The sequence below is a fragment of the Podarcis pityusensis genome, assembly GCF_964106645.2.
Source record: "Podarcis pityusensis genome assembly, chromosome: 2".
NCBI lineage: Eukaryota > Metazoa > Chordata > Lepidosauria > Squamata > Lacertidae > Podarcis > Podarcis pityusensis.
In genome coordinates this window covers 81121842-81341677 of record NC_138029.1, presented here as the reverse complement: position 1 = coordinate 81341677, position 219836 = coordinate 81121842, and the positions used below count along the sequence as shown (strand labels likewise).

The window sequence follows — 219836 nt, the reverse complement described above, 5'->3', positions numbered from 1 at the left end:
TCAGGAGCTATCCAACTGGTTGTCTCTGTGTACAGATATTGTCTCTGTGCACAGATTTCAATAAACTTTTTCTCCAAAGAAGATTTTGCTTTCCTGGTACTTTTGTTCCCTCCAAGGTCCGGGGATGGCGTGGCTGATGGATCCCTAGGTAAATAAGGCTTCATTTCTTTGGGGGCTCGTCCGGGATAAGCCCTCTCCCCAATACGGACCGGAGGGCCAGGCTCAACCAAGGTGAACAGCTCAGCAGCGTTTGCAGGCTTCCGTGCGCACCCCACCTGTTTCGTGGGGGGAGCCAGCCACACTGTTCTGGAGTGGAGACATCTTGTTGAGGGAGAAAAACAAAGAGGACGGCGCCGAGGGGACAGGTCCGCAGCGGAAAAAGGTAAGCCCAAGGGAAAGGGCGTGGGCCCCCAAGGAAAAGGGGGGCGAGGTCTGATCAGCCTCACCTGGTTGGGCAGTAGAGTGCCAGCCACCAGGAATAAGGGGATTGGTTGCGCAGTAGAGTGCCAGCCACCAGGAATAAGGGGATTGGTTGTGCAGTAGAGTGCCACCAGCAAAAAAATTTGGAACAGAAGAAGGAGGGAAAATTATTTTGGTGTGTTTTGTGTATTGCATGCTGAAATTATTTTGGTGTGTTTAGTGTGTTACATGTTGAAATTATATTGGTGTGTTTTGTATGTTGTATGTTGCATGTCAAGATACTCTAGTGGCTGAATTGTCAAGTGTGGGCCAGGGCTTAGTGTCCCCTTGGCCGAGCGATTGTAGGTCTGTTGTGTGTGAAGTATCTGGAAGAAATGGGTTCTGGCCAAAGTAAAAGTACCCCTTTGAAATGCTTTTGGGGATTCAAGCTGATGAGAGGGGAGGATGAGGACATTGTGTAAATTAGATTGGCCCACCCCAAAATAACAAATTGGCCGTCCATCAGGACCCTTGATTTGCAACTCATTAATCCATTATATCAGAACATTTTGAATGTCCACCCTGATCAAATCCCCTACATTTCCACATGGAAGACCAATGTGGAACAGAACCCCCCCCCCCCCCTCCTGGCTGAAGTCATGCTGCCAAAAGTCTCAGGCAGCCGTATCTGCTCAGTCAGGAAGACAGGAGGACAACCCCCCAGTCCTCCAGGATTCAGAGAGGGAAGAAGATAAAAGTTTTGATGCCCCACCACCTCATGCCCCAGCAACAGCCCTGGCACCACCCCCGCCACAGGGAACAGATGGCCCAGCCCCCAATCCCGTGGACAATGCATTGGTAGACCTGGGCGAGGATGGAGAAAGGGAGGAACGAGAAGAGGATGGTGAGGATGAGGAATTTGTAAAAAGATTAGTTAAGTTGATAGGTGATAATAAGAACAGGCAGAACGTTTGAGAAAGTATGTGGAACCTTATGCAGGAGAAGTGGACGTCAGTCCCCATATGTTAAAAACAGCGGGATGTGTAGGGGAACAGAGAAGAAAGTGGCAGAAAGAGTGGGGAAGGCAGTGAAAAGAGTGACCCTCCATAGGGCACATAAAACACAGGAAAAGGGCGCGGCCAGAGTGATGCCTCTCCATAGAGTGTATGACCCTCCAGCCCCCACGGGACCTAACGGGGTGGTGCCCAATAGAACTTATACAGTTCAACATGTCCCCTTCTCTAGTGCAGATGTTTGTAATTGGAAGAACCAAAACCCTTCATTTGAAGAAAACCCTGCCAAAATCATTAAGCTGTTTGAGGGAATTTTTTTTAAAACATACAACCCCACTTTTTATGATGTGCAATATTTGATGGATGCCCTGCTAGCTACAGAGGAGGATAGGCGAATTCATGCTGAAGCCCGGGCACACATGAGAGCGCAGGGGGCAGGAGATCAAGCTGTTGCAACAGGATATCCTGAAACTACACTGAATTGGGATTATCAGACCATTGAAGGGCAAAATACCCTCACCACTTATCGCCAGAATGTCTTAAATGGCATGAGGAGGGCAGCCAGAAAACTCACCAACTTTGTGGAGGCCAGAGAAATAGTGCAAGGAACAGAGGAGGCCCCTGGAGCCTACTTAAAGAAGCTGAAGGAAGCCTACCGCCAGTATATCCATGCCCCTATCATAAAAACTGCCTTTGTAGCCCAAGCAGCGCCCGATATTTGCCGAAAAATCCAGATGGGCCACACCCTGAAATGGATGTTAGAAAATAGCCCAAACCACTTATAATCAGAGAGAGGAAGAGGCCCAGAAGAAAAAAGGAGAAGTACCAGGCAAAGAAGTTGATGGCCCTGAAGACGGGAGGTCCACCATTAGAAGAAGAAGAGGAGGGCGAGGCCGCTTAGGAAAGAGTCAGCGTGCCATCTGCCGAAAGGCACCTATTTCCTCTCCCAGGCTAAAATGAGGAAATGTCAGATGCTACTACATCCGCGTTAAAAATTCCAAGTCACCACAACCCTCAACCCAGCTGCCCTATTACCGGTAGGAGTAGGTGAGGAGCCCACGCATGATTGCATTGAAGTAATGGATGAAGTGTATTCTAGCAGGCCTGACCTTAAAGATGAAGCAGACCCCCAGTGGCCATCATGGTTTATGGATGGAAGCAGCTTCATTGAGGCTGGACACCGGAAGGCAGGTTATGCAGTGGTAGCCCTGGAAGACCAGGTGATCGAAGCAAAGTCACTCCCGCCTGGAACATCGGCCCAGCTGGCAGAGCTAACTGCGCTTACCAGAGCCCTGAGCCTGGCAAAGGGACAGAAGATAAACATTTATACAGATTCTAAGTATGCATTCCTGACTTTACATGCCCATGGAGCCTTATGGAAAGAAAGAGGTTTGCTTACCTCCAGAGGAAGCCAGGTGGCCCACCCACAAGCCTTGTTGAACCTTCTGGATGCTGTATGGGAGCCCGAGGCAGTGGCAGTTATCCATTGTTATGGACACAAGACTGGACCAGGAGAAGTGGCCAGAGGAAACCGATTGGCAGACAGAGTAGCCAAGGAAGCAGCCCAAGAACTGGCCCCAGCCCCGATTATTGGAGCACTGGTCCCAGAAGAAATTTTAAGCACCACTGACAAGCCAGCTTATACGAAGCAGGAAAGGGACACTGCAGACGCTCAGGAGCTGACATTGTCCAAAGAAGGATGGTACCTTACCCCTGATGACAGGATATGGATTCCAGAGTCCCTTTCTCGGCAGGTTACTCAGAGATACCATGATTCAACCCACATAGGACCAGATGCTACAACCAAGCAGCTGGAGAAATGCTTCTATATAGCCCACCTCTACCAACTGGCAGCCCAGGTTTCCAGGAAATGCCTGCTATGTCAAAAGAATAACCCCAGAACCGGACCACTAGCTCCCCCAGGAGTTCAGCACAGTGGAACTGCACCTATGGAAGATCTTGTCGTGGACTTTACTGAATTACCCCATTGTGGACTACACCGCTACCTGCTGGTGGCAGTGTGCACCTACACCGGATGGGCCGAAGCATGGCCAACAAAGACTGAAAAGGCATTTGAAGTAACCAGGTGCCTGCTTAGGGAAATCATCCCTCGCTATGGATTGCCAAGGTCCATAGGATCTGACAATGGACCAGCATTTGTTCATGCAGTCCTACAGGGACTGGCAAAAGCGCTCCAGATCAACTGGAAGCTGCATACTGCTTATAGACCCCAGAGTTCTGGAAAGGTAGAGAGAATGAACAGGACTCTAAAGAATCAGCTGTCCAAGCTGACGCAGGAAACCGGGTCTAATTGGGTGACCATGTTGCCCTTGGCATTACTCAGGGTCCGCAGTCTCCCGTCAAAGCGAACCCACCTGTCACCCTTTGAAATTGTGCTTGGGAGACCGGTCCCATATGTCAGAATGTTGTCCCCACATGCTGGTCAGGATATGCAATTGAATAATTAAGTCCAGATATTCTTCCGAGTTTTCTTTTGTCTCGACAGGTGGACCCAGGCTCGCAACCCCTGTGTGTTGGCTGCATCAGTTCGAGCCAGGTGATGAAGTGTGGGTAAACGATTGGGCACGGACGCAGCTACAACCGTGCTGGAACCTTATACCGTCCTGCTCTCCACACCCACCGCCGTGAAATTCGCCGGCATCACCCCTTGGGTCCACCACACCAGAGTGACCACTATAGATTGAACTGTGCAGTAAAATCCGGGTTAACCCCTTCGGCTGACCATCTCCAGACCCTCCGCTGATGACCGCTCTGCTGATATCACACCGGAAGCTGATATCTCAACGCACAGCTGAAGAAATGGATGGGAGGGACGCCCGCGGGCAGCGTCCCCAACGTGAAAACCCGTGCCGGGACTGATCCAGGAAGTCCACCAGGACATTTAATACTTTCATAAGGACTTTCTCTTTTCCTTTTTTTCTGTTATATTCTGTATTGATTTGCTCTATGCCCCACAGCCCTGACCCTACCGAGCCATACCGCCCTTACTGGCCTGCTGGCCTCTGCTACGACTGGTTCGTCTTGCCGGTGGTAAGAGATGGCGTGGCTGATGGATCCCTAGGTAAATAAGGCTTCATGAGGAATGTGGGGGGTGTTTGCGTGACACATTTACACAGTCCAGCCAACACACGTGTTGCGACACACAGTTTGAAAAGCTCTGCGGTAGATGCTGGGGATTAAATATGGGACTTTCTGTATGCAGAGCAGCCGGGCTGTAAATTCTCTGCTTAATTTCCTTCTAGCAGTTAAGCAAGCTTTCTGACTCACATTCTGAATGAGAATAACTAACCATTGATACCACCTGTGGTGGGTAGCTTCATTAAAATATTGGGTCACTGTGCCATAGCTGTGGAAAAGGCAAAATTCATATTGGGGATCGTTAGGAAAGGGTTTGAAAATAAAATGCCAATATCACAATGTCATCACAATATCACAATGTCATCACAGCACAATCTATGCTGTGACTTACACTTGGAATACCGTGTACCATTCTGGTCTCAGAAAGGTTATTGTAGAGCTTGGAAAGGTGCAGAAAGGGGGGTGGGGAAATCACCATTACTTAGGAAGCAGATTTTTAATTTTTAATATAAATGGTTCTTTAAAATGCACATTGCAAACACATTCCTAAGAGAGGCCTTCCTCCCTGTATGGGAGAGAAATAACACTGGTTCTACTACGATGATGCCTTCTTTGGCAAATACCTGCTTAATGTAAAGATGAAATTTGTGCACTGCCCTGGAATCTTTTGGAAAAGGGTGATTGAAAATATTTTATTTTATTTAAAATATTTATTAATCACAAACTAAAGCATGTTTTCTTATTTATAATAATTATTTTTCTCATATGCAATTTTGTACAAATTTAATCAATTAATTGATAATATGATTAACCTGTCTTAAGATTTATTTAACAGATTGACAGCCCTAAATGAAACTTACTAAAGGCTTCTCCAGATAAATAAAGGTTGTTATTTTTTAAATTACAACGTCATCAAACAAATTATGCATGAAACATCTGATATCAAACTAGCTTATACCCTTTTACAATAAACAGTTCCTTAAAAGAGTTATTTTTAAAAATGAAAACTGTTTTTTATATATATATATATATATATATATATATATATATATATATATAGCACATGCATGCTTTAGGATAGTGCTTGTAAATTATTTGCAACAAAAAATGTTATGCTTAAAATATTTATTAAGCCCCTGAAGCAATAGCTTCTTTTGAGGCAGCAAGTTTGTTAATTTAAAAAGGCCTCATCTTCTGCAAAATGAGGAATTTGGTGCGAAAACTCTCTTTAAGAAGTGTTTCCATGTTATCTCCTACACAACTGTGTCAACAATTCCACCAGCTGGCACCATTTGGCTTTTTATTTACATTTGTCCTGGGTTAACCTAGGTCTGGGGTTCCCAAACTGTGGTCAGCAGGCTTCATTCAGGTGGTCCTAAGCAGATCTGTAAAAAATACAATTAAAATCATACATCTAGCATAGCACATTACAATTGCTACCAAAGGCAGAAGAATTAGTAAGTGGTCCACCAAGACCCTCAGCAATTTTCAACAGGTCCATGGGGAACAAAAGTTCGGGCATCACTGATCTAGGAGGTTCTGGTGTTAAATATTAATATTCTGAGGAATATTATTAATATTATGCAGATTCCAAGTGTTAATTTCTACCATGTTTGGGGCAGGACACCTGGATCTGATATTTTGCACTGATTTAAAATAATCCCAATAGGTAGAACAGGTAAAGGACCCCTGGATGGTTAGGTCCAGTCAAAGGCGACTATGGGTTTGTGGCACTCATTTCACTTTCAGGCCAAGGGAGCCGGCATTTGTCCACAGACAGCTTTCCGGGTCATGTGGCCAGCAGGACTAAACTTCTTCTGGCACAACAGAACACCATGACAGAAACCAGAGTACACAGAAATGCCGTTTACCTTCCCACCACAGCGGAACCTATTTATCTGCTTGCACTGAAGTGCTTTCAAACTGCTAGGTTGGCAGGATTTGGGACCGAACAACGGGAACTCACTGCATCGTGGGGATTCGAACCGCCAACCTTCTGATTGGCAAGTCTAAGAGGCTCAGTGGTTTAGACCATAGTGCCACCCGTGTCCCTATATAATCCCAATATACCGTATTTTTCGCCCTATAGGACACACTTTTTCCCCTCCAAAAATGAAGGGGAAATGTGTGTGCGTCCTATGGGGCGAATGCAGGCTTTCACTGAAGCCTGGAGAGCGAGAGGGGTCGGTGCGCACCGACCCTTCTTGCTCTCCAGGCTTCAGGAAGCTATCCGCAAGCCGTGGGAGAGCTGCACCCCGAAGCCTGGGGGTGCGCTGAGCTCAGCGCCCCCCAGGCTTCGGGCTTCGCGCAGCACTCTGCAAGCCGTGGGAGGGCTGCGTGAAGTTGCGCAGCTCTCCCACGGCTTGCGGAGAGCTGCCTGTTCTGGGGGCTGGGGTCGGGGGAAGCTCGGGCTTCCCCCGCCCCAGCCCCATGCCTGGGGGGGAAAATAATTTTTAGGTGAACCCTATGGGCCGGTGTGCCCTATGGGCCGAAAAATACGGTAAGTGGTATGAAAATGACAGAAATGACATAGTTAGATAATTACTCTTTGAAGGTTAATATATGCCCCTAGTGACCTGCTTGGTTCTTCTCCAGAAGACTTATTATATCTGCTGACATTAGGGAGAATTCTTCGAAGGTTACAAAGAATTCCCGGATTCAACCCCAGTCCAACTAACTCATATTGTAAGATCTGGTTCCCCCTTTCGCTGGCAGGGTTGTAAGGTACAGCCTGGAAAATGGGAAAGGAAGTGTTGTTATCCTTTTCCCCACCTAAAGCCTACTTGTCGAGACAGAAAATTTTAAACCTCATAAGATACTAAGGTGTTAGCGGTTCAAACAATTTTCTTTCGATCCCACTCCCCTATCTCCCCCCCATGACATTCCGCAGGTCTCAGAAGCTCACAGGTCAGGTCATTTGGGACATTTAAATTTTTTTCTTTTTAATTTAAAAACTAATATACTTCTGCATACCAGGGGAATTCTCCTGAGTATGAAGAAACCGCTATCTTATTTCTGTTTCATTTTCAAACTATTAGGTACTGGGCCACCCAGGTTTGGCATCACAGGAAATTAGATTCTAATAACTATAAAATACTACTGATACATGTCAAGTAGTCACACATATCCTGTACACAATACATTGACCCATTAGATGGTTTGTAACAGAAGCGATTCAGTATATAGAATCCATCAACTGGCCAGAAGCAGAGGTTTTCCTGAGGAATAAGTAAATATGGTGTGAAACATGGAATGAGAGTTTGTCACTAAATGACACCTCTTTGTTCCAGACCCTTTCCTAGCTGGAATTTGTTTTTTTATTGTTTAGCCATTACAAAAACCTTAGAAAAACGTTTATTAAAATAATATCAAGCAATGAACTACATTAAGATATACTGCTTGTGAAAAAATGCTGCATAAAGGTAAAGGGACCACTGACCATTAGGTCCAGTCGTGACCGACTCTGGGGTTGCGGCGCTCATCTCGCTTTATTGGCTGAGGGAGCCGGCGTACAGCTTCCGGGTCACGTGGCCAGCATGACTAAGCTGCTTCTGGCAAACCAGAGCAGCACACAGAAACGCCGTTTACCTTCCCACTGGAGCGGTACCTATTTATCTACTTGCACTTTGATGTGCTTTTGAACTGCTAGGTTGGCAGGAGCTGGGACCGAGCAACGGGAGCTCACCCCGTTGCGGGGATTCGAACAGCCGACCTTCTGATCGGCAAGGCCTGAGCTCTGTGGTTTAACCCACAGCAATGAACTACATTAAGATAAACTGCTTGTGTAAAAAATGCTGCATATATTTGCATATAGTTAGAAGGAAAGCCCCATCGCACCACCCAGAGGGAGGGATCCTTTCGGGAGGGATCCTTTCCAGATCCCCTCTCCCAAGTTTGCCCTCCCATCACGGGGGCAGCAGCAGGGTGTTTTGCCTTGGGTGCTGAAATGCCTTGAGTCACCCCTGTCTATTAACTTCTGTGAGTCTGCCAGCATTGGATACAACCCAAAGAAACCTGTGGCCCTGCAGAGGTTGTTGGAGTCCAGCATGGACAATGGTCAGGGAAGAAAGAAGCTGTAGTCTAGCAACATCTGGAGGACCACAGGTGGTTGTTATTATTATTATTATTATTATTATTATTATTATTATTAATTGAATTTATATGTCACCCGGGGGTCTCAGGGTGGTTCGCAGAATAAAATAAAGATATAAAACCACAAAATACCTAATAAAAAAACAACAACAGCAACCTAATACTTCACCCCCCAGAAAAACACATTTTAAAAGAGCATAGGATGTAAATCGGATCAACCAAAGGCCTGCTTAAAAAGGAATGTTTTTGTCTGGCACCTAAAAGTGTATAATGAAGGCGCTAGGCGAACTTCCCTGGGGAGAGCATTCCACAGATGGGGAGTCACTGCAGAAAAGGCCTGTTCTCGTGTTGCCACCCTCCGGACCTCTGGAGGAGGAGGCACACAAAGAAGGGCCTCAGAAGGTGATCTCGGGGTCCGGGTAGGTTCATATGGAAAGAGGCGGTCCTTGAGGTATTGTGGTCCTGAGCCGTTTAAGGCTTTATAGATCAAAACAGGTTCCCCACTTCTGCTTTAAAGGAAGTAACTCACTAAATACCAGCATTTCTGGATCTGAAGGTGACTTGCAGAAAGGTACTCCTGCTCGCACAAGGCAGCCTTCTTGAATTCTAGCAGTCCCCTTCTCCTGCTGCAGCCAACTCTCCCTGCCCCAATTCCCTTATTCCAATTAATACTTTTTTGTCAGAGGACATTCTGGTATGCCCCTATTCCGATGCTTTGGACTAAAGATGTTTTGGTGCCTTCCAGATGTTTTGAACTACAGGGCTGGTGGTGGCTGCTCTCTACGGCTTGGTAGCATTGAGCAGCTCTGTTCAGCGCCTGCTCAAAACTCCAGTGATGTTGATTCCCTATCTATTTCTACCATTTGCCTCTAGCCTTTCTCCCTAGAGCTTCAGGATCACTTTGATGCTCTCAGCTTCTGGACATTTGCCAGCCTAGTTTACAACGTAGGTATGCATGGTATTGAGATTGCATTTGTTGCTTTTATCAATTATCTTCCCACAGAAATTGATGGAGGCAACTGTACCTTATTGATCCTGTTCCATCTTCCAGAGCATTTGTTGTCATTGATCAGGAGTTGTTGATGACATGAGACATAGTTCATATTTATGGGATCACTCTGAAGTGGTTCTACCTATTTCATGCTTGAAGATTTTAAAAGGTTATGATAGGTATTTCCTTATTGGTGTCTCTGGGTTTTCCTTATTGGAGCTGCAGCATTTTATTCTACTCAATAGTATATGAATATAATACAATATTTTAGCATTATTATATTATATTATATTATATTATATTATATTATATTATATTATATATTATATTATATTATATTTTATATTATATTATATTATATTATATTATATTATATTATATTATATTATATTATATTATTATATTATATTATATTATATTATATTATATTATATTATATTATACAGTGGTACCTCAGGTTAAGTAATTAATTTGTTCCGGAGGTCCGTTCTTAACCTGAAACTGTTCTTCATCTGAAGCACCACTTTAGCCAATGGGGCCTCCCGCTGCTGCTGCTGCACCGCCGGAGCACGATTTCTGTTCTCATCCTGAAGCAAAGTTCTTAACCTGAGGTACTATTTCTGGGTTAGCGGAGTCTGTAACCTGAAGCGTATGTAACTTGAAGCATATGTAACCCGAGGTACCACTGTATTATATTTATTATATTATATTTTAGCATTTTATCTACTCAATATTATATGAATGAGTGGAATACTAGAATTCTGATTTAAATAGAGGGCAAATCCAATTTCCTTATGACATCACCTGGATTATACTAAAAAGAGATGTAAAACATCATCTAGAAAGACCTAAATAGTAGGTACTTTGGGGAGCTACTGTAGTATTAAGACTGTGATATACGAACTGGTTTAAATCTTGCCCTAACCCTGCTAATTAAGTAGCTATTGTCTCTCAGGCCTTTTCACCCAGAGATGGTAATACTGAAGTACACAAGGCCATAAAGGTTATTGAGATAATGAATGTGAATCTGGTCTGGAAGTCTAGTGCAAACCACGGTTTCCCAGTTTGGGCGGAATGGCAAATTATGGTTTGCCACAAACCATGAAATAACCCATTAAAGATGCAAGTCTATGCTCACTTACTCGAGGAAATTGCCAGTGAACAAAATAGGACTTCATCCCAATTAAACATGTAAAAGATCAGGATGTAATCAGAATGCACAATTGAAGGTAGGGCAAGCAGAGAAGAACAGAACATCAGGCACTAAAATATGGTGTATTCATGCCATTTATTAAATTTATGTGACCACCTTTAAAAAAATAGTCTCTGGATGGCTTACAAACAAGACAATATTAATCAATGAAAGACAGAAAACAACTTTCCCTTATAACAGAGACAGTATAACCAGTTTAAAACTCATATTAAAAGCACACTAAGCCACAGGCTTGTCATGCACCCCTTAACCTAGCCTACTGCACTCAGGTGCACATGGGGACATTATCCTGTTGTCTGGATTGAAGTAAGATTCAACTTCTGGTCCAGTCTCTACATGGAAGGTGAGGTGGCGCTGGGATCTTGTCCTTTGCCTCAGGCGGCAAAACGTCTTGGGCAATTTTGAGCTGTGATAAGTCAGTACTGATTGAATGACTAACACCAAGTGAATCACCAAATGCGGTCGTCATGGGGAGCCAGCACCACAAATGAAAAAAGCAGGGCTGAGACATGAGGAATCCAAGAGCGATTAGGTGGCACTGTCTCTCAAGCCATTCATTCACTAACCATTCACCAGCATTTGACTGCAGGAGGACAACAGTTGAGGCTGCTGGCATTGTGACTGTCGTTATCAAAATTAGTTAGACACTTGTTCAGCAGGCTGCATCCTCTTGTCACTGATTGAGATTTTTCCTGCTGTTATTCATGCTCTGATAACATCTCTTATAGATTACTTGCAATAGCAACAAAGAGTTTTGTTTCACCTTAAAGACTATCAATTTTTGTTATGCTATAAGGTTTCACAGACTACATTCCACTTTAGTTGGACGAACCACAGTTGACTCGTCCTTTCATGCCTGGATGCAGTGATATTTTTTTTTGCCACAATAAATGAGCTTTATTTTTATTTTTCTGAGCTTCTACAAAAAGATGGGCAGTGTTAAAAAAATCTTGCCTCTTGACCCTAAAGATTTACCAGACATAAGATGGGAGGCTCTTGCCAAAGCTACTGCAGCTATTAGTGGAAGTTACGGTATGTTTACATTGTTGAAGCCCTGGGTTGTATTTACTGTGATGAAACTAAAAAAGGTGATAAAAGACAACAGGCTAAAATTTTCTTTAGAAAATGGAAGAATTTGAATTCATTTTCATGCTTCATCTTTGGACACATTTGCTAGAACAATTTCATAAAGTTAGCAAGACACTCAGAACTTCACAAATTTCATTTGAGCACAGTTCACTGTTACAGTTTGTATCAAACACTCGGGCTAATTTTGATGAAATTTAACAGCAAGCCAAATTTACTCTATTGGATGTAGGGTACAAAACTGTCAAAAGAATACAAAGAATAAAAAAATAAAAAATGATGGGACAGCACCCGAAACCTTGGACAAACTTTCTGCAAGAGATAAGTTTAGGGAAAATTCATTTATCCCTGTCATGGATGCTCTTGAAGCCAACCTAGACAGAGGAGCAACAAGTGTACAGGAGTATAGCTGGCAATTTTTCATTATGGTGAACCTGCAAGCAACCAGAGAAGAGATTCACAATGACGTTGAGATGTTGATGTATTCATAGGATGTTGACCTTAGTCTAGTTGATGAATTCTTGCACTTCCACCTGTATGTCAAACAAGCTCACCCTGAAAAAGCAAATTTCAGCCACCTAGATATGTATCAAATAATATTCCAGGAGAAAATTTGGACAGCTGTTCCAAATGTGGAAACAATTATCAGATTGTTCCTGTGTTTAATGGTTACAAACTGTAATGGCAAAAGATAATGTTATAGACTAAAAAGGATAAAGAATGTTCTATGGTCAATAATGTGCTAGGATTGGTCGTGTGATCTAAGCATTTCATGGGTAGAAAACGATAAAACTGTGACTTACTGATTTTAATGATACAATTGATAAGTTTGCATCCAAAAGAGGTCAAAAGATATTGCTCTGATTTTCTATACAGTGTAATGTTATAACATAGCTATGATTCCCCTATGAATGTTCTGTGTGGATATCTTCATTAGTTCCATACTTTTGTAACCTTATTTAAGGTTATAAATTTATAAACAATCTTTTTATCAATGCTAAAATTTCTGCAATGCTCTACTTTGATTGAGTAGACAAAGAAGAGAACGAGGTTCTGTTTCTCATGATCATATGCTATTAAGTTTGGGCCTCCCAGGGTCTCCTAGCCCAGGGCTTCCAATTGCTTTAAACCTGGGAGCTCTAGGTAGCAAAATGTACTATTTTGTTACTTTCTTTTCTGGGTCTCCTGGGTATCAGTGAGTAGAACTAGGGTTGGCATATTTCAAACAGTGACAATCTGGTCAGAAAAGTTGTTGAATGTTTTTTAGTTTTGCCCAAAGTTGTTGAGGGTTGTTGTTTTTTCAAAATTGCAAAAAAAAAAAAAAAAAGCCATTTCTGAGCTTTTTTTAATGGAAATTTGGAAAAAATGGCACTGTCGACATGGGCTGCCATACATCCGGACATCTGTTGCTGACTGCACTATTCCAGATTTGTCCAGGAAATTCCAGATGTATGGCAACCCTAATAGAGCACCTTTTTACTAGCTATGGCTGGTGCAACAGCTGCAGCCATTCCTGGATGGAGGTAGCTGAGCCAAAGTGGTTCAGGTATAGGTAACACTCAATCACATTATCACAAAGCAATCTGTGTAGGGCTACCCTGAAAGCTGATCTGGAAGCTGCAGCTGGTGCAAAAGGCAGCAGCCCAGCTATTTACCAAAGCTGGTTACTGATAGCATGGTGGCATAATTGCTGAAAAACCAGCACACACTTAATACGTTAGTGTTAGTTTATACATTCCTAAGCAAGTTGGGACCAGCCTACCCAAAGGGCCTCCTTTCTCCATATATTTTGGCCCATTACTTGAGATCTGCTGGAGAAGGATTGCTGACTTTCCTCTAGTGGTTCTCAACCTGTGGATCCCCAGATGTTGTTGGACTACAACTCCCATCATCCCTGAGCTCTGGCCTTGCTAGCTAGGGGTGATGGGAGTTGTGTCCCAAAACATCTGGGGACCCACAGGTTGAGAAAGGCTGCCGGGTGAGTTTAGAACATCTGTCTGGTGGCCACAGAGAACAGGGCACTCAGCGCAATAACACCTATATTGTGGGCTCTGTTGCACTTGTATACTGGGCAGGCATCCTTTGCATCTAGTTTTAGAAACCAGCTTAAAACATGTTTTTTTCTATCACCCCCATCAATTTACTATGGTCAACAGGCCAGAAATAAGACCAAAAATAAAATCATACAATGCAACATAGTTTTAAGTACAGGGCAAAATACAAAATGAGGTACAGTGGTGCCTCGCAAGATGAAATTAATTCGTTCTGCGAGTTTTTTCGTCTTGCGAAGCACGGTTTCCCATAGGAATGCATTGAAAATCAATTAATGCGTTCATATGGTCAAAAAAAGTCCAAACCAAGCCAAATTTGCAAACCCCTCCCCAACACCAAGTCCTTGAATTCCAAACACCCCAACCCAAAATCCAAAACCCCTAAAAAAAGTTTTAAAAGTTTAACTTACCAAATGGCTGCAAAATAAGTTTTGGAAAAGCTTCAAAAATCACCAAAGTCTTCAAAAACCTCAAAAAAGGCTACCACACCGCGTGCTATGGGTTGCTCCTCGAAGTCAAGTCGCAACTGCACCTCTTCAAGCAATGCACCCTGGGTATTAACGGTTTTAAGAAAAAGGAAACAAACTTGCAAGACGTTTTCGTTTTTCGTCTTGCGAAGCAAGCCCATAGGGAAATTCGTCTTGCGAAGCAACTCAAAAAAACGAAAAACTCTTTCGTCTTGCGAGTTTTTTGTCTTGCGAGGCATTCGTCTTGCGAGGTACCACTGTATAATACAAATGCCATCAGCTCAGATATATATATAAACAAGATGAGCAATGAACTAAAGAGCACTCCGAAAGATTTAATGTGTTTGCCTTCTCAATTGCTTTTGGGTCAGATATGGTGGGGTTTGTGCTCATAATGACCAGGGTGTGAAATCCATGGAACACGCTCTTTTATTTTATAATTTTTACACTGGAGCGTGTCAGAAAATGATACCCAAACTACCAGGAAGGTTAGCTCAATGTTACAATAAAATACTTGCTGGGAGATAAAATCCCATTGGTAGTGGCCACATTTTTTATCAGTGGCTTTGAGAACAAGGAGGTAATCAACCATCAGAAGGCAAACACATTAAATCTGTCCAGAGTGAAAGCCCTTTGATATTTAACTACCTACAATATAATTCAAATTATTCGTAAAACAAGCTACTAGCTGAAAAGTATCATCATAAGAAATACCTGAGGAACAAGATGAGCAGGTTGCATATATGCAAGTCAAAAGGTCCTGAAAATAAACACATGGTTTTTGCTTTACCAAAGCTAATGTAGAGGCAAATCCCAAATGGATAAGGAATGAGGGTTACAGTCCAATGCTACAAATAAAACTTTTTTATTTACATATGCATTTATTTATGTGTTTATGCATTAGCTTATTTATTTACAAGCCACAGGGCAAATAGATTTTAAAAATACTTAATACATAAAATAATACAATTGTTAAAGTACGCAACAAATCGCTTAAAAAAACCCCTGCTAACAGAAGCATCAGCAGTCAGGGCTTTCCTTCTTCAGGCAGGTCTCTCTTCATCTCCTTCTGTTTCATCACCTGATGGAAAAGATTTTTGTTAACTAGCCAGTTAACACAATAAAGAAATGGAACTCATTTATACAGAATACAGTAAGTTAAAAATTGTAATTGCTAACTGTACTATACCCTTTCCCCCCTTTATCTTTTCTCCACTGTTTTAAATACCCCCCCACTATTTATGGGTTGTATTTAAATTTAACAAATAAATAAATAAATAAATAAATAAATAAGAAAGGGGAGGCAGCTCTATGTACAAGGACCCCCCCACACACACCTGAAAAGGCCTTTTCCTGGGTCCCCACACTTTGTGCCATATACATTTATTGCAACCACTGCAATAGTTATCATTAGTTAGGCACCAAAACAATCCTACAACATTTTTTTTATTTACACAAGCTTACCTTGTGACTCAGTTTTTTAATATATATTTTAACTTTTGATTTTATATTGACTTTATGTATACCACACTGATTTGGGGTTGCTGTTTTCTTAGTGGTATTGAAATGTAGGGATAGGTAAGTAAATAAAGCCAACCTTCAGGTTGTAATGCTCTTGAAATGCTACGAAAACTAGAATTCTAGCTGCAGTATAGGCAACTAAATATGTTTTTTTACACTTTCAGTTGTAAATACGTTTTCAGGTATTTCTATAGATGTATTATGTAACCACTACATGTGCATAGGTATATGTTTGCAACTATTGTTGCATGTATATGTATGCAAAGTCACCCATCCTTACACTTATGTAATTGTTTCTCCTTATAACTATAGTTGTGTTTACATCCAGATGAAAATACCCATATTACACTGAATAGGAATGCCTTAACAACTCTTTGTATCATGATTTGATTGCCTAACATTGGGCAGAAACATGTTAATAGGTATAGACAAAAATCGTCACTAGATCAGTGGTTCTCAAACCATCCCCCCCCCCATGCCACTTGAAAATTGCTTAGGGTCTTGGTGGACCACTTAATTTTTTTTTGCCTGTTGTAGCAATTGTAATGTAATGAGCTAGATAGTATTATTTTTATTGTATTTTAATTGCTTCTGTAGGTCTGCCATATTTCAAACAGTGAAAATCCAGACAGAAAAGTTGAGCTTTGCCTCTGACTACAGAATGACATATGGCAACCCTAGCTTGACTTCTTTTGTATTTTATTGTAGTACAATTTGAATTCCGTAGAATACTATAGAATTCAAATTGTAAGTGTTCTTCACAAACATGCAATGGTTTGTAGACCACTGGTGCTCCACGGGCCGTAGTATGAGAACCCCTGTACTAAGGTTGCCATATTCCCAAAAGTTAAAATCCGGTTTTCCCGGACATTCCACCGATTCAGCAAAAATCCACCCAGATGCCATTTTTCTGAGTGATTCCCGGATGTGTCCAGGAAAACCCAGATGTATGGCAGCCCTACCCTGCACCAGATCACAATTTAAATTTGAAATAGGGTACATCTATTACAATCCATAATAATTAAGTTCAGTTCAATTGAATAGCCATTGCACACATGAATAACAACAAGAATATAGCTACGAATAGTAGTTGACATTTCTATTCCCTGACCTTTACAAGATAAATATTTTCCCATTCCCCCTTTAAGTTGTATTACACAAATTTGTAAAGCCTTTGCAATAAATTTGGATGTTCAATAGGATATATACCTCTCCACATCAGACAGCAAAAACAGGTCTTTGCAAGAGATGCTCTTCCCTTCTGTGATCTTAACAATGGATGGATGTAATTGTTTCTAAGATCATTATAAAAAGGGCATTGGAGGAGTACATGAGTTATGTCTTCTATAGACAGAGAGTTGCATGAGCAAACTCTATCCTTCTTAGGAACTCCTTTATGTTGGCCTGTCCAATATGCTAACGCAAGGGCATTTAGTCTTGCCTGAGTAAAGGCTACTACTCTCATTTTAACATTTGGCAAATCTACCAGATATCTTGGCAGGGATGGATACAATGGAATAAAAAAAGCATACAATTTGTTTGATTGGCAGATCTTGATCTCAGCAGTTTGTGGTTGCATCTCAGTGTCTTTAAGCCTTTGGAGTATTAATTCTTTAGCTTTCTCAAAACTCTGCGTCACAAGAAAGGAGGCAGAGAGTCCCAACCTCATGGCAGCAGATTGCACTTCATGTTTCCGTGAGTCTGGGGTCATGTCTTCCAAAAATGTCATGAGGGATTCTGATACATGCTTAAAAATAGTTTTTAACCAAAAAAGCAGAGCTAGACCTTGGCTTTAATGGGCATTACACCCAGTTACACATGGAGCTGTGCTATTTTTGTAGAGGTAGGGACTGGCAGTCTGCACAAAAAAATATTGCGCTCTCTCCAGTGCGTCTAAATTGGTCATGGCCCACAGTGGTGTTCCATATAACAACTTGGGCAACACCCTGGTCTTATAAAGTTCTAAAGAGAGCCAGTGTGGTGTAGTGGTTAAGAGCGGTAGTCTCATAATCTGGGGAACGGGGTTCGCGTCTCCGCTCCTCCACGTGCAGCTGCTGGGTGACCTTGGGCCAGTCACACTTCTCTGTGTATCTGAAGAAGTGTGCATGCACACGAAAGCTTATACCAAGAACTAACTTAGTTGGTCTTTAAGGTGCTACAGGAAAGAATTTTTTACTTCTCTGAAGTCTCTCAGCCCCACTCACCTCACAGAGTGTTTGTTGTGGGGGAGGAAGGGAAAGGAGAATGTTAGCCGCTTTGAGACTCCTGAAGGGGAGTGAAAGGCGGGATATCAAATCCAAACTCTTCTTCTTCTAAAGTGGGCTGCACCAAGTTGCCCCCTTTTGTAAGGTGGAATCGTGGTAGTCCATTTAAAGCTCTACCAGCTAATAGGGTGCTTGATTGAACCTGTGCAGACCATTTTCCTATCCACTGAAAGACCACACAGAGATACTTGAATGAGAATACTTGCTCCAGTGTATTTCTATCGAGTGACCAATTGTAAGTTTTCTTAGATTTGCCGAATGTCATAACTTTTGCTTTTTGGTAATTTATAGTCAGATGCTCATTCTTGCAGTACAAGCTGAAAAAATAATAATAATAACAATGTTCTGCAATCAGTGACAACTATCACTAAAAATAAGCCTTCCACATTCAGATGAAGTATAGCTTTATTACATTGATCTCCTGCTTTTCTCCAGGAAGCTCAAGGCTACGTACCTGGTGTCATGCCCCAATCCAGTTTATCTTCACAGCAATCTTGTGAGGTTGGGTCAGGCTAAGAAAGAGTCGCTCAGGGAACTTCAAGCAGAATGGAAATCAGGACCAGGGTCTTCCAAGTCTTAGCGCTCATTCACACAGGAGTTTAATGTGGACTTGAAACGGCTTGTGTCTCTTTTTCATTTATTCCTTTAGTTAGCGGTTTCCACAATGACATCATGTTCCACAATGTCACCCAAGTAGCAGCCTGAACTCCCCCCCCACTAAATTCAGGTTTTCCTAATTGATGGATAACCCAATAAGGGGAAATATACCTATATATAACATGACATGTCACTCAACTGTGGACATACTGAAGCACATTGAGAGGATGAGTATTTTTACATGTATGGTGACATTTTGCTGGGTGCCATCTATTGCTGCACCCCAACCTGTCTTTTTCTACTGGTGGTTGCTGATTACATGTTCTTGGTAGTTTTGTTTTCAATAACAGCTATTTTGCACAGAACAGCTCTTACACAAATCAGCTGCATTAATAAACAAAAAACAAACAAAAAACTTACCCTATCAGGTACAGGAGATAGGAAAGCAAAAAGGAAAGGAAAGAAATGGCAGTCTGTCATGTGAGTGACTCCAAATCTTAGGCCTGGAGGACACACAATTTATTTATTAATTCATTTAACTGTGCAAATCTGGAATATTGGAAAGCTTGTGTTTTTTTTAAAAAATATTTATATTTGCAGGCACCCACCAACACCTCAGGTTTCCTGACTTGAAGCAACACACACACTATTTTAGCTACACTTTTGTGCAAAATTTTTATACTGGAAACTTTATATTTCAATTTTTTAAAAAAAGATGCTGTCCACAATTTGTGTGCATGCCCAAAACTAGACCTCAGTTTTCCCAAACCTGCGGTGGGCAGAGAAGCACTAAGCGAAGGAAGGTGATTTCTGTCTCAGTGTTTCCCAGCCACACTAGTGGGCCATAGTTGATGTGATGGATTTGCACTGTGTGCAGTTGTCACCTTCCTTCGCTTAGTGCTTCCCTGCCCACTGCAGGTTTGGGAAAACTGAGGTCTAGTTTTGGGCATGCACACAAATTGTGGACAGCATCTTTTGTTTTATTTTTAAAAGGCACGCATGGAAAGAGCAACCAACTCATGCCTTAATTATATTCCTGGATATTGTGCAGGATTTGATATGTTGCCTAGCACATATTGCTTGTATTAACTACCATTACCTGTTACTATGTACTGTATTGCTTACAATTTGAACTGTAGCTATATAACTGCTCTTAATTTTTTGTACCGTCTGGATATTGCACTGTGTATTTACATTATATTGTTTATTATGTTCTGTGTTGTAAACAGCTGTGCAGTCTTTTGAGGAAGGTGGTATGCAATTTTTTCATAGTAATAATATTCTGAAGTTGCAGTGGCGTAGCGTGGGGGGTGCAGGGGGGGCCGGCCGCACCGGGCACAACATCGGGGGGGCGCGCTCGCACTCGCAGCTCTCTGCCCCTACCTGGCTCACTCTCTCTCACTGCAGTGCTGGCTGTGCGAATCCGATCCGAGCCGCTGGGTCGCCGCCCACTGTGGAGGGGGTGGGTGCCAGGCGTGCGGTGCGGAGAGAGAGCGAGGGACTATCTGGGGGAGGGACAGTGCAGCGGCCGCCCAGCGCAGCGCTGAGCGCAGGAGAGAACCACACCAGACCAGCCCAGGCAGCAGCAAGAAGAAGCTGGCAGTGGCGGCAGGTTAGGGGTTAGGGGGCGCAAATTACTTGCCTTGCCCCGGGTTAGGGGGCGCAAATTACTTGCCTTGCCCCGGGTGCTGACAACCCACGCTACGCTGCTGTGAAGTTGGCACTCCAAACCTTCCCCATGTCTGGCATGAGATAGCAGCAGGAGAACTCTCATTATGCCTTGATGGCGAGTTTCCACTCTTGGGAGTCCACAGTGATGAGGTACATCCACCTGGAAGGATCAGGATCCTGCCCAATCTTGGAATTAAGGGAGGGGGGCTTAGGACTCTCCCCTCCCATCCGCCCCTGCTGCAGAAAAATACCATAACTGTAATATAATCAAACATGTGGCTACAACAGCGAAGTGAATTAAAGCTGAAGCGCAAAATGACACGTGATATGTATATATATATATATTTAAAACTTTTCATCCGGAAACTTGGGACTGAATCGAAGGGGGCCTCCTGAAGAACAGAGCTGTTTACAATCGTTACAACAGATTCTTTCTGAAATTTATCGCACGGGGAAAGTTCTTCAAATTCTTCAGCGTAAAAGCGAAGTCGTGGAGCGCCATACACCGGAAAGACAAGAACCGGAACCGCCACTTCCTCTGTTCGACTCTCCAGCTTTATTAACTTTTTTTTTATTTTTAAAACCAGGCTCGCACTTTCGGTTGTAAATGTACGTAGCCTTAGAAGAAGGCTGGGTCTGTTCCCCCGCCCGAGTTTATTCCTCCCAGCTCCCCCCACCCCATTTAATACCTTCCTCTTTTGCAGAATCACTTGAAAAAACAGGGCTAGGGTTAGGAGCTTTCTAGTTTGAACTCGGTCCCCCAAGTTCCTTTATCTGAGTTCCTTCCAGTCTTGGGCAGCCACGGGAAGCTAAAAACATTTTTTTTTGGGGGGGGGGGGGAGACCTACTGATTCCTTCACCTCACATTAGGTGTAGATGTTGCTGTCCCCTTTCCAACCCAAAAATTTTGGGAGAAGGGTTGACGAGAGCCTCCAATGTGCCGATAGTATTTTTTTAAAGTTTCTGTAATATTTTTTATTATTTTAAAGACCCTTTCGCTCTTCCTCTCCTCCCCTTTCCGCGAGCTTTCTTTCACCCACCCCCTTCCAAATATCCCTCACTGAATCGTTTGTAATTTTTTAAAATCTCCCTCCTTCAATCGTCTCCGCTTTGCACGCCTCCCTGTTTATTTTCCAGCTCTGAGACTGGCTCTCTTCCTCTCCCTCTACCCGCTCTTTTTTTCCCCTTTCTTCCCTTCAAAAAATAAAAAAAAACAATTTTGCACGGTGCCAAGCTTGGGAGTTTTCACATATTCGCCTCCCCTTTTCTGCAGCCTCCCTCCCCAGCCCCATCAGAGGAAATATTACAATGTTGCAAGCTGACGTAAGGACATTACAAGGAAAGGGCTACATTTCGGAGTGTTTATGAAAAGCCTCGGTACTGTACTGTCACCAGGGGGCATGCAATAGAATGCATTTCGTCCAACATTTGGAATAATGATCATTTAGCAACCACAACTACCACCACCAACACCACCAAAAAAAAAAAAAAAAAAAATCGAGAGAGGGGGGGAAAAAGAGGGAGAGAGAGAGAGAGCTTCCAGTGCGCTTTGGAGTCCGCGCCAGACAGAGGAGCCATGCAGCCAAACTTTCGGGAACCCTTGGTTATTTTTCCTGACATTGCAAGCTCGCCCTTGAGGATCGCTTCTTGAAATCTCCAGGTTTTGTTTTGGCTTTTCTCTCGCCCCGATCCTGGGCGACCTCTCCCGCCGTCTCTAGGCCTGGCGGATCGGCTTCCCTTCGGCAACGGAGGAGAGGATCAGGAGAGGATCTACCTTAGCGGCGAGGGAGCTGCAGCGAGACGCCCTGCCTGCCTGCCTGCCCGCCCGCCTGCTCTGCCTGGGCTCTGCCTGCCTCTCTCTCTCTCCCTCCTCTCTCTCGCATACGCGCACGCAGAGCTCGCTTGCCTTGGGAGTCCAGTGTTGTTTTGAAGGGAGCTAACATGGCGACGGTGCCCGTCTATTGCATCTGTAGGCTGCCCTACGACGTAACCCGCTTCATGATCGAGTGCGACGCCTGCAAGGACTGGTTTCACGGCAGGTAACACAAAGCGATCGGGCCTCCCCCCCCTGCTCTGGGGCACACAGATCCCCCTCCTCTCGCCCGGGGGCCTTTCGCCTCTTCGGCTCGCTAGGGCACGAGAGAGCGAGAGCGAGCGAGAGATGGTGGCGGGGCTCGCAGGAGCTGCTGCTGCTGCTGCTGCTGCTCCTCCGTGCAGTTTTCCAACAGGCCTTTTTGGAGAAGAGGAGGAGGAGCCACTCTCCCCATTTCCCTCTCTTGTATTTTTTGTGTGTATGTGTGTGCGTTGTTTTGTTTTGTAAATTGTCGAGCCCGGGCGCACACAATGGCCTCCCCCCCCCTCCCCACATCGGGGCTCTAGTGTCAAGGGGCTGCGGGTGGCGGCGGCGGCGGCGGCGGCACTAGCGGGGGGAGGGAGAGCTATTGTCCTTTCCTCGGGGAGGGGAGGGCTTGGCTGGCTGCTAGCTGAGGAAGGGGTTTTTATTATTAAGGTTATTTTGTTCCTCGCTCGCCGCCAGCCCTGTGGGGGTCTTCATGGGCGGGTGGCCGAGGCGAAGATTTAAAGCTCGGTGCCCGCTCTCACTTTCTCCAGAGAAGGCATGGAGAGCGCGCGAGAGGGATATGAGGGCGGCGGGGGGGGGGGCGGCGGACGGTGAAAGCGCTTCCACACGACGTCTGGCCAAGGAGGAAGGGTCCCTACGGGGCGGGCGGGAGCTCCTAGGTCTGTGAACCGGGCGGGGTGTGTGTGTTGGGGGGCGGGAGTCCGGCTTGTTGGCGAGCCCGCTCTCCCGCGCTGTCGGCGGCCCCGTCGCCTCGCGTCTTCCTGAGGGAAGGAGGGGCGGCCGGGGCTGGGGGTGTTTCCTCACACGCGGGCGAGAGAGGGCGAGCGGTGGCGGGGGTCCCGAGCGAGGCGGCTGAGGGAGAGAGAGAGAGAGAGAGAGAGAGAACGAGCCCGCGCTGCTGGGCTGGGCTTCCCCCGGGAGAGGAGCGGCCAGGCGGGCCAGTGTGGACTCGGGCGCAGTCAAGGAAGGGAATCCCCCGCCGTGCGGGCTGCAGAGCCCAGAGCTGCTGGCGCCACTTTTGCTTGGGCGCGGAAGGAGCGAGCGAAACGCCAGGAGGACCCGCTCTCACCCTCCAGAGAGAGAGAGGGAGGCCGGGGGGGTGGTGGTGGCAGGAGGAGAGACGCTTCCTCTCCTCGGCGCCCGGAGGTAGCGCCGCGCTGGGCAGGCGCCCACAGCGGCTGCCACGTCCTCCTCCTGCACTTCGGGTGCCCCTCTTCTGCCTCCCCTCACTTCTTCTTTTAAAACATTCCATTTTAAGGGGTGGGAAATGGATCTGCCTCCTTGAAACACGCACACATACACCCCCCCCCACTCCCCGCCGCGGGCGGGATCCGTAGGAAAAGGACTGGGGTTGACTGCAGTTCTCTGGGATGGTGGTGGCAGCTTTGGCTGCGTCTCCTCAGCTACATGGAGATCGTTTCAATTCTCCCCGTCCTCGGTTGTTGTGGAATCTGAGACAATGTAACGCGCAGGTTGAACGGGGGGGGGGGGGCTGGAAACTTCCCCGGCCACCCGCTCCTATCTCTATCCATCTATCTGATATGTCAAGGGCGAGGGTGAAGAGCCCTCCCTCGCTCCCCCTTCCGTGGTGCTTCTTGTCTGCAATTGTCACTCCACGCCGAGTCGTCCTGATTGCCTGATGGCAGAGCTGATGGTCCTGATCTTTGTGTCTCTCCGTGGAGGGTTTGTGTGGCAGGAGGCGGGAGGCAGGCGCGTCGTTCATAAATAAATAAAGAATGAAATAAATGGGAGCTGCAGGCAGGAGGGGGAAAGACTTCAGCCAGATTCCCTCGGAGGTCAGTCTTCTCTTTGGGAGGGGGGGGGAGAGAAACAAATCTTGCGGATATTACCTGAAGAATGCCTCAGATGGAAGCAAACGCCATTGAAATGTCTTGGGCTTCCTTGCTGTGGGTATGAGCTGCCAAAATTAAGCAATGGTTTTTTGTTTTTTAAATTGTTCTCACGTGCTGCTCTGTCTCATGCAGATCCGCAGGACTTGAAAATGTTTAATGTTGTCTGGGTTGTTTAAGCTCCGGGTAGGAATTTCGCAGCCTGAGTATGTGAAGGCTTCAGACTGGTTATTTTCCTTCTGACTTGCTGCTCTTGTGAAACTGAACTTCCCTTGCAACTTGGTTCCCGACAGCAGCAGAGAAGGTATTAAAGACAGGTTGGTCCTCTTGCTTACTCAGGTTCAAGGGCAAGGGGAATTGCCTCCCCACTGGGGAATACAGAAGTTTACTCTAAAGTAAGGACCAGTTAGGACAACTTTCCGATTGCTTTCTTGATGTTGCCTTTTGTTTTTGTTTTTTTAATTGGCTGTATTAATTTATCTGTCTTATGTTTTTGTCAAGCACTGTGTGCTGTGAATTGCGAAAAGGCCACTGCTGTAGAAATAAGTATATCGCTGTCAACAGAAAACTGATAAGAGGGAAGAACTTGATATGATCGACGTTGGAGCTCATTTAATAGTTAGAAAGCCGTTGTGGGGTAGTGGTTGGCATGTCTGAGATGGAGGGGGGAAACCCAAGTTCAAATCCTTTCCCATTAGCTCACTGGGACAGTCACAATCTTACTCAAAAAATGGTAACTGTTATAGAGAGAGAGGAGTATGTGTAAATGTTTACATACATGTAAATGTTTGCATAAGTTTAAGGTATAAATATGCTGTGGTTAAAGGTATGGCATTTGTTTGGTCAGGGTGATTTTTTTTGTTTTTGTCATTATTTTACTTGCCGGCATTTATCCTTCTCTCCCCGCCCCCCACCTCCTTGCACTCAAGGTAGCAACAATGAGATACAAAAATACAATGCAAACAAATGCATTTTTCCTCCTGAGAAAATCTGTTCCTTCTTATGTATGGTGCATTTTCCCTGCTTTACAAAGATAAACAAATCTGGCTTATCCGTTTGGAGGCTGATTATGCAATTGCAAGATGAAAACCTTGAACGAACAGTAGGGCATCAAGGCCAGTGATTGTTACTTGGTGACAACGTGCAAGTGAGCCTTCTATCAGTGATAGCAGCGGCCTTACAAAATTACTTAAGGTAATTTGTGAGGGAGGGACAGTAAAGACCTTCAAATGCTTCTTAAAAAATTGAATGTATCCAGCTTTTCTGGTTTCTTACTCTATTTTAATTTTATTTATTTTCGTACTGTTCCATTTTATTTGCAATATACAGTTGTGTTGTGTTTTTGGCTCAGTTTCTTCTAGTTTTTGATAGACTTTATTAAAAGTTGTATTTTTATTGTTTTTATGTAAACTGCTGACAGATTTCATTAAGTGACATAACACGTGTGTGTGTACGGCCTGGTATGTGACTCACTTTTATATTGTTTGATGCTCTCTTCTTGCCATCCTTTTACCCATTTTTAAGGGGTAAGGACAAGAAGGTTGGATACATACAGAATGTATAAGCATATGCATGATGGAGAAGACATAAGCTGCTCTTCTGCCCAATCCCATCACAAATAGAGGAATGTAGAGGAGTGTTTGCGTGAACCAGTCCCAGGTTACTTGTACAAAAAGGGGGTCTGTTCCCATCAATGTTAATGTCTACTTACTTTAGTTTGCTTCCCTTATACTTGTGTGGGCCTATAATGGCATGTATTTGGATAGATAAGCAGAAAATGAATGTGCATGTCCATCCTAAACAAGTCTTGTGTGGAAGAAGACTGAGAAATGAATGACTGGGTAGGATATACAGTATAAATAAATATGAAGGAAATTGTGAGGTGGCAGATGTTTTTCCCCTTGTGTTTAACTGAAAATCATAAAGATATTAAATAAAAACGATTGGATGTTGTTATAGCTCTCTTAACTTATCATAGGAAGCTGCCAGGATAATACTCTGAACACAGGAAGTTGTAAAACCTAATCTGAAGACAAAAAGCTGATGCAATGAAATTTTCTCCAGAGAAAATAATGATATTCTTTTCAGTAGTTCTTCATTAGTTGCTAACATCAAAATTGTGTGTGTGTAAGAAAAAAGTGACATACAATTATAACTAATCTAACTGATGAATGAAAAACTTGTTTGAAAGTATACTTGATTATAGGTTTTCAAAATGTATTCTTAACATGATCTGCAAGTGAATTCAGCGTTCTGTTTACATTAATTCTGAAAATACTGTTTGATTTGTTGCTATATGCATATATATTGTAAGCTTTGCTTGTTAATAGACTTCATAAACTACTATCAAGGATGAAGTGTGAATATCATAGTGTCAGACAAATACAAAAGGAAAATTGTGTAGACTTTTAGGACACACAATTCACAGCCTGTGGATTTGTGATCTTAGTACTTGTAAATGAAGAGGTTCTTGTCTGTCTGAGGTCAGGAAAGGTGAAAAGCCACTTGAAAAAATCAGTAAAATTTAGAAAATTTCAAATAATCTATCGTTTGGCATTTCCAATTTACCAGTTTGAACAAATTAAAATCTTCCAATTTTGATGGAACATTTCTTTACCAGGTTATGTCAGAACAGTCCACGACATTTAGTTTTATATTTTGGTTTAATACTGGTTTGCAGAGCTGAAATAAGTTTGTCAGCACCCAGCTGAACCCCCAAATAACCAATGCAGATTCTGGGTTCAAGGACCTGTCAATTTTGTAGCAGTTTAATATGACTAAGCCTGATTGAAAGCAATAGGTTTTGAAGTTACGGACATAGTCAGTTTGTTTTATTTCCATATCTCTTGCATCCTTTCAGAATGTTGTCCATATATCAAATGTTTATTCAGCAACCCTTAGCATGGTAGACTGATGTACAATAATGAAGAACATGCACTCTTCAATAGGTAATTCATTCTTGACTCAGCATGACTGATGACTAAATATTCATTGATTTTCAGAAACCTCTAAGTGCGCACATATTCTTAAAAACAAAAAGAGAGAGTATTACATTCATTAGAAAAATGTAACATGTAGATGTGGTAGCTCCAATGCCCAGTTGGCTCTCCTTTGCCTATGAGAAATCTCCCATTCACTTTCAAGGGAGGAGAAATGCTGCATTTGCAGTAAATCCTCTTCAGTGAAAGGGCTTCCTTGTTTGCAGAAGTGCTCCAGTTTTGCATAAGGATGGATATGGGTTTCTGGATTGGGAAATAAGACAATTGTTTCCGATGAGTTAGGGCAGGTCTACACTTAAGGCAGACAATTTGTTCAGTAATGAGAGTTCCTTCTGCACAACCCACAGGCCTTGTAAGGATGTTTAAAAATGTATGTATCTCACATTTTTAAGGGGGAAAGTGTGCTTCAAATTCTTGCGCTCAGAGAGCTAATGCTGAAAATGTGAGGGCAACAACATTAAAGGTTAAAAAAATAATTGGTAAGAAAAATGTAGTTCATTTCAACTCCACTGTGATTTTTGAGTTCACATTTAAAGACTTTTGTAGAGCAGAGTTCAGTGTTCACATTTGACTTCTTGCAACGTAACATGTTGCAAGAGTGCAGCATGTTGTCCAGCTGCATTAATAGCCATGTCAATGAAAATGATATGGCAATTACATTATTAGAAACAAAAAATGCAAATAAAGTACTGTATGGCCTTCTGGCTCCAAAGCAATGTTTGGATCTAGTACCGGAAGAGTGAGAAACATACTTTAAAGGGGGGGGGGGTGTTTCTCAGAATGCACACAATCCTGCCAATGTAGTAAAGAATGTACAGTAGCTGAAAGGTTGCCTCTTCCCATTGATGCATACCTGAACCTTGAGTTCTTCAGAGGCACTTCTCCAGGTGCTCTGACCAAAGGAGATGGAGCTCATGGCTATTAGGGAGAAAGACTTTTTGTTGGTGGCAGTCCAACTATGGAATATTCTCTCTAGAGAGGCCTGCCTGGCTCCTGCTTGGGTTCATTTCAGTGCCAGGCCCTTTCACCTGGCTTTTAAAATACCTTTTTAATATTTCATTTTTTTTAAATTATGTTTAAATCTAGTGCTTCTATGGCTGATTGTTATATTTTAATATTGATATTTTAAGCCACCTAGATAACACAGTTATTGAGTGGCATATAAATGTGGTATGTAAGTAATTATCATGGGCATCTTGGTGTCATTCCTACTAAGGAGCAGTTTAGAAAGCTGTATCAGTTTATTGTCTGCAGAGGTTTGATAAGGTGAGATCAGAAAAGCAAAAACTATTGCATTTTCCATAAGAATCACATACACTGGAATTTAAACCCAAATTAGCACTTTTTGTTGGAAGGTTTTTAAAACTAAAAATGTATTACAGTGGTACCTCGGGTTACATACGCTTCAGGTTACAGACTCCGCTAACTCAGAAATAGTGCTTCAGGTTAAGAACTTTGCTTCAGGATGAGAACAGAAATCGTGCTCCGGCGGTGCGGCAGCAGCCACAGCAGGAGGCCCTATTAGCTAAAGTGGTGCTTCAGGTCTAGAACAGTTTCAGGTTAAGTACGGACCTCCGGAATGAATTAAGTACTTAATCCGAGGTACCACTGTAGTTGACAATGAGAATCAAATTCTTTGTGAATTTCATGTGGACTTCCAGCAATTATAATATTGTATGAGCATAATACTCTTATTACAATATAATCCCAATTAATGCACAATTCCCAGTAAGCCCAAAGTCTGCAAATTTAGCTGATATGCTTTTTCTTTCATGTAAATCAGAAATTCATAGTAACAATAATGGGGTTTTCTCTCTCTCTTTTGCATGTTTTTAGCTTATTTTGATAAAAATGGCTGTTTAATATTCAGAATGATGGCATAAATATGTGAAATGGATCCTCAGATGGATCTATCCCAGAAAGTTGTTGGGCAGGGGACAGGTTTCTAGTCCAAGTGGGAAATTGCACCAGGTCTCATACATACCAGTTCCAGATCCAGGAAGTGAGGTCAGATCAAGCAAAGGTCAAGTCCGCCTAAGCAAGGTCAGCCAAAGGAGAGGTCAAAAGTCTGAAAGGCAAAGAAGCAATCTGGGTAGCACCTTGGATAGTTCCAAGTGGATCCTAAACTGGAAGGTAGACTACCGTTGCGTCAACATTTTGCTTCAGTAGGGTGGCAACTTCCTTTGAGCAGCAAGCCCTGCTCCTCTTGAGCAGAACCTCTATTCTTAAAGAGGCCCAGTCTGTTTTAGGAAGCTGTGGACTACATGGGGGTGGGTGGGATGGGGTGGTGACTGTGGTTTTACTGTGGCCCCAGAGCCAGGGCCCTCAGAGTCTAAAGACAGTAATGTGCCCTCACCAGGTGGAGAGACACTGGGTTCGTGGGCTCCTCTGCTGCTGGAACTACTGAGGAGGCATTGACATTACAGTCTGGTTCAGAAAGCACATTGTTCTCCACTAAACCCATGTCCAATTCCCCTGAAGATGGGGAGTGACAAGACTGGAAATTGCATCTCACCGTTTTTCACCAAGAAGATCAGTAAAGCCCTATAGAATGTAATCAAATAACAGTAAACGGTGAAACTCACAGTAGCCCAATACAGTGGTATCTCTGGTTACGTACTTAATTCATTCCGGAGGTCCGTTCTTAACCTGAAGCACCACTTTAGCTAATGGGGCCTCCCACTGCTGTTGCGCCGCTGCCGCACGATTTCTGTTCTCATCCTGAAGCAAAGTTCTTAACCTGAGGTACTATTTCTGGGTTAGCGGAGTCTGTAACCTGAAGCATATGTAATCTGAAGCGTCTGTAACCCAAGGTACCACTGTATATAGGACAGTACAAAAGCCTGGTTGCAAAGAGCAGTTATAACTACCCTTCTAAACATAAGCAATGAAGGAGTTATCTGGATTTCCAGAGGTGGGAGTTCCAGAGCCTGGGGCCCACCACAGAAAAGGCCCTTCTGAGCATTGTCATGTTGTGAGTAGCTAATGGGACAGGAGAAGGAGTTCTCTTTGGAAGATTTCGGTTCTCAGGCAGGATTATATACAGGAAAGTGGGGTTTCAGGTTGTATGGGTAAAAAAAACAGCACTTTGGAAGCAAGTTGGCCCCCAATGTAGTCAGCACACAACCCCTATATTGCACTCACATAAGAAGCCTGGGCAGTGTATTGTCGACAACCAGACATTTCCAAAGGTCTTGAAAAGGCAGCCTATGGAACACATCTTTCAAGCAAGAGGGGACTTAAGGCATGGATCATGGTTGCCAGATCAGAAAATTCCAGAAAGGAATGTAGCTGACACAACATTTTTAACTGTGCAAAGACACTCCTGGCTATAGTTGAGGCCCGAAAATCCAGGGGGCAGAAAGAGCTTGTGATCCTGGATAACTGGAATGTATTTGCCCTCACCTTCCTGTAGGTATAGAGCTGAACTGGGCCAGAGCCACCAGCTGAAGGACATAGCCTGGGACCCCAAAAGAGTGAGGAAGAACCTGCCTGTGAGTTGAGAACTACAGGAAGAGTCTAGTTTGACTTCTAACAGCAGCAGCAGCAGCAGATTGGCATGCAGCCGTGATGACTAAATATTGTACAGGGCTAATATTAAAAGACTTTATTATTAGCCAAAGAGGAGTGGCAGAAAGAAAGAACATCTTTCTTTGCTCTTGTGGGAACAAGTTGCTCTGTTGCGAGAATGTCTCCAAACATTACACCTCAAAGCCGAGGGAAAAACAAGTGATCCAAAGATGTCTTAACATATGTGTAAAAACTTTAAAGAATAGGACAAGTTTGTTGTCAGGTTGGATCTAATGGTAGCAATTTGAAAAACCCTTATAGAAAAGGAGAGTTGATAAAAGACTGTTGTTGTTGTTGTTGTTGTTGTTGTTGTTGTATTTATTACCCACTCTTCACCAGAACGGTCCTAGAGAGGGTTAAAAAGGTAAAGGAACCCTGACCATTAGGTCCAGTCGTGACCGACTCTGGGGTTGCGGCACTCATCTTGCTTTATTGGCCAAGGGAGCTTCCGGGTCATGTGGCCAGCATGACTAAGCCACTTCTGGTGAACCAGAGCAGCGCATGGAAACACCGTTTACCTTCCCGCCAGAGCGGTACCTATTTATCTACTTGCACTTTGATGGGCTTTCAAACTGCTAGGTTGGCAGGAGCAGGGACTGAGCAACGGGAGCTCACCCCGTCGCGGGGATTCAAACCGCCGACCTTCTGATCGGCAAGTCCTAGGCTCTGTGGTTTAACCCACAGCGCCACCCGCATCCCAGTCTAGAGAGGGTTACAGCAATATAAAATACAGCATTAAAAAGAGTTTAAGGAAAATTACCATTACAAAGAAGGGACGCGGGTGGCGCTGTGGGTAAAACCTCAGTGCCTAGGACTTGCTGATCGAATGGTCGGCGGTTCGAATCCCCGTGGCGGGGTGAGCTCCCGTCTTTCGGTCCCAGCTCCTGCCCACCTAGCAGTTCGAAAGCACCCCTAGGTGCTAGTAGATAAATAAGTACCGCTTTATAGCGGGAAGGTAAACGGCATTTCCGTGTGCTGCGCTGGTGCTGGCTCGCCAGAGCAGCTTCGTCACGCTGGCTACGTGACCCGGAAGTGTCTCCGGACAGCGCTGGCCCTCGGCCTCTTGAGTGAGATGGGTGCACAACCCTAGAGTTGGACACGACTGGCCCGTACGGGCAGGGGTACCTTTACCTTTACCTTTACCTTTACCATTACAACTAGAATGGGTCCTAAAATATAGATCTATGTCTCAAGTGTCAAAGGGCAAGGCAAAGAGATGAATCTTCAGCATATGGTGGAAGCTATGCAATGAGGTTCCAGACAATCTCTGTGGGAAGGAAATTCCAAAGCCCAGTGGCTGTCGTGGAGAATGTTCTCTCCTAAATCCTCACCCCCGCCCAACCAAAAAGTTGAGGGCAGTGGAGCTACCTAAACTGTTTACAGGAATTAAGTTTATACTACCATTTCCCTCTGACTATGATGCTGACTGAACAGAGGATCATAAAAGCAGAATAATATCTGCCCCCTCCAGCTTCCCTTCCAAATTTTAACCCATATTTTCTCCACATATCTGCTCCCAATGAGAAAATATTTTCAAAAGAGGAGATACTTTGCAATGGTACATTTTGTTTTGTTTTTAAAATTAATTTTGTTTTTCAAAATACAAATTACTTTATACAAAAACAAATATCCACCAGGGTAGGAGGGTAGGTGGGGCTGAGAATCCTGAAAAACAAAATGTGATTTTAATGTTTTGTTTAGTTTTAGTTTTTTTTATGTTAAGTTGGCTTCTGCAGTAAAGTACACTTGAAACCCTGGACTGCTGTCTGGAGCAGCCTTTGCCTACCTTCTTACAGCTTGCAGACCACTGGACATGCTGCCTGGGGCTGATGGGAGTTACATCCCAAAATATCTGACAGCAGCAGGTTGCAGAAGGCTGCCCTAGGCTCTGTGGTCTTCATGTGGTCTTGCAGTACTAGACCAGAGACTATGGGTTGCATCCAATGTGTACCAGCAAAATGTTGCTCGCAGAACTGGACTTCCCAGTCCTCTTTCTCTTTTTCAGTGTGACCCCCCCCCCCAAATCTGCCCAATGGAGTTCACCCTCTGGAGCCAATTTTGCAGGGTGCACAGGGGGGTGGATGGGAGAGGCGAGGAGAGTGGAAGTCTGCAGTTCAAGTGGAATAACAGCTTTGGATACGACGTTAGGACTTTAAAAGGTGCAGTTATGTTCTATCTCTCTCTCACAGCTTTATTGTGGTCCATAGACTCAAAATACACAGTACAACAATATAGATCAACAGTTATTAAGGTGTAAGAGCAGCCTCGCTAGCCAACAGAGAAGCTTAGTTATGTTCATACTGTTGACATGACTGGTGTAAGTATTCCCATTTCAATGAATGGTAGTCTATCTCTTATGGTTAAAATGTGAGCTGATGCAATGGGTGGAAAGCAAAACTCTTGTCAACTTTCATTACTAGCCTTGGGTAATGTATCAATTCTACCAATCACAGTGGCACCTTCATATTTAGAAATATGTATCCAGAGACCCTTCTGAGGGAAGTGTGGAGGGTGGCAATGTGAAAAAGGAGATTTTCAGTAATGGCTCCCCATTTGTGAAATGTTCTTTCCAGGGAAATACAGCGCTGTCAGATTTCAGGTGCTTCGTTAAAACATTCCTGTTTACAAAATCCTTTGGTTGTTAACTGTGATTATATGGCAGAATGATTCTGGCCTGTTTGTGGTGTTCATATTTTTTCTGGGTGGGGCAGGATTTGCCCTTTTTATAATAATTGATGAGCACTTTTTCAACAAAACTTTAATTTGCATTTGCTCTGTTGTAAGCGGTGTATATTCTGCAGGATCTGTAAGTCACTTTGAGATTTCCCTGTGTGCAGAAATGATATAAATAAAAACAATGTTTTGTCATCAAATATGTATTTAAGTATTTATTAAAACACAAACTTTTGTACAGCTTTTCTTTTTTTTACTAACAGATTAAATGCAGAAAAGGAACAGTATGAATAAATCCATGCCAAATTGGCACAGACCAGCAAGATACTGAACTGGCCATCCCAGGTGTGAGGTTTGAGGATGTCATTGTAAAACATCTGGCCTACCAGGCATGATATCATTCTAGTTAGTCTGGCTGCCACTGTGGTATCTGTGGCCAAATATGTCAATCTTGGATTGGCCTTTCTTCTCAAAGCTCATTTGTCATTTTGATAGGGGACGCAATTATAATAGCATAATAAATAGGGTGCCATAAAGTGAGAAAGGCAGTTACTTACACCTGACGTGTAAACAAACCAAAGAGGACAGAGTTTATGTTTTGTGGCAAACTCTCAAAAGTACAATTGCAGCAAACTGCACATACAGCAAAGGGCCATGTTAATGCCATCTTATCCATTTTCTGGTTTCATTTTGGTTGGCTCAGTCCCAAGATCATAACTCTGCTCCTTGACAACAGTTATGATTATGGAAGTTTCCCTCTTCAGGGAAAGTTGCTCTGGACAGCGTTGTGGTTTCTTCACCTTGCACCTTTTTTTAAAAAAAATGCAAATCAGCTTCAGTATGATAATGGTTTTATAATCCACTGTTATTGTTGTTGCAGCAGCAGTAAATTGAATATAGTATCTTGGACGAATGAGATCTCATAGGAAACATGTGCATACTGAAAGTACTGTACTTCCCTGCAGTTTGGCAGAGACTTAAAATAGCTGATAAATGACAAGCTAATGTGATCTTAAGAACACATGTCAGACATTGCTAGTTCTTATTATGCATTCTATCAGAGTCAACATATCCAGATGCAATTGCACTTTCTGGAGACCTGCTTCAAACAGGATGTCATTACTTGCTATGTGCAATTTTAATATATTAGAGACTTTTTTTTAAATGCTGGGAGTTATTTAACATGAGAAGATTATGAAAATGATCATATCCTCCCACATATTCTTCTATGCATCATGGAAGAAAACAGGTAATGCAAAAAGAAAAAAGAAAAGTTGGGGCTAAATTAACTATTTATTACTGAGGTATATGATGATTTGAAGCACCATTCTGGGTATATTTGCTTCACATGCATTTCGGCAGGTGAAAGTTGCCAGGAAACGTGAGAAGTGAATTTTGCCAATAATGGGCTGATCATTGCAGGTGCTAAAATAAAAGCAATTTTCCAATATAACCATTTGCCCTTTAAAGCCTGTGGAAAGTGCAAGTACAAACATATGATCTGTAAAGCAGCAGGTAGATCTTACTGTTGCACACATGCTGTTCTGCAAGCCTGTACACCTGTGGGGTTTTTTCCAGGGGGCGTTGCAAAGTACAGTGGTACCTTGGGTTACATACGCTTCAGGTAACATACGCTTCAGGTTACAGACTCCGCTGACCCAGAAATAGTGCTTCAGGTTAAGAACTTTGCTTCAGGATGAGAACAGAAATCGTGCCCCGGCGGCGCGGCGACAGCAGGAGGCCCCATTAGCTAAAATGGTACTTCAGGTTAAGAACCATTTCAGGTTAAGAACGGACCTCCGGAATGAATTAAGTACTTAACTCGAGGTACCACTGTATAATATGCCAAATAAATAAATAAGACCTTGCATCAGAGGGCAGGCCTACTATTTCTGGTAGATTTGTTTGACTGAGCAGTGGTGAGGCCTGGGTAGACCTGGTATCCAAAAACCTCATACTCCAAGTCTACCCCTTCGTGGGTTATTGATGAGTAAACCAGCCATCTATCTACAGGCAGACCTGACATCCAAACAAGATATTTCCACTCCATGGTCTCCTCCATTCTTGCCCTGTCTTCCTTTACCTCCTTTATACGCCAGTGTGGTGTAGTGGTTAAGAGTGGTGGACTCGTAATCTGGTGAACCAGGTTCGCTTCCCCTCTCCTCCACATGCAGCTGCTGGGTGACCTTGGGCTAGTCACACTTCTCTGAAGTGTCTCTGCCTCACTTACCTCACAGAATGTTTGTCATCATCATAGACTTTTATTGCGCTAGCCATAGGCCATGGCATCCTTCAGAAAAATAACAAAAGGAAGAACAGCAAAAACCATAAAAATCATCAGGCACCACACATACAATATAGACCACGGTCACAACTACTAAGATTGTTTGTTACATAAAATAGAATAGCAGAAGATTCTCTAGTAAAATGTGCCAAATTAAATATCCAAATCCCCTTTTCAGAGTGTTTGTTGTGGGGGAGGAAGGGAAAAGGAGATTGTTAGCCTCTTTGAGACTCCTTAGGGTAATGATAAAATGGGATATCAAGTCCAAACTCTTCTTCTTCTTCTTCTCTAGCCCATTGTACTGCTGCTGCAGTTGACTTCATAGTCCCATCACCACTGCATTTCCCTTTAAAAATGCCACCACCAAGCTCACACACAAATGCAGAATTAACAACAATGGACTACACTTCACAATTGCTGTACGCTCCCTTCTCACTCCCTTCAGCAATATGTGTATGGGAACACTGGGTTGCTTTGCAGGCCTGGCATAGACCACACCCTCTCGGCCATTCCGGCCCCCCACAATTTGGGTAGAACAATGGCGGAAGCTTTCTGTCTTGGCATCAGCAATTTTTAGAATGTTGACAAACTCAGAATAAAACCACATTTTTAATGCAATGCGTTAGAAAGATTGTGAGGGTGGGACCTGAACCAATAGATTCAATTGACAAGAAAGGAAATTCCCACTAAACACTAGGAATAGCTTTCTGGTGGTAAAAAACCTATTCTACAGCGGATGGCCACCTGTCAGGAATTCCCTAGCTGTGATTCCTGCATTGCAGGGGGTTGGACTAGATGACTATTGGGGTCCCATATTATAAATTAGTTTTTGTACTATGTTACAAGCGCTGCTAGGAGTCGTTTCTTTTTATTTCCCAATGGATTTCTTATCAATAAAAAAATTGGTGTGGCACGATCAAGTTTTCATTCTGAAAGTGTGGCCCAGAGAGGAAAGTTTGAGAAACCACTGCTGCAACACTGCTGTGCTCTAATGAGACCCAAATCTTGCTGAGCCCAATGGGATTTACTCCCAGGTTTCCGTGCGCTGCTCTGGTTTGCCAGAAGCGGCTTAGTCATGCTGGCCACGTGACCCGGAAGCTGTATGCTGGCTCCCTCGGCCATAAAGTGAGATGAGCACTGCAACCTCAGAGTCGTCCACGACTGGACCTGATGGTCAGGGGTCCCTTTACCTCTACCTTTAAGAGGGCATAGGATTGCAACCTGTTTCCTTTACACTGCGGGGAGGCTGTTTCAGTAATGCACAAGCACTTTACCCTAGTCTGTGTTGCCCTCTTTCCCCCACTGCCTTAGCAACCAGGAGGAGCAGGACCTCCTTGCTTGCTTGTCCACGGATATAAAATGTCTATCTCCAGTGATCAGGCACCAGTCTAACTGGACCATGGCATCAGCAGGCCTTTGATTGCAAGATTACGCTGCTCTGCAGAGTCTGGATTATCATGACGCCATCAGAAAAATAATCGCCTGAAGGCAAGGGCACATCCTGAGATAATGTCAGCAGAATTCCAGGACTTGGAAGCACAGGTGCGAATGATAGTTCACATGTACCTATTTCTGCAGTTTTAAAAGTTGGAAGCATTACGTCGTGGTTAGTGTGTGTGGCTGGGGTGAGCTTTCCTCTTCATTTTTATGAATGGGAAAAAGGCATTTTGCACCACTTCTGCTGCAAAGTAGAATGATAGATGATCCCCTTTAAATACCAGTATCTGAATGCCAAACTAAGAGGGAATCAGTTACTTCCAACATTATAACTCAATAGTTTTGCAGTTATAAAGACCTTTTTGCAAGTCTACTTTCATTTTTTTTTTTTTAAATAATTTTTATTAACCGGCCAATCAAATCAAATTAAATCACATCACATAAATTCCGAATTACAAAGCCGAATTTTAAATTTTGTTGTTGAGGGGACCCATATTTCAAGATCCGAAGGGGATCTTTGCAAGTCTACTTTCAGGATGGTGGTGGTAATTCTGCCTTAATAATTCTTTTTAATTCACAGGGATTTTAAAAAAATGATTGCTGCAGTGCAGACTCTGCCTAAAAAATATCGAGAAAAAAAGATCAGTTGGAAAACAACCACAGTTTGATCCATGCTAATGGGCAATAACATTGGGATAACAAGCATATTGTAGGTGTATGGATAAAGTGAGCACATCAGAGGTGATTATGAAGTAGGTCCCATTGAGCTCAGCAGATGTGACTTCTGAGCAGGCATGAATAGGATTGCTCTGTTAATCGGTGTGTCTGAAATAACATTCATATTTATTTTTCATCAATTTGGTAAATGTTCACGAGTCTGCAGATGACTGAAACAGTTGAGGCAAACCACAATTTACTTCAGGATGGACAAGCAAAACACAATCATGTGCATCTCAAGGGCATCATTCAGTTATTAATGACAGTGCATGTTCCTAGGCATTTCTGATCTCATTTTCTTCCGCGTGCTTATTGCATTTTAGTGTAATGCCTTGTTAAGAAATATTTAGGGAGCTGCATGTCAGCTTGAAGGAAATGAGTGCTGCAGACATGAGCGGCAATCTTTAAGGGTAAATAGATTTAGAAGTGCACAGAGAAAGAGAAGGAAAGCTGGAGTATATTTCATAATCAGATTAATACACATTAGTACTAGTCATGGTTTTTTATACAGCAAAAGATGTAACTAATGCATGTGGTCATTTCTTAAGAACCCTCCTGATATCATATTCTGTGTGTGTTCCAGCTGCACAGGTTGGTATGGAGAAGTCTCAGGTGTTCACGCTACCTTTCCTGCTCTCTCAACAAACAGGTGAATAAAAAAAGCTCACTCTTGTGTAAGGCATGAAAACACTGTGATATTTGCTTTGCTAAAGAGGGAGCAATGAATTGCATAGGGTCCCTTAAATGTTACTGCCATGTAGTTCGTTGCTCAAGCTAATTTCAGAAAATTCATTAGATGCTTTTTAGTTGAATAATTTAAAGCCACAGGTTGCACATTTCCAGGCAGAAACACAGCATATTTGGGTACACTGTGTTTAGTCTGAAAATGGAAAAAAAATAATGGTTCAGGGGCCTCTTAGAGGCATGCTTTGAAGTCTTTGCTCCTAAGATAAGGCAGGTCAAAATACAGTAAATAAATTAAAGAGACAATATGTATTTACACTGCTGCTGAGCCTGATGATACAAGGATGAGAATGTTTGCTGTTTCTAGAAGCAGAAAAATTCTGCACAGTAAGGAGATTGGGTCTCCAATTTTGGAAATCTTGTATGAGGCAACATTGCATTGTGTGTGCCAGGTGCATGAAGGGTCTGGAGGACTGATACATTATAGTTATGGGCCACCTGTTCAGTATTCCTGGGGGTGACTAGAAATGTGTATTAACTAAGTCAATGGCATTGTCAGGTGGTCAATTTCGTATTGTCAGTAGGCCTATGGGCAAAGATCTTTAAATGCAGGTGCATACTTCTCAGCTTATTAGCTTAATGTTTCTTAGTCATGTTCACCATCTGGTTTCTGAACAAAAAACCAACAAACAAAGCCCATGGCACTTTATAGTCCTTTAATACGCACTGCTGCTATGAATAGAAATCATTGTTTCACTTCACTTTGCATTATTAAGCTAGCTCTCTGTAACTTTCAATAGCATTCCATAATTCCATTTCTCCTTGCTATATATATATTTATTAACGATATATAGCACAAAGAGGGATAACACAGTTTAATCAAGGATGAAAACATGTACTATACCCAGGTCTTATTTATCAAACAAGTTTGCCTTCCCATCTAAAGAGCCCTCAAGGCAACGTGCATAAGATTGCAAGGCGACGTCACGCACAGCATTCAGATGCACCTTTTTCAGAAACAGCAGAAGGTTGTAGTTTTGTGGCGGAGCACATTACTGCATGCAAAAGGTTCCGTTTTTAATTCATGGCATCTCTAGGCAGGTCTGGGAAAGATCCTGTCTGAAATGCAGAACAGCCACTAAAATAGATGGAACAATAGTCTGAGTCAGTGTAAGTTTGGCTGCAAGAGGCAGACTGTTAGCAGAAGCCTTGTGTCAAATCTTGCAGAAAATCCAGTTCCAATGAGTCATTTGCACTTGTAGAATATCCATTGTGCAGCCACTACCACCATTACTATACCCAGTGATAGTTAACACTAGTATGTCAATGCATACATGCTACTGCTTGTGCAAAACTCTCACACTTCCTGCACTAAGACTTACCTAAGATAGCATTCTATATTCCTACAGGAGTCATTACGGCTAATTAATATATTTCATCCGAGGTTCTTGGTTCACATCCATTACTATCGTTGTTGTTGTTGTTGTTGTTGTTGTTCTTGTTATTTAGTCAATCACTTAGAAGCCTATCAATTATTACCAATAATACTATTTATCTGACATATTTGAGCCTGCTTTTAGGGTCAAGCTCGCCAAAGGGGTTTTCCAACATATAAATTCACAATACAAATCTTTAAAAGTTTGAAACTTTGCAAAAAAATTCAATGCATTAAAAAACTAGCAGCAACAATATTGCTAATTGCAAAACCCAGTCAGCCCAGACAAACATGCCCTGCATCTTAGAGTATGCTCTGAAGGCACCTGAGACTACTATCCTCCTGAAGCCAAGCCATCTGGGTCTGGGTCTGGTCCATGCCTGGTAGAGTGACCACCTGGGAACCACATATTCTATACCTTGGGTTCCATAATGTGCTCTCCCCGATTTGAAAAATCAAGAGAAGATCGGTCTCATTCACACCTCCTATCCATTTGGCTGGGCTGTTGGCAAACATCCCTCTGGATAGGAGAGGAATCTCAGGGATGCCAAGAATAAGTATTCTTACCTGGCAAACCCCGCTTGAAGAGATAAAAAAGAGTCAATATTTCTCATCTTCTTTAGCTTTCCTTTGAATTGAATGCTTTCAGGAAACCATTTGGGATGACCCATGTGGTTTTGCATGTCACCTGAAGTTACTTTGTAAGTTGCTACATTTGCCTTTAGATACTGAGTATATGCTTCCTTCCTTCCCTTCCTTCCTTCCTTCCTTCCTTCCTTCCTTCCTTCCTTCCTTCCTTCCTTCCCATTTCTCCCATTCTTCACATTTTTGTTGTTGTTGTTTAGTCGTTTAGTTGTGTCTGACTCTTCGTGACCCCATGGACCAGAGCACGTCAGGCACTTCTGTCTTCCACTGCCTCCCGCAGTTTAGTCAAACTCATGCTGGTAGCTTCGAGAACACTGTCCAACCATCTCGTCCTCTGTCGTCCCCTTCTCCTTGTGCCCTCCATCTTTCCCAACATCAGGGTCTTTTCCAGGGAGTCTTCTGTTCTCATGAGGTGGCCAAAGTATTGGAGCCTCAGCTTCAGGATCTGTCCTTCCAGTGAGCACTCAGGGCTGATTTCCTTCAGAATGGAGAGGTTTGATCTTCTTGCAGTCCATGGGACTCTCAAGAGTCTCCTCCAGCACCATAATTCACATTACAGGAACAGATTTATTTAAGCCCTGGAGCCGGTTTAAACTTTTGCTTTCCATGTGTTGGCCTATTCACATTGCCTAGACTGTTCACTCATGTTTCAGATTTCCAAGGAGAGTAACTGGGAGTTGTGAGTCAGGAGTTTGGCAAAGCCCCCGCTATATTACAACGAATTCTATACATTTGGATATCTTTCCTAGATGGATTGATAGGACAGTGGCGCTGGTATGTGGGTGCCTGCTGCAGCTCACGGGATTGGTGTGAGTGTGCAATTTTTACTATGAGGAGACTGCACTTCAGCATGATAGTAAGGATCTAAGCCTAAGAAGTGTTTGAGTTAAGCAAGATAAACTAATTCTAGGGCTGTGTAGCCTATCATAGATAGAACTGAAGCTAGAAGGAACTGCTAGAGAGTGCATGCCAATTGCTGGAATTCAAATTTAGGCCTGAATGTTAATTAACCGAATGAGTCTTGCATCAGACCTTGCCATCATGTGCAGCTGCCTCTTTGGGTGAGGCCACCTGTCTCACTGTGCACTATTACACAGCTTTTGTGGTGCAGTCGGATGTCTTCATCACCCATTCATGCAACCACGCCAGTTCACTCTGCTTTTAAGTTTTGTTCCGTACAGCATGTAGTTTACAGAGCCCTTTAGAAGAATTGTCACTCACTTAAAAAAAAAGTAAAAAATACAAGCAGTCATCTTGGCCAATTCATTTGGCAGAAAGCACCACTCCTGCAAGGGGAGAGGATGTGTTTTGGATCCAACATGTTGTGGAAGTAGCATATTGATCTCAGTGGGGTGATGGGGCCTGCCTAGTCTCTTGAGCAATTTCTTCCACTTGGTAAGCAGAACAGAACTGACAAGCTGCAGTGCGGAGCCACTGCAATAGAGAACATTTGCAGAAGATGTTTTTTGCTGCCGTATACCTTTCAGAACGGTAGCAGGTCTGTATGTGGCTACAGCACCAAGAGCCCCCCCCCCAAAAAAAGTCAATATGGTTAGGAAATGGCCACTCAAGGGAGGAATAGATCTCTTCTTAAATCACACAGAGAATGCATTGTACGCAATAGGATTGGAGTGTTGTTACTCTCTCCCTGCTTTCCCTTAATTCCACCCCCCCCCCTTCCGAATGCTTTTATTGCAAAGCTGGTTCCTTTGCATTTTAAACTGGGGTGAGGGATGGTGACAAGAAGAGTTCAAAAAAAGCAGGAGGAAGGAAAACAGTATTTGGGGATCTAATAATACAGTCTTTGCTGTTTTATCATTACCCCTGGGAACAATTATTCCTCAACATTTTTAAAAATAAAAAGTGTGCCTGTTTGTGCTGTTTATATGCAAGTGCAATTTTGAATGTTCATTTCTACACCTGTATTGTGTTAGCTAAATTAGCATTTACATGTAATATTATTTTAAAAGAGATGTTAACATGAAACATATTTAGAAATGTGCTTATAGCCCCAAATAATTACACAATTAGTCATGTCAGTGCTAGATTCACTAAAAATGTTACAAATTTGGTTTAAAATGTAAGATATTCAGGTACAGAATTTTACCATTTCTCAATGAAATGAATACTTTTATATAGGAGTAATATAAACAGCTTTCTATACAGATAAACACATCTTTTCCTGTAAATGAATGTTTGTATCTTTCAACTTTTTTGTGGAAGACATTTACCTATTGATTTAAGTTCACCTTGGTCTGTTTGCATAAAACTGTTACTGTGAATCAGTCCACGTATATACTGCGTGCCACCGACAGCTGTGAAATAGCATTATGGGTTTGTAAGCATAATGTACACAGATCCAATAATTTGGGAGGTAAGAGAGGCTGCCAAAACATGTTGTTGTTACTATTATTTTATTTATTAAGTTTGTATACTGCCCTATACCTGCTGGTCTCAGGGCAGTTCATCTTTATCATCATCATCATCATTTATTTATACCCTGCCCATCTGGCTGGGTTTCCCCAGCCACTCTAGGCAGCTCCCAACAGATTATTAATAATAATACAGTCGTACAGTACCTTGATTTTCGAACGGTTCTGTTCGGCTTCTGAAAACTTTCGAAAACCAAGGTTCAGCTTCCGATTGGCTGCAGGAGCTTCCTGCACTCAATCAGAAGCCATGGAAGCCAAGTCAGATGTTCAGGTTCCAAAGAACATTTGCAAACTGGGACACTTACTTCCGGGTTTGCGGTGGTCGGAGCCAAAACGTTCGCAAGGCGTTTGAGAACCAAGGTACGATTGTAATAAAAAAGCAATAAAACATCAAGCGATAAAACATCAAACATTAAAAACTTCCCTAAACAGGGCTGCACTCAGATGTCTTCTAAAAATCAGATAGTTGTTTATTTCCTTGACATCTGATGGGCGGGCGTTCCACCGGGGGGGGGGGGGGGCAATACCGAGAAGGCCCTCGCAATATAAAAACACAAAATACATAATAAAAACAAAAACAAAAACAGCCCAATAACACATTTTAAAAGGGCATTGGATGTCAAGCAGCCAAAGGCCTGGTTAAAGAGGAACATTTTTGCCTGGTGCCTAAAGGTGTATAATGAAGGTGCCAAGTGACCCTCCCTGGGGAAAGCAAAGCTCCTCAGGTGTAGATGCTCTGCTGGTAATATTCCCACTGGTGAGAAGGCTTAAAACTGTGGTGTGGGATCTAACCCACCTTGTTGCCTTGACATAGCCCCCTAGGCAGGCCCTTAATTATACCAACCCTGGAACAGGCACATTTAATTCCCTCCTGCTCTTCACATGGGACAAAAAATAATCTTTTAAGAAAAGACCATCGCAAATCCCCCCCCCCTGCATCTTTTGCGCTGGCAGCACCAATCCAACAAGGCTAAGGATATAGCATCAAACATGGATCTATCTCCCCACACTCACCCTGGTTAATAGGGGAGTGAGGATTGCTCTGTCCTGCCGATAACTAGTTGGACAACATGCAGTGATGCAATCTATGAACTGACAAGCAATGGTCTTTTTGCTGGAATTATGTATAGTTACAGTTATTAACGTGTTTGTCTTGATTTTAGTTAATATCTAATCTCTGGTGGGAAGTATAAATTTATCTCTTTTAGGCACAAAGCTTTCCCTTTTGTTCAGAAAAAGTTATGCCGTTAATTTTTCACTCTTGAGAAAATCATTATTCAGTCCAGTGGGATATTTTCCTACATTTCCCTCACAGCTTTTGAGGATCGGCAAACTAAAGCTGCATTGTTTCCAGTGAGCAATGCATAACCAATCTCTGCTTCTGCTATTCAATTACTGAATTGTAAAGACGAATGAAAATGCTACTTTCATTTGTTATTATATGAGTCAGTCGTAGCTACTTTCTATTTAGGTCGTAAGATTTTGGGCATTGTGCTTTTTCTCTTCTAATTGTAAAACGACTAGTTCTATTAATATTAATAATAATATGAGTGGTTAGTTCTGAATTAGCTCACAAGACCAGGGATATAGGATCCAGTGACTTTCTGAGAGGAAACCTGTTGCTGTCTGCAGCATCAGCCCAAATGTTGGTTTCCGATCAGGAAACCTCAGCAGCCAGGGAAGATGGACAGTCCTTGTGAAAAAAAATTATTGGAAAGAAAAATACACCACTCCCAGCCACTGCACAAAAAACAAGGTAAGCTCAGCCCACAAACACTGGACTAAAGCACCCTGAAAATGGAGCAGAAAAACAGAAACCTCTTTTGTAAGGGAAGAAGATTTCCGCAAAATTAGAGGACGGGTTTTGACACAGCACTAAGTGGAAGCTCTGAAATGGACCAACAAATTCACAGTAAGGTTGCAGTCCTGTACTTACTGTAGAAGTAAGCTCAGTTGTACTCAGACGTGTATAGGATTGCCCTGGAAGACTGCAATCAGATATTTGTCTACTTGGTTGGGAAGTCATTGTTATTTGTTATTTTCAAGTTTATGTGCGTAGGATTGCACTGCAATGCAATTGATCATCTGGGTTTGACTTGTATAGAACTAGGATCCAAACGTGTTTTGAGCAATGGGTGCCTGCTTCCTCAAACGCCATTCCCCTTGATCGACTGCCTCGGCTATTACTGATGGTTGTTGTAGGTGATTTTTCGTCTTCAAAATGGTGAAGCAGTTACTATTCCTATTGGCACCTTTCGCTTTATCTGCTGTACAGGTAGTGAACAGTAAAATCAGTGACAATGCAATTGGGTTGATCATAATAATAATAATGGCGGTAATCAGTCCTGGCATAGAACTTTTCTTTTTAATATGTGCAGTTGATGTTCCAGTCCTGTGTTTGAGGAAAGCAGCTGTTTGTTTTATACAAGAGCCCATCTTAATGTCTGGCCAAGAGGCAGGATTTTCCTCGGCTTCAGCTGCAGCTGTTTGCCTGCTTCCATGAGCCCATGAAATGAAGTGGCTGTGCCACTGCAGAGAGCTGCGATTAGAGCTGTGATCACACTCCAGTTTACTGCACACTCGCTTGTGTTTCCAGCACTGGGTCTTTAACGGATGCTTTCCTGAATGCTTATGTATCCTGTACTTAATTCTACTTGTATGCTGTCTGAGGCCTTGTTCCTCAAACCAGCTTCAGTCTGGCTGGAATCCTTAAGCCATTCCTAATTTGTCTTTAGCAAAGGTGTGAACACCTTGGAGTAGGGTGAAGACATCCCTGCTTGCCAACTCTCCCAGGTGTGCACACAAACAGAAACAAATTGAAGCCATGCTAGGTATATTATTATTATTAATATTAATATTATTACTCCACTCATTTGGATGGGTTTCCCCAGCCATTCTGTGAGGCTTCCAACGGAATATTAAAACACGATAAAACATCAAACAATAAAAACTTTCCTAAACAGGGTTACCTTCAGATGTCTTCTAAAAGAATGATCCAGTGGTACCTCAGGTTAAGTACTTAATTCGTTCCGGAGGTCCGTTCTTAACCTGAAACTGTTCTTAACTTGAAGCACCACTTTAGCTAATGGGGCCTCCTGCTGCTGCTGTGCCGCCGGAGCACGATTTCTGTTCTCATCCTGAAGTAAAGTTCTTAACCTGAAGCACTATTTCTGAGTTAGCGGAGTCTGTAACCTGAAGCGTATGTAACCTGAAGCATATGTAACCCGAGTTACCACTGTAGTTGTTTATTTCCTTGACCTCTGATGGGAGGGTGTTCCAGAGGGTGGGTGCCACCACCGAGAAGGCCCTCTGCCTGGTAAACATTGGGGTGGGGTGGGGGAGAGCTGTGAAATGTGCTCTGAGGTGGTAATGTGAACACACCCTTAAGATGAGAAGAAAGGGGCATGATTAAAAGTCCCTTAGAGGTTGCTCCTGGCTTTTCCATTGGGGTGTTTTTAAAATTACTTAAATGCCAACCTGTCCCAAACACTTCTTTCTATAGGCAACACAGTATACGGCACCACTCTAAGGACACAGATACTGTATGTTGCTGTTTGTCCAATAAAAATGCCTCAGCTTGGGCTCCAGGAACCTTGGGCATTGTTAGGCTTGCTGTCGAAGGGAATTTGGAAGCTGAGTGATAGTGCCCCAGTGTACTTACACAGTTGCTTGCTTGTGATCCTGCAATGCCTTTGTCCCTACCTTGGAATTGTGAAAGAGCTGACACATGACAGGCCACCAGAATATCTTTCAAGTGATAAGCAAAAGCTGCAGAAAGAGTCAGTAGGACATGGCCTCGACTCTTGACAATTCTGTGTTTTTCTCTGGAAAGTCCAAGCCTCACAAATGGATTAAAAGAAAGAAGGAAAGAAAGAAAGAAAGAAAGAAAGAAAGAAAGTGCCAAGTCAATGTAGGTTAATGGGTTATGGTAATTCATTTCATTTTTGAATTGCTTCCTATGAAGCATCATGAAGCAATTGCACAATGCAATAATGACATATATAAAACAACTGCATGTATAAAAGCAGTTAAAATAATTGCATACGTAACAACATTTAACGTATAAAAACACTTTCAAATCTTGATACAATTACCATATGGATTGTGGTGTCATTGCCTTTTGTTTTCTTCAGGTTAAGAATTTCTGAATAGAAATTACAGCACAATCCTGACCGTGTCTACTCAGAAGTAAGTTTTGTTGGAGTCAGTGAGGCTTACTCCCAAGATAAGTGGGATTATACTTACAGCCCAAATCACCTTCCCTATTTATCCAGAATTCCTGATGGCAAGTTGGTTGGTAGCTGGAGTGAGGGTTTCTGCTACACAAACTTAATGCCAAAGAAGCCTGCTTAGAAAATAAGATACAGTGGTACTTCGGGTTACAAACGCTTCAGGTTACAGACTCCGCTAACCTGGAAGTAGTACCTCAGGTTAAGAACTTCACTTCAGGATAAGAACAGAAATCGTGCGGTGGCAGCGGGAGGCCCCATTAGCTAAAGTGGTACCTCAGGTTAAGAACTGTTTCAGGTTAAGAACGGACCTCCAGAACGAATTAAGTTCTTAACCTGAGGTACTACTGTACTTGAGTTGTTTGTTTTGTTTGCCAGATAATAAGGAGCTTATTGATTGGCTGGAAACATTAAAGAATTTTTAGTTGGTTAGTCATTTGACTTTGAACTGACTAATCAATACTTAAATTGAAACACATTTGTTTTTAACCAGAAGCTCAATATAGTTGCCTTTTACAGATGTTGAAGGAAGCATAACATATCATAATTTAATAATAAAAATAAAGAAGACATTTTCTTCTGTCATCTGAAATATTTTAATTCTTATTCCTTGTTTTGGTAAGACATTTGAACTGAGAGTTTTCTTTTCCCCCTGAAGCTAAATTAAGTGCCTCTGTCTAGAGCTCTGCCAATAAAATGCATCACCACCAATTTAAAGTTTGTCCTCACTGATTAATCAACTAATGAATGAGCTGAATAATTTACTTATTAAACAATTAAAGGCTGCAGTCTTATATTCAGTAACCTGGCAGTAAGTTCCATAGGGCTTCTGAGTATAAATGTGTAGGATTGCCCTGTTAAGCTTGCAGGCCTGTTTAATATATACAATCCTGTTTTAGTTTATACTGGAGTGGATCTTGAAATGTATGAACAGTTAGGTCCATCACCACCACCCCTGGCTACCTGGCTGGTTTTCCCTATTGCTGAACAAAGTAGCATAGCAAGCCACTTGCAAAAGCAGCAGAAGGGGTCTTTTTAAAAGATGCATGGAGACATTAGAGGCTATGGTTTCTACATTCTGCCTGGAGCGGGCAAATGTTTGTGTGCCCTGAAGTGCTAACTGTGTGCCAGCTGAGGAAGGAGAGAAAATGTTAGCCTGATCTTCAGTGAAGCCAAGATTCCCAGGTGTCAAAAGACTTGCTATCATTATGCTGCTGGGCCACATCAGAGTTGCTCTGCCTGATTGAGGGCGCATGGTGTCACAGTGAATGAAGGGAAGCAGTGTTGTATTTTATCGCGCTGCCGTTAATGGCCAAGTTATAAAACGCAAAATCTCAAACCAACCTATCAAAAATCGCACTGATGGATTTATAATGTTCCTGATTCATGGATGCTTATAGTACAGGATGATTTTTCCAGTCTGCAGATGTGCCCCAGGGCCCCCCAAAATTTGGTGACCCCTGCATTATGGCACTATGATTTGGTGACCCATGCATGATGTTGTTTGTTTGCTTCATTGTGGAAGTCCATTTTGATTGGTGGTCGAGGAAGTCCAGAAAGAAGGGAGTGATGTTGATTTGAGGAGAACTATACTCTCTCTTTTCGGTGTGATATGCAGTTGCAGGAATGGAGAGAAGCCTTCAGCGGAAAGGAGCTAGCTGTCCTTTGATGAGAGGGGTCTTATTCTCCCCAGTCGTTTCCCACTTCAGTCTGCTACTGAGAATTTCTTACCTATCCCTCTGGTCAGTTGTGTCACTGGTGCGCTTCATGAGAGTTTCTGGCCCCAGAGGGTATGCTGTTACTAAGAAAATGTGCAAACAGTGAAGGAGGGTTGGTTGTCCACATTAGTGGAGCTACCTTTGTGGCGGATCTGTGCTGCCTCTTGTGTGGAGTGGAGCTGTGAGCCTGTTTTGGGCTGGCAAGGCTGGCAGTGGATGCTGACTGATCAATTTCCACCAGTATTTCTCTGAAATGGAGGGGGGTGTTCTGGGGAGCCCGCAAGCAAGAGCTGCTCCTTCCAGAGTCTGGGTCTGGGTCTTAGCTTCAGATCCAATCCTAACTTATGACTGGGAGCAGCAAGCCTAAATGAAGTGGCTGAGCCACCATGTTATCCAAAGCCCTGAAGTTTTGCGCAGGCCAGGGGAGAAGGTGTGTGGTGATGGTCAGTAAACTGTGGATTTCTGCGGCTTCAGCTCTGGACTGGCACAGCAGGGAGCCCCAGACTTGGCCTTGGGCCAGGTATCCAACTCTGCTCACGCTCCTGAAATGGCTCATTTTGGGGACTTACACTGGTAGCAACTTCTGGTGGACACTGTGGGGATCTCTATGGTGGTGGAAAACAACCTATGATAGTGGATTCTCAGGCCTTAAGTGCTCTTATCAGGCACAGATGGTAACAAATGCTCTAGCAATCTCTTGCAGTGTGAACCTTCTGGCTTGGTCAGTTTTCTGCCCTTTCCTCTCATCTTCTGCTTGCTGGGGAATAGCTCAGGCCTCCCACTTCACCTCATGCTCCAAGCTTCAGTAGTAGACACAGAGACATTGTCTTGGAGAACCACCATCCAAGGTCTGAATTTGGTTATGGCTCCCCTTGGCACCAGCCTGGCTCGGACAGCATCGCATGTCCAGTTTACAAATAAACACAGGCCTGTTCAATGTTACAAAATTGCTTGTAAGGTGAAAATGGCATCTGTTGGATCACTGATGTGACAAATGAGATCAGTGGTTAAAGTGAATGTAAGTTTTGCTCTATGAGGACAAAGAGGAAGAATTACTGCCGGGTCAGAATCACAGCAATATGTATCCCAGAGTATGATTTTTTGCCTGTTATAAATGAAATGTTTGTTGGGTACTATCTGGCGTGACAAGATGATTTTTTTGCTTAAACATAATTTTGAAATAAATATGGGAGATTAAACAAGAGTGGTGACCTTCTAAAGCAGAAGAGAAGAATGCTGCTGCTAGTGCTGATTTTGGGATTCTGACTTTTGGCTTTGGAAAAGCTTTTTTTGGGGTCTCTGGAGTACACTAGTTTTAAGCAGAGCACTTAGTAATGCCAAGAAAAATATATATATGAGAGTAAAGTAACTTTAAATTGCTCTGATTTAGTATTTTGCTTTTTTGTACCATCTAATATTTAGGAAAATAACATCATCTTTGTTTCTGTGTGAAAGGAAGAAATACCACTGGCTGTGCAGCAAGCAACTTTATTCCCTACAGTAATTCTGAAAAATCTGTGCAGCCAAACACAGAAACAAACCCCTTGCTTAATATAAAATCGAAACCTTATCTACTATGTCTCATTGCAGAGAGGAACAAATAATTTTATTGTGGTAGATAGTTCTACATTACATGACACTCCTTTTATATTTTTTCAGACAGACTGCTGTTCAAAACTTGTTCTTTTATTTTTCAATATGATTTTTAAAAATCGCATTTTGCTGCCACATTCCAATGTGTTCATCATCTAAAACCATTAATAGGAGACCTCATGCTAATATCTGAGCTTTATAACACCGTGTGGTTTTAGAATATAAGTTTATCCCTTCTAAATATTTTTTTTAAATTCCATCTATGAACCCCTTCCTATAAAATATCTTAAAGTGCTTTAATGATAAACATGTATGAAACAATTTCAAATCCAACACAGATGGATATAGTATTGGATACAGACAGGGATCATACAATGTGCTAATTTAATATGTCTCATCAAAGATATTTTCTAGGCTCTGCTTTGCCTAGAAGCTTGCTGATTTACAATGCAGCTGCAGTGAAATGCAGCAGAAGTCCCAGAAGCCCAGGATCTGGCCTGGGACTATACTGTCTGGGTTTTGTTTTTTGAAATATGCAGCCAATAGACATCTCTCAGTCAGGATATCACAATTTGCACTCATGGTACCAACAGAATGCTGTTTAAGGTAAATCAGAAGGCAGCAGTGATTCTCAGTGTTTTTTCTGAGACCACAGGAACCTTATGCTTAGAAGCTGCTGCAAATAATTCCAATACATTTTTTTGTCTGAGGTGAAAGACAAAATGGTGCCTGTCCTTTGTTCTACCCAGTGGCGTAGCAAGGTCAGGTGGTACCCGGTGTGGAAAATTTATTCTCCCCCCCCCCCCACATTGAAATTATTAAAAGAAGGAAAAATAAGATACAGTTGCAAGTGTTATTTTCTGGTTTATTTACTTAACACTGTGAACATAAGCACTTAAAACCATTTTTTCGCGATGGGAATTTCTTATGAATAATTTTTTTTTACTTAATTTCGCTATTTTGCAGCTTTGGCTTAATGTACAAAGACAAACAATTAGCATGCATCATAATGTTTACGTTACTTACCAAACTCAATATCGTAGAGAAGAGGATGATCACAATGAATCAATGAACTAAAAAATATAACAAAAATAAATTCAGCACGGCACTTACAAGCTTCAGTAATAACGCAGAACTAACTCAACAGAATGACGTGGGGTGACTGACCAGCACGTCAGTGGATAGGATTGGTTGTGGGTTGAGTGACGACGAGTCACCGGTTGTTTACGTCTCGCTCGAGTACAAACTGCAGAGACAGACTTCGGTGAATCGGCGGAAAGAAACACCCCATCCTCTTCCTTATCCATACGGTCTGCACCACACAGCGTCAGGTTCAGCCGCATTTCGTTGCATTTGTTGACTGAACTAAATAGTTTCAGTACGTATTATGTTGACTTGTTGAGGTTAATTAATTGTCAGATGACGTTATTAAACTCGTTTTAAATACCGTATTTTTTTGCTCTATAAGACACACTTTTCCCCTCCTAAAAAGTAAGGGGAAATGTGTGTGCGTCTTATGGAGTGAATGCAGGCTGCGCAGCTATCCCTGAAGCCAGAAGAGCAAGAGGGATCGCTGCTTTCGCTGCGCAGCACTCCCTCTTGCTGTTCTGGCTTCTGGGATTCAGAATATTTTTTTTCTTGTTTTCCTCCTCCAAAGACTAGGTGCGTCTTATGGTCTTATAGAGTGAAAAATACGAATTTTTTTAGGGAAAAAGTGTTGTGAGCCCCATTTTTTTAAAAAACACACACACATATTTTTGCCATTTTGTCATCCCCTCAGTGATGACACCTGGGGGGCCCTGCACCCACCTCACCCCCTTCCTACGCCACTGGTTCTACCTAGAGAAGTCAGCTGGCTTGGCAGTTCAATCTTACATCAATATTAGCAACGGGTTGCAGTCTTCTACCATACCAAAGGGCAGCAAAGTAGTTAGGAGGGTGCAAGGTGTACACAACGTGGTCCTCCAACAAGAGGGCCTGACCCAGCTGTCTCAGGAGGAATAACTGGATGGCAGCCACCCTTGTCCTTCTTATAGCAGCTGCCGCCTGAGGTGGATTCTGCCTAATGGTGGGGCCGGCCCTGGCTACAAGAAAGGAGGAGGAGGCACAGTAGGGAAATGGCTAAGGATCAGGCCCCAGGACTCCAGTCTTGCGGCATCTGGCCAGGACCTGTTGTGACTACTCTAAGCAGGCACAAGCAGTGTCCTTGGTTGTTGTGCTAAATCATGCTGAATTGTGAAACCTGGAGTTTATAGGACACTGTTCTGTATATATTGTGGTAGTGGCATGGGTTGGGTAGACCATGTGTGTTAGTGCAGCAGCTTGTGAATTGTGCCCATAATACCTAAGGGTAGTTGTGTTCAGAATCTTCCAAATGCCAGAAATGACAGGCTTCGTACACATCATATGTTTTAAAGCACATCTACCGTATTTTTTGCTCTATAAGACTCACTTTTTCCCCTCCTAAAAAGTAAGGGGAAATATGTGTGCATCTTAAGGAGCGAATGCAGGCTGCGCAGCTATCCCAGAAGCCAGAACACCAAGAGGGATTGCTGCTTTCACTGCGCAGCGATCCCTCTTGTTGTGGCTTCTGAGATTCAGAATATTTTTTCTTGCTTTCCTCCTCCAAAATCTAGGTGCATCTTATGGTCTGGTGTGTCTTATAGAGTGAAAAATATGGTAAACTACATCCACACACAAGAGAATAACGGGAAGTGTGGTTTACCCTTCACAGAGCTATGATATACAGCACCCTTAACAAACTGCAGTTCTCAGATTTTTTTGGGGGGGGGCTTTAAATGTATGTTGTGTACATTGCCGATGCTTTTCAACACATTTCTGCCTTCAGAGCATGTTCTAGCACTTTCTCTAGTCTTCTGCCATTTTTGTCTTCTCAGAACTGTCTTAATATCTGTGTAAACTCCTTCCCTTCTCCCCCGTCAGAAATCAATTGCATTTCTCTCCAAAACACTCAGGAACTAATACAGTCCAAAAGGTGAATGTTTAAGAGTGCCTTCAAAACGGAATATTTAACTGCCACAGCTTAGAAACTTTCCTTTTTCTAATAATACTTGTCAAAATCTGTTTAAAGGTGGAAATCTGCAATTCTTTCATCTCACATTATTTTGCTGTTATCTTGAATTCAAGCATAACTGTAAAGGTTTCAAGCAAATATACTGGAGACATGTCTTCCAGCCCACTAGTTTCCCCAGTTAGCTGTGTAGTTGGGGAGGAAAATTTGTGGTGAAGCTGCCACTATCATCCTATGTCCTGCCAGCTAGCTGTGGCCAGTCTAAGCCAGGGGGCAGTTTTTCACACACTCTCCAATTTTTTGGTTTCCCCTGCTCATTGAGTTCAAATGGGTCAGCACAACTACATCATCTCTAAACCTTTTCAGTGGGTATAGATCTATGGCTTCCATCAATATGCCTCTGGAACATCCTGTTTTTATTTTATTTACGGTAGAATCCTACAGGTAGGTAGGCATGTGAAATCTGATGGTCTTATACTGAGACCTTATGGTGAAGGGACGGTAATAAATTTAAATAATAAGAATGGTAATAACAGTAATAATACAGTGGTACCTTGGGTTCAGTACTTAATTCGTTCTGGAGGTCCGTACTTAACCTGAAACTGTACTTAACCTGAAGCACCACTTTAGCTAATGGGGCCTCCTGCCGCTGCTGTGCCGCCAGAGCACGATTTCTGTTCTCATCCTGAAGCAAAGTTCTTAACCTGAAGCACTATTTCTGGGTTAGCAGAGTCTGCAACCTGAAGCGTATGTAACCTGAAGCGTATGTAACCCGAGGTACCATTGTATTTAAAATAATAAAAACAAATGCAGTAAAATACAATATAAGATCACGAAAGCAGCATCTACAAAAGCCATCTGAAGCAATGAGATTGCTAAGGTTCTTGGATATATTTTATCAGTAATGCCAGTTTAAATATATAAAAGTTAATATTTCCAGAACTAAAATTAGGGTGTGTGTGTTTGTGTGGTTTTTTTAAAACACAACTAAATGAAATTCACATCATCAGTGAAGATAAGAGTGAGGTGGTAAATTTATTTTAGTATTTGGAATGTGTGTATTTTTGTGGTTTTATTGCCTATTATCTGAAATGCAATAAACATAGTAACAGTGAACGAAAACAAAACAGGTTTTGGGAAGGATTCTATAATTCTTCAGCAAAAGAGCAATTGATTCTACAACGAGATTTTATAGAGTAAAACAGAATCTATATTATTATATTGAGCCAAGTTATGGAGTATGGATGTACAAATAATCAAACTGGAAACACATTTCTCTCTCTCAAAAGAGCTCTAGCTCTGGTCTCAAGCTAGTGGTTTTCTAAATTCTGTTGGCTCAGCTCAGCTGGGGAGTATTCCTGCTCATGTGTAATGGTAAGCCGTGGTCAGAAACAAACCATGGCATAATGCAAATAAGCAGCAGGGGTTCCAGGAATACGACCAGATCTTTCAGGGGGAGAATTACTCCCCTGATCGAACACCAGTTATCCAGTTATCCAGACCCACAAACAGCCTCTCTGTCTTGTCTGATTAATTACTGGTTCCCATCTCTTCCGTTCCTACAGTTGGGCACCTGTTTAGCACACCCACCACCTTTGCATGATGAAGTGCAAAATGCAGCAGTCCTGCACAATTTGGGACCAGGATACCTGAAAGAGTGGCCCATCCCTTATACAACTGACCACTGATGCCATCTTATCAAGAAGTCCTTTCTGCACAAATACAGTGGTACCTCAGGTTACATACGCTTCAGGTTACATATGCTTCAGGTTACATACTCCGCTAACCCGGAAATAGTGCTTCAGGTTAAGAACTTTGCTTCAGGATGAGAACAAAAATTGTGCTCTGGCGGCAGCAGGAGGCCCCATTAGCTAAAGTGGTGCTTCAGGTTAAGAACAGTTTCAGGTTAAGTACGGACCTTCGGAACGAATTAAGTAGTTAACCTGAGGTACCACTGTATAGGAATTGGGCCTTTCTGGTGCGGCACCTACGCTTTTTGCCTACCATCAGGTATCAGACAGGTGCCGTCTCTGCTCTCTTTTCAGCACATACTAAGGACCTTCCTCTTCCAACAAGCCTTTGAAGCACAAGTTATGTAAAGATTTATCTCTGCACATGGATATCAGTGTAAAATAGCAAGCAACTTAATTTAATGTGTGAGCACAAAGTACTATGCTTATGAGGATTTGTGCACGGCAGAATAAGTGAGATGTTATATAATGATCTGTTGGTAACTCTTGAATTTCTGTGCTTTAAAAATTATATTTAAATATAAAAAGGGGGAGAAGGAAGAACAGTGTAGAAGTTTTCATAAATAAAATAATTATCATTAAAGTCCCTGACACAGTTATGTTCAGAAATATTGCTACTTTCTGTGACTTCCCCCCCTCCTCTTATTTATTTTATTATTGAAAAGGAAAAATGGAACCATAGTACAACTATTGGCCTCCCTCTGCAGCTAGGTCACTTCCCATTCATTGCCTAAGGTAGTGGTAGGGAACATGGAACCTTCCAGATGGTTTTGACCAGGGGTCAGCAAATTTTTCAGCAGGGGGTCAGTCCACTGTCCCTCAGACCTTGTGGGGGGGGGCGGACTATATTTCTTTGGGGGAAATGAACGAATTCCTATGCCCCACAAATAAGCCAGAGATGGATTTATATAAAAGGACACATTCTACTCATGTAAAAACACGCTGATTCCTGGACCATCCGCAGGCCGGATTGAGAAGGCGATGGGGCCGGATCCGGCCCCCGGGCCTTAGGTTGCCTACCCATGGTTTTGACTACAACTTCCCATCATTCCTGATCAGGGCAAATGAGAGTTGGGATGCAGCTGCATGCATCTAGTTGGCAACAGTTTTCCCACCCTAGACCTAAGGAGTGCCTATTGCGTTATTGCTTTTGAAACTGATATTATCATAGAATCATAGAGTTGGAAGAGACCACAAGGGCCATCGAGTCCAACCCCCTGCCAAGCAGGAAACACCACCAGAGCACTCCTGACATATGGTTGTCAAGCCTCTGCTTAAAGACCTCCAAAGAAGGAGACTCCACCACACTCCTTGGCAGCAAATTCCACTGTCGAACAGCTCTTACTGTCAGGAAGTTCTTCCTAATGTTTAGGTGGAATCTTCTGTCTTGTAGTTTGGATCCATTGCTCCGTGTCCGCTTCTCTGGAGCAGCAGAAAACAACCTTTCTCCCTCCTCTATGTGACATCCTTTTATAAATTTGAACATGGCTATCATATCACCCCTTAACCGCCTCTTCTCCAGGCTAAACATGCCCAGCTCCCTTAGCCGTTCCTCATAAGGCATCGTTTCCAGGCCTTTGACCATTTTGGTTGCCCTCCTCTGGACACGTTCCAGTTTGTCAGTGTCCTTCTTGAACTGTGGTGCCCAGAACTGGACACAGTACTCCAGGTGAGGTCTGACCAGAGCAGAATACAGTGGCACTATTACTTCCCTTGATCTAGATGCTATACTCCTATTGATGCAGCCCAGAATTGCATTGGCTTTTTTAGCTGCCGCGTCACACTGTTGGCTCATGTCAAGTTTGTGGTCAACCAAGACTCCTAGATCCTTTTCACATGTACTGCTCTCAAGCCAGGTGTCACCCATCTTGTATTTGTGCCTCTCATTTTTTTTGCCCAAGTGCAATACTTTACATTTCTCCCTGTTAAAATTCATCTTGTTTGTTTTGGCCCAGTTCTCTAATCTGTCAAGGTCGTTTTGAAGTGTGATCCTGTCCTCTGGGGTGTTAGCCACCCCTCCCAGTTTGGTGTCATCTGCAAATTTGATCAGGATGCCCTTGATCAGGACTATCCCATAGTAGGACAAATACTTTGATGTGATCATCTGGCCGAAACCCAAAATGTAATCATAAGAAATTAATTTGATTTTTTTAAAATGACGATTGCACACACCATCCTTGATAACCTTGGTATTGTATCTTAAAGAGTATATGGTCTTTATAATCACTCATTGTTCTCTGTTTTGAAGGCCGCTGTCTCTCATTTTAGAGGCCAGTACAGGAAAGGTGATTTTTCTGAGAGAGAAGAAATGTGAATTGTTGTTGTTGTTGTTGTTGTTGTTATATTACAATAAGGTTTTATATTAAAGGCCACAAATGAAAATAAGTCCTTCAGTGAACCAGAATAATACTGTTGTTGCATGTGGTTACAGGTGCAGCTACTTCACAGTAGACTCTGACACTTCGCTTCATGTTTTCCCCACTTCCAGCTTCTACCCATGCAATAAATGCTGAAGTGTCATTGACCTAGAAAGCTGAATTTCTCGCTGCCACCCCCCCCCCCCCCAGCCTTGTTGTCTGCTGGATAAGAGAACTTTGTTCTTCTGTCAACACTCGGAAGATCCCTGGCCATGACAGGGATCATAAAGACTGATGTGTGTAGGGGAGACCATCTATGTAAACCTCAGCAGTATTAGTGCAAACAAGTTCCACTGAAATCAAAGGGAACTCTCCAACATAGAAGCATAGAAGTGTAGAGGTGGAAGAGACCATAAGGGTGGTCTGCCCCATGGAACCATCCAGAAACAGTATAGCTTTGGTTGCTCCCACCTGTTCCTCCTGACTGTTTGTCTTCCACTGGAAATCCTGGACCTAGCGTGTGGCAGTTGTGAGCTAAAACATGAATTCTGTGCTAGGATTGTTCAGCAAGCGATTGGAACCCGAGTTTCCAGTATTGTAAAGCCTTTACACAAAGCTGAGATTTGAACATGCTTGGATTAATGTGCACATTTCTGGTTGCCAGATCTCAAAAGGGGTAGAGTAGAGCTGGAAAAGATGTGGAAAGGAGGGCAGTTGAAGTGACCACACAGCAGGGATAATGCCACAATGAGGGAAATCTGGCATTTGAGGCTTTTTAGGTTAGAAAAAAGGCATGTAAAATGGGACACAAGAGAGGTTTATGAAATAATGTGGAAAAAGTGGACGGAGCTAAGTTCATCTCCCTTTCTGATAATAAGGCCTTCTAGTGAAGCAGAATGTTGGGAGATTCAGGACAGAAAGAAGAACTTCACACAGTTTATAGTTAAGATATGGAATCTGCTTAATTCGGATCGTTTAGGGGAATAGACAAATTCATGGAGATTGTGACTTTAAACAGCTGCTGGTCATGATGGCTATATCTTACCTACAGGAGTTCTGTTGCTTCCCTTCCCCTCTGGTTTTTCTTATTAAGTACAGTATTCTATTTTTTTTTTTAAAAAAAACCCAAAACTAAAACCTGAATGCTTAAAAAGAAAATTTATTCCATAGTTTCACCCTAAACTTATTTGTTTGCTTGATTGTGAATGTCAGAAGAAGAAAAATAGTATAGCTGCAGCAAGCGAAACAGAGTTGATCAACTTGTTTGCCAAGTATAGCTGAAATTTCCAGGCCTATTGAAAGCACTGGATTTTTGGAATGCTGTCTTTATCTGACAGCCCCCATCTGCAAATAGGTGTCGCCACAAATGTTTAGCTCTGAGAACAAATTCCAGTCTGGGCTGTTTGTATCTTCTCCTATACTCTGTCTGAAACGAAGAAGCAGCTGAACAATGCTAGCACTGGAAGTTTACTGGCCCACAAATACCTGATAAATTGATCTGTCAAATGTTGCACAGAAATGGTCAATGAACCAGTGGCATACCTAGGCACCCTTGCACCCTGTTTGGGGGCTTTCCACACCCTACCACCAACGGGAGCTTATTGTCCACCTGGGCAGACTCAGGGCCTCCTGTGGCATCGCTCTCCCCACCCTCACCCCTAGGGATGCTCTTATCCACTGGTAAACGTAAAGGTAAAGGGACCCCTGACCGTTAGGTCCAGTCACAGACAACTCGGGGGTTGTGGCGCTCATCTCACTTTACTGGCCTGGGAGCTGGCATAAATCTTCCGGGTCATGTGGCCAGCATGACTAAGCCACTTCTGGTGAACCAGAGCAGCACACGGAAACACCTTTTACCTTCACGCCGGAGCGGTACCTATTTATCTACTTGCACTTTGACGTGCTTTCGAACTGCTAGGTTGGCAGGAGCAGGGACCGAGCAATGGGAGCTCACCCTGTCGCGGGGATTCGAACCGCCGACCTTCTGATCGGCAAGCCCTAGGCTCTGTGGTTTAACCCACAGCGCCACCCGCGTCCACTGGTAGAAGCGAGTGAATAGGATTCTACATGCCACTCTACTGTTCTCAGACGTCTGCGTGTGAGCAGGACTGCTCTTTGCTGCTGACATTGAACAATGGGGAGGAATTCTAAACCCTTGTGTTCAAGAACTATTTATAACTGACAACATTATGCAAGCCTAGCTACGTCTAAACACTATTCAAGGCTTTTATTAATGGACTTTTAGGCTACTGGCTTTAACCATGGAGATCAGAGATATAAAATATTATTTTAGAGGAAAAAACAAACAAACAAACAACTCAACAACTTTGACTTTTGTGTTCATGCTCACTTGTATAGCGGTAGGCTGTTATTAACAAAACGAATTCTTTCCTGAGCATGTCTTTACATAAGGTAGGTAGGGTTGCCAGATTAGCCAGTGTGGTGTAGTGGTTAAGAGTGGTAGTCTCGTAATCTGGGGAACTGGGTTCGCTTCCCTGCTCCTCCACATGCAACTGCTGGGTGACCTTGGGCCAGTCACACTTCTCTGAAGTCTCTCAGCCCCACTCACCTCACAGAGAGTTTGTTGTGGGGGAGGAAGGGAAAGGAGAATGTTAGCCGCTTTGAGACTCCTTTGGGTAGTGATAAAGCGGGATAGCAAATCCAAACTCTTCTTCTTAGCAGTGTGACTACTGTTTCTGCTTTTCAAAACTGGTGTGGGGCAGCAGATAGGAAGAGACCCCCCGCCACCACAAGGAGGGTGGTGACCTCATTTCCTTTCCAGAGGGTGGTGAGGGAGTAGTCAAGGCAGGTGGTGACTCTGGCTCTTGTCAGCAGTGTGTAAATGCACAATATGACCCCATTCAAGTCAATTATTATATCCTTATGCTGACCTTGCAAGCAAACATTTCATTTTGCCTCCCCGAATTCGCTCTTCGGGAATTCAGTTTCTTCTAAAACCACTACTTAGTATGTGTTTGTTTGCCTTGTCTTTTCAATAAACTCCCACTGGCCCCAGAACACCATTCACCAAAATGAACGGCACTTTGTTTCTACCTGTAATTATAGTAACAGAGAAGGAACGCTGCCACACAATGAATCTGGGAAAAATATCAGCGTGAGCCAGTCATCGTGTAAGGCATGAGACTTGGCTCACTCATTACGCCGGCGAGTTCGTATTACGGAGAATAATTATAAATGTTTTATACTAAGCTGTATGTCTTCATTCAAATTACATCTTAATAGGAAAAGGAACATCTTGGAAGCACTGTCTTTGAATCAGATGTGCTGCCTTTGAAATAAGTGTCCTAATTAGAGCAGTCATCACTTAACATTAATTTAATGAACATTCTCGTTTGTAATGAAAAGGTTGCCAAAGAGAATGTAATGCTGTTAAAACCACAAATCTCCAAAAGAGCAGGAGCTGGGAGGGGTGGTGGTGGTGGAGACAGAGTGGAAGGGATCAAAAAGTCCGTAATGAAAGGATAGATAGAAAAGGGAAAATACAAAATCACTTATTTTAGTTATTTAACAAAATTTATATGCAGCTTGATCGCAAGGAAACCCCTAAGTGGTTTGCAAAAAATATAAAACTTTACTATTCTAGATAAAAAAGTGTTTCAAAACAGGTATTTGAAAGCTTTGAAGAGATGATTCCAGTCAACAGTAGCTAAAAAGAGATAAAACACCTATAACTTCTACATGTCTGGATGGCTGAGCTAAACAAAAAAGTTTTAAGCATGTGCCAGAAAGAAAACAGCAAAGGCACTTGCTTGATGTCTATAGGCAAGAAGTTCCAAAGTGAAGGTTCTGCCACACTGAAAGATTGATTTCTTACAAGTGCCAAATGTGGCACCTGTATCAGTTCCGATGATCTGATTGGACGAGTGGGCCCCCCTGGGGGATATCATCAATTTGTCCCTTGGCACCGGGACATTCCCAGGGGAACTGAAGGAGGCAGTGGTGCGCCCGCTTTTAAAGAAAACATCATTAGATCCCTTCGATCTATCCAATTACCGCCCGGTTTCAAATCTTCCATTCCTGGGTAAGGTGATTGAGAGAGCGGTTGCTGAACAGCTTGGTAGGTTTCTGGATGAAACATTGGCTCTGGATCCATTCCAGTCCGGCTTCCGCACTGGTCATGGGACCGAGATGGCTCTGGTCGCCCTGACAGATGATCTCCGCCGGCAGCTGGATCGAAGCGGGTCGGGGCTGCTGATTCTTCTAGACCTGTCAGCAGCCTTTGACATGGTCAATCACGAACTCCTGGACCACCGCCTTGCCGACGTGGGGATCCAGGGCACAGTCCTTCAATGGCTGCGCTCGTTTCTCTCTGGTCGGGGACAGAGGGTGGCGCTTGGGGGGGAATTGTCATCCCGCCACTCCTTGATGTGTGGAGTGCCTCAGGGTGCGATACTCTCCCCAATGCTTTTTAACATCTTTATGTGCCCCCTCGCCCAGCTTGTCCGGAGTTTTGGGCTGGGCTGCCATCAGTATGCTGATGACACCCAACTCTATCTGTTGATGGATGGCCATCCTGACTCGGTCCCAGACACACTGATCAGATGCTTGGAAGCTGTGGCTGGATGGTTACGTGGGAGCCGGTTGAAATTAAATCCTTCGAAGACAGAGGTCCTCTGGCTGGGACGGGACGATATGGGATTGAGGGGGCAACTCCCATCTCTTGCGGGGGTGCAATTAGTGCCAGCACCGTCCGTTAAGAGTTTGGGTGTAATCTTTGATACCTCCCTCTCCATGGAGGCGCAGATTGCAGCTATAACAAAGGCGGCATTTTTTTCATTTCCGCCAAGCTAAGCAGTTGGCTCCTTACCTCTCTCGCCCTGACCTAGCCACTGTGATCCACACGACGGTCACCTCCAGACTGGATTATTGTAACTCGCTCTACGTGGGGCTACCCTTGAGACTGACCCAGAAACTCCAGCGGGTGCAGAATGCCGCAGCGAGACTCCTTACGGGGTCTTCGCTGCAAGATCACATTCATCCGGTGCTATACCAGCTGCACTGGCTCCCGATGGAGTACAGGATCAGGTTTAAGGTGCTGGTTTTAACCTTCAAAGCCCTATACGGCCTAGGACCCTCGTACCTATGGGACCGCCTCTCCTGGTATGCCCCACAGAGGAACTTACGGTCTTCAAATAAAAACATCTTGAAGGTCCCAGGCCACAGAGAGGTTAGGCGGGCCTCAACTAGAGCCAGGGCTTTTTCGGCTGCGGCTCTGCAGGACTTGACATCTTTCCGCAGGGCCTGCAAGACAGAGCTGTTCCATCAGGCCTTTGGTCAGGGCGCAGCCTGACTCCCTCCTTTGGCAATCTTTACAAAACTTTAGTTTATGGTTGCCATCAATTTTGATTTTAATTAATTTTTATAATGTTGCACTATTTTAGTGTTGTTAGCCGCCCTGAGCCCGGCTTCGGCTGGGGAGGGCGGGATATAAATAAAATTTATTATTATTATTATTATTATTATTATTATTATTATTATTATTATTATCATATATGAGGTAAGGCAGTCCAGCAAGTATACTGGCCCCAGGGTGTTTTCTGTACTAATAGTAACACCTTTGCCCAGGAGCAAAGCAGCAACCAGTGTGGATCTCTGAGCAGAGTTGTTTTATACATACATACATACATTCCTGCCTGCAACCACACTGCAGCAATCCGCCTAACTGCAGCTTCTGGATCAAATGCAAGTACATTTCTGGGCAAACAGCAGGTCATTTTGAAACTCCTGCCCTCATGTTAGGTGCCAGATTGCTGCTAAAAATGCTTCCCTTCACTGTCCTCAACCCTTCCCCCCCCCCTCCACAAATAGTTGATATCACTACAGATAGTGTAGAGCTGAACAGTGTCCTTCTTTTTGGTTTCACTGATAGTCTCCTTGCTTAAATGTGTAGTTTCTGTTTTGATATTTCAAATGTTCTGTTTGTTTTATCTTTGTGAGATGCCTTGAGTGGCTTTTCTGACATAGATAAATATTTAAAAAGAAAAATCCAAGGCCTGTAGACACTACCTCTGTGGTTTCTGACAGCCTGTTTTATTGCTATTTTGGAAAAGAAAGAAGAAAGAATCCTCTGGAATTCTAAAAGCTCTTATAGATAGATATTTCTGTTGCTTATTATTTCCTGAGCTATAAAAAGCTAATTACTAATTATGTGGGCGTGCCTTAGCATTGCATTTACTCATTCTGAATTCAAAGTAAGAAGATACTATAAAGGAGATGTGTGAGCTACTATATGAAATAGCTTGCTAGATAAGTTCCCAAATAAAAACACTGGAGGAATTGGATTTTCACACAGAACAGGCAGTAATGGGAATTGGCTCTTTACAGTATCTGAGCAAATTTATGAAACTATCAATATTTCCTTTGTTTGTTTAGTATGATGAAATGAATATTATACACATGGCTGAAGTGGGATGGTATCTTGCATTTTTAAAGCTGCAATCTTGGGAGTTGTTAGTTGGCACCTGCCTGTCTTGAGAGACAATGGAGTGCACCGCCGGGGGTGAAGTCAAACCACTGCATTAGCAGTGCCAAAGTGATGTCCCCAGGACACAAGATTGGGCAGTGTGTATGGAGGCCCAGCAATGCTCTTGGCCTCGCTGGTGTGGTCCAAAGGATAGCAGAGCCATATGTTTGGCACCACCTTGGCTGCAGGAGTTGCTGGACGGAGGTGTACAAAGCACCATCCATCCATCTTAGGGACTCCACTCCAGATGTGGATTTACTCCTTGGCAGCCTTATCTTCTCCTGAAGATATCCTGCAAGGCAGCAGAGATTTAGGATAAGAGTTTTCCTTCTCCTAGATGGCCTACCTCTCCAGGTTGATGAGCCCCATCTGCCCCTCACATGCAGAAACCACTTTCCTGATCATTGGACCCACTATTGGTCTCATCTGCTCAATCCTCTGGAGCAGGGGTCGGCAACGTGTGGCCCATGGGCTGCATGCGGCCCATGAAGACCGTTTTACTGGCCCACGAGCCACCCCAAACTGAGCTGCCTGCTCGGAGTGTCCCCTGTGTGCTGTGCTAATACTGGAAATCATGTCTACGCATGTCCAGATGCCAAAAATCACTTCTGCACAGACACAATTTCCGGCGTCGTGCTGTGCCAGCCTGACCCATGGATGATCTCCATGGGAGTGATCCAGCCCATGGCCAGTAAACCTTGCCGACCCCTGCTCTGGAGCCTCTCTTCACATGCAGGGCAAGTCCCTAACTCACTGAGGGTTTGAGACCCATCGGCTACCCTTACCTGCTTTAGCCAGCCAGTTGAAGCTGTTTCCTGGGGTGTGGCCGCTGTTGCATGCTGACAGCTTCTAGGAGCCTCAGGTGAGAGCTGAGTGCAGGGTGGGGACCAAAGGTGGACAAACTACTCCAAAAGAAGCACAATGTGTCATCCACCCTCCCCCAACATCCCATGCAGCCCTCTTGAATTCAGTGAAACTTCCTTCTGAGCAGACATGTAAATGTTATTTTTTTCTGGCAACGTTTGGTAATAATGTCCTCAATTTCTTAAAAAAACTATTACATACATACATACATATTACATAATAAGGACATATTGGCAAATTCAAATAGATAAAACTGGAAAGTTCTATATCATATTTACATCCATGAACATATATCTTTGGATTTTTCTTTTATGAGAAACCATAGGCTAATTTTAATATGGGTTTCCTTGCAAAATGTCAAGCATTCTTTTAAAATGCACCAGCACAGCTTACCAACAGGAATATCCAGCAGCGATAAATTCAAGAGGTGAATGAACAAAATAATATCCAGTTCAGGTTTCCATGTTACGCTTTTCACAAAACCTTTCAGATTCTTATCTAGTTGCTTCGAAATGTGGCTTCATGCTTGTGACCTACAAGGGGTGATGCAAACTTTTATTGCCCACATTCTAAGACTGCTGGTACATTTTCTGAGTGAAAAACCTGTCAGTCCACCTCTTATGCAACATTTTAGCCCTGTTGATGAGAGATTCATCCTTTAAATGTGCACAAGAAAGCTCTGTTATGCATCTTCCTTTCTAAAACCCTTCATGAATTCAGTGTTATGAAAAATGCAAGTTTTGGCTTCCTATCAAACTAGCCAGTTTTGGAGTAACTGCCTCTCAGTTGTTACATTTGCTTATATGCTGGACTCTTACCTATCAGGCTTTCTGTGCAGGGACTATTTTCCATGCCATATGTATGTGCTGCATTTTTAAACCGTGGTGCCGTGTGCTTTGACTGGTATTTATTCCTGTAGATCAGGGGTCAGCAACCTTTTTCAGCCGTGGGCCAGTCCACTGTCCCTCAGACCATATGGTGGGCCGGACTATATTTTTTTTTGGGGGGGGGTGAATGAATTCCTATGCCCCACAAATAACCCAGAGATGCATTTTAAATAAAAGCACACATTCTACTTATGTAAAAACACCAGGCAGGCCCCACAAATAACCCAGAGATGCATTTTAAATAAAAGGATACATTCTATTCATGTAGTGGAACGCGGGTGGCGCTGTGGGTTAAACCACAGAGCCTAGGGCTTGCCAATCAGAAGGTTGGTAGTTCGAAGCTCCCGTTGCTCGGTCCCTGCTCCTGCCATCCTGGCAGTTCGAAAGCACGTCAAAGTGTAAGTAGATAAATAGGTACCGCTCCAGCGGGAAGGTAAACGGCGTTTCCGTGCGCTGCTCTGGTTCACCAGAAGTGGTTTAGTCATGCTGGTCACATGACCTGGAAGCTGTACGCCGGCTTCCTCGGCCAATAAAGCGAGATGAGCGCCGCAACCCCAGAGTCGTCCGCGACTGGACCTAACTGTCAGGGGTCCCTTTACCTTTCTACTCATGTAAAAACACGCTGATTCCTGGACCATCCGTGGGACAGATTTAGAAGGCGATTGGGCTGGATCTGGCCCCCGGGCCTGAGGTTGCCTACCCATGCTGTAGATCAAAGTCAGCAATATTGCCTTAAGACTAACAGCAAGGAGCAAGTAGAGGCTTAAAAGGAAAAAAACACACAAAAAACCCAATGTATTTAATAATGGTCAGAAAATTGGTTCGTGGCTGCTAGTATAAGTGAAAACTGTTTTTGGCATGGAAGGGAAACTCATAACTGAGTCAAAACAAAATAAAAAAATTCCTTCCAGTAAGAGATTCTAAATCTCAGGATTGTGGGTTCGAGCCCCACATTGGGCGAAAAGATTCCTGCATTGTTGGAGATTGAGCTAGATGACCCTTGTGTTCCCTTCCCACTATAAAATTCTATGATTCTATGTAACCAGAAGGCTATCTAGAGAAAAACCGCACGATGCCAGGATTACAAATCCACCACCCACAATAGATCAACTAACTACAGAGTAGTGTGTCTCCATCTGAGTACAGGTGCCCTGGATGAAGGTTATTTCAGGGCAAATTTATAGATTATTCACAGTTTAAAACTTTTTTTAGACCAGGTAGCTGCATGCTGTGTGGTAACTGTATCTCTGCATCGCTACTCACGAGGCTATGTTTAAGGATTATCCCAATGTACTCTAAAAATGTATTTGGTTTATTGATAAGCTTTTTGAAAAACAGCACCACACCCCTTGTTATTTATTAGATTGTGACACTTTCAGCTGTCGTGCTTTGATATAGATTTAACAATTGTGCTAAAAGCTGCATTTGTTAATCTGCCCATCAGGATGTGCCTCACCATGCCTATTAAGGACACAAGCCTTTTGAGAATCAATGGATATTTAATTATAGCATTTTATGAAATATTATTTTTAGAAGTGGACTGCTATGCTCGCTTTTACAAAAATTGTTAGAACCTGTCCTGGAGCCGTGTATCATAAAAACCTGCACTGACAGATTTGTAGTAAAATTCATTGTTCTTATTTTCAGTATGTAAATATAACACAACTGAACTGAGCAAAATGCTTCAGCCTTACACTTTGAGGATTCCATTGGTGCGTATATGCTCCAAAGGATGCCCCAAATGCCAATTCTTTTCAAAGTCTGGACATGGTGTTCTAAGTCCGAGGCTCTGATGTTCCAAAGTCCAGTGCTTTGAGGAACTGATACAGTGGTACCTTGGGTTACATACGCTTCAGGTTACATACGCTTCAGGTTGCAGACTCTGCTAACCCAGAAATAGTGCTTCAGGTTAAGAACTTTGCTTCAGGATAAGAACAGAAATCTGGTTCCGGCGGCGCGGCAGCAGCAGGAGGCCCCATTAGCTAAAGTGGTGCTTCAGGTTAAGAACAGTTTCAGGTTAAGAACGGACCTCTGGAAAGAATTAAGTACTTAACCTGAGGTACCACTGTACATTACATTTTCCGGAGTTATCCTTATGTTCACGATATTGCAGCTGTCAGTGTGAATGGCTCCAAGGAAAATGATATGATGCCATTTTTATTATTGTTTAGATTGTAATTTTCTTCAACCAGGCAACTCCCTAGGATTTTTATTGGCCCAAACAGCTGATCCACAGTAATGCATAAGCTTCAGGTAGCTGATGATCAGGATTTGATCAAAAGAGGGATGCCAGCAATTGCAATGCCACACTTACATTGTTGCACACCATACAATAATTGTGGTTCAGCTTATCCGCTTATTATGTCAATCAACCTTTTGATGCTGAATCACATGAATTGCTTATGTTCATAACTACCTACACAGCTCCTCATTTTCCTGGCTTCAAATATTTAACATATAAAGGTGTGCGTGGTTGGTGTAGTGGAAAACGAAGCTGCCGTTCTTGGTAGACTTTGACTTTAGTTGTCCTCACAGCAGCCTGGAAAGTCCTTCACTGTTGCTCCTGATTTACTCCTAGTGCATTGAAGCTGAAGGAGAGTTGCATGCCAAAAGCCATATGCTTCATGACGTTTCACCAAGTTTCCCAGCTCTGAGTTTGATACAATAACGACCGGACCACACTGGTTTTTCAAGAGAAATAAACAAGGTGATCTTTCTTAAGATGTAGTTTAATAAGCATTCCACCCTTGGTCTGAATTTCAGGTGTATTTTTGTTTCTGTTGTTGTTTAGTCCTTTAGTCGTGTCCGACTCTTTGTGACCCCCTGGACCAGAGCATGCCAGGCACTCCTGTCTTCCACTGCCTCCCACAGTTTGGTCAAACTCATGTTTGTAGCTTCGAGAACACTGTCCAACCATCTCGTCCTCTGTCGTCCCCTTCTCCTTGTGCCCTCCATCTTTCCCAACATCAGGGTCTTTTCCAGGGAGTCTTCTCTTCTCATGAGGTGGCCAAAGTATCGGAGCCTCAGCTTCAGGATCTGTCCTTCCAGTGAGCACTCAGGGCTGATTTCCTTAAGAATGGAGAGGTTTGATCTTCTTGCCGTCCATGGGACTCTCAAGAGTCTCCTCCAGCACCATAATTCAAAATATCAGCTAGGAATTCCATAATAGTGGCTGTGGAAAGCAGCTTTTAAGGCCTTTTCTGATCTCTGGATCAGAAAACTGTGTTCAGTCTATATCTGCTCCCCCTGTTATCAGACAAGCTGTCCTACATACAGATGAGATGTAGAAGAATGGGCAGATCAGGGGGTTATCTGTATATCACACAGAAGCCCAAGGTACTAAGGAAAACAGATACTTTTTTAATTAGATAAAACACCCCCCCCCTAAAAAAGTGTAGTGGCCAAGAACTGTACATGCATTTTTGCTGCCAGAGAATACTGGTAAGACAGAGCAGCAGCGGGAACAGCGGAAGAGAAAGTGTCTGTGATTTTAGTTGTGAGCAGTTGATCATTCATGTTTGACCATAGTTTGGCTTAGCATGACGTACAAACCAGGGGTTGTATACAACAAAGTCGTCCTCTTCATGGGAGGATTTCCACTTGTGCCAGGGGGCCTCTTTATCCTGCACACCCCACCCCACCCCAGGTCAGCTAGAAAGGATCTGGGGAAAACCCAGAATAGATTTCTTGGGCACATGGAGGGGGGGGGGCGGGGAGAAGAGAAAGGAGAATTTGTGTTGTGGGAGCAGAAGTCCTTGCACAGATCGGATGACTTTACTGGGTACAATTCCATGCCTCTATCTATCTATCTATCTATCTAAATTATTCACCTACAGATGTTCCTTCAAAGCAGTAAAAGAAAAGCATGTCTTCAGTCTGCCCTAAATGTGCAAAGTTTGACCCATGAGCAAATATGTTGGATTCATTTGTCCCATCTTTGACTTTAAATGTGTAAAGCCTGACCCATGAGCCCTCCTGTCTTGGCAGGAGCAAATGTATTGCTTTTCTGGTTTGTAGGTTGAAGTAATCTCCATTTTGTTGTATTTCTTGTAATATGGGGATCAAAGCTACCAGGTGAGATAAATATAGTTCCAAAAGACTGAATTTGTCTGCCACATGGTGATCTTGTCATCTGTTATTAGTTTCCTTTTGATAGTGGATTCGTTAGGTTTCATATCCCTTTTTTGAGCCTCACCTGAGCTGGGTGTGATTCCAAAATGATTTAAAGCTGCAGTGCTCGGATTGTAGTCCTATTCATTGCAGTAGGCATGTCAGATGACTGACAGAAATCAAGGACTGAGGAGCTGGAGTTTGGTGTGAAAGTTTTTCCTGCCCTGCCATCTCTCAGTTGCTTGTCGCAGCAAGAACTGGAAATGGATGCAAAAAGACTCTCATCAATTTTTGCTACGCTTTTGATCAGGATGCAGTGTATAAAGGGGAAGCAATTAAACAGGCCAGGGACATATTTTCATAATGACTCATCTGCTGAAATATGTAATTTATGAGAGAGGATTGTAGATAATATTGCTGTGTTTCACATAATAGGGAGGATGTTTTCTTACAGTAGTTATCATTGTAGTCCTGAGGGGGAGAAAGAGCTGCAATGAGTTGACTTTCCCCTTGGAGGTAATTGTTGGGTTCTGCTGAGAGAAAGACATCATAGAATCATAGAACTGCAGAGTTGGGAGGGATCCCGAGGGTCATCTAGTCCAACCCCCAGCAAAGCAGAAATCTCAACTAAAGCATCCAGGACAGATGGCTGTCCAAATTCTGCTTAAAAACCTCCAGTGAATAACAGTCAACCATCAGGCTTCTGATGTTTTTACAGTTACAAAATAAAGAAATAAACAAGCATTTTAGCAGTCTGGGGGTTCTTTGTTGCAGAATGTTTACACAGTGCAGTAAAAATTTAAAAATGTTCTAAATTTCCCATAGGTTTTAGTGCCTCTTATCAAGCAGAGGTATCATCTATGCACTGGGAGATGATATTTTATTTTATAAATTTATTAATAATCTTTCACATACATCTCAAGGCAGTTCATAACGCTATACTAGAAACAACTAAAAGAGACTTTGAAACATTGTAAATAAACCCTTTAAAACCAATAAAAATCTATGGTGTTTAACAATACAAATAATACAATACAAATAAAACAATACAAATAAGCACCCAAGGTGCTTTAAAAAAATTCACACAAAAATTCAACCAGATGAGAATCTTCATTATTCCATGCTTAATAGTTACACATTGCAGACGTAGGATTTTGCCCACGAATCTTTCTCTTATCTAGTCTGGCCACTGTTTGGGCAGGATTTTGTGTTGGAAGACATGGTGATCTTTGTCTCTCTGACCCTTGCTCTCTTTTTCAGTTAGTCTCTAGATTACACATATGCTTAATGCCAAGCCTCCAAGTGCTCATATTGAACACAGTGGGAAATTCCATCTACCTAAAACTGTGATTTATGTAAGAGCCATTCTTTCTCTCCCTTGTTTGGCTCCTCCCAACATGATTGTCACCATTATCTTCTCTGGCATATGGTTATTGTATTTCCAGATGTCATAATTTGATCATAGGAGGCACCAACTATCCTACATACGATTTGAGAAGCCCATCTGCCGTTACAGCTTAATATTGTCACAATATTTTCACTCTGCTTTACTTTCCAAATGGCAGAACCTTTGTAAAATGGTTCATTTGCCTCCTTTGTTTAGGCACAGTTAGTATTACTCTCTTTGTGGAAATGTAGCTTGAATCTCAGAACTGGGGCTCTCATTCCAGATCACGTCTAATACAAGGCACTCAGTTCCATGCGCAGATTTTTAAAAATGCTGCACTCTAGCAAAATTTCCTCTATGCCATTTCAAAGACTGAGCTACTAATCTCAATCGGTTCTTCTCTGAAGCTGCTTGTATAAGAGACACTTCACACTTGGCACGGGAGTCACGTTTGCAGCAGCACACCAATGTTATGGTGGTGCTCCCCACATCAAACACACCAAATACAAAAGGCAGGTGCATAATTTTAAGCATGCACTGGAGAGCCTTGGTTGGCTGCATGCGCTTGCTCCTTGCCCTTTATGTGCTTCCTATGGGTTGTAAAACGATAGGGCAATCGGGACTGACATGTAAAGTGTGATGAACATCTATATTTTCCTTCAGTTACTGGAACCTGGTCTCTCTGTATTTATAACCTTAGATGTCAATGCTGTAACTCCTATTATTATTATTATTATTATTATTATTATTATTATTATTTAGCATTTATAACCCACCTTCCCTCCAAGGTGACATGCATAGCTCTCCCTGTCCGCAATTTATTCTTACAACAACCCTAGGCTGAGAGACAGTGACTTCCTTTTCCTCACAGTGCTCTCTTCTTGCCCATATTTCATTGCAGTTATTTCACTACCAATTCCTAGTCCAGCACTCTAACCACTACACTACACTGGCCGTGTTTTAAACCTTTCTCCTTGTGTGCCACTTACCCAGTCAAGATCCCCATTTCAGCAGATCCTTGTTCCACAATGGAAGAATGTGGTTTTTTCCCTCCATGGGACAAATATGCTTCTGGGGTGGGATAAAGTGACTTTGATAGGGAAAATAGCATGGTAGAAATAGCTACCATCCAGCTACTGCTGTGAGCAGAGTCATAGCCCCTCGCACTGGAAAATACAGCCAAAGATCTCGTGTGTAATGTGCAGCTTGGCTCAGTGGACCTGAGGTAGACCATGGTCAGAAAACGGAAGCAATCCTACTGAGGCATCTGAGCCTGCATTATAATCAAGGCTTATATTTTGATCAGGTTCCTATAATTCTAAAAATGGGCTTAAATTCACAAATGTTTCATGCCAGGCAGGAACTAGGCTGGCTAAGATTTTGGCAGATGTTCATCCTCTTAGGCAGAGGGCCCCTTTGGTTTATTGGTTTATTGCGGTCATAAAAAGGCTGGGAAGCGAGGTCACTGACCTTACAAATAATCAAGTTGCAAAAACACAATGGTAAGCTGGTAAATAGTAAGAATATTGTGCCACAAATAGGACAAACGGCAAGAGCTAATGGAAACAGCAGCTGGCTAGGGAAAGGGGGGCTTCTCTCTGAAGAAAGTGTTTTTAAGTTTTTTCTTACTGTGAACGTCTTTGCTTATAAAAAAACTATATATGTTATGTATTAAATATATTGGCTTAAATGTAATTATGCAAAGGATTTAGAAATTTAGATTCTTATGTTAGATTCTTATTTCATAGAATCATAGAATCCTAGAGTTGGAATAGACCACAAGGGCCATTGAGCCCAGCCCCCTGCCAGGCAGGAAATACCATCAGAGCACTCCTGACATATGGCTCCAAAGAAGGCGATCTTTCATAGCTGGTGAACCCAAGATCTCTGTTCAGATAAAAATAGAACCATTAGCCACCATCTGTTCTGGAGTGAATAGGGCAATAGGGCAAAAGGTGAAATGTTAGTTAAGGCGCCTTGTCTAGGGCAAAGGTGATCGTTAATTAAGGTGCCTTGTAGAGGTTAATGGCTACTTGTTTGCCAATTATAAATAGAAGGAAATATAGCTCTTTGTCTCCCATAAAAGGTAATAGGAAATGGGAGTATCTTATATGATTGGTTCTAGCAATCAGCCAATAGGAAATTAAACCAGGCTGATTGGACAGAGGCAGCCAAAGGAGGAGCAAGGGGGCTGGGCTGAGGGAATATAAGTGCTGGCCATAATGGCAGGAGAGCAGGCCAGAGCTTGGTAACCATATACCACTGTGCCTCTCATTTATTTGTCTGACAAATAAATTATTATTTTAATTTCTCTATTGCTGCGTTGAATATTTCATTCCAGCTAAGCGTTAACCACAAGCAGGGTGCTACATTTTATGGTGCCTGTGACTCGGATAAGTGGTCTGCTGGAACGCAGCCCCTTCGCCTTACTGGGCAGGGTACAAGAGAGAGGACCACTCACTGCTTACCCAGCGCGCACTGGAAAGTTTTTTTCCAGGGGAACGCAGAAGTCTCGTCTGTCTGATACCCTGCCCACCGACGGCGACGGACCGGGGGGAACCAGAGAAATAAACAGGCAACCAACTAAGGGTAAGTGCACTAAGGGGTTTTTGGCCCTCCAATTAATTGGGAGGAAGAGAAGTCTTGATCAAACTTCTGCGTCTCAGTAAAGGGGAACTGAGTATGCTAGGTGGTTGGGTACATCAGATGGTGATCTGGTGTAGGGAAAGGGAAAGGTTGGGAGGTAGAGTATGGTGAAGTATCCAGCGCATTGTATGTGTGAGAAAGTACAATTTGTAGCTGACCTGAGTGTGGAGTGGGTAGTACTTCGGTTCCCGGTAAGGCGACTTCACCCGGGCAAGGAATCTCACGAAGCGTGTGTGTGAGTGACTGAGTGGATACTTCACAGGGCCATATAATGGGAGTTGGGGGTTCAAAGGGGGAAAATACACCTCTTGAATGTATGTTAAATAATTTTAAGAAAGCCTTCTCAGGGGCATATGGAGTCAAAATGACGCCAGAGCGCTTGAGAACGTTATGTGAATTAGAGTGGCCGAAACAAAATACTGAATGGCCATCTCAGGGAACCTTTGATATAAATTTAGTAAGCAAACTTTGGTCTAATATCGCCAAAGAAACTGGAGGGTGCCCAGAACAATTTTCATATATAGATTCTTGGCTGAGCACATTAAATAAAAATCCTCCATGGATAAGGGAATGCAAAGTCAAACGATGCAAATTATTGGCTGTAAAAGCCGAAGCTAGGAAAGGAATATTGCCAAATAAACTCAAACCCATTTTTGAGGGACCAGAGGAAGAGGTGCTTCCACCTCCACCCTATGCTCCACATCGAAGGGAGCCTAATCCAAACACTCCACCAGTTGTAACCCCAAGGCAAGAAAGTGGAATGAATAATGGGGCTGGAGTCACAGAACTTGATTCCTTGATAGATTATGATAAATATCTTCAGGAGGCATTGGAGGCCTATAATAAAGCCCAAGCAGAAGTGGTTATTCCACCTGTGAGTCCCAGTAGAACTCCATCTACAGTCTCTTTTAGTGGAACAACTGATTGCCTACCCCAAACCCCTGTACATCCAAGTCCTAGAGAATTATTACAGAAGTTACAGGGAGACCTTAATCGGTCAGCAAGCAATACAGCCAGGCGTATAAAGCTGCTAAAAGAACGCCTTGGGACAGATACAATCCCCTATGATTTGAGGCCCCTAGAGCAAAGCGAAGAGAAAGATCACGTAGTAGCCCCTCTCAGAAGAGTATTTGATGCACTTGAGGAGCCTGTGCTGGTTAACGGGCAACTCGGACCACGGCCACCTCGAACTTCAACCCTCCAGTACATTCCATTCACAACTACGGATCTGATGAATTGGAAAACACACACCCCATCTTTTGCAGAAAAACCTCAGGCTATGATGGACTTGGTGACTTCAATAATAAATACTCATAGTCCTACTTGGACAGATTGCCGCCAGCTCCTGAATACTCTGTTCACCACTGAGGAAAGGAGAGACATAATTGAAAAGGCACAGATATATTTGCGTGAGCAGGCCAGAGTGGGAAATATTTTAAATGTTGACCGTCATCTCCGGGACAACTTTCCCTTGGAAGATCCTAATTGGGATCCAAACAATGTAATTCACCTGGCCAGGCTTACCACCTACCGCCAAACGCTTGTGCAAGGTATCCGCAGGGCATGCCAGAAGCCCACTAATATGTCTAAAGTCTCAGAAGTAGAACAGAAACCAAATGAGAGTCCAGGAGACTTTTTAGAGAGGCTGCAGGAAGCCTATCGTATATGGACTCCTTTTGACCCTGAAGCCCCTGAAAACAGCAGAATGATTACTGCTACATTTGTGGCCCAGTGCGCTTCTGACATTCGTAAGAAAATTCAGAAATCAGAAGGATGGGAAGGGATGCTGATGAGCCAAATTATGGCCATTGCACGCCGAGTTTATCGGAATAGGGATGAGGCTGAGAAGCAAGAGAAGAAGAAGTGGCAGAAGGAAAAGATGGTGATGTTAGCCACAGCAGTGAAGCAAGACTACCGCCCCTTAAATGGAGGGAGAGGGCGGGGAAGGAATCCACCACTGGGAAGGAATCAATGTGCAAATTGCAAGAAGGAGGGTCATTGGAAGCGGGAGTGTCCTGAACCCCTGAGGTTGGAAGAAGTATGCCCAGGCCCAGGCCCAGGCCCAGGCTCCGGCCCAAGAAACCAGGGACGGGGAATGATCCGAGATGGAAGATATCAGAGACCTGGACAAGGACGGAGTAGGGACAATTTCATTGGACTGGCAGAGGAGGATTTTACCCAAGACTAGGAACGACCGGACTCCATAAAGTTAGGCTTCCAGGAGCCCACGGTCACGATTCAATTAGGGAGCCATTTAATAGACTTTATGATTGATACTGGGGCTGAATACTCAGTACTCCCAGAACTATTGCAGAAAAAGGCATCCAAAAGTGTAGTCATTAAAAGTGCCACTGGTCAGTCAGCTAAGAGGTCTTTCCTCCAACCTTTGGAATGCCAGATTGGGGGACATCGTTTAACCCATCAGTTTTTGTATATACCTGAGTGTCCAATACCTCTCTTAGGTAGAGATATGTTGTCCAAATTGCAGGCCCAAATCACCTTCACTCCTCGAGGTCCAGAAATGAAACTGCCATCAAAGGCAGCAGGAATAATTTCCCTCTCAGTACCTAAGGAACAATCATGGCGCCTAATGTCAGCCCTGCAAGTCCAACCCACATTGGATACAGAGTTAAACAAGCTCCTCCGAACCCTACGGGTGCCACCAGGAGTATGGGCCGAAAATAGCCCACCAGGAATGGCTAAGAATATAGCTCCAATTGTAGTAACCCTAAAACCTATGGCTACCCCTGTATCTGTAAAGCAATATCCTTTACCCCGGCGAGCAGCAGAGGGCATCCAGAAACATTTGGACCGCCTATTAAAATATGGTCTGCTTAAGCCCTGCCAATCAGAATGGAACACACCTCTATTGCCTGTTCGGAAACCTGGGACAGATGAATACAGGCCAGTACAGGACTTGAGGCTCGTAAACCAGGCTATCGAGACCTTGCACCCAAATGTACCAAACCCATATACCCTGCTGAGTTTGATCCCACCAGAAGCAACATTTTTTACTGTATTGGACTTGAAAGATGCATTCTTCTGTTGCCGGCTGGCACCACAGAGCCAACCTATATTTGCCTTCCAGTGGGAAGACCCTTTAACAGGAACAAAAGGCCAGCTAACCTGGACGAGATTGCCCCAGGGATTCAAAAATTCCCCAACTTTATTTGGCACTGCCTTGGCGAAGGATCTAACAAGTTACCCCTCAATACCTGGAGAAAAGGTGGTTCTTAAATATGTAGATGACCTTATATTAGCAGCAAAGGATTTTGATACTTGTAAAGAAGGGACAGAGGAACTGCTCCACTTGCTCTGGGAAGCTGGCTACCGAGTTTCCCAGAAAAAGGCACAGTTATGTTTAGAAAAGGTCAAATATTTGGGCTTTGACATCTCACACCAACAACGAGCATTGAGACCAGAGAGGAAAGAAGCTATTTGCCTTATCAAGGAACCTACCACAAGGAAACAACTCAGAGGATTCCTGGGAACAGCAGGGTTTTGTAGACTATGGATACCTGATTTCAGCAGTCTGGCCAAGCCCTTACATGAAAGCACTCGAGGTGCAGAAAAGGACCCATTCGTATGGGGACCTGAGCAGCAACAAGCCTTTTTAGTTATCAAACAACGACTTATGGAGGCCCCAGCCCTTGGACTGCCTAATTCGGAAAAACCCTTTCAGCTGTATGTACATGAACAGAATGGGATTGCAGCAGCAGTCCTGACCCAGAGATTAGGAAGTTGGAATCGTCCAGTAGCTTATTTGTCAAAACAATTGGACTCAGTAGCAAAAGGATGGCCTCCATGCCTAAGGGCAGTAGCGGCCACTGCAAGCCTTGTCAAAGAAGCTGATAAATTTACCTTCGGCCAGACGATGTATGTGAATGTACCTCATGCTGTTCTGACACTCATGGAATATAAGGGTAGTTATTGGCTAACGAACCCAAGGATGGCTAGATACCAAGGCCTATTGTGTGAAAATCCCAGGATTCATCTACGAGTAGTGAATATGCTCAATCCAGCAACTTTGCTGCCCCTACCAGAGGTAGATGATGAAGAATCACATGATTGTCTCCAAATAATGGATGAAGTTTATTCCAGTAGACCCGATCTGAAAGATGAACCATTGAAAAATCCAGATGTTGTATATTATACTGATGGTAGCAGTTACCTGCATGAAGGTGCCAGACGAGCAGGATATGCTGTGGTCACCAATGAGGAAGTTGTGGAAGCTGAAGCTTTGCCTGCTGGCACCTCAGCACAAAAAGCTGAACTTATAGGTTTAACTAGAGCTCTGCAATTGGCAGCCGGATGTAAGGCAAACATCTATACTGATTCTAAATATGCCTTCTTAACCCTGCATGCACATGGAGCTCTATGGAAAGAAAGAGGTCTAATAGGAGCCCACGGGAAGGCCTTGAAATATGGACCTGAAGTAGAAATCCTGTTGGAAGCAGTATGGGCTCCAGAACAGATTGCTGTAATGCACTGCAAAGGTCATGGACGAGGAAGGGATCCAATAACCAGAGGAAATCATGCTGCTGATAAAGCAGCCCGAGAGGCAGCCCAAAAGCCTGTGGGAGGATTTATAGCAGCCCTCATACCAGAGGTAGTTCCAGGAGAAGTTAAACCTCACTATACCCCAGAAGAGAGGAAGTGGGCTGAACAGGAAGGAGCGGTTGTGAAGGACGGTTGGATGATCCTGCCGGACAATAGGATTTATGTACCTCATCACCTAGCAGGCACAATTGTAAGAAATTATCATGAATCTACTCACCTTGGCGGTACTGCAACCAGAGAGAGTCTCAGTCGGAAGTTGTATATTATTAACCTATCACAATTAGCAACTTGCATTTCACAGAAATGTGTTCTTTGTGCTAAAAACAATCCCAGGCAGGGACCGGTACAACCTCCTGGAATCCAACATGTGGGATATGTCCCCATGGAAAGCCTAATTGTGGACTTCACAGAGCTGGTCCCTTCTAAGGGATTCAAGTATCTCCTTGTGTTTGTAGATACTCTTACCGGATGGGTTGAAGCTTTTCCCACCCGAACTGAAAAGGCACGAGAGGTAACTAAGAGACTCCTCACTGAATTGATCCCGAGGTTTGGATTACCTAGATGCATTGGAAGTGATAATGGGCCAGCGTTCATTGATCAAGTAGTACAAGAAGTATGTCGAGTCCTACAAGTGAAATGGAGACTGCATGCAGCATATAGGCCTCAGAGTTCAGGGAAAACTGAAAGAATGAATCGGACTCTGAAAACCCAATTGGCAAAATTAACCCAGGAAACGGGATTGGGATGGGTAGATGTGTTACCCATAACACTGTTTCGTGTTCGGTGTGCACCGACAAAAAGACTTAAGTTGTCACCTTTTGAGCTCCTGTATGGGAGGCCGCCCTCCTTTGTTCAGGATATTCTAGCTGACCTCAAACAAATAGGAGACTATGTGACACAGGGACAAGTGCAATCTCTCTCCCGTGTTTTTGTTTCTCTTAACAGGTGGGCCCTCGAGCGCACGCCGTGCAGCATTGCCGAGCCGATTCATCAGTTCCAGGCTGGCGATAGCGTATGGGTGAAAGAGTGGAAACGTGATCCACTTGCACCTAAGTGGCGTGGACCTTACACCGTCTTGCTCTCTACTCCAACAGCGGTGAAGGTAGCTGAGGTGACCCCCTGGATTCATCACTCCCGTTTGAAGAAGTCTGAAGGCAGTTGGACATGCAAAGGTGACCCCTCTAATCCTTTAAAACTGACTCTCTCCAAAAACCCCTGTATCTAGCCCTACGGGGAACGGGCTAGGTCACGGGCAACATTAGACGACCGGCCTGCTGCAGCCACAACCTGGAAGCTGGCTGACCTGCGCACGCCTGAAGCTTGAGGAGCGTCTAAACCAGCGATTGTGAACGGGAAGATTCTCTAATACAATTAATTGACTGCCCCCCCTTGTGGAACAATTATCAAGGATATTACTCATTGGGGATCCTTGGGATATATGTTTTGGTCTTGGTGGTTCCCCATTTCTGTCACTGGGGGAATTATATTGGGGCTAATATTTTTATGCTATCACAATAAGGTAATCTTTTGTGGAAGGAATGCATATACTACACATCAACATGATTTTATTATTAATCCTGATCCCTTGGGAAGGGGAAGGGTCCTTGAATCTGACCAAATTTGCTAAATATGGATTCCGCCATGACCACAATATGTGGGTAGGCTTAGCTGAGATGGTAGCCAATGTTACAAATAGGACCAATTGTCTTGTTTGCTCTCTTGGGCCAGATGATTCAGAGGGAGGTATGCCTTTATTACCGATACCATTAAATGCCATTGGTATGGTAAGCGAAATGCCACACCAAACAGAAGTACAGAATTTCCCCGGATGGAACTCAACTAAACCAATACGAGTTATACCTGTACAAGGGGAATTCTGTGTACATAAATCATCAGAGGCAGCTGATCCTACCATGGTAGGCTCTTCTCATTGTCACTATACTTGGGATTATATTAAGAATAGTCAAACCTGGGTAAACGGTACTACCTATCGAACTCGGAATACCTTGCCCTGTGCACCTCCTTTTATTGATGCATGGAAAGTGGTATGGAACATAACTGTGACAGAAAAAGGCAATCTAACATACTGCACTGTGAACTCTCTACCCCTTTTGATATTTCGCCTTCTGCACTCCACGTACCAAAAACCTCAGACCCGATGGTTGTGGTGGATATGTGGAGAATGGGCATACAAGCAACTCCCTTCCAAATGGAGTGGGACTTGTTTCCTGGGATGGGTATTACCACCAATGTGGATTATGCCCACTAATTCGGCCAAGCGTACACGAAGAAACGCTGATATTTCTCATATAGCAGGAGGAAGTACCCAAAGTTGGAGCGATACTGATGATTGGCCACCAGAGCGCATTATAGCCTATTATGATCCTGCCTCCTGGAATCCTGGTGAGCTCATACAAGGGGCACGGGATCCTATTTATAATCTAAACAGAATAATTCGATTGCAAGCAGTAGTGGAACTTGTAACCAATGCAACAGCCCAGAGTTTGAGACTTATTGCACAACAGCTGGATGAAAGTAGAGCCGCCATTTTGCAGCTGAAAATGGGAATGGATTATGTACTTGCCAGGCAGGGAGGCCTATGTGGAGTCTTGAACTTGACAGGGAATGCCTGTTGCTTTAACATTTCTGATAATGGTGAGGCAATCCGTGTGTTGGCCACAAAGATGGAGAGTATAGCACATGTCCCAGTACAAACATGGGAAGGATGGGATATGGGATGGCTCACCAACTGGTTACCTAATGTTGCGGGACTCAAAGGAATACTATTGTCTTGTTTGTTTTTCTTGACGGTAGTAATAATGGTTTTATGTATTGTGCCATGTATCATTTCATGTTTTAGAAGTACAATTAGCAAGATGATTTCGAATGAAACTCTACCTCATATCATGGCCCTATATAGAGCTTTACCTCAGGAATATGATGAAGGTCAAGCTATCAAGGACACTTGGGATGAAGGTCCTTGAGCTTGAAAGGGGGGAATGAGGCATCTGAGCCTGCATTATAATCAAGGCTTATATTTTGATCAGGTTCCTATAATTCTAAAAATGGGCTTAAATTCACAAATGTTTCATGCCAGGCAGGAACTAGGCTGGCTAAGATTTTGGCAGATGTTCATCCTCTTAGGCAGAGGGCCCCTTTGGTTTATTGGTTTATTGCGGTCATAAAAAGGCTGGGAAGCGAGGTCACTGACCTTACAAATAATCAAGTTGCAAAAACACAATGGTAAGCTGGTAAATAGTAAGAATATTGTGCCACAAATAGGACAAACGGCAAGAGCTAATGGAAACAGCAGCTGGCTAGGGAAAGGGGGGCTTCTCTCTGAAGAAAGTGTTTTTAAGTTTTTTCTTACTGTGAACGTCTTTGCTTATAAAAAAACTATATATGTTATGTATTAAATATATTGGCTTAAATGTAATTATGCAAAGGATTTAGAAATTTAGATTCTTATGTTAGATTCTTATTTCATAGAATCATAGAATCCTAGAGTTGGAATAGACCACAAGGGCCATTGAGCCCAGCCCCCTGCCAGGCAGGAAATACCATCAGAGCACTCCTGACATATGGCTCCAAAGAAGGCGATCTTTCATAGCTGGTGAACCCAAGATCTCTGTTCAGATAAAAATAGAACCATTAGCCACCATCTGTTCTGGAGTGAATAGGGCAATAGGGCAAAAGGTGAAATGTTAGTTAAGGCGCCTTGTCTAGGGCAAAGGTGATCGTTAATTAAGGTGCCTTGTAGAGGTTAATGGCTACTTGTTTGCCAATTATAAATAGAAGGAAATATAGCTCTTTGTCTCCCATAAAAGGTAATAGGAAATGGGAGTATCTTATATGATTGGTTCTAGCAATCAGCCAATAGGAAATTAAACCAGGCTGATTGGACAGAGGCAGCCAAAGGAGGAGCAAGGGGGCTGGGCTGAGGGAATATAAGTGCTGGCCATAATGGCAGGAGAGCAGGCCAGAGCTTGGTAACCATATACCACTGTGCCTCTCATTTATTTGTCTGACAAATAAATTATTATTTTAATTTCTCTATTGCTGCGTTGAATATTTCATTCCAGCTAAGCGTTAACCACAAGCAGGGTGCTACACTACTAAGTGGGGATAAATTTCCAAATTAGTTTTAACGGGTGTTGACATTTTACTGTTAATTACTGTACGAAGGAGTGTGGCCCTGTTGCAAATAAGAGATGAGCCATTGGCCTTTTATGTTCAGGGTCAGTTTTCAGCTTTGTGTTCAAATCTGCTCACCTGGAAGATTGACTTTTTAAAGAAAGTTAGCTTGTTTGTGTGCATGTATATTCCCTTATGAAACCGACTATTTCTTTACCAAGGTGTAATTGGTGTTGTTGAAGCAAGAGTTTCTGTTTTGCTGAAATTGCATTTAGTTTGTCAGACCTTCCTAAGAGAACACGAGAGAAATGTGATCAAATGAATTCTGAAGTGGTAGGCGGCTGTCGAAACACAGAAAGTAACTGATGATTCTTTCTACGCTCTATGCTGAAAAGTCCTGATTCCTGCCTACTATTTATAGCTTTAGCTGGTTGCTTCCAAAATTGGGTTAGGTGTGGTGTTTCCATCAAAGTACAAAGAGTTATGAGCTTCCCATCATTCACAAAAGTCTCAAGTTGTTTTCTGCAGGAAGAAGACTGATGCACAATACAAAAAAAATTATGCTGCAATCCTATCCCCACTCTCCCTGTTGAATTCAATGAGACTTACTTCTGAGTAGAGGACTGCCCTGTATTTGAAGGACTAGTGTTAAGTGTTTAATATTGTGATTAATGAATTGTGATTAATGAATAGCAGCCTTATACTTCAACTTTTTGCAATGAAACACATGATAACTTAAATGACCTGTTGGATCAGATGACAAGGCCGTGACTAGCTGACCCTACATGTGGAATGGAGCCTTGAAGGTCCTGGCTTTCAACCTGCGACCTAGTAAGCTAAATTTTGTATTTTTGTGCAAGTTTTACCTGAGCTCCACCTGATGGCTGGTTTGCCGTTGGTATTATAAGAGCTGAGGAAGGGAAGGTGGTGGTTGTTTTTGTTTTGTTGCTGTGTTCTGGACACTCTTCTCTCCAGCCCTTTGTGTGTCTCTGGCATTCCCATTTTGACATTGTTGAGACAGTCTCAACATTTAAAGCACAAGCATCCTGGGGACTTTGGTTTGTTGAGGGTGTTGGAAATTGTAGCTCTCTGTGAGAGGTAAGCTACAGTTCCCAGGATTTTTGCGGGGTGTGTGTGTGTTAATTTAATTATGCTGTAATTGTAGTTAACATGTGTATGCAGCCTGTGTCACATATTTGCAGTGTTCTGGAACCTATTGTGAGGGGGTTTCTACTCTTTGGGGGGCCATAATTAATCCATACACCTCGAGGTGTTAATAAATAGGCAGAAAAAACACTTTTGTCTGTGAGTGGACCCCTTTTCTTCTAAAGTGATTTGGCACACAGGGTTCATTCTATCGGGGAATGTTGCTTGATGCACCCAGAGCCCACTGTGGCACACACGCAAAGCTGTCATAACCAGAAAGCTGAAAATTTCCTTTTCACATTCCAAACTTTTCAAAAGCCGATGCCCATTGGTCAGCAGAGGCTGTGTGGTTGTAGGGAGAGGAACAGTTTTGAAATATATTGTGGTGGAGATGGGGGACGGACGGACAGGGGACGGACAGGGGACATAACCTCTATTTGGGGATTGAAAGCCACATTCATTTCCTGACAGAACACAATTTCATGGTATATTTGGCATCAGAGCCAAACTATCCGTTGAGATAAAGGTTCAGTCCAATACCTTTAATGCTGTGAGATTTATATCTCACAGCATTGAAGGTATTGGACTGAACCTTGGGGGGGGGGGCACTCCTTAATCTGTGCAGAGGCAGTAGCTGCTTCAGCTGTGCTGGTGTCTCATTGTGAGAGAGCGGAGAAATGCAAAATCCCACCCTATGTGCAGCGCCTGGGTCAGTGCCAGCTGTTTCACTCTCTGAGGCAGCAAGTCAAGGTGCACCGTACCCAGGGAGAACCTAGTTATTTTGGCCACCGGCTTACTTACAATAATAATGTAGCGGTTGCCTTTTCTTAAGGTGCTACAGCCTGATTATGGGTTAATAATAATAAAATTTTATTTATTTATTTATTTATTTATTTATTTATTTATTCATTCATTCATTCATACATACATACATACATACATACATACCCCACCCACCTGGCTGGGTTTTCCCAGCCACTCTGGACAGCTCCCAACAGAATATTAAAAACACAATAAAACATCAGACATTAAAAACTTCCCTAAACAGGGCTGCCTTCAGATGTCTTCTAAAAGTCAGATAGTTGTTTATTTCCTTGACATCTGATGGGAGGGTGTTCCACAGGCTGGGCGCCACTACCAAGAAGGCCCTCTGCCTGGTTCCCTGTAACCTCACTTCTCGCAATGAGGGAACTTCCAGAAGGCCCTTAATAATAATAATAATAAATTTTATTTATATCCCGCCCTCCCCAGCCAAAGCCAGGCTCAGGGCGGCTAACAACAAACAAATAATCAAACAATCAAATAATCCTACATTCTAAAACATTTCATTATAAAAATTAATTAAAATCAAATTAATGGCAACCGTTAAGCAAAGTTCTGTGCAGGTTGCCAGAGGAGGGAGTCAGGCTGGGCCCTGGCCAAAGGCCTGGTGGAACAACTCTGTCTTGCAGGCCTTGCGGAAAGATGTCAGGTCCCCCAGGGCCCTAGTCTCTTGTGACAGAGCGTTCCACCAGATTGGAGCCGCAGCCGAGAAAGCCCTGGCTCTAGTTGAGGCCAGCCTAACCTCTCTGAGGCCTGGGACCTTCAGGATGTTTTTATTTGCAGACCATAGGTTCCTCTGTGGGGCATACCAGGAGAGGCGGTCCCGTAGGTACGAGGGTCCTAGGCCGTATAGGGCTTTAAAGGTTAAAACCAGCACCTTAAACCTGATCCTGTACTCCACCGGGAGCCAGTGCAGCTGGTATAGTACCGGATGAATGTGATCTCGCAGCGAAGACCCCATAAGGAGTCTCGCTGCGGCATTCTGCACCCGCTGGAGTTTCTGGGTCAGTCTCAAGGGCAGCCCCACGTAGAGCGAGTTACAATAATCCAGTCCTTGGAGCTGGACCTCAGTATTCGGGCTGAATGATGGAGGTGGAGACGCTCCTTCAGGTATACTGGGCAGAGGCCGTTTAGGGCTGCGGTTTGTTGCCATATGTCCTCTCCTACAGAGCAGCCACATGATCTATTGCATCAACAGATAGAGTCTGGGATAAGCATTCCTAAGTTCAGTAGGTCCGGAATGGAGTTGGGTTCTGGCTGCCACTGGAAAGCTATTGATTCTGACACCCGAACTGGAAGTTTTACCAGTGCCACATAATAATCTTTCCACGCTTGCAAAGCATTGATCCTTTCGTGTGGCAGCAATGACCTTCCTATCAATTCAGAATAGGCTAGGAACCTCCATTGCAATGTTTTTGGTGCTTGCTGAAAACATTTTTTGTTTAGGCTAGCTTGCCCAGACATGTTATTTTAATATATCTGTCTGTATAGAAGTCCATTTTACCTATCTTTTGATAAATGTTGTGTCTACTCGTTTTGAATGTTTGATTTCATTGGTATTCTTTTAAGGATATTTTATATTGTTTTATGCATGGCGTTTCCGTGCGCTGCTCTGGCTTCGCCAGAAGCGGCTTAGTCATGCTGGCCACATGACCCGGAAAAACTGTCTGCGGAAGCGGACAAATGTCAGCTCCCTTGGCCAGTAAAGCGAGATGAGCGCCGCAACCCCAGAGTCGTTCACTACTGGACTTAACTGTCAGGGGTACCTTTACGTATGTAAGGTTTGTGCTTATTAGGCAGTACTGTACAGAAATCTTGTTAAAATGAATATACACACACACTGCTTCTTGCTGCAGTCTGGATCAGTTCAGCTTAAATTGTGTCTATCCTATGCTGGCAAGGTTGTAGCCAAAGATGGTGTCTTCAAGCTGAGATGATTCAGGCAAAAGATAATTATGTTTGACTCAGTTGCTTATGAAAAAAAATTACTCCTTCGCATGACAATTCCTTGCCGCGCTGTCTTGATTATGCTACAGTTTTTTTAAAGAAATAAAAAATATATCTCTTGGGCCCTTGACTCCTTTCCAATCTAGTTTCTATTCCCTTCTCATGGGTTGTTCTCTCTTTGGATTACATTCCCACAGCTTGACTGCAGCCTACACTGCATTGCCCCATATTTTCTGTCATCTACCTTAATGTGTGTCCTGAGCATCTGTCATGTGAGAAATCTTCTTGGCAACCAAGAAATGCTGTGAGCTACATGTCCTCCTTCTCTGTGTAGCGGAGCTGGATTATGGCAGCAAAATAACTTGTACAAAACCAAAATACAAAATGGTTATCATCAGACAAAATCCATATTCTGCAGGCACATTGGTTAGTTCAGCACTGTTTTGGGCTGATTTCTAAGAGATCCAGGTTGTAACTACAGTGGTACCTCGGGTTACATATGCTTCAGGTTACATACGCTTCAGGTTACAGACTCCGCTAACCCAGAAATAGTACCTCGGGTTAAGAACTTTGCTTCAGGATGAGAACAGAAATCGTGTGGCGGTAGCGGGAGGCCCCATTAGCTAAAGTGGTGCTTCAGGTTGAGAACAGTTTCAGGTTAAGAACGGACCTCCGGAACGAATTAAGTACGTAACCAGAGGTACCACTGAATATTACAATTATGTCCAATTTCTGCACCCAGAACCACCAGCATAGCTGCATGTATTTACATACTTTGTACTGGTTGAAATCATATATATTCTTACTTTGCAGAGGGGCAGTTGGGAGTCATTGTGGTATGTGTGTGCCAAGGAGGGGTGTTGGTTATGTTAATGTTATTTATATTTACTTTGAATCATGGCCACATACCTGATAGCAGGGGTTGGCAAACTAAGGCCCGTGGGCCGGATCAGGCCCAATTGCCTTCAGGATCCGGCCCACAGACTGTCCGTGGATCAGCGTGGGGTTCTGTTCGTTCGGGCTGCGCCATTATTTTTTCTGCGCCATTCCATTCCCCCCTCCACACACAGCGCCGCCTCCTCCTCCCTCCCTCCTCCTGGCTTCTCCCCATCCTACCTAGAGGAGGAAGGGGGCTGGGCTGAGCTGGCTGAGTGCCATTTTAAGCAGCCCCTCTCCAGAGCCAGCCCTTTCGCGTTGCTCATCTTCCCGCTGCTGTTGCTGCTGCCATCCTGGTGCTCCTGTGGGCCAGAGGGTGGAGCGGATGAGCTTGCTCTGCCTACCCACGAGAAGCAGCAGTGGTGGTGGTGGTGGCGGCAGCCCCTGGGAAAGTAAGCACAGCGGCTGGGGTTGGGGAGTCGGGAGGAGGACTACTTGCCCCCCTTGCCTCTTCTTCCATCCCCCACCCCAGTGCTGCTTCTCTGGCCCACCACAAGGTCTGAGGGACAGTGGACTGGCCTGCGAGTAAAATATTTTGCCGGCCGACCCCTGCCTGATAGTCCTCCAGATGTTCTATAGACAACAACTGTCACCCTCCTCCAGCCAGTGTATTATCTGAAGCTGATGGATGTTGCAATCCAAACAGTCTGGAGGGCACTGGGCCAAGGAAGACCGCTTTAGAGTTTTAAGCATGTAGCAGGAAAAAAGGATTACACACCACCATATGTAAAATCAAGCTTTCCTTTGTGACCATACTTTCTACTTTAGAAAACCAAGATATATCATTAGAATTCTGTAGAAGCTTCCTGATTTTGCATTACTTTCCACAGCCAGGCCATAGATCACAATCCCAGTTTATTCCACATGTCCTTCATCCTGTTTATAATTCCTGTGGAGCAGAAAACTGCCTGTTTGTTTCTGGTCCTGGTTTCAACTTTTCAAGCCCAAAATGGGATATGACCCAATTAACCTCTCTCTGTACCAGCCTGCCCATGTCTTAAGATCTGCTGACGAGGCTCCTTTTAAAGTGCTTGTCAGCGAGGGAGGAAGCCCTGCTCTATCATGGTACCCTGGCTGTGGAACACCCTCTCTGCAGAAGTATGGCTGTCACCAACTTCATTAACTTTTCAATGCTAACTCAAAAAATTGTGACTGCTCTGGGCACTTTAGTTGCATAACATGGCCTACGGAATTAAAAGTTGTTTGGACTGCATTTAATAGATTTTATTTCATGGTTGTAGGACCATTTGGGTCTTCTTTGATACACCACCCTGATATCTAATGGATGAACAGGCAGCCCTGTTTAGGGAACTTTTTCAGTATTTGATGTTTTATTGTATTTTTAATATTTTTTTGGAAGCCATCCAAAGTGGCTGGGGAAACCCAGCCAGATGGGCGGGTTATACATACTAAATGATGATGATGATGATGATCTAAAAATCATTTAGCAAACCAAATTCCTACGATAAAACTGCATTTGTAAAGGGAAAGCAAAAGGAGAGGCTACAATCATTCTTGTCCAGTGGCTTCCATTTTGATATTTCATTCAAGTCTACTGTGTGAATTGCAGGTCCTTCTTGTCTGGTCGCTCTCAAATGAAAAACGTGTGTGACCTTGGCATTACTTTTAATAATTAACCCAGCTGCACCAAAGCAGCAGAGTGATGCTAAAGACAAAAAGAGTGTTGTCACATTGTGTTCTCCTGACCCAGGTCCAGATAACCAGTTACATAATCAGAGGCAATTGCTTGGGGAAGAGATAGAAACACAATGCCGTCCTGGTATGTCAGACAATGAATGGAAATGGCTCCAACTAGCATAGACCATGTCATCACATAATGGGTATTTCCAAGTCTTGATATATGGCCTAGGTAGGCTGAAACTTGGATATGAGGATTGATAAACCCTGAAATGTCTTATTGCTTTATCCATTTTTCACATTTGAGAAAAGACAGTACATAACTCTTTGTTCTTTTATGTCTTTTAGTTGTGTTGGTGTAGAAGAAGATGAGGCTCCAGATATTGATATCTACCACTGTCCAAATTGTGAGAAAACCCATGGAAAGTCTACTTGTAAGTATAGTCCCTTGACCAATAGAGTCCTTCTATTATATTATAAGTACTATTCTCTTACCCAAAATATTGTATGGCTTGTATCATTGTGCATGCAGAACAATTTCTGTGAGCATAATGAAGCTTCCTCTCCCCCTCCTCACCCCTGAGCACCCCCATATTTGTCCTGGAGGGTTGTGGGAACCCCCATAGCTGGTTCTGGCACATGGGTGAAGAAGAGGCAAGCAAAGCTCTGTGGTGCTTGCAAAAAACATTCTGCATGTGCGATAATTTAGTGGAATACAGTCTGATACAGAACGGGAATATACAGTCATACCTCAGGTTACAGATGCTTCAGGTTGCATTTTTTCGGGTTATGGACCGCCGAAACCCGGAAGTACTGGAACAGGTTACTTCCGGATTTCGGAGGTTGCGCATGCGCAGAAGCGCTAAATCACGCTTTGCGCATGTGCAGAAGCGCTGAATTGCAACCTGTGCGTGCGCAGACACACAGATGCGGGTTGTGAATGTGCATCCCACACGGATCACGTCCGCAACCCGAGCGTCCACTGTATAGGACTGAGCCCATATTTTCTGTTTATGATAAATACCTTTAAAAAGCAAGGACAACAAACTGATGTTGTTATTAAATATTTTTGCTTAAAACTTGAAACTTGAGTAAGCACGGATTCAAACAAACATGCAAATTCATTATCTGATGACTGAAATACCAAGTGATAACTTATATGGGTAAATGGACCCTCACAGACAGATCTTTCATAGTTCCTTACATTGCTTTAAAATAATTGATTTTCACCCATCCACCTCCCAGCCATCAAGAAAAATCTAGAAAAATCACAGGGGGAAAATTGAAATTCTTTAGCTCTTGGGAGTAAGCACTATTTAACTAAGCAGGGCTTAACTTCCAGGTAAATATGCATGGACTTACTTCTGAGTAAGGATAAGATTAGAAATATGACATTTTCTTGCTATGATACAGCAAGTTATGTTAAGGCAAACAGTCAAAAACATTTTAAGAAAGGGTTCAGCATATTTGCCTTTTTGGAGGTAGGTTTAAAAGGCTTGGCTCTTAGAGAAAAACACACACATCAGAAAAGGGTTGCATAAGTCAATTGTAAAGGGAATAATTTTCCAATTGAATAACTTATCTGGAAGAGAAGCAATGTGGCAGAAAATTCTCCTTGTCAGTAATGACCTCCTTTGTAAGAGATAAAATGTTAATTTTCCTTTTGGCGTCTTGGATGAAATTCTTCAATAACAACATAGCAATGTATATGATATTTAATTCCTCATAATTTAGGAGTGAAAGATAAAATGAATAAATGACTAAAAATGAATGGATAGATAAGACAGAAGTATATCAGCTGGAAGTGGGGAATTGAGATGCGAACATATATCAGATTATTTCAAGTTTTATTGGATGATTTTAACGTAGGACTTATGATTTTACCTAACAAGAGAACCTCAGTAAAACACTGAGTGAGGGGCAGGGGAAGGAATTTGCTACCTCAGGTTGCAATATGTTTGCCTGTCTAATATTAATATAGGTTGATGGTGCAGTTCCATTCTTTGCCACTCAAATATATGATTTATCTTCTACTGTCCTCGATGTATTTTGGGATCTGTAGAACACACCCCTTTACTTTGTCAGTTTATATAGGCCTCCTGTGTAAAAGGAAAGAGGAACCGCTAGTGCTCAGGATCAAAATTAAACAACTTTTCAAAGAAGACAACAAGTGTAATATTCCAGTTATTATGACAAGTGTGTTTTGGGGATAAATCTAGTATTGAATGCTTTAAGCACATTTTGGCTTCTTAAAACTCAACAAAATCTGGCCGTGACAATTTGCTGCACACAGTCGAATAGCTGCTGGGACTGTAGACAAAACAGGGCATTTTTTTATTAGGTATTTTGTGGTTTTATATCTTGATTTTATTCTGTGAACTGCCCTGAGACCTCCGGGTATAGGGCGGTTATATAAATTCAACAAATAATAATAATAATAATAATAATAATAATAATAATAATATAATAATTATACTGTAAAATCCGCACATGATTTTCATGTTAAAGTATGCTCTCAAAGGCTTTTAACAAAAGCAAGCATTCCATGGTGTGACACGACTGGATGTGGATGATTTCTTGATGTCAAAATAACAATTCCCAGAATAAGATTTGGGAAAATGATGAGTAGTTAAAGCAAATGGAGGCACTGCCCCACCCACCTGTCTGCCCTCAGCCAACCCACACCCCTCTTTCTTTCTTTCTTTCTTTCATTCATTTCATTTATAAACTGCCCTTCATCATAAGATCTCAGGGTGGTTCACAGAGTAAAATACAGGATAAAAACATGAAAAGAAGGAAAACAAACCAGAGGGTAGCACTGAATATCAGCTCCCTCCTCCTTAGTCTAAGTCAGTGTTTCTCAAACTTGGGTCCATAGCTGTAGGACTACAACTCCCATCATCGCTAGCTAGCTGTGAACCCCAAGTTTGAGAAACACAGCTCTAAGTGCTGATTTTGTAGAAGTAATCAGAGAAGAGGATGGGGGCAAAACTAGAATTCATTGGACCTGCCTGTTAAATTGACTTTGACTCTACATACTGTTGACCTCCCTGCCCTCTGCCCTACCAGTCCCAAAGGGCACAAACCAACACTGGAGAGATTCAAATAATGCTGGTACTAGTTGTATCTCTAGTTGGCATCCACCTGTCTTGGGAAACAATGGAATACCGGACCCTTGTGGGTGAAGTCAAACGGTTGGAAGGTTACAGTGCCTGCTGTGGCTGTAGAGACCGATGTGGGAGAGACATGTTTTGTTGCAGCTGGGGCAGATGAAGGCGGCCGGTTGTGCTGATGTAGATGTACCATGGTTTTTCTTCTCTCTGCCCTTCTCCCAGGGTCATTCATTCTCTGGTCCCTCCTATGGGTGCACGACCTGACTGACTGAAACCCAAACCATGCCTTAAACGTCAATATGCACAACAGGCAAACCATAATTTAGGGCTACTGATAGGAGTTGGATGATGTGGTGAGGTGGTGGTGGCACACACCTGACCTCTGGTTGGTGCAGTGTAAAAGAATCAGCAGGAGCACCAGATTCAATTTGCATTTGCATCATGTTGACCTCAGCACTGCCTCACCTGTCTTCCTCTTTCTCCATCATTGACTCTTTCTCCATCAGGTGAGCACCACTGTTCACCACACTGTCTGCTGCTTCTCTGCTTGTATTTTCTGTTTGCTCTGAACAGCAGCTGAAACTGTGTGTATGATTTCAGTTCAAAGTTAGTGATATTGTTACGAGGTGTACATCAGCCTGCATACCTGCCCACCATGTGCATAGATAGACCCAACGTATCCTATGGAGAGCAATGGAGTCAGGGCATGCGTTTGTTTAAAATGTGTGTATACCGGTATAGAATTTGTCACACCAGGAAGTAGAAAATAATTGGTTTATTCCATGGAAGTGAAAGACGTGAGTGCTACTTTAGACAGCAAGTTGTGAATATGTGGGCAGTGACTATGATTCACACAATATAATTAATGTTCCCTAACTGCCCCAAACCTAGAGAGTTGAGTGCAGCAGTTTGCCACCGACTCACACTAAAGAGAAAAAGAAAGTAAATTGGGGGCGGTTGGAATACCTGATCTTGGAGCAGATGAGGCACAAAGTCAGGGATTTGAGCTCTGTGCCTTCTGTGAGAGCAAAGTTTGTTTGTTTGTTTTACTGCTCTTTAGCCGAGGATTGCAGGACAGTTTGCATTATAAAAACACCAAAATGCACAACATAATAATGAATGAAACAATAACGCCTGCCGGCCCCCTCAGTTCTCCCCAAGAATCCTGTGTCAGCAAGGCAACAGAATTCCCTCACCCATTCCTTTGGTTCATGGTCCAATGAAGTGTAGGGATGGCCCTTGAGATTGTTGAGGAACAAAGAGGGGGAGCTGTGAGCTGACTATTGAAAAACTTTGGGTTTATAAGTATACCTTGGATCCAGCTAACTCAGAGAAGGGAAGAGGCTTGCTTAGTGCGTGAAGACCAAAACACCAAATCCTTCAAACTGTGTCTGTTCTTTCTGGTTTACTGTAGTGTTTCATAGCAGACAGATTTGAAGGGAAGAGAACACGACCTTATATTTTGGAAGACCATGTCTTTATCGCTACAGTTCCTGGATCATAAATCTACTCTTAAGAGAGACCTTCATTGTCTGTGTGAAGTCTGGTTCCTGCTGACAGGAGGCTGATAACTAGATCTTTTTGGCAAATGCAAGGATTAGTGCTCTGATTTTTTCTGCAGCTCACAGGATCAAGATGTTCGCTGTTCTTTCCAGGTCATGTGTGAGAGATAGGAACTGTACCAGGGTCACAGATAGTTTACAAGGGGATGCCTTTTATATCAAACTTAACGCCAGCTGCACTAATGCCATGATCCATAGAAATAAACTATATCCACCCACTTCAGGCTATGGTTTCAGATGTCATACCATAGTTAAGCTTCCTTAATCGTGCTTTGACATTGTGTCTAAACTGACCCATGTAGACAAAAGTCTATATATACTCACTAGGCACTAAGCCCCATTGAACACAGTGGGACCGCCTCAAAGTAAGTATTTACAGAAGTACGCTGTTAGTTATTTTCAGTGTGATCGCTCAGAAGTAAGTCTCCTTCTTTCAGTGGTGTTCTCCTTCATCTGATTTATTACTGCAAGACTTGCAAAGATAAGCACTCATTGTTATTATGAAAGTTGTAGGATATTTTTTTTTAAGAAAGGATGCCTGGTGCACACATTCCACGACAGATGCCTTCCAGATGTCAAACATAAAAATAACTTTCTCCTTGTACTTTCTACTTTACTATTGTAGCCTGCTGACTAGATTTTAGGAAATTGCTTCCTCTTGGACAATATTTACAGTAATTTTGATTTAATTGCATTTGTGCAGGCAATGCTGAAGAAATGGACATTTGTTAAAAACGTGTTTCTTGGGATAATTCAGTGGAAGACAAAAGGTTTCAGTAGAGTCGGACCAGGGCCTCAGTTTTGCTGCAGTTCCGGGGGGGGGGGGGAGGCGGGAACAACAACTGCCTTTTTATTATTAGTAGGAGCAAGTTTGTGAGGCCTTTGCTGGCAAAAGTTTTTCGAGGACTGGAATGCTTGTTAGAATTGGGGGCCAAATCAGGGATGGATCCATTTCAATAGGACCTTACATTAAACAGAGTAATATGAATCATGATAACTAGCAAGTGTGTAAGTGTAGGACATGCACGTTGAGATCATGCTATGCATGTCAGCATCTTGGCGTAGGCATTCACTACTTTAGACTTCTCATTTGCATATGGTGACCACTTATTCTCATGTTCTGTAAATTGGGAAGCTTTCACAACCTCACCCCATCCCATCCTATTCCTGCTATGGTGAATAAAGTGCCACTGCTTCCAGGAAAGCACTTCTGCCGATCTGTGACACCCACCTCCATGTGCCAATTTCCAGTATCTTTGTTTCTGCATCCCACTCATGCTAGAACTCCTCTTTTCATACAGGTAACTGTGTTTTCTGCAGTGGAACAAAATAGCTTGTGGGATCCAGCAGCATAGCTGGCATGGGAGTGAGCAACCACTCCCCACTGCTGCTCTCTGAAATTTGCCCTGTAGGTAGGAGCAGAACAACCAAAGCAACACTGTGCTTTCAACTCCCAACCTACAGGACTGGTGCAAGAGAGGATACCATAGTCCGTTGTATTAAAAGGCACTAAGACATCAGGAAAAATCAACAGGGTTACACTTCCCCTGTCTTTCTTCTGATACAGGTCATTGATCAGCGTGACTAATGCTCTTTTTTAGTGCTAAAACCAGCTCTGAAACCAGACTTACATGGAACAAGATAATCAGCTTCCTCCAGGCATCCGTAAAGTACCATATAGCTGGCCCCGTTTATGTATTGAGAATACCTGTAAAATACACTACTTCCATCAGTAGTTCCACAAGATGGTAATGCTATGATTACCACCTTCTTTAACGAAAGTGTGAACATTTTTAAAGTATTCCAATCCATAAATAAAGGAGTAGGAGGTTTTCGATGAATCTGCTGGGGAAACTGGATTTTGGAGCCTAGATCAGCCCTCCTGACAGAACATAGAACTGCCACAAGGGAGAACACTGCATTTGATGAACGTCATAATCACAGGTTATAGATGTGCGTTTAATCAGATTTTAATTAAGATGTCTCCTGCAAAAGTGACTGACTGAATTCTTAAAAGCAGCCCAGCAGGTTGCATACAAAGGTTCCTTTCCTCAGAAGAACTTCATTCTGCCATTGGGATACAGCCCAATGGATGGGAGATGGAGAATGTTTTGTTCTACAATATGTTCCAAGGTGGGTGCTTAAGTCCTGTTGTTTTCAGATACCGAGCATTGCTTGGTTCACTGAACCTATTTCAGGTGATCTTAAGTAGAGGTGAATCTCAAGTTGAGGCAGGTGTATTCAGGTCAAAGTGGGGCTCTTCCAAGGTGAACATAAGCAGGGGAAGGAGAGTTTTTAAAAAGTGATCTAAGTCAAAGAGACCATCTCCAAAATGATGGGGACGGGGGAAGGTAAACAACACCATATAAGGGAAATGCTAGGAATTGTGTGATCAATGAAGAGTGGTTCGTAAATGATTTTAATAAATGTCTGTGTCTTCTTTTTCTACCCATCCTTTCTAAGTGAAGTGCATTCATTTCTTTTATATGTATTTATATGTATTTCCTTTTATATGCATTTTGCTTTTACAGCTGTTTTATATCAGGTTTTAATTTATTTATTTTTTAAAGTAAGTTGCTTTGAGAGACTTCAGAACAAAACGTGTCAGAGAAATATAATTAATAATGAAGACATGATAGAGAGTAATATTGGAGAGGAAACAGCTTTTAGTATTTCATTGTACCAGCTGCATTAGTCTTTTGTAGTTACTTTTGTCAGTAATAGAAGCTGTTTGTTCATGTGTTGCAGTGCGCATTGAGTGTCATGCACATATAGTAGAGAGGAGGTTGACCTTTTTGGGGGAACATCTCCCCCTCAAAAACTAAGTCTTTGATTTTTTTTAAATTTTTACAGCATTTTTCTTTTTTAAAAAATTGCCCTAGTTGCCATACGTCCAGGTTTCCCCAGACATTTTGCCAATTCGGCAAAAATCCACCCGGACGCCATTTTGACAGTCTGATCTGGAAAACCTGGGCGTATGGCAGCCCTAAGCTAGTGGCTTTTTCCCAACTGCATATCCCTGATGCAATATCTTGGACATTTGGCTTCTATTTTTGGTGTTACCGTTCCAGGCTGTTCTTACTGATGGTGACTGAATTGTTTTCTTTGACATTATTGAAAAATTGACATTATAGGCAAAATAATTCTCCTTTCTATTGCACGCTTGGTCACTCTTTCACAGATTGCGCACGTGGATTCTCTAATATGCAGTCAAGCAGTGATTGATGGTGGATGGTAACATACAATCCTGAGCAGACTTCACCACCAAACAGGCATCAATTCACAGAATATGCTCTGCATATATTGCAAGTGCCTTGATTTTCAATATTTTTAAAAGCAAAAATGTGTGTATGCGTGTCTACATCACCACAGATACATCAGTTGGAATGCAGGCCGATCACATCCCTCTGTACTCAGTTAAAATTAGTACTGAATTCCACAGGCCTAAATTCAACAGATCTTTCTTCTCTCCACGGTCCCTCATGGCCCACACATTGCTGTGCCAAGGAGGATCTGCCCACATTACCACTCCAGGCCTCATGGCTTTGTGAAGATGAGTTGGACAGGCTGCAAACAGAGGTCTTGCCCCACTTTACACATTCAAAGCCTTGAAGGGACAGGTCTGAGGAAGCTTTCCCTTACCTTAAAAGATGCCACCGGGTGCTCATCAAATTTGTTGCTGCTTTCAGTATTGTCCTCTTTGAACCCATGCTGCACCTACCACCGTAGGCCTTGCTTGGCTGAAGGACGGATGTCTTGAGAGTGTAGGTTGGCAGGTGCAGTGTGGGTCCAAGGGGCCTCTCCCTCAGGCAAGCATAGCCTGGGTGAAGAAAACCTCACCAGCTGTTCTGCCAATCTGGGTCAGCAGGTTACAAAATCCTACACAGCCCCTTTAACTTGTGCATCGTGCAACCCATCCTGCGTCCCTGGAAGGCGGGTGGGTTGCTGAGCTGAGGAGCAGTGAGACCATTGGGAGGCAGAGGAGAGACTTTTCACTAACCCACCTTCTCCACTCCTTCACCCAGCACACCGATTTTGCACCCTGCATTTTCTCTTCCTTTTTCCAGGGGGTTGGGTACAAAGATGCTGCCCCAGCCATTCAGCAGAGCAGGGACCTCAGTGAATAGTGATGTTGTATAGAAGCCTTTGCTGGTCTGGTGCCCTCTAGATGTGCTGGCTTTGGTTATAGGAGTTAGAGTCGAAGGACATCTGGAGGGCACCGTGTTGGTGAAGACGGTTCTATAACCGACAGCCTATATACGCAGGGAGATCATGCAACAGAGTCCTTCTGGAACTGAGTTGCTTTTCCGGTTGAGATTTGCCAAGCCCTGCTATGGTTTCAGGAGTTTGGCCAAAGGCTGTTTGTTTAGGACAGCCTCCAGTTGAAAACCATGTATCCTCTCATTATGAATACATTACAGCTGCTTCCCTTTCTCTGTGTCTTCACACTTTTTTTGTTTTTTAAATTCACTGTTTCTGTTGGTTTTTTATTGGGGGGGCGGTTCAAGATTAGTATGTTTTCTTGGTTGATGGCTATATTTTGTGGATTTGGTTTTGCTGCATTTATATCTAATTGTAATTTGGGTTTATTTTTTGAAAGGGAGTGGGATACAAGTTATTAAAGAAGCAAAATAATACTTATTTTACTATCAGAAAGCTCTTTTTAAAAGCCTTAGAGAAATAGCTTGCCCTGAAAGGGGCCAAACCTTTGTCTCTCCCTCCATTTTCTTACCTTCTAAGCCCCCTCTGAAACCTAGATAGGGAAATCACTCATCTTTGTTTGGCAGAGTGTAATCCCCACTATGGCAAGCCCTCCGAGGGCCTTCCCTTCAGTGGAAATCACAAGTGGAGAATTATTTTCACACCAGTCTCCATGAAAAGATGCTCTGCTAGGGACTGAAGGTGCCCAGGGCCATGACTGCCCCTTTGTCCCAATCCCTTGCGGCAAGGTAAGCTGCGAGGAGTGTCCTGGATAGCTTAGTCTGTAGAGCACGAGACTCTTAATCTCAGGGTTGTGGGTTCGAGCCCCACATTGGGCAAAAGATTTCTGCATTGCAGGGGGTTGGACTGTATAACCCTTGTGGCCACTTCCAACTATGATTCTATGCCCTGGTTACAGAAAAGGCCGCAGGAAGAATAAATTCTAGGAAGCCTTGGAACAGGGGAAGGTACTATATGTGGCTCCCAGGATTGGAACAAGCATGGCCCTGCTTCCTTTACTTGTAGCATGCTTTAAGGAGGAATGTGCTTGACCCAATCCTGTTCTCAAGCATTTGATCTGGGACGCTTATCATTGCAGGGATCGGTCATTGAATCTATAGAGAACTCAAAGCTAGAAAACTGTGTTCCTGAATTCTACTGTCCATGGACAAGGGGTTTTGATATACAGTGGTACCTCGGGTTACATACGCTTCAGGTTACAGACTCCGCTAACCTAGAAATAGTACCTCGGGTTAAGAACTTTGCTTCAGGATGAGAACAGAAATCGTGCGGTGGCAGCGCGGTGGCAGCAGGAGGCCCCATTAGCTAAAGTGGTATCTTAGGTTAAGAACAGTTTCAGGTTAAGAACGGACCTCCAGAACGAATTAAGTACCTAACCCGAGGTACCACTGTATTTAAACTTGCAACCCCCACCCAGTCCCCATATCCTAAGATGGTACAGTCCAGGTCTGAATTCTGTCTGGAGTTTACACATGGAAGCTATAGCTCTGTGGTTATCTTTGTATTTTCTTCTGCTTCCCGTTACAAAATGAACAGAGTTCAATATGCGACATATAGTGCTAGGTGTTAATGTCTGGAGGCAAATGAGAAAACAATTGTTAGATTTCTCCTTGGAATAAAGTGCAGTCTCTTGCCCCCTTATGTCAAAGTCACTGTTGTGTCTTCAAAGAGATTATTGTCACGTTGTTTGTCTGAAGTCAATGAAAAATTTATTATTTTCTCCCTCCTCAGCTATACATAATCCTGTCAATGTCTGTCTCTTGCAGTGAAAAAGAAAAGAAATTGGCACAAACATGACACTGGTCAAACTACAGAAGTCAAACCTGTTCAGAATGGGAGTCAGGTATTCATCAAGGAACTTCGAAGTCGAACATTCCCCAGGTAGGTTGTTAAATGGTGCCAATGTTTGGGCTATTATCAGCAGACCATACTCTGGAAAAAAAATGTGCTTAGAAGGTGATTCTTTTCCCTCCAACATGTTTTCCTCTGTAGATTTATGTGGGCAATAATCCAAGTGACCTTGAGCTAATTGCTCTCTGCATGATATCTTGCAGAGACACATTGAAATCTACAAGCACTTCACCCAAATTTTCACCCTACTTGTTGAAGAATTCAAGACTGTGAAGTCTGCAACGTTTGCCTGATTTGTATCCACCATGCTTCATAATATCTGGAATTGATCCACAGCACTTAGTGGAAGCAGTATAGGCTGTGGGCAGAACAAAATGTGTAAAAAATGGGTTGCTTCCATACTAGAGGCTACTGTAATTCGGCAGTAAGCTTCAAGCAGATTTAAATTGCAGTTTGTCTTATTATTAAGATATTTTTTATGCTATCACCAATGGGACTATTATGGTGTCTCCACTTAATACCATACTAACTATGATTATCCAACAATGTCCAAGCCCAAACTTTTGCTTGCTTACAAGTAAGTTTTATTCAGTACAGGTATAGTGGTACCTTGGTTGTTGAACTTAATCCATTCCAGGAGTCCGTCCAACTCCTGGAACCATTTGAAAACCAAGGTGCAGCTTCCGATTGGCCACAAGAGCTTCCTGCACTCATTCGGAAGCCGCAGAAGCCCTGTTGGACGTTTGGTTTCCAAAGAACGTTTGAAAACCAGAACACTTACTTCCAGGTTTTTGGCATTCGGGAGCCAAAACGTTGAGAACTAGGCTGTTCGAAAACCAAGGTATGACAGCACAGGGCTTCCGTGGCTTCTGATTGGCTGCTGGAGTTTCCTGCAACCAATCAGAAGCCGCGCTTTGGTTTTAGAACATTTTGGAAGTTGAACAGACTTCCAGAATGGATTCCATTCGACTTCCAAGGTATGACTGTATAGGGAAGGCACACATGGCATTGGGAATGCAGTCCCTTCAGTGTGTGGAGGCCCCTTCACAAGGGTAACCCATGAAGGGGACAGAAGTATCTTAGAATCAATGTATGGCAAAACAGCTTTAAAATGGGGATATTAAATGATAGATTCCTCAGTGCAAACTCCTGATTTATACTCAGTATTGTTAGACAGATAAGAAAAACCTGCCCTGAAGGAACCTTTGGCTCCTCTCTAATCAGTGTTGACTAAGAAATAGGAAAAGAGCATCAGGATTACTTAGTGCAAACCCAGGGTAAACAAGTTCACTAATTAAATTAACAAACCCACCGCTAGTGCGAAGTTCCGCTTCAAAATTGAAGCAATAAGAAACTATTTTTTAAAAATTCCCTGCCTCTAGGAGACCAATATGGAGGATTTGCTTTCACCAACATGGTGGTCTTGCTCATCTGTTTCTTAAACTTTTGTTTGCATCTTCATTGGCTGCCACGTGAAAGGCACTGGTGTCCTGAAAACGAGATGTAGTTCAGAGCAAGCACAGAAGAGGGCAGCCATGCGTTATCCTAAAAACTTTTTGGTTTGTTATAGATTCAAGGATCTGTTATGTTTGCAATCAAATATCATTTGTTACTCTACCCTTCCCAAAAAATATCATTTTATATATGCACCAGAAAATACATGAATACTAAATATCTTGTCTGCTGGGAAGACCCGTATCCCAGTGTTTTAAGATATCTCATTTCCCCCAGATGCATTTCAGAACCACAGATGACAAAGACTATGTTCAGCCAGTAAGCATACTAATAACAGCAACCTAGACACAAGGGACCCCGGCACATGCAATTTCCAAAGCACCAGGCACCAAGTGTCCAGGCACTCTGAAAAACTACACATCCCAGGACCCTTTGCTGCCTTGCACATGCTCCAAAGCTTAGTTTGCATTCTGAATCGGAGAAGAGTTTCTCGGGGAAATGAGGACTGGTCATTATGCAGCTAAGCAATGTTACATGTGGGAGAAGCCTGTATCTCATGCCACAGTTAAAAATAAACTTTGGTGGCATCACTAGATGTGCTCATAACAGAAATACAAACGATTCTTTTAAAGTTCTTCATATTTGTCTGGCTGCTTGATTGAATTACTCAAGACTTAGAGAGGCTCATAGACCAGTGGTGTCTTAACAAGGAGAGCCATACATTGATCTGCAGCCTGCTTCATCAGTAATAAAGGAAAAGAAAATACGGACTGGGTGTGAAAGTCTTTTAATATTGGAATTATTCTTTCTTTTGTTTCGAATTTTTAGTGCTGAAGACGTGGTAATAAAACTGACTGGAAGCCAACTAACAGTTGAATATTTGGAAGAAAATGGATTCACAGAGCCTATCCTCATCCCAAAGAAGGACGGCTTGGGCTTATCTGTACCTGCACCGACGTTTTATGTTAGTGATGTTGAAAACTATGTTGGTACGTATTTGTTTTTGAGTTCAGAACCTACTTCACGGAGAGCGCCTTGAGGGGAGGTTCTTTCAGGTAGTTCTCCAGTGTGGGAAAACATGTAAACATCCTCACAAACCACTAGTGACTTGGATGGCCAGTCTTCTGAACACAGGAACATAGGAAGTTGCCTTATACTGCGTCAGAGTGTTGGTCCATCTAGCCCAGTGTTGTCTACAGTGGCTGGCAGTGGCCTTCCAGAGCTTCAGGCAGGAAGCTATCCCAGGAGGTGCCATGGATTGAACCTGGAGGCTGTCCCTGTGAGCTACAGCCCTTTCTGCCTCCCAGCCATATGATCACATTAATAAGTCTTCAGCCCAAACTTGAGTCAAACTTCACTGTTTCCCCCAACTCCCTGCAGCTGCTGTTTCTCCCCCCCCCCCCCATGCCTCATTTGCTGCACAATCTTCTCTTTCAGGCCCAAATGACAGTCCTTAATGGCTGCCCTCTTAACTTGGATTTGGCCCATTCTTATATAAAGAGAAGGGTGCAAAGGTAAAGGTGCGTGCACAGAACACCATCAAACTATCGGTTAGCGTAAATAACTAAGTGTGCTGGTTCATAAGGCAAGAATGGTGGCCATTTTACACCACCCCCATTGGTCCTGCTGCTGTGCTTTGGGCCCAACCATGGTTTGGCTTAGTGTGTGAAGATAGGCTTGTAGTTTGTGTGGCTCCAAGCACACAGCAAGCTGTAGTCAAGGCTTACTGCTCATGATTAGTCTGAGAGAAACAAACCATGAGCCCAGTTTCACACGACTTAGCTCCTAGTTGCACAGCAGCAGCAAGACTGGGAGAAGAGCGAAGCAGCTTCCATCTCTGCTTTGTGGACCAGCGTGATTGCTAATATCTTCCCCTATTCAGAGCTTCTCCCTTGCTGTCATTCCCTTCCACCGCAGCTGACGTCCAGTGTGCCTGGAGAGAAGGATTATTGGGAGGTGTGCAGTGAGTGTAATAAGGGTTGAATTTTCTTCACACCTGTGCCACTTTTTCTCTAAAAAATTGTGATCCAAACAGACCTGCATTTCAACAAACAGATCTGCTGCCGCCTTTTTAAAAATATAATAATTTTTATTAGTTTTCGATTACAGTCCAATAATAGCTTCATTATAACAATGCCAAATTATAATACAGTTACCAATACCAATTGTTCAAATACCAAATTATATAATTTAGGTGGCCCCCACATGCTACAATTCATGGTTTGATGGTATTCTTTATTTCTGCATTCCAAAATCTTATTAATTTCAATTACATTCCAGTCAAAATAATAATCCCATATACAACAACTGCAATATTAATAACTTCTATTCGTGTTGACACATTAAATGATTTATGAAACTACAGGTGAGGCACTCAAACGATATCCTTGTTCTTCCTGTGTGTGACAATTATTCTGTCCATGATGTTTCCTCCTGTCCTTGTAAAATGTAGTGTTCATCTTTTCCCGGTTGTTGCTGTTCTCCATCATGCCTTGGGCGGAGCTAATATCCCAGGTCTGCTGCTGCCTTGATATCCCTTTATGAGGACTGGCTACACCCATTTGCATCTTCTCATCTACACCTTTTATTTGCATCTAGTTTTTTCACTATTCTTTTAGATCACCTAGACCATGAGAGTGTTGCTTACCTGTGGTCTTCCAGATGTAGCTGGACTACAGTTCCCACATACAGGACCATTGGCTGGTCCGGTTGGGGCTGATGAGAGTCCACAACAACTGGGGGCAACAGGCTTCCCATGACTGTCTTGGACCCATTTCCAACCCCAGAGGGAGGTGCCCTGCATTTAAAAGCTGTGAAAGTTCTACACGTGAATCCTGGTTTTCCCATGGCAAACTTAGCCATCCATCCCAAGTTCACCTTCTCCTTTGCAGATTGTGTTTTTGCACATCCTGATTGTCCCACATAGTCCCACGTTGAACTGAAGTGGTTTTTATTAGCCACATTTGACTGTAAAGAACTGAACAGATTTATTTTCAAAAGCCAGTACAGTAGTACCTCGGGTTACATACGCTTCAGGTTACAGATTCCGCTAACCCAGAAATAGTACCTCGGGTTAAGAACTTTGCTACAGGATGAGAACAGAAATCGTGCTCCGGCGGAGCAGCAGCAGCAGGAGGCCCCATTAGCTAAAGTGGTGCTTCAAGTTAAGAACAGTTTCAGGTTAAGAACAGACCTCCGGAATGAATTAAGTACTTAACCCAAGGTACCACTGTACTAGAATCTGTTGGATAATGACTTCTTACAGTTTTATCCCCTGCTTTTTTATAAATTATTTTGAATACTTTGAAATCAGAAGATGTGATGTAAAAGGTTGTATGGATCAAACAAGGCATTTTAAAAAAGAAAAAAAAATACATTTGAAAATCCAAGTGTATAACTAAAACGCTGGTGGGAAAACAAGTAAAAGAGACAAATAATGCCATTCCTTCCTGAATGATCAGTAATATCCTAGATTGAAGCCTTTTCTCAATCAGTTGGCCTAGAGATAGTATGGTGTTCTGCCCAAGGGCAGCCGTTCTTTGTGATTCAGAGGTGACAAGCACACTTTGGGGAGGAAGGCTCCTCACTTTATTCCTGTACAGTACAAATCAGCATACAATGCACATGGCTAGCCTGTTTCTGAGCATAAAGCACAGGACTGGACTGCATAAAGCATATCCAAGCATAAATTGCGCAATAAGCCTAAACACAGCCTAATTAGCCGAATTGGATTACCATTTGCAGATATGCATACAGGTTAGTACAGCAATAAACATAAAGACCAGCGGGGTAAAGCTACATACTCCAGCCTACCATTTGTGCCCAATCATAGCTCATGGGATGCCAGGCAAAGCTAGCCTGCAGGAAGTCTAATTCCTGCACCTGGTTTCTATAAAGCACAAGGCATGAAACAGCACACAGTGCCTAACTTAGCCTTATGCTTGGCTGTTAATCTATCAGGCAAGATCCTACTGCTTTCATCCCTTCAGACTTAAGGTCACCAGTGGGAAGCATCTCTGTTGGCTCTGGGTTCTTCCCTCCCAGTTCTGCATCCGGGTGTCAGGGTGTGTAGCTGTGTAGAAGTGTGTTGCTTTCACAAACTCCTTGGCTTCCTCTTCTATAGTGTTGCACTGTGCTGACAAGGCTGACTGGCATATGGGTCATGCACCTATAGCATTCCTGGAGAAAGGGGAGTTTGACTGTAGATATCCCCTTGGCTTTAAAATGAAAGCAACAGTGTGTGTGCCAAACTCTCGTCTTATCTACGCAAGATAGCCACCTGGCATTTTCAGGCTTTGATCCTCCCTGTTTTTCTTACTTTACCAGCCATGTTGACATTCTGCTATTTTCCACTGAATAAATGCTGAATACACAGATTCATATTGAATCCTACAAGCATGGGGTAAATATAGCAAGCAACACAACTTCCAGGCCTGTTCAGGCCTTATCCCGAGGCATCAGGGGAAATATTGACAACATCGCACTATCTTCTTGTGCTACAAAGGACTTCCATGATGTGAGAATACATATGGTTCCAGCAAAGGAACACTGAAGAGCTAAAGCAGGGCTTGTCCAGACAGCTTCAATTTTGAGGAATACTTTGTGATACCTCAGTGGGGACAGCTGCCTTGTAGATGTATTTTAATTTTTTTTCTGCAGCAATGCTTTGCAGGGGATCGTATATGCAGATACACTGATATACCTCAGTGGTGTTTTCACTTTAAAGGTGAAAGCTTGTATGCATTTCATCCTTGGATGTGGCTTTAATTTCAACTTGGGAATTTTAAGAAAAATAAATAGACTAGAGAAGTTTTACCAAGGATCACTTTCTGAACATTTTCTGTAGAGCAGTTTGCAGCCTTTTAACATTGGCCACGATGCAAGAGATGTTGTACTATCTCTAAAAGAACAGGCCTGCAGTCTGGAGGTACTATGCGTTCCATTTCTGTCCAACAGGTGGTTCGCGATCTACTGGTCGATCGTGGGGGTGTTTGTTGTGGATCATGGTATGAAGCTCCTTATTGATCCCCCAAAAAAGCTCAACAACTCTGGTCAATTCTTCCCCCAAAAAACTCAACAACTCTTGGCAATGATAGTGGGTAGATCACTGTCAGTTTTTTTATACTGGGAGTAGATCACAGTCTCTTGGGAGTTGACCGTGCCTGGAATAGACCACCTGATTGACTTCCATGACTAGGAGTGCTTTCTACTTGCTCCAGCTGGCACGAAATAGCCTGACCGCAGTAGTTCGTGCGCTGATAACCTCAAGACTTGATTATTGTAACACACTCTATGTAGCATCTTTGTATCTGATCTGGAAAATGCAGCAAGCGCAGAATGTTGTGGCCAGACTGCTCACAGGAGCAGGCTATTGGAAACATGTTATTGCTCTTCTGAGGTCTGAGATTTGCCAATTTGCCACCAGGTCAGGTTTAAGGTTCTTGTGTGTTAGTTCACAAATCACCAAGCAGCTTGGGTCCAAGGTACCTTAAGGACCGTTGGATCCCTGATGTTCCATCTTGATCACTGAGATCTTCTGATAGGGCACTTATACCCACGAGGTTACTAGGGACCAAGCCTTTAGTGTGGCAGGCCCTGCCACTGAAGGCTCAGCAGGAATCATCCTTGTCTTCCTTTAGAGACGTCATTTGAAAACAATGTTATTTAGCCAAGCCTTGGAAATGTGAGTTTTCTTTTAACCAGTGGAGGTTTTGACTGATGTTTTTATTGTTGTAGTTATTGCGTGGTGTGCATTGCCTTGTATTTTCATACAAAAGTTTGGCTTACAGATATTTATTTATTTAAATAAATAAATAAATAAATATCAAACCTTGGAGTGGCTCACAAGCTTTCCATCGATCTATCATCTCTATCTATCTATCATCTATATCTATCATCTATCTATCTATCATCTATCTATCTATCATATATATCTATCTATCATCTATCTATCTATCTATCTATCTATCTATCGATCTATCTATCACCAGCACAGTTTCACAGAAAGACGGTATGAACCATTTTCTCCTCAGGCACACCCTGTGGTGACAACCCACCATGCCCTTTGAGTTCCACCTCGGCCCACAACTCATATTGGCTCCAGTTTGACATTCTCATTTTCCTTGGTGTTTTTCCCCCTTTCAGGACCAGAAAGGAGTGTTGATGTCACCGATGTCACCAAACAGAAGGACTGCAAGATGAAGCTAAAGGAATTTGTTGATTACTATTACAGCACTAACAGAAAAAGAGTTCTCAATGTAATTAACTTGGAATTTTCAGATACAAGGTAAGATAGAACAACAGGCTTGCCTTATTCCTGGGATGGGCAGGTGTGTTGTTGGACTTCAATTCCTTCAGCCTCAACCAGCATAATGAATGGTCAGAGGGGATGACAGATGTAGTCGAACAGGATTTGAAGGGTCACCATTTTCTCATCCCTGCCTTACTGCACAGATTCTGAATATTCCCCAGCATATTTAGCATTATTTTTTCTAGAGCATTAACAAAGACAATTCCTCAGTAATCCACCTATGTCTTATGTAATGATTGAATCAATGGTTTGGCCTTCCTCTACAGATTATGAAATTGCTTCCAGACACATTATTCAACTGTGTTTCAGTTTGCTGAATTTTTTTTCTGTGGGCAATGTTTGTGGGCGACTGATGAATATATGATTTGCTGAACCATGTAATTTAAACCTCTTTTTTCTTGTAGGACTTCTGGGCAATCTACATAGACATAAAAAGATTATTACGGGGCAGGAGAATGCTCCTTTATAAACAGAGAAAATGATGAGCTCTGGCAAAAATAAAATAAACAATGGTTGTTTTAGAAGAGAATTCCATCTTATTGGACAAGAGAAAGGAGTGATAATTAATGCAGATTACAGAAAGGCTGAAGGATAATTGCAAGATCATTTCTTTTGTAGTATCCATAGCTCTCTAGGCTGTATTTATTGTTTTAATAATGTAACCCCCTTCCTTCCACACAAAGGATCAAAAGCAATTTCAAAGCTCTGTGATTATAGGTATTTTTCATTAGGTATTTTTTTACAGCTTTCCCTCTATCTGCTGAAAGAATAACGATGGGAAGCATTTTATTCTTGAGGATCGTTGAAACAATCCTCACATGCTGCTGATTTAATCATCAGCCAGGAAATATTGTAGTGCTCGACAAAGAGCATGGCATTTTAACAGGCTCCAAAGTTCTGCCTTGACACGAAGTGTAAATGATACATACATTTACAACGGGAACATTTTAGTTTTAAGGTCCCACACGAGAGGTGCTTAAAAAGAAGAATATATAATAAAGCTGTTCAGTACTCAGGAAGCATTCAGAAAAAAATGATAGTACTGTTTGCTCTTACATTTACATGTTTGGGGGGGTAATAAACATTTTGGCAAATCAGTTTTGATATTGGTTATAACGGGTTTATTGAGAGAGAGAGAGAATGGAGCAGTACCACTAACAGTCAAATTCTATGCATGTCTACTCAGAAATGAGCTCCATTGATGAAAAGGGGGGTGACTTCCAGGTAAAGTAATCTTTTAGCCTAAAATAATCTTTCTCAGATTTGATTAATCAAACCAAACATACTCAGTCCATATGACATTGAGTTCTTCGAGCCCATTTACCTCATGCTCCTCCTGCCCTCAGTAAAAAGTTCTAAAGTTTTTTTTTTTATATACTTCTGCCATCTTGATGTTTTCCAAGGTTATTCATTCATCCTTCTTGTGTGTGAGAGAGAGATGGCTACATGAGAACTGGTACTTTTGAGAACTGAAATCACTATCCTGAAATTTCCCCAGGAACAGCAGACTGACAGAGATTAGCTCTAATGCTGACTTTAAGCTAATTCCAGTCTTTTTTGCTTTATATTTTAAACAGAATGTCCAGTTTTGTGGAGTCTCCTGATATAGTGAAGAAACTTTCTTGGGCGGAAAATTATTGGCCTGATGATGCTTTGCTGGCAAAACCCAAAGTGACCAAATACTGCCTGATCTGCGTGAAAGACAGCTACACAGATTTTCACATAGACTCCGGTGGAGCTTCTGCCTGGTACCATGTCCTGAAAGTAAGATGCTTTATTCCATATTTGATCATGCACTGTTCCATAGTAATTCCTCTCTTTTCTTGAATATCCCATTTCAGCTCTGCTGCTAAAGTAAGTATTTGACTTAAAAATACAGTACAGTGGTACCTCGGGTTAAGTACTTAATTTGTTCTGGAGGTCCGTACTTAACCTGAAACTGTTCTTAACCTGAAGCACCACTTTAGCTAATGAGGCCTCCCCCTGCTGCCACGCCGCCGGAGCACGATTTCTGTTCTCATCCTGAAGCAAAGTTCTTAACCCGAAGTAATATTTCTGGGTTAGCGGAGTCTGTAACCTGAAGCATATGTAACCTGAAGCGTATGTAACCCGAGGTACCACTGTATTAAGGACTTTCAGAAACAAACAGCAGTTTTTGACATGTAGTTTGGGCAGTCATTTTGCAAATGCTCCCCCAAACATCTAGTATAAGACCATGAAGCATGACCTTTCTTTCTCTTTTTAATTGTTTTTATTAAAGATTTTCTTGGATTACAGAAGTGTATACATGGTCTCCACTTTCAGATTATAAAGTCCTTTTTTACAGATCAGCTATATTGTGGGGGATGAGAAAGGGGGTAGATTTTGTGTCGGGGTTACGTTTCTGTATGAGGTATATAACATATACAGTTTGAGAGAGGAGCAGAGTGGTAGCATAGTGGATAGCTAAACTATGGATTTTACTCTTGTGGGATGCAATGTTAGCCATCAGCTTGGATTCCTTTAAAAGAGGATTAGGCAAATTCATGGAAGATAAGGCTATCATTGGATACGTGCCACAATGGCTATGTTCTGCTTCCACTCTCAGAGGCGATATGCCTCTGAATACCAATTTATGGGACTCACAAGTGCAGAGAGCACTCTTGTACTCAGGTCCTGTTTGCAGGATTCACATAGCAACCTGGTTGGCCGCTGTGAGAAAAGGATGTTAGCCTAATGGGCCTTTGGTCAAAGCCAGCAGTTCCCTTGTCATGTTCTTATAGCTTCAATATGTGCATGTATATTTGCTCCCTGAACCATAGTTCTGTCAGTGCGGTGGTGCTTATAACTTGCCTTTTCCCACTGAACCGTTAAATTGTAGAATTGTAGAGTTGAAGGGGATCCATCTAGTCTGACCCCCTGCAAGGCAGGAATCTCAACATGCAGTTCCCCATCCAACCTGAAACCACACTGGAACCTGCTTAGCAAACAGCCACAAACTAACAAACTTTTCACATAAACACAATTCTGGTTTTAATACCGCTGTCTCTACAAACTTGTCAATCTATTTTTGTGCAATATTTTGAACTCACATGCTTAAGGTGGACAGCATGTTTTTACAAAATAAAAGCCAGGAACAACCTGCTTCTGTTAACTTATTTTGATGATAGGCAAAATAAGGTTGGGTCACCGCATCTGACAGAGGACCCCATTGTAATTTGAAGGATGTGTTATAAACTTGTTTGGTTTGTTAGTTAAATTTAGGCCTTGTCTTTCCATGTCCAGTGCAGCTAATGACAGTATACAATGCATATGGAAGAAAGTCAGTTTAAATACAATAAGTAATAACAAGGAGGGCAGTTAAAAACAGCATACGAAACAAAAACAACAACAACAACAACAACAACCAACAGTGGTCATTTAAAACCAGTGATGCCTCACAAGCAGCAAAGGAGATGACTCATGTCAGCAGGCCAAAGGCCTGTCCAAACAGGAAAGCTTTTGCCAACTCACATCCACACCATATGTTTAAAGCACTCTTTAAGTGTCATGGCTTCCTCCAAAGAATCATGGGACATGTAGTTTGTTAAGGGTAAAGAGTGTTGTTAGGAGATCATAAACAACCTACAGCTCCCAGGATTCTTTGGGGGAAAACAGGGGCTGATAAAGTGGCATGAGAACTCTTTAAATGTACGGTGTTGCATGTGACTCAAAGGCTAGCATTGAAGGGCTTAAATTGCAACCATTAAACGGAAGTGAGTTCCTGAGCCCGTTCTCAACAACTGAAAAGGCCCACAAACCATTCTTTAGCTGTTGGTGGAACAGATATATTTCTGTAGGCATACTAGATAGTATTATTTGAGCATGATAATCAAAACATCTCTTCTTTCCATTACAGGGAGAAAAAATATTTTATCTCATCAAGCCAACCTCTGCAAACATTTCCCTCTATGAACGGTGGCAGTCAGCAGCAAATAACAGCGAAATGTTTTTCGCTGATCAAGTGGATAAATGCTACAAATGCACAGTTAAACAAGGACAAACACTTTTTATCCCATCAGGTGAGGATGCTGCGTTGAACGCATTTGTTAGCTTTAGTTTTGTAATAATAATAATAATAATAATAATAATAATAATAATAATAATAATAATTTATTTATGGGGATGCGGGTGGCGCTGTGGGTTAAACCACAGAGCCTAGGACTTGCTGATCAGAAGGTTGGTGGTTCGAATCCCCGCGACGGGGTGAGCTCCCGTTGTTTGGTCCCTGCTCCTGCCAACCTAGCAGTTCGAAAGCACAAAGTGCAAGTAGATAAATAGGTACTGCTCCAGCGGGAAGGTAAACGGCGTTTCCGTGTGCTGCTCTGGTTCACCAGAAGCGGCTTAGTCATGCTGGCCACATGACCCAGAAGCTGTCTGCGGACAAACGCCGGCTCCCTCGGCCAATAAAGCGAGATGAGCGCCGCAACCCCAGAGTCGGTCACGACTGGACCTAATGGTCAGGGGTCCCTTTACCTTTTAATTTATACCTTGTCCATCTGATTGGGTTTCCCATATGAGACATGAAATGATATAAAGTTCTGCCATTTACACACGCATTCTGTAGAATGAGAAGCCAGTAAACTTTCAAATGTTGGTTAAATGGCCCCATGCAACCAACACACACACACACACACACACACACACAAACGAGTTTGTGACGGGAATACTTCAATCTGGGCTAGGAGAAGCAACACCCACCCATGAGGCTGTACTCAGCAGTTTGGAATTTTATACAGGGTTGGCCTGCAGCAACTCAGGAGTAGCTGGCGTGATGGGGCAGCTGCCTTGCCATCACCTATCCAATACCAGTGTTAGGCATTTATGTCAGTGCAGCCCCAAACTCACCATCACCCTGTCCTACTTCTGCACTATCTCAATAAGTGGCAGCTACATCACTCTTGAATTGTATGCAATTGTATGTAATTCTGCCTAATATACACATTTTTTTTGCATAGCACAGTTCCCCTGATGTAGTGCATTTTAGTATATTATTTTCACTTATAGAAATATTTTTATGGAGACTTTCCCTTAGTTGTGTGCACTTTTTGTACACATTACTGGGCTGGAGAACCACATTGCAAAATTTGTAGAGGTGCATGGGGGAGACCACAGCAGGATGGAGGAAATGAAGAAATTCACCTCTCCAGGAGCTAAACCGGTTCTGCAAGTGGAATGTCAGCACTGGAAGCCCCCTTGAGGTTTTGGTGACTCTCCAAGAGAAAGGACTTTCAACTACAGTGGTACCTTGGTTCTCAAACTTAATCCATTTCGGAAGCCCGTTTCAAAACCAAGGCACGCTTTCCCCATAGAAAGTAATGCAAAATGAATTAATCCATTCCAGACTTTTAAAAACAACCCCTCAAACAGCAATTTAACATGAATTTTACTAACAAGACCATTGATCCATGAAATGAAAGCAATAATCAATGTACTGTACTATAAACTAAATAAGACCATATTGTAGATGATAAAAATTAAAATTATTATTTTTTCTTACCTGCACTGATGATAGTCATTGTTTGGATGGGGGGCTTTTATCCATTACCACTGTCACACAATCAATAAATCAATCAGTAGCTGAACTGGGTTCCACACAGTCACAAAAACAAATTAACCAAAAGAGACTCAAAAACAAAAACGCAAAATAAATAGCAAAAACAAAAGTGCCAAACTTAATCCGTTCTGGACGTCTGTTTGACTTACAAAATGTTTTAAAACCAAGGCGTAGCTTCTGATTGGTGCAAATGCCCCGGAAACAATAGCCGACAGCCACATTTGACGTTCGGCTTCCAAAAAACTTTCGAAAACTGCAATACTTACTTTCGGGTTTTCGGCATTTGAGAACCAAGGCGTTTGGGAACCAAGGTACCATTGTATATATGAGAAAAGAAATGTGAATGAGCAGCAGACTATAAACATTTAAGAAGCTAGTGATTATACTTCTGCTTTTTTAAAGCTGAAATGTTTTCCCTTCTGTCTTTTCCAGGATGGATTTATGCAACTTTAACTCCTGTTGACTGCTTAGCCTTTGCAGGACATTTTCTACATAGCCTAAGTGTAGAGATGCAGATGAGGTAAGATGTTCATATTTATCTCAATTTGATAATATTCTAATGAGATGTGCATTTTGTTGGGTCTGCAACAAAGAGTGGCACTAGCTTAGTTAGAAAATATTTTCTTTCCCGATTAAAATAATAGAAAATAAACAAACAATAAAATAAACAATTCCCACAGTTGTTGTTATGATTATAAAGCATGCTTGCATATTTGTAAGCATAACTATGTCTTTAAAAAAATCAATAAACCTCATAAGCAGGGCTTTTTTTCAGCCAGAACTCATCAGAACTCAGTTCTGGTACCTCTCAGGCAGGCGCTATTGCCATTATAAGATTACAAGGGAGGCATTCGTGGTGAGTTCCAGCACCTCTTTTTCTAGAAAAATAGCACTGCTTATAAGACTCATGAAACTGCCCACTTCCATTGTCCTAAACTCTGTTCCATAAATGTCTTAAATCTATTCAAAATTATTGTTTATAGTAGTTGTCGGCATAACTAACTGTAATTAGGCATACGAAGAATGGGTATTTTAGAATGCAGTCCTATACAATTACCTGGGAATAAGTCCCATTGAACTATATAGGACTTCGTTCTAACTATGCATGCTTTTGTTTTAATATGTTTTTGTTGGTATATTAATTATGTAAATTCCTACTGTGAATCACCCTGAGATGTATTTGTATGAAGAGCAAAAAGTAAGCATGTAAATTCATAAATTGCACTAATGTTAAAAATGTGACATTGTGTAACATTTTTGGCTGTATATTTGTGCAGTTTGTCAATTGTTTTCCAAGGAACAGTGTGGGATTTTGTGATGGTTAATTCAGCAAATGCTATGTAAAAAGCCCTTCTGTTTCACATTATGCTGGTCATTTTCATAGCAGCTGAGGATTTATGACAGCTTGGATTATAAGAAGCACCTGTAAACCACAGTCATACAACAGTTGTGTTATGGTCAATACTAGGAGATACTTTTCTTTTTGGTTTAGAAAGCTTCCTGTAAACTGTTCAACTGAAACACTTTTTTTTTACTATGCATCATAGAGCATATGAAGTTGAAAGACGATTAAAAATTGTCAGCTTAACCCAGTTTCCTAACTTTGAAACGGCATGTTGGTACACAGGAAGACACCTGCTAGAGTCATTTAAAGGTAAATAAAAGCATTTAGTGTGTTTCTTGCTTTCCATTGTTTGCCATGCTAAGTATAAACAAAAATGATCTAGCTATTTTAAAAAGAATAAACCTCCTATGGGTTTTGGAAAAAAGATTTTCAATAACGAGATAGTCAGATTTCAATAAAGTAACTTTTTTAAAAACAGCAACATGCATTTGATATTGATGGCACTAATACAAATTTGATTTTTATGAAGGATTTTAATTTGTAATCCAAGTTTACAACTCTACAGGGGACTCTTGTGGAGTCAATTATCCACCAAAATGCTAACAAGCACATTTCACAACAAAGATGCTGAGAGTCAAAAGTGGTCTTCCTTGCAAAAAGCAAATGTGCAGTACTCTAGAAATACATTCCGGCTGGCAAATCCTGTAATTTAAATTAATTGCCTATTACATTCAGAACAAAGCCTTTAGATACCACTCTGCTGGAAGTGTTTCCTTTTGATTGTATCCTCCTTGAGGTGACCAATCTTCTTGAGATCTTCCCTATGTGACCTTTGTCATCCTCCCGATCCTACACCCTACATATTCTCCTGGAAAGTCACTTTCTTTAGCCTCCTTTTGGTTGCATTCTCCTAGAGGTTATTTACTTACCTGGCGGTAACCTGCTTGTCCTTCATTTTAATGCTGCTGTCATAGCATTGTTACATACTGACCTTGGAGCTAGCCTTTGTCTTGATCACACTCTCCTGGAGTTGACCCCCTCAACCTTTCTTTTGATCACACCTTTCCAGGGTAGAAAAGAAAATCGTTACTGAAAATCTAATGTGCTAACTTAGCTGCTGTATCAAGATAGAAGGGACTAGTCAATGACAGTGTTTCTGCCTAATAATTTCCTCAGAGAATTTCTTAGATTCCAATTGCTTTACCTGTGCCCTGTCCCAGGATCTTACACATTCATTGTTCCCGCTATTCTGGCGTCTAATTGTTTCATTGAAATACCACAGTAAAATTGATACCCTTATTACAGAAGAATACAAGAGTTCAGGTTGGTTAAACGGTGCCAAATACTGCGCAGAGACCTTGAACACAATACACCCATGCCCTGTAATCTTTGTAAAGTGCCATTTTCTTTTGTAGCATACTTGTGGAAAAGTACTATGTGTCTTAGCCCTGACAATGTAGCAAAATCTGATATCTAATTAAGGCATGTTACACTTAAAATAAACATGCCACAGGTCGGCCATCTACTGTATAAAGTCAAATGCTGACTAATTCCTAACTACTCTGATTTTGGAACTTTGTGTATACTGCTTTGAACTTTTTCAGAACAGGGTGTAAACATGAGGTAGACTTGTATTACCACCACTGGACAGAAAAAAGAAAGTACTTCATCGTGCAACACACAGTTAAATTACAGAACTTGCTCCCACAGGAGGCAGCAATAGCTTTAAAAAAGGATTAGACAAATTCATGGAAGACAGGGTTATTGATGATTACTAACCATTATTGTTTTGTTCTGCTTCCACAGTTGCAGGTAGCAGGGCTTCTGTTTATCCCATGTTGGATACAGCCCTATGTATCTGGAATTGTAATATTATGAATGTATAAATCCATTTTTTGTGGACAAATATATCTACTAATTTTAATTTGACACCACATTTGAAATCCATTGCCAAATCTCAAAATAAACGAGCAGATTTCAAGTTGAAAATTCACCTGTTCTGAAATTTCAGATTCTAAAGTTTGGAACTGTTGATTTTATGACCATACAAATTCATACTTACAGCATGCTTTTCAGACTGTCCACTTGCTTTTAGATTGCCCCTTCATAAAACAAAGAATGTACCTTTTTCATTTTGAAAATGTGCGTGAACAGAAATTGATCACCTTTATTGAATGGCCGTTGTCTTCTCTGCTTTGCTTAGGATTGCACAAAGCAGGGAAGCAGCCTCCTTCTCATTTAGTCCAGGGAGCAAAGATCCTCAATGGCGCTTTCCGGTCATGGACTAAAAAGCAGGTGGGTTTACGTGGCTGCAAAAAGAAAAAAAAAGGGAAAGGATGGGGCAACAGGGAGAGAGATGTCTGCAAATAACAGAGGCAATAATCTGAGAAATTCAAAACAATAGCCTGAGAAATCCAATAGAACGAATGGTTTCACATACAAGGCTTTCAATGAAACAAAACATTTTGCATCCTGCACTATTAAACAAGCTCATTAAGCTTTATTCAAAGAGATACGTGAGCAACTAAAATCCTGCTTGATGTGTTCAGCTATTGTTTATGTGTAGCAGAGAAAAGAAGCAGAAAACGAGGACTGTCTGTATCATTTATATATTTATTATATAAATATATATACTTGGTTCTCCTCCCTCCAGTTTATCCTCACAACAAGGCTGGGAGGTAGGTTAGGGTGAGAGAGAGGGGCTGGTCTATGGATTGTGCCAAGAGGAGAAGCAGAGTATCCCTGCATGCCTGAGGAAATATGGGAAAGACCCCCGTATGTCCTGTCTGTGCATGGACACATCACAAGAAGGTAAAGAGAGCTGCTGTGAGAATACAGGGAAACCAGAGGAGGATTAGCAAACAGCACCAGAAGAGAGAAACCTAATGTGCTTCCTTGGGAAGATTTCGGGAGGTGATTTCATACCAAAGTGTTGCCTCGATGATATCTCATCTCTAGATTAGGATAAATTGCACACTGCCCTAGATAAGAATGAAGGAATGGTGGTTGGATCCAGAGTTCTGCAACTGGGGTTCTGTGAATGAAGGGTTGGAGACCCTCCAGAACAAATTGGGAGATAGCACAAGGGCTGTAGGGGAAGGGATGGGGAAGCGTCCATTAGGCCGAACCTCTTCCCATTAATGGAAGAAGCCCTTCAATGCACATATACAGGGTCGCCCTGCTCAAGCATGACACACAGATTCACGAAGTATTCCATACATAGTATATTAACTTTTTAAAAAATAAAATAATTAAAATAAGGGTACCTTTGGATCCAGCCTGAGCTTTGAACTGAAGTACTCAATAATGTTAGCCAGTGCTTCCCCCCCTAAAAAAATGTTTAGGGGTACTCTCATTTTGACTCAAGAAAATCACCATTTTATAGTTCAAATCGGGAAAAATAAATACAGTAAATGGATGGACAAAAGGACAAAGATTCACTAAATGTTTAGGGGTCTGTGTACCCTTGCGTCCGTCCCCCCCGAAAAAAGCACTGACGTTAGCCTTGCATAATTTTAACAATGTGAAATTATAAGCTCTCTTGATGCACATTTGAACCTTTTTATTTGGCTTTATTCTGCTCTAGGCATTAATAGACCATGAAGATGAACTCCCAGAACATTTTAAACCCGCACAACTTATTAAGGATCTTGCCAAAGAAATAAGATTAAGTGAGGTTGGTATTCTTTCTTGAATATACACTTCTTGCATTTCTGTATAAAATGTCAACAAACTGATTTCTGTGTTTCTAAAGGGTAGTTCACTAATATTAATTTGTATCCTACATTTCCCTGTGTATGGTCAACAATCTTCATGGAAGATACAAAAGTCACGGGTTTAAATTTGAAGGCCTCGTGCATTTTAGACCACATCCCTCCTTCCTAAAAAGGAAACTTAAACTTCATTCACAATGTTAAGCCTCAGAAGTATAATAGCCAGGTAAATACAAATTGCTGGATCTAATGCACTCATGAGGCCTTTTAAAAAGTCTCTCCATGTTCTTTTACATAATTGGGTTTTCTATAGCTTCATATGCACCATACATTTAAAGCATCATACCACTTTAAGCAGTCATGGCTTCCCTCAAGGAATCCTGAGAACTATAATTTAGTTAAGGGTGCTGAGAGTTGTTAGGAGATCCCTCACAGAGCTACCATTTTCAGAGGTTTTAACTGTCAGTCCCTCTTCCTTGGGAACTCTGAAATTATAGTGCTCTGTGAGGGGAATAACCATCTCTGAACAACTCACACCCTTAACAAACCACAGTTCCCAGGATTCTTTGGCAGAAACCATGACTGTTAAAGCAGTGCAGCGGTACCTTGGTTTATGAACTCAATCTGTTCCAGAAGTCCATTCTTAAACCAAACCATTCTTAAACCAAGGTGTGCTTTCCCATAGCAGCAGGGGACTCAATTTACAAATGGGACACACTCAACAGGAAGCAAAACATGTTCTGCTTCCAAGGCAAAGTTCACAAATCAAAACATCTACTTCCGGGTTTGCAGCGTTCTTAATCCAAGTTGTTCATAAACTAATCTGTTCTTAAACCAGGGTACCACTGTATATAAGTGCGCTTTGAATGTATGGTACAGATTTGGCCTATATCTGAAGCACATCTTAAAATGACGATACATATACTGAGATTGGACTTGGTTCTGCATGTTATGGTGGCAGCCAAAAACCGCGATGAAAGGGAAGATGATGTTTTTATTGTATCAATCTGTATGTGATCTTTTATATGTATATGTTTTAATTCTACTAAATCTTAATTGTTAAAATATTTTTTAAAAATGTGTGACAAAATAAGCATGTCTTAAAATGACCTTTAAATGTCATCAATGGTGGGGGATAATCTGATCTTAGTTGGGAGGCAATTCCATAGAAAGGCAGCCATCACTGAGAAGCCCTATCAAAAATATCAGTCATCTAACTTCCAGGGAACTTCCAGGGAAGTATTGCCCATTTGGTTTAGGAGACATTCTATACATTAATATGGCAGACACATGAAATCCACCCAAATGGAAATGACTTGCTGTTCAATGGACAAGTTGAAGCTGCATGTCTTTCTAGTGCCTCACTCTGTTATTCTGAAATGGATAAATAAAGCAACTGGTTAGAGAACTTAAATAAGGAATAAGAAATGAGGGAATGGTTAATGGCTTCAGAACAAGTTAGGATATTAAGCCAGCTTGGAAACCATAGCTTCATATCCTGGCTTGTTTCAAAGGAATTTACCATAGTTCCATAGCCAGTACATGATAAGAAGCTGTAGTTAATGGAGGACTTCCTGGTTTGTTCACCCAATCTCATGAAGAGGCTGTATGCAAGGTCAAATGTCTTGTTTGCATCTTGGCTTCTTAAACTGAAGTGCAATCATCTGAACATGGCCAATAAATTGGATTGTGCCCAGTGGGTGAAGGATCAGGGCTAATGAATTCAGCTCTGCCTTTTATTCTGAGTGCAAGGATACCAAGATAGGGGCTACTAAAAATCTATCTGCCTTTCATGGGTTCCATGTAGAATATGGATTCTGATGATTATTAAAACGACAGCATTAAATAGGAAATAATGTCTTTTTAATTAGTCACACACTGTTAATTTTTATTGTGCATCTTTTACTGCTACCTTTTACCTTGGGGGGCAATGTAATTCTGTTTTGCTTCTCCCATGCGAATTAATTTGAAAGGCATTCTCTTAAAACTGATTAGCATTTTAAACATTTCTTTCTTCATTTTCTATTGTTTTAGCCAAAAAAAAATATAAAGAGAGAAAAGAATGGGAGAGGCTTTTTGAAAAACGTAAAAACAAGAACAAGAGAACAAATGAAGCAAATAGTAATTCTCCACATTTAAAATTATAATTAGATGATAATCACGTTCTCCTAATTAAAACAACTTTTCTAAATTATGGAAGTGTGTGACTATATAATAAACTTCTGCAAAGTTTGTACGTGTAGCTGGGACACCCCTTTATGTTTAAATCAATGGTAGTTGTTCCAAGGATAAAAGAAAATAAATATACCCTGCCGTTGTGATGCTCAGTACAGAAATATTCTTCTGAAAGACCTGTCAAGCTGACACAGCCACAAAAAGTAAAAATAGCATGGTACAAACTGCAAATTAAACTAGATAGTGAAAATAGGCATGTTGATTGGTCCTTCCTGAGATGTCTGCCTGTATTTTCCAGTGGAATGGTCAGAACCTATCAGCTCATTTCTCCGTGTTTAGGAATGAGAGAAAAACTTTTCAGACATTACAAGCTCTATGTACAGCTACCTCCTCAGGGAGTATCTAGTTTGAGTGGATTGCATGTTCTGTAAGAGTAGCTTTGGCTACTTTTTAGACCCAATTCTTTTGTTTGTGGGTCATATTCACCCCCATCCTATGCTCCCTCTCCATTCCCCTTCTCACTCCACACCAGTAAATTAGGAATTTGCAAAGCTTGTGAGAGCTGCAGAGGCCGGATCACATAGTGATCTTTCCATGTGATCTTCTTTTTACATTTTTATTAATTAGATTTATATACCGCTCTTCATCATAAGATCTGAGGGTGGTTCACAAAATAAAATACAGGATAAAAACAAGTAAATAATTACAGTGGTACCTCGGGTTACATACGCTTCAGGTTACATACGCTTCAGGTTACAGACTCCACTAACCCAGAAATAGTACCTCGGGTTAAGAACTTTGCTTCAGGATGAGAACAGAAATCGTGCAGCAGCAGCGCAGCGGCAGCGGAAGGCCCCATTAGCTAAAGTGGTGCTTCAGGTTAAGAACAGTTTCAGGTTAAGAACAGACCTCCAGAACGAATTAAGTACTTAACCCGAGGTACCACTGTACAGTCAAACCTCGGATGTTGAACATAATCCGTTCTGGAAGCATTTTTGGCTTCCGAAATATTCGACAACCACTCCTGATTGGTTGTAAGAGCTTCCTGAACTCAAGCGGAAGCCACGTCGGACGTTCGGCTTCCAAAAAAATTCAAAAACCGGTGCATTTACTTCTGGGGTTTTGGCGTTTGGGAGCCAAAACATTCCAAAATGGAGGCATTCGGGAGCTGAGGTTTGACTGTAAAACAAAACAGCAAAACAATTATCCCCTTTTCACACAAACATATTTAAAAGGCCATAGAATATTAATCAGCCAAAGGCCTGGTTGAAGAGGAATGTTTTTACCTGGCACCTAAAATATATGATGAAGGTGCCAGGAGAACTTCCCTGGGGAGAGCATTCCACAAACAGGGAGCTGCTGCAGAGAAGGGCCATTTTTGTGTTGCCGCCCTCTGGACCTCACATGGAGGAGTTATATACAAAGAAGGGCCTCAGATAATTTATATGGTTTATATTGTGTTTCCTGGAGTAGTGGGAGATGAAGCCAGAGGGCTAGCAAACTTTTGCCTTTGTAACATGCAAACTGGGCCACACCACAGCCTCAGACCCCCCTAGATTGTCAGGAATACAATCAATACTCTGTAGAGATCAAGTATCCTTTTTTTTAAAAAAAAAAGCAGGCTCTGAGCATGTTTGTGTTTCTCTTTCCCTCAGAATGCCTTGAAAGTCAACAAACCTGAAGTGGGTGCCAATGTGAATGTCGAAGAGGTCAGCCCTGTGGAGAAAGAAGAAATCCCATCACCTGCACCACTGACGCCACCACCGCCTCCACCACCGCCATCGCCACCGTCGCCGCCACCACCGGTTGAAAAAGTCCCTAAGAAAAAGGCCCAAAAAGCAACAAAAACACCCAAGCCACCCAAACTAGCCAAACCACCCAAACCACCCAAACCCCCTAAGCCACCCAAGCCGCCCAAACCCCCCAAGGTGCCAAAAGTAAAAGGGGAAGGGAAGAAAAAAGGCAAGAAAGCAAAGGAAGTGCCGCCCCCTGCAATTCCGAACTTGGACCTTCTGGAAGCCCACACAAAAGAGGCCCTGACAAAGATTGAAACACCAAAGAAGGGAAAGGTGAGTAGGGTTGTTCTAGCTGTTGAAAAGGGGGTGGCTTAAGGAAGTGTATTGCATTATATGAAGGGAGGTCACAAGTGGTACACATGCAGGGAGCAGCAGCAGCAGTGTTGCCCTTGAGGTATTGTGGGTCCCTAACAACCACCTCTGATGTCCATGTGTTGAGCATGGAAGTCTGAGCCAAGGAAGCTTGTGCATGTAGTCTTCTGTGGGAGTTGGGACCCTGACTCTGCAAGTTTCCAGCTCCTATAGAGGCCTACGTCATGGACTTGCCTGGTTCATCCAAGTTGCAAGAAGGGGGTTTGAATCATACTCTGATATTCCAGACTTTGTAGATGATTTGGTTGTTGTTTTTTGTTTTTACTTTACACAAAGGATGGTTGTATGAAAGGCTCTTTCAAGGTTTTAACTCCTTAGCTAAGGGAGCTGGTAATTTTGAGTGTCTGAATATTGGTGAAAAACTGATGCTGTTCGTTGTGAAATCTTCCAAATGTTCCATATGAGTTCTACAGCATTATGTTGCTGTTGTCAATGACAATATTATCATCCTCATTATTATTATTATTATTATTATTATTATTAGTGTTGTGTAAGTTAGTTCATAACCTGACAAATACTTAAAACAAGGGAAGACAGCATTAACACCTGACAGGGAGCTGCCTTTATACAGAATGTGGTTTAAGAAACCTATAATAAGCAGGCAGATCAGCACATTGTTTTTATTACATTGTTCTTCACATTATATTCATAATAGAGGGAAATGATTTTCTGTTTCCTCTAGGCTTAGCATTTGATGCTTCAACTGTCTTGTCAAAATAAATTAATTCCAGGCAGATCTTAAGTGTTAGTTCTCTAAAAATTCACACTGGCCAAATTGGCGTGTGGTTATTAACAAGAAACAACATGTTTTGATATCTTTGTATTGGGATCATCTCCTGATTTGTTTGTTGGTTCTGTTTGCTTATTTGTGTCAGGCTGCCAAGAATACTTTGAGTACCCCTGAGAAAGAACCCGCCGAGAAGCAAAATGAGGTCGAAAAGTTTGAAATCCGAGAACAAAATAAGACCAAAACGGAAGCAAAATGGAAATATAAGGTATGAGTTTCCTTACCTTGTGCTTCTACAAATGTTTCGATGTAATCTTGGGAAGTAAGAAATAGGGTTGTGCTGAAAGTTTGCACAAGTTTTGGCACAAAGCAGAAATAGTCTATGAAAACGTTCCTTGCTCTCTTTTTTTGTTGAAGGTTTATGTAAAGGGGCAGGTTCTTCCACATCTTTTTATTTAAAAAGCAAATTAAGTAGGGTATTTTTGTTGTTGAAAATGATGCTCGCCAATCAGGAATGATGCCATCAGGTCAGATTTAGATATGTGATCACAGGCCCCTCCATATGTCCTTTTTACAGGGCATTCATTGTTATTTTTGAAGGTATCAGAGTAGTTATACATGATCCCACTTTCAATATTGCTTGTGTCTGCAACAGTTTCAGGATGGACCTCCAGCTTCATTTCCAATTAGTGCATGTCCCCTAACTTTCTGCTGAAACCCTGTAACTTTTTATACCACAAATATTCTGAGTTGTGGTGCTTTGTTTTGCTTTGTGAGTGTGCGCACCACTTTTCTCGTGCTACAGTGCATGAGTGTCCCTTCTGACAGCAATAGTGTGATAGCATTGAGGAAACATCACAGAACTAATAAAACAGAATAGATATGTCCGCAAAAACAAACAAAAACCCACCAGTCTGGGGGGCCAGTTATAGAATGAGGTCAAGTCTTCCTCTATCTCAGTTCCTCCATTTCCATCACTATTTGGAGCTTGTAAATCTCTGAAGAATTGCTTGCAGCAGGCAAATGTATTTTTTTTTGGGGGGGGGAATCTTTCAATTTAAGCTTAGCCATATAATAACTGAATGGTCCAAGAAAGGATATCACAATGTATTTTTAGTAGAGATACCCTGGTACAGTTAGGATACAATGAACTTAAATGCATGTAATTCCATTTCAGACTGTGTCTGATCAGTGATGTAGAGGTTTCAGGTGTAGCAATGTAGAAAATGATTTTTTTTTACCAATGTAGCTTCAGTGGCACTGAATGTGATGTTAGCATGGTAACTCAGTTCACTGTGGAAGGCCTAAGGTCTAGTTGTCAACCCATTAGCCCTGTGCCCTCAGGCTTTCGCCGGAATAAAAATATAAGGCAAATGTTACTTTCTTGCCACCCCCTGAAATACCTTCTTACTTAGTCCTGTAGCCTAGCACTAACCTCAGCGTTTAACTGTGCATTGGACTGCCACTAAACCAGTTTCTAGGGCTCAAGAGAACTGCTGTTCTTCCTTTCCAAAAATTCATGGTGATTTTGCAGGAGCTAAGATTGGTGGCTGCAGCAGCACCTTCACTGCTGTGTCACTGCTCTGTTTTGCTATTTGCATTAGGCACAGCATTTCTTCCAGATGATCCTGCAAACATGTTTTCACATTGTAGCAGATTATACGATTGGGAGGGGTCTTGTGACCTTGACCTGTGGGTGCATGTTATGCTCGTATAGGTTTTTCTGGGTCTGCTCAAAGCACATTATAAGCCCCCAAAATAGAATAAAGCAAACCTCTCACGGTTAAAATAAGACTGTTCCTGTCCTTTTCAGAATAGCAAACCTGATTCATTACTGAAAATGGAAGAAGAGCACAAACTGGAGAAGACACCGTTATCAGGAAACAAGGACAATAAATTCATGTTTTCTTTCTCCAACAAGAAACTGCTGGGGTAGGTGCTATTTTGGCAATGAAAACTGACTAATAAAACAGATACGGGCCATAAGAAATCTTCCAAGCACTCCAACCTCATCTAAAGACTTTTACTTGCAATATGTGCTATTGTCATTTGGACTTATGCTCAAGCACACGTGCCAGAAGGGGGAAGCCATGTGTACTTCCTGAAGCATAGCTGAAGAAAAACAAAAATTTAGAAGGGGGCGAAATGTTTTATTTGCTCTTCTTAGTCCAGAGACAAAACCCTGGCATGGACACAGATACAAGACTTGAGCACAGAATGGCTGCCACAATTAATACCACAAGTCTGCTTTTCACAAACCTCTTTACACAATTGCTTGATGGTGCAAGAAAAGCACCCCCAGGAAATGTTTAGTAATTCTCCCATTCCATTGGGGAAGTGTCCTCATTGCTGTTGAATTCACATGACTTTATAGTGTGTGGTGACCCTAGGGAAAGCTTTTGAGAAGCCTGTGGTTGGTGATCCCCAATCTGTGGCAGGCCATATGTGTCACAACATGCAGAATTTGGCTATCAGAACATGCCGGGAAATGCCAGACAAGCAAACACTGAAGTCAAAATCCTGGGCATAGTGGTGAGTGCACATGGCTGGCCAGCCACAAACTAGAGGGCCATTGTACATAGACTTCCCAAGGCAAGTAGTAGAATGGCAATGCTAATCTTATCTCCGCTACAGATCAGGATGGAGAGGGGGATGGGTGAAATGGTGGCAAGGTTGGCATGGTCACATGCACTGGATTGACTCTGCTGGTGCATTTGCACTGCACTGACCTTGCTGCCACTTTGGCCCTGCCCCTCTCCATCGTGGTATTCAGCAGCAACATGGGTGGGCAGAGGTCAGGTGAGAATATAGGGCAGCCTGCTTCATCAGGCCAGTGGCCTAGCTCATCCAGCATCCTGTTTTCACAGTGGCCAACCTGGTGCCTCTGTTCTCTTGCGTTTTCTAGCAACTGGTATTCAGAAGCATACTGCCCTCGACCATGGAGGCAGTACATAGCCATCAGTGTTAGTAGCCGCTGATAGCCTGCCATCTGCTACTGCCAAAGGCCATCCATACCCAGGAGTTATTGTGGACGGGCCCTTATTTCTTGATAACCTAGTCCAGAGGTGGCTAACCCATGGATTTCTAGATGGTGTTGGATTGCAAACCTCATGCTTCCTGAACCGATGGGCATTGGATTTCAGCAACAACTGAGGGCCGCAGGCCACCCACTCCTAATTTAGTTCCCTACCTCTATCTTCCAATTGTCTTCACATAATTTTTACCTCTCTTCTGAATGTTCCATCTTTCCACACCTTATTCTAGCAATCACCTGTAGGGAAGCCAGACTTATGTGTTAATCAATCTAACATTAATACAATAAGGAATGTGGGAACATCCTGGATGCCTGCATTGCCTTGGTATCATCTTTGAGCATAAACCTGTAGTCCTTATTTAAGCACCCTTCTGGAGTCATAAGTAGACCAGATTCTAGGAAACCTTAACCCTCTGCAACTGCTTTCATCAAAATTATAGGTATTATGAATAACAGTTCAATTTAGCCTCCACAAAGGCTATTATGTCATGTTGTGCCTTGACAACGAAGATAAACGAGTCATTTTTTTCCTACCTTTGATCTGAACACTTTGAATCAAATCAGGTATTGCCTCTCATTAGGCATCACTTCTCTTTTTAAGAAGGAAGCAGTTTTCCATGCTTTTAACTACTGTTCAGTTGGCAGGGTCTGAATTGACCTTGGCTGACAAGTTGACAATAGAGGGACTTGTTTGATAATGGCATCTCTCTTTTACATGTATATGACTCTTTTTTTGCACTGATTTCTGCTTTTATTGCTCACAGTAATTGTATAGTCCATTTATTTAAAGCAAAATATGCATGCCTACTTAAATCAGAGCTTTTATGCATGAGTGTATATAGTCAATCAGATTTTTGTTATGAACATAGAATATCTAAAGGCTTTTTCAGGCTTTAAAAGTCAATAGAAATATGTCAGTTTCCAGCAACTGAACAGCTAGGCTTATGATTTTGTAGAAATATCAGTCTATACTAGGAGTTATTATCACATATTAATGTCCACGGTTCAGTACTTCTTTTTATCACTTGGTTTTCCTGTGGCTGCTCAGTGTGATGAAGACGGGTATCTCTTCTGAGGACACAAGTTACCAGCATGTTCCACTGAGCAGGCTTTCTCAAAGTGCATTGGGCAGCTCACCGACATTTCAAGGTGGCTTATTCAGTCGTCCTGAATGGATGAATTGTTTCCTAAGCCTTTGTGTAGAATAACCCCAGTTATACTGCTAATAGATGAGGAAAAAATGATCACATATTATTTCTTTGATGGCATGAACTGACATTGAAAAATACATTGCCTGGCTTACGTGTGCACGCATACATGATTCCAACACGTTGACTATGCATGCACTAGGAGCATAATATTTCAGAATTTTTATTTACTGAACCAGATTGAATGGAGGGTCTTTGTATGCATCAATAAATTTATATCTAGTGCAAATGAAAAAGGTGGTGATTGCTGACAGTGTTAAGAATCTGAATATTTGTGACAGGCAAGCAAGTGAATGTAGGACCCCCACTGCCCCCAAACGCAAAAAAGAAAAGAAAAAAAGGCCAGGGATGTCAGCTGTTACTGTTAACTGTTGTCAATCTGAAGTTTTAGACTTTGGAATATATGTCTTGATGAATGCTGAAACTCATATGTGAATGTGACAGCCCCATTAAAAGAACAGTTTCAGGTTAAGAACGGACCTCTGGAACAAATTAAGTTTGTAACCAGAGGTACCACTGTAATTAGAAGGTAAGTGCTAGGCCTGTTTTGTGAGGTATGTTCTATGACAGGCATCCCCAACCTGTGGCCCTCCAGATGTTTTGGCCTACAACTCCCATGATCCCTAGCTAACAGGACCAGTGGTCAGGGATGATGGGAATTGTAGTCGAAAACATCTGGAGGGCTGAAGGTTGGGGGTGCCTGTTCTATGAGTTCTGATCATTGGAGGTTTGTGGTATGCGTTGACCTCTTCATATATTATTATTATTATTATTATTATTATTATTATTATTATTATTAGACTAAATGGCGTCAGTTTTGAACTTATGTGCTTGACATTTCCTATACACAGAAAAAGTGATATTTTGATGGTATTTTTGATACATAACATGTCAGAATGTTATCCTTTCCAATTTCATCTCTCTTGTTAAACTAGCTCAAAGGGAGTGAAAACTCAGATGAATCCTGGTATATTTGGATCATTGCAAAATTTCAAAGAAGATAAAGCAAAACCTGTGAAAGATGAATATGAATATGTCTCAGATGATGGAGAGTTGAAAATTGACGAATTTCCAATTAGAAGAAAGAAAAACACCACCAAACGAGATTTGCCCTGTAAGTTTGCTGCTGCTTTTGTGCAAGTGCTTGATTCCCTCCCCCTCTTTCTTTTTCCTTTCTCTTCCTGTGACGAGGCTGCATTTTAATGTTTTAATGTTGTATTTTAATCTTGTTTTTTAAGTTGTATTCATTCAACTTGTTTTTTTTATTGGTTGTTAGCCGCCCTGAGCCCGCCCTTGGCTGGGGAGGGCAGGGTATAAATAAAATTTATTATTATTGTTATTATTAAGCAAATGAATGTGCCATCCCACTGTAGCAAGAGGAGCATGTTGGTCATAGGCCTGGGGAGGAAAGGGTGCAGCACTGGCTCCCCATTCAGAGCGACGATTGGTTTTCACATACGACCGAGGGCAGAGGAGCCACCTCCTTCACCAACGCCACAGGGGCGTGTTGGTCAGTAAATCACACCATTCAAAGCTGAAGTTAACTCTTTATTAGCAAAGACATGATCTCCACAGACTTGGCCTCATGAGCACAGCAGCTCATTCCCTGTGGAACCTACTCTATGAAATCAGTTGGTGAGACTAAATAGCCTCACCTCCGCACAGCTGTCCATGCCTCCTCCTCTCCAGGGTTTTCCCCAAGCAATTGGAGGCTCTGTCTCTGTGCAGCCAATCTCTCTTCTGCCCTTTTCATGCCTCTCTTGGTTCTGAGAGAAGCTGGGCAGGGGCAGCTGGTCATAGGAGTGGGGCAAGACACCTGTGACTCTTCACCAGCCCGACTCATCTCTGCCTCTTGGCCTCCCTCCTCGCCTGCTTCAGCTTCTGTCTCTGATTCTACCACAAACTGTCCCAGCTCACTAAGCCCTGTTGCCTCTTCAGCTTCAGGTGCCTCCTCTTCCCACTCTTCTCCCTCTGACCACTCACTGTTGTCCCACCGCCTTTCCCGGGCTCTGAGCCTTCTTCCCTTGGGGGTTCCCAGCAGGTTCCTCCCACCATTCTTTTGTGTCCAGCCAGTCCATGACAACCAGGTCACTGGGAGTGTCTTTGCTTGCATAGTCAACAATGCTGTTGTTTTGAAAAATCAATGTGAGGTTCTCTTTAATCCCTTTCTCTCTTTATATTTTGGGTACTAAAAATGGCATCGATGTGTGGCTTTCTGCCACACACAGAAATGAATTAAGATGAAGAACATTATTAGCAAAACTATATTTTTTTTAAAAAAAGATCTAATTAAAATCTATCTCTATATATAATACTGTGCTTTTTTCATTTTGAAAAACTAAATTCTGTCTTTCAATTTCTTCCTAGTTTTATCAGATAAAAAGGAAACTGCACAACACCCCCCCGTTAAGAAGCCAAAGGTGGAATCAGTATTGTACAAGGTATTCTGGTGTTATACTCTTCCATAATAGGGACTTATGCAGGATAAATAACATTGTAGATGTCCATTAATGACTTGATCTTGCATAGTGACAAGAAACAGCCCTTTGCCAAACCAACACCTACTATTTGTATAGCAGAACTGAGTGCCTCTCTGTATTTATTACTTGACTATAGGGGTTCTGAGAAATCACCCTTAACCTTTGTATAGGAAGAATCAGCATTGTCTCTCTGGTTCATTTAGCATCCATCCTGGATTAGTTTAGCAGTAGAGCACATTCTTTCAAGCAGAGGTGATGCATTCAGTCTCCAGGTCTGTCTGAAAACCTAGATAGCTATTGCCAGTCAGTGTTCGTGTTCCATTTTTAGCCAGACTATAGTTTGCACTCACTTTGCTCCTCCCTGGTCCTTCTAACCAAGAACAAACCTTGGTTACAAAGAACTTAACCATGAGACTGGCTTTGGATGACACGCTAAACCAAATCTTGGTTTAGCTGCCATATCATGCTGAGCTAAATGGACCAGGGAGAAAGCAGCTGCAGTCTCCTCTCTGGGAGCCCATACATGCATGCTCAACCATGGTTTGGCTTAGCAGTCTGTGTGGATGCAGCCATAGTGGGCAACCCTGAGCTAAATATAGCAATAGTCTAACTTCATAGAAGGTGATTTCTTATGCTCCTAGATTATAAATACAATGATATGCTTGCATTAGACCAGAAAATAAACATTTAATTTAGGGCTTACTACTGACTAGCATAATCCCTGGCATCCCTTTGAAAAAGAAAATCTGTTTTGGCAACTTCTACAGAGTGATGACTCCTCAGATGAAGACTCACTTCATATTGACACAGATGCCAAGCCAGGGCGCAATTCTAAAGTGAAGAAAGAGACTGGAAGCTCAGCAGGCATTCTTGACCTATTGCAGGCAAGCAAGGAAGTTGGGGGTTTAGAGTACAACACCAACAGGTAGGCGTAAGCGAGTGTGGATACCTATTTTTAAATAATGCAGTTAATATTTCATATATATGGATGCACATTGGCCAGAATTTTCTATTACAATAAGCCTTTTCTATTTCACTGCGTTCTCCACCCCCACCCCCCGGTCTCAAACCCCAGAGGCAGGCAGCTGCAGAATGTGTTTGTAACACAATTATAAAATTTGAAGATTTCCTATTAAAAATGCTGAAAATCCACCTAAGTGATAACAATAAAGAAGGTTGTTTATTTTAAAAGAACTGGCTCAATTAAGAGGGAAATGAGAACAGTTTAATTTATGCAACAAAATGTCTTTTATTCCTCTGCTCATTTCCCTAATTGTTGGTTCTTTGGAAGGAGATACTAGAGAAAACCGCCTTTAGAAGCCAAGGAAGAAAACAACAAATGGTTTTGAAAACTAATTTCTCTAAAGGGCAGCAAAAATGGGCCTCCTATGGGATTTACTAGGGGTCTTGCTCATGTGCCACCAGCTCTATCTTGCTGTAAGCATTTGAAATAACACCCACCGTAAGTGTAAAAATCAAAGTTTGGTGTTAATAAAAAACTTTTCAGAATAGTTTTTTAAAAATAAAATTTAAAAATAGGTATGCATGAAACCAGAAAGCAGTGGTTATACATGAACCATGAAAGCATGAGAAAAGGTTATAGAAATAGACCCATAACATTTGTACTCAAGCTGTACTCAGTCTCATTTATTTATTTCCCTAGGACTGTTCACAGTTCCAAATCTGAGCTTGTTACAGGAGCCATTTCTGCATACAGCCATTGCCGCTGTTGTAACAAATTAAAACCACTTGTGGCACCTTAAAGACTAACAGATTTATTATGGCATAAGCTTCCATGAACTACAGTCCATTTCAGATGCATGAAGTATTATCTTGAGTGTATCCACAAAAGCTATTGTCACAATGAATTTGTTAGTATTTAAGGTGCCACAAAACTCTTCCCTTTTTGTTTCAGAAGGCTAACACAGCTACTCCTCTGGAAGGTATTTAAATAGGAATAATAGGAAAGGGTGCTATCCAACATCACAGGAGTGGACTTCCTGTCACCTTGTAGAACGTCCCCTTCTTCCCCGTCCAAGGCCTACTTACCATGTCAATGCATACCCCTCCCCCTCAAACACACACATCTAAATTTATTTAATTGGAACTGGTCTTAATCTAAAATGGCCCTCAGTATTTTTGAACCAGTGCATTCAAAGACTTGTGGTTTCGAAAGCAGATTCCACACATCACTAAGGATCATGGGTGAGGTATTTCACTGTGTATTGTAGGTAGCTTGCCAGAAATGTGTCCTATCAATTTTGCTTTTATAGACGCAGCTAGATCCTGGTTGTGTGCACCTAATTTCCAGATTTCCTGTTTTCGTCTTAACTTTCCTTCTGTCTTTTTAAAGCAAAAATTAAATTGTGTGGACCTTAGTCTCTGTCACTCCCTGATTGTGAAGCTGCTGCTGGATGAATAAATGTGTCAGGACAGAGGGCTGCTTTGATCTTCTCTACAGTCTTTGCATTGTTATTTTTATTTGCTGTATTGGATGTCTAGTCAATGTTGAATGAGAACTGCCAGAATCAGCTCCATATCTGAGTAGCCCCTGGGTAAATTTACCTCTAATGAGCACCCATATTTGTTGGTTGAACCCCTCAAGCTAACTTGGTGGGAACAAGCATGAGCACTCTGACCTACATGAGGCAGCAGGAGACTGAATCTTGCCACACTGTGGGCATGGAATTCTGAAGCTATTCTAGGTCCAGAGCATTCTGGGAATCAACATGGCAGCCAGATGTATCTATTCAGCTTTGCCCAGAGTATCATTTATGGTTGGGAAATGTGATGCAACATTCACTTTTAACCATTTGTGAGGATGCAACACGGTGTAAAGTTTTCAGACATCTTTGTTAGTAATGCATCCAAGTTACTGGGGAATCTGTACACAATCTTGTTGAATAATTTGGATCAAGGCAGACAGTTTCAAGTAACTGTGCTTATTTGTTAATTTGTTAGTCATAAACAAAATTGTCTCGGCACCATAGCAGAAGCAAGCTAGTGTTCCATCTACATAACCCTTGATTCAGCAAATATTGACAAACAAATGGGCTTTGTCCAGAGGAAAAATGGGATATGCTGTATTGTTTTACTGATTGATAGCTGATTACCATTTATAATGTACTGGAATTTACATTATAATTGCATTTTCTTAGAAAGAAACCTTTTGTAATTTCAGATTGAATCAGATTTTTAAATGATCTGCCTCTTCAAGAGGTGCAAGTCAGGCAGAAATTCAATAGGTGAGAGCCACAAAGTAGCAAAGAACTAGCCCTGTAACCAAGAGCAGGGATCAAGGGAAATGTCCCAGATGAAGCTGGCTGCAAGCTACAGTGGAATTGGTGGAATTTTCCCTTCTGGGTATCACTCATAGGAACAGGAGTAAAACATTAATATTTTCAGTGTAATGTTAAATCACAGTTCAAAGCTGCCATTCAGCCAGGGAATGATGTAAAGCATTTGGCACCAGCCACACACATGCACTCCATTTAAAGAAGCTCTCATTCATATTTTTTCAAATTATGCTTTCATATTACTAGTATTATTATTTATTATGTTTTTTTAAAAATAGCAATAATCACTAAAACTACAGAAAGGGGATGTGACTTTCCAGACTTTAATAATTGCTTCCTGTTTCGTATTTCACTTAGAGCAGATCCAGAATTACTAAGCTGCAAATGTGCCTAATGAAAAACACATTGGGCACAATCCAGTGTCAACATCTCCTGTGCAAACCTGATTGATTTTAAAGGAAGTTGCTCACGAGCAGGGCGACAGAACACTAAGCCAAATGCCAAAAACGACAGGATGCTAAATGGAAGGACGCAAATCTTCTTCTGTGCAAGCTCCATTCGCATGAATGGGGTTTGCTCAGAAGATTGCTACCCGGCCAATTTTACCTTAACCTTTTGCTGCTTTAAAAGCTTGTTAAACAATCAGTCTGTGGCTTGTTTTTCTTCTCCTCTGCGCACCCCCACCCCCCACTCCGAGCCACTGGTTTTGATCAGATCCCACAATTTATTTGCTATCGCTTGCTTTGCTTTAGGCAGTTCCTCTCTAATTTGCCCATTTGGCAGGCAGCGTTTGATGGTCCATTTCCACTGTGTCTCGGGTTCAAGGTTTTAAGAAAGCAAGCAAATGTCTTAAGTGCTTACAGAGTTGATAATTGCTAAAACCAGGTTTGCTCATTTTCTGGATAGAGCTGTGAGCAGGACCAGTTGCGGCATGCTTTGCTGAGCGTATTCTCGTCTTGCTATATCTGGAATACCAAGTAGTACAAAAGTGGACTGAGTTAGCCTCCCAGCACATCAGATGTAACATAAAACAGCAGCTCCCCTGCATTTAGTACATCCAAGAAAAGGCTGATGGGAATGTTAGGCTCTGCCTTCGCTGCCCACCCCCCTTTAAAACCATTTCCATGACAATGGAAGGCAGGTCTCCACTGACTCCTCCACTTTCAATGTTTAAAGGCCACCCACCAAAAAACAAACTAAAAACAACTGCACAGGACTGACTGGCAAGTAGACACTTATGGCTAGCACTTCAAGCAGGCATCTTGGCTTACAAGAATTGTAAAGAGAATTCCTGCTTGAGATTGCAAGCTAAAACCTTTCCTCTCAGATACAGCAAGCCACATCTATCCACAATTTCTCTCCTGTAAGCTTTTTTTAGAGGAGGCAGCAGTGACTAGACAAAGCCAGAGCTGCTGTCACCAAAGCTTTCTGGAAAGTACCCAGAGTTTTTCATGTTTGTTGGTATTTTTGATGAATATTTTTGATTCACTTTTGCATGCTGCTTGGGGGTCTTTTGCTGGAGAGAGCGGTATATGAATTCTGTTAGGTAAAATAAATAAATTTGCTGACGCATCAAAGCATATATTGCTAAAACATCAATTGCTGACATATCACACTGCTTTTTTTGTAGAGCGAGTGAGACAATGACCCGCAATTCTGAATTGAACCACACATGTGAAAAATCTAATACTGTAAAATAAGTTGTTTTTTAATAATATTTTTATTAATTTTCAATTATTAAAAAATCCAATAACAGCCACATTTTATCAATATCAAATTACAATTCCCATCCAAATATAGGTCACTTATACAGCCAATTATACATTTTGAGTGACTTCCCATGTGCTGGGTTTCAGGGTGCAAAGTTCTTATGTCTTTCTGCTTCCGAAATCTTAGTTAATCCAATTGCATTCAGTCCTGATCTTAGTCCCTTAGCAACAGCTACAGATTTCCTGACCTCCATTCGTGTTGAGATATTTACTAAAAAATAAAAAATCCCCGCAAGATATTTCATCTCAATTGCACCTTGAATCTTTTGGGTGATTACCAGTGTAGACTGGTTGAAATAAAAAAATGTAAAGTCTATTGATTTCAGTTGGCCTACTTTAAATATGAATTAACCAGGCAACCCCCTTTATATTTAAATATATTCATGTCAAGGTCTCTGTTAGAATGTCCAGGGAAATGATATTCTCCCCTACCTGCTATGTCTCCATCATAATGCAGTTTGAGTCTGCCCATTCTCTTACATAAGGTGATGTCTTGTCTGTACAATGCAAATGGCCACAGTGTCGTTGACAAGTGTACCCCATGACACTGAAGGGCATGTCACATATGTAATATTGGGCACCCCCTCTTTATTCTGTACTTGTATTTACTCTGAGTTGAAAGCTTTCTTTCTCCCACCCTCCTCCTTTCCCCCCCTCAGTCAGCCACCTGCATCTCCCAGCACACAGGAAGCGATCCAAGGGATGTTGTCGATGGCAAACCTGCCTACAGATTCTTGCCTACAGCCTTCGTGGGGCCCCAACCAAGCAAAGAATAATTCCACATCTGCCCCAAACGCCAAAAAAACTGGAAGTAGCAACAACAAAAATGCAGGGAAAAGGTTGCCGAAAAAGAGTGCAAAAAACAACATTGACATTGAAGATTATGACGAAGACCAGGATCACTTAGACGCCTGCTTTAAAGATTCTGATTACGGTATGGAATGTCTGCATCACTTTTCTCTCTCTCTCTCTAGGTGTGACCCTTTAAATATATGCATGCAGTGAAACACACGAAGGTGGCCGGTCCCTTCATGAAAGCAGTAACGCCACCAGTTGTTGTGGCAACAGATTCTGAGTCAGAGGCCTGAATGATTGCTGGAAGCCAGCCTTGTTTTATCTGCCTCGCAACATCTCCCTTAATTCCATTTGGTAATTTTGTCTGTGTGAGATAGGTATGGGAGTTCTTTTCAAATCTTACAAGGGAGATCTCAGGTCATGAGAGCCAGTGTGGTGTAGTGGTTAACAGCAGTGGACTCGTAATCTGGTGAACTGGGTTTGCTTCGCTGCTCCTCCACATGCAGCTGCTGGGTGACCTTGGGCCAGTCACACTTCTCTGAAGTCTCTCAGCCCCGCTCACCTCACAGAGTGTTTGTTGTGGGGGAGGAAGGGATAGGAGAATGTTAGCTGCTTTGAGACTCCTTAGGGTAGTGATAAAGCGGGATATCAAATCCAAACTCTTCTTCTTCTTCCTCTTCATGCCTACTATGCTTGCTATTCAGGCATTCAGCCTGGACGCAGAAGGGCAAAAGTGTGTTGGAGGATGGGGGCATGTATCCTGATGTCCCTGGACATGCCCCCTTCACCTCCCAATTAAGCCTCCTCTTAGCTGGGAACCCAGAGTGTTTAAGCACATCCATTAAGTGCCAGGTTTCTCCCCCACCATTAACTTCCTCTGCTTCCACTCCATGCTGCTTCATATGCTACTGCAATTTATTCATGTTTAAAAAGCAGTTTGTGATGCAACATGGGGAGGTGGCTGTTTGAAAAAGGGAGGAGGAAGAAGCCCTAGGCAGACATGCAGAGCTGTGCACCAACCTTTTCGGTGAGCAAGCAAACTCATTAATGGCGCTAACATTGCAATTTACCAGCCATTTACACAATCAACATAGCTTTGTTTCCCCCAGTGGGACTGCACTGCTAGAACATGCTTAGTGAAGTGTCGCCCTAAGACCGATAGATAGCCTAATAATTCAGCTTCCAAAAATATTAAGCCATACGTAAGATGTCTTTCACCCCTTTGGAAAGCACATAATTTCCCTCCGCTTTCGGCATTTGAGAGGCTAACAGCAAACAGATTGAAATCCTGTTGTAGCTCAATGAAAGCTAGACTCTCTTCTGAATTGAAGAAGCTGTATTTCTTTGACAAAACATAAGCACACATTACGATGACGGTACCTGTAGGCATATCACTCTAGTTAAATTACTTTTAAATGATTGCAAAAGTATAATGTATAGACATGATCTAAAGATGTCATTCTGAAAGGAGAAGACCGATTTGGTGGGGTGGGGAGAGCTAATTACATATTTATGCTACCATTTAATAGGCTTGCTTTGTTGTAATATGGTTTGGTTCACTAAGGCTCCATTTGTCCTACATCTGGCCAGCACATTTTCAGTCGGTGGCTAAATTGATGCAATTGCTTTAAAATCATATCTCGCCATAGCAAAAAGAAATGAAATTTAAGTCCACATTTGAGATAGGTTTCTCAGTTTAAGTGGGCGTAATGCAAACAATGTAGCTGCCATTAGGCTAGAAGTTGCGGGTTCTCCGAAAGCAAAAGAGATGGAGGGTGTGGCAAATCTCAGATGTTTCCATAGAATAATTGGAGGTAGAGTAGCTGTGTCTCCAATAACCACATGTGTAGCTACTGCTACTACCACATGACTGCAGCTTACAGTGCATTCAATGTGTGTGAGCAACTGCCTCCACCCTGCCCATTCTTTGGGTACTTTTTAACGAGGCTAGGACTTTATAAACGGCTGCCAGAATCCTTCCTTAAGCATACAAGATGCACAGAACAAAGAACTGCTAATGGCTGTAGACGGGTTCAAGATACAGTAAGCCTGCAACTTATACGGGGTTTACGTTCCATGAATCACACCTAAAGCCAAAATTGCACATGAAACACATTTGGGTCAGTGGCAGGTGGGATTGCCAAAGCGTCTCCCCCCTCCCCCAGATGCCTGCCCCCTTTTAATTTTTTGTTAAACTGTTTGCCACAAGCACAAGGTAAGTTGTGCTTAAGTTGCAGCCTTCTGCATACAGAATTACTTCAGAACTCTGGAAAACAAATGCTTGGAAAAATTATTGATGTGCACAGTAGATCTGTAGGAATTGCTTAATAATGATAATAATTTGTATACTGCCCTTTATCCGTAGATCTCTGATGTGGAAGCTAAGGGCCACCTTCAATATATTCCTAATTCAGAGATGCTGACAAAGGAGTCTTGCTCCTGTAACTCAAACACTAGAATAGACCATGATGCAAAGCTAATATTTTTATCCTTCATGTTTAGAACTGAATTATTCCAGGTTTGATTCACCCACTCAAAGGCTATTGGCTCCTCCCATTTTATTTTATTTTTTACATATATGGCATGCTTACACTGTTGAATAGTGCCATACCAGAATCTCTTATGGTATTTGTTTTCTCTTTTAGTTTATCCCTCCCTTGAATCAGATGAAGATAATCCAGTATTCAAGTCTCGATCAAAGAAAAGGAAAAGTTCTGATGATGCACCATATAGCCCAACAGGTAATATTTATAATACTTTAAATCAAACATATACAGGAAAAATACGCTAAAATCCTTTTAATTCATCATTTACTGTACATACAGAGATTTCTAGGAAGCCCCAAAGTAAGTTATGCCATTCACTCATCTCTTTTGCTGACAATAAACCTAAAAATGGTCAGAGTTGCTGCAGTATTTCAAGGATGGATGTATATGGCTGATCCTGACTACCACATTCCTGGCAAGGTGCTGCTTAAATATGCTGCCCTTACCATACCTTGGGTCACAGCAAACAAAGAAAGGATTCCTCAGCAGCACTGAAATTTTGACTGGATTCCTATAATCAGACATGTAATTTTTGAGGAAATCTTTTGCACAGGTTTCTGGATCTGAGTGAGGTCACCTCAATTCAGCATTTGTACTTTATGTGTTCGACATAAAGCATGCTTAATTCTGTATTTGGTATGCTAGTGTATATATACAACTTCACATTGCTGTGTTTGTAACCTTTGTTTTTTGCTTCTGCATTTAGCAAGGGTTGGCCCGTCGGTACCTCGGCAAGACAGACCTGTCCGAGAAGGTACAAGAGTTGCCTCTATTGAAACAGGACTGGCGGCGGCAGCTGCTAAATTATCCCAGCAGGTGAGCTGACCAAAGAGGTTTCAAAAATAAATAAATCCCATGGACATCGGAGTAGACTGATTGGAATTCATGGCCATTAATTTCTATGGGTCAGCACTGAGTAAAACTTAATTGAATAGCACACCTAGAAATTCTGCCCTCTCCTTTTCCAACATGCTGTTCTGGGGAAATTCTCCCAGCCCTCCAGAGTGGATTTGAGGGAGTGCATGGAATGAGAAGGGGCAGAAGAAGCCTTGTTGCAGTAGCCAGAGTCTTTGTGCCACAATGGGTTAGTTGAATCTGGTTCCCAGTTTTTCATCATAGAATCATATAGTTGTAGATTTGGAAGGAACCCCAAATGTCGTGTAGTCCAACCCCCTGCAATGCAGGATTTGCAACTAAAGCATTTGTGACAGATGGCCATCCCATTTCTGTTTAAAAACCTCCAATGAAGGAGAGAGTCCACCACCTTCCAAGGGAGTCCGTTCCACTCTCAAACAGCTCTTACCATCAGAAAGTTCTTCCTGATATTTAGTCCGTATTTCCTTCCTTGTAATTTGAATCCTTTGGTTTGGGGCCTACCCTCTGGAGCTTGTAGGGCTGTGATGGCTATTTATGGAGTGTGGTGCCTGTAATGTACCAGTGCTAGCAATAACAGCTACCTTTTTGAAACTAATGGCCATCATATCATTTTTGAAAGGAGGAGCAGAAGGGCAAGAAGAAAAAGAACACCAAAAAGAAACTGTCGCCCAACAACACAAATAAAATCCCTCAGGAAAGCGGCTCTCCTGAACCCAAGCTGGAGTCCCACAGCAGTAGTTTAGCAGACCACGAGTATACAGCTGGTGCAAGCACGTTTGGGGTGGCCCAGGTCAACCGAGGTTCTCAACCAATGGCACCAGGAGTTTTCCTCACGCAACGGAGGCCCTCGTCGTCGTCACAGAATAATGCTGCCGCCAAAGGTAGTTTTCATCAGTTTATATTAGAAGTGGCAGATATTTTCATGAGCCGGCAGCATCATTTCCTTAATACATGCTTTGCTTTGTCATAATATGTGGTCTTGTATTGTTTTCAAACCAGTTCATGTAGCATTTGGTAAGTTGTGCTGGTATGCCTCAGTTCCCTACAGAAACCACAGGAAACCACACAACCAGTGTGTATCAAGGAAAACACACTGGTTGTATACACATGGAATGCCTGCTACTTTAGGAATGGTAGTTTTCAACTTTTAAGAAGCTAGCATACCAGTATACCTGAAGGAGCGTCTCCACCCCCATCATTCAGCCCAGACACTGAGGTCCAGTGCCAAGGGCCTTCTGGCAGTTCCCTCATTACAAGAAGCGAGGTTACAGGGAACCAGGCAGAGGGCCTTCTTGGTAGTGGCGCCCGCACTGTGGAACGCCCTCCCTTCAGACATCAAGGAAATAAACAACTAGCTGACTTTTAGAAGACATCTGAAGGCAGCCCTGTTTAAGGAAGTTTTTAATGTTTTTAAAGTTTTATCGCATTTTTTAATATTTTGTTGGGAGCAGCCCAGAGTGGCTGGGGAAACCCAGCCAGATGGGCAGGGTATAAATAATAAATTATCATTATCATTATTATAATTGTTTGTCTTCTGCGGTGCGGTAAATGTTTGATATGTTTGCCCTTAGACCAGGAGCAGCAAACTGTGAATACTCTGCGGATCCCTAAGCATGCTAATGCCTTTTGGCATCAGTCGTTGTGATGTTCGGGCAGAAGAAAGCTTTTGAAGCTCCCAAACGATCGACCAGGAGGGAGAGAACATGCCAGTCGAGCATGTGTCTCTGCCAGTTTGTTGTATGTTGTATGTTGCCATCCCAGCAGCAATCCCCTTCCCCTGTGCAGGAAAACAAGAGCCAAAGGAGAGAAAGAGAAAGGGGAAAGAGAAAGGCAAGCAGCATAATGTCTAACTTGACCTTCAGTTTGTGGGTTGCAACTTGTGGGTTGCTTTTTCCTTTTTCTGTTCAGATTAGTTTTTTAGCCTTGATGAAAAGATATTTGATATCAATTTTTGTGTTCTTTTGCAGATTTCAGCAAAATCTATTTAAAAAACAACAAAAAACACCCCAAAATTTAAACTCACCATAAGTCAACTAGATGGCCTTAGTCAGGCCGCCATTTTCCTAAATGTTTGATTTGCTTCTAGAATGTAGGGATGCAGCCAAATCCTTTCCAAACCAATCTTCGTTTGCATTTGCTTCATCTTTCTCCGTCATAAAACTTTCTTCGTAGACAGAGGTTTTGTGGTTTAATGTGTCCCCTTTTCTCACACTTGCAGGGAAACGTACAAAAAAAGGCATGGCCACAGCTAAGCAAAGGCTTGGGAAGATTTTGAAAATTCATCGGAACGGAAAACTTCTCCTCTAAAACTTAGCCCCAGCTGGGACTCTTATCAAAGTTCAGAATGTCCTGAGCTGACACTAACTCTTCTTCAACTCTTGAAGGACCTTCAGTCGTATTGTGCAACACCCGAGGGACAATACCAGTTAACTTTTTGCCACCACTTTAATAAATTCTTTTTAACTTTCAGCAGTTAAACATGTACAGAATACTGCTATAAATATTTTTTAATATAGATGTCCTTTCTCAAATTGCTGAGAGTGACTAGTTCGCAAAAAGTTAATACTCCAAGAAACTGAGGATCATTCCAGTTTTAGGAAAGTATCCCTTTAACTTGTTTATAAGTGAAGAAAAAGTGGTTGTTTTTAACAGTATGCACATTAATTTCAGTTATGTTTCATTTATCCAGCTGCACCAATTTTAGAGAGGTATCTGGTTAAGTGGCAGGAGATTAGAGTTTTGGTAAATTCCACCTTTGCTCAAATTAACTTACAGAGAGGGGGAAGAGATTTTTGCCATTACTGTGTGTGATATAATACATGCAAGACATAATATGCATAATGGAATACTTAGTTTTCTTTACCTGGCTCATGATAAGTATGTTTTGGTCAACGGAAGAACTAAAATTGCACTTCAGCACTACTAAGAACTTTCCCTATAACCGGGTATAGGACAAAAATGGATGAATTAATTTATTTTATGTGCAATGCTAGGTGACTGCCGGAACAATCCGGATCACAGACCTGATCCAATTGGGTTAATGATTAGGGTGTGTAGACGCAAAATGGGTTAATGCAGTTCTTTGAAAATCAGTGATAGTTATTCCATTAATTTCAGTTGGTGCTGGATTACAATCCTTCTCATTGATAGTTTTCCATCCCTCCCACCATTTTCTTATCTGTAAGTTTTATTTTTTTTAGCACCTCTTAGCATACTGTCTGTCCTTATTGTCTCTGCTTTCACCACCACAAGGCAATGTGTGATAGGAGTAGCCTTGTAAGACAAAGCAAAACACCCCAATAATAACAAAAACCAATGTGTACAGATGGGAGATTGTTACAAAATGATGGAATTGGCTCCTTAGCAATAAGACCTGAAAAGAACGGTTGTGTCTGGAGATTTTTTTTCACTCACCGCTGTTCTTGCTAAGGCTTGTTTACATGATCGTAGAAACAGAGGGGTTGCAGTTTTGTTTCTTTCAAGATATTGCTAGGTCAGGGTTTCTGTTTGGAAATTATGGCCGTTGTTTACCAGAGCAGAGAATTCCATGTTCAGGGCTGACTCTCTGTGACAACCTTGTGACAAAGTTGCCACTTGTGACAAAGTTGCCACTTCTGTGTGTCTAGGCCCCCGTCTCGAGGTGCTCATTCTTGAAATTGAGCACCATGCGGGAGGAACAGATGTCATGGCTCCTTCTGAATCCCAAAGACAGATGCTGCCCACAGCAAGTGAAATAGTCTCCTTATCTCCCCATTTCAATGGCTACTGGTGTGGCGGTGCAGGACTTGACCAAGTAGAAATGGCAAGTGTAACACAATATGTCCTCCTTACATTGCAAGCCTGTGCGTGTCAACTCTGAAGTAAGTCCCTTTGAGTTCAACTTGCTTACTCTTAAGTGGATATACAATAGCACCTTTAGTCAAGTATCTCCTCACCAGTGCTATGTTCTAGAAAAAGAGGTGGCTCCCTCGTTCTCTTAGAATGGCAATGGAACCCACCTGAGAGCAAAAAAGCCCTGCTGCTCAATAATTTCCTTGGGTCATCCCTTGGACACTTGCTATTTTGACGTGAATTCTGAACCCCATCCAACAGTTCGCACGTTACTTTCACAGCGACACTGGTTTTTTAATGCAATCAATTAATATGAGATGAAACAAATGACAGCCCCCCACCAATCAACCAGGGTTTCTTTCTTTCAATTTACAGTAGCCTTGAGTAAACCCCTGGATCATGTAAACAAAGGAGGCACATCATTGAGCTAAGCTGTTTTCTTGGGATAACTAAGAATGTCAGCAAACGGCACTTTCTTCTGGCTCCATGACTCAACCCCATCCCATCTTCCTGCTCTGGGGAAAGCAGCTGGCGGGTGTGTGGGTGTGTGAGGAAACAGTTCCAGAGGCAAAGTGCTAAGAAAATGTAACATCTGTATCAACACTTTGAGGGTTTGTGGGTTGTTGTTTATTAATGCTTGCAAACCCACTAAGACATGATGGCTCCATGGTTTGAGCTCGCCTTGACCCCAAGGCAGGCCGTGAGGTGCAAACCCATGTCAGCGATGTACATAAGGCTTCTGACAGTCATATCAAAGCACTTCCTATGAGATACACTTGTCTGGAGGAATGACGGCTGTGGGCACACACAGATGTCTGATAAGACGAAAGCCAAGCTTATTGACAGTTTAACTGGATACTTGTCGTCTTTTAACTCTCTTAGTGTTTAGTGTAGAGTGCATTATTTTACATTAAACTTGCTTGTCTGCATTTAAACACTTAAAGAGTTAAATTTGTTTCTCAGGCAATCCCAGGTTTTCATTTATAGATCTGTTTCCTAAAGCATATTTTTTCATAGAATGTAGCCTGTAAATAGCTTTTTAAATACCTTCTTTTTTATAAGAGCAAAGTATCTTTAGACCTTTCTTTCTATAGAATACTTCATTAACCTTTATACAAGTTTTTTGCCGAGTATTATCAATTGTTGTATTTTAGGTTCTTGACTCTAAGAGAGGAATTTTGGGTTTTTGGTCTTTGTTTTTGTTTCCCTTTGATTATTATTATTATTATTATATTAATTATTTCGGCATTGCCTGAAAAACAAGTAAAACTTTGTGCAGCCTTATACAGAATCGAATAATAGTACAAAAAAATTGATCTATTTAAGACACATTATGAAGAAGAATCTTCAACTTTATAATACCAGCTCCTTGTTTCAATTCTTGTATTATGAGGGGATACAATTATTTTATTAGCACCTTGTGAAGTGTTTCTGTGTTTTGTGATGATGTAATTTATTAATGTTTGTAGCTTTTTATATTTGTACATTTATTATGAGCTTTGTTTATATACACATTACCTGGATGTGATGTCCATGAGGGGGAAAAAACAGCTACAGAAAACAACTGAGGCCTTATTAACTAACCTTTCTACAGCCACGATGGGGAAACTGGGTTTGGATCCTCGGAGTCAAAAATGTTAGTTGAATAGGGCCCCAGGGTTAAGCCGAGCAAGTTTTTTTAAGCTTCCCTAGTATACTGTTCTTGTCAAGCATTTATATAATATAACACAAACATCATGCTGTTTTTTATTATTATTATTGTTATTATTATGATTATTATTATGATTATTATTTTCGCAACATGTACATTTCTAACAAAGTTTATTGTGGCTATCTATTACAGTGTTTTATTTACCGATTCATATCAAATGCTCTTGTATCAAGTCCATGAAATCTAAGTAAACTTAGATCAAAATTTTAAAAGTAAAATATTTCAGGTTTTGTATAGAACTGGCGTTGGTTTGGTTCTTGAGAAACTTGATTCAGGCCGTGGGTCTACAAGGTCCTGGGTTTGAACCACATGACCTCTTTGGGTCCCTTCCAACTCTACAATTCTGTGTCTCTTAAGTCATCAAAGGGCAACGCGCTGCTCTGGGTTGCAGGTGACACTTGTTCACTGCCAGGGCAGGAGTTTCAGTGTGGAACCTATTTGATTGATGTAGAAGCAACTGCAGGCAGGATGATATCCCCACCACTGATCACAGGGCACATAACGAATACCATCCTCCTGTGTTTACAGGTGCACCTTGCAGAAAGCAGACATTCGTGCACCAGAAGAATGGGCTCCTCGAGATCACCAAAACTCTTTTAGGCTCTGAGGTATATGAGTGTAAACTAATCTTGATAGCTATGTCCCACCTCTACTGTTGGAAGCGGTTTGCCTTGAGTACAAGTAGCCGGGAATCACAAGCGGCAGGGCCGGATTTAGGTTTGATGAGGCCCTAAGCTACTGAAGGTAATGGAGCCCTTTATATGTCCAGCTGTCCTCTGTCAACAACAAATTGTCGCTGTATTTTGTGTTGAATATGAGAAGAGAAGACTCCCTGGAAAAGACCCTGATGTTGGGAAAGATGGAGGGCAGAAGGAGAAGGGGATGACAGAGGACAAGATGGTTGGACAGTGTTCTCGAAGCTACTAACATGAGTTTGACCAAACTGCGGGAGGCAGTGGAAGACAGGAGTGCCTGGCGTGCTCTGGTCCGTGGGGTCACGAAGAGTCGGACACAACTAAACAACAACAACAAAATATGCTATATGGTAATTTATGGACCTAATAGGTATCTAAGCCATTTGCACACGCAGAATGTAGGCACCCTATATATAGAAATGAGTAAACCAGTGATATTTTAGGGAGCAGGTTAGCAGGCGGGGCCCATTACTTACATCATAGGAGCCTACACAACACAAAACACTGTTGCAATGTTTTATTTGCTTTTTATCTTATATTTTGGAAATATACATCCAGTGTTTTTTTCCTTTAATTTTTTTTGGGGCCCCCAAGAGAGTGGGGCCCTAAGCTATAGCTTGTTTAGCTTATACATAAATCCGGCACTGACAAGCAGTGAAGTGCTGTTGTACTTTATATCGGATTTTTTTTATAATGCATACATCTTTTAAAATGCAATTTCCCCTAAAATGCATATTTTTGCAAGCACTTTCCCTTTTAATTTATTTACTAATATATGCATTTATGTATACTTTGTTTATTCATTGCATTTACAGGCAACCCCCCCACTTACACAAGATTATGTTCTGGGGGCCCCATGTGCATAAGCACCTTCTAAACAGCCTGGGACTTGTTAAAGGGTAAAAGAGTATTGGGAAATGATCCATAATGAATTGCCCTCACTGACATCCCCTTTGGGCTCTGGGGTCTTCTTGTGAGCTATGAGGACTCTCCAGCTCTGTCCCACCATTTCCAGGTTGGAATCAAATTATTTATTTATTTCCCGGCACCAGGCATATATGGGGTCGCACATAAGTGTGGGGAGGGGAGGGGAATGCCTTTGTGCCAAGGTAGTTCACAGCTTTAAATTTGCTTTTCCCTAGCAAATAGAGCAGTGGCAGACCTGAGTGACAACTTTCTCACTCCTGTCCACTGCAGAGACTTACATTCATTAAATTAAATATAGAAGCCCTTGATTGATTGATTGATTGATTGATTGATTGGTTGGTTGGTTGATTGACTGATTGATTACAGTGGTACCTTGGTTCTCAAACTTAATCCATTCTGGAAGTCCGTTCCGAAACCAAGGCATTCCAAAACCAAGGTGTGCTTTCCCATAGAAAGTAATGCAAAATGGAATAATCCAGACTTTTAAAAAGAACCCCTAAAACAGCCATTTAACATGAATTTTACCATCTAATTCATAAAATGAAAGCAATAAACAATGTACTGCAGTCACACAATCAATCAATCAGTAGCTGAACTGGGTTCCACACAGTCACAAAATCAAAACAAAAAAGAGCCGCAAAAACAAAAACTCAAAATAAACAGTAAAGCCAGACAGACCTCAGTGTAACATCCAAAACGGAAGTGTGGCACTCAAAATGGAGCACTTTTGGCTTCTGAAAAAGTTTGCAAACCGGATGTGATGTTAACATATGAGAGTGCTGGAGGTGAAATAGTTAAACAAGTTACCCAATCAGAACCCAGGGGGTGGAGTGAGAGGGACTATAAAACCAGCTCTGGGAGGGGTGAAGGGAGAGTTCGTTGGGAGTTGGGTGGTTGGCTGGAGTGGGAGTGAATTGGGATAGAGTCTCTGGGTAGGTTGAGTTAGTGTAGCGAAACACAGTGGTACCTCAGGTTAAGAACTTAATTCATTCCGGAGGTCCGTTCTTAACCTGAAACTGTTCTTAACCTGAAGCACCACTTTAGCTAAAGGGGCCTGCTGCTGCTGCTGGAGCACGATTTCGGTTCTCATCCTGAAGCAAAGTTCTTAACCCGAGGTAATATTTCTGGGTTAGCGGAGTCTGTAACCTGAAGCGTATGTAACCCGAGGTACCACTGTAAGTTGAGTCAGGAACAGTTAGGAGCTAGGAAGACAAGTAAATATCTGAGAGGTGGTTTAGTGAGTGAGAGCAGGTAGCGGAAGTTAGAGGCACCCTATGATTGTAATTGACCGATACCGTTTATGAAACCACACGCTTGTTAAATTGCAATAAATAAACAGAAGTTTATGTTCCAATTTAAACCTGACTGGACTCAGTATTGTACCAGGTAGGGCCTGGGTGGTGGCAGCGAGAAATCAAGTGGTGGCACAGGGATCAATAGACGGTGAAACGTCCGGGGACCCTGTGTGATCGCCACACTGGAGCAGCACTTCTTGGTTTGCAGTGTTTGGGTTCCAAGTTGTATGAGTACCAAGGTGTTTGAGAACCAAGGTACCACTGTATTTAATTTCTATAGCACTTCATTTATTAAGTGGTGTACAGAAACTGACATGGTTTTAAAAGAGAAACAGGGTGGTTGGCGTTCGTCTGCCTCGGGAGACAATGGAAAAGGGCATCTGGAGGGGTGAAGTCAAACCGTTGGAGAGTTACACGCATGCAAACTGCAATAAGTTGTAGCTGAGAAGTGTTGTGAAAGTCTCAGCATTTGGGAAGTGATCGTGTAGTCCAGGGATCACAAACCTTTTTAGGCCAATGATAACATTTGGATTTTTGAATGAGTGACGTGGGGGGCAGCCCTCTCTGCCCACAGAGAGGCATAAAAACGCAAAGTGTGCACAAACAATTCTCTTTTCCAAGACATGAAAGACAAACTTTTGTTGTACCCTAGTACTATAAATATGGCTGCAGTCCTAACGCAAGCTTACCTTAGAGTAACATCTACAGATCATAATGGAAGGAACTGCTAAGTAAACATGCACAGACTTGGGCTGCATGTCTAACGATCCACCTGCCAATCTGTTCTTGCTCTTTTGATAGCATCCAATGGCAAAGTGTGGCTTTCTCAAAAATAATCCAACCGGCACTGTAATGATTTACTTCCCTGGCTCTTGACTTGTTCCAGAATTTTGTGATCAGCGAAATGGATGAAAATCGCTATCAGGGAACAGCAAAGTCTATCAAACATATGGCAGAGTTTGTACATAGATATAATTCCTTAGTTCTTTCAGATTCAAAATTAATAGTTCTATCTATTATTTAGCTAACCAAACACAGTGGACATTTAAAAAAAATGCAAATTGTGAAAATCGCAAGTGTAACTGTCCACAAGATGGAGCTGTTCTTCTGCACTAGAGACTCCATCCAACTGCATGAGGTCTTTTCACCAATCTAAACACACAACAGTGTACATTCAAAAATAAAGCTCTGGCAGCTTTATTATTCCAAATGAGCTGTGACAGTAAAGGAGAAAAACTCCTCTCACATTCAGCAACAAGACTGGTGTGTATATATTTTTTAAATGTAAATATTATAGCAGATGTCTAATTGCAATGCATGATCAGGGTCAAGGATTATGTGTCGATCTTTTTTTTGTTAAGGCTGTTGGGAATTGTAGCTCTGTTAGAGGTAAGCTGTAGTTCTTTATAGTGCTTTAAATGGACAGTGTGTATGCAGCCTTACTGACAAGTGTGTGTACTATTTCAATAATTCCCCTACCTGCAATCTGATAATGTTTTGTATGAGCATTAAAATCTGTACTTAAAAGACATAGGAGACTGCAGCTAGCTGGTGGGTGGTAGGCCTCTTCTTTAAATAAGAGCTGGGGATAGTTATTCTTGTGGGAGGGAAGAGGAATCTGCACATTGCCACCTTTCAAACCTCCAAAAATTGTGCCCACAGCCTGCTGTTTGTAATCTTGGCCCTGAAATGTTAGTCTGAGACACCAGCATTGAACTACCCCATTCATTGTCCTAGCCAGTTTTAAAATGCAGAGGCTTTGTGGTGGGCTGTGTATTCCTGTATATGTTAGTGTGAATACTTGACCTGTCTTTTCCCTGCAATATGGGAACCGAAGTGCTGCTTTTCTGGAATACAGAAGAAAACGGAGTTGATGTCTCCTTTATTTTACTTTGATTGTTCTTGACTGCTCTGGCCCAGAAGCAAAACTGTGATGAGCAAGGCAGTTTCTGTGGAAGTTTCCAACCTGACTGAAAACTGGATGGATGAGAAATTTGATGAGATTCCCAGTACCCCTGTAGAACAGCTTCACATGAGGGATTAATTTTGGGAGCGTCTCTGAATTAACCTTATGAGCATTTCCCAATCACTAATCACAAGTGAAGAGAATCTTCTCAATTGGTTGAATGATGGATGGATCGGCAGTTTTGGCTTAGGTTTCATATATTCCAAACGCAGTTCCACTTAGAAAATAGCTTTAACATAGCACTCAAAAGAAGCATAAAATGCCTCGATGGTGCAAAAACTGAACCTGTTACTGGACCAGATCCAGAACTCCTTTTGCTCAAATGGATTTAAGCATCTGAAATGTCTTGCTTCAATTACTTGGTTATACCAGCATAAATGCAATTCTCAGAGACAACTTACATTACTGGGCTACACTCTGTACTCATTTGCCTGGGAGTAAGCTCCACTGAACATAGTAGGACTTACTTCTGAGTAGACATGGATAGAAGTGGTCTGCTAGAAACCTTGTCCCTGTATCATCAACCTCTGCTGGAGATCCTGGCAATATAATGTGAGACATTTTATAAAAAGCTCTAAAAGTATATTAGTCAGTTCATTCACTGCCTCATCTTCTGATGTAATATAAGTGTCGTTATCTCTCAGCCATGTTCTTCTGCATTCTCCATAGGACAGGCCGTAGAAAGTGAATGGACACACATCTGACTTCTGAAACGGCTCTGAGCATACTTCAATTTCCCATAACACACTGCCGCTGATTTTAGGATGGCTGTACTCGAACAAAGGAATTTCAAAGGCAGCCTGCAGGGTGAAGCTGTCAAATTATAATTCATCAAGATGTTCAGTTCTATTAACTTGGGTCTTAATAAGGACAATGGGTTGTAAGCAGCAAAGCTTTATTCAGAAAAGACCCACTGACATTAACAAACTTAAGTTAATTTTAATGGGTCTACTCTGTGCATGACTAACACTGGATGCAACCCATAGGCTTCTTTTTTTTACTACAAATGTTAATCAACTCAACATCTGGCAATTCGGTTGTTCTATCACATTATCACTGCCAATGTTAAGGGTCACTTAGAATTTTTTGCCTATGTTCTTGCTCTAACTAAATTGTCACTCTAAAAACACAAGGACTCCTTCTAGGCCTTGACCTCTGCACTCTTTGTAGGTAGCCGCTATCCCTGCCAAGATAATCAGCAACAAAGGCCTGGTGCTAATGTGCTTGTCTGTCCTCATTTCCTTAGCTGGCAGTTTCAAGTCAGAAGGGGCTGACCGACACTGTAAAAAATAAATAGGCCTCAAATGGTGGATTGCCAAAGTTGTGAAAAAGTTGACTGATGTAGTGGTCTATGTCAACTATGGTTTATCTCTTTCCATACCACTTGACACCTGAGGACTATGGCCTCTATGACAACAAGCCTAAGAAGGGCAACCAAAAACATGTGCAGGAGATATTCTGCTCACCAGGAGGCAAAAAAGTCCAGTCCATGTAGACAGCAGATCTTAGGTTACTTTCAAAATTGAATCCAACAAAGTCATTGCGTTGGTGGAATGACTTCCACTTGCTCTATGGAGTATCATCTCCCTCTCCTCCCTCTATACCCTTGATCCCTCCACTAAAAACAAAACAAAAAACTCTGCTCTGGAGGGATGGGGAAAAGCTCAAAGCAGGGGGAATCTGCAGAGAGATGAGCAGAGTAGAAGGGTAAATTCATTGCCTGAGCAGGTGTTTCACTTGTGCAATTACTTCATTGGATACAACCCACGGACTTGAATATTCCATCTTTTGTTCGCTTCTTGAATTCCTCTAGAGTGCCCTCTTAAGGATTGCCGAAATGGACTAAGCACAGCATCGGAAAGGAAAACAACAGAGGGCACAGATTTGTGCAGAATTTGCACTTACTAATACAGGTGGAAATGCAAATTTGGGAAATAATCACCATAAACAAAAACACGTGCATCTTGCCACACTGGGAAAGACTGTGACCAGATGAGACTTGTGTGCCTGCTCAATCTGCTGCTGTTGACTTCAAGGCCGCCCCCCGCCCCCCACTTGCCCATATCATAGATCTTGGCCCAGCAGCTCTTCAGACAGAAGACTTCTTCACATAGAGTATTGTTCCCTATAAAGGAGCACCACTGGCCACTCTACAAGCATCATGCACTGAAAATGTATTTGATGCATTCAGATAGGTGCACACACAACAGCACAAGTACCCATTTACAACTGGGCCTAAACTGGACATTCATGCTCGTCCCCTGATAGGAGCGATTTCTGTTATAGCAGATATGTGCTTTAATGTTCAGCAGTAGGATTGGATGCGAGCAACCCGGTATGTGTTCCTGTTTGCATCCACATGGTGCCCCATCCAGCTAGAGGTGGAGGGAAGCCTCTGCTTCCATATTCATAGGCCCATGAGTTAGATCCGAGTTCAGACATTTATTTTTCTTGACTCAGAAGCATTTGAAGGTTGGGGAAAGGGGGAAATAAAATGATATCATGGGGGATCTAAATGAAAGAGGCCACACATTTCTTCTCACCTGACCTTCATTATTTCCTACAATATTGGGGGGGGGGGGATATAATTCCCATCTTCCACCACCACAGTTCATGTGAACGAACAACTGCATTCAAATGCTTAACAATAAAAAAGTACCTATGAAACCTTTAGTGCCGCAGTCAGACTATTGAGAGAGAGAAAGAGAGAGAGAGAGAGAGAGAGAGAGAGAGAGTATTGTAGGGTGCATTCAGACACGGGGGAATCTTGCATTAGTTTTCCTGATTACAATGACAGCACTTCTGTCCCTTTTGCTAATATTCCTTTCACACTGCAGTACTTGTTGCATTATGGAACTGTGGCTTTTTAACCGATACACTAGAATGTTGTGCTATATTTCATCCACACAGCAACAAATGTCATTGTACAATGCCACTACTCCCCCCCCCCACCTTTTCCATACATGTGTGCTTCTGTTCCCTCATGATTTCCCCCCATCGGAACAGCAGGAAAGAGATGTATGCCGATATACCACCTCAAATTCCATTACTTTAGTCCCATGATTTTCCAGGTTAAGGTGGGTGCATAAGGTGTTTTTTCTCTTCTGGAATCAAATAACACAGAAATGAGCTCTAAACATGTCTTATATTCCACTCAGAAGTGGTTTTTGTGTCACAAGGAAGCTCAAATATAATGTAGAAATTAAATTAGGGGAACATCAGAGAAATGGAATAAACTGCCATTTGAATGCAGCCTTATCTAATCTAATCTATCTTCAGAGAGAGAGAGAGAGAGAGAGAGAGAGAGAGAGAGAGAGAGAGAGAGAGTGTAGTCTGTCTTTTTTTCTACAGATTCAGTCCAATTATGATAAACCATCTCCCTTTAAATAAAAGGTATTTTCTTGCCTTTTTTAATACTTCAGGCATGTTTCTCTCTGTAACAGCTCAGCATGTGGGGAGAAAAGGCAGGGATGGTATCCTTTGCTCAAGAGAATGGTAACAGGACACCACACAGTGCCTTTTCACCTCTAGGTCAACAATCTGATTCCAAATCGGCACAGTGGTGAATGAAAGCTGTTACCATCTGCTGTCTTAACTGCCGGTAGCTGATGTGGAATAGATTGCCAGTTGGCACATCTTGAGTTTGAGGAGGAATTCTCAAAACCTGGGTGGTGCGGCAGGCTGGTGAGAGTCACAGACAGACCAAGGAGGCCCAGGGTATCCTGGGACACCAGATGTGTGCAGGGCAAGCTAGTCCCAATGAGAATGAAGGATTGTGGGGTATGGTCCCTTGGCGCAACTTGGGCAGGATGGTTGTGTTTGAGGGCTGCCTGTCAGCGTGTCAGGCGTGAAGCTGTGCACCACTGATGTGCCATATTGTTCGTTCAGCGAGGCCTTTCCTTTCTCTTGTAGCATGATTAAAGCAAATAAACCAAAGCTCCTGATTATGTGTATATATCAAACATGGTAAAATAAGAAATACAGATGTAAACAAAACAAAACAAAACAAAAAACCCCTTTAAATAGCCCTGTGTATATTAAAAGGATCCTGTCCATTTGTCAGATGGTTAGTTGTATGGCATCTATTCCTCAGGGTCTTGTCTTTTTCAGTCTGCATTCGATTGGTTCCCTGGGTTTAATAAAGCTCATATAGCAGCCATTGTATCGTCAGAGCTGAAAGACTAAAATCAGTATGCCATTTGCCTCCCAAGGTTTTGAGCCTGCTTTATTATAACTGACAGGTCAGCCAGCACTTTGAGGTACGAAACCCACACATGTTTGGCACACGTTTTCCTGCAGGAGGTTCCTGCAAGTGATGACAGACAGTACTAAATAGCTTCAGACCCAAATACGTTGCATTTGCTCCACTGGAGCCTCACCCGAAAGCTGCTGCATTGGGCAATTTACAATCACCTCAGGACAGTCTCATCATTTACCTCACCCGGTCTGGGTGGCAAATGCCCACCTATGGTTAAGAAACAAAACAAAATCAAGCCATTTAGCTTTCTGTGGTCACAAAGTGCTGCAGAAAAGCAGGGACTGTGCCAGACCCAGTAAGCAGGTCCCTTGTTTTCATCTTTTGTAGTGGGGTGAAAGACTTGTATCTAACTGGACAGAAGTCTCTTTACACAGCAGAGCTGATGGAGGTTATCTTCAGGTTATCTTCAGACAGTTTCCCACCCTACTTTAGCATATACAGTGGTACCTTGGTTTAAGAACTTAATCCGTTCCGGAAGTCCGTTCTTAAACCGAAACCGTTCTTAAACCGAGGCGTGCTTTCCCTAATGAGGTCTCCCACCGCCAGTGCCCTTCCACCATTTGGATTCCATTCCTAGACTGAGGTAAAGTTCGCAAACTGGGACATGACTTCTGGTTTTGTGGAATTCATAAACCGAATAGTTCGTAAACAGGGCTGTTCTTAAACCGAGGTACCACTGTATCTAATATCTTCAAGACTAACCATAATAATTAACCCCCCTCTCCCTTTGTGTTACTATGTTTCAAAGGGTTAGAATTGTTTTAAAAGCTAGTACCTGTCAAAGTTTAAGATTAAAAATATTTTTTTTCTACATTTAGCAACATTTGGCTTGCAGTCCTGTACACTCTTACCTTGAAAACAGTACACTTTAAGATACGATACAGAGTACTACTGTATATAGTACTTATACACACAGAAATATACTGTGTTATTCAATACAGAATAAGTTCAGTTAAACTCAGTGGAGCTTTCCTCTAAGCGTCCATGTATAGGATAGCACTGCCAATCTTACTAATGGATAAAGAGTTTTTAAAAACCGTATCTCTTCCGTCTCATTATCCTTGTACAATGATGGATATATAGGAAAGGACCAATAGAATGGTCAACATTAATTACAAGATAGATACTGTTTCCTGGGGGGCCCTAACTGGTTAAAAGTCAAAACTGATAAACTTGAAAAGTCTCTTTCAAAGGCTGTCCTTATCTTTTGTTGTCTGTAGCTTCAAACCATGTTTTCAACACCAGCATTACAAATGTCCATTACATGTGTTTCATCCGGTGATTACATGGTGACATCTTTGGTTAAAGTGGGTTGCCCTGCTCTGTCTGTTTTAGAGCTGATGGGTGCTTATACAACTCTGTCATCGAAAGCTTTTCCGTCTTTCCAGAATAAATATGCCTCGCTAAAAGACGACACGGCAGCAGAATCCCTTTTTGGTGACAAATCATTTGGTGCATTCATAACAACGAACTTGTTCTTAATTATTTAACAAAATTCAGCTTTTTACTACAGCAAATAATTGGTGGAGCCATTAAACCTATTCTCACAAATTGATGTACCTTGGCTGGTTTTGTTTGCTAATACTAAAAGTAAACCCCAAATCATAAACCTGGATTTGATTTACTTGCAGTCGTTGTTGTTACCACTCCTGCTGCTATTTTATTTTGATGATACCTTTGATACATTCAGTATGACACATTTCCCCTTATTCATGATCACTGGGGATCTCGGATATATGTGCTCAGTAGGTCTCACACCCTGATCTAACTGCATCTGATTTGGATAAAGAGCATTCTGGCCTTTTCCAGTAATATGGTTTATCCAAATATGAACAGTCCCACAAGTCCAAGAAATAGTAATACTTTTGCCAGGTCTACATTGAATAGTTTCATTTCTCTAGCCCCAAACCATTTTCCTTTCAGTTCATGCCTTTGAACAGCAGGAGGCAGTGTGAAATTCGACTTGGATGTCAATTCTGAGTAGAATGTGTGGAAAATTTTAAAAAACAGATTTGAATGTTCAGGTTCAAATGGTTCAGGTTCTGTTCAGTTCATGGAACTCAATGCCAGGTTTAGGACTGCAGGCTAGGGTAATAAATAAATTTAAAATACCTAATTTTAGGGAGTTTAGGTGGGTGTTCTAAACAGCCCATCTGAAGCTGTATGATCCAGGCACACATTTATCATTTCAATTAGAAGTAGGCTTAAGGTACTCATTACTGATGAAAGTGTGGACTTCACATCAGTAATTCAAATTCTTGCTGAGTTCATTGGGTGGCCTTGGGCAGACATTTCTCTCAGCTTAACCCATCAGCAGTCTAACTGATGCCTTGAGCTCAATTAAGGAAGGGCAAGATACATTAACCATAAGAAATGAACAAAAAATGAGCTATTAGGGAAATACATGTCTTTTGGGACAACTTTTGTGTATACTAACCAAGTGCAATCATCACATAAACCTCAACTAGACTGCACCACCGACCATGTGAAGTAGTAAAAATCAATAGTTGGGACTTGTATACCCACCATTTTGACACCACTGGCATGTGGGACATGTTTTAGTGCCACTGAAATGATGCTGCAATTCTCAGAGATAGTGAATGTGGGGATAATGATACTATCCTTCTACCCATGTGTGAGGCTGTGAGATGCCTTCTCTCTAAACAGGCATCTTTATCATATGAACAACAAGCATGGGCCCATTCCATGTGATCCTCAGAACCAAGCCTTGCTAGATTAGGTTGAGAAATGGCAGCATGCCCAAGACCACCCACAAAACAAGGCTCAGGTCTCTCAATTCAGATTCAGCTCTCTGCTCACTACATCATGGGGCTGCATGATGTAGTGGAAAATTGAGCTCTACGGAGGCAGATCGATGGAAACACTGTGATGGGACGCATGCTCCTCTAATGAGTTCTTAAGACAGGAAGGGCAGTGAGTGTCAGATCAAGAGTCCACTGTCCAGCTTTCCAATAGAGCAATGCAAGGGCAGCTTATCAGCAGTTGGCAAACATGTCACCATAAATCTTATGAGGAGAAGCCTATTGAAGTGAGCAGTTCCTGGCCTACAGCATAGCTATTTAGGTTCAGTACAAGTTTCTTAGCAGGCATCCATCATTCTCTTGTGCAGCACTTGAACATGGGGAATTAGGAAACAGTTGGGACAGGATTCCTGTAGAAAAAGAATCAGTTAGATCGCTTGGGCCCGGTCTGTTAGAGTTGTTCAGTGGAATCCCAGATCTGGACCTTTACTTTTGCCAGAATAAAACCTTGCTGCCTATCACAGCATTTTAAATACAATGCATTCAGACACATCATTTTATGTACATTAAACTTATAAATTTAACACAGTCCAGCTAAAGTTAAGTGTGGCAAGTCACACTGAAAGCAAGGAGACTGAGACTAAGCTGACCACCATTTTGGATGTCTTTAAAAGTGGATTGGACAAATTTATGGAGGATAAGGCTGTCAGTGGCTACCATCCACTGTCAGAAGCAGCATACCTCTGAACACCAGTTGCTGGAAACCTCAGGAGGGGAGAGTCTTGGTTGTGGGTTTCCCATAGGTATCTGGTTGGCCACTGTGAGAACAGGATGCTGGACTAGGTGGGCCACTGACTTGACCTATAATGCCATAATTCAGATAGAGAAAGGCAACAGATTTTACATAGGACAATCCTAAACATGTCTACTGAGAAGTAAGTCCTGTTGAATTGTGTAGGGTTCCTCCCCAGGTCAGTTGTGTTGGGATTGCAGCCTAGGCCTCATGCAGCCCAATCATTCATCTATCTCTATCTCTATATGTCTCTTTACTCAGAAGTAAGCCCTGTTGAGTTGGGCTTACTCTCCCACAACTTTTTATAGGATAGCAGTACTATTCCAGCTTTGTTGTGAGAGGGGAGTACCTATAAGAACCTTGTTTTGGGGCTATCTCAGATTTTCTTCATTGTACGAGTTACCTCCTATGAGCTAAGCTATAGAACTTGTGACTGCTTGCTCCCTAGGAATGGGGGAGACTTGATTCCATTCATATTTAAGGGTGAATCTACCAAATTCATGCTTTCCAAAACAATATGAAAAGTGAAACACAGCCATCCTTCTAAATGCTCTCTTATCTGAATTTTGCAATGAAGTTAACCAACCAATGTTTTCACAAACAAACAAACAGCACATTAAAAAGCTTTATATTAGGGGAAATTGCTTGCAAAAATGTGTACATTAGTCAACACTGCATAAAATGTTCTTATTAGGAAAAAGTCATACTCAAATGATAACGAATTTTCATGAAGATTTCTAGGGTTTCTTTGTTTTTTGCTTAATTGCAAATTGCTGCAGAAATGTGGAGAACTGAATATAAGAATTTGGGTGGGGGATGCAACCAACTGATAGAATTGAAATGGGCAGATCCTTCCACCCTCACTTGCTGGGAGATGTTGGACATATTCCTCCCAGTTCACCAAACTTCTCCCAGTTCTAAGCAGTGACTGCTGACAAAGCACAGAAAGAACAAAATGGTGTTAACTGCTTTTGCAGAAAAGTCATCTCCATTCCACTTGTATATAAAGGTTCCAGTGGACTAGTTTGGTTACATTCCACTTCAGGGAAAGAACTTGGCCTTTACAGACTCAGGGAAATAATTATTCATTAATTATTTGCTAATATAGAAATTGCAGCATTGGGGGGGGGGGATAAGTGCACTTTGCGATTGACTTTTATGGTGACCAGCAACTGGAAACACTTCATAAATCTGCTGCTTTCTAAACAAAGGATGCCATTAGTGAGGAGGTAATTTCTGCAAGGATTATATGTGGTGGAGCTGTCAGTTGTGGCAGATAAATTATCACTAATAAAATTTTTGTTTCTACTGTTTCTCTGTTTAGACCAATGAGAGCCATTCCAAAAATGACACTTGGCACCCTCCCACATCAATCTCACAGACATTGCATTCATCTTGGCAGTCCAGCCGAATTAGGGAAAGCATGCTTGTTATTTCAAACAATGGCATGTTGCCATTGCTTCATAAAAATGAGATTTCCATTAGCATCTGACATGGGTTTGGAATACCGAAATAGTAGATTTCACAGCATTTCAGTAAACAGCTTAAACTTGTTCCCTGTACATTATCAGGCATTCTCTGCTTCTTTTTGACTCCTAAAAAGTATAATAATGATAATGAATTATAATGCCTTCTGCTTTGCATATGCCGCAGATGTACAGTGGGGGCCAAATTGTAGGCCTGGGCTATTGCAAACGTGAAATCTGCCCTCACTGTACAGCATTCACTAAACATCAGGCTCATTTCTGACTAAGATACATAAAGATACTAAAGACAAATTAAGCTCAGCTATAATTTCTTTTATGCTTTTGAGTGCTGTGCATCCAAACATGCCACGTTATAAAGAGAAACATTTGCATCTTTTCTCCAAAGGAATTGAGGCATTTTCCTTTGCCAAGCTTTAGTGAAATATTGTTCAACTCTCTCATTTTAATGTGCTCATAGTACATATATGTATATGTTTGACTTTGAGCACAGAAGCAGCAGCTATCAGACAACTGTAGGCCACATAATGTACCCCCATGAAAGTAATTTGCCGTCCACCGAAAATGAGAAGAAAAAAAGAGGTCTGTTTCAAGTATACTTCCTCATGAATCGCTTGCTTCCTACTGAAAAGTGCTTCCAACTTGCCCAAATACAGAGGTAGTGTTACAGGGTTTTGTTCCTTTGGAAATAATGGTTGCAGTCACGGGGCAGCTTATACCTGAAGGAGCGTCACCACCCCCATCGTTCTACCCAGGCACTGAGGTCCAGCTCTGAGGGCCTTCTGGCTGTTCCCTCACTACCAGAAGTGAGGTTACAGGGAACCACGCAGAGGGCCTTCTCGGTAGTGCCGTCTGCCCTGTGGGACACCCTCCCACCAGATGTCAAAGAAAAAAAACAACTACCAACATCTGAAGGCAGCCCTGTTTAGGGACGTTTTTAATGTCCAATGTTTTATTGTGTTTTAATATTCTGTTCGGGACGCGGGTGGCGCTGTGGGTTAAACCACAGATCGGACTTGCCGATCCGAAGGTCGGCGGTTCAAATCCCCGCAAAGGGGTGAGCTCCCGTTGCTCGGTCCCTGCTCCTGCCAATCTACCAGTTTGAAAGCATGTCAAAGTGCAAGTAGATAAATAGGTACCGCTCTGGCGGGAAGGTAAACGGTGTTTCCGTGCGCTGCTCTGGTTTGCCAGAAGTGGCTTAGTCATGCTGGCCACATGACCCGGAAGCTGTATGCCGGCTCCCTCGGCCAATAAAGCGAGATGAGCGCCGCAATCCCAGAGTCTGTCACGACTGGACCTAATGGTCAGAGGTCCCTTTACCTTTACCTTTAATATTCTGTTGGGAGCCGCCCAGAGTGGCTGGGGTATCTATGTATGTATAAATGAATAAATAATTCATAACTTTCCCCTCTTCCATTATATTTTAATTTTCACAAGACATAAAAGACACTTCTGGAACTAAAGGGAAATGTACCATATTTATTGTATTTATTTGGAGCATTTGTACCCCACTCTTCAGCCAAAAATGCTTCCAGAGCGGCTTATGTGAAATCAAAGGAAGACACTCCCTAACTGCAGGCTTATATTCAAATCAACAAACATACAAGAGAAAGGGGACAAGGGAACAGGAAAATAGAACTCAAATCTCAGGCTCCAGTTTCTAGACAGTTGTTCCTATATTGTCCAGATGGCATAGTGCAGAAGCAGCAGGTGCATGATGAAACTGGGCCTCCATCAAAGCCAATGTGATGAGGCCTGCTTCCTCTCTCCCACTGAGACAGCCTGATGAAATGGAGACCTGGCAGAGATGGCCTGTCTCAGCAGAGCCAATGGAGAGCTTATTTAGTATTTATTTCTGTGTTATTTGCTTCCAGGGAAAAAACCATCCATTTGCAAATAATGAGCTTGCACTATATTCTACGATTTTTCCACTATATCCCACAATCATTGAAGAGGTAGCTTTTATATCATGTTAAGGCTCAAATAAAGGACGCGGGTGGCGCTGTGGGTAAAACCTCAGCGCCTAGGACTTGCCGATCGCATGGTCGGCGGTTCGAATCCCCACAGCAGGGTGCGCTCCCGTCGTTCGGTCCCAGCGCCTGCCAACCTAGCAGTTCGAAAGCACCTTCGGGTGCAAGTAGATAAATAGGGACCGCTTACCAGTGGGAAGGTAAACGGCGTTCCGTGTGCTGCGCTGGCTCGCCAGATGCAGCTTTGTCACGCTGGCCACGTGACCCGGAAGTGTCTGCGGACAGCGCTGGCCCCCGGCCTATAGAGTGAGATGAGTGCACAACCCTAGAGTCTGGCAAGACTGGCCCGTACGGGCAGGGGTACCTTTACCTTTAAGGCTCAAATAAAATGTGTAAGTTAACAGAGAAATGTCGTGAAAATGGAATAAGCTGCCGTTTGAATGCAGCCTACGAGAGCATTGAGATTTATGCCTTTACATAAGAGGAATGCAAGCAGAGCGTATTGGGGGCAATAAACTCTCACAGCAAGCAGCAAAACTACCCACCTTGTACTTCCAGTGTGTGGGCAGGTGTACGTGTGTTTCATCCCCATCATATTGGTATATGTGTATAGTTTGTGAAAACTATTCATGGTGCTGTCCAGCTCTATGACTCTATGGTTTGTTTCCAATAGCATCCACGGGACAAGCGTGAAAATGTGCCCAAGCTGTTAATGTCTGATCTTGTTTCCATTGAGTTGCATTGTATTTCTGGGTATGTGAAGGTTGTCTGTCTGTGGTGTTGTTTGACCTGTGATGACTTTTCCACACCTGTCTATTCAATAAAACACACACACACTTGCAATTTACATTTTGCATTGTAAAACTGCAAGTGCAATGAAAAGAAATGGGGGGAAGCTTTTCTCTAATAATAGTCCAGTTATCTGAATAGTTTAAAACCCGGTACTAATTTGCTCCAATCTGCCTGTCAAAAACAATAAAAAACAGACACCACATTCTGTAGCATTAAGTGGGTAGTGATTGATTAAAAGAAACAAAATCAGAGTTTAAGCTGCCTGGAGGCTTTGATATGTAGATCAAAACCAAACATCACATTAATAGGAGTCATTAGGAAATGCAAACATGAACAAAAATGATGGTTTGGGTATAAATAACGATGACAATGACACCACAAAGGACTTGATCTTTCAAACTCTCAGTGTGCCTAATGAGCTTTGCTCCTATTAAAATAAGTTGGGCTTTCACCAGAACAAACCAAGCCCTGCATAAACATCTACAGGAATCGAAACCTGGATTAGTAAGCTAATTTTGTTTATGGGGCAAGCTTACATTATACGACTACATCATAAATTTAAACCTAAGTATTCCACTTACCATAACAGAAATAGATAATGTAATCATAATCCATTACAAGGATCTGAATCTACTGAGAGGTCTTTGTGCTATCTCAGACCAAGGAAATAAAATCAGTGTTATATCAATGTCAGTGGAGCAATTAATGGCTTATGTTCATTTTCCTCTACAACTGAGGGAGTTTTAAAAAATATTGAACCATGATAAGCTGAGAGGTAAGTTGCATGACTGATACTGATAAAAATCAATGTCTTGGGGTTTTGTTTTTTAAATGTTCTCGATATTTTTAAGCTTCTGGAAAATCTTGGGTTGAATGGTTGAAGAGGAATGCTATTGTCAATCAACTAAACAAGTTATTCTTTATGATATCAGCTTAGAATAGTGAGAAAGTTTCCCAATAGCTAGCACACTACTATGCTTTAATAAAGATAGGATCAGCTGTGTTCTTTTTCTGTTTTGGCTATTATTCTAGCACCAGGCAAGCTTAGCCAATGAGCCCAATTTTGCCATGCTCCATCCATGCATGACTTGCCAAATTCTCCCCAGCCTCTGCTGTGGCTTGTTGTGGTTGTTTCTCTCCTTGAACTTCACTTTGCCTTTTCTGGTTGCATTCCAAGATCTCAACAGGGGAGCAATATTTTGGGCATCAAAAGTTGAAAGCTGATAGCACTAGGAGCATGACCAAAAGTGTTCCTCTCACCAACAGGGAATTAGCAGATATATGCAATAAATTAGCAGCAATGTTGCAGTACGAACACAGCATGCTAGATCCTACTAACATCATTTGCCCCAGAGAATGTATTTTGCATAGTTCCAGTGTTGGATGTATGTACTGAAAAGAAAGAAAGAATTTGTTGTTGTTGTTGTTTAGTCGTTTAGTCGTGTCCGACTCTTCATGACCCCATGGACCGGAGCACGCCAGGCACTTCTGTCCTCCACTGCCTCCCGCAGTTTGATCAAACTCATGCTGGTAGCTTCAAGAACACCATCCAACCATCTCATCCTGTCATCCCCTTCTCCTTGTGCCCTCCATCTTTCCCAACAGCAGGGTCTTTTCCAGGGAGTCTTTCTTCTCATGAGGTGGCCAAAGTATTGGAGCATCAGCTTCACGATCTGTCCTTCCAGTGAGCACTCAGGGCTGATTTCCTTAAGAATGGATACGTTTGATCTTCTTGCAGTCCATGGGACTCTCAAGAGTCTTCTCCAGCACCATAATTCAAAAGCATCAATTCTTCGGCGATCAGCCTTCTTTATGGTCCAGCTCTCACTTCCATACATCACTACTGGGAAAACCATAGCTTTTACTATACGGACCTTTGTTGGCAAGGTGATGTATCTACTTTTTAAGATGCTGTCTAGGTTTGTCATTGCTTTTCTCCCAAGAAGCAGGCGTCTTTTAATTTCGTGACTGCTGTCACCATCTGCAGTGATCATGGAGCCCAAGAAAGTAAAATCTCTTACTGCCTCCATTTCTTCCCCTTCTATTTGCCAGGTGGTGATGGGACCAGTGGCCATGATCTTTGTTTTTTTGATGTTGAGCTTCAGACCATATTTTGCGCTCTCCTCTTTCACCCTCAATAAAAGGTTCTTTAATTCCTGCTCACATTCTGCCATCAAGGTTGTGTCATCTGCATATCTGAGGTTGTTGATATTTCTTCCGGCAATCTTAATTCCGGCTTCGGATTCATCCAGCCCAGCCTTTCGCATGATGAATTCTGCATATAAGTTAAATAAGCAGGGAGACAATATACAGCCTTAGGTATTGTCAATTATAACTTTAACACTAAAAAAGAACAATAATGAATCAACTTGTAGTATTACTGGGATATCATCTGTTTAGTGACAATAGGTTCAGATAATGCATAGCCTGGTTGCTGGTCCATGTGGATGTTTTCCATATCAGGACAGTGTGAAAAAAAACACATGGGAAGAAAGAGGGAAGACTTCTCAAACACAGAAATGAGCAGGCAGTTTTCTCTGATGCCCAAGGCCCCTTTGGATCAAAGCCAGCCACTTTCATTAGGTAAAGGTAAAGGACCCCTGACAGTTAAGTCCAGTCACAGACGACTCAGGGGTTGCGGTGTTCATCTCACTTTATTGGCTGAGGGGGCCGGCGTACAGCTTCTGGGTCATGTGGCCAGCATGACTAAGCTGCTTCTGGTGAACCAGAGCAGCGCACGGAAATGCCGTTTACCTTCCCGCCGGAGTGGTACCTATTTATCTACTTGCACTTTGGCGTGCTTTCGAACTGCTAGGTTGGCAGGAGCAGCAATGGGAGCTCACCCCGTCGTGGGGATTCAAACCGCTGACCTTCTGATTGGCAAGTCCTAGGCTCTGTGATTTAACCCACAGCACCACCTGCATCCCCCCACTTTCATTAGGAGCTCTCCTAAAAATCAGTACAATATGTGAGAAAAATGAACGGAAGCACTCTTGTGGTCATGAAAGGTCCTCAATCCAGTAAAGGCTGTCACTGGTGCAAAGGAAGGAATTTAATATTGCTGCTCCATCATTCCCTCAGAACGATTCCCATGCTTTTCTGGAAGATCCAACCCTCCATAGCATATGGTGGCAGGGGGCAACAGGGAGCTGTGGGGGGGGGGGATCATCATGTGATCATCATGTGAAGAGTGCTAAAGCTAATCGCCACAGGCAGTGGGAAGACCACCAATCCATTTATTATCCAGGCTACCCATATCAAGGAAGGTAACACAAAAGAATTCTACCCTGGCGCCGTTTCTTCACCTTCCCTGCTTAACTCAGCTCTTTTACCCACATAAAACCTCTTTGTTTTATGGTTGTCATAAAATATGTTTGGTGGGTTTGAGTGAAAAATGGACACCTCAACAGAACATGAAATATGACAGACTGCAGAGAAGGAGAAGTGGAGCATGTGGGTGGGATGGGAAGGAAGAGAGGGTGGGGGGCACACACATTTCTCAGCAGCAGTTGCAGATAAACATATCATCTAACTAATAAAACAGGACACTGGATAAGGTGCAAAAAAACTGCAGACTGCAATGTTAGCTTTCTCCCGCAGAACTGCAGCTATAATTTCTCGCACTAGCATTTGAGTTAACACATGGAGGCCAGCAAAGCTCTTTTACTTAAAACCTGCAAATGTTCTCAAGAGGTTTCCTCAAACTATGGAATGAAGTTTTAATTAGGCCAAAAATGTAACGTAATCTTTACCACTTTGTGTGGCCTCTGTGAGCCCAGAAGAAACTGAGGCTCCTTCCCCACACCAGTCCCGCCCCCACCCGCCTGCCCAGGCTGAAATGCTTCCATTGTGCAGAGCTTTTGTTCATGGAATTCCATTATTTCTTCCTTGAGACACCTACCAGTAGTTCTTGCTTTCCTGAAGAAAAAAAAAATCTTTCTCAACCAAAATGGACACTGCCTCTTTAAAGGGGATTTAAACCACGAACAGGCTTGTTAAACAGTGGTGGGGAAGCTCAAGTATGGAAAGTCCTCCATGGGCCTCTCTGTCAAGCCATTGGGACTTTCTGTGGGGTATATCCCTCATGGCAAGGGTGCCAACTTGAATAAGATACTGGGGGGCTCAGGTAAGCCCCGGCCTGCATAATCAATCACATGATGTGGTGCATGTACACCATTTGAATGGCAATGCCCATCAACTGGGGGGACAGCCCCTCAAATGTTTTATGGGGGCATGAAGCCCCCTTGGCCCTAGGAGTTGGCTTCTATGCCTCACAGGCCTTGCCATCCGCCCTCTTCAGGCGCTTCTGCCAAGCTGGAAAATATTGTTGTCATGTGCTATGTTACCTCTTGCTTGCTTGGAGAGCTGTACATAGAACCCCCTGGTTTTGCATGGCTGAAATGTAGCATACTGTACAAAGGCAAGAGAGCTGGACACAATGCCATTTTGTATTTAGCTGCAGTCATCATACTCTACACTGTGGAATTCCCTCCCCACGGAGATGTTTTGGGCACCTTCATTGTGCAGTTTTTGAATAATGATTTCAAGTGATTTGAATATTTCAGCTGCAAGTCCTCAAAGGGAGGATATTTATTCATTCAGTTTTTATTTTATTTTATTATTTAGAGCCAACAGGTTTTTTTAGGAATTAGAATCACATTTGCATGTTGCTACTGGACAGAACATAAAGCCTGTTGTGGAAGTTCAGAGGCAACACTTCCCATTTCTATTAATACCTGTTTACCCAAGGTGAAGAATTAGGAGGGATGCTTCAGGTTCATTTATAGTGCAAGAATCAGAAGACCACTCTTAAGCATTTCTGAATGCTATGGTGATTATACACAATTAGTTTTAGGACTCTTTCTAGTCTGGTTATAACCCATGATGGGCCTTCCTATGAATAGCTGTGTGCAGATAGTCAAGTTTCTATTGCCATATTGCCGTGGGTACAGATTTACTCCTCCACATATTTAACTTAACCTTAGGTTGTGCAGGGAAGCAGAAGTATTTTAATACTCTATGGGGAGAATACACCACTCTGGATTGTATTGTACAGTACGGGATTGACATTTAACTTAGAAGGGCTTGAGAGGCAATTTCCCTAACTATTCTACTTTCCCTTCGACAGAAAGCAAGTGGAGCAATGCATAATATGAGAATTACAACAAACAATAAATGCTTTTAAGGAGCTTAGCCTTAATCTCAGACTCTTGCCAGCTGTGAGAAGCTGCCCTCAGAAGAGTCAGGTCAGGTAAGGTGCTGATACTTCCTGTCCCAGCTGCGGCCTCACACAGCCTTCTAGACGATTCCATGACTGAAGAAAAGCGCTAAGCCTCTAAAGATGCCCACCCAACATTTTAATAATAGACCATTCAAAATTATTTCTAAAGGGAGTGGAGGGCTGAACTATGAAGGCTCAAACTGGCAAAGTGGAAGTGAGGACAGAGAAATGATCTTGTGCTCCTCTGTCCATTTCCTGCTTTTAAATGATTCACCCCACCCCACCCCACCCCGCCATTGTTTCCTAGTGGAGGAAAATATTTAGTCATGCCCGGGAGCATGTATGTGCAAGGAGATAAGGTGGGTTTTGCACACTGGCAAGGGCTATGTTCTGGCATTCTTTATGCCAGGACTTTGGATGATATGATGATTGTGGAAAGGGGGGGGGGGTTGACATCAGAACCCCACTTGACACATTTTTTCCAGGATGCTTACTGTTCTGATGAACCACAAGTAATATGGGGGAGGAATAGAGGGCATGTATGGCAACCTGTTGTGCTATCATATTATCCGCATGTAGGAATTAATTGCAGTCAGAGTATGTGGAAGAGCAGAGCCGCTCTCCTGGCACCAGGTTCACTGCTGTTTACCTGAACAGGGCTGGGATGGAGGTCAGACAGTTAAGGAGAGCTGCATTGATGCTGGCGTTCTCATTGGTGCAAACACACAACCCCAAATCTGCCAGTGTCCTGCCCGAACACCGTCCAGACTCTGCAGTGCCACACTCAGCACCATTACAGATTATAAGACCAGAGTAGTGATAGCAATGGTACCAGCACTATTACGACTATTCTGATAAAGATCTAGAAAAAGCAAGATTTAAATTAGAATGATGTTGGTACAAACAGCTTCCCAGGATTCTGGTATGTGCCTGCCATGAGTTTAAATTTCTTAAGGATTGAGTAAGTGCATGTACATAGGCCTTGTCAGATAGAAGATTGTTTATTATTATTAATAATAATATTAAAATCCTGCCTTTTCCCTTGACAGGGACTCAAGGCAGCTTACAGATAAAATAAGAACAGCTAAAAGCATAGGAGGATTATTTTTTTTAAAAAAATTAAACATTAATAGAATTAAAATCTCTCTCTTTCTCTCTAATATCTGTTATGTATTCTGTGGTCTGTGTTTGCCTGAGCTTGAGTCTGGACTAAAGATTCTGAGCCCCTGTGTTCTGATTCGCTACATGATATCCAATCACAGAACATTTCAGGATTTGGGCCTTTGCCCCTTAAACTCTGAATTATGATTCGCAGCTTGGAAGTTTAGACAGCCAATCACAATGGGAGTGGGAGTGGTTCAGGCCTTCAGAAATGTATATAACCAGTTGCTTTGCCCCTGTTGTCCAGTTCTGTTAGCTCAATAAAGGTTCTTGCTGTTATCACTGTGTCTTGCCTCATGGTACACTTCAGTATCTATTGAAAATAGACAGGCAATCACAATGGCACCAGCCCCCTCATTAAAAGTAGTCAGTTCCCCAAAGCCTGTTGGAACAAGCAGGTCTTCATCTGCTGCCAGAAGGACCACAGGGAGGCAGCCAATCTAATTTCTCTTGGGAAGTCTGGAAGCAGCCACTGAGAAGGCCCTCTACCACAAGTATGCCTGTGAGGGTGGTGGGGCTGACAGAAGGGCCTCTCCTGAAGATCTCAGAATCCGGGCAGGTTCATATGAGGAAATACAGTCTTTCAGATAGCTTAGATCTAAGCTACATAGGGCTTTATAGTTCATAACCAGTGCTGTGAATGAGGTCAAACTGTAAGGTGCCTCCAGCAGTAAAAACATAATACAGTGGTACCTTGGTTTACGAACTTAATCCATTCCTGAAGTCCGTTCTTAAACCAAATCCAATCTTAAACCGAAGTACGCTTTCCCTAATGAGGCCTCCTGCCGCTGGTGCCCTTCCACCGTTTGGCTTCCATTCTTAGAAGAAGAAGAAGAGTTTGGATTTGATATCCCGCCTTTCACTCCCTTTAAGGAGTCTCAAAGCGACTAACATTCTCCTTTCCCTTCCTCCCCCACAACAAACACTCTGTGAGGTGAGTGGGGCTGAGAGACTTCAAGGAAGTGTGACTGGCCCAAGGTCACCCAGCAGCTGCATGTGGAGGAGCGGAGACGCGAACCCGGTTCCCCAGATTACAAGACTACCGCTCTCAACCACTACACCACACTGGCTGAGGTAAAGTTCGCAAACCGGGACACTACTTCTGGTTAAACCGAATCGTTCATAAACAGGACTGTTCGTAAACTGAGGTACCACTGTATCTTTAATATTCTTTGATATCGGTGTCTCCATATGTGCCACTGAAACTGATGCACCATCTTTGAAAATACATTATTATATAATAAGTTATCGTAGCATAATCACTACAGGGTCCTTTTGTACAGCCTATGCTTGGTTCTCCATTGTGTAGAATAATAGACTGTAAACTCTTGGCTCTAAAGGAATGGGCAAAATAGTGCCAAAAATAGTTTTGACCTCTGCCGCTGATCTTTTTGAATTGTAACCACAACCTGGTCTTCAGCAGATGCCTGTATGCAATGTCCCCCACCCTACTCGATTTTAAGCATCTTGACCTGTTGAATGGGAATTATGAGAACAACAATAAATCTGTCACAGAAAGCATGTAAAGTGTTTTTTTTTTATATATAAAAAAAACAAATTCATGGTTAACTAGCAATGAAAAAGGGTTTATGGACTATATTACTCCTGGAAATGGCAGAGTGTCTTTTTCTACTTGTGCAAATGGATGTCCTTAGGCATCTCAGCTCTGACTGGGAGCCAAAAATCATTTGCTTCAAATTGTTTATGAGAAGGCTTATTATCCCTGTAATGAAAAAAGAATGACAATAAAGCTTTACCTTTTCACCTTACCTGAGTGCAAATGGAGTGCTGGTGTTTAAAGGGGGGGGGGGGACTGCACAAGCCATTTAGCCCAAGCTTCTTTGCCCCACTTGTGAATCTGCTGCTGCTAAACACACAGCAAGTCATGTGATTTAAAAAACACCTTATAACCATAGACCTAAACTCAACAGACCATGCAAAATGTTAGTTTTGTCACATTCCGAGAAGCTCGGGCAAACAAATAACAAGTAGACCCATTCATTCCTATCTTTTAGACCAAGGAGTTCATTCCCCCCACATCACCATGTCAAATGTCTATATGTAATTAGCTGATGTATTAGTGTAAACTTCTATTTAACATAGAATTTTCAAAACACACTTTGGAATCAAGCAGCCTTTCAGAAGATGGATAAACGATAAGCCTCCTGTCAGACATAAAATCCTCAATATTTCCCCCTCCCTACTTTAATATAAACAATTATTTTTCATTCAAAAAGTTCATAAGCTCTTTAAGTTTCCTGTTTGGTCTTGTTCATGAGCATTTTCATAAAGCAAAGTTTCCCAAGTTCATGGCCATTCATTATCTCTCTTTCTTTTTGCCTCAAAAAACCCCCAAGCTCATAATAGTTGAACATTCAGACTTGGCTATAGATTATTCTTGTCAGGTGTGATTTATTTGTATGAGAAAGGAAGGGGAAACTTCCCTATGCTAACTCTCAGCACTTGGCTCTTAGATGTGGAATGATGTACACTCTCAAGATATAATACTATTATGTGTTGTTATCTGAGCACCAGAAAGCTAGTGAGACATCCCAACGTTGATGCCCAGAGCAAAACAGTAAGCTCTGATGCACAATAAGTCCTGATGAAGTGCACTATAGTCCACAAAAGACTATGCAGTCATAAATGTTTAAGTCTTTAACGCTTCTTTTCATTTTATTTTTTTGCTGCATACAAGAATCTTTCATAGTCCAGCCTAAAAATCAGGGTATGCAAGTCTATAAGCATAGGACTTTATATGTTGGTCACGGGACAATCTAAAGGGTGGCTGTCTGCTAGGGCAAGGTTGCATGGATGGGTTTTGCAGGCCAGGTACAATTCATGATGCTGTACTACGTATAGGCTCTCAACTTACCCATCCTGCATCTTGTACCTACTTGCATTTTAAGTTTGTCAGAGTGTTTTATAGTCTTCTCCCCCTCACAATAACTCTGTAGACTATAGTGCAATTTTAGCAGAACATCAAAAAGAACAGCACTTTCACCTTTAAAACTATTTTTTTTATGGCACAAGTTCTTGGGAGCTAAAGTTCTCTTCATCAGATGCATCATTCTTGGTAATCCATGAAAGCTTATGGAATAATACATTTCTGCTGTAAACCATGGCTAGCTGGCTACCCCTTTCATTAAAAGGATACCAGAATAATGTTCCCAACAGCGCACGATGAGCCAGTTGATCTGGTGTGCTTGTTTTTTTAAAAAAAAAGCTATGAAGACAAGGAGGCCATTGACCGTTGGCTTACTGAGTAAAACAATTTGCAGGCAATATTCTCCCCTGAGGGTGTGATGCAGCCTAAGGGTTTTAAGTATCACCACCAACTCCTCCTTGCAAACTTATGACACCTGTCTCAATAAATATTAATAAAAAGCAACCTACTTAAACTAGCAACCACACCCTTTTCCTGCTAGCTACAAAGAATGTGATCTGGGCTATGACTTTCAAGACAACTCTGAGCATGCTTCAAGGCAGCCCTTCCTAGGCTGATACAATACTGTCAATGTTGGTTAGCCCTCATAACAATGGATGGAGTGGAAACCTCCATAGGGCAGTCCCTATGAAGGGCAGTCCAATTAGTCACGAGGTTTTTCTGCTTAGAGACACACTGGAGGGGCCCCTTTGCCATAGCTATGTTTTTAGAATAGGGTTGTTTGAGTGCTGCAAGGAACTGAATGCCAAAAATGTTTGCAGAGCTTCCCTGGGTTCAAATAGAAGTATAAAATGTGTGGGGAACAGGAAAGAGTATGCGGCTTTGAGATTTGGTGTATGTATGTGTTAAAATAGGGACACAGGTGGCGCTGTGGGTTAAACCACAGAGCCTAGGACTTGCCGATCAGAAGGTTGGCGGTTCGAATCCCCACAACGGGGTGAGCTCCCATTGTTCAGTCCCTGCTCTGGCCAACCTAGCAGTTCGAAAGCACGTCAAAGTGCAAGCAGATAAATAGGTACCGCTCCGGTGGGAAGGTAAACGGTGTTTCCGTGTGCTGCTCTGGTTTGCCAGAAGCAGCTTAGTCATGCTGGCCACGTGACCCAGAAGCTGTACGCCGCAACCCCAGCGCCGCAACCCCAGGGTCGGTCACGACTGGACCTAATGGTCAGGGGTCCCTTTACCTTTACCTTTATGTGTTAAAATAATTCTTAACATTCTCCTTGGAAGGACCATAGTGGACCACCTCCACTGATCAGGTGTTAGCTTCATGGTGTTGTTTATTTAAGTAAAAGTATTTCTGTTGTGCCTTTTCTTCCTAAAAGGGATTTCCAAATTTGGCCAGCATTGATAATAAGCACAGTAGGACAACGCGGGACCCCCACCACACCAAGAATTACAAAGTTGGACCACAGAAAGGGCCGTATACACATCTTTCTGCCATAGTTCTGTTTCTGTATTATTTCTGCGCTTGATCCTTTGGTCACTCCTTGAAGTTTGATCCTAAATTTTATTTTAAACAAGAAATTGGTACAGGGCCTCCCCATCTCAAATGGTACTGTCGTGTAGTCAGAGGCATTTTCTCAGGTTGCCTTACAGTTCTCTTGCTTGACTGTTTTAAGATAATCAGAATAATCCAAAGCAATATTTTGCATCTATATAAAAAGAGAGTCACTTTCTGTGTAACACATTTCCCTCCTTTTCAAGCTGGACCTGTTTCTCACAATGGAACTCCCCTTCCGCCCTCTCTTCTCTCTAGTCTGTGCTCTACCTTCTCACATCATCCCACCTTGGCTTTATGGTAAGCTTAGAGATAATGCTTTCATTTTTATCAGGATCGAGACACCAGGAAGCACTTCTGGGGCCTCCACTTTTGACTCGTGCCACCTCATAGAGCTCCTACTTTGCCTTCGATGAGCCAAAATCCTTCTGAGGACTATACCTCAGGATTCAGGATGCATCCAAATCTGACAGACCCCACCCTACCTTATACTAATTCAAACATTTGGTCCATCTGGCTTGGCATCTCCAGTGACTGGTAGCCATGTTCCAAGAACTCAGGCAGGAGTCTCTCCAAATGCTACCTGGAGATCCCAGGGATTTAACTTAAACCTGTTGCATACAAAGCATACAAAGCAACAAAGTCCCCTCCCCTCACTAGGAGAACACTTGAGGTGTACGGGGACATGTTTGCAACCCCTTGTACTTTGGAGAATAGACGACAGCCCTTGTGTGATCACCACTACAGAAGTGAGGTTTAAAATACATCATTCCTTTACATACTCGGTATATGGACAGAATTAGTCTCCACGCTATGAATCTGATCTAACAACAACAACAACAACTTTAAGTAATAAGACTTGAGCTGAAAGGCTATTAGGAAGCAAATATATTGTTAGCTTCATATCCAGCCTTCCAGGCTGCTTTGAATGATCAATTCCTTTAGGAGCTGAAAACTTCTCATTGATGCCAGAGGGAGAAGAAAGATAAGAAAAGTGTGTTGGGGAGTTAAATTATTTTTTTTAAAAACCCCATTCTTGGGTTGAATTTGAGACTTTCCAACCTGAAATTAATCAGAAAAATTATTCCCCTCCTTTTGAAAATCAATGCTGCTGTGAGCACATTTGCCTTTCTGTTATTCTCAGACAAGCTACACTTGGTAATGAATGTAAATCAGTTTGGCATCCATTAAGAACTAAAAGGTGGGTTTGGATCAGATATGCCATTTCCCAGGGATTATGATTCCGTTTGCTTTTTTAAAAACAACAACACTGTTTTGTGTATACCTTTGCAATGAGCCCTTATTTAGTTTACATTTGGAAATACAGTGGTGCCTCACAAGACGAAATTAATCCGTTCCACGAGTCTCTTCGTCTTGCGGTTTTTTCGTCTTGTGAAGCACGGCTATTAGCGGCTTAGCGGCTTAGCGGCTATTAACGGCTTAGCGGCTTAGCGGCTATTAACGGCTTAGCGGCTTTAAGAAAAAGGAAACAAACTCGCAAGAACTCGCAAGACATTTCGTCTTGCGAAGCAAGCCCATAGGGAAATTCTTCTTGCGGAACGACTCAAAAAACGGAAAACTCTTTCGTCTAGCGAGTTTTTCGTCTTGCGAGGCATTCGTCTTGCGGGGCACCACTGTACACTAACTCGGAAATGTTTCCCCAAAATCCCAATGAGGCCATGTACAAGAGAAACAAGAAGTTGCCTTTTATTGAGGGTGATCACGTATGCATTGCCAGAAGGAAGAAATATATCATCGAAAAAAGGTGTGGATTTGCATGAAATCTGCATATGCTAATTTATTTGAATGTAAATTTGCATGTGTTGAAAGAAATAATTTATATAATTTAAACGGTAATTTAGTGGGAAAGCTCAGTAGCTGAGCGTCTGCCTTGCAAAGCAAAAAGTCCCAAGTTCAATCCCTGGGATCTCCAGGTTGGGTTGGGTGAGACTCCTGACTGAAATCTTGGAAAGCTACTGCCGGTCAATGTAGACAATGCAGAGCTAGATGGACCAAAAGGCAGCTTCCTATTCTTCAGGTGACCTATTAGTCTGCCATGCAGCTGCTATCTGTTGTTGGCAACTTCAGACTCCCTGAAAAACTTGGACTCAACAGCCCTTCAAATGAAGGACTGTCTTGTGTAAAGTAGGACACATGACCACTGTACTTATGCCAAAATAGATCATAAGAACATAAGCCCCATATAAACCATCCCAGACTTTGTATCCATCATCCGAGGCCTTTCTTTTTGTGCCTCCTCCATGTGAGGTCCGGAGGCAACACGAGAACAGGCCTTTTCTGTGGTGGCTCCTTGTTTGTGGAATACACTTAACAGAGAGGTTTGTCTGGTGCCTTCATTATATATTTTTAGGTGCCAGGCAAAAACGTTCTTCAACCAGGCCTTGGGCTGATTAATACAGTGGTACCTCAGGTTAAGTACTTAATTCGTTCCGGAGGTCTGTTCTTAACCTGAAACTGTTCTTAACCTGAAGCACCACTTTAGCTAATGGGGCCTCCTGCTGCCGCCGGAGCACAATTTCTGTTCTCATCCTGAAGCAAAGTTCTTAACCCGAGGTACTATTTCTGGGTTAGCAGAGTCTGTAACCTGAAGTGTATATAACCCGAAGCATATGTAACCCGAGGTACAACTGTACCTGCTTTGATCCTGTATTTTATTTTGTGAACTGCCCTGAGATCTTATGATGAAGGGTGGCATATAGATCTAATAAATAAAATAGAATAAAAGAAGCCCTGCTGGATCCGGCCAATTGCCCATCTAGTCTGGCATCCTGTTCTCACAGTGGCCAAGCGGATGCCTGCAGGAAGCTTGCAACAGGACTCTGGCCACCTGCAGTTCTCAGCAGGTGGTGCTTAGTGGCATAATGCTTAGTCCACCTGATGATACACAGTGGGTCTATGGGTTTTCTTCAGTGAACCTAGATGAGCCGGGGATTGAACCTTTATGACTTTCTATATGTACTCTACCACCAGGCTCTAGCCCTTCACCTCATGACAGCAATATGGCTTTGCTGTTTCTGCACAAGGGCATAGTATAGACAAAGGAAAAGTTGATGCCATTGGCCCAGTCATTTCTATGAGGCTCTGTGAATGATTGTTGTGATAGGTCACCTGCCCAAAAGCAGCTCATTCAAACAAACCAACAAATAAACCAAATTCAATCTCAAGAGCTGCCAAAGGCCTAATGGAGAGAAAGTGTGGCATGCATGATCTATGGTGGAAAAAAATGCGTTTAATATAATAGTTCTGCAATGCACAATGTTTGGAAATGTGAGTCCAACAGATCTGGTAGGTTTTTAAAGATTGAGTGTAGAGTTTTATTATTTAAAAGGTTTTATAAATATGTTCTAAATAGACCATGGAATTGCTCTAGCAGTTTTGTGGGGTTGGAAATTACTCAGCCATTTGGTTCTTATTTTATAAAGCGAACAAGCGTTTGAACACTCATTTGATATGCTTGTTGATGCATCACAAAAAGGAGATATGCTTTGAATTCTCCTTAAAACCCTGATGTAAACATACAGCTTATGCATAATTGCAACAAAATACCATCTCCTTAGAAAGTGCTTTCACATGCAATTTCCTCTTTGACTACTGCGTGTAAACATAGTTATTGAATTTGGGGAAATTTGTGGGCTTTAAGTGGTGCAACTGGGATCAATATCTTAACAAATGCAAATTGTATTTTAAAATGGCCTTGCTCTGCAGCAAAATACCGTAAGAGAGACAGAAATCGTTAACAAGTATGTTTCTTTAAACCTAAGAATTGCATCTGGATTCCGATTCACTTCTCCATTTGGTTTATTCCATCCCTCTGAATAAGTGTTTGGAATAGGGTGATGTTATAGCCAGCCCCAAATGCCTCCACCCAGTGGCCTGGATTCTTCATTCATCCCTCATTTGCTGTTTCTGTTAGGAAGATGCAAGTCAGACTATTGTTGCTACCCCAGTATTGTCTACACTGATTGGTAGCATTTTTCCATTTTTTCAGACAGCGATTTTTCCCATCCCTACCTTGAGATAGAGGGACGCGGGTGGCGCTGTGGGTTAAATCACAGAGCCTAGGGCTTGCCGATCAGAAGGTCGGCAGTTTGAATCCCCACGATGGGGTGAGCTCCTGTTGCTCGGTCCCTGCTCCTGCCAACCTAGCAGTTCGAAAGGACGTCAAAGTGCAAGGAGATAAATAGGTACCGCTCCGGCGGGAAGGTAAACGGTGTTTCCGTGCGCTGTTCTGGTTCGCCAGAAGTGGCTTAGTCATGCTGGCCACATGACCCGGAAGCTGTACGTCGGCTCCCTCGGCCAATAAAGCGAGATGAGCGCCACAACCCCAGAGTTGTCCGCGACTGGACCTAATGGTCAGGGGTCCCTTTACCTTTATCTTTACCTTTACCTTGAGATACTGGGTATTGAACCAGAAATGCACGAGCTTCTCTTCTGCCTTCATCTCTTCTGCCTCACCCTTTTTTTTACCTATAACACAGTGGTTCTATTTACCAGTCACTGGTAAATATAGTCCTATACTATTTTACTCACTAGGTGGGATGGAGGGGGGAGTTATTGGTTTGTGTTTTATTTAATTCTTGTTTTTATCATGTATTTTATGTTTCTATGTTGTTTTGAATCATGGATGAAAGACAGTATACATTTTAAAAACAACAACAGCCTAGGACCAAAGTAAGCACAATACTTTGCTGCCAGTAATATAACTTGCAGCTTTGAGGATTGCAAACTGAAGTAGAAGACCAGATCATGGCAAAGGGGATCTTAGGGTCCCTCCACTGTTTTTTTTTGTGGAGGGCAGGTGTCTTCTGCAACGTGTCACTGATGTTCTAATAGTACAGTAGTGACAGATATATATTGGACTGACCACATGTCATTCCACTTTCTCAATTGCTCTGTGATGCTTCCCCAGTGTTACTGCATTATTGCCCTCTGGAGAGGCACTCTTGCACTATAGAGTTAGAAAAGTGAGACCAACACCACCCCAACATTTGTAGCAGGAAAAGTTAAGGGATTTCAGCAGGAAGCTATAGGGTGTGCATCAATTGGAGGTGAAGCAGAATGTTCACCCCAAAACATCTGCAGGTACAAACAGTATTGAAAATGGGGTTGCGTACAACCACCCCAGTATCATCACAAAACATCATGAATGCAGCGGCCAAAAAAGTCTGGAGGGGCCCTTTCTCTTTCCCCTTGTCCCTTTGCCTGCTAAAAATGGCTCACAGCTAAATTTTCCCCCTCATTGAGGGATTCCCACCGGTTCCCCCCCCCAAAAAAAACAGCACAAGCAAGATGAGCTAAGGTAAACACAAACATAAACACACATATATAAAATGCACTGCTTTCCCCTTTTAGCATGCAGCCTCCATAGCTGCACTTTATAAAACAAAGTCTGGGACAAACTATATGTAAGTGAGCATTGCATCGTTTGGCACTCAGTCGCACCTTGTCTCTTTTCTATCATTAATGCTAGAAAGCACAGACAGCTGCTGTACAGCTGGTCTAATTCCTTTGGCTATTAAAAGCTAAGGACTACCGTAGTCATTATCAACAGTTTCAGACGGGGGACCAAACTTTGGCCCAAACCTGCAATGGTGGAAGAGCCATTTCCAGGCCCACACTACTGTGGTAATGACTAGATCAGGGTAGTCAGTATGGTATCTTCCACTTTTTTCTGGACTACAATTTCCATCATCCCTGACTATTGGCCATTTTGGGTGCAGCTGATGACAGTTGTGGACCATAAACATCCGGTCGGTATCACATTGGCTACCCCCTGCTCCATATGAAAGAACCACACAGCTCTGCACATATGACATGGTTTCTTGCCAAGTCAACTTTGTTCAACTTTTAGGAGGGTAAAAGTGGCACAGGAAGAAACCATTTCAGTCAATTCATATTATTCCCCCCCCCCCCCATTACTGAAGCAGCATGGATCTAGCCCGTAAGGAAATAGCTCCCATGCTACTGTAAAATATATTAACTAGGCCTTCGAACTTGAGCACAATGTGAAACAATAACACAATTCTGACTCCCAAACTGCCTGCAGTCTCTCAAACTATATATCTGTTTTCAGGTTTGTGTGAATCGGCCAACAGACTAGGTCTAGAACGCGGAAATCACATCAGCAGATGGAAGGAAATTTACTTTTTTTAAAGCTCACTGGCAGTCAGACAACACATCATTATATCCATATCCATATATAGTTTAAACCCAGTGAGTTCCTTAAAGCTATACATTACTTTTGCTATGTATGAAGATTACTTATTCTTTTAAGGATATATATATATATATATATATATATATATATATATATATATCCCCATTGGCAATAAGCAAAAGGCTAAAAACACTCTACTGAAATCAGTTCAGTATTTCAGGAAGAAAAATGTAACAAGAATCCAATAGTCTTGCAGTTACTGTATATACATAACTGTCCATTTCTGTGTAAATATGACAGATTCCATTTCACTTTACTTTTTCTCTTTCATGTAGACTGTATGGCATTTTTACTTTCTTAGATTCAATATTTCTTGGAACATCTTCAAGGAATTTTCAGGTTATTACTTCAACCCTTTCCTTAACGCTTGAGGGCCACGGATCTCACTCAAGCACATTAAATGATTTGAAAGGGCTCAATTTTCTTTTTTCCTTTTCTTCCCTTCGCCTCAAGTGCAATCCTTCATAGCTAGCTCATAGTTTCATAGGAGCAGTTCATATATTTCATTGTGTGTTTTTGAATATATTTTTTTAATGGCTTCTAGAATTCATGCTTATAACTTGCCCATTGGAGGTCCTTCCTCCATCTTGCCTGCAATATTGGCATTCCCTCTGTGTTATTGACCATGGTATAACCATTATTACCCTTGATCATTTAGCTATGATTCCTGCGTTGTAGGAAGTTAGACTAGGTGCCCCAGCTCTACAATTTGATGATGATTCTGTGACACTGGAGAACATCATCTCCACTGAAGATGAACCATTGCCACAGAAATAACCACAAAGACAACACAGAGAATTGTTTCCGCAACCAAAAAAGGTAAAGGTAAAGGACCCCTGACAGTTAAGTCCAGTCGCAGATGACTCAGGGGTTGCAGCCCTCATCTCACTTTACAGGCCGAGAGAGCCGGCGTTTGTCCGCTTCCACAGACAGTTTTTCTGGGTCATGTGGCCAGCATGACTAAGCTGCTTCTGGAGAAACCAGAGCAGCGCATGGAAATGCCGTTTACCTTCCCACCGGAGCAGTACCTATTTATCTACTTGCACTTTTTGGTGTGCTTTCGAACTGCTAGGTTGGCAGGAGCAGGGAACGAGCAACGGGAGCTCACCCCATCACGGGCATTCGAACCACCAACCTTCTGTTCCACAACCAAAGGGACACCTAAATATCAGACAGTTATTTGGGACTGAGCAAATAGTGACTTGAAAAGGGTTGAATAAAGACTGTTCCACCCCCGATGTCAATCCACAATTTTGGAGGTGATGTAGTGTGTTATTTCTGGAAGAGCATGGGAAGGAATTGCTTCTGCATGCAATTCCTATGTGATGTCCAAAGACGTAGCTGCATATCTCCTATGAGAAAATAAGCACCAACTCCATACGAGTGTGTGTAGGGGGAAGCTTATGAATCACATGTTACAAATGAAGCACAAGTATAAAGCATAGGACTGTTGTTGTTTAGTTGTTTAGTCGTTTCCGACTCTTCGTGACCCCACGGACCAGAGCACGCCAGGCACTCCTGTCTTCCACTGCCGCCCGCAGTTTGGTCAGACTCATGCTGGTAGCTTCGAGAACACTGTCCAACTATCTCATCCTCTGTCGTCCCCTTCTCCTTGTGCCCTCAATCTTTCCCAACATCAGGGTCTTTTCCAGGGAGTCTTCTCTTCTCATGAGGTGGCCAAAGTATTGGAGCCTCAGCTTCAGGATCTGTCTTTCCAGTGAGCACTCAGGGCTGATTTCCTTAAGAATGGAGAGGTTTGATCTTCTTGCAGTCCATGGGACTCTCAAGAGTCTCCTCCAACACCATAATTCAAAAGAATAAATTCTTTGGCGATCAGCCTTCTTTATGGTCCAGCTCTCACTTCCATACATCACTACTGGGAAAACCATAGCTTTAACTATTCAGACCTTTGTCAGCAAGGTGATGTCTCTGCTTTTTAAGATGCTGTCTAGGTTTGTCATTGCTTTTCTCCCAAGAAGCAGGTGTCTTTTAATTTCGTGAGGAACCGGCAAGCCACTCCAGTATCCCTGCCAAGAAAACTCCATGGACAAAGACAACAGGTATATAAAAGCATGGGACTAGACGTCTCAAAAGGCCACCTCCTCCCATGTGTATGTCTGCCTGCCTAACCCTTAAGATTCTCTATAACAAAATACCTTAGCACATACTACTCACAGATCAGTCTAAGAGTGACTTTAATATACCATAAAGGCTTCATCTCTAAATATACTGTTTGCAGTTGAAATATGCATGGGACCGATCGGTAAGACATCCACAAAAGTACTGTTCCAAGAGAAGATCTATGGAAATTGAATTCAAAGGCGCTCTTTTTTTTTTAGGTTAAGAAACAATTCTTTCTCCCACTTTTCCTTGTATTTGGCATTTAATTAGAACAATAATATTTTCTATGTCGCAGATTGGTAATGAGTGATTATCATCTAACATTTCTCTCAGGCAATTGCATATTAGTGAAAACAAAAAAAAATGTAATGTCCCCAAGACAGGGTCATTTAGGGCAGAAAATGAAAGGAAATAGGTATTTAGGTAACTGTGTGCATGGTTTTTATTTTCACTAATTTTCAGATTACTTTCGATGAGGTCTCTTCAGAGTCCAAACGTCTTTATGTGAAATAGATACTATCTAAATCATTAGAGATCATTCGTTGCCATGTGCCACCTTTTAGGGCAATTAAACCTGACCTTCGGGGTTACCTAGCTGAACACTCATTGACCTGGGGCACTTCCTCTGAATACGAATAAGGTTGTAATACAAATGCGGTCAGAAAACAGCATCGCTCCTGGCACAGATAATGCCCTGGGTTAAATGGGACCGAAAGTCTGATGTAAGGCTTATATACCACCAGAATTTGCAGGCTGTTGATTAAGAACATTCTCTGTTGGGATTAACTCGGATTGTTGTCATTTTTCAAGCCAACATCTGGAGTCTATCCTTCCTAACCCCCTTACTGCTCAACCCCTTGCAACCCTACTCACAAAACAAAAAGGGAACATAGAACTTAGACCACATTTGGCTGGATTTTTTTATATTAATATTTTTGTCAGCCTCTGATATATACCAAGCAATGCTCTGGATTTCCAGCCCTGTTTCAGTCTAGTACACACACACACATACACACACACCCCTCAAGTTCAAGTTCTTTCTTTGTACTTTCAAGCTTTAGGTAGTTGTTCTTGTGGTTTAAATGGATAGCACCTGTGCACCAGATTTATAGCCTTTTGATGTCCACATATTTATTAGGCAATTAGCTCCCATTGTGTATTGTGGCTGAGCAGTCTCCTTGGACACCCTGGAAGGCTGGCCAACTCACCGTCAATGTTTCAGCTTCTCAATCTGGCAGCATAAATAAGGAAACAATCTCTACTTTTAAAAGGAGGAAATGGAGGCAAGAGGAAATGAAGATGGGAGATTCTAGTCATGCAGCGGAATGCGAAGCAATGACTGCTAACGTCCATTAAAATAGTAGAAAATTACTTAGCAGGTAGTGTACAAAAATAAACATTTTTGTTTTTTGTCTGCAAAACATGTGGTACGTTTAGGTCCCCCTAGTACGGCTAACTCTCGGCAGTTCCGAGAAATTCCAAAGCATATTTATTCCACTCTTCATAAAAGCATTGAGGAGAAATAATGACACATGGAATTCTTTAACATGGCAGTGTGCCTTATCTTAATAGTTGCTGGCCTGAAATCTAATCCCCCTAGTGACCTACTTGAGAAATGCCTGGGACACACCTGTTTTCTGAAAGCTGCCTTCTGAGAAACCATACATGAATTACTAATAGTGGACCATTTGTGGCAGCTCTGTTTTTGCAGCATATGGGAAACAACATCTAGACAGGTTTGTCTGGAAACAAAAGACCTTCTAGACCTAATACACAGTAGTGATCTAGCAGGCACATGCATTTTGGTTAGTAGGGCTATTCCTTAAAAGATCCATATTCTAAAAATGGCAGAGAGGGTTTCTGCATTTTCTGACTTGCAAAGTTCTCTTTGCCTTAATAGCCTCTATACTATTATATAGAAGTCTTATAGCTCATTACTAGCATGTACTTACTTTCTGCTACTGCTGTCAAGTACTTTCATTATGAACGAGCTTCTGTGCTTGCTTTTGGAATTAGAGTTTTCTGGCATTAAAAATATAGACAATGGTTTGGGCAATGGCTTTGATCAAGAGTTCCCCTTTGCAGGAAGGGCAGGAGAGGTGACTTTCACTACATTTGTCCTTAGCATCAGGGCCAGGAGAGGTGGCGGGAGCATTAAAGTGGTGTGTGGTCTTGGGAATGGACTAAAGGGCAGCCAATGAACTGAAGCTCAGTTCCAAAAAAGTGGAGTTTTGTAGGCGGTTCCCAGGTTCAGAGAGTTGGTGTTCAGCCTGTTCCCCCTAAAGGGAAAAGTTTCATAATTCAGGGACCCAAGTCTCCTCAGTGGCATGGAGTGCCTTTTAACAGTTGAGTCTGATATGCCAACTTCAGCTTCTCCTAGAAAGGGACAGTCTGGACGCACTTATCCATGGTCTGATAGCTTATTGGACTGATTAAACTAGTGCAATGCATTGTAGGTGTGGCTGTCCTTGAAAATGGTTTATTACCTGTAGCTAGTGCAGAATGTGGCTATAAAACTTTTACCTGGTATAGGTTACTGGGAACATTCCTCACCAGTATCGCAGAGAACTTCACTGACTGCTGGTTTATCTCCAACATGACCATTCAATGTTACAGTTTAAGGCTCAAAATGGCTTGGGCCTCGGGTATTTTATGGATCACCTTTGATTCATATCAACCTGTCTAGATAGCAAAATAATCTGTCCATGCTTTTCTTCAGGGCCCCCCACCACTGGAGGGAAGGTTTGTGGTGTTCAAGAAAGGGGTGTTTTAGTTGTGCACCCCATCAGTGAAGTTTTCTCCCAGAGGGACCCACCTGACACTTTTGCTGTTTAGGTGTCGGGCAACACCTCTCTGTTGTGTTTAATTAGCATTCCATTTTTATGCTGATTGTATTTTATATTCATACAGTGGTACCTCTAATTGCGGCCTTAATCCGTTTCAGGGTGCGAAAAGTCCTCAACTAGAGCGCCACTTCTGCGCATGTGCACGGCGTAATCGAGTGCTTCTGCACGTGTGCAAAGCGTGCAGATCGCTTCTGCCTATGTTCGGGGGGTGAACCTGGAAGTAAACACTTCCAGGTTTGCCACGTTCATAAGCTTAAAGTCTGTAACAAGAGCAGAACGCAACACGAGGTATGACTGTATTGCATTTTTAAAAATGTAAACCAACCTAGGACCGGGCCGCGGGTGGCGCTGTGGTCTAAACCACTGAGCCTTGGGGTTGCTGATCAAAAGGTCGGTGGTTCAAATCTCCACTACGGGGTGAGCTCCTGTTGTTCAGTCCCAGCTCCTGCCAACCTAGCAGTTCGAAAGTAGGCCAAAAAGTGCAAGTAGATTAATAGGTACCGCTCTGGTGGGAAAGTAAACGGTGTTTCCATGCACTGCTCTGGTTTCAGTGTTCCGTTGCGCCAGAAGCAGCTTAGTCATGCTGGCCACATGACCCAAAAAAACTGCCTGCGGAGCGGACAAACGCCAGCTCCCTCTGCAGATTACACCGGACAAGAGTGTACACAGAGACTGAACATGGAGCCTGGCACACTTCCGTTGCGAAACTCTGCAAGCTATCCGTGCCTCCTGCAAAAGTCCTCCTCAGGCCTCTTTCTCTTGCCGGTAGCAGAGCGAAACACAGCGGTGAGAAGCAAAGTGCAGCACGTGTGGAATAAATCAGAGCAGACACAAGGCAGTCCTTATCTCCCCTTGTCTTTAATCATGTAGAATAACATCATAAATTCAGACCTGGCGAGAACTGACACATTCTCCCTCTCGCATCGCGTCCGAGAGTCAGACCGAAACACACGGAGTCAAACCCCTCCCTTAAGTGTTTCTAACCACGCCTCAGGAAAGAGACGTCACCAGAACTCTTTAACTCTGTGAGTTCTGAAACCATTAACACCCCCTCTCGTCACGAATCCTGAGGGAAACTGTGAACCCCTATTTACAGACCTCTTTGAGTTCAACTCACCTCCCATTGCCTTTTGCCTCCCACTGGCATCTATCCCAGGCAATTGTTGAATCCCTTCCACACTCCCAGAATCACACTGTGCGAAACCAACCCACGCACTGGTGACCTGAAACCTCTCCGGTGGAATCCCCTTTGTGGTCCGAGTTGACTGCCGGAGCACAACCTCGGGCGCTCCTCCTGACCCACTGGGGTCAGCAAGTGTGTCTCCAGCAAGCTCAGAAGACTCCCCCTCTGACTTGCTGTGTCTTCGGGCTTCCTGCACTTGGCTAACAGGAGATGAAGGCTCACTCTTGGGTTCCCTCTTAACCTGTGGAGAAACCCACCCCTGTGCTTGACCATCATCAGCAACCTGGTCTTCAGCAACAGGCTCCGCCTCTGCCTCTCCTTCCTCCCTTTCTTCCTCCCTTTCCTCCCCCTCAGAATCGGACAGACATTCTGAGAGAAAATCAGAACCATACCTAGGCTGTGACCAACCACCCTGCTCAAAGAACTCAGCATGCTTGCTGACCAGCAGCGTGGTCTGATCACCCTCTGGGTATGCAAACTTCCACCCATTTGTTGCAGGATCATACCCACAGAAGATCATGTCCTGGTACCTAGGACCACCCTCCTTCCGTTGCGCTGTTGGTATTGGCACTGAAGCCTTGGAACCAAACGAACGGAAGAAATGCACCTGTGGCTTCCTCTTGTGCAACAGAAAATACGGTGTGTCACCTACATCGTGATTGTAGGACCTGTTAAAAACAAAGCTGGCAAACTTCCCAGCCTCACTCCAAAAGCTCTGAGGCAGCCCAGAGTCACACAGTAAAACCCTGACAACTTCAGCCAGTGCTTCACTCCTGTGCTCTGCCACGCCTCTCTCTTGAGGAGACTTTGCACCCGTCACCTGGTGACGAATTCCCTTTTCCTTGAAGAACTCCTTCAGAGCAGACCCAGTGAACTGTGACCCACGGTCGCTCCTGAACTCTTGCACCTTGGTGGAGAACCTTAGTTCCACCTCCGCAACCCAATCCTGGACGAGTTGCGCCGCCTCTCTCTGCGACCTGAGAGAAAAAGACCATAAATTCTGAGTAAAATCATCCGTTATTAATAGCAGAAACCTGGCCCCACCCAGACTCTCACACTTCATTGGTCCTGTAAGGTCTGTGTGAATCAACTCAAAAGGTTTTGTGGTTACCCTCTTTACCCCGGGAAACCTGCACCTTTTTACCTTGCTGCATGCCCTGCACACTAGGGATCCCTCACATGGCGTGATTTTACAACCTTTGGTGCAGCCTGGCAACCTCTTAACATCTTCCAGACAAGCATGAGACATTCTCTTGTGCCATACATGAACACATGAATCATGGCTGGGAACACTAGCACACTGTGCCTGTGCTTTCCCTGCATTCCCACCACCCTCCAGAGGTGTTTCCAGAACAAAGAGATTGTCCTTGCTCTCCACGTTGACAAGTTGCCTCCCCCCTCTGAAAATGGAACAGGTATTATTTTCAAAACAAATTTTGTATCCTTGCTTCGCCAGAGCAGAAATCGATAACAGGCAACACTTCATCCCTGGTACAATGAAGCACTCCAGCTCCGCCTGCAAAACAGAAACATAGACATTTGCTGCTTTAGATACATTTCGTTTTGTCCCGTCAGCTAATTTACAAGTCATCCCAGTCAAAACAGCTCTGCAATTCTGCAGCTCCCCAGCAGATGGCGTTATCAGGTGATGACTCGCTCCTGAGTCCAGCACCCACTTCACAGTTGTGTCCCTGCTGGCATTGCTCTGTAGCGTTGCCATGCCAACAAACGTCTGGCTGCACCTGTCCTTGACAGCGTCCGTAACCGCAACTTCCTGCGTTGCTCTGAAGACTGGACTTATCTCAAAGTTCCCAGACAGCTCTGCAGCACGTATCTCCCTCTGCAGCAGATGGCTGGCCTTGAAGCCTTCAGCACTCTTCTGTTTCCCAGGCTTCAACTCACGACGCAAACAACTCTTGGCAGCCTTTGGAAAAAGAGGCTTCTCTGAGCTTTTACTGCTCACCGCCCCCCCACTGCTCACAGGGCTCCCAGGACGCTTTCCTGCACCCCCAGTGATGGGTAAAGGGCCCCCAGCAGCTTGCCTCTCTCCAAGCTCCTCACGCAGACATGTTGCATCACCCACGCAGCTTTTAGACTCTGCTAAACCAGCAGCAGCAGCAGCAGTGGCAACAGTCCCTTCGCCCCCCTCAGGGGTCCCACAGCCTTTCCCAGCTGTGCACCGGCTTTCCGTGCTTTCTTGCCTTTTTTGCCCTGATGCAGCCATCTCCCGGCCCTGGCTTCTGCCCCCAGCTTTACACGCTTCCTGGAGAGCTACCCAAGCGACCTCAGGCTTCCTTGCATCCAGAACAATAGGCCTCAAATCAGCACTCACGTTGTCAGCCAGAAAAGTAAGCACACGCTCCTCAGCTTCACGTTGGCTTGTAACCGCCCCAGCTGACGTAGACATCGGCGTGACTGTTTCCCAGAGCTTGGCTCCAGCTAGGGACAACTCTGCTAAATAACTCCACTCTAACCACGAGTTAAGAGTTAGTTTCGCACACGGCAGCTTAAGCTCAAAGCCGTGTTCCTGGGACTGAGCCATCTCCTCCTCCCCGGGGGCTAAGCTTACTCACGACTCCCGGCTCCGGCAGATTGGCTTCTCCTCCCAGCGAGCTCCTTCCAGCTTCAAAGACACAGCTCCAGAGCTCCAGCTGGACCCCAGCAACTTTCCTGCTGGCTTCCCCCACACGTGGGACGTTCCTGCAATGCTTCAAAGCTTTGGCGAGCATCCATAACCTCTGCAGATTACACCGGACAAGAGTGTACACAGAGACTGAACATGGAGCCTGGCACACTTCCGTTGCGAAACTCTGCTAGCTATCCGTGCCTCCTGCAAAAGTCCTCCTCAGGCCTCTTTCTCTTGCCGGTAGCAGAGCGAAACACAGCGGTGAGAAGCAAAGTGCAGCACGTGTGGAATAAATCAGAGCAGACACAAGGCAGTCCTTATCTCCCCTTGTCTTTAATCATGTAGAATAACATCATAAATTCAGACCTGGCGAGAACTGACACATTCTCCCTCTCGCATCGCGTCCGAGAGTCAGACCGAAACACACGGAGTCAAACCCCTCCCTTAAGTGTTTCTAACCACGCCTCAGGAAAGAGACGTCACCAGAACTCTTTAACTCTGTGAGTTCTGAAACCATTAACAGTGTTCCGTTGCGCCAGAAGCAGCTTAGTCATGCTGGCCACATGACCCAAAAAACTGCCTGCGGAGCGGACAAACGTCAGCTCCCTCGGCCTGTAGAGTGAGATGAACACCACAACCCCAGAGTCATCTGTGACTGGACCTAACTGTCAGGGGTCCCTTTACCCTTTACCTTTTAACCTAGGACCTCCCCCATTCCCCAATAATGTGTGGTATATACTATACATTCTCTAAATAAAGAAATAAGGGCAACTCCTTCCAACAAGATACATCTTTACACACAAATGAAGGCAAGCAGAATGTGTTCTTCTGTCATCCCTTTGAAAAAGGCATTTGAAAACCATCTGAGACTCCAAGGTTCATTTAGAAGTATGCTTAAACCACGGCCGCTCGAATCTGCTAATCCCTGAAGGCCACCCAAAGATGTGGAAGTGAGGCTCAGACTATTTTTGACCACCACCATCAAGAGGTGTTAGATGAACGTGTTCCAACTGCCTTTGCTTTATTTGTATAAAAATATATATTCCCTTGATGAATTCTCAGAGGGGTTTAGGCAGGCCCTCCATGCTGGGTAACGGCTGGTGCACTGTGCTGCATATGTATCCATTAGAGCAGGGCTGGCTAATTTTGTAAGACTAACAACTGACCTATAGTCAACCCTTCAAGAACTGCATGTCAACGTGAGCATAGTCAAATTGTCAACATGGACATGAAGAACTCCAGGCTGCCCTCCAAAGGACTTCCCTATTTGCCTGTCTATATTAATGAAAATATTTATTACATTTAGTTTAAAACTTTAATTTTCATATTTTAAATAAAGGACTTTTTTGAAGAGAGGGAGGCCGCATGAACCGCCACTGCCACATTAAATTTTGTAATTGAAACATTGGGGGGAGGATCCTTTTGACATCACAGTGGAGAACCTACAGGAGCAATCATGGTTAAAAGGGGGATTAATGCCCATGTGATTGTGCACAGTAATATGGGACACGGGTGGCGCTGTGGTCTAAACCACTGAGCCTCTTGGGCTTGCCGATCAGGTCGGCAGTTCGCATCCCCGCAAAAGGGTGAGCACCCGTTGCTCGGTCCCAGCTCCTGCCAACCTAGCAATTCGAAAGCATGCCAGTGCAAGTAGATAAATAGGTACTGCTGTGGTGGGAAGGTAAACAGCATTTCTGTGCGCTCTGGCTTCTGTCACAGTGTTCTGTTGCACCAGAAACAGTTTAATCATGCTGACCACATGACCTGGAAAGCTCTCTGTGGACAAACACTGGCTCCCTTGGCCTGAAAGCAAGATGAGCGCCACACCCCATAGTTGCCTTTGACTGGACTTGACCCTCCAGGGGTCCTTTACCTTACCTTTAAATAGTAGTAGTAATAATAAATAGTAGTAGTAATAATAATAATAATAATAATAATGTGTTGTATTTGGCCATGGTACTTAGGAAGGACCATCTAAAGCTGCCTTATACTCAGCCAGACCACTGGTCCATTTGTCAAGTTTGGCACTGCCTACAGAAACTAGCAGCGGCTCTCCTGGGTTTTGGACAGGAGTCCTTCCCAGGTTACCTTGAGAGACCTGGATTGAACCTGGGACCTTTTCATGCAAAATGTGCACTCCGTCAATGATCTATGGTCCTTCCCACTATTTCATATTAGCAGGCCTGAGCCACACATGTGTATCAACACTGTAAATTCTTCCACTGAGTCCTGGCCTTTTCTCATCTGTTACATTTAATTGTTTGAGAGAATTAATTTAACACTTCAAGAGAGGGGGAAATTAAGCATTTCTTTAAAAAAAAAAAAATTAAATATCCAAATATGAGGGGCATTATCACTGGACATATTATGAAGCCGATGTCAAAACAAACACATTTCTAGTTAGAAATCTTGACATGTAATTCAGCCAACACAAAACAAAATCCGGTTTGAATGATTGCTAAATTTTAGAAAACTGTTAGTAGTCCTGATGAGATTGAATGGCAGTGTAAATATTAATGCACAAGCAATTGTAGTATAAACACTTGCTAGTTTACTATAGGTCACATTGCTAGTTGTATGTGTGTGTGCTGGAAATGTAATTTGCCTTACTTTTTATTTTGTTAGGGGTGATTTCAGATGTGGCCGAAACCCCTGATGTTGTTATGGTTAGCATTTGAGTATTTAGGATCCGTCACTGTCTAAACCGCAAATAGAAGGCCATTTTCTTCAGATTTGAAATAAAGCCATTGATTTACAGAGATGGTGCCTGGATAATGATGTCATTTCAAATCTGAGGCAAATCTGGTTATAGATCCAGACTGACTTCCCTAAAAATTCTTTTGTTTTCAACCAGAAGGTTTTAGTTCAGACTGACTAGCTATATGAATAATGATCAATTTATATTTTCAGAAATCATGCTCTCTTTTTTTCCTCCTTCCCAGTTGGCAAGCCAGACACATAAAGGACACTGGTGGCAATTTATCAAAATACTGGGCCTTTAAAATTATATATATATATATATATATATATATATATATATATATATATGAGATTAAAAACAGACTGAAAAGTTCTATACCAGTTTCATCTAGCACAACGCTTAAGATATCAGGGGAACTGGGGGCCAGTTAAATAGATTCCAGGTGAATATTCAGTACCTGACTGTTTGAGTAATGCTCTGTTCACACTGTCAGTTAGCAATAGTAGGTTATAATCCAGAACCAGAGTGGAAGATGTTTATCATGGTGTATCATGAGGGAAACAAGCCAAGCACCTGACACCCCCCCCCCCCAATTCTCATGCTTCCTTCTTTCTTCCAGTGCAGCCACAATGAGAGGTTCAGAAGATTTCACTACTGTTTTTAATTTACTGTGTTTCACCATGTTATCTAAATCTGACAAACTGTGTTTAATTTAAACTGTGTTTTTAAAAAACAAGACAATTTCAATCCATGGTTTAGGAAGCTGACTTTATTCAACCATAGTTAAGATTAACCACAGTTTAGGGTTCAAATGTAATGCTAAATTGTGGATAACTGGATTGGAAGTAAAACCTTCCAATTTCTTCCTCGAGGCCACAGCAAAGGGAAAGAGGGGGAGAAAGTATGAACTGCAGGGGGAGGCTAGGCATGCTCACTTCTCACATAATAAACCATGGTTTATCATGATGCCCTAATACAGCCACTGGCTGACAGAAGTCTGTGTAAATTTTTGCCATTGAAACAATTTCTTTAGAAAGCATTTTTTATGTGTTGTTGCTCGGTCCCAGCTCCTGCTGGTTAAATGTCTGGGGAAATCCGGATGTATGGCAACCCATTTTGGAAGTAGATTTTGGCGAATTTCCTTAAAAATAACTTAGAAACTTCTTCTTTTGAGATCTTAAACTTAAAACAGCTCAACAACTTTTGTTTCCGGATTTTCAACCCTAACATCAGAGGAAAACTGAAATTTAGCAAACTGGTATTCCAGTCTTTTAATATTCCAGTCTTTACATAGTTTGCAATGAAGATTCAAACTGCATTTGAAATAAGGAACAGAATATTCTAACTGTGGTGCCTGAATAGATTGTGCCATTGATTCAATTGGGCTTAAGATCAAGCAATACTTTTAGAAATGAACCAAGTAGCCCAGAAAGGAAATGAGGCCACATTCTCAAAAGAGAGAGAAATAAATGGATTTTTTCCCCTATTTCGTTTAACACTAACTCTGATTTCCTCTCTCTCTTCCTCCAACCCCCACTCAACTACACTATCGTTGTCACAGTGATATATTCGTAATCAAGGTGGCTTAATCCTTATTCATTTCCATGTGTGCCTCTTTGTAGCTTGACACCTCACCTGTCCTGGGGCCAAGGAAAGTGAACATTACGATTAGGGTAGCAGTTCTAACCCTCTGGGAGGAACTGTCCCAATCACCCTGCCCAGTCCTTTCATTCTGTAGATTACATCTTGTACCAACAGTTTGTGTGTGGGAAAAATCAAATATGTCAACTGCTCCTCCGAGGACCACGCACTCTATGCAAGGTGCCCAATCACAGAAGTCCATGCTTTTGACCTTTGAACCTGCTGAGCATAATTAATTGGAGGCCAGTTTAAAGAAAACCATTGCCTCCAGCGGGTACCTGCTGTCATTATTCAGTCCTCCACATCAAGCATCAGCATTAGAATAATCACTGACATGCCAGAGCAGTGAAAGAAACCTGTTGTTAAAAGGCTTAATAAGGCTGCTTATTAACTCAGATATGCTCCAGTTTCTTGCAATGTTACTTAAGGGAGCTATTCCAAGCCCCCCACAAATTGAAAAGGTAAAAGATACCAGCGTGTCCTTAAACTTTTCAAGAAGGGTTGACAGAAAGCCCCGGAATGACATTCCAGAGGAGCTTCAAGCATCACAATGTTGCCAAATAAATTAAAGAAACTGCTATGCCTGAATGATTCCTAACAGACTAGAAAGATGTGATAAAGTAAATGGAATTCTCAAACTATTAGCGCATCATCTGTGTCAGATTTTACAAGTGCCCAGCATGATTTGTCCTGGGAAATAATGCGAGATCCCTGCTAGATCAGGCCAAGAGCCCATCTAAGTCGAGTGTCCTAGTCTCACAGCAGACCACCAGGTGCCTGTGTGATGCTCACAAGCAGGACATGAGCACATTGGCACTCCCTGACTTATGGGCATTCGCAGGGCAGAACGGGTCAGGGTGCGCCAGAATCCCAGTGCCCGAGCCACGTTCCACTCCGGCATCCTGCAGGCCCAAATTGCTTTTTTGAGCAGCGCAGAGCCTTCAGGGAGTCCACCCACTGCCTGCCCCTCAGCTGTAGGGTGTCTGAAGGGGAGGAAGCGCGCAGAAGTAAGCCTTACGCTGCCGTTTCAGGCAGCGTGGAGCCTGCAGGTGTCCGAGCCGCTGCACCACTCCCAGGAGAGAAATGTGGCTCAGGAGTGCTGCAGGCCCCATGATAAGTGCCGTCCCCCATGGTGTGGCGCCCAGTCCCCCCCCCCCAGCTACACCTCTGCCCATTTGGACATTTTGCATTAAGCACTTGTGTTATGTACTAAGCTTGGATCCTAGAACAATAGGCAGGTAGGATCCTAGAATGCAACATCTGATTGGCTTGCAGGAGAAGACCAATCAGGCTCCAGGAGGGAAGCAGAATCAGCCAATCAGATGGGACTCATTGTGTAAATAATGTACATAAAGGCCTGAGGTTTGGGGGGAAATTTAATCACTGTTTTATAAGCTGCAATAAAGAGCATGAAATCACTGCAGGACTCCCAGTATATTTCACATTGGAACAGAGTAATTTTAAAGTGCCTAGGTTTTAATTCTTTTCCTCTATCTGTGGGTTGATTCTGAAAGCAATGGGGCCAGCGCCAACATGGTGGTCAGGGAGCCTAGCCCAACGGCTTTTGTAGCTGTATTGTCTTTTGCCTCGCTTGCTGTGGGCCATCTTTCACCATTCTGAAAAGAAAAGCAGCCAAACCTTTGTAATAGTTTCTTTACAGAACATTTTAAACAGGGCCCATTGAATGAACTGCTTTCATAATGGTTAATCTAAGCTAAATCCCCTTGCAAAATTGCATATAGCAGCACAGTAAATAACAGCATATACTTAACAGGTTGCAGAAAGGTTTTGGCAATAACTCAGAACATCTTCAGCATGGTTAAAAGTTCAGAACAGTCAGCATGAGGGTATCATGTGCTATTGTTATTTTTGCTTAAAATAATTGTACACTGGCAAGCACATTAAAGGCTCCCTTTTCTAAGCTAGGGACTCTATTGTTGAAGGCTTCCGCAGTACTATGACTTAAAGCATTTCAAATTCAAGCTATAATTTAAGAATGATTTAAGGACCTTGTTCCAGTTTTGAAACAAAGGTTTCTTCTATTATTTCTTTGGGTAGTGAAATACCACTTAGAAAACAGTCGTGTAAGAGAAATAATAATTTATTATGCTTTTTATGAGCAGCATGCTGTGATTCTATCAGTCTTTCATGCAACGGTTCAACAGCTTCCTGTTGCTGACTTGCTAGCAGGTATTTTGAAGACTGAATGGCTTGATGTTATCAAACTGTAGCGCAGAGCTGTGCATGTTGTGACTGATTTGATTTACTGAAGCGCCATATTCTGGCTTCAGTGCTGAGAGAAATAATCTTCATTTTTCAGGCAGCAAACTAAAAGAAGTTGTCAGTCTAAGATCAACAATGAAAGCAGATATTGTGCAAAGGAAATGTAAGTTTTGCCCCGCTGTTTTGTCTGATAATTCTCATGTTTTGTCTAATGCACGGTAGGTCTCTTAAAAGCAGACTATAATATATTTGGTGATGTGTACCTTAGCCATTAGACAGTTGACAGATTTGTCTTTGGACAGTTCTTGATTGCCACTTTGTCACTATTCTCATGTTGAGTAGCCATGTGTCCTACTTTACAAAGGGCAAGCCTCTATTTTAAGGGGTCCTCTGTCTGAAGGACTGTCCAGTCCACATCAGGTTTAAATAGTCCAACACTTGTAACAGCTACACCACGGTGGCAGATTGGCGGGTGGGAGGAGTTCATGTATCAAACACCATGACAGATAGACAAATTCCTCCAACCATTGCATAGAAAGTTTCACTTATACCAGGCATAGGCAAACTTGGCCCTCCAGATGTTTTGGGACTACAACTCCCATGATCCCTAGCTAACAGGACCAGTGGTCAGGGATGATAGGAGTTGTAGTCCCAAGACGTCTGGAGGGTCGAGTTTGCCTATGCCTGACTTACACCATTAACCATAGAGCCACCATGTATTGACCAAACAACAGGGGAATGCTATCAACTTCACATTTATCTGAGCTCCCAATAACATCTGACTGGTTCAAAATCAAGCAACCTGTACATATAATGAAGAATCAGGTGTCCTACTTACTGAACTACATTTAGAGTCTGTGAAGGTAAAAAAAGTCTATTTGCAAAGATCTTGGACAGGGAAATCTAGCCCTTCACCACGGATTCCCTTGGAAGGTAGCTCCCTCAACCATTCCTCACAGAGCTTGGTTTCCAGACCCTTTATCATCTTGGTAGCCCTCCTCTGCACACATCCCACCTTGTCAAGTATAAATAAAATAAAATAAAAATCCAGAAGCAACATGTCACCCTTCCTCAAACTGGATGATTCAGATCCACCAGGAGTTATGTGTTCATTATTGTGGATCCAATTTTATAGAACTCCCCTTTCAGTTGAAGTCAAAACAGGCCCCTTCCCTGTTGAACCATTTCTGCTTACTAAATATTAAATACTTTTTTCATTCCAGCAGGTATTTTAAGTGAATTCCGATTTTATAGTTTTAACTCATCTTTATTTTTATTCTATTAAGTGTCTTGTACACCACTTAAAGGGGAAGCAGGTGGCGCTGTGGGTTAAACCACAGAGCCTAGGACTTGCCGATCAGAAGGTTGGCGGTTCGAATCCCTGCGACGGGGTGAGCTCCCGTTGCTCGGTCCCAGCTCCTGCCACCTAGCAGTTTGAAAGCACGTCAAAGTGCAAGTAGATAAATAGGTACCGCTCCGGCAGGAAGGTAAATGGCATTTCCATGTGCTGCTCTGGTTCGCCAGAAGGGGCTTAGTCATGCTGGCCACATGTCCCGGAAGCTGTACGCTGGCTCCCTCGGCCAATAAAGCGAGATGAGCACCGCAACCCCAGAGTCGGTCAAGACTGGACCTAATGGTCAGGGGTCCCTTTACCTTTACCTTTACACCGCTTAAAGATTATTGTAATAAAGTGGTATACAGATTATGGACATAAATTTTGTCAGCTGTGCTTGTTTTTCATAGAGTGTATTTTGTCATTTAGCATATGTAGCCAGCCTCCCTCGCTACTGACACCCAGCAATCCTGGAGTGCTACAACAAAACAAAATGAAAACAAAAAAGTTTGAGAATCATTGTCATAGTGGAAAGGCTTTGTCCCGTTATTTTGTACCCTGTGGAAACCCGTCTGCGTCCTCTCTCCCTCTCCTCTGTGTCACTGCAACCCTTGCCAAAAAGTTTCACATTTCATGAACTTTCACATGCTATAGTTAGGATGTATTATGTTATATACATTTTTGCAGCTGTACTTAATTTGTACGATTTATTCTGATCACAGAACTAGGTGGTTAATATGTGATATTTAAGCACTAGATTGACTCTCTTATTGAAATTAATAGGGCGTAAATGCATGTGAAATCCTCCCCTGCACACTTTCTTGGGAGAAAGCCCACTGAACACAGTAGGGTTTACTTGAGAGTAAATATATATATAAACATCAGATATTTTAATTGCCATAGCCCTAGTTTTTGATCCACATCAACACTGAATAGATTTGTGCCGAAGAATAGACAAATAATTCAATAAGCACCCCCTCATTATGCTTTCTATTTTTAGTATAGAATTTCAGATTCCCAAATAATTTCATGTCTGGGAAATGTGCTCAAAGAAATCATTATTGAAATCATACGGACTGGATGCAGACTCAGTCACTCATGCCCAGAGTATCATTGATAAGTTCAGGAAGGGCTTTCTCCCCAGATTGAGCTAGCTTTTCTTCCAATAGGTCATGGCCTGGTTCATTTCCTCCATGGCATGAGGGCTAAGGCAAAGGAGATGTATTAGCTCTTTAATATTGCTCAGAATCTGAATTGTGATGGAGTAGTTAAAAGGCTTATGATAGTATCTCCAGTAAAAGTTACGGAGGTGCTAATTCTCAACAGGTTGTAATAATCAGCTAGTATTTGGTGAATGTGCTGTGCTATAAATATTTTATTAAAACTAAATTAAACCCATATTTGGAGTAAAAATGTGTTATTGAAATTTACAAGGGTTCTTGGCAGAAAATATGTTTCTTTTAGGAACTGTGGAAAAACTTACAGAGTATTGATTTCAACATGAACACAGTTATATTATTGTTGTTGTTGTTGTTGTTGTTGTTGTTGTTGCTGTTGTTGTTGTTTAATTTATTTATTCACTTTATATACCACCCTTTATCTCAGGGTGGTGTATAGCCTTAGAAACACATTACAAAACATCAATGATAAAAGGATAATAAAAACATAGTGAAAAGCATACTGTCAGACAGCCTAATAGTAAAATAATCATAATAATAACAAATATTTGTTAGTTGTGAGATAATAGAAAATGTGTATTGCATGAAAGCCGAAGTGTTGTTGTCCCCCCCCCCCCCCCAGCTTTCAAATATGAATAAGATACCTGAAAAATCTTGATGTTTGAAACCAGGGCTGTGTAGGAGAGAAAAAGTTGTTCACAATGCTCAGGAAAAGCACTCAAACTCTTAGGGCAGGGTTCACCTAATAAGAACATCAGCGGAAGCCTTCTGCTTTAGCAATGGGGCTTTCCCATAGTCCTTAGCCACCCTGAACAGGCTGGAACAGGGCTCACAGAGAGGCTACCCCCAATAATCTCCAAACCACACCCCCATCTGATGCCAAAATACCACTGAGGACATGCAGCCCTCTCAGTACATCCGCCTGCATTGCCAAACCAACAAATCTTTTGGTGACATCTTGTAGTCCTAGGAGGCCAGCTTCATGTATGGAGATGTAAAAAGATAATATAACCACGTCTGCAGTGTATACATGCATGTTCAGGAATGTTACATTTTAATTTGTATAGATTTTTAGCCCCTTGTTCAATTGCTTCAAAGATTATTTTTTATAATTTTGTACATCTCTCTCTTTTTAAAGATACCCCTGACTAAGGAATTCCTCAAAACTACATTGGCCTTTTAAATAAATTGTTTTTCGCACTTCTGAGAACTCTTTTTCTCTTGGTTTTGTGAAAGCACAGGAAGCTCCAACAAATGCAAGCAAATGTCTCCTAACTAGCTGTCATTGTCAGAGAGGGAGATGCTATCATCAGTGCTGTGGATCAACCAGGTGCCATCTGAGTTCTCCTTAGCCAGGAAAACTAGCAAGCCTTCCAGGATAGGATACCAGATACGAATCATCTACCTGCCCAAGTGTGGGAACTTTGGGAGTGACCATGGCCCAATGTGAGAGAAGTTCCAATGCACACACAGCCAGGGTCTTTTCACTACAAAGTGCAGGTTACACAAGATATTACGTTGAAGTTCAAATTTAAATGGGTAAATATTTATACGGAAACCAACTGGAACCATTTAAGTTAATTGCATGCCTAAGTCCTTGGCCCAGCAAAGTTTTTAAGTGATTGATAGAAGAGCCTTTCAGAGGCCAGGGAAAAGAAATGTGATCAATCATTTTGCCCTCGTTTAGGTACCCCTGCAAGTTCATTCACACATTCCACTGCGGGAACGACTGAAGGCATGGAATCTGGGGAAGTTGACAGAGATAACAAAGGCACGATGATGCACACCCAAATCTCAGTCTTTTCCTCTGGTAGAGAGTCTGTCAGCAGCTAAGAAACAGAGGGTGAGGTACATTCTAAGCACAGGTGGCTATGATGAAAAGAAACACATCAGCCATGACACTAGTCTAAAGGGAAACTCAATTTCCTATTAACCACTGTAGTGTGTATCAATCAATCAATCAGTCAATCAACTTCTTACACGCAGCACGTTCATAGTGCCACTCATGGAAATGCCAACATTTGGATTCTAGAAATTAGGTTTATATGTCATTATTGGCAACAACAACAACAACAACAATTTATTATTTATATGCTGCCCATCTGACTGGGTTCCCATTCCTTTGCCTCAATGCCTGAGCTAGAATCTACCCTGTCTGAAGATCACCAGGAAATGACTATGCATGTACCATCCCCACGTTCACGTCTTTCTATACATCTGCGTGATAATTCTTCTCCAGCTGCGCAGCAACTACAAGTGATGACTGGAACACCTCTTAGTGCTACCCTGGTTAAGACTGATAACTCTGACGGATCTACTAGTATAGCCCATCAAAGACTTGCTACTACTCACCTCAATGAACAGCATCCGACCTCACCAACTTTGCCTAATTCTTCCTCCCCGGCAAAGCCCTTCCTGCCTGTTAATGTTACCAAATCAGGGATTCAATCAACACAGAAGAAGATTTTATCCGCACAAACTAAAATTACTGATTTCCTTATGGGTCCTCGCTCTACCTCCAAGAACCCATTAAACAACTCAAAGTGACAATTACCGGGACAGCACAAGGACCCGACATTATCAATACTTAGCTGGAACATTGCTGGTTGGAGAACCAAAAAATCAGACCCCGAATTCAGGACGTACATAAATTCATTTAACATCATCCTATTCCAAGAAACATGGGATGAGGAAGAGATTACCATAGACGGCTTTGATCTTCTAACACTTCCGGCCTCCCCTTCCTTGAAAGGTGGTCGCCCCAAAGGGGGTCTTTTGATTGGGATCTCACTCCAACTTCGCGCCAAATTCACTCTGGTACGGGCTTCCCCGCCTTTTGCTCTTTCTGGACTGATCGCAGAAGGGAAGTCCTCATTACTAATTACTAATGTTTATCTCCCCCCCGAAGGCTCAGCACCTGATCTTGATTGGAGATGGGAATCATTTGAAAATCACCTATCGTCATGTCATACCAAATGCCCTAACTCGTACTCCTTAATTGGGGGAGACTTTAATGCTCGAATTGCCACAAATTGGGACCTACTAACCAAGTCCAAATGGTGGACTCCCCCATGTTTGGACAACTTTGACTTGGAACATGCTAGAATTAGAACTTCAAAGGACAACAGAGTAAACAAAGCTGGAGTGACCCTTTACCAAATGGCCATTCGCCTGAATCTAGTATTCTTGAACGGCACCTTCCCCCCCGATATACCGGGGGAGTTCACTCACCTGGGACCAGCATCACACAGTGTTATCGATTACTTCTTGATCTCCGCAAATTTGGCCGTCAATGTACTTTCCTTCCAAGTTGAAAACCAACATTTCAGTGATCACCTCCCAATAGTGACCACTTTGTCATTGTTCCGGTACCAGAAGGACGATAAACACTCAGTCCCTCTGGAAACCTCATCAGCGACCAAAATAAGAGGGATCAAATGGTCGGAGGCTGTGGCCCAAAAATACCAGGATTTTTTCCATAGGGAAATCACTGCCTATCTACCTCAAATAACTACTGATTTACAAGATTCCAATTCGGTTTTGAAACTTTTTAACCTTCTTACAACAAACCTTACCACTTTTTTTACATCACCTCCTCAAAAGGCGAAAGTAGCGCATTGCAGTGCTGGGGCCCCTTGGTTTAACACCTCTTGCAAACAAGCAAGATCCCTTCTTCGTTCCATCTATAATGAATACAAAAACTCTAATGCCCAGGCTCTACCATCCTCCTATTTACAAGCCAAAAGAGCATACAAACAGACTTTAAAGCTGGCCAAACGTGAGTGGTATCTAAAGCGTTGGCGAGCCTTGATTGCGGCCTCTAGATCCCGCAGACCACAGGAATTTTGGGCTTTGATAAACAAAAGAGGAAGGAAGTACCCACTGACGATTATCCCTGCGCCCACATGGGAACAATTCTTGAGTAAATATTTCTCCTTGGCAGAGGAATCCAACTCATCCACTGAATTCCGAGCCGACCATCTACCTTTGTGGCCCTCTACCAACCCAGACCTGATAATGGACTTGATATTAGATCTGAAAACGGGCAAAGCCCCCGGGCCGGATCTAGTCCCTGCTGAGGCTATTGTTGCGCAACCGAGGTGGTGGGCTGAAATCCTGGCCAAAGTCTTTGATGCAATTAATTCTACGGGGCTTATCCCTAGGTCATGGAAGGAGGCCGTGATCGTGCCAGTCCATAAAAAGGGTCCCCCTGCTGACCCGGAGAACTATCGGAACATCAGCCTTTTGTCTATCATCGGGAAAATCTATGCAAAATTTTTGCTGTCTAAGCTGTCCCATTGGGCAAACGACTCAAATTTGATTGGCCACGAGCAAGCGGGCTTTAGGAACAATTATTCGACCACTGACCATATGGTAATCATGTATCATCTTGCCAGAAAATATTCTGCCCCGAGTCGGGGGCGCCTATGTGTCGCTTTCATAGACCTAAAGGCCGCCTTCGACAGTATCCCAAGAAACTGTCTATGGAAGAAATTAGAGAGATGGGGCATAGATAGAAGGCTGTTATGGCTTATAACCCAATTACACCATGGGTCGTCGGCTAGAGTGAGACTCACACCGGCGGGAAACCTATCCAACGAGGTCCCAATAAATAGAGGTGTGCGCCAAGGCTGCATTTTGGCCCCACTCCTCTTCAACTTGTTTATTAGCGATATGAAGCTCTTTCTGAATGAGTCTCAAGCCAACATTCATGCCCCCCGCCTAGCTGATTTTCGCTGCCCTCTGCTCCTATATGCCGACGATGCAGCGATCCTTTCCTACTCCAGAGTCGGTTTATGCAGAGCTCTAAAGATTTTTGCGGCTTATTGCAAACTCAACCATCTGACAATTAATCATGGGAAATCTAAAGTCCTGGTCTTTACCAGGTCTCGGAAAACTTACAGCTGGAAGTTAGATGGAGTCCAATTAGAACAGGTTTTCAAATTTAAATACCTGGGAGTCTTTTTTCACTACAACCTAAGCTGGAAGCCACAGATACAGTATTTACTAAACAAAGGGAAAACAATACTTTATACTCTACTCCAATTTTTTGCGGCCGACGGAGCCTCCCACATCCCTTCTGCATTGAAGGTGTACCATGCAAAAGTGGTTTCCACCCTCTGTTATGCTGCCCCGCTCTGGGCCCCAGGGTCCAATTTAACATCGTTGGGGACATTGCAGAATCAGTTTCTCCGTCGCCTCCTGAAACTCCCCATGTGTGTGAGCAACGCAGCCATACGTCTGGAGTTAAGGATTGCATCATTGGAGACTGTCATCTGGAAGCGAGTCTTTGGTTATTGGCTGTCCAGCTGGCATAGGCTTCCCGACCATTACCTTTTTCAGTGCCTCTGGCGGGACGACTTTGTCAATCCGTGGGTAGGAAAAATCCATGCCAAACTTCTGAGCATCGGAATTTCCCCAGCGGACTCCTTAAAGATGAACTTACGCTCAGCCAAAAGACTTATTGAGCAAAGATTAGCAGACATTGAAAATCAACACAACCTCGCCGGGGGTGGGGGTGTCTGCTCCCCCAGGTATCACGGAATAACCCCACCACTTGGCCTTCCATCATACATGTCATCTCTTTCATCTGTACCACACCGACTTGCATTTATTCGTGCAAGGTTCAATGTCCTTCCATCGAACCTGCTGAGCCACAGATTTTCCAAGGGTTTGGTGTCTCCGCTATGCGTGTGTGACGGGAAAACTGTTGATTCTCTCCCACATATAATGTTCAACTGTCCCCTACATAGCATAGCCAGGACTAAATTCCTGGGTCCTGCTTTACTGCGCTTGGTTGGCAGGCCTGCTGAGTCACATGCCGCACTACTTTTGCAGGATACAGATCCTTCTGTAACTCTGCAGGTGGCGAGATTCCTGAATGCGGTTATCTCACACACAAAAACCACCAAAAACAACAACATCAAAAACTAATCGGACAGTTTTGAAGAGAGTGCATGTCGGATCTCGTCTTCAGTTTTCCTTTTTCTGGGATCCGTCCCTTGGAGCTCTCCGGGCCCCAAGCTGTTATCTGGCTCTGCTCAATGACCCACCCCTGCATCATGGTGTTCACCTTCTGGTGCCGAATATATCGGTCTTTATGCCTCTGTGCTTTTATGTTTGTACATACTTTATGGGCTAATAGCCGTAAATAAATAAATAAATAAATAAATAGACTGGGTTCCCCCAACCACTCTGAGTGGCTTCCAACAAATTAAAACACAGTAGATGTTTTATTTCACTGCAGATGGCGACAGCAGCCACAAAATTAAGAGACGCCTGCTTCTTGGGAGAAAAGCAATGACAAACCTAGACAGCATCTTAAAAAGTAAAGACATCACCTTGCCAACAAAGGTCCGTATAGTTAAAGCTATGGTTTTCCCAGTAGTGATGTATGGAAATGAGAGCTGGACCATAAAGAAGGCTGATCGCCGAAGAATTGATGCTTTTGAATTATGGTGCTGGAGGAGACTCTTGAGAGTCCCATGGACTGCAAGAAGATCAAACCTCTCCATTCTGAAGGAAATCAGCCCTGAGTGCTCACTGGAAGGACAGATCGTGAAGCTGAGGCTCCAATACTCTGGCCACCTCATGAGAAGAGAAGACTCCCTAGAAAAGACCCTGATGTTGGGAAAGATGGAGGGCACAAGGAGAAGGGAACGACAGAGGACGAGATGGTTGGACAGTGTCTTCGAAGCTACCAGCATGAGTTTGACCAAACTGCGGGAGGCAGTGGAAGACAGAAGTGCCTGGCGTGCTCTGGTCCATGGGGTCACAAAGAGTCGGACACAACTAAACAATTAAACAACACAGATGTTTTATTAGATGCAAGAAACAGGCATATCTCAACCCCAGCACTGCTGAGAAATATTTTTCTTTTGTAATAACCAAAAAATGTACTTCAGGTGTAGAGCACCTTAAATTGCTAGTGTTATTGTGCACTTCACTAATTAAGGGACTTACCATGCGTTTCGGAGAAAAATTGTGGTGGGTTCTCCCAACATTTTAAAAATAATATTTCTGTGCATGGTGGTGGTGGTGGTGGTGGTGGTACAAGCTAGATCAGAGCAGCTGAACTGGGGGAAGCAGGTCTCTTCCCTCTATGATGTGCTGCTGATTAAAACCTAGGTAGGCTTATTATTTCGCTTTCCCACAAGCCTAATGGCAGCCTTGGGCAGAAGAAGGAATTCAATAAGAATGGCAGGATGGAGTTAAGCATCTCTTTCTGAAGCATTGGTGTTCAAATCAAATAGACAACCCTTCTGCAGCTGAATTAAAGTAAAAATAGAAAGTTGTGTGATTCTGTCACAGATCTCCATGTAATATGTAGTTTGGCCCTCGGAAAATGCAGGAATATGAGAACAGTTAAAAGCATCAACCAAGGAAAGTAATTTCTTGGAAAAAATATGAAGCTCTTAGTTTATTTTTTACATATTTTCCTTCAGATATGATGAAGCTTTCCACTCATGTGCAGCCTGTATTTAGATTGGCAAACATAACTTGCACATATGTGCATATTTTACTGCTTGTTGTATCAGAACAACCTCAGAGTCTTGACAATAAATATTGGGCTCTTTTTTTTAAGACTGCATGTTCATACTGAAGAGTCAGTGCAAGCTTTGAAAGCTCAACTTAGACTGTCACAAAATTTATTAACACTGCTATTGACCTACTTACACCGGGAGTACATGATAGGAACATTTCAATCTAATGTTGATTGTTCTAGGCTTTGAGCAGGTGTAACTAAAGACCAAGCCAGATATTACATCTGGGTAATCAGTGATCGGTTATCAACTTTGGAAACAAACAAGCAAGCAAACAAACAAGCAAACAAACAAACAAACAAACAAACTAAACCTGATTCCTATCTTTCCCCCTATTTGTTTAAATAATACCCAACCAATTCTGTGCTCTATTAAAGGACTCACTGTGTGTCCTCCACTATGTTGCTATATAGAATGCCAGTGTTCTCAAATAAAATAAATGGACTGTCAAAATATTGAATCTGGATTTAGGAATTTACCAGCATAGGAAGATTAAGACGATTATAGCTTAAATTGGTACCATTTTTGACTAATTGGTTGCAGATACAGTGGAATGCTTGAATGTGTTGATTTGGAAAAGCAGCATGGTTTTATTTGGCTATTGGTAGGGCTCAAGGACATAGGACGATAATGAAACTAAAGGTGTAGAACTGCACACATCCACTGCAACATCTGGTGTTCTTATGCTTGTTCTTATCCTTTTTCCTGATCTAAAGTAGAACTAAAGGGAATGTTGGGGTTTAGTGCAGTTCCACATGTTAGTAAGGTAGGAGCCAAATGAGGATCACCATTGTGATTTAACTAATTTTATTTTTGCTTTGACTGGCACATAACCCTCTTATTCATTTCTATACGACCTGTCCTCTTAGTTGGGGGGGTGTGTGTCACATTTCACATGTCTTTAAAACATTTTAAAACAGCAAACTTAAAAAAAGCCATGAATTGGCTTCAGGAAGCAGCAATGGGAGAGCAATGCTGAATTCCTTTGCTGTGCTCCTCCATTGTCTCCCAAGACTGTTGGATGCCAACCAACAGTTCCATTTTCACAATCAAAATTACACGCCCCGAACTTGCTATTGCCACCAATGGAAGAAAACGATAGGTATCTATATTGCCCCTGTCTATTTCCTCCCACTCTATAGAGGCTATTATAATACGGGAAGAGTGCACTTTTAATCAGAACAGCATGGAGAAAGGGCTATTGTTTGCACATTACATTTATATCCCACTTTTTCTCCAAATAGTTAAGGAAATGTACACAGGAGCAGAGGAAGGGGGGTGCGGTAGAGGCGGGTCGCCTTGGGTGTCACCCCTGAGGGAGTGACAAAATGCCGGGTGGCACTCACCACAGGGCTTGTAGCATGCCTGAGCTATGCATCTCTCCTGGGAGTGACACTGTGGCTTGGGCACCCGTCGCCTCCCTGCTGCCCCAAATGGTCCACCCGCTGCCTTCCTCCCAGCTCTAGGGCGGCTGAGTGGGAGGATGCAGGCAGACTCCTCGGAGGCCCCACGGATTGTCCTGCTCCAGCTCGCCCCATCCCGCAGGTGGCTGGCCCCACCCCCACGGGTGACTGGCCCCGCCCCTGGATGCAGGGCACGCGCACCGCCCCAGACGCTTGCTCTGCTGCTGAATGTACAGTGGCACCTCTAGTTACGAGCTTAATTCATTCCGGAGGTCTGTTCTTAATGTGGAACTGTTCTTAACAAGAGGCGTGCTTTCGCTAATGGGGCCTCTTGCTGCCTCTGCGCCGCCGGCACATGATTTTCATTCTCATCCTGAGGCAAAGTTCTCAACTCGAGGTAACACTTCCAGGTTAGTGGAGTTTGTAACCTGAAGCGTTTGTAACCTGAGGCGTTTGTAACTCGAGGTACCACTGTACATGGTCAGCCCCCTACCCCCATACACATCTTCACACTTTTTTCTCATGACAACCCTGTGACATATGCTAGGCTGAGAGGAAGTGAGTGACTCACCTAAGCTCACACATAGGTGGGAAGATATTTGGACCCTGGGCCTCGTTAATCCTGGTCTAACTTTCTAACTGCTACCCTGGCTCCAAAATTACATGCTGACCTCATACGTCTTACATTTTTGGTAAGCATTGCCTTTAATTGAAATTCTAACATTTAATATGATGCATAATCTTGACTTAGGTGTTCAGCTACACTCATGAGGCAGAAGCACAGGATTGTGCTTGCTGACCTTGCCCTCCCCATTGCACCAACACTTTTTGCACATTTGGGAGAATGCAGACCCTCCAAGTGTCCCTATTTTCCAGGGACGTCCCTGATTTAGAGAAGCCATCCTGGTTTCTGATTTGATCCTGGAATGTCTCCCTTCTCCTTAAGATGTCCCTATTTTCATTGGAGAAATGTTGGAGGGTATGAGTTATCCAACCCCTGAGCCATCTGAAGGCAAGTGTATAGGGAAGTGTGTTTTTTTTATGTTTAATGTTTTATTATGTTTTTATATATGTTAGAAGCTGTCCAGAGTGGCTGGGGCAACCCAGTAAGATGTGTGGAGTATAAATAGTAAAATTATCATTATGGAATGGTCCGAAAGCTGAGCCCCATAGCACTCCTAGAGACAGCTTAATGCAGGACTCACAGTCAGTAGGATGTCATGCTGCATACATCCAAAGGCAGAAGCAACACTGGGGAGGGACATACAACGGGTGCCACAATGGGTGGGGCAAACATGCAAGGCCCTGCTCTGCTGGTTCACATGATGTTAATTCCATAAAACTGATTAGCTCAAATCAGGCTATGGTTAGTGGGATGACCTTCCAATCCTTTAGTACCGAGTAGGAGGTGGTAGTTTCATTTATCAGCAGCACCCTACTTTTCCCTCTTAAATTCTGAAAGATGCATATCCTATTATGCAAACAGCTTCGTCCAAGTGTCACTTGCTGTCTATATGAAATCACAGAAGGATGTCCAAGGAAATAGTAAAGCATACAAACTGGCGTGAAGTATCGAGATTTCATTAGGATGAAGGAAGTGGGAGAGAAAACAACTGCCAATAACGTGTACCAAATCGCCTACCGTATTTGAGCAAGCTACTGAGAAACCAATGGAGGAGCTATTTAACTAACTCTGCATCACGAATTATAACCACAGAGTACCAGGAACACTAAACCACATTCCACACCACAATTGCAAAGGTTTGAAGTACCCCAAGTTCTTGAGAGGACAAAACACACATAAAAATAAAAATGCAATGTTTTGTTTAGAATATAAGGCAACTTCATAACAAAAGTGCTGTCTGGGTCCGCAGGCTATGAGCTGTAAATCTAAATTGCCAGCTCCCCCCACTTAAAAAAAAATTGTGTGAAAAAGTTGACAGAAACGTTTGTAATACATTAATATGTAAAGCAGTTATTGCTATGACTAAATCCACTCATTCCATTGGTATTGCTTATGCAAGTAATTACATTCCGGTGTCATGAAGGGAATAAAAAATGGCCATTAATGATTAGGCTGAAAGCATCTTAGGTTTAATACCAGCTGTGTCACATTCCCAGTATGTGACCTTAAGTCACCTGGTGTCCTTATGTCTCAATCAGTTTGCCCCCAAACAAAGCAAAAACTGGGAACACACTGAAAACCAGATGTTCTATGTGAGTCTTGCTTCCTTGGGTAAATGATTCGTAAGCCATACAAATCATATGATTTGAAACCGTCTGTGAAAATGTATATTGTGAAGCATACACAAAATTCAATCCTTATTCTTCAGCGATTGGTTTATACTCTTTAAACACACAAATACATGCATGGGCTTGCTTGCACGCACACACACACAAACACACACATACTGCACCAGCTGACAGGAATTATAAATGCATTACAGAAATGGAACAGCATTGTTTTCCATTTAAGGAACCAATTGGATATAAATAACCTCTTGCTGAAATCCTTTGACTGAAAGAGAATCCTTCAGAACTGGGAAAATTAATGTTGCTTTCAACAAAAGAGCAAATAAAAAGTCACCATCAAAGGCAAATCTTAAGATTTAGTCATAAACTCTGTTGCATACAGTAATTAGTAACGAAGCTGATAGGCTAGGGTAGCATATGCAATAGATCGGAGCTTAAATCAAACACTACAAGTGAATAGCCCAAATGTCTGTTTTAAATCAGAACTATGCTGCTTGGATTCATCTCTGTTCTTAAAACTGGAAGGACTGTTTTCTTCTAATAGTCCTGGCTTCTGCACATGTGCAATTTAAACACATGTGCTAGATAAGCATAGTTTAGGTTGCTGCATGTGGGACAAAAATACTTTCCAAATCATCATCGTATCCATTAAGTTACTATGGTAATTGAGAAGGCATAATTTTAAAAAAGATTGATGGCTTGTGGAGAAATACTGTATATGTGTCTGTTTATGCTGGTGTTTTGAGGGGGGGGGAAATAATCTGACTTCTGAGGCCTTGTGCTATTGCTTTGTTGCTGACTTGTTTCGTGGCAACTGCTTGGTGTCAAGTTCTCAATAGCTTTGAAAATTTATTCGTTGGGGCCTGAATCAGGTAAATCCATCCTCATTGGTCTGGGTGAAAGTAGACTGTGTCTGGAGGTTCCCATCAGTTGGGAGTTAACTGTCACTGAGGGAGACAGTTGAGATTTGAACAGCTTAGGAGTTGGAGAGGGAGGGAAGGGTTCTGATGAAGGAAGGAGTCATGAGGAAAAGACCAGAGAGAAAAGATGAGGATAGAAAAGGAAGCCTGAATATTAATACCCAATGTGTTATTAGGAGCATCCCAAACTCTGAGATTTCAGGGCAGGAGCCTGAAAACTAAGGGCAGCCAGTGATGCCACAGAAGTGGGCCCCAGTGATGTCATGGGAAGAACCTCTTTCACCTCAGCTACCATGCCCTTTTGTGAAATTACAGATGGTCCACAGACAACTGGCATCAGCAAAGCCTCCCCAGGCCTGGCAATTGTAGGCACCTCAGCACTGATTTGTTCGTTGTTTATTTCTCAATGTACTGCTACAAAGCTGAGGTGTTTGTTCTTCCATTATCTGTCTTTGAAAAAAAAAGATAGAATGGACGCCACAGCTAAATGTATTTAGAAAGAAGTTGGTTTGTCTAAGTGCTGCAGTTCTCTTCACTACTTTCAGGGTTGGTCTTAAGAAAGCCTCACTGACTTCAGACATGTCTTTGGGGGGGTCAGTACACCTTTGAGCCGATGCCAATGACTGGGCTCAATAACTGGTACTGCCCCGACTGGGCTAGGTGACTGGAGCACTTCCAGAGACCTTCCACTCCTGGAAAGCAGGTCTAAGTGCACTGGACCCACAACTGTCCATTGTGAGCACCAAGCTCAGCAGTGTATGAACAACACGGAAGAAAGCTGTGAAGCATAACTTCTTTATTTTCTAATAGCTACTGCAAACTAGAACTAAAGAGCTACTGGCTTGCATGAGTGTTACAGCTCTCACTCAGCCATCTAATCTCTACATAGATAACACTCAGACTCCCCACAGAGTCAGGCAGGAGCGGAAGAAGTGAAGAGCAGTTTCCGCACCCCCTCCTTTCTGAAAACATCATATCAGGAGATTCTCGCAATGGCAGGGGGTGAAAATATCCACAGGGGAGGAACCCAGAGACCCTAAGGGGGATAGCTAGCATCTGACAGCATCACCCAGGCAACTCCACTAGCTTCAGTTTCGTGACTTCATCCACTAATTTCAGCCTGCCAGCTTCCATGGGTTTCATCTATTCATGAATATCCACCAGTTACCTTTTACACATCACATATGCACACATAGGCACACCTTTTGACTTGACCACATTCAACGTCTCCCCTTCACACAGGCATACACCAGTTAACATCCATGAAGCATGCCAACGGACACATCCTCTCACAATTCATTCACATTCATGCCCCAGCTTCATCCCACAAATATCCACCGGCTTCTGTTGACCAGTTTCTGAAGAGGAATTTCAACTGACTTACCAGTACATCTGCAAACATCAGCCTGCTTCAGCCTTGAGGTATTCACCAATTTCTGAATGCGACCTCCGCCAGCTTCCATCCACCAGCATGAGCCAGCTTCTGCTACATCTGTTAGCAGACATCAGCCAGCTCCCATCCAGCTCACCTGCCTTCAAGCCACAATCCTACTCAGCAAGTGAACTTACTTTATTAGTTCTCCATAGCACCTGCAGCTGGATATCCGCCTCCTGCAGGTGGAAGAAGACTGGGGAAATGCTGAATGTCATAGCTGCTGCCTGCTGTATCCACTCAGCTGCCATCTGCTTTTGTGACATCACAGGTAGTCTGTAGCCAATGGTAACAGCTTGGAAAGCCTCACAGTTGTGGGTGCACTTCAACAGTGATTTATCTGTATGCTTGCTTATTATTAGAAATATTTATTATAGCAACCTTCCAGGGGCCACGTCAATGTTGGGTCAGAGGCAAAGGGAAGTAGAGCAACAAATGCAACTCTTATCTTTGTACAGTAGGCTCCTTTCCAGCTGTGCAAAATTCAGAGGTTTCTATGCCCACCCCCACATCTCTCAATCCATTTAAGCAAGAAGCATCACCACAGTTCAAGGAAACATTCCAACAAGAAGAAAACCTTGAGGTGGGTGTAGAGCAATGCTGTTTAGGGGCATGGTACAAAGAATGTCCCAAAGACCAGTGGCCTGGAGGGCTGCATTTGGCCAACAGGCTAAGGTTCCCTAGAGTCGTCCAAGCAGCCAACAGTATGGCCAGAGGAGTTGGGGGAGGGGGCAGGGACAGATTGTCCCCAGTAGCTGGACTGGATTATGAAAGTATTTGCAGAGGTGGAGGTTTAGGGAATTTGGCTTGAGGTAAATGTCACATAGAGGCTGATGCCAGCAGCAGTATCTCTAGAGTCTAGTGTTAGTGTCTATCTAACAACTAAGTCTACAATACCAGCAGCTGGGGCTTTTTAAAAAGCATTCTGAGCAATGGTGGATTTATGGTCTGTGGTTCCCTGTGTGCAACCCTTTTGAGGAGCCCTATTCCTTCACCAAAATAAACATGTCTACATCAAAATCAAGGGTTTATGAGGAGATGAGGATAATAATGTCACACGTCACCTCTGAGCAGTGTGAGATTCCAGGGGTTCCAGGCACTTACTCAGGGTTCAGTTTCCTTAGAATAAGGGACAGCAGAGACTGTGGTGTCTTTAGGCTATATGGTTTATTTACACATTTGTACAACCTGAGTCAAAGATGGAGCAGCTCACAGCATTAACACCCCAAAAGGTTGTGCTCTCCCATAGTCACAGCATTGGATCTTAGCAGAAATCAAGCATGGCTTTCTCCCAGCTTCTGCCTGCCTCCAGCTCTCACACACTTGCACTCACTATTGTCCTTCTAACAGTCAGGGGACCCACCCATTTCCCCTCTGGCACAGTGCAACCTCCTTTGTTAGACTAACAACAGTACATAGGGTCATTAACTCACCAATAAAATGCCTGGCAGCAAGAATTCTAATAGCTAGAAACTGGAAAGGAGATGTGATACTAATGAAATTGGAGTGGCAATCAAAACTATTAGAATTTGCAAAAATGGCTAAAATGACGGGAAAATTAAGAGACCGGACTGAACAAACATTTATAAAGGAATGGGACCTGTATAGAAAGTATTTCAGGGAGCATTGTAAGATTTTGAACTCGTTAGCAGGCCTGGAGTAACTTCTGTAGAAAACTAGGAAATTATAGTAACTTAAGAGAATAAAGATGTACAGTGGTACTTCGGGTTACATACGCTTCAGGTTACATATGCTTCAGGTTACATACTCTGCTAACCCAGAAATAGTGCCTCGGGTTAAGAACTTTGCTGCAGGATGAGAACAGAAATCGTGCTCCGGAGGCGTGGCAGCAGCGGGAGGCCCCATTAGCTAACGTGGTGCTTCAGGTTAAGAACAGTTTCAGGTTAAGAATGGACCTCCGGAACGAATTAAGTACTTAACCCGAGGTACCACTGTATTAGTATTGATAAAGAGAAGTGTGACAGCTCAAAAAATAATAAGGTATCTTGATGGGGTGATGGGAAGTTATTATGGAAGATATTTATTAGGAAATTATTATATTTACCGTAGATGTATTGTGTTAATGTGCTTTTATTTGTTTGTTGTATGTTTGTTGTTTGTTGGAAGTAATAAAGCAAAATTAATTAAAAAGAAAAAAGAAACTGCCTGGCTAGTTCAAAAGTGGAATTGTTCCTTATATGTTAGCCCTTGCTGGATCCAGGACCCCAGGAATTAGAAGGGACTCAGGAATCATACAGATACCCCCAAACTCACAACAACATAGGAGAACTCCTGGGGCCGAGGTCCCTTCGTCCCCCCCCAATAAAATATTTGAGGGGGTCCCCCAAAGTTGGTGGGCATTGCCATTCAAGTGGTGTGTGTGTGTGTGCTGCATCTTGTGATCGATTATGTGGGGTGGGGCTTACGTGCCCCCTTATTTTATTCAAGTAAAACAATAATGCTTCTGCCTTTGCACTGTGCTTCCCCACTCCACAATTCCCCACTCTACTATTCTGTAATTCTTCTGAGTCTCTTTGTGTGTGTTTCTGGCTATCCAGCTTCCTGGCAGGGTTTGCTGCAAAGCAAAGCACTCCACTGGCCCTCTCAAAGGCTCTAGCTGCTTGCCATTTTAATTTAAATCATGTCAACAAGGCAAGAGTGACAGCAATCACAGCCAGTCAGAAGCCACTTTTGGAACCAGTGAGGATGCTGGAATGGTGTGGGAGCCAGCTGAGGGAGCGCAGATGGTATTTGATAGGCTGGCTCTACTGCCACTCTTTCCTTGGGTAATGATTTACATTAAAATAGCCATCAGTTGGAGCACTGGAAGTCAGCATGGTCCTTCTGACATGCTGTTGCTTACTACCACCACTGCCACTATCTCTCTGTTGTATTTGGCAGTCCTCTTAGCCGTGGGACCCCAACCTGGTACTGACATTCCTGTGCCACTCATAGCAGCAACTAGTAGGCATTTGAGGGACCACCAGAAATCGATCAATCCACTCCTGCCCATCTCTGGCTAAAATATTCCAGCCATGTGGGTTGCTGAACACCCATGGAGAAAGGAAACATGCCTCCCATTGGACAGCTACTACATAACTTGATACCACTTTGATGTTATTTTAATGACAGGCAGTATGTAAATATTTAAGATAATAATAAAATAAAAAATCATGTGAAATGAAATAGCATGTGTGAAATCTAACATGAAAAACTTGGGCAATCTCATGTAAACAGGCATGCAAGTTTCTCCTTTTCCTACAGCTGGACGTTTCAAAAGGAATGTTCCATCAAAAATGTACATCATCTGGTGGAAAACAGAAACAGGCTCTTAGCAGCAAATATATAAACTTTGGCTAGTTGTGTAATAACTATCAAGTTAATTTTAACAAGTTAAATATGTGTACTTGTCCTTACTAGGACTTCTATTAAGTGTATTATTACTTTGTCTGTTTTTATTGGCAGGATTTTTTCTAGAAATGCACTGTGCATAAATATCTGAATGGTACTTCAGGCCAGCACTCCTGTTAAGTTTTCTTATATGTGACCATTAAGGCATTCACACATGTACACACCAAAGGTCTCACAAACATCCGCCATTGTGGTATAAAACCCTGCTTGTAGATTTTCAGTGCAATGCCAAGTATGTTGTTGGGAAATAGCTCTTTAGTCTGTGTGTGTGGACTGAGGTAGCGGACAGGGCCCAACCCCAGATGTTGTTGGGCCTCAGCTATCATCAAGTCCAGCCAGCATGGCTGATAGTCAGTGCTGATGAGAGTTGAAGTCCAGCAAGTTCTGGAGGGCGCTATGTTGGCTACTTCTGGTGTAGACCAGAGCTTGAGGTTCTGAGTGGGAGGGCAGTGGGTAAATATACCTGAAAACTTCAAGCAGATTGCCCTCAGTCAGAAAGAGGAGCTTGAAAGTTTGAGCAGGTACAACCTTTAGTGTTAGAAATGGATGTATCATATATGAGAAATATATATTTGAGAAATCTAAGTTCACTGGATGTTAAGTTCTAAGAACTACAGTACTTGCTGAACTGTGTGTGTGTGTGTGTGTGTGTGTGTGTGTAACTATTTTAATTCAGCCTCTAAAGGGATGCCTATATATATAGGCATCCCCTTAGAGGCTGAATTAAAATAGTTACTGTTTGAAATAATACTGTGAAATAAGCAAAGGTCTGGATCTCCATTTTGAGAGTTTTGTGTTCCAAACGATTGAGATTAAGCATAATGGCCCCTGAAGAAACACAGCAGACCTGAAACCTGTTCAGCAATAACTGTGAGGGGTTGAGTCAATGTCTGCTGTTAGCTGATTACAGACATCTTGAAAGAATTGCTGGAGCAGCCCTTCTCACAAGTCTGGAGTTAGCCTTCTGTCATTTGGGTGCTCCTTCACAATTGAGTTCAAGCGTACGAGAAAGCAGTTGATTGGAAGCTTCAAGGACCCGTGTGTAATCAAAAGCTTTGAACTCTTTGTAGTTTGTGGAGTTCCTTTACTCCTGGCTACAGAGACTATCATAATATATTACAATGACCTAAACCAGCATCTCGAGCAACAGCCGTGAGTGTAATCCATAAATTAGTTCATTAATTCACAGTAAAATGTTTTCAGGTTGTCTTTTAGTACAGAAAAAGAAAATGTTTCTGGAGGTTGGCAAAGGATAGGATTCCAGTGACATGCTATGTATGAATGCCTTAAACTTTTAACAAGCTTATGTATGTGTTCTTCTAGCAGGTCTATTAAGCTTTCTATTTGGTCTGTATTATGGGCAGAGATTATTCAAGAAATAAATTAAGCAAAAATATCTGAATCATACTTCAGGCCAAAAGCCTATTTCTTCTGTTCATTAGTTAATTTCAATTGACATGCAGTAAGCCTTAATTTCTTAAGCAAGGCACCAGTAGACCTAAACTGGAGGAACTGGGCCCAGGACCAAGGCACCTGCCTCTCAGTTATGTAATAAGTCAGGGGTTCATTCTCATGAAGGCCATGCCAAAGGTGTTCATATATTACCCAGGGCGTCTAAATGGTTCACTACATCCACCATCAGAAAAGCTAAGAAGGAAGGGAAAATGCATGTAGGAAGGCTGGCAGAAATCAAGTGACCTGGAAAGGCAAAAGGAACCCATCTGGCCTTATCTATAGGAACTCCCTTGGATTTAACTACACGGCATATTAAATGTGTAGCTTTGGTAGTATGTGTATCTGGTTTTTTCCTTGTGTAAAGAACAGCTGCTGGGCTCCCCAGTCAGGACCTGGAGCTGGACCATGGGGAAGAGAGATTTAAGCTCTTCCTGTTGCTGTACAAAAAGACGAAACAAGAAAATCAAGAAAAAAATACAATAGTTTCAAACATTCACATCATTAAAATTCACTTAATGTGAACATTAAGATTTACAACAACTTTCTACACATCTGGGTTGGGTTGGCTTGTCTAAGCAAGCATGTTTGGAGAAGTCACTGAAAATAATACAGCAAAGGCACCGGCTTGATCTCAATAGGCAAGGAATTCCAAAGTGTAGGCACTGCCACACTAAACAATCAAGTTCTTACAAATGCCGAAGAGGTATGTGGCACCTGTAGTAATGCCAATTCCCTGGATCAGAGCTTATCATGTTGCAGGATGAAGAGGTGAATGAACTCCTGTTGTTATTAGATGCCATAATAGTGTTAAGTTCACTGGATGGATAGGGGGACAGAGTTAACACCCGGTTTGCTGTAGGTCATCACTTTATTTCATGGTCAGTTTGTTCCTGGTAGCCTTTTTTAGACAGATAACAGTCAGTTAGGATAGATCTGTTGTGCAAGGCCTGTGTGACAGAAATATCACTTATCTAGCAAAGTTATGAATATTGTATTTTAAATCATAATAATACATTTGTTGCTATTGCTCTTAGGAACTGTGCTTAGTGGTAGGCTGCCCCTCGTACGTTTCAGTGGGAATATGCAGTGGTACCTCGAGTTACAAACATTTCAGGTTACAGACTCTGCTAACCTGGAAATAGTACCTTGGGTTAAGAACTTTACCTCAGGATGAGAACAGAAATCGTGCACCAGCAGCAGCGGGAGGCCCCATTAGCTAAAGTGGTGCCTCAGGTTAAGAACGGTTTCAGGTTAAGAATGGACCTCCAGAACGAATTAAGTTTGTAACCAGAGGTACTACTGTATAGAGATCTCTCTTTCTCTCTCTGAGGGGCTGGCTGAGGCACCACTTCTGGATAATTTATTTGCTTGCAGCTGTATTCCATTCACATGTGCAATGCGAGTTGGGAGGTTACAGAGAGTGCAGCCATAGCAACTTCCATGATCCTAAAGGTACATCAAGTGAGGAATCTTGGGATTAAGGAAAATTGCCACAGATGAGCTCCAGGCATTTGTACATCACCCAGATGTGTTGTCGTGATTGTTAAAAGGTTACTCTGAATTACAAAACTCAAGTCAACAATTTAAGAACACAAGTCACCTCCGGGCCACTCTAATTCACTTGGAGTGAGTTTGTCTGGGATGGCAGGTATATTATTTACAAACTGAGATTGCAACAAAATGTTCCAGAGATTAGTGTTTCTTTTCAGGTTATAGATGGCCAGCCAGCCATGTCCTCTTCTAGAAAAATTCCTTTTGTTTCTCCTCCCTAGTTTTCTGTCCCTCACCAACAGATGTTCAGTGTTCAATGGCCACTAAACATGCACAGGCCTTTTTGGGCTGTTTTGGGGTTGTATCCCCAAAGCGTACTGATACCTCTTCCTTGTTTTGGCTACAGTCCTGTTGGCATTCGGCCTTTGAGCTTGCTGTTGAGGGGAGTGATGTCTTTCTTGCACATTTCATTCAGAAAAGAGCAGCTTAAATTGGGGTGACCAATATTACTCTATCCAGCGAATTCATCCAGAAAGCAGTAGGTGCTCTCAAACCATTCTCTTTGGAAACTATTTGGTCCACATACAGCCGGATCTGTCAGTTTCAGACTAGCGGAGTGAAACTGTATGAAACAAGTGCAGCATTCCATGTGAATGGCTTATCATGCACAGCAGCGCACACTTTGCATTTCAAGCAGTCATCATATGGGACGCTTGCTTATCTATATCAATTTGGTTTACCACAGGGAAGGTTAGGCAATTTAAGGAATCTAACCTGGCTTCAGATTTGATTATTCCTTAGAAGCAGATATCAATAGCATAAAGTGCTGGTTTTCACTTTGGTACGATACAGCAAAATTTTAATGGAACTTTCCAATCCCATTAGTTTCTATGAAAGAGGTACACATGCTTAATTCTTCTACTGAGTAAACTCCATCAATGGGATTTTAAAATCTTTATGACACCCTGGACCATGCCTCATATTTAGTTTTCATTGCCAGGAAAAATAATGTTGCTGCGATAGATTTGCCCAAGGAGATAAGCCCTCAGCTAGGGGGACTAGAATACAGTAAGTTTCCAACATTTGCATTGGGTTGATTGCGATCCTGTGGTGCTTGCTTTTTGTGTCTGCATCTATGCAAGGTAATTAAAAATCTTTGGTGGCCGCTTCATTTAAAACGAAAGCAAATAAAAGCACAGCAAATAAAAGATAACAAAACATTTGCGAGAGGGGGGTTCCCCCCCTCTCTCCAGCACATGTGGCAGAAAAAGTCCATGCTGTCATAGTTTGACAGGTGTGTGCTCGGGCGCTGCTGAAAGGGCTCTTGCCCAGAGTTACTCATGAAATCTGAGAGTGTTTGTAAACAGTCTGTACTTTCTCAAAGGTGCCCTGGAGATTTGTTACAGGAAGTCAAATTGCTCAAATCTACCTAATTTGGCACGATACGTTGAAAGCACGCTTGAGTGGTCATAATTGCAGTGGGACTGACTTCATTTAGCAATCTCGGGCCGTACCTTTCCAATAACAACTGCAGGCGATATAAATTCAATCTCTTGTTTGTTTCTGAAAGTGATTAGCCTGAAAAATTTGGAATTTAAACACTCATAATTGCAAAGTGTTATTTACATTCAATTTTGATTAAGTTCAACAACAAGCAAAAATACCTTTCTTTTTGGAGGGGAGAACTGAGTTGAGGGGGTACTGAAGACAGTGAATATTTGATCAATGGAAGTTGTGATAATAATGAAATGAGAATTTGCAAAGGCAGGGACCATTCTCCTCATGAACGTGTGTGCTTCCGAAAGACGGGATCCTACAATTTTTTTAAAAGCAACCTGCAAACATAGTGCAACACCAAGTAATGCTGTAGAAAGGATCACATTTTAGATATGAGGTCTGACTGAAATAACACGAAAGGCTGCTTCAAATGGCCCAGAAATAACTATTTGGTTTGAGGTAATCTCCAGCCTTAATCCATGTTTTGGGAAAGATGATCTAATTGAATGTTGCTTTTAACTCTGAACATGATTAACGTTGGTGGCGGTTTTGAATGAATGGCATTATGGAAGTATCTAAATATTTGTTTTAATTATATATTTAGTGACTGTTTATCTCTAGCCCCACCTTCCATCTCCATTTTTTATTTGTTTTTAATAGCAACAGTAGCAAATTGTTATGAATGGGGTTCCCGGAAGATATCTCTAGAAAAGGGATTTTGAATGCATTTTAGGAACATAAATAAAACTATGAGTTAAGCATCATCAGTTTTCCTGTGTCCATATGATACTGAGAATTATTTGAGGGTCAGGGACTATGTCATGTGTGTGTATTTGTTGTTGTTTTTTGTTGTTGGGGAAAGTATTATGTATATTCCAGTTATTTCTGTCTCCTCCTTCATCATTCACAGATAAGTTTCTGTTCCAAAATAGACACTGTTCTAGTCACTTCTATTCTATCCTTCAATACAGAAGCTGGAGTTGACACATTTGGTTTCTCCACTCCCCATTTGTTCTCACAACAGTCCTGTGAGGAATGTGAGGCTGCCTCTATGTTACTCAGGGAGCTTTACAGCTGACCAGGGATTTTAACCTGGATCTTCCTGCATTCTAACCACAACCCTTATCCTGGCTCTCATTCCAGTGCAAAAGTCTTCATGTTCCTCCTCAGCCTGCAATCCCCAGTGGGTGGACCCTACCATTAGATAGAGTGAGGGGTTTGCCTCAGGTGGTAGATGCTGAGAGTGGGGTATCAATGAGCTGTTGGAGAGCAGAGGTGCATGTTACGTGTAGTCTGTCCT

The 219836-nt window shown here is 42.6% G+C and overlaps 1 protein-coding gene across 2 annotated transcripts; it reads left to right on the top strand.

Annotated features, from left to right (window-relative positions):
* Nucleotides 1-21562: 21562 nt before the first annotated feature.
* Nucleotides 21563-142761, top strand: PHF2 (PHD finger protein 2). Of its 2 annotated transcripts, none has more exons than XM_080996728.1 (22): nucleotides 21563-22503; nucleotides 89859-89944; nucleotides 100173-100287; nucleotides 102541-102701; nucleotides 107857-107998; nucleotides 109600-109786; nucleotides 111900-112062; nucleotides 114030-114117; nucleotides 115145-115251; nucleotides 117146-117237; nucleotides 118529-118618; nucleotides 122486-122899; nucleotides 123874-123993; nucleotides 125539-125657; nucleotides 128903-129081; nucleotides 130335-130408; nucleotides 131215-131372; nucleotides 136172-136446; nucleotides 138953-139048; nucleotides 139560-139669; nucleotides 140349-140610; nucleotides 141948-142761. In XM_080996728.1, the coding sequence occupies exons 1-22, from the start codon at nucleotides 22406-22408 to the stop codon at nucleotides 142034-142036; spliced, it is 3225 nt and encodes a 1074-aa protein (XP_080852854.1). In that variant the 5' UTR covers nucleotides 21563-22405; the 3' UTR covers nucleotides 142037-142761. The 2 variants fall into 2 exon arrangements, with proteins under 2 accessions (XP_080852854.1, XP_080852855.1); XM_080996729.1 differs by lacking the exon at nucleotides 21563-22503 and adding an exon at nucleotides 23828-24451.
* Nucleotides 142762-219836: the final 77075 nt, after the last annotated feature.

What these genes read in the sequence shown, in the direction of transcription:
- PHF2 (XM_080996728.1), top strand. Translation starts at nt 22,406, where the DNA reads ATGGCGACGGTGCCCGTCTATTGCATCTGTAGGCTGCCCTACGACGTA. An exon ending in AAGAAATAAGATTAAGTGAG is followed by an intron (nt 118,619 to 122,485) that starts GTTGGTATTCTT and finishes TCTTTCCCTCAG; the next exon opens with AATGCCTTGAAAGTCAACAA. An exon ending in CTTTAAAGATTCTGATTACG is followed by an intron (nt 136,447 to 138,952) that starts GTATGGAATGTC and finishes TTTCTCTTTTAG; the next exon opens with TTTATCCCTCCCTTGAATCA.